The sequence below is a fragment of the Schistocerca serialis genome, chromosome 5 (assembly GCF_023864345.2).
Source record: "Schistocerca serialis cubense isolate TAMUIC-IGC-003099 chromosome 5, iqSchSeri2.2, whole genome shotgun sequence".
Taxonomy (NCBI): domain Eukaryota; kingdom Metazoa; phylum Arthropoda; class Insecta; order Orthoptera; family Acrididae; genus Schistocerca; species Schistocerca serialis.
This window is the reverse complement of record NC_064642.1, coordinates 507,676,385-507,920,177: the sequence shown is the minus strand read 5'-3', so window position 1 is coordinate 507,920,177 and position 243,793 is coordinate 507,676,385. Positions and strand designations below refer to the sequence as shown.

The window sequence follows — 243,793 nt, the reverse complement described above, 5'->3', positions numbered from 1 at the left end:
TAGCAACCCATCACGATGACAGTTTTGTGCTGCATTTAATAATTGTGCTTTAAGCAAATTAATGGACACACACAGTGTAACTACCTCCAATTGTGAGGGCATCGACTGGGGTCAGACAATAGTGGATATGAAAGCAGCATCCAAATTATTTGTTTCATCACTGTTGGACATCAGTGACAGGAGTTCAGTGATCAGACTACCAAATGTGGAAGTCCAAACAGACTTCGGAGAGGCATACAGTATGAGATATGTGTTTGGTTATGTATTAAAGAAACTGCTTACAATTTATGACTGTTATAAATGTAGGACAGTACTTGTAGATGGCAGCCAAGACTTAGATACAAATGACAATGTTTATTGTCATTTTAAAAGTTATGAAGGCAACTTTGGAAGCCTATTTATTTGTACAGAAGATGTCAAAGAATTTTTAACTCACTTTGAGACTAAGATGACTTCTACTTTTGATGAATATGCTCACATAAGTAATTGTGGCGCTTTCTTTGTGAACATGCTGATGGACATCCCCAATTTTCCACCTGGATGCTGTGCTGAAATGCAGCTGCTGTTAATAAGACTGTTTGTGAACGTGAGGGTCGTTTAGATTATTAAATTCAGGAATCAAGACTTAGTCTGTAGGAGCAAGAGAAGAAATAAAAAAGTGACGAAGCTGGCTCATTTGGGTAGTTAAAGTGTTAGGACTGACTCATTCATTTAATTTTATTTTCGTTAAATGTATCAATTGGATATAATAAAGTTTTAAAACAGTCATACTTTTTATTGAGATAACCTGATAGCACAAAGAATAAGATGGAAATTGTATTTTTCGAAGCAAGCTTCCTGCAAAGCAGAACATAATGAAAAGTGATGTGTCGCTTCATTTTTACACAAGGAAGAGCATCTATATACTTCATATGTGGGATATACAGTGTGTATTCTCTTACTTACAGTGGAATAAGTGTGATTGTTTGCTACTGCTTAAGTATTTCTTCAAGAATATGTTGCAGCTTATGTCACTTCATTCAATAGTTTGTGCTCTATATTTCACGATCATTTACGTCTCTCGCTGTTCTCCTAACACTTGTGACGCAAAAATACACAAACATTATTTTTATGTCGCATCTGTCGTCAGAGGAAGTCGAGCTTTCTGGCCGCTAGGGGCGCTAGTGTCACTTGAACTGTCAAATGTTAACAACTTTCACAGTATTGAGTGTTGCGACTGTATATATTAGACTGTGCTAGTACCACAGAGTTCAATAATAAAAAGTCTGGTTTCCAGAAAACAGTGACAATGCATGCTGGACATCATGTCTGATTCAACCTCAGATACTTAACACTGCGGGGGAGAGTAATGTACAGCTCACATAACATCAACAAGCGCAGTGGCAGTGTGTATCAGTATGACTTGACATGTACAACTATTTTATTTTTAACTTTTTTTATTGCTTCATGTGTTAGGAAACATGACATACCTACGCATGAGAGTATCTATGTAGTTAATTGCAAGTTCATTTACGATTTTCTTGTAACCTACAGGTGTTTACTGCAGAATACTGTGTTCTTTATGAACAAAAAATTGCTAGTTAACAGCAGAAGACCTAACTTTTGGAGAAAGGCGTCGTATATCTAGTCAGAAACGTTTTCTTCACCACACTTCCATTGAAATCAGTGACTGAGGAATATAGGAAACGTGTATGGGTTGCAATACCTCCATTATTTAACGTGGCAGATAGGCAACCACAGCAGCAGCTGAAGAAAAAACCATATAGCTGTGGTAATAAAAGAACGAAAGCAATAAAGCTGTTTCCCAACACACAAGAAACCAGTTCCATACCATAATACACTCCCGGAAATTGAAATAAGAACACCGTGAATTCATTGTCCCAGGAAGGGGAAACTTTATTGACACATTCCTGGGGTCAGATACATCACATGATCACACTGACAGAACCACAGGCACATAGACACAGGCAACAGAGCATGCACAATGTCGGCACTAGTACAGTGTATATCCACCTTTCGCAGCAATGCAGGCTGCTATTCTTCCATGGAGACGATCGTAGAGATGCTGGATGTAGTCCTGTGGAACGGCTTGCCGTGCCATTTCCACCTGGCGCCTCAGTTGGACCAGCGGTCGTGCTGGACGTGCAGACCGCGTGAGACGATGCTTCATCCAGTCCCAAACATGCTCAATGGGGGACAGATCCGGAGATCTTGCTGGCCAGGGTAGTTGACTTACACCTTCTAGAGCACGTTGGGTGGCACGGGATACATGCGGACGTGCATTGTCCTGTTGGAACAGCAAGTTCCCTTGCTGGTCTAGGAATGGTAGAACGATGGGTTCGATGACGGTTTGGATGTACCGTGCACTATTCAGTGTCCCCTCAACGATCACCAGTGGTGTACAGCCAGTGTAGGAGATCGCTCCCCACACCATGATGCCGGGTGTTGGCCCTGTGTGCCTCGGTCGTATGCAGTCCTGATTGTGGCGCTCACCTGCACGGCGCCAAACACGCATACGACCATCATTGGCACCAAGGCAGAAGCGACTCTCATCGCTCAAGATGACACGTCTCCATTCGTCCCTCCATTCACGCCTGTCGCGACACCACTGGAGGCGGGCTGCACGATGTTGGGGCGTGAGCGGAAGACGGCCTAACGGTGTGCGGGACCGTAGCCCAGCTTCATGGAGACGGTTGCGAATGGTCCTCGCCGATACCCCAGGAGCAACAGTGTCCCTAATTTGCTGGGAAGTGGCGGTGCGGTCCCCTACGGCACTGCGTAGGATCCTACGGTCTTGGCGTGCATCCGTGCGTCACTGCGGTCCGGTCCCAGGTCGACGGGCACGTGCACCTTCCGCCGACCACTGGCGACAACATCGATGTACTGTGGAGACCTCACGCCCCACGTGTTGAGCAATTCGGCGGTACGTCCACCCGGCCTCCCGCATGCCCACTATACGCCCTCGCTCAAAGTCCGTCAACTGCACATACGGTTCACGTCCACGCTGTCGCGGCATGCTACCAATGTTAAAGACTGCGATGGAGCTCCGTATGCCACGGCAAACTGGCTGACACTGACGGCGGCGGTGCACAAATGCTGCGCAGCTAGCGCCATTCGACGGCCAACACCGCGGTTCCTGGTGTGTCCGCTGTGCCGTGCGTGTGATCATTGCTTGTACAGCCCTCTCGCAGTGTCCGGAGCAAGTATGGTGGGTCTGACACACCGGTGTCAATGTGTTCTTTTTTCCATTTCCAGGAGTGTAGTTGCTTCATCTGAGCCATAAACTGCAAGAATCTACAACAAACTCACTTTGGAAACAAAAGTAATTACATTTACAAATATTTTATGTATTAGAAAGCCGAGTGAATTGTAAGACTTGCGAAATATTAGGCTCCTTACAATGTAGTTAAGTGACAAGGAAAGTGCCTGTCACAATAAGAGCAAACAAAAAAAAAGAAATATTTTCTTCTCATGTATGAAATATGTGTTTATATTTTGTCGTTTTCAGCGGAGTAAGCTGCAGTTATACACATATTCGAAAGTATTTCTTCATCATTAAGTTGAAGCTTATTTTACTGAATCAGAGGGATTCGGCTGTTTGTATATCTATTTCCTGATCATTAATGTCTGTTGATAATTTGCTGATGCTTGGAACGCAAAAACGTAATAACTCTTGCGCTGAATAACTAGAAAAATAATTAAAAACAAATTTCAATCTTTCTCGCCGCTTGAGGCGGTAGTGTTGAACCAATTGGCAGACGTTAACAATTTTCACAGCAGTGAGTCTCGAGACCGTAAATGACAGACTGTGTTTGACAAGCTTAATGCTGCAAACTACGTCTGCGTTAATATGAAATGACGTACGCGAAAATACCCAGAGCTTCAATTGGTGCCAACTTAACTGGACATGAACGCACTTCTGGGAATAACTAACCGGGGAATAAATGGGGTTGTGCAACGTGCTGTCAAAGCTAATCCGTTAACCCCTGGATTTTGCTCGAGATTGTAGAACCGGCCCTATTTGTTTTATAATATGTTTCGTGTGGCTAAACCATTTGAAACTTAAGTTTAAAATCATAGCGGGAAATCTGTAATACAGTTTATATGGTAATTCTCTTACACCAAAGAAAATTAAAATCTCCTTTAAATTGTTCATATTTCCGTGAAGAGGATGTTCCGCTGTTACTTCTATCTGAAATCGGTCCCACACTCTTGAGGAGTGTGTTCACACGAGCGTCTTTTGAGCACTCTACTTAAAGTCACTCTAGTTAAAGTCGTTTTTCAAAACGTTTTCAAAGTGCCCCCCGCCCCCTTACCCACCCGCACACACATACACGCACAATATTTTTGCATGTTCTTTTGCCACTGGTTTATTGGCGTCATTAATTTATATCACCGCCCATGACTTAGGCGAAAAGTAACTTCTTTGACATGAGCAAAGAGGTTATTGCTACGTAAGAGTTAGGGAAATTTGAATGTTGTAATTTCACATCGAATTTAGCGATATGGGGTTGGGTGGGCGTCAAATATCCATGCATTCGATTTAAAACGTTTATTGAAGTTTCAAACAGTAACAAAATGTTACACGAGGTGTTAATGGCACTTGCTGGTTATCCAAGCTCGGTGTTTACAGAAGTAGGCGGAAAGGTAAGAATAAAAGAAAAGCCCCGTCTAGTTCATGAAAATGTGTTCCTGACAAGTGTCGAAACACATGATCCTGCCGTACTGTGCGGTGTCCTTTGTTTATCATAAGTAGCATATTGATTGATACCTGTTCAGCACTGTTTTGTTGACAAACAGGTCTTCCGCAAATTTACCGAAAGAGCTCAGATGTATTTGACTTCATACGATGTGCGGTGATAGGAACGTTCTCGACACGTCCCACTGTTACATGTTTATACATAATGAAATATACATACGTGAATGCACCTACAGAAGTCTAGGGCGTTCAACGCTATCTCCTTCCTCCAAACGACCTCAAATCTTGGTTGAGGTGACAAGACTAATCGGTAGCGATACACCGAAGATGTTGAATGACTCTCCTTATGTTCACATTGAAGTACTTTCAAAAACGATCTTTAGTCATAAAAGGGATCGAAAGTACTTAAGACTAAAACACGAATAAAACCAAATCAGCTGAGCATGGGTCAATTTTCATACGGTAAAGAAGCTAAGGTGTGTGGATGTAACTTTTGTTCTTTTATGAATCGTTACTTGCGCGTATCTAGTTTAGTTTTTCTAAAATTTAGTTGCTCAAGTGTTTTATTCAACGTGCAATTACTCTGATGGGGGGCACACATTTGTTGATGCACCAACTTTGAACTATTCCCCACAGCAAGTTTCACAGTTTGGATTGAAAGTCGAAGTTCTGCTGCGAATGACAATTTGGTCAGCCAAGCGACTAGCGCGAGGTTTGGTGTTCTCGTAAAGATAAGTTATTTTAGATTATAAAACACATAGATTAGTACTGATTACGTGGTAAATAAGTGTATTAGTGTGCCGTTTAAGTGTACCATTAAAGGTTTCATTTCTCATTACGTAATATAGCAGAAAACGCGAAAAGACCGTACAGTCGTATTTTCTGTTTACGTTCTGCTGCAGCAAATCTATAGAATTTCGTTTAGTTGTTCCTTGCTCTCTCCAGCAATTTAACTTAGCGTACCTCTTCATTATTTAACTAGCATTTCCGGAAAGTAGCGTAAAGTTTAACTTGTTGTTTCAGAAACTTTGCACTTTTGTTTTTGTTTACACACAGTTGCGTATAGGCCAAATTTGTGTAACCATATTTTCGTGTTTATCTGTAATTTAACTGACTTATTCTTAATAAATTATTACGTTTATCATGAGTGAAAAGTGCTTGACTTGCCGTAGAATTGTTAGGTCGGGGCTTTGGTGTGATGGGTGCTGTAGTTTTTTCCATGTGGGTGACTGTAGTGGCGTGGGAATAGGGGAAGTAAATGAGACTCATCAGTGGTTTTGTAGGATTTGTAGTAGAGATAGGAAGATACTGGAACAGGAGGGGAAAATTGCTGCCCTTCAGGCTGAGTTAGACAAGGCCAGGGGAGATCTTGACAGGTTAAGGAGGGAGAAGGGTAAAGAGAGGTGGGAAGTGGCAACAGGCAACAGGAGGAACAGGCCTAGAACTTTGTCTGACAGCTTTATGGTGAATGTGGAAAATAGATTTGACCTGTTGTTTCAGTTAGAAGCTGGTGAGCCTCAAGCAGTTACAGGTGTAGACAGGGCACAACAAACTTTCAGCAGCAAATTGAAAAGTAAGAATGTAGGGAAATCAGTAAAGAGAAAGAAAGTGTTGTTGTTAGGTAGTTCCCATGGAAGAGGTGTTGGCCAACTCTTGCAGGATGAACTAGGATCAGAATACCAGGTCACCAATTTTTTTAAACCTAGTGCTGGTCTGGAGCAGGTGACAGAGGATTTAGGATCACTTTGCAAAGATTTCACTAAGGAAGACACCGTGGTTATAGTGGGTGGGGCAGGTAACAGTATTGACAGAGATCCTGGGTACAGCATAGAGTGTGACCTGGCGAAGATTGCATCAGCATCGAGGCGTACCAGTGTTGAGTTTGTATCTGTTCTTGGGCGCCATGACCGACCTCATTTGAACTCTTCTGTCAAGAGAGTTAATTTGGAGCTGGAACGGCTGCTCATGTCGGGTGCGGGGTCACACATTGGTGTGGTTCATGTTGATTCTGTCAGTAGGTGGGATTATACTAGGCATGGCCTTCACCTCAACAGGAAGGGGAAGGGTAAATTGGCTGGGGAAATAGCAGGAAAGTTAAAGGGGGGAGGCACTGTCATGAGTGGTAAAATACCAGTGGTTATAGGATTCAGAAAAGACCCTTTTTTAGGGTAGGGAGGACAGAAAGAAAACAAATTTTAAGAGAGGTTAGAACTGAGACAAACCTTCAGTTTGAGAAAGAAATCAAAAAACATAATTCCAGCTTATTACATCAACATAAACAGCCATTGGTTAAGAATTTTCAACTGTCAGCAGATATTTTAACTCCATCCAATTTTAAGTCAGTCAATGTGAAATGTCAGCTATCTTTATTGCATCAAAATATTCGAGGGCTGAGAAATAAAATTAATGAATTAACTATCTGCATAGATGAATTAGAGTCTTCAAACCCAGCTGACATAATCTGCCTCTCTGAACATCATGTGACCACTGGTATAGAACTTTTAAGTGTTACAGGGTTTAGGTTAGCATCTCACTATTGTAGATCAGAAATGGAGAAAGGAGGAGTTGCCACATTCGTCAGGAACTGTCATAAATTTAAGAACATAGACATTCATAAATTTTGCCTAGAACAGCATATGGAAGCATGTGCAACAGAATTAGATTTTCACAAAAAATCTTTCATAATATTAAGTGTATATCGAGCACCTGCAGGTAACTTTAATCTGTTTGTAAACCACCTTGAAGCTGTACTGGCCCATTTAACAACCAAAAACAAAGAAATAGTGGTTGCTGGTGATTTCAATGTAGATTTCCTTAAAGACTCTCCCAATAAGAACCTATTTGAGTTAGTAACACTATCATTCAACTTAATTCCCACAGTAAAGTTCCCCACTAGGATAACCACTTGCTCACAAACAGCCATTGATAATATCTTTATAGAAAAGTCAAATGAACAAAATTATATTACAAAACCAATAGTCAATGGCCTCTCAGACCATGACATGCAGTTCCTTCTGTTAAATGTTAATACTGAACAGGATATAAAATCTGTTAAATCTGAGCTCAAGAGGGTAATCAGTAAGCCAAAAATTGATTATTTTAGGACACTCCTCAGAGACATTCACTGGACTGATGTTTACAGTGCTCATGGCATGAATGAAAAATATAACATTTTTGCTAATAAAGTGCTTACCTTATTTGAACACTGCTTTCCCCCAAAACTTACCAAGGTTAGAGCAAAGTCTACAAAGAAGCCATGGATTACTCGAGGAATAGGGGTATCTTGTAAAACAAAAAGAAAACTGTATCTGTCAATCCGAAACATTTCCAATGTTGATGCTATAGCACATTATAAGAAATACTGCAAAATATTAAAGACTGTAATACGGATGTCAAAGCAAATATATTACAAGGAAAAGATAGTCATATCAGATAACAAAATAAAGACAATATGGGATATAGTGAAGGAGGAGACCGGTAGAACCAGACATGAAGAGGAACAAATAGCATTAAGAGTAAATGATGCATTGGTGACAGATGTGTATAGTGTTGCAGAACTTTTTAACAAACATTTTATAACTGTTACTGAAAAGATGGGGTTGTCAGGTTCGGTAGATGCTGCTATGGATTACCTTAGACCAGACATTTCAAGTAACTTCCATAATATGAATTTGACCCTCACTACCCCAACAGAAATAATGTCCATCATAAAATCTTTAAAATCAAAAACATCTAGTGGGTATGATGAAATATCAACAAAGTTAATTAAAGAATGTGATTCTGAGCTAAGTAACATATTAAGCTATCTGTGTAACCAGTCGTTTATCAGTGGAATATTTCCCGAATGGCTGAAATATGCTGAAGTTAAGCCACTGTTTAAGAAGGGAGATAAAGAAATAGCATCAAATTTCCGTCCAATTTCACTGTTGCCAGCATTCTCAAAAATTTTCGAAAAAGTAATGTACAGTCGTCTTTATAACCATCTTATCTCAAATAACATACTGTCAAAGTCACAGTTTGGATTTCTAAAAGGTTCTGATATTGAGAAGGCTATCTACACTTACAGTGAAAATGTACTTAATTCATTAGACAAAAAATTGCAGGCAACTGGTATATTTTGTGATCTGTCAAAGGCATTTGACTGTGTAAATCACAATATCCTTTTAAGTAAACTAGAATATTATAGTGTAACAGGAAATGCTGCAAAATGGTTCAAATCTTATATCTCTGGCAGGAAACAAAGGGTGTTATTAGGAAAGAGACATGTATCAAGCTATCAGGCATCATCCAACTGGGAACTAATTACATGTGGGGTCCCACAAGGTTCCATTTTGGGGCCCTTACTTTTTCTTGTGTATATCAATGACCTTTCATCAGTAACATTACCAGATGCCAAGTTTGTTTTGTTTGCTGATGATACAAACATTGCAATAAATAGCAAATCAAGTGTAGTCTTAGAAAGATCAGCCAATAAAATATTTGTAGACATTAATCACTGGTTCCTAGCCAATTCTTTGTCACTAAACTTTGAAAAAACACACTACATGCAGTTCAGAACTTGTAAGGGGTGTCCCAAGAGTATATGTCTAACATATGATGACAAGAAGATAGAAGAAGTGGACGGTGTTAAATTCTTGGGATTACAGCTTGATAATAAATTCAGCTGGGAGGAGCACACCACAGAACTGCTGAAGCGTCTTAACAAATCTCTGTTTGCAATGCGAATTTTGTCAGACATAGGGGATATAAAAATGAAAAAGCTGGCATACTATGCTTACTTTCATTCCATAATGTCATATGGGATTATTTTCTGGGGCAATTCATCAAGCCAAGCTAAAGTTTTCCGGGCACAAAAACGTGCAGTAAGAATTATATGTGGTGTGAACTCAAGAACATCCTGCAGAAGCCTGTTTAGGGAACTAGGGATACTAACTACAGCTTCCCAATATATTTATTCCTTAATGAAATTTGTCATTAAAAATATATCACTTTTTCAAACCAACAGCTCAATTCATGGAATCAATACTAGAAATAAGAATAATCTTCACAAGGATTTAAAGTCACTTAGTCTTGTACAAAAAGGTGTGCATTATTCCGGAACACACATTTTCAATAACTTGCCAGCAGCCATAAAAAGCTTAACAACCAATGAAATTCAGTTTAAGAGAAGCCTAAAGGATTTATTGGTGGCCAACTCCTTCTACTCCATTGATGAATTTCTGAGGAAAACCAACTGATTTGTATATAAGTACAACATAACTTCTGCACAATTTCAGTGCAGTAATGTGTTCACTGAAAATGTGTGTGTGTGTGTGTGTGTGTGTGTGTGTGTGTGTGTGTGTGTAAGTATAATCTAACTTCTGCACCATTTCAGTGCAGTAATGTGTTCATTGTAAATAAGTATTACAGTAGTTGTATTACATGTTTCTTACCTTATAAATAAATATAACGATCATTCCACTTGGGACCTGTGGAATGGTACATTAGCTTATTTGTTTTACTTTAAATATTTGTCATGTATTGTTGTTTTTCTGACATGTTCCACATCCTGGAGGACCTCCTCACTACGGATCAATTGGAATGAAAGTAAATCTAATCTAATCTAATCTAAACACCCTGTGATATAGATGTTACAGGACTGGTACATGGTTTACCTGGCAGTCATAGTTGGATGTTATCAGAAGGTAATTCTGCCCCAATTGCGTTAGGTTGTAATGGGGATATACTGTATTTTTCAATAATAACAAGTGAGGAAGTCAAAGTATTTAGAGAACATTACTTCAAAGTGTTAGGAAGCGTATAGCCCAGTGGAAAAATTAATTTTTTTTGAAAAATTATCTGTGTAGCACTTTGTATACTGTTTTCACCAGAAACAGTTGAGGGGGAAATTAAAAGCGAGCAGAGGTGAAGTGTGAGTAATGTGAGACTGTAGAGTATCTGGCACCAGCAGGAGTAACCTCCACCTAATTGGTAGCAAAAGTTGAAACCAAAATTTAAAACCATATTACCACATATGTTGAACAATCTTCCAGCCTGTTAACGAAGAAACAAGACACCTGGTAATGAAACAGTTCAAGTATTATGCAAAAACAAGTTGGAACATTATTAGCTGAGAAGCAAGTAAATACAGATAGCTGCCCGAGATTTGGTTCCAAGACTATACTTCAATGACTGAACATTTACCTCTCTCGCCACTATCTACTTACTTCCTCACAGTGGGTGTGAACAATGCTCATGTTAAAAAATCAAGAAATACGGGTACACTAAATTTATTCCAGTGGACACTGTTTGCACATTGTCAACTATTGGTTTGGGGGGGGGGGGGGGGGGGGGGAATAATTGCGGTCACTGTGGAATCCACAAATTGTCACTAAATATCAATAATTGTTGTTATTATGCTGTCTCTAGTAGGGTTTTAAGAATTTTGTCCTGATGTTATAGGACTACACTGGAGTGTTTGGCAGTTAATAAAGAAGGCATGTCATTCTGGCAGATGTAAATATATAACAATTAACATACAGAATTGCATGTAACCTCAGATGTTTCTAAAGTTTTTAAGAACATTGCCTACAAAAAGAGTACTGACTCTATTTTATAGCATAAATTGTTAACTGCCTTTCGGTTTTCATTTTTGTGAAGGATTATATACAGATAGTCATGTGTGATCTCTAAAGCAGAATCCTTGCAGAGCTAAACACCAAAGACAATCCTACATGTATATTCTGTGACATTTATCATGGCTTTCTGTTCTGGGCTTCTGTGAAATTCTATGAGGAAAACTTAAGTGTTTTGGCATTAACAGAATCTTGAGATCAGTTACCAACGCAATACTGCACCAGGGTCAACGGAAGCATCCCATACCACCCATCTGCTTTGACCCATGACGTAATGGTGTTGTTGTGCGTGTTGCCTTTATGGCGTGGAGTTTTTGAGTCAGTTGTGTTTGTAGATTTTGTGTTGTTGTATTTGATGGTGCCCTGAGGTGGTGGATGTGGGTATGTATTGCCAAAGGCTTTTTTTGGTAAGTACTTTTTGTTTTGGTTTTATTCTATAATAATTGTGATATTTTGTATGTTGTACGTTAATGGTAGGCTGGTTGTGTTTTAATTGGTGTAGTGAATATGGGGTATTTGGGTTTTTGAGTTGGGGTCTTGGTTCCATTGTTCAGAGTTGTAGATGTTGGTTTCCTGATATCGATAGCTGCGGTAGACCTATGTAGGTCAAGAGAAATCTCTGATTCCACTTTTTGGGCTTGTAGGTATTGAGTTTTGTTATCGGTAGCTGCAGCTGAGCTATGTAGGTCAAGGGAATGTGCGATTTCTGTGGTTTTGTTGGTGTAGCACAATACTATAAATTAATTTTTATTGTGTTATTTCTTGTGGAATGGTGCGGTGTTTTTTTTAGTGTTCTATATTTAGCTTGTACCTGCCCTAAACCCCCATTTTTCTGAGGTTGTCCTGTTAGGTTCACAGTGAACACTTAGTGCATAGTGGAGCAATCACTCTGTTGTAGAAATAACTCAAAAGCCAAGATTGCTTAAATACTGTTTACTGTATAATTGGTTTCAACACACTAAAGGTGCCATCATCTTCACAGATCCAATGATGGCACGTTTAGTGTGTTGAAACTGGTTATCCAGTAAACAGTATTTAAGCGATCTTGGCTTTTGAGTTATCCCTGTTAGTTTCATTTTATTTTTGGAGTGAGACGTTATTGTCGTTTTAATTTTTGTTTGTGTGTGTGTGTGTAGTGACATTATTGTCATCATTTTATATATCCATTTGCGCCATATTGATGACGACGTGGATCAAAGCAGATGGGTGGAATTGGATGCTTCTGTAATGAGCCTCAAGAAATGATCAATGGATGATGTCACCACCAACATAGAAACCAAAAAAATGAAATAAAGACATCGACAAACTGATGGGAGGAGTGGAGAGGGAGCGGTGTAGATGTTCTTGTTATTGATCTTGTCAGTCATATTAAAAATTTGGAAATGTCAGATCACAATATGAAAATTGGTGTTTTCATTAGAGATGTAAATATAACTATGGGATCCAACTTACAGCCAGTCACCTTCCAACATAATCTAAGCCTTGTGCCTCACTTGAAAGTGTTGGTACTTTATAGAGTCAATAATAAACACACACACACACACACACACACACACACACACACACACACATACAGATACCAGCGGATGGATATGTGTGTGTGTGCGAGTGTGTACCTGTCCCTTTTTCCCCCTAAGCTAAGTCTTTCCGCTCTCGGGATTGGAATGACTCCTTACTCTCTCCCTTAAAACCCACATCCTTTCGTCTTTCCCTCTCCTTCCCTCTTTCCTGATGAAGCAACCGTGGGTTGTGAAAGCTTGAATTTTGTGTGTGTGTTTGTGTTTGTTAGTGTCTCTGTCAACATACCAACACTTTCGTTTGGTAAGTTACATCATCTTTGTTTTTAGATATATTTTTCCCACGTGGAATGTTTCCCGAGAGCAAAATGTCATATTATTTGAGAGATCTACAGCTGAAGAACAGAAACTGAAATCATTCAGATGCCATCTGTGTAACATCACTGTGATGTCACACTTCACAGTATATACCAATGGCTCATGATGTTCACTAGACTCAGCATTTTTCTTGCGTGGGTAGAGTCTGACCTTTCATCAGACATAGTAAAATATGAGTAGATGGACATAAAATGAGTTAGCTAAATATGGACATTAATGATTATACACTAGATACAACACAGTATGTAACATACTTTTTAGTGTAGCTGCATAACAAGTTGGAACTGAGTCAATACACAGGCAGACAAATCAAGAAAATTAGTTTGGCTTATTTTACATCTAGAGATATTTATCATTGGCTTCCTCCCATGAACTGTTGACCTTGCCAAAGAGGGATGCCTTGCATGCCTCAACTATAGACATGAATGTATCATTGGTCCAACTACAATGGAGGGCTGCCTGTAGAGAGGACAGACTAACTCGTGGTTCCTGGAAAGGTGTGGCAGCCTTTCCAGTACCTGCAGTGGTAACAGTCTGGATAATTGATGGCACATTAGTTAACAAGGTCTTATTGTGCTGGTACTGTGAGTGGCTGAAAGCAAGGGGAACTTAGAAACAGTTTTTGAAGGTGTTGTAAAGCTCTGTTGAATTGTTAAATGATGATAGCATCTTCTTTGGTAAAATATTCCGGAGGTGAAATAGTTTTCCATTTGGATCTTTTGGTGGGGACCACTCAGGAGAATTTCGTCGTCATGAGAAACAAAACTGGTATTCTACCAATCATAGTGTGGAATATTAGATAACTTAATTGGATAAGTAGATTAGCAAATGTCAAAAAGGAAATGAATAGATGTAACTTATATATAGTGAGAATTAGTAAAGTGTGGCAATAGGAAGAACAGATCTTCTGGTCAGGTCAGTTAAGTGTTATCGGTGCAAAATCAAGTAGAGGTAATGCAGGAGTAGGCCTAATAATAAATAACAAAATAGAAATGTGGATAAGTTATTATGAATAGCATTGTGAATACGTTATCATAGCCAAGATAGACATAAAGGCAAAATCTAGCACAGTATTAGAAGTTTGTATGGCAGCTAGCTGTACAGGCAACAAAGATACTGAAAGAATGTATGCTGTGATAAAAACAAATTATTCAGATAATTAAAGGGGGTCAATTCAAATGAAGTGGTCCAATGAAAATTAAGTTGGTTGCTTGACCATTTATAAATATTGTAATTTTTTTTACATGCGATTACCTATAATTGAGGAGTTCAAAACAGTTTTAAAAAAATATTTTACCTTTCACCTTTACTGAATGGCGGCCATTTTCATTTGTAAGTATGCGACGATGTTTCAGTTTAGAGATGTTAGCAAAAATATGAATATCTCTGCACTGGGTTAAGTTACAACATTGCAATTGACATGATTATTTTTAGAAAAGTGCCCTCTACAACATTATCTATTACACAAAATACCCTAAATTCAAAAATAACCAATCAAAATGACCTCCAAAGTTTGGTATCCAAATTTTCAGTAATCCATTTTTTAGGCCCCAAAATAACAAACAAGGAGTGATTTAAGAGAGTCTATTTTTTTCCTATAGTTAAATATCTTACACTGCTAGCCTCATATAGAGCAAGAACACTTAAAAATGTTTTCTTAATTTTTTATGAATTTTTGAAATTTGAAAATTTTCATTTTTTGTAAAGTTTGGGGTTAGTTATCTTAGGTGGGACTGAATATAAAAACATGATTTTCGCACAGTTTGTACACTTATATGATAGCAACGTGCTGTAAAAATGTCAACACTGATATCTGACTGTGAACAAAGATATGAATTTTTGAAAATGAGGAGATAATTCACATTACCCTACAACTGATCTTATGTCTGTTGCCTATTCATGTGTGATATTGGCAGGATATAATCAACTATGATTGAAGTAAGATACTGAATTATATACAAAAAGTGGATACGTAACTGAAATTAACATCCTTCGAGATGCGACTGTTCCTAAACCTGGTGGTGAATGTTAAGAACACTTACTTCTTCAGACACTTTCTGTGATATAGAATAAGACCTCCCAGTTGCTGTGGCAAGTTCAAGCACTGAAAGTTTCCTTAAAACATTTTTCATTAGTATCCAAACTATGTCACTTGTAGATTTCTTGAATGATGTTCTTGGGCCAACAGGGTGGTAAAAATGCGCAAAAACATCATTGTTTTCCAAACTTATTCTTTCAACCTCTGCAAGCCATCACTGTTCATCATACACACATGCTACTATGTCATTCAACATTAAAGACAGAGATGTAATTTTACTGACACAATGATCCTCTTAAATTTCAGTTTCTGATGTTACATAGCATCGAACTAAGTTTTCTGCTATGCCAAGGAATTTGTGGAAATGCCTTGTTCCTTTTATTGCTATACAGTTTTCAAATCTTGTTTGAAGTGTTGTTTTCATATGCTCAGAAAATAGGTAATGCCTTTAATATTATCCTTACAAAAGACATACGTGTCCTGTACCGCGAGAATTTAGTCTATGGTTGGTCTTTGTAGGCTGGCTTTACTTACTTCACATTTTGTTGTACCTCCTACTCCATCACATGCATCTTTATCATGGCAAGATGCAAAAGAGTGTCATTCAGCCTCTAACCCAAACTCTACTTTGTGGTTGCACAGATTTGAAAAATTCTTTTTTTCTTATACTGACTACCACTTACATCTGAAAAGTATATCAGCTTCTCAACATTAGGAAAATTTTCTTTTATTTAATTTATTACATACTTTTGAAACACATGTACAGCCAAAGTGTTGTGCTCCAAATAGTCGCTTAGAATGCAAATTGAAGAACTGCAAACTTCATCTTTCTCATTTTTAAACTAGAAAATAAATGGATGCGCTGTTGCCTGGTCGTTGACCCAGTGGTACCCTTGTATTGCATCCTGAATCACAAATGTAAAATTTTCTGCAAAATCAGCTAGGACTCTGCATTCAGTTTCATGAAGTTGTGCTTCTTTGTCCTTCAAAAACTTACTTTGGATTTTAGAAACATAGTGGTGACTTGAGTTTAAGTTATCAATTAAAGATTCCAAGTACTCTTCCTGAGATTTAACCACTGTTATCATTTCTGCACTGTCAGTTGTGACCCACTGTTTGAAGGTAATACTGTCTGGCATTTCCTCATCATATTTGTGAAACAATTCAATAGCAGTTTCCTTACCAAGGCATTTATTACACAAACTCATCATGCAGTCATAACTGTTAGTGTCACAGACCATTAAATCTGTAACTCTTTGTAGTTAAGATCACTGAGTTTTGCACCTGCAATCATCAGTTTGACATTTTGATGATATAAACAAACACATACAGAGTGTGTCCCTGAGGATCCAACCAAAATACACTACTTAGGGCTGAGGTCACAAAATTTTGACCTTCAATTTTGCATTCAGGATGAGAACTTTTGAAAGCTACATAAAGTGCATTTAAATTTGACAGCACTAGACGTTTCTGCTTTGTTACTTTAACTCCATTTATAACAACTCTTTTACTATTTCTACTGTTTCTCCACTTACACCTACTCCTTTCTTCTTTCCTAAAACTTGAAGAATAGCCCCTGCGGGTTCGGGGGTAAGAATAGGCCTGAGGTATTCCTGCTTGTCATAAGAGGCGACTAAAAGGAATTGCGAACGTTTCGGCCCATATGTGATGGTCCCCACTTGGGTTTGCCCACCATATTTCAAAATTATTCCGAAGAGCGAGCCAATTGGAGAAGGGCGCCTTACTTGCTGCATTGTGTCCATCGCGCATCGAGGCCTTTAGCCAGCTTATTCATCATTGCATTGCAGTCCCGCTCGCTCTCCATCTCTTGGGCGAGGATACATTCCTGGGTGTGATTTCCGCCATGTACTCTGCAGTGGTACTTTCTGCGCTGACGGCGACCTTGGACCACTTGCCACTTAATATACAGCATGGTAGCCAGTCCATTGTGGTGGGGCCGCCATGTACCTATTGGTTGTAGCCCCCTGACAACACAGGGATCGCCTTACTGATGCCTGCACTGTTAACTCCCCTCATATGCCAAGGAGTAGATGCCTATCTCCCTGGGGCATCCGGACTCCGGGAAATGGCCGTTCTGCCAGGTGGCCCTTGCTGTGGCTGGGTGGCACCCATGGGGAGGGCCCTTGGTCGGAGTAGGTGGCATCAGGGTGGATGACATGCAATGAAGCGTGGCACATCTGTTCTTGCTGGTGGCCAACCGCCAGCAGTCGATAAGTGTTCCAGGGCTCACTTTAATGCAAATATGTATGACCCCAAATCGTTCCCCTCCGTGGCCACACCATGGCAAGAATGAAAGGCTATGAATGACAGCAAGACGTATTCGCCCCGGTATCTAGTCTGTACGAGAGCTGATGGGGAATCCTTTGTGTCCATGAAGCCTCAGTTCTTTGTAGAGCATTTATAAGACAAGTTTGGGGAGGTGGAGGGCTTGTCAAAAATGCGGTCTGGGTCAGTCTTGATAAAAACAGCATCCTCTGCTCAGTCACGGGCATTACTCGCTTGTAAGAAGTGGGGCGATATTTCTGTTACTATCACAGCTCATAAAAGCTTAAATATGGTCCAGGGCATTATCTTCCACAAGGATCTCCTTTTACAGGGGTCTTCAGGGTCTGCTTCAGATTTTCACACAAAATTTTCTGTCGCTTTGTTCCTTCCACGTGCAAGTTGAAGCCTCTCATAGTTCCTCCAGAGTTCAGCAGAATGGGGTACCGCAAGGGTCTGTCTTAAGTGTCTGCCTCATTTTAATTGCAATTAATGGGCTCGCTGCAGTGGTGGGCATGTTTGTCTCAGCTTCCTTGTATGCTGACAATTTCTGCCTATACTTTAGCTCCACTGGTATTGCAGCTGTTGAATGGCAGCTGCAGGGCACTATCGACAAGGTGCAGTCTTGGGCTGTAGCGCATGGCTTCCAGTTTTTGGCTGCCAAGACCTGCGTTATGCATTTCTGCTGGCAACGCACTGTTCGCCCTGAGCCACGGCTTTATCTTGACAGCGAACCTCTTGCTGTGATGGAGACGCATCGGTTTTTGGGATTGGTTTTTGATACCCGGTTGACTTGACTGCCTCATGTTCGGCATCTTAAACAGACATGCTGATGGCACCTTAATGCTCTTCGTTGCTTGAGTCACACCAGCTGGGGTGCAGGCGTTATTTCAATCCCTTCTAGATTATGGGAGCCTGGCTTACGGTTCGGCATCCCCTTCTGCATTGCGATTGCCATACCCCATCCTTCACAGGAGGATCTGACTCACCACTGGAGTTTTCTGGACAAGCCCTGCTAACAGCATGCTTGTGGAGGCATGTGTCCCTCCATTGCAGTTCTGGCGCCAACGGTTACTGGCTGCTTATGCTACACACATTTGTAGCTTTCCCGGGCATCCCAATTATCGTCTCCTGTTCTCTGAGTGGATCGTCCATCTTCCGGAACAGCGGCCCTGGTCAGCGTGTACAATCGCGGTTTACGTCCGACTCTCTGGACTTGAGGTTTTCCCTCTTTCACCTCTTTTCCAGGCCCCTCTGCGTATACCCCTGTGGTGTGTGCCCCGGCCATGCTTTCGGCTCGATTTGGCACAGGGCCTGAAGCACTCGGTCCCTCCTGAGGCCCTCCGCCGCCGCTTTCTTTCAATCCTTGCTGCATTTCAAGGCTCTGACGTTGTCTATACTGATGGTTTGATGGTTGCTGGTCGTGTAGGCTATGCTCTTACTCTAGGGGATCATTATGAACAACTCTCATTGCCGGCTGGCTGCAGTTTTTTCACTGCCGAGCTGGTCGCCATCTCTCGCGCCCTAGAGTATATCTGCTCCTGCTCAGGTGAGTTCTTCATTATCTGTAGTGACTCTCTGAGCAGTTTACGAGCTATCGACCAGTGTTTCCCTCGCTCTCGTCTGGTGATGGCTATCCAGGATTCCCTCCATAGTGTTGTCCGTTGTGGCCACTCTTTGGTCTTTGTGTGGACCCCAGGTCATGTCGGCATCCTGGGAAATGAATTTGTTGACACGCTGGCCAAACAGGCTGTCGGTGCGCCAGCTTTGGAGATTGGCCTTTTGGAGAGTGACCTCAGGTCAGTTTTGCGGCAGAAGGTACTTCGCAGCTGGGGTGAAGAATGGTGCACCCTTCCTTTGCCCAACAAACTTCGGGCCATTAAGGAGGCTACAGGTGCGTGGCGCTCCTTCTTGCGGGTCTCTCACAAGGACTCTGTTGTCCTCTGCCGGCTGCGCATTGGCCACACCTAGATAACACAGCTATTTATTGCGCTGCGAGGACCCACCTTTATGTCGCTGCGGGTCAGCTTTGATGGTGGTCCACATCTTGTTGGATTGCCCGCTTTTAACTCTGCTCAGGCAGACGATTGTGTTGCATGACACACTTCCTGCACTTTTATCAGATGATGTTGTGATGGCAGATTTAGTTTTGAGTTTTATTCGTGCAGGACGTTTTTATCGCTTAATCTAAGTGTTTGTCCTTTTTTTGTGTTGAGTCTGGCCTTTGGCCTATGATTTTAGACTGGGGTTTTTAGTGCGTTTCTTGGTGGTTGGCTTTTCTTTTTTTGTTTCTATGGTCAGCAAACCACTGTTACATATGGTGTGATTTTAATTCCTTTTTTCTGGTCTCTGTCTATCTTTCTTGTCCTGTGTCGTCTCTTGTCGTCTCCATTGTCTGTTCTTATTCTTTGTGGGTGTTTAAAGTTCATGGAAAAAGGGACCGATGGCCCTAGTAGTCTGGTCCCTTCAATCCCACAAACCAACCAGCCTGGAAGAATGCCTTGCTCTTTCACTAATTTTTGGGTCGTTGTTGTTGTTGTTGTTGTTGTTGTTGTGGTCTTCAGTCCTGAGACTGGTTTGATGCAGCTCTCCATGCTACTCTATCCTGTGCAAGCTTCTTCATCTCCCAGTACCTACTGCAACCTACATCCTTCTGAATCTGCTTAGTGTATTCATCTCTTGGTCTCCCTCCACGATTTTTACCCTCCACGCTGCCCTCCAATGCTAAATTTGTGATCCCTTGATGCCTCAAAACATGTCCTACCAACCGATCCCTTCTTCTAGTCAAGTTGTGCCACAAACTCCTCTTCTCCCCAATCCTATTCAATACCTCCTCATTAGTTACGTGATCTACCCACCTTATCTTCAGCATTCTTCTGTAGCACCACATTTCGAAAGCTTCTATTCTCTTCTTGTCCAAACTATTTATCGTCCATGTTTCACTTCCATACATGGCTACACTCCATACAAATACTTTCAGAAACGACTTCCTGACACTTAAATCTATACTCGATGTTAACAAATTTCTCTTCTTCAGAAACGATTTCTTTGCCATTGCCAGTCTACATTTTATATCCTCTCTACTTCGACCATCATCAGTTATTTTACTCCCTAAATAGCAAAACTCCTTTACTACTTTAAGTGTCTCATTTCCTAATCTAATCCCCTCAGCATCACCCGATTTAATTTGACTACATTCCATTATCCTCGTTTTGCTTTTGTTGATGTTCATCTTATATCCTCCTTTCAAGACACTGTCCATTCCGTTCAACTGCTCTTCCAAGTCCTTTGCTGTCTCTGACAGAATTACAATGTCATCGGCAAACCTCAAAGTTTTTACTTCTTCTCCATGAATTTTAATACCTACTCCGAATTTTTCTTTTGTTTCCTTTACTGCTTGCTCAATATACAGATTGAATAACATCGGGGAGAGGCTACAACCCTGTCTCACTCCTTTCCCAACCACTGCTTCCCTTTCATGCCCCTCGACTCTTATAACTGCCATCTGGTTTCTGTACAAATTGTAAATAGCCTTTCGCTCCCTGTATTTTACCCCTGCCACCTTCAGAATTTGAAAGAGAGTATTCCAGTTAACGTTGTCAAAAGCTTTCTCTAAGTCTACAAATGCTAGAAACGTAGGTTTGCCTTTTCTTAATCTTTCTTCTAAGATAAGTCGTAAGGTTAGTATTGCCTCATGTGTTCCAAAATTTCTACGGAATCCAAACTGATCTTCCCCGAGGTCCGCTTCTACCAGTTTTTCCATTTGTCTGTAAAGAATTCGCGTTAGTATTTTGCAGCTGTGACTTATTAAACTGATAGTTCGGTAATTTTCACATCTGTCAACACCTGCTTTCTTTGGGATTGGAATTATTATATTCTTCTTGAAGTCTGTGGGTATTTCACCTGTCTCATACATCTTGCTCGCCAGATGGTAGAGTTTTGTCATGACTGGCTCTCCCAAGGCCATCAGTAGTTCTAATGGAATGTTGTCTACTCCCGGGGCCTTGTTTCGACTCAGGTCTTTCAGTGCTCTGTCAAACTCTTCACGCAGTATCGTATCTCCCATTTCATCTACATCCTCTTCCATTTCCATAATATTGTCCTCAAGTACATCGCCCTTGTATAAACCCTCTATATACTCCTTCCACCTTTCTGCCTTCCCTTCTTTGCTTAGAACTGGGTTGCCATCTGAGCTCTTGATATTCATACAAGTGGCTCTCTTCTCTCCAAAGGTCTCTTTAATTTTCCTGTAGGCAATATCTATCTTACCCCTAGTGAGACAAGCCTCTACATCCTTACATTTGTCCTCTAGCCATCCCTGCTTAGCCATTTTGCACTTCCTGTCGATCTCATTTTTGAGACGTTTGTATTCCTTTTTGCCTGCTTCATTTACTGCATTTTTATATTTTCTCCTTTCATCAATTAAATCAATATTTCTTCTGTTACCCAAGGATTTCTACTAGCCCTCGTCTTTTTCCTACTTGATCCTCTGCTGCCTTCACTACTTCATCCCTCAGAGCTACCCATTCTTCTTCTACTGTATTTCTTTCCCCCATTCCTGTCAATTGTTCCCTTATGCTCTCCCTGAAACTCTCTACAACCTCTGGTTCTTTCAGTTTATCCAGGTCCCATCTCCTTAAATTCCCACCTTTTTGCAGTTTCTTCAGTTGCAATCTGCAGTTCATAACCAATAGATTGTGGTCAGAATCCACATCTGCCCCTGGAAATGTCTTACAATTTAAAACCTGGTTCCTAAATCTCTGTCTTACCATTATATAATCTATCTGATACCTTTTAGTATCTCCAGGATTCTTCCAGGTATACAACCTTCTTTTATGATTCTTGAACCAAGTGTTAGCTATGATTAAGTTATGCTCTGTGCAAAATTCTACAAGGCGGCTTCCTCTTTCATTTCTTCCCCCCCAATTCATATTCACCTACTATGTTTCCTTCTCTCCCTTTTCCTACACTCGAATTCCAGTCACCCATGACTATTAAATTTTCGTCTCCCTTCACTACCTGAATAATTTCTTTTATCTCGTCATACATTTCATAAATTTCTTCATCATCTGCAGAGCTAGTTGGCATATAAACTTGTACTACTGTAGTAGGCATGGGCTTTGTGTCTATCTTGGCCACAATAATGCGTTCACTATGCTGTTTGTAGTAGCTAACCCGCACTCCTATTTTTTTATTCATTATTAAACCTACTCCTGCGTTACCCCTATTTGATTTTGTATTTATAACCCTGTAATCACCTGACCAAAAGTCTTGTTCGTCCTGCCACCGAACTTCACTAATTCCCACTATATCTAACTTTAACCTATCCATTTCCCTTTTTAAATTTTCTAACCTACCTGCCCGATTAAGGGATCTGACATTCCACACTCCGATCCGTAGAATGCCAGTTTTCTTTCTCCTGATAACCACGTCCTCTTGAGTAGTCCCCGCCCGGAGATCCGAATGGGGGACTATTTTACCTCTGGAATATTTTACCCAGGAGGACGCCATCATCATTTAATCATACAGTAAAGCTGCAAGTCCTCGGGAAAAATTACGGCTGTAGTTTCCCCTTGCTTTCAGCCGTTTGCAGTACCAGCACAGCAAGGCCGTTTTGGTTAATGTTACAAGGCCAGATCAGTCAATCATCCAGACTGTTGCCCCTGCAACTACTGGAAAGGCTGCTGCCCCTCTTCAGGAACCACATGTTTGTCTGGCCTCTCAACAGATACCCCTCCGTTGTGGTTGCACCTACGGTACGGCCATCTGTATCGCTGAGGCACGCAAGCCTCCCCACCAACGGCAAGGTCCATGGTTCATGGGGGGTTAGTTTAACCAAATGATGAGAAATCAAACTATTTTTTCTCTGGACCTTGAATCAGGGAGCAAACTTAAAATTTTAACTTTTTCCTTTTTAGATGTTACTGAACATTTGATTTTTAATTTCTCTATTAAGCTCAAATATTCAGTGTCAGATGATACTGGTGGTATCTGTATTATTAAAGCATGATTCCAAGTCTTTTCTAATTTTTTCTGAAATTTATTGTACCTTACTTTCAATGCTGCTTTTCTTTTTCTGCTAATTAATTTTATTATTTGCGAAGCGTGAGATAATACATATAACTTAGAACAAGCAAAATCCAATATGCTAACAGCTTCCTCATTAGGAATATAAATGTTATTAACAAGGTTACATGATTCCGGTTCTGGAGTCACAACAAATGTTTTTGAGTAGCAATTTGGGCACAGGGAATTTCCAGGAATCACATTACGTTTCACTTGGGAAGCTATTTCACTCTCACATAGCAAGGACAAATGTTCAAGTTTTATTTCCCTCAAACCTTTAGTAATAGGCTTTTTATGAACCTTAAGTGGATCACAGCTCTTTCTTCCAAAAATGTGGTTGTACTTCAGAATATATTTCTTCTCATGATACTCACACACCGACATTACAGAAGAACCGAAATTTAAACAAAGTTTGTCTAACTTCATCAAAGTCATTGACATATTTCAAGTTTTTTTGAAACTGAACCGTAAACTGTTTTATGACACACTTCACTTGCTATCTGTCCAACAGAGCACTGTTCATCCATGTTATTGCATTCCAGTTACTCTCAAAACTAATTACAAATTACACACAGAACAAAGCACATAACACATTCTACACTCTCGATGAAGTATGTACATCCACTCTAACAGAGGTTTCATAACAGACTGACTACAACAGTGCCACATCCAGCAATAATGTACTTCTTTATTGACAATAAACCTAAACGTAAATGGGCATTTTTACAAAAGTGAAAGCTCCTATTGTTTAATATTGCATAATTAAAAATAAATAAACTAAATGAATATTGGGTGATAGTGTTAACTAAATATATGTCACAATTAATTTTTATTACAGTGAAACAATGGGCAACAGCAATAAGATCAGTTGTAGAGTAATGCAAATTATCTCCACATTTTCAAAAATTCGTATCTTTGTTCACAGTCAGATACCAATGTTGAAATTTTTACAGTATGTTGCTATCATATAGGTGTACAAACAGTGCAAAAATCATATTTTTATATTCAGCCCCACCTGAGATAACTAACCCCAAACTGTACAAAAAATGAAAATTTTCAAATTTCAAAAATTCATAAAAAATTAAGGAAACATTTGTAAGTGTTATTGCTCTATATGAGGCTAGTAGTGTATGATATTTAATTATAGGAAAAAAATACTCTCATAAATCACTCCTTGTTTGTTATTTTTGGGCCTAAAAAGTGGATTTTTGAAAATTTGGATACCAAACTTTGGAGGTCATTTTGACTGGTTATTTTTGAATTTAGGGTATTTTGTGTAATAGACAATGTTGTAGAGGACGTTTTTCTAAAAACGGTCATGTCAGTTGCAAATGTTGTAACTTAACCCAGTGCAGAGATATTCAAATTTTTGCTAATGTCTGCAGACCGAAAAATTGTTGCGTGCCTACGAATAAAATTGGTTGCCATCCAGTAAAGGTGCAAGATAAATTATTTTAGAAAACTGTTTTAAACTTCTCAAATATAGGGCAGTTACATATAAAAATTTAAAATATTTAAAAATGGTCAGGCAACCATCACTGGACCACTTCATGTGGATTGACCCCAAACAAAAATATAGTTGTGATGGGCAACTATAATCAGATAATAGGAAAAGGCAGAACAGGAAAAATAGTGGGAACACATCTACTTCGGGAAAGGAATGAGTGTTGTAGCCGCCTGCTAGAATTTTGTATGGAGCATAATTTAATCATTGATAACACTTGGTTTAAGAATCATGAAAGAAGATTGCAAACATAGGAGAGATCTGGGGACACTGGAATGTTACAGTTTGATTATGTTATGGTGAAACAGATATTTCAAAACTAGATTTGAAACTATAAGACATCAGTATGGAGAGCTGCATCAAACCAGTCTCAGGACTGAAGACCACAACAACAATAAGACATCACAGGGGTAGATGTGGTCTCTGGCCGTAATTCATTGGTTGTTGTTGGTGTTGTTGTTGTTGCGGCCTTGCGTTCAAAGACTGGTTTGATGCAACTACTGTATTATGTGCAAGCCCCTTCATCTCCAAATAGCTACTGCAAGCTACATCTATTTAACCTGCTTACTGCATTTGTCTTAATCTCCCTCTGCAATTTTTGTACCGTGAACTTCCCTCCAATAATAAATTGATCATCGCATTTAAAGAGGAATATTTGATATTAGTCCGTCAACTTTGAGCAATGACATAGGAAACATGCGGCAAACTGTGTAAATGATACAGACGTAGTATCAGTGGTTGTTTTTTCAAATGGGCTAAGCTGCAGATCAGTCTGTCACCACAGCCAGTTTTAACAAATGTACGGCTAAGATACCCAAAATGAACAAGATTATCAGGTTTTTTTTTGTTTTCATTTCCCATTTGATGGCTTTGCCAGCTCACAACCAACCTGTCAGCTTCCAACCTAACCTCTACATTGGGGTGAGTTTTTATTTATTTATTTTTCTTCACTTTCATTGGCTTTCCAAACCAACGATAAAATTGTGAATATATGCACCAAAAGGTGATTTGCCAGTATCCATTAACATCACATCACTGGTCAAAGCTGACTACTTGTATCTAATATTTCTCTTGACCCAGGGATTGTTTGACATCTCAGAAAGTGTTTTCCCAACCAATACCTTCTTTTACTCAAGTTGTCACAATATTTTTTTCTTCCCAGTAGACTTTTCAGTAACTCCTCATTAATGACATGCCCTACCCATCTAATCTTGAATGTTCTTCTGAAGCACAACATTTCAAAATCTTCTATTCTCTTCTTGTCATAACTGTTTATCACCCACGTTTCACTGTCATACAAGGCTATATTCCAGACAAATACCTTCAGAAAATATCGCCTAACACTTCAATGTGTATTCAATGCTAAAAAATTTATCTTCTTCAGAAATGCTTCTCTTACTATTGCCAGTTTATATTTTACAACCTCTTTGCTTCACAAATAGCAAAATTCATCTATTAGTTTTAGTGTCTCATTTTATAATCTTTGTTCTCTCATCATTACCTGATTTGATTACATCCCATTATCCTTTGTTGATGTTCATCTTACATCCTCCTTTCAAGACACTGTCCATTCCATTTAGCTACTCCACCAAGGCCTTTGCTGTCTGTGACAGATTTACAATGTCATAGGCAAACTTCAAGGTTTTTATTTATTCTTCCTGAATTTTAATTCCTTCTCCAAATTTTTCTTTCCTTCCCATTTCTGACTGCACAGCAACATATTGAATGACATCAGGGATAGGCTACAACCATATGTCATTCCCTTCTCAACCACTGTTTTCTTTCATGCCCCTGTTATCTGGTTTCTGTACAAGTTGTGAATACCCTTTCTCGCCCTGTCTTTTACCCCTTCTACCTTCTGAATTTGAAAGAGTTGATTCCAGTCTATGTTGTCTAAAGCTTTCTCTAAGTCAACAGAAGTTATAAACGTAGGTTTGCCTTTCCCTAACCTGTCTTCTAAGAGAAGTCACAGGGTCAGTATTACCTTGTGTGTTCCTTCATTTGTCCAGAATCCAAATTGGTTTTCTCCAAGGCTAGCTCCTCCTAGTTTGCCATTTGTCTGTAAATAATTCATGTGAGTGTTTTTCAACCATGATTTGTTCAGTTATATTTACACCTTTCAGCAACTGCTTTCTTCAGAATTGGAATTGTTACATCCTTCTAGAAGTGTGATGGTATTTCCTCTGTCTTGTACATCTTGGACACCAGGTGGAATAGTTTTGTCATGGTTGGCTCTCCCAAAGATGGTAGTTCTGGCAGAATGACTTAAGTCTTTCAGCACTCTGTCAGTGTCTTTTCACTGTGTCTTATCTCCCACCACATCTATGTCTTCTTCCCTTTCTATAATATAACCTTCAAGTTCATTTCCCTGGCGCAGCCCCTCTATATACTCCCCTCTGAACTTTCCCTCCTTTGCTTGGTACTGGTTTTCTGTTTGAGCTCTCAATTTTCATACAGCTGCTTCCCTTTTCTTCAAAGGCTTCTTTAATTTTTCTGTAGGCATTATCAAACCTTCCCCTAGTTGTATATGCCTCTACAGTTCTGCATTTGTCCTTTAGCCATTTCTGGTTAGCTATTTCACACTTTTCATCAGTCTCATTTTTTAGATGTTTGTAAATCCCTTTTGCCTACTGCATTTTTATATTTTCTCTTTGAGCAGTTAAATTTGGTATCTTAAGGAAAAGATAGATTGCTACTTACCGTAATGATGACATGGTAAGTTGCAGAAAGGCACAATGTAAAGATACTTACATCACACTTTACCTTTCGACCAAGGCCTTTGTCAGAAAATGAAACACACACACACACACACACACACACACACACACACACCAAAAAAACATACAGGATGAGTCAGGAGGAAATAAAAATATGCGCTTTTCTTAACTGTCTCCGGGTAAACCAGTGAAAACAGCTAGGAACAAGAAAGGTGCAGGTGACGGTAAATTAAGATAATGTTATGTTATGGTTTGTTTAATTGTGTATGTTTCCTCACAGAAGATGTTCAAACAGTCAACCGTCAACTTCAATGCATGTTGCTGCTCCTGTAGACAGTTGTTGCCATCGATTGGAGCTCAGTTTTGCATTCCTTTACGTGGGCACAAGCATGTAAAATACAAGCAAGAAATTCCTCTCTTGTGTCCACTGTGCACTTGTAGACGTCGCTCTTCATCCAACTACACAAACAGTAATCCAATGGGGTAAGATCAGGTGACTTCGGTGGCCAAACAATGACTCCAAGACGACCGACCCAACAACCAGGATATGTTGTGTTGAGATACCGTGTTACTGCCCGTACAGAATGTGTTGGAGCTCTATCATGCTGAAAGTACATACGAGCTCATGTTGCCAAAGGAATATCTTCCTCATATTCTGGTAACACATTTTGAAGAAAGTCAAGGTACCATGTCCCAGTAAGATGGTTATCTAAAACAACTGGACCAATGAGTTGGTCATCAATAATCCTGCACCACCTGTTGACTGAGAAAGGTCGTTGAAAATTTGTTTTCACAGCAGCGTGCACATTTTCATTTGCCCATACATGAGGGTTGCGCGTGTGTTGATTCTGTTGCGGGTAGATGTTGACTCATCAATGAACAAAATATGTGGAATTAATCGATGATTGGCACTGATCCATTGACAGAATTCTTGCCGTGTGGCAGCATCTCCTCCATGCGGATGTTGTACACTCTGCCGATGAAAGTGGTACAGACCGTGCTCGTGTACTGTGCATATCACTAGTCTTTCTGGAATATCAAGTTTGGTACCAATTCTTCTAGAGCTAGTAGTAGGGTTGTGTCCCATTGCTTGAAGAATGTCCTAGACTTCATTAAGAGTTTGTTGTATGGGATGTTCAGAGACAACATTTATGCTGGGAAGCATACCACACTCGAGCAATCCATGAAACACACTACTAAACACCCTGCTGTCCGGCACTCTGCGATTCAGATAGCGTTGTTGCTATTCTCTCACAGCAGATCTGGAATTCCTATTGGACAGACCATAGATAAACACTATATCAGCATACTGTGCATGTGTGAAGATCCATGGCATTTTCACTACACAAAACTGTATTCATTGTTCTCATAACAACACTGTAGTACCATGCATTAGGACAGGCACTGTCGGACTGTGACTTGAGGTAAACAACTGCAACATGCGCAAGTGAAGTGTGTACTGACAGGGTTAGTAAGGATGACGCTACACGTTTCTCGTTCCTAGTTGTTTTCATTGGTTTACCCGGAAATGGTTAAGAAAAGGGCATATGTTTAGTAGGAGCTTTTTTTTGTTCAGAATCACCAGTAGTATCACCCATCAAACCATATACGTTTCCTCCTGACTCACTCTTATATTCATTCACACAAGCAAGCATACCTCATGCACACATGGCTGCCATTTCTGGCTTTGTGGACCGGAAAGTGACTGTCACGTAGAACGGAAACTGCAGTCTGGATGGGGGCGGGGGTGGGGGAGAGGAAGGGATAGCAGGGTATGGATGGGGAGAGAGAAGAGCACTGTATGGTGTCTGGCAGTTTTGTGGAAGGTGGGGGGGGGGGGGGGTACAGGGAGTCAAAAAATAAAGGAGGGGGTAAGGGGAAAGATGGGCGGCTGTGTTGGCAGAGGCAGCACACAAAGGGGGTGTGAAATAGAATAGGAGGGTGGTGATAGGACAGAGAGGGTGGAAGTTATTGGGTTGAGGTAGTGGGAAAGTAAGTTACTGCAGATTGAGGCTAGGGTAATTTTGGAAGTGGAGAATGTGTTGTAAGGATTACTCCCGTCTCCACAGTTCAGAAAATCTGGTGATGAAGGGGAGGATCCAGATGGCTTGGGTAGTGAATAAGGTTGCCACAAGTTCTGGAAATCAGGAAAATATAAAGGAATTTCAAACATGTCAGGAAAATATCAGGGAAATTAAAAAAAAAAAATACTGGAAAAATCTTATTTTTGTTTTAGTAGATGAAATGGTGTGTTTACTGAGATGTCGTGCATCATTGCTGGCTATGCACAGCTGAGTACATGTGCCACTTCCTACACCATCATTCTTACTACTTCTCTCATTCCTACCACTCCTCTCAGTTTACAACTAGTGCTTCCACCAGTTCTTGCCACTAGCCTAGCAGCTGCCGACAACAGACAGGTAGGTGTGAGCAATCATTTGTTTGGATCTGATTGTCAGAGATTATTGACGCAGCGGCTGTAGATGGTGGTCATGTGTGCATGAGTTGTCTGAGTGATTGAGTGAATGTGTGTGTGTGTGTGTGTGTGTGTGCGCGCGCGTGCGCTCTCATTTTCTGACAAAAGCTATGACCAAAAGTTTAGTTGTGAGAATGTCGTCATTGTCTTTGCTACATGCCTGTATCTGGCTCAGTGAACATCTTTATGGTGAGTTGATACCTGTCTTCGTTAGTATTGATTGTCAGAATATTTGCTGCATCTGTTGTGTGGATTGATCATTGCGGCCTCATTTCATCAAGATGGCATCTCTGACATGTGAATAGCTGGCCATGAGTGGACGGTGGGCCAAAACTGCGGGCCATTTCTGAAGGTGCCTCTAACGGATCATGCATGCTGATCTGAAGCCCATTAGTTCCCCCTAATGTGCAGGCTCTGCCCATCAGATCAAGTCTCACCAATCTGCTTGCAGGCCAGGTATGTTTGTGTGTGGCATAATGTGGCAGATTTTCGTGGTTTATCCAAGGACCCAGGGCTACTCTGCTCCTCAGCAGGTCAGAACCATGGACAATTGTTTTTAGGAGTTGCGACTGTCTCACTGCAAGTCAATTGTACAGTGCAGTGTTTTAAGGACATTTCATTTATTCTAGTACGTTTTGGCACTTCGAAAATAATATATATATTAGAAAGTGTGGACGATAAGAAGAAGAAAATTGTGGCCATCATTGACAGTTTGTACGCTATGTACTCACATATTTCTCAAAAGAAAATTCACGCTACATCTGTAAAATAATGAATGTAACACAGTGGGTAATAACTGACAATAACGAACGTAATAGAACTAACATTTTATTGGTGGTCATGTATATTGTTGGTTTACACAACTCTTTCTTGCCTTATACATTTTTTTCAAGAGGCCTACTTTTTTCTGAGGCTATTTCTGAAATCAGTGAAGGTATTTTAAATCTGTCTTGCAACTAAAAGGAAATGCGTATTTTTGTTACCAAATGTGTTTGTTTTATTGAAATAAAATAACAACAATGGTCTTAATGAAATACACATAACATTTGGTTTGATTTCTCCATCTAAAAACAGTTCATTAAAAATATGTTGATGTTGTTACTTATGATTTTTTTGCTGACATGGGGGAGAAATACAAAAGCTCCTACTTTTTTTTTGTCAGCTTATGTCTTTACTTATCCTTGACAACTTAAAATTTATTAGGGAAAAATGCTAAAACTTGTCTGGAAATGAGGGAAATATAAGGGAATTTCACTTGAGGAAACTTGTGGAACCCCGGTGAAGCACCCATTGAAGTTGAGCATATTATGTTCAGCTGTATGATGTGCAACAGGGTAGTCTGCTCTTGGCTGCAGTTTGGTGGTGGCTGTTCATCCTGGTGGACAGCTGGTTGGCAGTCATGCCAGTATAAAAGCTGTGCAATGATTGCAATTGAGCTGTTATTGACATGGCTGCTTCCACGAATGGCCTGGCCTCTGGTGGGGTAGGATAAACCTGTGATAGGACTAAAATAGGGAGAGCTGAGTGGGTAGATTGGGGAGGTTTTGCACTTGGGTCTTCCACAGGGATGTGATCCTTGTGGCAAGGTGTTGGGATTGGGAGTGGCGTAGGGATGGACTAAGATGTGGAAATTGGGTGGGCGACCACTTTAGTAGGGGTGTGAAGGATCTTGGGTAGAATGTCACTCATTTCAGGGCATAATGATAGGTAATCAAAGTCCTGATGAAGGATGTGGCTCAGGTGTACCACTCCAGGCTGGTATTGGGTGATGAAGGGGGCACTCTTTTGTGGCTGGTTCTTGGGGGTGGTGGGAGGATTGGAGGGTATGAGAGGAAATGGTGTGGGAAATATGTTTGAGGAGTAGCTGCTGTGTGAGATATTTTTTGTCTGTGAAGGTTCTGGTATTGCCTTCATTTATTCACATGATTTCATTGAAAAGTACACACAAAAGTTATACAGTAACGTTCTTATTATACAGTGAATGAATTTGTGTAACATCATCTGTGTAGTATGGACACTGAAGTAAATATTATGTTCTGCTCATACTGTCATTGATTTCTGGGGCCAAGTCAAAGAATATCACCATCACCTATTACATCCTCCAGATGACTGTAGTCTTTGACTATTTATTTTATGATGGGCTATTATTTACCATCTGCCATGCATCTAGTGGTGGTTTGCCGAGTATATATGTAGATGCAGATGTAGATATTGAGTATGGGAGTTCTTGTCACTGCAGATATGCTGTCCCTGGGTGGCTAGACCAAGGGAGGGAGTTTATGGTGTGGAAGGGTGGAAGGGATAACAGATGTCGAAATGCAAGTACTATTGGTGGTTGGTGGGTTTAATGTGGACAGAGGTATGGATGAAACCATCAGAGAGGAGCTGGTCAACATTGAGGAAGGTTGATGAGGATCAGGTGAGAGAAGGCATTGCAGTTGTGAAAGAATGAAGATATGATGTCTTGACCTGGATTGCAGATCATGAAGATATCAATGAACCCGAACCAGACAAGTGGTTGGGAGTTAGGTTAAAGTTAGTAAGGTGTATGAGGAAAGAGGTAATGAGCTTAGAGTCTGAAGGACGTTTGGAAAGGTAGTGTTCAGGAGCTGTAAGACTGTGTACATAAGGGATGTTGGTGTGTAGGCAGATGACATCAACAGAAAAAGTAATGATCCAGGAGGTAAAGGAGTGGAGATGGTGGCGAGTTGGTGAAGGCCTAGGTTAGATTCTCAGCGTTGGTGGCTTTGAAGTGGGAAGCTAGATTATGGGCAGTTGGTTGGAAGTGTTGGTCAGTGAGAGCCGAAATTTTTCAGTGGGGGCCCTGTAACAGACTACAATGGAGTGTACAGAATTGTTGGGTTTTGGGGAGCATGTAAAAGGTGTGTGTGTGTGTGTGTGTGTGTGTGTGTGTGTGTGTGTGTGTGTGTGTGTGTGTGTGTGTGGTGTCGTAGGTGAAGGGCACAAGGCTTTAAGCAGGAATTGGAGGTTATGTTGGCTTCTGAGATTGGGTCACTCTGGCAGAGATTATAGTAGAGTAGTCAGATAATTGGTGGTAGAGACCTTTCTCCAGGTAGTCACGGTGATTCGCAACAACAGTTTTGGAACCTTTGTTTGTGGGTGGGATGCTTAGGTCATTGTTTTGATGTTATGTATGACTGTCCTTTCTGCTGCTGAAAGGTTGTTCTGAGGAAGGGACCTGGGGAAGGATGGTGAGGCCAAGTTGGAGTAAGGAATTTCTTAGATGGTGACCAGGGGTTGGTTACGTATGAGGGAGTGAGAATCATGGTTGGATGGTGGTATGAATTGGAAGAGGCAGAGTTCATTGTTGGGATTAGATTGACTTTAGTTCAAGGATTGGTGGCAAAGAAATTCCATTGAGTTTTTTACTCCATAATAGGTGTCCCCCCACCTTTGTAGTTGCGTGGCCCTCCCCTCAAAGTGACCCATATTGCAGGGACCAGGAGAAGAAGTGTAGGTCTTCACAAGTCAAAGATGGTTGCATTTGGGTGTAGTGCTTAAGTTGGGGCCTTGGGATAGTACTGACTGAAGCAGAAGTGTCAGACCTGTTCAACCTTTGATCCTACACCAAGTGTACCCGGTTCTGGCCCATCCCATTTGGATCCCTGTTCCATGCTTATTCAATGGAATTGTAATGGATACTACTGTCACCTTCTGGAGTTGGAATCTCTTATTTCCTTTTACTTCGCAGCTTGTGTCATTATCTAGGAATCTCATTTTACTGAAACTTACTCACCATACTGTCGAAACTGGGTAGGCCCTTTGAAGGCTTCCAGTGGCATCTGTATGTTGCTCCATAGGGGACATTTTAGTGCATTGATCCCCCTTCATACCTCATTGGAAGCGGTTGCTGCCTGGGTCCACTGCTGTCATGATCCTGACAGACCACATACACCAACAGCAATCACCTACCCCATTCTCCTTGACCCCCTCAAATGCTTTTTATGCCCAGTCGTTGATTGACTCTTGGGGCTTGGAAGTGCAATCCCCCCCCCCCCCCTCCTCCCCCCTACCCATCCCCATCTAATAAACTTTGTGCAGGGTTGGGAGGCCCACCCTCTGTTTAATAAACTTTGTGCAATCAAGGGGACTTACACCACGTGGCATTCTTCCCCCGGCCTCTCCCTGTAGGAATCTACCATCCTCTGCCATCTTTGTATCGGTCATACCAGGTTGACCCAAGAGTTTTTTACTCCATAATAGGTGTCCCCCCACCTTTGTAGTTGCGTGGCCCTCCCCTCAAAGTGACCCATATTTTGCTGGACTGCAGCCGTCTTTCGACGCTTCACATTAAATATAACTTACCACCATTTGTGTCAAGGGCTTTAGCAGGTGACCCTTGCGTGGTTTCATATGTCATGATTTGCAAAAGGTGATTTGTCCTCCCAGATTTAAGTGTTTGCATGTCCCTACAGGAATCGAGTCCTTCAGTTAGTGCAGACGTTGGTTTGGGGCCTTCAGCTTTGCCTCCACACTGGTGAGGTATATCCCCCCACCCCCCACCCCCCCCACCCCTCCCCCCAGCCCCCCTTTTTCCTGCTATGTGCTGTGCCAGGGATATAATGCCCAGACAGATGCGATAGAGGTTCTGTTGGCGACAGTGTTAGCAGGTGAAGCGAGGTCTGAGTTGGGTGATCATGGAGGAGCTCCAAAGGGCTGTGATTGTTAATCAGTGTGGTGCAATAAGTGCTCAAAAACAAAGTAAGGGCTGCCATAGTGTTTGAGTATTCAATAACCTTCTTCATCTGCTGCTTAAAAGTCTTAACCAGACGTCAAGCTTCGCCGTTGGAGGAAGCGTGGAACCGAGGACTACAGGTGTGTTTAATGCCATTGGCAGCACAGAAGTCTTTGAGGGCAGAGGCCGTGAATTCTGAGCCATTGTCAGAGACCAATATGTGAGGTAATCCTTTGATGGCCAAAACTTGGGATAAGATAAGGGTGGCCTCACTCGTGGTGGATGCCATGCAACAACATAGGGTTACTTTGAATAAGAATCCACAAAGAGCAACCACATAGAACCCAAGTATGAGTCTGCAAAGTTGTGATGGATGCGGTCCCAAGAGAGATGAGGAATAGGCCAGGGGGCAAAGGACAAAGGGGGCACCGTGTGGTGCCAGATGCATGTTGTGTAACTATGGAGCATTTTTTCGATGTCGTCATTGATCCCGGGCCAGTACACATGGCAGCTTGCCCGCATCTTCAAGCAGGACATGGCCGAAGGACCCAAATAGAACAAATTCATTACCCAATGATGTAACTACACTGGAATAACTACTCGATGTGCATCCGTCTCAGTATCGAAAAGGATGACATCATCCACAACAGGGAGTTGGTGAGAAAGCTGTTTCCAGGGGTGGAGCTCTATTGTCAACTGATGAGGGAGATAATGGGGCCAATCAGGGTTAAATAGTGAAGGACGTGTCACTGGGTGAGTTCCCAGTGCATAGCAGTGGCAACATACTTAGCCATAAGGGGAAAACCATCCGATGTATGTTGTTTGACATTGATGTAGAAGCAGACGACCTCCTGTTCGTCAGTATCAGGATCTGGACCGTTTGGTAGATGTGACAAATGCATCGGTATTAGAGTGCTGGGCAGTTGGCTTGTACCGTACAGTATAATTGTAGGCACTGAGGAACAATACCCAGTGCTGGAGGTGTTGGGCTGTTTATTCTGGAAGGTTGGACACAGCCCAAATAATGCCACCAATGGCTTGTGATTTGTAATTAGAGGGAACTGTGCCCCAAAAAGGTAGACATGAAATTCCTTTGAATGGTAACACTATTGCCAAGGCCTCCTTTTCGATCTGGGAACAGTTGCTCTGTGCTGGGGCAGGGTCTTGGATGCGTATAGGCTGTTTGGAACCATCCCCTTTCTTGTTTGCGAGGAGAGCTCTGAAACCATAGGCAGATGCATTGGCTGCTGGAGTCAATGGGTGATTGGGAGCAAAAGGTATGAGGCAGGGTGCGGATGTCAGTATGGTTTTCTATTTGAAAAAAGCCTGTTTGCAGGTGGGGATCCAGTTATAAGGGACGCCCTTTTTATGCAACTGATTGAGAAGTTGTGCAGTGTGGGTTGTCTGCGGTAAGAATTTAGCATAATAGTTAAGCTTGCCCAATAACACTTGTAATTCAGGTAAGTTCGTTGGGTGAAGTAAGGAAGAGATGGTGGCAACATTTTGATTAGTACATCAGATTCCCTCTTTAGCGGTCAGTGCCCCAAGCACTCCACTCCTGGGTGAAAAAAATCTACTCTTCTCCAAACGACAATGCAGGCCTGTGTCTCACAGGGTCGTGAACAGGATGCAGAGGTTTTCCAAATGCTCCTGGCGGGAGGATCATGTGAAAAGATCATCCAAGTAACATATGCAAGTTGGAATACGCTGTATCAACTGTTCCAGAAATTACTGGAATATTGTAGGGGCTGAGGACATGCCACAGGGGAGTAGCTTGTGCTTACACCACCCAAACAACATGTTAAGGAAGACATTGTTCTGAGATGCCTCATCTGTGTACAGTGTCCTGGTGTGGTCCCAGCACTGGGTGTGTGCACGTCATGTGACGGTGACACATTGAGCAGGGGCCCCTCCTTGCCACAGCTTGTACAGGACCCACAGTGATCTGGACAGTCTGCTCAGGAGTGAGAAGAAAAACACGATGGGCACGAAGGGAGTGGCCCCTGTGTCCGTCATTGATGGACAACTGAAGGCTCAGAATTCAGAGAGACATCAGACAGACAAATCACGATGTTACTGCAACATGGTGGTCATCCTGTGTTTATGATGGTGGGATGGTGCAACTGGTGGCTTGTTAACTGCTGCCACTTGTGACCTTGCCATGAATAATTTGTTAGCCGCCTGTGGAATTTCGAACAAATGAGCGATGCGCAAGATGTCATCTAATGACATGTTATCCGGTTTCAGCAGCACCGTGCAACCATCTTGGTCAGGCGCTTATTGAACCACCACATCACAAATCAAGGAGTCGGCAAAGGAAGCCTTACAGCCTTGATTGGTACATGTAAAATCAGTTTTCAGCTGAGTCCTTGCAAGTCAGTGACCTATGAGCGGTGTGACTGTCCCAGCTGTTTATGGTATTGATGAAATTCTAGTCTGGAGGCAACCACATGGTATTGCTGGGAATGATAATTAGTCAGTAGAACATGTATCTCCTGAAAGGAAAATCCAAAGGTGTCAGACAGAGGCACAGGTTTTCGAACGAGAAAAAACATGTCCAGCAACACCCAAGACAGCTTGAAATGCTGTGAAATGTTGATTCAGTCAATGCAAATATCTATCCCAGTCCTCTGTAGCATCATTAAAAGGAGAAAACAACAGAGGATGGAATGTGGTGTTGAGTGCAGGGGGCGCCGGTCCCTGGGGCACAGTGGCCTCCTCCACACTAAGTTTGTCCACTAAGAACCATTATTCCACTTTCCCATCTGTATCTGCTGCTGGTGCAACAGCTGCTCCTGTTTGGTGCAACTAAGGATGCATTCTGCAGCAAGTAGTAAGTGGATGATGAGGAGGTTATTGATACAGCAAGGTGTTGGCTCTGATGTCGACCAACAGAGTGGTACCTTCCTAATAATATTGAGTATTGGAATCTGACACAACAAGCGCAAGTTAATAGCAGCCTATGCTATGACAAAGTGCAATGAACTTTCGACACAACACTGTCAACAGGTCAAGTACAAGCCACTGTCCACAGTGAGACTAAATAGGAAAACCAATACCAAAGCAAACTCTTGGATGAGTAGTCAGTAGTACATTGGAGATAGTAATGAATGCAATGGGATGAAGTACTGACTGTGAGGTTGAGGTGCAGCAGTATTTATGCCAGCTGTGAGGGACACTATTGACTGGTGTATTCATGTAGTGAGGTGGTGGCACAATCACTGGATGAATGCAGCACTGCAGCAATATTGCCCTCTGTTGTCTGTTAAGGTCCTTTTGCTCTGGTGGGCTTAAACTTCCATGCAGGCCAATACCAGACAAGGGGTCCAAATAACTGTTAGCAAGTGGTGTTAACTGCCAAATACAATAGTGACCTCTTTTTTTTTTTTCCTGATCCTCAAATTTTAACTTTTGCAGCACACTTTTCATGATAGGCTTTTAATTTCATTTGTTTTAGTACACAATGACATGATGTTGGAGGTACACCATCCTGCTGTGATAACATCTTTACTGACTTGCAGGGACGTCTCCTAATGTCCATGCGAGTTGTCTACAGTTCCAGGGATCCTAAATATTGGTCGCCTATACCTTTGCACATTCTGAACGGATTCCACAGCCCTCCATTTCTTGTACAGGTCCTGACTAGGGCTGGTCATGGGGAGTTTCCTACCAGGATACTTCACTTGAAACATATCTATACAATCGTTGATGGAGTGTGTTGCAGTGTAGCTAACTTCAGAGACGGTGTTACCACTTTGCAAGCAATTTGATTAGAGATGCTTAATTGGTACGTGAGACGTACTGGTTTTATGTGAGACACCTTGTATATCAGTATGAGGTAAAAGATACTTAATTCCCACCATCTCCTACCTCACATTTCACATTTTTGTATTACCACTTGTTGAGATTTGTCTGTTGTGTAATATGGCTTTCCTGGATTCAGTTGCAATTGTAGCTATGTGTAATGAAAACTGCATTTTAGATGGAGCAAATGTAGATTTTGCGCTATGCTATAAATCAATTTGTTACCAGCAGTCATTTGCACTGTCTTGCACTAATCCATTAATTTGCTGTGTAATATGTGATGAATCTGCACCTTTTTTCTGTGAAAGTGGCAATTTTTCTACAAATAGTATGTTAAATTTAGCCTGACTAAGCATAAATGCCCCCCCATGAACCATGGACCTTGCCGTTGGTGGGGAGGCTTGCGTGCCTCAGCGATACAGATAGCCGTACCGTAGGTGCAACCACAACGGAGGGGTATCTGTTGAGAGGCCAGACAAACGTGTGGTTCCTGAAGAGGGGCAGCAGCCTTTTCAGTAGTTGCAAGGGCAACAGTCTGGATGATTGACTGATCTGGCCTTGTAACAATAACCAAAATGGCCTTGCTGTGCTGGTACTGCGAACGGCTGAAAGCAAGGGGAAACTACAGCCGTAATTTTTCCCGAGGGCATGCAGCTTTACTGTATGATTACATGATGATGGCGTCCTCTTGGGTAAAATATTCCGGAGGTAAAATAGTCCCCCATTCGGATCTCCGGGCGGGGACTACTCAAGAGGATGTCGTTATCAGGAGAAAGAAAACTGGCGTTCTACGGATCGGAGCGTGGAATGTCAGATCCCTTAATCGGGCAGGTAGGTTAGAAAATTTAAAAAGGGAAATGGATAGGTTGAAGTTAGATATAGTGGAAATTAGTGAAGTCCGGTGGCAGGAGGAACAAGACTTCTGGTCAGGTGACTACAGGGTTATAAACACAAAATCAAATAGGGGTAATGCAGGAGTAGGTTTAATAATGAATAGGAAAATAGGAATGCGGGTAAGCTACTACAAACAGCATAGTGAACGCATTATTGTGGCCAAGATAGATACGAAGCCCACACCTACTACAGTAGTACAAGTTTATATGCCAACTAGCTCTGCAGATGACGAAGAAATTTATGAAATGTATGATGAAATAAAAGAAATTATTCAGATTGTGAAGGGAGACGAAAATTTAATAGTCATGGGTGACTGGAATTCGAGTGTAGGAAAAGGGAGAGAAGGAAACATAGTAGGTGAATATGGATTGGGGGACAGAAATGAAAGAGGAAGCCGCCTGGTAGAATTTTGCACAGAGCACAACATAATCATAACTAACACTTGGTTTAAGAATCATGAAAGAAGGTTGTATACATGGAAGAACCCTGGAGATACTAAAAGGTATCAGATAGATTATATAATGGTAAGACAGAGATTTAGGAACCAGGTTTTAAATTGTAAGACATTTCCAGGGGCAGATGTGGACTCTGACCACAATCTATTGGTTATGACCTGTAGATTAAAACTGAAGAAACTGCAAAAAGGTGAGAATGTAAGGAGATGGGACCTGGATAAACTAAAAGAACCAGAGGTTGTACAGAGATTCAGGGAGAGCATAAGGGAGCAATTGACAGGAATGGGGGAAATAAATACAGTAGAAGAAGAATGGGTAGCTTTGAGGGATGAAGTAGTGAAGGCAGCAGAAGATCAAGTAGGTAAAAAGACGAGGGCTAGTAGAAATCCTTGGGTAACAGAAGAAATATTGAATTTAATTGATGAAAGGAGAAAATATAAAAATGCAGTAAGTGAAACAGGCAAAAAGGAATACAAACGTCTCAAAAATGAGATCGACAGGAAGTGCAAAATGGCTAAGCAGGGATGGCTAGAGGACAAATGTAAGGATGTGGAGGCCTATCTCACTAGGGGTAAGATAGATACCGCCTACAGGAAAATTAAAGAGACCTTTGGAGAGAAGAGAACGACTTGTATGAATATCAAGAGCTCAGATGGAAACCCAGTTCTTAGCAAAGAAGGGAAAGCAGAAAGGTGGAAGGAGTATATAGAGGATCTATACAAGGGCGAGGTACTTGAGGACAATATTATGGAAATGGAAGAGGATGTAGATGAAGATGAAATGGGAGATATGATACTGCGTGAAGAGTTTGACAGAGCACTGAAAGACCTGAGTCGAAACAAGGCCCCCAGAGTAGACAATATTCCATTGGAACTACTGACGGCCGTGGGAGAGCCAGTCCTGACAAAACTCTACCATCTGGTGAGCAAGATGTATGAAACAGGCGAAATACCCACAGACTTCAAGAAGAATATAATAATTCCAATCCCAAAGAAAGCAGGTGTTGACAGATGTGAAAATTACCGAACTATCAGCTTAATAAGCCACAGCTGCAAAATACTAACACGAATTCTTTACAGACGAATGGAAAAACTAGTAGAAGCCAACCTCGGGGAAGATCAGTTTGGATTCCGTAGAAACACTGGAACACGTGAGGCAATACTGACCTTACGACTTATCTTAGAAGAAAGATTAAGGAAAGGCAAACCTACATTTCTAGCATTTGTAGACTTAGAGAAAGCTTTTGACAATGTTGACTGGAATACTCTCTTTCAAATTCTGAAGGTGGCAGGGGTAAAATACAGGGAGCGAAAGGCTATTTACAATTTGTACAGAAACCAGATGGCAGTCATAAGAGTCGAGGGGCATGAAAGGGAAGCAGTGGTTGGGAAGGGAGTAAGACAGGGTTGTAGCCTCTCCCCGATGTTGTTCAATCTGTATATTGAGCAAGCAGTAAAGGAAACAAAAGAAAAATTCGGAGTAGGTATTAAAATTCATGGAGTAGAAATAAAAACTTTGAGGTTCGCCGATGACATTGTAATTCTGTCAGAGACAGCAAAGGACATGGAAGAGCAGTTGAATGGAATGGACAGTGTCTTGAAAGGAGGATATAACATGAACATCAACAAAAGCAAAACAAGGATAATGGAATGTAGTCTAATTAAGTCGGGTGATGCTGAGGGAATTGAATTAGGAAATGAGGCACTTAAAGTAGTAAAGGAGTTTTGCTATTTGGGGAGCAAAATAACTGATGATGGTCGAAGTAGAGAGGATATAAAATGTAGACTGGCAATGGCAAGGAAAGCGTTTCTGAAGAAGAGAAATTTGTTAACATCGAGTATTGATTTAAGTGTCAGGAAGTCATTTCTGAAAGTATTCGTATGGAGTGTAGCCATGTATGGAAGTGAAACATGGATGATAAATAGTTTGGACAAGAAGAGAATAGAAGCTTTCGAAATGCTACAGAAGAATGCTGAAGATTAGATGGGTAGATCACATAACTAATGAGGAAGTATTGAATAGGATTGGGGAGAAGAGAAGTTTGTGGCACAACTTGACCAGAAGAAGGGATCGGTTGGTAGGACATGTTCTGAGGCACCAAGGGATCACCAATTTAGTATTGGAGGGGAGTGTGGAGGGTAAAAATCGTAGAGGGAGACCAAGAGAGGAATACACTAAGCAGATTCAGAAGGATGTAGGTTGCAGTAGGTACTGGGAGATGAAAAAGCTTGCACAGGATAGAGTAGCATGGAGAGCTGCATCAAACCAGTCTCAGGACTGAAGACCACAACAACAACAAGCATAAATGATTAGCAGCCACATTATAATAGTTGTTCACAAACAGTGCAAATGTTTAGTTTCTAACAGCTGATTTTATTTTGTTAATACCTTTATACCCCTGAAGGACTCAACGTGAATGCTATCAAACTCAAAGAACTACTGACTGAATAATAAATTAATTTTTTTGTTTTGGCAGCTAACCTGGGCAAGTCTTTTAATTAATTAATTTTTTTAAAATTTAATGCTTAAAATAGACCAGTCCTTTTTTTGGGATTGCATGTAAGCTGCATTTACTATGGTGAGCAGGCTTTGCTTCTATTACACCAATCTTCTAGGATTTCATTTTTAAAAATCTATGGAGTCTTACTTATTCAACCATTGACTTTTTTTAACGGTGCATTTACATTAAGGTGGTGACAGGCTATTGTGTAAATGAACATTTTATGCGAACTAGAGCAGTGAGCATGGCTCCAGTTTGAATGTGTTTAATGTTTTCTTCTAGTAATGTAGTAGCAGTTATGTTAGTGTCAGCACATTGACTAATAAATACGATTTCCAGATTAATATTAAACAGGAAATGCTTTCCTGGTTTTGTGGACGACATTACCAAATGTTGATTTCTTTTTTAAATTTTTATTTGTAGGCTGTGGAATTTATGTCTTTCATCCATCCTGGAGAACGAGCCCTTTTGAACAGAGTAATGATTATTGCAATTGACTACATGGCATTAAGGGATTTTCTACGGTTTTATAAGTGTGTGCCAAGTCCAGGTAAGACTTTTTATTGTACTTAGATGCTCAGCCAAGTTGTTGTAGGAATGCAAATCCATTCCATATGACTTTTCCCCATGTGTACAGTTGGTTTTACATGTGTAAAAATCATTAATTCATTCATCATATTTGGTGAATACTGCCATGAAGAAGAGTTCTCAGGATTGTGGAATGAGTAAGTTGTGTATTAACAGGTAGAAGCAGCCATTGCAGGATACTTTAATAAATTTCTCTACCAGTCAATTACCAGTGCCAATAGTCTCACATTGTTAATTATGGTAATTATTTGTAGATAACTTGGTTTATAATGAGGTATAATCAGCATTTTAATATACTTGTAGAAAATGTACTTCTTTGAAAAATAAAATTTGGTTAAAAAAAAAAAAAAAACTCTTTCTCATACACCACTCACCTGCAGTCTGCTATTTTGAGTTACTACTGGTTTTCAACCTTGGCAATCGTGCTGCAGTCAGATACCGAACCTCACTCAAGACAATGAAGATGGTTTTGAACAACATAAAACAAGTGGAACTGCCTTTATCACTGCATCAGCTGCTTATGACACTATCAATCACAGAAAGTTTCTGAAGAAAATTTGAGCTCATCAGTGGTTACCAACTAACATCTCTCTTAGGCACTCTCCTGAAGAATATAAGGTAGCAGATCTTTGTCCGGGATAAGAAGAGCAGATGATGCATACAAAAGTATTATTGCCTTGAGGCATTGCACTCGTTCCCATCGTTTTTAATATTTAGACCAATGATGAGCTCATTACAACATATCCAGGCATTTCATATGTGCTGATGATACACCACTGGCTGCTCAAGCAAAAATGTTTGAAGAGGGAGAAGAAAAGTTGACTTCATCTTTGGATATGCTTGGCCCTTATTATGAGGGCAAACCCCAACAAGACTCGAATGTGCGCATTTCACTTACAGAATAGAGAAGCCTGGCACTAATTGGTTGTCGCATGGCAAAGTAGTGAGAGGTTGTAATAAAAGTGCAGCTGCTCACTGACGTCCAGTGTGAGCTGTAATTATTGTATGGCAGTGAAACTTGTAGATATCCTAATGTGTTAATATAGTACTGACTTAAGCTGGAAACAATTAGTTTCAATTTTTGCCACCAGGTGCAAATCTGGCACAGTGAATGGATTGGGAATGGGACATGGGCAGAAAAGGTAAAATAAGTGAAAAGGCATAATGTTGATTTTATTATAAACTCCCAAATACACAATTTGATCAATATGAGCACTGGAGACAATGACAAGATGCTGCGTCCATAAAACAATGTGATCAACAGTTGCTCGTAGCAATTATGGTGGAATCTGCACAATGTGTTCCTGTATACTGGCCTGTGGATCAGGTAAAGACTGAATATATTCCTGGAAAATGTGTTTATTTAGATATCCAAAGTCTGGAAAATCTCAGGAGATGACAACACATTCGTGGAAGGTTGCATTAAGCAGATCTTTCACTGGGCAAGTGACATGAGGTGCTGCTGCATCTTGGATTAAAACTGTGATTTCCTCACAGGCTTGCTCTTCCAGACCAAGAATCGCATAATGTACAAGGAGATGTCAGTAAAGTGCAGTTGTCACTGTACATCTGACAGGCCCTGTGAGTGTATTCTGTTCAAAGAAGAATGGACCAAGAATAAATGTGTGTGTGAATCCACACCACAGAGTCATATACGGTGATTGCAACGGCTCTTTGTGCACAACATGCAGTTTAACAGTACCCCGAATTCAGCAGTTGTATGTGGTCACTGCACCCTCTGCCTAGTCATCCATAGAATATTTTCTGGCCACATGTCATCAGTTTTGATCTGTGCCAGGAATCAAAGAGTAGATTCAGAGCTTTGCTGCACATAGTTAGATTTCAGTTTCTGCACTGTCTGGATCTCATATAGGTACCAGTGTAAAATAGACTGCAAAACTGTCTGCACTGTCGACCATGGAATGGTATAACGATATGTTTACGTAATGTGTATACATAAACATACAGTTATAAATGTCCCCGTTCGTAGCCGCTAATTATAACAATGTTTACTTTTGTGCTGTAACATATAGCTATAATTAGCGGTGGAAACATATTTGCGAACGCCGACCGTGTGCGGCTGTTTCTTGTTGGATCGTCTGATCAGTCGGAAGTTGCATTGCGGAAGAGAGTAAATGCCTGTTCAAAATATAATTATTTTTGGATAGCTCAACATGAATTTCCTAAGGGACCGTAGTTTATCATGCATTTACCAATAGAATATGGCGCGGAGAAAATATTTCGCCGCATACAACTTCCGTCCGATTTCGACGAAAGAATTCGTGACTGTGAACTCTCTGTTTGGCAGAAACATAAAGAAAATTAAATAACTTCATGAAGGAGTGAGACATAGATTCTATATTAAATAAATAGTCCATACACCAGTTCCATTTAAATCTGAATTTATGGCAATTAATAGACGAACTTACACTGCAATAAAGGATTTAACATGGATGCCGTTTTGACTGGCACTTCTCGTAATGAAAACAATTCCTTTGACGTTTTCACATACATGTCGCACAATAAATCTACTGCTAGGCACTTTTAGTATTACACATTTACTTTACACTAGAACAATATTATTTTTAACAATAATAATACGGCGGCAAGACATGCGCGTCCGACACACGTTACAGGAGACAAGAGAAGAATGAGTAACTGTTCATCGAGAATATCTCGTACATCAAAAAAAAAAAGTGTAAAAAAGTGTTCTTCTTCTGTCCGTTTTTCGCGCCGCGGTTTTCAAAGTCAATAACTCACAGCATTTCTGACGGCGCTTCGACAATAAACAAGTTAGGTCACAGGTCGTTCACCTTTTACATTCTCGCAACATTATTTGCTAACTGTAGCTGTTGCCGAGCGACTGCTCGATTAGTGAATGATTTAAAATGATAAGGCAATCACATAATGTTACAATGGCCAATTCTCATGACACCATATGAGTACTAGCACTACCCAAAGCACATGATGCATGCTCAGTTACAGCAACAGCAATAACTTCCACTGGGATAGGACACCTTTCTCTTCCATGTGCCACACCAAGATCACCTGTGCCTTCTCATGTCATTATTGTGATCTTTAAACCATTTAATGATGTCAGGCCTCTCCTCAGACCTTTCAGTTGACAATACTTTCTCAATGCAGCACTTTATTTGCTGCTGTTCATATAAAACTGTTTCACTAATAGCACATGCTCTCTCTTCTCGATAGCCATACTTTTCAATCATGTCCTGGCTTGTCAAATGACAGAATGGATGTCATACCATCATACAAACGGTGTACCGTGCCCGACTTTAACATTACCCAACACCTGTGTATCTTGGTGTTAATCTTCATCATACACTGTCCTTCAGGAAACACTGCCATAGCACCAGACTGAAGAGCAGTGCAAGGAACAATATTTTGAGGAAGTTCATGGTTATCAACTGGGAAGCTAGGCCTCATGTCCTGAAAAGTCTGATTTTGCATTGTGTATGTCAGCTGATAATACATGTCACCTGTGAGGATCTGCTCACACCAAACAAGCTGACACTGCAGTCAGTGAGACTGTCTGAATGCTGTCAGGATGTATGAAGCCAACTCCAGTTGACAGACTCTACTAGATTGTTGTAATAGCTCCCCCCACAGCACGTAGGTCATTGCTGCTGATGTGGAGAGGGCAAAGTAGATCAGTGATCCCCATCATCTGCTGCATCATCATCAAGCTGTAATCTGTCAGTTGAAATGTAGAAAGCTGGCCGGTGTGTCCGTGCAGTTCTAGGCGCTTCAGTCTGGAACCACGTGACTGCTACGGTTGCAGGTTCGAATCCTGCCTCGGGCGTGGATGTGTGTGATGTCCTTAGGTTATTTAGGTTTAAGTAGTTCTAGGGGGCTGATGACCACAGATGTTAAGTCCCATAGTGCTCAGAGCCATTTGAACCATTTTGAAATGTAGAAGTAGTTTCATTGCTAGAACTCGACCACTGTAGAGAACATTAAGGTCTACCTCCATCATCAGATGGCAGAGCAAGCTGCCACTGGATATCCCTGCGATGGAAATGGTCTACCCCACCCTGTTTGGAGATCACTCAGTTGTGCTAAAGAGACTGCGTATACTATGCTTGTCTATCCTTTTCTGGTGTATTGCTGTACGATATAGGATCCTAACCAGATAGGATTGACAGAGGACATCGGGAAAGTTCAAAGAAGGATATTGTATCATCCCAAAATAGGGGAGAGTGTCACAGATCTGGTACATGAGTTGGGGATGGCAATCATTAAAATAAAGGCTTCTTTGTGGCAAGATCTTTCCACAAAATTCCAGTCACCTATTTTCTCTTCCAAATGTGAAAATATTTTGTGGACCATATTTTGGTGTTTGTTTTTCCTGACTGAAATAGTGGAGATATAGTCTCAAAGTGGGTCTATGAATCCTCAAGCCAAGACCTTAAATGTGAATTCCATAGTAGTCATGTAGATGTATATATAGGTGTAGATGTAGATGTGGCTGTAGACACGTTTTAAGTTTAATGTTAATGATCTTGATTTTTGTGGTGGAAGTTCCAACCACCTTGACTTCATTTGTTGTAGTTTCTTTACCTAAATTTATCACTGCTGAGACCTACTCTGATTTTGTTTTTTCCCCCTCCCGCTCCACAATCCCACTTGCCTCTATGTTCTCTTTTGTTTGTCTGTGGTGGCTCACTGCCGACATGAAACATGGCGTAATGCAACAACCTCAGACAGATGCAACAGTACTGTGATGTGATTGCCATTGCTGCAGGAGCAACTCGCATAGTCTTGTCATGTTGCTCTCCCACTGCAGTCAGTGAACTATGTAAGAGTACAATTCTTGTACTGTAAGAAATCACTTTGGTGGAGTGATGTGTTGCACAAGCATTTACCATATTGACAAATAATGATCACCACTGTAAAAAGTTTATTTGGGTAATAAATTAGTGTAACCTGTTATTTGGATCTATGTTAAATTTATGCACAGGCATTATGTAATGAATGGATGCAATGTACCTGCAAACCAGGTTGATGTAGACATCTCAACATGTTCGTGGTACGTGCTGGTTAGGCAGTTTATTCTGTGTTATTGGGTTCTACCGTGGAGGTATGATGTGAGACAGGGAGGAAGAGCAGCCATGACAACGCCTATGGCGTCACAGGAACAAGGCAAATCTTATTATCTAGATATTCAATTGGAATCTGATAACTAAGACAGATCATTTTTGGACTTAGTCTGTATCAGTGTATTTGTGATGTTCTCAACACTGAACCAACTGTGTTATTTATGGTAATTATAAATGAGAGGACGATATGCATGGTGTTTATGAGACTAGTTGTATTTATTATTTCAAAAACTGGTTGTTGGATTGTACTATGAACTTCCAGCAGCAACTGCAGCACTCTGAGAAATGCAGTGCAGTCAGAAGATATTGGTGAGATTGCTGAAATAATAAGGTGAGCAAGGTTGAATAATGGTAAATTGTAGATCCTGAGCAAAATTTGTCACCTCTCTCTATCACAATAAAGAGGTAGAAGAACATTGCGCTCTTCATCAGTAACTATCTGTACTGCTGTGAATCACTGTTAACGTAGAACTAACACTGCCGTAAAAACAAACCTGATACAGAACAGACCACTTCTGAATGCAATCTTCAGTGTGAAGAATAAAGTAGGCACTACTTTTGTCAACAGCACATACTGTGTGTGTCAGTGGAACAAGTTAGTTTCCAAAGACAATACACAAAGCATACTGTCGACATCTGTACTGTCACAGAGATGTTCTCAATGAAATACGTATTCAAAAATAAATAGGAGTAAGTAATCATACAAAGTGCAATTACTTTGTAAAGAGCCACGTAAAACCACAGCCCCATTATACCAAAATAATAAATTTTTGTTTTGTTAAGTTTATTTAATAGAGTGTGTGAAAAATGGTGATTTCAGTACCCAGTAAAAGCCTGCTGAAAATATGGAAACCTGCTGTATTAGGAACTGCACTGACATTGTCAGTCTATATTAACAGTATTATATCAGTATATAAGTATGTATAAATAATCAGTAATTCGAGTATATTGCTGTCATCTCCAACTCGAACACTGTTTTACAAGTGTTCAGCTTTCACAGATTTTCCACATTCACACTTGCTAATTGCAGCTGACTGACTGACTGACTGGCTGGCTGGCCACCTGTGACTAAATTACCGGCAGATGCTGACTACAACATTGTCAATTATGCCCATGTAGTGATTTGTGCTATATGCATAGAGGAAATTATTCAAAAATTATTTCCAAAATTTGAAGTTCAGCTCAACTATGTTTTCAATAATAAAATGGGAAACAAGGAATTACAGCCATATTTATATACATTCAAAAATTAAGTTGATTTGTTTAACTACTGGATAGTATTTCCATAAATAGCTTTTATGGTTGGTTGTGCAGTTGTGTGCAAAGATTTAGACAAGAAAAATGTTGTGTGTTTTCTAGTACTGCCAGCAAGGTAATTCAGAAACAAAATTGTATGTCTGTAATACTTCATTAACAGTAATAGTTTTTAGGAATCATTTACATTTCTTGATACAAAAACACACTATTGTTTGGTAATACCTGATTTTTGTGGTGCTTGCAAAACATCAGTTTTGAATAGTAATATTTCCTGCACTACATAAATCTGAAAGAAGATAAAGTCCTCTTTTTATTGAGGAAAACTAAGTTTCTATAATAAGGCATATCATTCCTGTAACGCACTCACAATTTCAACGCACAAGATCTTACTGTGTCTTGTGTACTGAATACTTCTCCAAATAAAATATTTCCATAAAAAAAATACATTGTTGTAATCAATCGATTGTAAGTTGTTTAAAGAATCAGGAAAAACTTTAAATCTTAAAAGAATTTTGAAGTTTCCACTATCTGTTGTATGTAGATTAGATGATAAAAGAAGAAAATTTTGTATTTGTGTTTGGAGAGGGATTAGGGGAAGTGGATATATTCCACCTTGCTACGTTGAAATCTGCTGATAAATTTATTTACTTAGCACTGTGTTTGCATCTGACACTTAAACAAATTATGTTTTGTTTCAGTCCACTCAGAGTGATTCATTTTTGTATAATAGATTACATATTTTACCCTTTTTGTTGCCTCTTAGCTATTATTAGTATTCTAGCAGATATATACACAGTAGCACCTAGAATAAGGTGCCATATGTACGGAAGTGGCAGCATATGATGTACAACCATTTGTATTGGTTTACAAATTGTACTGCTCTTGATGGTTTGATAGAGGTGATACCTATAAATTTATTGCTACAGGTATCATCTGTGAAGATGATGTTTTTGATACTTCTGTTACTTCTTACAACTGTAAGGTTGAAGTCTGGCATTACACAATGACTGTTATATCCCTTTTGTTAAGGAATTATATTCCGTTTTAACATAAGAGTTCTTCTTTTTCAGTGAAGAAGGAATTTTCATCTGGTGGAATGTATCTTCGTGCCTTTTGCAATGCTTTGGATGAAGTGCTGGAACCGTATGAGAAGGAGCTAAGTGAACTTGAAATATCAGCTCTCAAAGATCCTTACTTGCCTTTAACATTTGTGGTTAGTAGGGCAGAGAAGTACTCAGGACTTTTCAGAGTTCTGAAAGACATGATCTCTCAGGTAATTGTTATGCCTCTGTATTGTTTTATTACATCGATGTATTCCTTTTCTTATTGTTAGCATGTTATAAGCAGAAATCAGGGTGACTGTTGTAGTTTCTAGTGCTTGTACAGAAATCTGGTAGTAGCATTTTCTTTCTTTCCTTTACATTGTAGTTGGGGTGTTGGGTTGGGAGTTGGTTAATATTGAATAACAGAATACAAGAAACGTATTTCAGAATCAGTTGTTATGGAGAATAGTTTTAAGTTTTAGATACTGTTGGAACAAATTGTTAATTTGGTAACAAGCATTTTCATACCACCCCTAAAATACACAAATATATGCTTAGTGTCTACAACTGGGATAATATGACATGAATGGCGGATTCTAGTAGGGTATTGAACTGGGTCTCAAATGTATAATGGGTTTTGGAAGTTACTACCCATCTAAAAACTCACCATTTTGGAAAAAAAAAACTAAAATGCAGCACTGTGAACTTTGTCCCATTGAGGATCATGTGTTAGAGAAAGTAGCTGCAAACCAGATTGAAAATTTTTTTGGAAACAAATGATGTTATTGTAAGTAACCAATTTGGATTTCAACCACAAAAAAACATTCTGGATGCAGTGAATAACTTTATTGAAAAGATAGACAAATTATTGGATCAGAGGAGTAAAGTTGCAGGTATCTTCTCTGATCTCACGAAATATTTTAACTCCATGACCCATGACTTGCTTATCTACAAATTAGACAACTACATATTAAGGACAGTGTTCTAAATTAGCTAACATCATGCATACACAACAGAAAACAAAGAGTAACTATCACCTCATATGCAGTCAATTATTATTCTAAATTGAGTACAGTATCACAAGGTGTGCCTTAAGGCTCCATTTTGAGGCCAATCTTGTTCCTATTCTATGTAAATGACTTATCCACAAATATAAATTCCCATCAGTTCTGTTTGCAGACAATGCTCCTGTTTTAATTGAAGATGATGATGCAGAAAAATTCCGAGCTCCATTGTAAGCACACTGGATACCTTTGAAAAGGAGGTTCCAGTTAAGTGGGCTGAAACTGAACACTGCAAGAACCCATAGGGTACATTTCAAAACCAAACATTCAGAATGTGCGGAACTTAAAATACAATATAACAATCAACCTATAAAGGAAGGTGACATGAACAAATTCGTGGGGCTAAATGTGGACAATAACTTAAACTGGAATACACATTCTGACTTCCTATCAAATAAACTAAGCAGTTTTGCATTTGCAATGCAAATACGAGCAAATTCCACTGACTTGAGTACATGAAACATTGCTTACTGTAGTTAATTTTTAATCTGTCATTAGATAAGGGATAATTTTCTGTTGAAGTTCAAGTAGTGTATCTTAAATACTCAAACTGCAAAAGAAAACTGTCCGATGCATATGTACTGCACACCAAACAGTGTCTTGTCACTCATTATTTCAAAAACTACAAATCCTAACTGTTCCATCTATGTCTCCATATACAATTATGAAATTATAATCTTCCTGCACAGCTGACAAAATTTATTTGAGGGGAATCATGTTAACCATACATATAACACAAGAACTAAAAATAATTTTATGCTACTCACACAGCAGTTGAAATTATATGAATTGTCTCCACAGTGTATGGGGATGACAATATACAACAAGTTAATGGACAAAAACATATTTAATACGAAGACAGAAATTTTAAAAATGAGGCTACAGCATACAGAAATGCTAGTATTCAGTAGAAGAATTCATAGAGGATGAAATGATAATTTGAGCAAAGGCTAATTATGTGTTAGATGTTACTGGATGTATGTATTACAAAATAGTATTATTATGATTATGATTATTATTATTATTATTATTATTATTATTGTGCTGTTTGTTAACATAGGTTGTTCTTTGTTCATGGTGAAACTTTACCACAATTTAACGTGTCTCCTGTATCTGCATTGAATGATTTATATTATGTACTTTATGAGACAAATAAACCACAATTCACAATGCATTAACACTAACGTAGGTGTTCTGCAAGATGTTCTATAACAAAACCAAAGGAATAAAAACATTCACGAACGTCACGTGGTAGAGGCTATAAAGTTATAAATAAAATCGCAATACACACTGAAGAGCCAAAGAAACTGGTACACCTGCCTCATATCATGTAGGGCCCCTGGGAGTATGCAGAAGTGCCACAACATGACCTGGCATGCACTCGACTAATATCTGAAGTAGTGTTGGATGGAACTGACCCCATGAATCACGCAAGGCTGTTCATAAATCCATAAGAGCATGAGGGAGTGCAGATATCTTCTGAACAGCACTTTGCAAGACATCTCAGATATGCTCAATAATGGTCATATCAGGGGAGTTTGGTGGAAAGCGGAAGTGTTCAAACACAGAAGTGTGTTCCTGGAGCCACTCTGTTGCAATTCTGAAAGTGTGGGGTGTCGCATTGTCCCGCTGGAATTGTTAAAGTCCGTCGGAATGCACAATGGACATGAATAGATGGAGGTGCTCAGGCAGAATGCTTACGTATGTATCATCTGTCAGAGTTGTATCTAGATGAATCAGGGGTCCTACATCAATCCAACTGCACATGTCCCACACCATTACAGAGCCTCCACCAGCTTGAACAGTCCTTTGCTGACATGCAGGGTCCATGGATTCATGAGATTGTCTCCATACCCTATACACGTCAATCTGCTGGATATAATTTGAAACGAGACTTGTCTGACCAAACAATATGTTTCCAGTCATCTACAGTCCAATGCCAGTGTTGACTGCCTCACGCAAGGCGTGAAGATTTGTGTCATGCTGTCGTCAAGGGTACAAGAGTCGGCTTTGGTTCCGAAAACCTATACTGATGATGTTTCGTTGAATGGTTCGCATGCTGGCACTTGGTGATGGCCCAGGATTGAAATCACCAGCAATTTGTGGAGGTGTTGCACGTCTGTTACGTTGAATGACTCTCTTCATTCGTCATTAGTTCCAGTCTTGCAGGTTCTTTTTCCGGCTGCAGCGATGTTGGAGATTTGATGTTTTACCTATTCCTGATATTCACAGTATGCTCGTGAAGTGGTCATATGGAAAAATACCCACTTTATCACTGCCTTGGAGATGGTGTGCCCCATTACTTGTGTGCCAACTATAACACCATGTTCAGACTCACTTAAATCTTGATAACCTGCAATTGTAGCAGCAGTAACTGATCTAACAACTGCACCAGACACTTATTGTCTTATGTAGGTGTTGCCGATTGCAGTGCCGTATTCTGCCTTTTTACATCTCTCTGTACTTGAATATGCATGCCTATACCAGCGTCTTTCTCGCTTCAGTGTGTGACACATTGATTTAAAATTGCAACACCTTTGTTGGGTGGCTGGTGACTACTCCAACTTTGTAAACTGCTGACAAGGGACCCCCCCTTGAGAGTGAGGTTGCAAGTTCAATCTCATTTAAAAGTCTAGTGTTATCAATTTTGACAGGGAAAATATTAGCTACTAATGACTCACCACGTTCATCAGGAGAGCAATAGAAAATAAGGGATGCATGTATTACACTTTACAAAATGGACACTGTCAAAGTACAAGAAATGTTCAAAACAAACCATTAACTTGCACCACGAACACAGAATGAAAAATGGTGTGCCACAGTGACCACAAAGGTTTGCTTTATCAAGATTGAAGGCAAACTCCTTGGGAGTTACAAACCATGCAGAACATTCAGCTAGGTATCCACTGTTTAAGAATGCACATGTGGAATCATATTGGTCCTATGGGGTGGTGAGAATTGATGGAATGTGATGGCATACAGTCGCATGCGAAGCAATCTGTAGTGGAACTTACCGTGAAAGTGGCTATCCTTTAAGGCATAGCTGCAGACAGCACGATAACGTGTTCTATAGGCACAGAAGAAACAAGCTTCCAGAAGCTGAATTTGTCATTGCAGGTGGTATGGATTGCAGTGTCACACACTTTTCAGCCAGGATAGTTTGCCCTAAAGAAGTGTGATTTTTATTCACAGACCAGGAATGAAGCAAAAACATGTTATTTTGACCAGTTATTGGCCGAAAGCAGCGCTCGTACCATATTTGGAGTTCTCTTATGCTCATTTGTCCACTCTTGCTTGATAAGACTGCCCTTGCAATGTCACACATATGAGGAAGAATCGTAGGGGCCAGACCTCCTCCAACTTCTCGCAGCACAGTAAATAACTTTCCAGCCAATTTACCAACTAGATAAACAGTCGGCATAATTTTATATGGATGCTTTAAGGCATTGATATTAGTTGATCTTGTTACAGCACTTTTGGTATCTCTAAGGGGTGGGGGTCATTACTTATTCTAATTGATTTCCACTGAAGAGTATCTGTACTGTAAGGCACTATGTTATTTATCCTAACTAACTGTGCATCATTAGCAGAGAGAGCATTTGTTGCTAGGTAAACAGCTATTTTCTTGCTTTTAGCTTCACCAAAGAAAACATTATCAGTTAGGCCCTACTGTCTTTATCCACCCATGTTACATAGTTAAATAATGAGATCAAATTGTAGCATCCAAATGAAGTTTTCAGATAATTTTTCCTTTCAGAATCCTTAAGAAAATGTAGACGGAAGTCACCACAGACTATTAATTGCTTGCTGCTGTCTGAAAGATAGCATAGTAAGGGATCTAGATTCCTCATATACATCTCAAAATTTCTCAGTGGGGATCTATACATAGTTATAATTAACAGTGAACTATTTTTCAGTACTGATTCACAAGAACACGCTTCTATGTGCTGATCATTACAAAATGTACCAGTCTCATTGTTTTCGATCTTGTGTTCAGTCTTAATATGTGTTAAAACTCATGCTTTTCCTGTAATATTTCTGCATGAGTAAGCTGATAAAGTGTAATCTTTTATAAGCAACTGTGTGCCACCACATGAGACATCCTTCCGGGTTCTCTGGTGACGATGGCCAAGATCCAAACAAGTGGCTGAAGGTATATGAGCATATATCCAAATTTAAAAAATGGGATGACATGGTGTGTTTGGCTAACGTATTGTTCTACTTTGAGGGCACTGCAAGCAATGGTATGAGAACAACGCGGAGAAGTTCACAAGCTGGGAAGTATTCCAGCTGGAACTGCACAAGTATTTTGGCGACACAAAATGACAGAAGTGCAAGGCTGAAGATAAAGTGCAGGGCACAGTGTCCATCCTACATTCAAGACGTCTTGGAGCTGTGTAAAATAAAGGATCCTAGAATGACGGAGGAAGACAAGGTTGTACATCTCATGAAGGGTGTTGCTGAGGACATGTATCAAGCCCTACTCCTGAAGGAGGTTTCGACAGCAGACGACTTCATAAAATGGTGCCAGTATATTGTGACAATGCATCAAAAAAGAATTACATGCAAGAAGTTTGAGTGGCTGCCAAACGTCATATTGATGTCTGTGATGGAGGAAGCAACTGATTTCATGAGTGTTCATCAGATAGTGAGAGAGGAAGTTCAGAAGTCACTTAGATTGCACGGCAAGCAAAAAAACAGAGACGCTTCAAGAGGTCATAAGGGAGGAAGTGGAAGAGACATTAAACCCAATCTGTCGTCCTCCAATTCCCTTTTAAACGGTGAAAAAGTAGAGACCCAGGTGGAGTTACATTCCTACAATGCCGCATGAGGAACCTGTTTGGGTACCAAGGAAGACTGACATCTGGAGGACCGAGGATAACCAACCAGTATGTTTCCACTGTGGGCGACCGGGACATGTGGTGCACTATTGTCGAGAAAGGTGGCAGATATTTGAGGACACCTGCGCCAGAAGACAGCAGACTGATCTTAGCCGATGCCAACTCCGGAACAACGAAGATGAACAAGAAGATGTGGGTACAGGACAATGTAGATCACCATCGCCGGAAGCTAGTCGCTGGAGAGGACGCTCCCCAACATGCCTATCAAGGTCTCCATCACCATTTAGAAGCTCCAGCTGATCATCTGGTCACCAAAACCTAGAAAACTAGAGGGTGTGACCTTCCTTGGAGGTAAGGCCGCTGAAGAGAAAAATCCTCCACTGTCAATCACTACAAAAATGATAGGAAACTACGTCGATATCCTCATAGATGGCTAACCAGCCCAAGCTCTTGTAAACTTTGGAGCATCATATTCAGTCATTTCAGAGAAGTACCGTCGCCGGTTTCAGAAAACCATATATGTTGACAACAAAACATCTCTGCTGAAGGTGGCTAATGGGAAATATGTAAACCCTACAGGAAGATGTATCATTCGTGTGGGCATAAGTGGCCATACACAGCCCTTAGAATTCATCGTCTTACAAGAGTGTAGTCATGACGTCATTCTCAGATGGGACTTTTTGAAAGCTTCTCAGCCAATTATAGATCGTGATTGCTCGAAGATTATGCTAGATGAGATGAGATACTGTGGACAGGAAGATGCGCATCCGAGTGTGTGGAAACTATGTGTACTGGATGAAGTGATCATTCCTGCAGTCACTGCTAGAAAGGTAACTGTCACGTGTCATGCCATGCATCAACCCATGGATCTTGTAGTGGAATGTAAGAGACGCATATCAATGAAGAATAACTTGGTCATCCCAGCCTTTGTCGTCTCATTTAAGAATGGATTCAGTGAATTGTGTATAGTTAACTGTCACTGAGAACTGCAGATCCTTCCAAGACGCATGTGCGTAGCAAATGCTGAGCCATTAATTGTAGAACAGCTGAGCATCATAGAAACCTCCTATGCCAAGTCTATGGGCGAAATTAGCACTACCACTACAAGACAAGAACTTCTAGCTCGACTATCACCAGATCTCTAAGGAACAACACAAGAAACTACTTGCCATTCTTCAAGAGTTCTCTGATTGCTTCAATCCACAGGTGAAGAGCAAATTAGACAAATCAACGGTGAAGCACCAGATTAGCACTGGAGACCATCAACCCATAAGCCAGAAGAGAGCATGCCTTGTGTCAGCAATGGAACGTCGAATAATTTGCGACGAGGTGGAGAAAATGATGAAGAATGACATCATTCAGCCTTCGCAGAGCCCATGTGCATCACCAGTGGTCCTTGTCAGGAAGAAGGTTGGCGGTTGGCACTTTTGTGTTGATCACAGGAAGCTTAATAATATAACTAAAAAGGACGTTTCCCTCTTCCACAAATTGACGATACACTAGATTGTGTGAAGGGGGCTAAGTTTTTCTCAACCATGGACATGTACTCGGGATACTGGCAAATCGAAATAGATGAGGCTGATCATGAGAAAACTGCATTCGTCACCCCTGATGGCCTGTATGAGTGTAAGGTAATGTCGTTTGGTTTGTGTAATGCACCAGCAACTTTTGAATGGATGATGGATAATCTTCTACGTCACCTGAAGTGGACAATGTGTCTTTGTTATTTAGATGACATTATAGTGTTCTCAGAGACATTTGATGAACATATAAGAAGACTCAGGGTGGTTCTTCAGTGTCTCCAACAAGGTGGAATGAAACTTAATCCAAGAAAATGTCTCTTTGGAGCAAAATAAATCAAAATGCTATGACACCTTGTGCAAAACGAAGGTGTGCAGCCAGACCCAGAAAAGATGATATCTATAATGGAATTTCCTATTCCTAAAAGTATTAGAGATGTGAGAAGCTTCGTCAAATTACGTTCTTATTACCGTCGTTTTATCAAAGATTTTTATATCAAAGCCGGGCCACTCCAAGAGTTGTTAAAAGCTGATGCTAAATTTATGTAGGGTGGTGCTCAACAAGATTCTTTTGATGTGCTGTGAAAAACTCTGATAACTGACCCTGTACTTCGTCCGTATGATGAGAGAGCACCTACAGAACTACGTACAGATGCCAGCGGTTCTGGGATCGTTGCTGTTCTGGTGCAAATTTCGGATGGAAAAGAGAAGGTTATAGCCTATGCTTCTAGGACACTTACAGAAGCTGAGAGAAACTACTCAACTACAGAAAGAGAATTTCTTGTTGTGATCTGGGCCATGTGCAAGTTTAGACAGTATCTCTATGGAAGGCCATTCACAGTTGTTACAGACCATCATTCACTTTGGTGGTTGACAGGTCTTAAGGATCCAACAGGACGACTCGCCTGGTGGTCACTACATCTTCAAGAGTATGACATTACCATAGTGTACAAAAGTACAAGAAAACACCAAGATGCTGACTTGTCTCTCAGGAAACCCTTGCAAGACCATCAAGACTCTGGTGAAGATAGTGACTGTCTTGCTGCTGTCCAGGACCTCTCTGCTGAGCAGAAGGACGATGCCAAGATATCTCAAATTATGCTTGCCTTAAATCAGTCAGAGGATGCGAAAGGATTAGTTAATGGATTACTTTGCAAGAAAAACTTTGATCCGTTTGGAAAGAGGTGGCTACTAGTGATTCCTAAACACATGCGCTTAAATGTTCTACAGAAATTCCATGACACACCTGAGGCCAGACATTTAGGATTTACTAAGATGTACTATAGAATCCGCAAGAGATTTTTCTGGCCAGGTTTATTTAGGAGTGTCCATCACTATGTGTCGCACTGTTGAGAGTGCCAGAGGAGAAGACAGTTCCTCAGAAACCACCTGGCCCACTGATACCAATTCCACCAGCTGAAACGCCTTTCTAGCGTGTTGGGATTGATCACCTCAGATGGTTTCCAACGTCTGCTAGTGGCAATAGATGGATTATTTTTTGCACTGATTATCTGAAAATCTGTGAAAACAGCTGAAACATCTGAGGTAGCCAAATTCATCGTGGACGACATTGTATTAAAACACGGTGCCCCAAGGTCGTTAATTAGGGACCGAGGGAAAGTTTTTCAATCAAATCTTGTGACAGAGATAAACCATCGGTGCAACATTACTCATCACATGTTGACTGCTTACCATCCACAAAGTAACAGGCTTACTGAACGCCTTAATGAGACCTTGGCCGACATGCTATCAGTGTTCGTCAATGTTGAACAGAGCAACTGGGGTGAGGTGCTACCTTTTGTGACGTTTTCTTACAACACCGCCAAACAAGACACCACAGGATTTACACCATTTTTCCTGGTGCATGGCCATGAGGCGACTACAATGGACATTTTGTTTCCATTACATCCTGATGACATGGACGATGACTACATCGGCCAGGTGTTAACCAGAGCTGGGGAAGCTCGGCAGTTAGCTCAACTCCGCTCACTGCAGGCTCAAGGAAACGATCACTGAAGGTATGACGCGAGCTACTACCCTGTTGTCTACCAGTCTGGTGACCTCGTCTGGATCTTCACTCCTGTTTGGAAAGTTGGTCTCTCTGAGAAGCTCCTCAGGTGCTACTTTAGACCATATAAGGTTGTAAGACAGTTGTCTGATTTTTACTCATGAAGTTGAAGATTTTGACCATGACACAAGATGACGAAAGATCAGAGATATGGTCGATGTCCTTCGAATGAAGCTCTTAAAGGATCCTGCAACCCGGGATAAATTCGAAGCTCCAATGACAGGCAACAAGTGGAAAGGTGACGAAGAGTGTAATGGCAAAATAAGTTCTGAGTTCACCGCCAGGATGAGAATCGGTCATTGGGAGTCGGAGTATGCAGGACTGATGACTCGTTCCCGGACTGGGAGGATGTAACACAGAGATGCTGTTCACTTAAGGAGGGAACAATGTCGATGAAGAAGCTAAGTAGCACCACGGTGTGATGGTTATAATACTAAACTGTTGCATGAAGGGTCGTAAGTTCAGAACTCACCTGGACTGTACGATTTGAATTTCTATATTCGGTTCAAGTACATTCTAGACGTATCCACAGATGTACATTATTGTACTGGAATGTTCTGTAGCTGTATACATACTATATGTGTTCTGGCCAGAGGCAGTTCGCTCTGCGCTGTTGTACGTGCAAGTGCTGAATAAACCTTCGTTAAGTGAAGTTAGTGTTTGTCATCCATCTAATTACACCTTGTTCTATGTGACATTATTATAAATTAATTATAGAACAAGAATGAAGAAGAATGAACAGAAAAAGTAACAAGAATTTAGATTTATGTAACTCTCCATAATTTTTTTTATTTATAAACTGTTGAGACTTCTTTAAATGAATTCCCATAACAAAACAATTGTCCTAGAACAGCTTAAGAGTTTTGATGACATTATATTTATCAATAATCTTCATATAATGTAAATAAAAATAATTTGGAAAGTAGAGAAGGAAATTGAATTTAGCAATTAGAAAATAAAATTAATGGGGGTACAATGCTCATGTATTTATAAATTTGCCATTAAAACATCCAATCATGAAGATATGATTGTAATACTAATGTTTTATGTTTGCTTAAAACTGTAATTACCAGTTTCATTGAGACGGCAATAATTGCTGTAACTATGAAAGTAATTCCTAGATTTTGCATAAGTTGTCAAACTTCATTTAGTAGAGATTAAAATAAAAAGATACAACATGATTCTGTTTATTGTCATTTAAAAAAATGTAATGTTTATTATTCTTATGAATACAGAAGACCATGAGCACTGAGTGGTTAATTCTGGTAATACAGCAAACCTGCATAAATTGCGCTAATTCTAATGGTTGACAGTCTTAGATGATCATGCATTTTCATTAACATGTAATTCCTAAAAAAATCAATATGTCAGTATGATTTTAACAATCTTTTTTCAATTGACAATAAATGAGGACAGTCTGTAAAGAACAATGGCTTACTTGAATAAGAAAACTCCAATAAAACTCGGCATTCTGGTCCAAGCTGCCACAGATGGTAGTCGTGTGTGTGAGTTGTGCTTGTGTATGTGAATGAATACATGGGTATTTCGTTTCCTCAAGAAGGCTTTGGCCAAAAGCTAATGTGTAAGTGTTGTTTTGTTGTGTCTGCCTGCAACACAACATGTCATCTTTACGGTTAGTAGCAATCTATGTTTTCGTTTCATAGTTGAAAATGCCAATAAGCATTTTTTAATAATAATGAAACCATGTCTTCACTATAACGCATACTACTGCAACCCATTATTATTATTATAGTGGTACAATTTGTAATTTTGCTCCAAATGTGATTATTAATATCACAATAACAATGCTGGTAAAAAGCACATAGAAATAGCACATAAAAAAGTCATACGCATAACACATAATAAAATACAGTATGTAAAATTACTTCAAGTTTCTGGATTCTTTTTTAGTAAATGCATGACACAGCACTGTATAGTAAATCTAAATTTATTGTGACCAGTTTCAGCCCTTGATCATCATCCAGAAGGAAAGAAAAGCAATAAGGCCTTCAAATGTTGTACATCACACATCATGCAGCATGGCTTTTCCCCTGAATGGGCCACATCATCTTGTTGTGAAGCTTTGTTATTCTGTTGTGCACAGTAATTGTGACTGTAATAAGGATGTTATTCTGATGTTGAATGACGTATGGCTTGTGAAGGCTTCATTGTTTTTCTTTTTTTCTGGATGATGGTCAAGGACTGAAACTCTCCTGAATAAATACAAATTTACCATACAACACTGTGTCATACCTTTCCTAAGTTATATTGAGTGTCACCTGAAAAAATATTTTTATTGATTCTGTTAGAAACAGAAATTATCTTTTTGACTCAATAATAGTAAAATTGCAAAAAATTAATTATAATTGTGGCATTTGTGCAAACTTGCTGTAAAATTTCTCACGCTTAGTGAATAATAAACTAATTTAGAACCAAATCCTGATCCAGGCTTTTATGAAAAGAAACGTTACTCCACCAGAAAGCTGTAAAACGAGACACAGAGATGAATTTTTCAGTTACACAGCCCAAACAGACTCTGCTTATGGCACACACACACACACACACACACACACACACACACACACACACACACACACACACACATTGCCTTTTGGAACCAGATTTCAGCTCAAAATGGTTCAAATGGCTCTAAGCACTATGGAATTTAACATCTGAGGTCATCAGTCCCCTAGAATTAGATCTACTTGAACCTAGCTAATCTAAGGACATCACACACATCCATGCCCGAGGCAGGATTCGAACCTGTGACATAGCAGCAGCACGGTTCTGGACTGAAGTGCCTAGAACCGCTCGGCCACAGCAGCCGGCAGATTTCAGCTCTTCAATCCACTATGACATCTCTGTGCTCTATGGATCCCATTATGTCTGCTTCATGTGCGCCTGATACAACAACATCCCCCCCCTCCAAGGCTTTTCCATCATTTTGCATGCACAAAGTTAGCCTTTCTTCCTTGGTGTGTTAACTGTTTGGTGACTGCCATTCGATTACATCTGCACTGGCTTGACGTGCACTCAAACCTAGCCTTCCATCTTTTCCTTTAGTTTCCACCTTCCCCATCCACTGCTTTTTCCTACCAATCATTACATCATCTATACTACTGAATAATCCTGTAAATGGATCAATCACTTTCTTTTTGGAATGCATCTAACACAAAGTGTTAGGGTTGTCAAAAAGTGGGGGGGGGGGGGGGGCGGCAGAGATGAAAGTAGAGTCAGCACTACTGTTGTTGCCAAATATTATCATAATAGTCACACATCCATGACAGATTACTGCTAAATGTGTTCTGCTACTTTGCCTGTTAGCAATTCTAAAAGTGTTACCGAACCTCTGCATAATAAGTCTGGGATGCCCATGTCACATTGATTTCACATGGCCTAAGTGGACTTCATTTTGTAAAAGTTATGTCTGTTGTGTGTGAATATTTTCCATCCAGAAATCTTTGAGTATGTTGTTATGCCTACTGGTACACTTACTTATACACTGAAGCGCCAAAGAAACTGGTATAAGCATGTGTATTCAAATACAGATACATGTAAACAGGCAGAATACAGCGCTGCATTGGGCAACACCTATATAAGACACCAAATGTCTGGCATAGTTGTTAGATCAGTTACTGCTGCTACAACGGTAGGTTATCAAGATTTAAGTGAGTTTGAACATGGTGTTATAGTCTGTGCACGGGCCATGGGACACAGTATCCCCGAAGTAGCAATGAAGTGGGGATTTTCCCATTCAGCCATTTCATGTGTGTGCACTGAATATCAGGAATCTGGTAAAACATCAAATCTCTGACATCGCTGTGGCTGGAAAAAGATCCTGCAAGAATGGGACCAACAATGACTGAAGACAATCATTCAATGTGACACAAATGCAACCCTTCTGCCAATTGCTGCAGATTTCAATCCTGGGCCATCAACAAGCATCAGCGTGCAAACCATTCAACAAAACATCATTGATATGGGCTTTTGGAGTTGAAGACCCACCCGTGTACCCTTAATGACTGCATGGCATGAAGCTTTACGTCTTGACTCGGCCAACACCAACATTGAACTGTTGATGACAGGAAACATGTTGCCTGGTCAAACGAGTCTCATTTCAAATTGTATTGAGCAGATGGACAAGTATGGGTATAGAGACAACCTCATGAATCCATGGACCCTGCAGGTCAGCAGGGGACTGTTCAAGCTAGTGGAGGCTCTGTAACGCCGTGGGGTGCATGCAGTTGAAGTGATATGGGACCCTTGATTTGCATCCATTCATGTTCATTGTGCATTCCGCCGGACTTGGGAAATTCCAGCAGGACAATGCGACACCCCACACTTTCAGAATTGCAACAGAGTGGCTCCAGGAACACATTTCTGAGTTTGAACACTTCCGCTTTCCACCAAAATCCTCAGACATGAAAATTATTGAGCATATCTGGGATGTCTTGCAAAGCGCTGTTCAGAATAGATCTGCACTCCCTCATGCTCTTATGGATTTATGAACAGCCTTGCACGATTCATGGGGTCAGTTCCGTCCAGCACTACTTCAGACATTAGTCGAGTCCATGCCAAGTCATGTGGCACTACTGCATACTCACAGGAGCCCTGCATGATATGAGGCAGGTGTACCAGTTTCTCTGGCCCTTCAGTGTATGTAGTATTAGTGATCCAATGTTAGTGTTAGTCATTATTATTGTCTACGTGCACAGTGTCAGCTAATAGCGGTTTGTTTGTGCTGTCAAGAAACTACATGAGGGGTGCGCACAGTTATGAGCACGTGCGGTTGCATAAGTGTGTGCACTCATACTGATATAACATTGGAAGTTCACTGAGGCTTTTTACGGATGATGCTGTAGTATATCGAGAGGTTGTAACAATGGAAAATTGTACTGAAATGCAGGAGGATATGCAATGAATTGACGCATTGTGCAGGGAATGGCAATTGAATCTCAATGTAGACAAGTGTAATGTGCTGCGAATACATAGAAGAAAGATCCTTTATCATTTAGCTACAATATAGCAGGTCAGCAACTGGAAGGAGTTAATTCCATAAATTATCTGGGAGTAGGCATTAGGAGTGATTTAAAATGGAATGACTATATAAAATTAATTGTTGGTATAGCAGATGTCAGACTTACATTCATTGGAAGAATCCTAAGGAAATACAGTCCGAAAACAAAGGAAGTAGGTTACAGTACACTTGTTTGCCCACTGCTCGAATACTGCTGACCGGTGTGGGATCTGTACCAGATAGGGTTGATAGAAGAGATAGAGAAGATCCAACGGAGAGCAGTGTGCTTGGTTACAGGATCATTTAGTAATTACGAAAGCATTACAGATATGATAGATAAACTCCAGTGGAAGACTCTGCGAGAGAGACGCTAAGTAGCTTGCTGCGGGCTTTTGTTGAAGTTTCAAGAACATACCTTCACCGAGAAGTCAAGCAGTATATTGCTCCCTCCTACGTTTATCTCGCAAAGAGACCATGAGGATAAAGTCTGAGCGATTAGAGCCCACACAGAAGCATATCGACATTCTTTCTTTCCACCAACAATACGAGACTGGAATAAAAGGGAGAAACGACAGAGGTACTTAAGGTACCCTCCGCCACACACCGTCAGGTGGCTTGTGGAGTATGGATGTAGATGTAGATATACTTCTTGCTAAATGGCTTCTAATAGTGCAAAAAATGTAAAATTGAGAAAAATTGCAGTTTAAAGATTTAGTTCAAATATTTCATCATTTAATAGGTTTTCCATATTTTAAAGTCCTCTATACTTATACTCTTAATCCTCTAGGCTTCTGTTCTCCTCCTTTATAATCTGTGTGAGCTCTATTTGTAGACTGGACAGTGCTGTGTCAGCTTTGTTGATCCCCCTCTGATCGATGGTGGGAAGTGTTTTTGCAGTAAACATGCCTGGATTTACACCAGGTCTCTTCAGCACTTCAATTCTGCCTGTATTTCCTGCAATGAAATATAATACTGCATCATAGACATCAAAGACATCTATTTTTTGTACATTAAGCCCACAGAATGTACTTTTCGAACATCTGATCCAAATTAAATTACGTAGACCTTCAGTCACAGTCTGGGTTTTCTCATGAAGCACATCCTCTGTAAATCAGGGTTTGCAGATTACCTCAGTGGGGGTTAATTGTATTCATAACAGGTTCTGGTAGAGTGTGCATACATGAATATATTTCATTCCATGTGTGGTTCTTAAATCAGGCATCTTTGGAGGAAAGATAATGTCTTGGTGTTTTGCCTGAGGATAGATTATGAAAATTAATTGTTTGTCCAGCCCATGACATAGTCTCTAAATTATTTGTATTTTCCCAAATACTTCTTGAAAGAGTAAGCCTGCATTTTTCTTGTAGGGGTTTTCCACCATCAAGCATGTAGCCTTTCTTCTCCTTTAGGAGCATTGTGTGGTTTATTATCTACTACAACTTTGAAGGAAGAGTAGTTCCTATTAACAATACGAGAGAAGGAAAGTTGCTGCTCACGATATAGCGGAGATACTGAGCCGCGATAGGCACAATAAAAAGATTCACACAATCATAGCTTTCGGCCATTAAGGCCTTTGTCAGCAGTAGACACACATACACCCATGCGCACACACACACACACACACACACACACACACACACACACACACACACACACACACTCATGCAAGTGCAACTTCCGCTATATGGTGAGTAGCAACTTTCCTTCTCTAGTAGTTCCTATTACCATTTTGCAAATGTCTGAAGAGGTGGTGGGGACTTGGAGTGTGGAGTTAACCATTTTAATTTTTTAAAGACATTTCTAATGCTGCTATCAAGATAAAATTTATACATAACATTGATTAAACTAAGTAGATGAAGATTTTTTTGAAGATTGATTGTTTGAACCCAAATCCATGATATTCCCCTTAAAAGAGCTATGAGCATTTCTTCATCTTTGATACTGTGAAACAGGTCTCTTCTGTTATAAGCTCTTTGCTTTCCATGTTTTGAAAAGTTATTGTATGTGCCCAAACACAAAAAATGTCCTGTAAACATGGACTCTAAACTGCACACCTTGAAACCTATGAGCAGTCGTCTATCTTGACTACTGTGAAAAACATCTCTTTTTACTGAACAAGTGCTCAGAGCTCTTAAGGTATGCATTTTAGAGCCCATGTTTACCAGATTTTAATGTTTTGAGTGATCATTTCTGCTGTATCCCTTAAAACTGACCATTCTTCCTGGGAAACCTTGTATGTAGGTGGTGTCTGTAAGAACTGAAAGAACTCAGTTATAGTGTGGTTTGGCATTTCCTTTTCTCCTCATTGACAACTGCTTCTTTGACAAAGGTTTATTCATTCCAGATGGATTTGATATATGGGCCATGCTCAAACATAAATCGTTTCATGCTTTGATTGGGAATGACATGATGAGACATCGTTAAACATTTCTTGGTATTCAGGGAGAAGTAAACTTTTTGGCTTTTATTTGAATTTTTCCAATGGCATCCATCTGCCAGTATTTGATTTGGTGTTTGGTATAGATTTCTGTTCAGGTTATACCGAGGTTCCATTCTGTGTCACTCCTTTTCAGCCTTTAGGTTGCACAAGGGAATAGTATGCACTTAACTTGGTTGATCTTGCAACTAGAGAATTCTTGAATGCCTGTAAGTTTGCATAACAGGCTCTGTTTCCTGATTGTATCCTTTTTTTAATACATTGTCTTATATTATTATTGCTGGTTAAGAGGACACCTAAATAATGGAAGCAGCTGACAGCTTTAAAACATTTATTAGAGGCGTTCAGCTCATGTGGTGTTCTTCTTCCCTTAGAATTGGACATTACCATTTATTTGAGCTTGTTTTCATTTACTATAAGTCAAATTTTTGCTCCTTCTGATTCCATTGTTTCATATATTTTTTAAAAGGGTGTTTACATCTCTTGCCACAATTGCAATATCATTTGCATATGCACATATGTGACTGGATTTCATCATTATTGTTCCTCTCGTGTTAATCTTTTGTATCGAACTTTGTAGTGCTAAAGTGAACAGGACTACAGAGAGATCATCAACCTGTTTCAGTCCATCTGTAAAGGTAAAGCCCTTGCGCACTTTTACGTTTGTCTTTATGTCCTTCATTATTAACTCAACTAACAAACCTCCTTAGCTTGTCATAGATGCCCAATTCTTTTAGTATGTTATACAGTGTTGACCTGTCAATACTATCAAAAGCTTGTTTAAAATCAACAAACAGGAAGTGGAGATCTATGTCATAGTCACAAAATTTCTCAATTATTTTTCTAATAACAAACAGTTGGTAATAAATGCCCCTATTTGACGGGAAACCACTTTGGTATGCTCTGAGGATCTTTTCAGCTCACTTCTTTATCCTTTCATTCAGCATCCTGGAAAATATTTTGTAGGTGTATTCAATAAAGTTAGGTCTCTGTATTTTTCACACTCTAACTTTTTTCCTTTTTTATTTATAGGACATATTATTCCAGTTTTCCAGTTCTCAGGCATGCTTTCATTTTCTCATATTATGTTTATTATTGCGTGACAATCAAATTTTATAAGTTCTGATACTATCCCATCAACAGGTGCATGGTTATTTTATGTCTGAAAAAGAAAACAGAATAGCTGAAAGCAAAATTTCTAGAGATAAAAGAACTAAAGGATCAGAATGAAGCAAGAAAATTCAATTATGCAATTAGAAAGATGAGAAAAAATTTTCAACCAATGCAAAATCCATGTAAAAATAGAAATGATAAGATAATCAGAAATGAACAAAAAATATTGCAGTGATGGGTAAAATACTTTGAAGATAAGCTCAATACCAACTCAGACCTGGTATCATGAGATCCACAAGAACAGGAAAAGTAAATACAGGCAAAAGAAGACGAAAGAGAAGCAAGAAGGCCAACAATGCAGGAAGTGGAGTCAGTGATGTATTTGTAGACTTGACAGTGCTGTGTCAGCTTTGATGATTCCCCTCTGATCATTGGTGGAAAACGTTTTTGCAGTAAACATGCCTGGATTTACACAAGCTCTCTTCAGCACTTCAATTCTGCCAGTATTTCCTGCAATGAAATATAATACTGCATCATAGACATCTATTTTTGCACATTAAGTCCACAGAATGTACTTTTTGATAATCTGATCCAAATTAAATTATGTAGGCCTTCAGTCACAGTCTGGGTTTTCTCATGAAGCAAGTCCTCTGTAAATCAGGGTTTGCAGATTACCTCAGTGGGGGTTAATTGCATTCATAACAGACATATCCTATGAACATTATACCTGAATTCCTTATACACCTTGTCATTTCTTCTTGTCTCCATCTGTAGCATTCTGTCTTGCTGCATTTTTATATTCTGTTGCTAGTCTGCATTCATCATCAAACCATTTGTTTCTTTCCCTTCTTCTTATCCCAGTTGTTTCTTCTGCTGCTTCCTTCACCACTTTTATTTTTTATTTATTTATTAAGCATCTATTCATCATATCTGTTACATGGGATGTAGCTGACTTGGTATTAGATTGGTGCATAAGTTTGTAGCATTTTTGTTTTGCATATTGATATTCCTGTTGCTGTGGGTTTATTTATTGATTGTCATTTTTTATTTGTAGTTCACTGTTTGCATTTGAGTTTACATATTATTGTTTTGCCATTTGGAGATAGTGAGTGGAGCTGTGGATGCTACAGAATGGAATGCCAAGTAGAGAAACTGGAACATTTACAACATACTCTGTTTGAGTTCAGTAGATGTGTGGCAGCAGTGGAGGTGGCCAGAAACATTTGTGTCATTTATGGGGATAAATGCCATTTGACAGAGCATGGAAGGAAAATGGTTTTCTTGTTTTAAGGAGGATTGTTATGACATTAATGACTCTCCACATCCAGGAAGGTCTTTGGGGCTTGATGAAAATTTTTTTGAACACATTAATCCGCAATGATCCACATCAGTGTACGCAAGAACTGACAGATTTGATGAACTGTGATATTCCTTCATTGTGTGACGTTTGCATGCAGTGGGGAAGGTTCAAAAATTGGGTGTATGGATACAGCATGCTCTAAGCCAGAATTGCAAAAATCTGTGGGTGGCCTAATGTGTATCTGTGCTTGCTCATCATTGGTTGGCTGATGAACAATACCAACCATTCCTATCCTGTACAGCTACTGGTGATGAGAAATGATGTCTTTATGCTAACATAAGGAAAAGAAAAAAAAATGATTTGGGCCCAGGCAAAGCAGCAACTTCCTTTACAAAGACCTGTGCACACACAAAGAAGACAATGCTATGCATCTGGTAAAACAGTGATGGTGTGATGTACTGCAAATTGCTTCCCTGAGGTGTAACCATCACTGCTGACATTTATTGCCAACAACTGAGACATCTTGCAGATGCAATCCAAGAACTATGACCAGGAAAACTGTGTGAAGTGATGCTATTCCATGACAATGCCCAACTGCATTCTACTAGACTGACAAAAAAATGCTAAACAGGAGTTGGGCTGAGAAGTCATTCTACACCCACCCTATTCACGTGATCTTGCACCCTTAGATTTTCACCTTTTCCACTCTCCATTGAACAACCTCCAAGGAACTTCCTTTGTGGATGAAAATGCACTCCAAACATGGATCAACGAGTTCTTCACCTCAAAACTATGTGATCTCTAAAGTTTCAGAATCGCAAAGTCACTTCAGCATTGGCAGGCTGTTGTAAATAGTAAAGGGAAATATATTATTGATGACTAAAGTCTCTGTTAAGTGCATCTGTTGTTTTTATTAAACTTATGGAAAAACCTTATGAACTTGTGTACCAACTAAATACATTAGTACACAATTTTAAATAGATGTTACATAACAACAACATTGATTTATTAATACATTAAAATATAGTACAATCCAATACCTAGTGCAGTAGATAACTAAAGAAGTTTTAGATACATAATACAAAAAAGGAAATAATTTAAATTTATGTCAACAGATATTCATGTACAGTGTTATAGTGTCTGTCCTTACTTTCTTCATGTAGTGTGTATCTCCCTGATACTCTTCCACATTCATTTTGCCCAACATGTGCATTAAGTCTCCCATAACTGGCAGTAGGTTGTAGTTTTGTACTTTACTACATGTTCTTTCAAGGTCTTCATAAAACTATTCTTTTATTCGTTCTTCCGCTTCCTCTGTTGGAGCATATGATGTTATTATAGTTACATTCCTGAATTTTCCTTTTGCACATTTTAAAGTGCAGACTGTATGTATACATGTATTTAATTTCCATCTTGCATTTTATGTTTCACAGAGCAGTCATGTGATACATTCTAATTCATAACATATATATTTGATTTGGATCCAATAGGTAACACTACATAAGCAGGTCATTCCTGTCGCTCTCTGCTTTTTGGCATCACAGCAGGTGACTTTGACTGAAATTTTACATTAGAAGAAGGAACGGACTTTTCAGGGTAGTTATGAATGAAGCAGACAAAAACAAAACTGTTTTATGTTGTATTAGTGGAAATAGCTTTATCATAATGGGGCACCATTTTATTACTTTGAATCATTGATCATTGATAGTCTGATTCCTGTTTTTTTTTTTTTTTTTGAAAGCACAATCTATTTGCAGTGAGGAAGCAGTTAATACAGACAAACAACTAAAACAAACTTGTAACTGAGGGCTTGCTGTTTTGTGCCTGCTCTATGAACTATTTACTAATTTTTTAGTAACCATTAGTGATGTGAAATTGTTGAAGGGTACTGATGTCATCATTTTGTGATAATGATGCAGAATCACTCATAACAGTTGTTTTTGCAGATAAAAGAACAGAACATCTATGGGTGCAGCCTCCTGGGTTTTGTGCACAGATACTTGTTAACTGGAGTGAATGATGTGAAATCTGCAATGAAATGGTGAGTGGATTCATTCTCATGTTTTTGTTTTTAGGATGAAACACAGTGTTAGTGTATCACTGAAACTCGGTTTGGCGAAGCATCAGAGGTACAAAAGTTCTTCTTCTTGTCTGTAACACAAGTTTTAAAAATGGAAATTATTGTTATATCAGCATCCAGTATTTGATTTCTTGATTGACTTTGTCACTGGAACAAATGTTGCTTAGCAGTTGGATTTGTGTATTCCCCCTTCCCTGGTGCAACAGAGGGTACATACTCATCTATGCTTCAAATTGTGAGCGTTGGAATAGACAGGGCCCCAAACAAAATTTATTATTATTATTCTGGATTTACAATGTGAGTACATTTTTCCAGCACCTATTCTAGATTACAGTAAGTCACTAATTATTGTTCTCCACTCTTCTCTATTTGTCCATAAATCTTCAGGAATGTTGTTCTTCCTCATTGCTGACTGAACTCCCTGTATCCATGTATCAGGTGGTCGTCCCCTTTTTCTTCTTCCAATTGGTACCCAGTCGATTATACATTTTGGTAGCCTTTCCTGTTCCATTCGTCTGATGTGTCCATACCATTTAAGTTGTTTGTGCTTGATGAAATCAATAATTGAATTTTTACATTTCATCTTGTCTCTGATTACTTCATTTCTTATTCTTTCTCATCTTGATATTCTTGCTGAACGTCTCCAGAAATCCATTTCTGTGGCTAATAATTTTGATTTCAGTTGCCCTTTTGTTGTCCACACTTCTGAACCATATGTAATAATGCTCCTAACTATTGTTTTAAATATCCTTATTTTGTTATCAGTTGTTATGTGTTTGTCCCAGAGAATTCCATTCAATAAAGAGATTGTCGTCTTTCCAGAATTTATTCTTGATCTAATTTCTTTGTCCTGTTTCCCATCATTTGTAATTTTCACACCTAAATATTTATATTCCTCAGTAGCTGTTATTGTTCCCATCCCTTCTTCTAATATTAAGTCTCCATTCACTCCACCAATTACCATGTACTTTGTTTTATTCATGTTTACATTTAGACCTGATTTTTTATATTCTTGAATCAATTTTCTGGTCATATACTCTATGTCCTCATAGTCTTGGGCTATAATCAGTTGGTCATCTGCAAATTGTAACGAGTATATTGTTCTATCATTTACTGGTATTCCCATAGCGTGACATTTTTTCTTCCAATTCTGTAAAGTTACTTCTGTATATATTTTATACAATGTAGGTGAGATGCTACATCCTTGACGTAATCCTTTTGTGACTTGGAATCCATGTGATAGATATTTACCAATTTTTATTTTTGAAATAGAATTTTTATATAAATTTTGAATTGCTTTAATTATTCTTGGATTTATTCCTATTGATATTAAAGCTTACCATAAACTGGATAAAGGCACACTATCATAGGCTTTTTCTGTATCTATGAATACTAAATGTATAGGTTGTGCCCGAACCATTTTTTTTTTCAATAATTTGTTGTAGGCAAAAGATATGATCAATTGTTGATCTTCCAGCTCTAAAACCTGCTTGTTCTTCAGCCTCCTTTTCTTTGTATTCTTGTTCTAACAAATATTTAATAATTCTTCCATATAATCTACTGAAGGTATTGGTCACTGTTATTCCCCTATAATTTTTACACTCATCTTTCTCTCCTTTTTTATGTATCACTGAAATATATCCAACTTTCAAATCATTTGCGACATCTTCCCCATTTAAACATCTTTCGAAAAGGTTTCTTAACAATTCCATTAATTTCTTTGTTCCTAATTTTAATAATTCTGCAGGAATACCTCCAATGCCTGTAGCCCTTCCATTCTTTAAAGATTTTATTGCAGTTTTTACTGTCTCTATTTCCAAACGGATGTAATTCTCTGCTTGTAGATCTAACATTTCATTATATTCAGGGTTTCCCAAGTGTTCTTCCCTGTTTTCTGTTAATAAACTTTTAAAATATTTTTCCCAAGAGTCATGAGTAATATATTTAATATGTGTTGTTTCTTTGGAATTCCTTCTTAAATTTTTTATAGTTTTCCATGCTTCTGTGTTTCTTTTACCACCAATATAGGATTCAATTTTTTGACATGACTGTTCCCAAACTTTGTTTTTTGCTTCTGCAACCTTTTTCCGAATTTTCGCTTGTTGTGCATTAAGCTCTATTTTATCTTGAAGATTTCTGGTATTTAACCATTTTAAATATTTTTCTTTCTTTAATTTCACTTCCTTTTTAATTTGTTTTAAAACCAAACAAAATTTAGCAACTAATAAATATTGTTATGCCACTTATTGTACTTGGGTGCGCAAAACTTAAGAATGAAAGTAACTTTTGCTTGATGTGTCACTACCTAGTAGCACAGCTCAATGAAACTTGGACAGTGCTTAGAAATAATTGCTACAATATAGTAGAGAAGGTAACTGAAAGAAATATGCAGTCTAACAAACAGAAATGTCACTTTTACTCAAAGACAACAATTATATTTTAGTCACCTCAATTCATGTTAGTCCTCTGAATGTTACAGAAGACAAGACATGATTCGTAGGGTGTGTCATCATCTTGGATGTCAATGCATATTTTTCAATGTGCTCCCATGCTGGCCTCAAGTTTCGTAAGGAATTCTTGTTTAGTATGCAGTACTATGTCTCCCCACTGAATCCCACACATGTTTGATGCGATTGAAGTTGGGGGATTGGGCAGACCAGTTCATGCGTTGAATATCTTCTCGTGCCAAAGGCTCCTCCACGTGCAGTGCTGAGTGGAGTCACATCCCAGAGAAGACACACATAGGGAAAGGGAGTACATTGTCATAATAATACTGAGTGATAGGTGTACTGTGTTCAGAGATTTGGAGGTCAGTGTGTCCATGCAATATTATGCCTCCCCACACTATTACACCTGGACCATCTAAATGATTGTGTTCGACAATGTTCCTGGGTGCTTTACGTATTGCAGCCTCTTGCCATATGAGAGTACATCCGGCATTGTTGAACATGATGGTTTTGATGGTCCAGGTGTTGTAGTGTGAGGAGACAGTGTTACATGGACATATGATCTCCAAATCTTTGAACATGGTACAGTCATTGGTCAACATTATTGTGAAACTGTACATCTTTCCCGTGCGTGTCTTTTCAGGAGCACATTCAGCCGTGACTTCATTTTTATCGAACACTGCAGGTAGAGGTAGTCTTGGAATGAGAGGATATTTAGCAAACTGGCTGGCCTGCCCATTTCTCCAACTTAAATCCCATTGAGCATATGGGAACAGATTGGGGGGACATATTACCACATGTCCACAAACATCGACGACTATCCAACAGTTGTCAATTGCTCTGGTGGAGGAATGGGGTGCCCTACCACAAGAACTCATTACCAACCATGTTGCCAGTATAGGAGCTCATTACAGAGCATACATTGCCATCCAAGGTGATCACACATCTTGCTGAAAACTGTGTCCTGCCTTTTGCAGTGCATGAAATTCCCAGTGGATCTTCAAGGATTGTGTGTAATTATTGTCTTCATATAAAAGTGTCATTTCTATTTATCTTATTGCATATTTCTTCCAGTTACATTCTGTACTGTACTTTAGCAGCTCTTTTTGTGCTCAGTCCAAGTTTCATTGAGACACATCATGCAAAAGTTATTTTCTTTGTTAAGGTTTGCACGCCAGTGTGGAGTGGCAGTAGCAGATTTATGCATTGTCTGCAGTCACTTAAGTGTGTATAAGAGCAGCAAATATTTGTATAGCCTTTATGAAATAGTAAATCATGTTTCAGTGAGTACTGCATACGAACAAGATACATTTTTGGTCTGGGACCGGATGTAACTCAGATATGGACAGTTTTTTAGATAACTGCAGGATCACCCTATCTGTTGACCTTTTCCATGGAGTAGCTTAGTTATTTGGTCAGTTGTTTATTCACTAGTAAATTATTTGTAAAATAATATCAGACATCATCTTAATTGAAAACTGCAACATAAAAAAACTAATTCAAACATTCCGTAACATTACATTATTGAAAAATACTTCTACACTGTTCAGATGTATCACCACACCATTCTGCTGAATTCTTCATGTTGTCCCCTGGTCAGTCTGAAAAATCTGAGTCAATGCTTCATCATAATTAGTTGATTTTGAGCTCAAGAGACTGGAAAGAGGATAGAATATTCCATCACAGAGCCTCGGCATATGATTTTACAGTAACGCCACTAAACCATTGCAATTTATGGCAGAATGACAGTTATGTATTATCAGTTAATATCACTCACCAGTCCCTACTCTGTGTTATCCAAATAACCCTTGATTTTATAGTATAAATTATTTAAGAGGTGTGCCTTAACTTATGCTTTAAATATTTGGATTTTAGTTGCCACTTTAATCTTCTTGGGCAGTTTATTGTAAATTTTATTCCCTTCTGGAAAATGCTGTTTTCTATTTGTTTACTCATGGTAAATGTAAGTTTAGGTGGCTTCTGTTCCGTGATCAAGAATTCTGCTGTTCATGAGTTACTCTTCTTGATGTGCATAACAGATTGGTAGATGTACTCAGGTGGTGCAGCAGGAGTTCCAAACTGTTTAAACAGATATTTACAGAGAACTCAGTTTACTAGTTTCATTACTGTTTTAAAGGTCCTTTTCTGTAGTGGGAAGACTGTGTCAACATATTGTGTATGGAGCTCCCAAAATGATTCCTCTTTCTCAGAAGCAAATCGGCAACCGACAGTGTCTTTCTTCAGGGTTCCAAAAATATGGAAATCACATGGGGGGAGAGATCTATAACTGTACGAAGAATGTGCGAGGCCTTTCCCAGTGAAATTTTCTACTGTAGTTGTAACAACCTTGGCAACATGTGGACCAGCAGATGATTTGCTTCGGATGAAGAGGTGCATGACTGGGTACAGTCATCGTTCTGAAGGTGACTACAAATATGTTTCCATGAAGCCTCGAGGTGTGTCGTGATTCTCAGTTAGTTTTGTGTGCCGTCGCACTGCATGCCATTGCCTCGCTGTTGAGATACAGTGTCTTTTGTCTATGGGCAGGTGAGTGGCTGGAAGTAACAGACAATAAGCTGTGTCTTGTGAAGCCCACGACAAGGCAGTGGCGTACTTTTTTCCAGCCATGTCGGTGGGATGAGGTCCTCCTTATTCCCCTTTGCATAGGCTACAGCTCTATAATGCATGGCTTCTTGCTCTGGTGAGAGAAACTTCCAATGTGTGGTGCTTGTAACATACAGATCACTGTGTGTCACATTTTATTAGACTGTGTTTTATTTTCAGACCAGAGATGGTGGGCAGATTTGGAGACAGACCTGCCATCTATTTTAAGTGACTGTCCGATGAATGTGGTTAGAGTTTTGAAGGTTCTTGAATTGTCCACCATGTTTCCCCAGATTTCAGGGAGGCGGTTTATGTATTGTCAGGGTGACTGGCTCAGTCATATTTTTCTGCAAATAGACAGCCTGTCACATTTGCCTGTGGCATTGTTTTAGCTCTTGTGTTGTTTTACTTGGGTATGGCATCTTTCACACCCACTCCATTGTCTTAAAGCCTGTGAGATAGAGTGATTGTGTGGGTGAATGTGAGTGAGGTGGAGTGTCATTTCATATGTTTCATTCTCACTGTGTGTGACAATTTTAGTGATTTTTATCCGCATCTGTTTCTCTTCAGATGTGTCAGGCAACTGATAACCTCAGTGTTGGGCACTCATATGAGTGTGAGTCAAATGAAAATCTTAAATGCTTTTTTAAGTATTATTTATTGTGCAGAAGTGGTACAAAGCTGTATCACTTTTCAACGTAATCTCCCCCATACTCAATGCAAATCCTCTGCACTTACAAAGTGCATAAATTCCTTTAGAAAAAAATTCTTTTGGTAGACCACGCAACCACTCGTGCACCGTGTGGCGTACCTCTTCATCAGAATGAAACTTCTTTCCTCCCATTGTGTCTTTGAGTGGTCCAAACATATGGAAATCACTTGGGGCAAGGTCTGGTGAGTATGGTGGATGAGGAAGACACTCAAAATGCAGGTCTGTGATTGTTGCAACTGTTGTGCGGGCAGTGTGCGGCCTTGCATTGTCATGTTGCAAAAGGACACCTGCTGACAGCAATCCATGTCGCTTTGATTAGATTGCAGGCCGCAGATGATTTTTTTGGGAGATCTGTGTTTGACTAGTGACAGTGGTCCCTCTATGCATGTAATCCTCCAAAATGACACCTTTTTCGTCCCAAAATAGAGTCAGCATAACCTTCCCTGCTGATGGTTCTTTTCAAAACTTCTTTGGTTTTGGTGACGAGAAATGCCGCCATTCCTTTTTCTCTCTCTTAGTTTCCGGTTGGAATTTGTAATTATATCACGGGAAAAAATATTTCTTTTGACATTTGTTATCCAACTTCAAAAGTCTTGGAATCCCTGGCACCTATATCTTGCCAGTAACAATGTTGATAATAGGCAAAAATCATTGAGATCCTTTATTCCTGTAATGGTTGAACTGTCTGTATACATAATTAGGTTTGTACAAAACCCTCAGTGCACGAGTCCCACTCACACCTAGTCAATTTTGTTCCCATTTGTCTTGTTTTCACTTGACTGTGCCTTATACATCTAGACACAAGTTCAGACATGTACAAGTAATTCTCATTACTCGTCTACCTATATACGTGAACAAGTACTCTATACTTAATTTCTTTGCGTGTTTTTGGTACTTGCATTGTTTAATTCATAAATTTCGGGCGTATTATAGTATTTGAGAGTTGTAGCATCGCGTTTTAGTACCTGAATAGTGTAAATTCGCGTAGTCGTTTGTCTACTGTTTTTGTTTTGAACGGCCAGTGTCGGTTGGTCGCAGTCAGTGTGCTCCCTGCCGCCGTTGGATAAGCAGCTGCAGCAGCAAGTCGTATACTCCTAGCTCACTCACTTGCTACATAGTTTAATTCTTAATTTCTTTGCGTGTTTTTGGTACTTGCATTGTTTAATTCATAAATTTCGGGCGTATTATAGTATTTGAGAGTGTAGCATCGTGTTTTAGTACCTGAATAGTGTAATTTCGTTTAGTCTCCTTCCGCCGCCGAGCAGTGTCAGCAGTGCGCAAGTAGCAGCATTACTGCATTTACTAGGCAATCTTGTATTTTAATAACCGTTTAAATTTTGTCGATTTGTTTGCGCTCTCTGTAGATTAGTTCAGACGTTCTTTGCAAAACAGTTTTTAGCATGGATAGGGACTGCAACTGCTGTGTTCGGATGCAGGCTGAGTTGGCATCCCTTTGCTCCCAGCTTCAGGCAGTGTTGGCTTCGGTCACACAGCTTGAGGCTGTTGCCAATGGGCATCACTGTGGTGGTCCGGATGGGGGTTTGTCGGGGACGGCCAGCTCGTCCCACGCATCCCCTGATCGGACTAAGACTGTGGTTGCCCGGGATACTGCCCGCATTGAGGCTGATCCCTCACCTGTGGTAGAGTGGGAGGTCGTTTCAAGGTGTGGCAGGGGGCGAAAGACATTCCGGAGGGCTGAATGGAAAGCCTCTCCAGTTTGTCTGACGAACCGGTTTCAGGCTCTGTCTCAGGCTGATACTGATCTTCGGCCTGACATGGCTGCTTGTCCTGTTCCAGAGGTTGCCCCTCAGTCTGCAAGATCCGGGCAGTCGCAGAGGGTGGGCTTACTGGTAGTTGGGAGCTCCAACGTCAGGCGCGTAATGGGGCCCCTTAGGGAAATGGCAGCAAGAGAGGGGAAGAAAACCAATGTGCACTCCGTGTGCATACCGGGGGGAGTCATTCCAGATGTGGAAAGGGTCCTTCCGGATGCCATGAAGGGTACAGGGTGCACCCATCTGCAGGTGGTCGCTCATGTCGGCACCAATGATGTGTGTCGCTATGGATCGGAGGAAATCCTCTCTGGCTTCCGGCGGCTATCTGATTTGGTGAAGACTGCCACTCTCGCTAGCGGGATGAAAGCAGAGCTCACCATCTGCAGCATCGTCGACAGGACTGACTGCGGACCTTTGGTACAGAGCCGAGTGGAGGGTCTGAATCAGAGGCTGAGACGGTTCTGCGACCGTGTGGGCTGCAGATTCCTCGACTTGCGCCATAGGGTGGTGGGGTTTCGGGTTCCGCTGGATAGGTCAGGAGTCCACTACACGCAACAAGCGGCTACACGGGTAGCAGGGGTTGTGTGGCGTGGGCTGGGCGGTTTTTTAGGTTAGATGGCCTTGGGCAAGTACAGAAAGGGCAACAGCCTCAACGGGTGTGGGGCAAAGTCAGGACATGCGGGGACCAAGCAGCAATCGGTATTGTAATTGTCAACTGTCGAAGCTGCGTTGGTAAAGTACCGGAACTTCAAGCGCTGATAGAAAGCACCGAAGCTGAAATCGTTATAGGTACAGAAAGCTGGCTTAAGCCAGAGATAAATTCTGCCGAAATTTTTACAAAGGTACAGACGGTGTTTAGAAAGGATAGATTGCATGCAACCGGTGGTGGAGTGTTCGTCGCTGTTAGTAGTAGTTTATCCTGTAGTGAAGTAGAAGTGGATAGTTCCTGTGAATTATTATGGGTGGAGGTTACACTAAACAACCGAACTAGGTTAATAATTGGCTCCTTTTACCGACCTCCCGACTCAGCAGCATTAGTGGCAGAACAACTGAGAGAAAATTTGGAATACATTTCACATAAATTTTCTCAGCATGTTATAGTCTTAGGTGGAGATTTCAATTTACCAGATATAGACTGGGACACTCAGATGTTTAGGACGGGTGGTAGGGACAGAGCATCGAGTGACATTATACTGAGTGCACTATCCGAAAATTACCTCGAGCAATTAAACAGAGAACCGACTCGTGGAGATAACATCTTGGACCTACTGATAACAAACAGACCCGAACTTTTCGACTCTGTATGTACAGAACAGGGAATCAGTGATCATAAGGCCGTTGCAGCATCCCTGAATATGGAAGTTAATAGGAATATAAAAAAGGGGAGAAAGGTTTATCTGTTTAGCAAGAGTAATAGAAGGCAGATTTCAGACTACCTAACAGATCAAAACGAAAATTTCTGTTCCGACACTGACAATGTTGAGTGTTTATGGAAAAAGTTCAAGGCAATCGTAAAATGCGTTTTAGACAGGTACGTGCCGAGTAAAACTGTGAGGGACGGGAAAAACCCACTGTGGTACAACAACAAAGTTAGGAAACTACTGCGAAAGCAAAGAGAGCTCCACTCCAAGTTTAAACGCAGCCAAAACCTCTCAGACAAACAGAAGCTAAACGATGTCAAAGTTAGCGTAAGGAGGGATATGCGTGAAGCGTTCATTGAATTCGAAAGTAAAATTCTATGTACCGACTTGACAGAAAATCCTAGGAAGTTCTGGTCTTACGTTAAATCAGTAAGTGGCTCGATACAGCATATCCAGACACTACGGGATGATGATGGCATTGAAACAGAGGATGACACGCGTAAAGCTGAAATACTAAACACCTTTTTCCAAAGCTGTTTCACAGAGGAAGACCGCACTGCAGTTCCTTCTCTAAATCCTCGCACAAACGAAAAAATGGCTAACATCGAAATAAGTGTCCAAGGAATAGAAAAGCAACTGGAATCACTCAATAGAGGAAAGTCCACTGGACCTGACGGGATACCAATTCGATTCTACACAGAGTACGCGAAAGAACTTGCCCCCCTTCTAACAGCCGTGTACCGCAAGTCTCTAGAGGAACGGAGGGTTCCAAATGATTGGAAAAGAGCACAGATAGTCCCAGTCTTCAAGAAGGGTCGTCGAGCAGATGCGCAAAACTATAGACCTATATCTCTTACGTCGATCTCTTGTAGAATTTTAGAACATGTTTTTTGCTTGCGTATCATGTCATTTCTGGAAACCCAGAATCTACTATGTAGGAATCAACATGGATTCCGGAAACAGCGATCGTGTGAGACCCAACTCGCCTTATTTGTTCATGAGACCCAGAAAATATTAGATACAGGCTCCCAGGTAGATGCTATTTTTCTTGACTTCCGGAAGGCGTTCGATACAGTTCCGCACTGTCGCCTGATAAACAAAGTAAGAGCCTACGGAATATCAGACCAGCTTTGTGGCTGGATTGAAGAGTTTTTAGCAAACAGAACACAGCATGTTGTTATCAATGGAGAGACGTCTACAGACGTTAAAGTAACCTCTGGCGTGCCACAGGGGAGTGTTATGGGACCATTGCTTTTCACAATATATATAAATGACCTAGTAGATAGTGTCGGAAGTTCCATGCGGCTTTTCGCGGATGATGCTGTAGTATACAGAGAAGTTGCAGCATTAGAAAATTGTAGGGAAATGCAGGAAGATCTGCAGCGGATAGGCACTTGGTGCAGGGAGTGGCAACTGACCCTTAACATAGACAAATGTAATGTATTGCGAATACATAGAAACAAGGATCCTTTATTGTATGATTATATGATAGCGGAACAAACACTGGTAGCAGTTACTTCTGTAAAATATCTAGGAGTATGCGTACGGAATGATTTGAAGTGGAATGATCATATAAAATTAATTGTTGGTAAGGCGGGTACCAGGTTGAGATTCATTGGGAGAGTGCTTAGAAAATGTAGTCCATCAACAAAGGAGGGGGCTTACAAAACACTCGTTCGACCTATACTTGAGTATTGCTCATCAGTGTGGGATCCGTACCAGGTCGGGTTGACGGAGGAGATAGAAAAGATCCAAAGAAGAGCGGCGCGTTTCGTCACCGGGTTATTTGGTAACCGTGATAGCGTTACGGAGATGTTTAATAAACTCAAGTGGCAGACTCTGCAAGAGAGGTGCTCTGCATCGCGGTGTAGCTTGCTGTCCAGGTTTCGAGAGGGTGCGTTTCTGGATGAGGTATCGAATATATTGCTTCCCCCTACTTATACCTCCCGAGGAGATCACGAATGTAAAATTAGAGATATTAGAGCGCGCACGGAGGCTTTCAGACAGTCGTTCTTCCCGCGAACCATACGCGACTGGAACAGGAAAGGGAGGTAATGACAGTGGCACGTAAAGTGCCCTCCGCCACACACCGTTGGGTGGCTTGCGGAGTATCAATGTAGATGTAGATGTAGATGTAGTATTACGTATATCTACATATTACTTTAATAATCAGTACTAATACACTCATCAAGTAAATATAGTCCTTTGGTCAATATTGAGATTACTCTGAAGGAATTCCGCTGACTAGTATGCTTCATTTTTAATCCAGATCTCTATCTGCTTAAATTTATAAAAAGGTAGCATTTTTACTGTTTGTGGTAGTTTATTGTACTGTTTTAACCTTTGATGTTCATGACTCTTGTTCAGCAGTTATTGCCTGGAAAGTAGTACACCTTATGGCAGTTTTTTGTTTTTTGTATTGTGCAGATTTGCATTCAATCCCAGACTAAATTTGTTTTCTTTGCTTGGTTTTTACAGAAATCGCTATGGCCCAGTCCTAAGATATATGCGACTGCTTTCTTCTGCCATCTGAATACATAGTTTGACACTGGTGACCTGTAGACAGTTTTGTAAAATCAGTAGAAACTGTTGTCAATTCTCGCACCACTTAGGTCTGTTCAAAAAATTCTGGAACTTTGTCCACGAAATTTTTCTACGTTTACCTTTTCCTTGTTGTGCATGGTCTCCTTTTAAATACTCTCCTCCACAATTGATAACCTCTCCCAAAACCATTTCTACCTCCAGAAGCAGTCTTTGTATGGCTCTTGCTGGATCATGTGAAGTGCCACCTGCTAATTTTCTTTTATCTCACCTATCATTGCAACTTTACGTCCTTTCAACTGGGTTTTAAACTTTGGGGGGAGGGGGGCGGGGAGAAAAAAAGGGGGGGGGGCAAGGTCTGTAGAGTATGGAGGATGAGGCAGCTCGCTGATTTTGTTTTTTGTGCATTAGTCATGAACCATTGGGGATGAGTGTGTGGGTGCATTATCATGATGCAAGAGCCAAGAATTGTCTTGCCACATTTCACGCCATTTCCTTCTCACATTTTCTCACAGGAATCGCAACACATCCCAGTGGCACTATTGATTAACAGTTTGTCACTGTAGCACAAATTCATGATGAACTAATCCCTCAAAGTCAAAGAAAACTATCAGCTTGGCTTTGATGTTTGATCTGACATGATGAGCTTTTTTGGTCTCGGAGAACCTTTCCTGACCCATTGTGAAGAGTGAACCTTGTCTCAACATCATAAGCGTAGGCCCACATCTCATCAGTTATGATTCTCTTAAGAAACATCTCATTCTCATTTGCACAATCCAAAAGCGCTTTGCAAATTGTGAGGCAAAGGTCTTTCTGGTCTTGACTCATGAGCCATGGGATGAATTTGGTGACAATGTGATGCATTCCAAGACACTATGTCAGGATTTCATGACACAATCCAACTGAAATGTCACATTCTTCTCCAATCTCTTGGACAGTCAGTCTTGACATTGCTGACATGAGCACCATCGGTAGACGGTGAAGGCATGTTGACTATCAACGAGGGTCATCTTCAACAATTATCTGACCATTTTTAAGCCGTGTGAACCATTCATAACACTGAGTACGGCTTAAGCACTCATCATGATAGGCTTCCTGCATCTTTTGGTGTGTCTCTGTAAAGATTTTCTTGAGTTTCATGCAAAATTTAATATGGTTGTGTTGTTCCTCTACTCTGCCACCTCGAAATTCGCAAACTGTGTGACATAATGTTCTACCCAGTACAGCATAGAACAATAACTAACAGACATACAGCAATGAAACTTCCGGCAGTTGCACATTAAATACAGCAGACATGTGTGGAGATGCCAACTACATTTTGCTCCAACACAGCATTGGCGCAAAATTACCAATTTTCTGGAATTTTTCGAACAGATCTCATATTTGAGATTAACGTTAACACTCCACAGTTTGCATGTAAATAATGCGGCTAGTTTGCTGAAGTTATTGTCATCGTCATCGTCCTCATCTTCGTTTCCCTTTTACCCAACACCAAGCCGAATTGGGACGTTGGTAATACTTCTCCACTTTACTTTGAGCCATTCTTCATCTGTAATTGTATTCCAGTCAGTGTTTCTTCTTTGTTAACTGGTCATGATCACATCAAACAAACTTGCTATGGGCCTCTTTCCCATTATTTTTGCAACTTGTGCTATGAGTGTGAGCAGTTAATAGTCATCACATACTCTCCTGCCACACTTCTTGAACACTGGAATTATTATTCCTTTTCCCCACTCTTTAGGCATACATTTCTTAGTCCGTAAGCATCTTAGCAATCTACTGTATAGCCATTGTAGTTCAGTAGATCCAGCTGCCTTTATCATCTCCACATGTATTTCGCTTACCCTAGCTACGTACCTTCCCTGTTTTCATCCTCCTAACTGCTAGTTCCACTTCTAATATTGTAGTATCTTAGCTGGAGTCAATGAAATTAATGTAACTTGACTGATTAGTGAGCCTTTAAATTTTCTGTAAATTGCGAGAATGTTCTGCATAAAGGAAAGACGAGGATAATAATCAGGATAATATGTGAAAGAATGGGTCTATACCCTAATAAAATTTTAGACTAAGATGACCATTAATTATAAAAATATTATATAACTGCAATTGGCTCATTTATTACAGAGTGAAGACATGAACATGCAACCAAAAATATTTATACTGGTCCAGCCATTGTAACCTAAAGTCCTGTGTAAGGGGGCGACTGCAAAAGGTGGTTGGCTGGAATATGGCTGAGATTGATTCTGCCCTAGACCACTGCGCAATAATGATGTTGCTCTTTTCACAGAACTGAGACTATAAGCTATACATGATATTGTGGAGCAGGCCATTGTATCAATGAGCTCGGGTCCTGAATGGAGTGAAATGGTAGTTGTCTGCAATTCTGTTTTCAGTGCGCAGTGCTGAAGGTGTGAATAACATTTGACACATTATGCAGTGGTGGGGAAGGTGCCTTGCATGCAAAGTGTCATAAGCAAACAAGTAGCGATACAAGGCCATGCATGCGGCAGATGGTCCAGGTCACAATTTTAGTTTTTTCTCTAGGCCACAGGCAGTAGCAGACCACTTGCAAGAGTCTGCAGCTATCAAACACTTCTGTAGTGAACTGGTTGTCAGGTTTTGGTAAGATTCTTGAAAAACTGTTTCTTAGGAGACAGCCTTCTTAAGTAAAGAAATGATAATAAGTGATTCACAACATGGTTTCAGAACTGGCAGATCAGCACAGTCAGCTATTTTCACCATCCTAGATGAAATTCTAGCTGCCGCATATAATAAGCAACATCTTTCTAAGATATTTCTTGACCTTTGTAAAGCTTCCGATGTAATAGATCATGACATCCTGTTGCAGTAGCTAAGAAATAAAAGGCCTACAAAACAGGTAGTTCCACTCTTACCTGCACGATCATCAACAAATTGCTCAAATAAAATACAAAGATATAAAAATTCACAAAATTTCTAATTTGTATAGTAATGCACAAAAAAATTAGATATGGAGTCCCTCAACAGTTAGTCCTTGGGCCCATTCTTTTCATTATTTATGTTAATAACCTTTCAGAAAAGTCAACTAAAAGGACAACAGTACTTTTTGCAGATGACACAAATATCCTAATTAAGTCATGTGATAAAGACAGCCTACAAAAAACAGCTACAGATGTAATACAAGATATAACACAGTGTTTCAGTACAAATAAGTTAATGATACATTTTGAAAAAACTGTGTCAGTCAGTTTTTATACTTAACAGAAACTCCATCCGGCAACATCAATTTTTAACGCTGATGGAAAAACTGTCTCATCTGCAAATGTGACAAAATTTTTAGGTATATGTATCCAGATTAACGTGAAACAGGAGACAGCCACTAATAATGTAAATAAAAGGTTGAATCACTCACATGTGCTGTAAGAATCCTCTCACAAAATGCAAGTCATGCGTCAGTACCATCACAGTATCCATTCACTACGGATGGGGAACTCCATATGTAGCACAAAAACATTTAGGCTACAAAAAAGATTGTTAGAATAACAACACATGCTAAATACAAAGACTTATATAGATCAGTATTTAAAGAGTCTCAGTATACTGCCCCTCCCTCTTATATATATCTATGAAAAAGTAAAATATCTTCAAGTGTAATTGAGATTTCCATTTTCATGATACTAGACTGCCCCCTCCCCATGAACCATGGACCTTGCCGTTGGTGGGGAGACTTGCATGCCTTAGTGATACAGATAGCTGTACCGTAGGTGCTACCACAATGGAGGGGTATCTGTTGAGAGGTCAGACAAACGTGTGGTTCCTGAAGAGGGGCAGCAGCCTTTTCAGTAGTTGCAGGGGCAACAGTCTGGATGATTGGCTGATCTGGCCTTGTAACACTAACCAAAATGGCCTTGCTGTGCTGGTACTGCGAACGGCTGAAAGCAAGGGGAAACTACAGCCGTAATTTTTCCCGAGGGCATGCAGCTTTACTGTATGGTTAAATGATGATGGTGTCCTCTTGGGTAAAATATTCCAGAGGTAAAATAGTCCCCCATTCGGATCTCCGGGCGGGGACTACTCAGGAGGACGTTGTTATCAGGAGAAAGAAAACTGGTGTTCTATGGGTCGGAACGTGGAATGTCAGATCCCTTAATCAGGCAGGTAGGATAGAAAATTTAAAAAAGGAAATGGATAGGTTAAAGTTAGATATAGTGGGAATTAGTGAAGTTCAGTGGCAGGAGGAACAAGACTTTTGGTCAGGTGAATACAGGGTTATAAATATAAAATCAAATAGGGGTAATGCAGGAGTAGGTTTAATAAAGAATAAAAAAGTAGGAGTGCGAGTAAGCTACTACAGACAGCATAGCAAATGCATTATTGTGGCCAAGATAGATACAAAGCCCATGCCTACCACAGTAGTACAAGTTCATATGCCAACTAGCTCCGCGGATGATTAAGGAATTGATGACATGTATGATGAGATAGAAGAAATCGTGCAGATAGTGAAGGGAAGTGAAAATTTAATAGTCACGGGTGACTGGAATTCGATAGCAGGCAAAGGAAGAGAAGGAAACGTAGTAGGTGAATGTGGAATGGGGTTGAGGAGTGAAAGAGGAAGCCGCCTGGTAGAATTTTGCACAGAGCATAACTTAATCATAGCTAACACTTGCTTCAAGAATCATAAAAGAAGGTTGTTTACATGGAAGAACCCTGGAGATACTAGAAAGTTTCAGGTAGATTATATAATGGTAAGACAGAGATTTAGGAACCAGGTTTTAAATTGTAAGCTATTCCCAGTTGGTTATGAACTGTAGATTGAAACTGAAGAAACTGCAAAAAGATGGGAATTGAAGGAAATGGGATCTCGCTAAATTGAAAGAACCAGAGGTTGTAGAGGGGTTCAGGGAGAGCATTAGGGAATGATTGATAAGAATGGGGGAAAGAAATACAGTAGAAGAAGAATGGGTAGCTTTGAGGGATGAAATAGTGAAAGCACCAGAGGATCAAGTAGGCTAAAAAGACGAGGGCTAATAGAAATCCTTGGGTAACAGAAGAGATATTTAATTTAATTGATGAAAGGAGAAAATACAAAAATGCAGTAAATGAAGCAGGCAAAAAGGAGTACAAACGTCTCAAAAATTAGATTGACAGGAAGTGCAAAATGGCTAAGCAGGGATGGCTAGAGGACAAATGTAAGGATGTAGAAGCATGTATCACTAGGGGTAAGATAGATACTGCCTACAGGAAAATTAAAGAGACCTTTGGAGAAAGAAGAACCACTTGCATGAATATCAAGAGCTCAGATGGGAACCCAGTTCTAAGAAAAGAAGGGAAAGCAGAAAGGTGGAAGGAGTATATAGAGTGTCTATACAAGGGCAATGTTCTTGAGGACAATATTATGGAAATGGAAGAGGAGATAGAAGAGAGATGAAATGGGAGATATGATACTGCGTGAAGAGTTTGACAGAGCACTGAAAGACCTAAGTCGAAATAAGGCCGTGGGAGTAGACAACATTCCATTAGAACTACTGATAGCCTTGGGAGAGCCAGTCCTGACAAAACTCTACCATCTGGTGAGCAAGATGTATGAGACGGGTGAAATACCCTCAGACTTCAAGAAGAATATAATAATTCCAATCCCACAGAAAGCAGGTGCTGACAGATGTGAAAATCACCAAACTATCAGTTTAATAAGCCACTGCTGCAAAATAATAATGCGAATTCTTTACAGATTAATGTAAAAACTTGTAGAAGCCGACCTCGGGGAAGGTCAGTTTGGATTCCGTAGAAATATTGGAACACGTGAGGCAGTACTCCAATTTTAGTTAGTTTTCGCCTTCCACTATCGTTGTGTTCCTTAGATTGCATCTCTTTTATTCCCCCTGTGCATCCGTTTTGGCCTTTTCGTACTTCTCACACATATTTGGGTGTAATTTTGTGTAATTTTCGGGCGTAATTCTACTTTATTACGTAATTTTTATCATTTTTGCACCACCATGGGTCCTTGCTCCTTCCATCTGTGTCAATACAGAAAAGTTTCCTTATCCCTAGCCAGATCCCAGACCCACATACTGTTCCTGTGTTGTTGCTTGGCTCATGAAATCCCCCCTAATGGCCTTACCATCAAATTACCCATTTCTGGTTGCCACCACTCCTTCCACAATGACCTCCACCTGTTCAGATTCCGCCAATCCTTAGCCCTCACCAACATAGTCCAGCAAAACCATATCAACCAAGCCCAATCCTCCTTGCAGTCCTTCTCTCCATTTGCAAAATTCTCCTGCTATGTAATCCCAAATTGCTGGAAGCCATTCCACTCATTGAAACTATTGCCCTGCAGGAACTTGAGCAACATGCTCAACGCCACCTCAAGAAGCTCTCCATCCTGCTCACTTCCTACTCCCACCTCAGAGTACCACTGTCCTCCACTTCTACAACAACCTCCAAACCTCCCCCACACCCCCTCATAGCTGACAAACCCTGTGTCTCAGACCTACTACACTTACCCCACCCTCCAAAACTACCTCCCACCACCACACAGAACTCAAAACCTAAACAGACCCGCAACACAGTCATGAACCTTTCCTCTAGAAGCTTTAGTCCCACAGAAATATCAGTCCTTTCGAAAGGCCTCACCTGTTGCCCCACTCCCAAATTCAGCCATGCAGGATTAGTTAAAGACCTTCTCTCCTTCTGCCGTCCCCTACAGTGGAAACACTTTTTTGCCACCAATCGACCAATCAGATTTAACCAAAGACTAATATTGAACCTTGCCTAACTCAGTTCACTCCTCCAACCAACCGTGATCCACCCACCTCTGCCCCCTGTTAACTTTTGAGAATTTCTTATCATCGAATCTTGCCTCCTCATCATTCCCCAAATCCTTCAACATGCATACTAACCTTACATCTGCAGAAAGAACTGCAGTCCACCATCTAAAAACTGATCCCGGTCTTATAATCCTACCTCCAGACAAAGGCTCCACCACCGTTGTTTTGAACTGCAAGGATTACATGGCAGAAGGACTCCAACAGCTGTGAGATACTTCCACCTACAAACCATGCTACAATGATCCCATTCCAACAGTCCAGCAGGATCTCCAGTCACTACTCAAATCCTTAGGCCCATCCCAGAACAGGGTGTATACGACCCGGGACATCCGGGAAAAACCCAGGAATTTTTTCGTCCGGGAGAAAACCGTGAAAAACCCGGGAATTCTTTAGAATTCCCAGTTTTTTTCATTGTTTTAGTTACCAGTTAAATTTTTGTGATTTTGACTGGTAAGGACCAATATTCTAATGAAGGATATTACTGTATCCCACTTCTGCAGAATAATACTGCAGCAACAAAACATGAACAAGAGAAAAAAACAACACGAGAATAAAACTTCAGTTGCAAAGGAAATGCACCGTATACAACAACAAAACACAGTTCTGATACAAGCGTCTGCCAACGAAAGTGTGTCAAAGGCTTTAGGAAGAATATGCAGTGCTTCCTAACAACAAATTGCCTCCGATGAGTGGGATGTGACAGCTGTTTACATTAGATTTATTTGAGCAGCTGCAGGCGGGCTCTTGCGCATCCGCAGTTGAGTCGCGTATGGGTAGTACCTTCTCCTGCTTCTGGCTAGCTCCACTATCTAAATTGCTCTGGTTTGGAAATATCGTAGATCCGGGGATGATGCACAGAGCAGTCTGAGTTGTAGTGGGGAGGTGGGTAGTCTCTACGTGACCTGTGTTTATGTTCAGTGATTTTGCTATTTCCTCTTCGTTTATTGCTCTCACATTAAATGAAAACAAAATGAATTTCTGTGGCCGAGAGCTACCAAATGAATAAAAATACGCTCACATAATTACGGAAGGCTAAAAAAAATGTTGTTAGTTTCAGGTTTTATTTCTATCTTTCTGACAATAAAGCATCGATCGCCTTGCAGAACAATGAAGTTATTTTTGCCAGTTTGCTAAAGAGATTTGGCTTTTATTAATATTTTGCGCTGAGGCAGTCAGTTTATTTGAAACGAAGTGTTTAATTTCACACTGTTGGCTAGTTTCAACTGTTCGCTGCATTTCAAGTGCACGTTTTCCATCTTCTAGCTCATATGGCATTATGCCATAAAGAACTAAAGATGAGATAATACAGTACTGGTACTAAAGAAAAATTTACATCCGAATCTGGACATACAATTGTGCACTTTAAGCCGAATTATGCATTTTAGTATGGTTCACGAAGTTCAGACGCTCTTGAAGTATCCTCTTTTGTCTTGTTTCTTTTATGACTTAATGCAAGATCTTTTAATGTTTTACACTTACGGGCTTCCTACGTCATCGTAGCTGCGCAGGCACATTGATGCCTGTTATCTGGCGCTCTCTGGCAACTGCTGAAACGAACCAAATTCTAACAAGTCACAGGAAAATATTGCGAATGGTGGTTTGAAAAGTGTTACTTTCAAAGTAAATTTCCTTTTACGCAAGATAAACTATGTACGATGAATTTCTTAAATCACAGAGCGTTTGACTCTCATTTAAAAATCAACTCCTTGAGGACGACCATCTAGAAGAATTTAGAGCCCAGAAGATCAGACATTTACGTCTTTATTAAAAATTTTACTGGCACATTTGTGTGATGTATCTTAAAGTGTAACACGCGCAAAAAGGTCAGCATTATATGTAGAAGCTTAGCTTCTCTTGCAGCTTATTAATCTTAGAGACCAATATTATTTGTGAAAGCTTTCAACACTATGTATATTAATTTAAACCATTAACTTTTCCTTTTTATGTGTTTGTGCTACTGAAGAGTGATCTTGCTGTTGGTTGGCTACGTCACGTGTTCTATGCTGTCATCAGCTGGCGAGATCAAGTGTCTAAAGTGCCGGCAAATTCTACGTCTGTGTAGAAAACCATAAACATTCTAAGGATTGATAAGTTTTACAGTGCCGAGGAAAAGTATACTGTTACTTAACACCGAAAAAGTGTATTTTCACCTGGGAGAAAGTGTATTTTCAACTGGGAAATCCGGGAATTTTTTTTCCTTGTCCATGTATACACCCTGCAGAACCTCTCCCCAGAGTCCATCTCCCTACTTACCCCTACCACTCCCCACACTCCCACCTTCTACATGCTTCCTAAAGTCCATTAACCTAACCACCCAGGAGGCCCCATTGTGGCTGCTTACTGTGCCCCCACTGCGAGAATCTCTGCTCTTGTAGACCAACACCTTCAACCTATTACCCGGAATGTATCCTCCTATATAAAAGATACCAACCATTTCCTCAACCAACTCTCCACAGTTCATTTCCCTTTACCACACGGTGCCCTGCTCGTCACTATTGATGCCACCTCCCTGTATACTAACATTCCTAATGCACATGTCCTTACTGCTATCGCACACTACCTTTCCAGACGCCCTATGGATTCCAAACCAACAACCTCCTTCCTAGTCTCCATGACCAACCATATCCTCTCCCACAATTACTTCTCCTTTGAAGGCATTACCTACAAACAAATCTGCAGTGCGGCTATGGGCACGTCCCCCCCCCCCCCCCCCCCCCCCCCTTCATGGCACCATCCTATGCCAACCTATTCATGGGCCATCTAGGGGAATCCTTCCTAAAATCCCAGAATCCTAACCCCCTCACCTGGTTCAGATTCATTGAAGACATCTTTGCTATTTGGATTGAAGGTAAGGACACCTTATTCACATTCCTCCAGAATCTCAACAACTTTTCCACCATTTGCATCACCTGGTCCTACTCAACCCAACAAGCCACCTTCCTAGAGGTTGACCTCCACCTCAGAGATGGCTGCATCAGTACTTCCATCCATATCAAACCTACTAACCACCAGCAATACCTCCGTTTGACAGCTGCCACCCATCACATACCAAGAATTCCCGTGCGTACAGCCTAGCCACCCATGGTCATCACATCTGCAGTGATGAGCAGTCCTTCTCTAAATATACCAAGGGGCTCACTGAAGCCTTCACTGGCTGTAATTATCCTCCCATCCTTGTACAAAAACAAATCTCCTGTGCTTTATCTTTCCAGTCTCTCACCACCTCCCAAAGTCCCACAGTCCGGTCACAGAGGATCATTCCCCTTGATAACTCATTACCGTCCGGGACTAGAACAACTGAATTACATTCTCCGCCAGGGTTTCGATTACCTCTCGTCATGCCCTGAAATGAGAAATGTCCTACCCACTGTCCTTCCCACCCCTTCTGCCATGGTATTCCGCCGTCCACCGAACCTACACAATATACTCATCCATCCTTACACAACCCCTGCTCCCAATCCCTTACCTCATGGCTCATACACCTCACCACCTACTCCACTCCGATCACTAACATCATCTAACACATCAAAGGCAGGACTACCTGTGAAACCAGTCATGTGATTTACAAGGTAAGCTGCAACCACTGTGCTGCATTCTCTGTAGGCATGACAGCAAACAAGCTTTCTGTCCGCATGAACGGTCACTGACAAAACTGTGACCAAAAAACAAGTGGACCACCCTGTTGCTGAATACGTTGCCAAACATGATACCCCTCATCTCAATCACTGCTTCACAGCCTGTTCTGTATGGATCCTTCCCCCAACACCAGCTTTTCTGACTTGGTCAGGTGGGAACTTTCCCTGCAATACATCCTACGTTCCCGTAACCCTCCTGGCCTCAACCTTCGTTAGTCACTGTCCTCCCCCATCCAGCCACCTCCCTGTTCCCATTCCAGCACTACACAGCCGTCATTTCACCGCCACACCCAGACCCAGTCTTTTAATTTATTTTTATTTTTATTTCTCTCCTTTCTGCTACTTATTCGCTCCCCCCTCCGCACCTTCTCTCCTGCCCTCGGTCTAAACTGCAACACTTCACTGTCTGCCACTCTCACCATACTATCCCTCCCCCTTCCCGTCCCAGCCTCCTCCTTACCCCCACCCAATCGCCACTCCCATCATGCACTGGTGCTGCTGCTTGCTGTGTAGTTTCAGCTCTCTGTGACTGCAGACGTATGTGCAAGTTGCGTTTGCGCGAGTGTGTGTGTGTGTGTGTGTGTGTGTGTGTGTGTGTGTGTGTGTGTGTGTGTGTCTACTGCTGACAAAAGGCTTAATGGCCGAAAGCTATGACTGTGTAAATCTTTTTATTGTGCCTATCGCGACTCATCATCTCCGCTATATGGTGAATAGCAACTTTCCTTCTCTGGTATTGAGGTAAAAATGATATTTTTCAAAAATCATTGCTCCTCAATAATGCATATCTCTAAAAATGTTGAGAATTTGACAGATAAATATAGACAATTAGACATGAAATTCAAGTATGTTTCATTTTTATTTTGAATATTTTTTCTAAAGTGCACCATTTCTGAGATATAAATGTAAAAGGAAAAATAGGACCTATCCATCTTTTAGTATGTTTGCCTCCTAACTACTCCTAACAAAGTCCTGAAGTCAAAAATTCTCACATGTTCCATGCATATTTAGTGCACTTACTGATTGGATTAATTAAAAATTCCTGAAGGAAGTCAAAATTGCACTCAGTTCGGTGCTAGAGTTGTAAGCAGCAATGTGTTAGTTTCTCTCTAAAATGTGTTGGGCTGTGCCATGTTAATGCTCATTCTGCATTTACTGCATCTTGTCCTCTATTTTTTTCTGGTCCATTATTTTCACTGTATATCTATGCATACAATTTGATGTCACACTTCGTGTGTTGTTATAACATCTTGGTAGTACTTCAAAAATTATGCAGTGCCACTAGTGGTGCATTAATGAAGACAAATGTGTGGTACAGTCTGCATAGAAAAAGGCAGGGAGTAGGTTACAGTGCCAGTTTGCTCTCTCTCTGTCTGTCTATCTGTCTGTTATCTTAGTCCTATACAACTTGCTTTATATTTGTTCTTAAAGCATTTAGCAGTGATGGTGTGGTATGTTCCACTTAGGGGTGTTGTTCTGTTTGTAATTTCACTTGAAAAGTTGGCACAGAAACATGCATGATCATACGTGTTCTCTGTCTAATAAAATGTGAGCAAAAGTGTGGTAAACCAAAAACCATTGCTAATTGTTCTGTTCACATTTCACAACACACATGACAGACAGAAATAATGAAATGGTTGTATTGGCTACTCTCTCTCTCTCTCTCTCTCTCTCTCTCTCTCTCTCTCTCTCTCGTTACAGCACATCTCATTCACCCTCATATATGCACAAGTCACTGATTATAGATAAGTTCATGCCATACAATGTTCCTTGATGTGGTTGTGAATGCTGTCAGAAATTTGTTTGAAAGTTTTTCATTATTTTCTTACCAATGAGAACTCATTTGAGAGCTTATTTTTATGGACTTCCTTTCAGCATCCTACATAACTGTCACAAAGTATTCTTCAAGCAACTATCCAGCTGGTTATTGTGCGGTGTTCTAGAATGTGGTGATGAATTTCTCATAAAGCAGCAAAAGAAAGAAGATACTGCTCCATCACAGTCCTCACTGGGAACTGAAACCTTTGTGTCGGTATGTAACTGAATTCTTTTAGTTCATACTGATTCTGTTATTTAAGAACATCATATAGATATATTAAAAAACCTACTCATGAAGTGGCAGCAAGAGAAAAGACACAAAAGATGTGAAAACATGTGAGCTTTCAGAGCCAGTGGCTCCTCCTCCTGGCAGGAGGGTTGAAGGGAAAGAAAAAGGTTACTGGACAGGATGAGAAGGAAAGCCTCCCTTCGACCTTTCTGCAGGGAGGACGAGCCTCTAGCTCTTAAAGCTCACATGTTTCAAAGTCTTTTTCATATGATTTTGTTGTTTGATTGATTTAGCCTTTTTTGTCCATGAAGATCTAAATTAACTGAGCCTCGAAAATATTTTCTGCATCAAGGAGAGAAACTATTTGAAATCTTTGTAGTTCTGCCACTATTATGGATATAAGGACAACACTTTTGAAAACTTTAGTTCCTGCTTTAATAAGAAACTGTTAAATAGCTCTTTAAAAAAGGTTTGTACCTCTGTTCAAATTCAATAAGTATTCAGAGATTCTTGGTTTTTAGCTGGGCACACACATTTTTTCTATGCTTCTAAATGGATAATGTTACAAAAATATATGTAATAGTTATGTTCTATTATTAGTTTTCACCTCAGAAACTCATTTTACTCGCTTTTCCCTAAAACATTGAGCTAATTATTCTTTCCTCTTTTTTTTCAATTTTTAATCTTTTGTGTGTGTGTGTGTGTGTGTGTGTGTGTGTGTGTGTGTGTGTGTATGTGTGTGTGTATGTGTGTGTGTTTGTGTGTCTTATAGATAGGAATTAAGTATGGATAGACAAAAATTATTTGTTACTGCAAATCAAGAGTACCACTTTGCAGGAAACAATCCATTACTCCCTTTCATTCCTTTATCAAATGCATATAGCCTCAGTACCCATGGGTATGTCTTTCACAATGAAAAGTAAGAGTTAAATTCTATCAGACTATCTTAGAAACTGGTTTCTTCTGGCATTTATTACCATGAGGACAACAGACTTGTTGCCATTGTGAGCAAGAAAACAACTAGTACTCCCGTTATCATCCAGTCTTTGAAGAACTCAACCATATCTTTCACATGGATTTTACTACTGCCAACTGAAATAAGGAATATGATACTCAAAGCTGCCCCCCCCCCCCCCTCCTTTCTCTTAAAAGTCCTGTTATTCTGTTGCCTATGCAACCCATGAAAAATTATAGCCTTATGCCACCCCAGTGATAATTCCCCTGTGGATGATTAAGGTGCAGAACTTCTTCTGTACAACTACTGCCATTTCTTTTTGCAACTGTTCATGGGCATTTTCTATCTGACCAAAGAAAGAGCCATTGTGAAAGCTCTTGGGTGTGTGGTATCTACCAATTGTACTGTAACTACTGTACAGCAACTAAGCAGTTGCTTCTTTGCAAAAATTGCCACTGCCAAACTGGGGTTACATTTAAACTCAACAATCTGCATGCTGAACTTCTTGCACACCACATCATCTTTAACTTCAGTAACTGCAACTGCTTCAATGCAAGTGTCATTTGAATTCTGCTGCCCACTCCTGCACTCCTATCAAAGTACCTCTAACTTCCACAGCTGGTAACAGTTCCTTCAGCATGTCCTCCATTCTCACAACCCACAACCTACCTTTCTACTAGTCTCCATCCTTTGGTACAATTTCTCAGTCAATTTTCCTCACCATTTTCTGTCTTGTCAGTTTTTACCCCATTCATGCTCTGTTTAAAAGTTTTTCTTCACTTTCTCCTGTACATTCTCTCTCTCTCTCTCTCTCTCTCTCTCTCTCTCTCTCTCTCTCTCCCCCCCCCCCCCCCCCCCCTCTCTCCCACTTTCTCAGTTTTGTGATTGTTACTCTATTTAATCATCATTTTGCTGCTGAAAGGCACTGCCATCTCCTGTCCTGCCACCCAGTACTTCTCTATCCTGAGGACTGCATTTTTGGGTGCATGTCTGAGTGTGGCTGATAGTGTCTGACAGTCAGAGGCTAGTGAAATTTCTATGTTGTTATGGGTGTCCAAGTGCCATACATCAGTCAAATGCAGGTGGGTCATTGCCTTTCCTAATTTTTGTTCATTATACCACTCTGAAATTTCCAGTACTGTCACAGTATATATTTAAAAATTTTATTAAAGTTTCATTTTATAACACTTGAGATATTTGTGTATTGAAAGTGCATTATGTATCAGATTACATTTTACTTTCTACATTATACATAACACTAATGAAGTGTTAAGAATAGTTATTGTTTTCTTGGTAATAATACAGAAGTGGTTACTGTAACATTGACAATGTGTTTCTATTGTGTTGTCCAGCAACTGAGATGTATAATTTTTTATTAATTCTGTAATGATTTCTAACAGTTCTGACTTTAACGTATTACTTATTTACAGAGGAATGAGAGTCTGGTTAAGTATCCCACATATAATGACTATTTTATTGACTTCAGTGTTGTGCCTCCGTATATCTCAATATCATCTGCATACAAAATTTTGTTCATTGGACAAACAATTCTTATGTTCAGAAGTGATCCTCGAGAAAAGAAAGGTAATGTTTTGTAGTTTCGGTACCATAATTACAGTGTCTCATAATTTAGCATTTTGTATGCTAATAATTATCTTTGCAGTTAAGAAACACAAGAGTGTTGCCACCATTTGGGGTGACAGGGAAAATGAGTTTTGTTTGAAGTTGAAAGAGCTGCAGGCGATGGATACCTTCAATGTCTCACAGTTTGAAAATACGATTGAGGAAATTCGGCTTTGTGTTACCGAGGTTAGTGCTGTTTCTTTTAGGTTACATGTGTTTGTACCAAAAATAATTCACTTGGAAGATGCAAAGAATGAATTTTATACTTACACTTGTGATGAGTTACCACATTTTTGTTCTGTATGTGAAAGCGGTGTGAACATGCATCTTTGTACTCATCTTACTGCTAATGTGGTTAAACAGAGTTAATTCACTAGGATTAGGAGGAGGGAGGGCCCGATGGAGCGTTGACCTAGAAGCCAAAATTGTCAAAAAAAGTGTGTGTGTGTGTGTGTGTGTGTGTGTGTGTGTGTGTGTGTGTGTGTGTAAAAATCAGTCTCTTACAGTTAATATGATCACCAGTAGAAGAAATCAAGTGCTACCAGAGAACCTTCCTGCAACGTGGCACTGAAACAAGGGGGTTTGAATAGTGCATCTAACCTACATAGGGGCTGAAATAAGTTTCTACTGCTTTATGTCAAAAGCTGCTGCGTGTTCATCAAATCTAGTTGCGAAACCTTATGTTTGATATGGTGCTGTTTAAGATTTTGTGTTTGGTGATAGTTTGTGCAAAATCTGTGCTGTGGTGTCACAGAGGTGTGGGATTACCAGTAGGCATGACTGTCTTTGTCTATTCTGAAGTATGTTTCTGTGATAGAGGTTGCGGTGGAAGTCATCAGTTTTCCATATTGTACAGTCAGGTAGAGCAGTCTGACTAGTGCTTTTATTTATTTATTTTTATCTGCTGAATATACAGGTTATTAAAAACAAGAGTATTCCATATTTTGAGAGTGGTGGTATGGACAAAAACAAGAAAGAAAAAACCAGTAAAGATAGGCTCTAAAACTAAGCGCTACGAGGGCTATCCACAAAGTACATTACGTTTTGGAATTAAAAATAAATAAAGTATTGGAAATTTTTTTTATTATATAAAGATGAAAATCACACTTAAATACTACTTTTCTACATAGTTGTCATTGAAGTTAAGGCACTTATTGTAGAGATGGACGAGCTTGGAAATTCCTTCGCCGTAAAATTCGGCCGCCTGCGCCTTCAACCACGTGGTTACCTCTTCTTGAAGCTGTGCGTCGTCATCAAAACGCTGCATAGCCAACCACTTCTTCATTGCTGGGAATAAGCGGAAGTCGCTCGGTGCCAGGTCGGGACTGTACAGCGGATGAAGAAACAACTCCCACTTAAAAGATTCGAGAACTTCACGAGTGGCATTTGCCGTGTGGGCCCGGGCGTTGTCGTGAATCAGCAAGATCTTTGAGCCCAACTTTCCCCTGCGCTTGTTTTGTATTGCTCTTCTGAGGTTGTGCAGAGTTTGGCAATACCTTTGAGAGTTTATTGTAGTGCCTCTTTCCAGGAAATCCACAAAAATCACACCTTTTATGTCCCAAAAGAAGAGGTAACCACGTGGTTGAAGGCGCAGGCGGCTGAATTTTACGACGAAGAAATTTCCAATCTCGTCCATCGCTACGATAAGTGCCTTAATTTAAATGGCAACTATGTAGAAAAGTAGTATTTAAGTGTGGCTTTCATCTGTATATAATAAAAAAAAAATTTCCAATACTTTATTTATTTTTAATTCCAAAACGTAATGTACTTTGTGGATAGCCCTCGTATAAGCCTTCATTCATCTTTGCTACTGTGAAACACATCTCTTCTGCTGCGAGCTCTTTGCTATATGAACAACTTAGAGTGCAATAAACAAACAAGGAAACAATCTCAGAGAAAATGGGCTGGTACTATATCATACGTGAACCACATCTCCACCCACTGTTGAAAAGGTACTTTCTCTAGCAGGGCAGGGACGTTCTTTTGAAGACACTGGAGATACCTTTGACCAGCCAACCTGTTTGGTAGTGTGTAAGTTCCTTTTAGCCTCTTGCCAGTAATTACTGTCAATACGTTAACCAAAAATTGGTGCTGATGCCTTGCTTCTTAAACCGCATGTGGCTTTCGCATATCAGTTCACACATGTTTGTTATGAAAATTGAGAATTTGTTCTTACATGAAACCAGTCTTATCTGTGGACGGTCTCCATTCTGAAAAGTGGATCTACATCATCTCTCTGTAACAGCCATTGACAGAACTGCTTGCAGCAGGCTTATCGTATAGCTGAGGACATTGGACACACCCTATGTTATATGAGTATAACAAGGATTGGCCCAATAGTGCTGAAATTCTGCCACTTACGCTAGTTCCAGGATCTTCTTCCATTCATTGAAATACTTGCTCCTCTACAACAGGAGTATGAATGTTGTGAGGTCTGCCACAATACTCTGTTGATGGAGCCATAGAGCAAGAGTGTGTTAGTCATGGGAAAAGATAGTTGAATAATGGTGCAGTTTGTACCCTGTGTTCTGGTTATTTTTCAGCATACAGGACATGGGGTTGATGGTTGCTTCCATTTGCGAAACCATAACATAAGGTCATGTCTGCCATTTCCCATGTGTAATAATAGGCTTCCATTACACTGGTAAGCACAAAGATAAAACCACAATGTAATAGCATTTCACAAAATTATCAGAGAACAAGCTGCTTCCATTAGAGCTAATGTATGTGCTGCACTTATCCAGAACTATGAATATGGTTTACAATAACAACACTACTGGATGTTTGCTGCATGCTGTATCCATGGACAACAACAGAAGAACGTATCTTCATTTGTTTATTGCATTCTGTAGGTTGTTTGTATTAACAAAGAGCATGTAGTAGAAGTGCTTTACGTAATGAAGATGAACAAATGCTCATAGTTCTTAAGGCTCATGTTTACTGGATGTTTTCTTCCTTGTTTTGGTCCATACTATCACCTCTCGAAATATGGAATACTTTTTGTTGACACCTTGTATAAGGAGAGTATTTATCTGATTATAGTATCTCTCTTAAAGCAGCAAGTTTGTGTACCTGTGGGTGATACAAACTGTTATGCATTTTGGAATTTGTTGCTGTTATTTGTGGGCTTCTATCAGTTTAATAATTTTCAACTTCAGGTCACTTGTCAAATTTTTTTAAGCACCTTGTATTCCATATTTAATGTAGTTGTTATTTACAGTGAACAAATTATAATGCAGACTGGTCTTACTTTCTTTTCCTCCGATCAGAATGACACCACGTAAAAATATTTGGTAAAATAAGAAGACTGTATGGGCTCCTTTCCGTGGGTATATCATTGGCTGTATACATCTTTTACCTATGAATTTAAGTGAATTACATGTTAGTACTGGTTTCATTAGGTTTAGACGTTCATTTATGGCTCTTCATGAAGCATTTTTATACTTGGCCAGACACTTTCCCAATATTTTAATTGGATTTTGCATGTTCATTTGAAAATAAATTTTCTGTATAATGTATAAAATTACAGTAATTGTGCGCATAGAGAATAGGTATTGAAAATATAATGCTGAATAAAATTATTTTCTTTTAAGCCACATAATTTTGAAAAAATTCTAGAGCTTTAACAGCTGTCTCTGCCATTGTCACCAGGTGTAAAAACTAGTGATTGATGGGACTGGAAATATGTTCTGCTTATATACAAGTGTGAGAGCAGCATCTGGGACTAGGGGAGATCTGAAGTGACTCATGGATCAAGTGATGTCAAGTGGCGTGAGGAACTGGTGCCCATCTGAAATTGCTGCTCTTGCCTCCCTACGAGGGTTAACAGGGCGCATATGCCCTGTGACAACCAGTATATTCAGGAAAAATGCAGGAATTTTTTCATTTGAGAAGAACCTAGCATTTTCATTGAATTATGGGAATTTTTCATTGTTTTAGTTTTCAGTGAAATTTCTGTATTTTGATTGTAAGAACTGATAGTCTAACAAAGAATGTTACTTTAGCTCTCTGCTGCATAATAATACTGCAGCAGTAAAACATAAACAAGAGAAAAATGCCAAAATAAAACATTAGTACCAAACAGAATGTGCCATTTACAACAAAACACAGTGCTGCAGGCATGTGCCGGCAGCAAAATGTAAGGCTTTAGGATGAAGACTATGCAATACTTCATAACAAAAACTACCTTTTGATGAGTGTGATTTCACAACTGTTGACATTTCTAACAGGTCGCAGGAAAATATTGCAAAAGGTGGTTTGAGAAGTGTCACTTTCCAAGTAAATATCCTTTTATGCAACATGAATTATGTTACGTGTGAGAATATGCGATGAATTTCTTAAATCATGGTGCATTTGTCTGTCATTTGTAACTTTAATACCTTGAGAACCAGCCACTAAAAAAAAATTTTGAGCCCAGAAGACCAGCCATTAACGCCTTTACTTAAAATTTTGTGTGCTGTTTGTGTTTGATATATCTTAGAGGATAAACAAGCTAAAAAAGACCATGGTTCAATATTAGTTTTTCAGATTTATTTCAGTTCTTTCATAGATTACAAATTATGCAATAATGATGGCAAAAAGTATAATTGCCCATAAAAATGTGAGGTGAGTTTTTGAGCAATTTCATATTTCTATGGAAAAGTCAAAGTGCTTGAAAGAACATGTATTCAGCCAGGTAACCCACAAAATATTTGATGCAAGGCAGTGAAATTTATAGTGGTGCTTGTCAGAAGTATTCAGCTGCTACAGTTTAAGCTGTGCTTGTAGGGTCCTGCCTAAACGTGCACTCTGAGGGAGGGGGAGGGGGACAGCATAAATATTTTTGGTGACCAATATTATATGTGAAAGCTTGGCTTTTCTTGTGAATATACTATACTATATAGTGGAGCTGTTGAGTCACAGACAGGCACAACAAAGAGACTACTAAGTGCTTAAACTTTCAGCCATGAGGCCTTCTTCTGAAATAGACAATCACACACACACACACACACACACACACACACACACACACACACACACACACAGACCATTGTCTCTGGCTGCCTGGGCCAGACTGGGTCATGTCATATATATATATATATATATATATATATATATATATATATATATATATATATATATATATATATATATATATAAAAATCATCTAAGGTCCAAACACTGCGTGTCAGTCTTTGTGGACTTAAAGAAGGCATACAACTCCATAGACCAGGAGGTCCTGCTGAACATCCTAAATGAGTTCGTGGTTGACCTTAAACTGCAGGTATTAATTAGAGCTACCCTAAAAGACACAAAATCCAAAATAAAATTCCTTGTGTCTCTCAGATTCCTTTGATGTCAGAACAGGCATCAGGCAAGGTGATGGCCTGTCTCCAATGCTTTTCAGCTGCATGCTTGAAAAGATCATCAGAACCTGGTGCAAAAGGTTAATGGAAACCAACTACACCCTGTTGAAAATTGGAATCAGATCAAAGGGGATCAAGGTAGACTGCTTGGCCTTTGCTGATGACATAGCCATTCTGTCAAACGATGTAGACACCACTAGAGTTCAAATAGAACTGTTAAAAGAAATCGCTGAACAAATATCATTTGAGAAAACAGAAGTCCTGACTAACATTAAAGACACCCCACCAAAGCTCCGTTCAAAATATGGTTTCATCGCCCAGGTAGACAAATTCAAGTACGTGGGTGAGATCATAAAGAAAAATGGACTAGACAGGGAAGTGCTTAGGAAACGGATAAGCAAACTAGAAACAGTTACCAAACATCCCACCAATCTACAACAAAAAATGCCTTTCCTAGAACACTAAGGTGCATCACTATGAAACAGCTTTGAAGCCAGTAGCTTTGTATGCAGCCGAAACCTTATCCCTAAATGCTGATGAAAGACTCCTCGAAGAACTGGAGGAAAAAGAACACAAAATCAATAGAAGAATCCTAGGATCCAAGTACAAGAATGGCATCCATCAAAACAGGTCCAAAAAAGAAGTCTACAGTAAACTAGAAAACAATACAGACACAATCTGTAAAAGGTGAGCATGATTTTATGGTCAACTCAAACAAGTGGATGGAAATAGGTTAATCAAAAATATAGTTTTTGATTCAAAACCAAAAACTACAATGCCATAGTTTAAAAACACCAAAGAAGGCCTCCAGATGCTACATATCAAACCCGAAGATGCTTTTGACAGCAGAGTTCTTTTCCAAAAGAAGATAGGGACAAACAGAATAACCCAAGATGAGCAATTGAAAAGAAGAGATGGTGTCCTTTGGACAGAAGAGCGCAAGCAGATCCACTCACAACGAATGAGGGAAATCTGTGCTCAGAAAAAAACCAGGCTCAGTGCTAAGTGCAACAAGACTTAAAATCGTCCTAGATGGCCACAACGAATAAATAAATAAATAAAAAATCAAAAAGAGCCCAGTCTGGTCCAGGCAGCCAGAAACAATGGTTGGTTGTGTGTGTGTGTGTGTGTGTGTGTGTGTGTGTGTGCGTGCGTGCGTGCGTGTGTGCGCGCGTGCTGTGTTTTTTGTGTGAATGTGTGTCTATGTTGTCTGTTTCAGAAGGAGGCCTCATGGCTGAAAGCTTACACATCTACTAGTCTCTTTGTTGTGCCTGTCTGGGAATCAACATCTCCACTATATAGTGAGTGCAATCTATGCTTTTCATAATATTGTCATTATTCCATCCTGGTTTTCCATTGTTTAATTTAAACCATTAACTTTTCATGTTTGTGTGTTCACACTGCCTAACAGTGATGTTGGTATTTGATGACTACATCACATGTCCTAGCTCTGAATAATTGCTGTCATTGAGCAGCGAGATCATGTGACATGAGCCATGATTGGCAAAAGCACATTGAGCATCCCAATCTTGATGTCAGTGCTTTGGAAACTACCGCGCTGTATTTGGTGGAAGTTGTATTTATACTTTCGTAATATGAAAATATGCAGTGTACATGTTAACACGCATCAAAAATCTTTCCAAAATACATTGTTTTATGCTGGTTTTCATTTCCTAAAGTGCTGAGAAGTTCTATGCCGGTGTATAAAACCTTTACTGTTCAAAGGTTTAATAAGCTTTACAGCTCTGAGGGAAAAGTATATTTCACTTAACACAGAATAAAATGTACCTTCACCTGGGATGCAGTGTATTTTCGCCCAGGAAAAAATGTGTTTTCACCCAGGAAAAAGCGTTTTCTTTTCAACCAGGCAATCTGGGATTTTTTCCCTTCTTCAGTTACACAACTTGAGGAAGCATCAATTTTAATGTCCACTTGGAGTATCAAATGCTGCAGTTCATACTGCAGGTGTTGGTTGTTAGAAATCGTCATTGTTCTGTGTCACAATCTGTTCAAAAGTGCTTTATTGTTCACAGGATGGTGAAAACTGTTTGCACTGGTCAGTGTGGGCTGGCCTCTTGTTTCAATGCAGGGATGGACATTATTTACATCATTGACAAAATGTAGCAGTACACTTTTGCTATGAGGTCATATCAAGAAAGTATTGTCTGTGTACCACAGGAATAAGATGGGCATAAGATCAGAGTTCAGTGCTTTGCTTGTTCTTTCCCATTTCTGTTTTCTCATAATATTGATCACAGTACAGGAAGTACATTGTAGTTAGAATATGGTGAAACAACTTTACAGTCCCAGGTGCAAACTGGCCAAAAGATCCAGTGTATTGTAGGTGGTGATTGTTACAACCTATTTTTGTTTTCTTTTCCTTGTTCTCGAGTAATATGAATAAGCTCCCATCATTCTTCCAGGGTGATATTAGATTTTGATGACTTTTGTTAAGGTGCAGCTAATAGTTAGCATTACATCCTTCACTGATTTGTGTGAGAGATGTCTAATGCACTGCATATTCTGCTAGCAATGGCTGGTTTCATTATATGTCATGGGGCTGGAGAAAAACGAAGGCTTTTGTTCAGCCATGCAACAGAGCTGTTGTCCAGCTCTTGGCTGGATAGGTTAACCACTGTCCTATAGGCCCTCATGGACTTCATGTCTCCATGTCTACTTGTCTATGATTTAAGTGCTCAGACTTGCTACACTGCTTAAGTTTCTGGTTGCATGAACTAGTATGCTGCTGCACTACTGTTGCTATGTCTACCCATTCTCAATCGAATGGCAACAATGCTGCTGAGAGAAATAGGTGACATTCAACTAGGCTTTCGATATTAAGATAAAGTTCATACTTCGCTTGTCATATCCTGTACATTACTATGGCATGGCTAGTCTTCTTTAAAATTATGTCCGCTGTAGTACTTTGAATAGAGTGCTTAACTGTCCCAAAGTTAGGAAGTACCTCCTTGTACCAACAGTGTTTCAAAAATGCTAGAGAACTCAGCAGACATATTGTCATTTCTGCACTTTTTTAGACAATCTCGCACTGTGCCACCTAATGTCACACATGGTCCCAGAGTGGATTTGTCCAAATAGTCTTCCTGCACATATGCCGATTTGGTCGCTCCTCTGGAAGGTTCCGGACACTGCTACTGTACTTACATAAATAGTGCACCAATTGTCAGTTAAAAAAAAGGCCATAACTGAAAATGTTTCATGAAGTCTTTCATTAAAATTAAATACCCTGTGCTGCAACAAAGGGAAGTTAAAGCTATTACCAGAGATTAAACAAATAAATTATATTATTCTTTGTATCTTAATCACACAAATAAAATTTATTTTGCCCATTACAATGATCTTAAATAAAATGATATTTCTCACAAGAACATGTTGCACTAAACTGACAAATATAACATAACACTTATATCTTCTGATTATTGTAATAGCAGTAAAAACAATAACTGTTTTCGTAGCATCTTTGGGAGCTGGCTGTAGAAGATATGAAACTTTTTTTACAACTGAAGTTAATAAAGGACTTCTTTTTGCTTGGTCGAGGAGAACTCTTTGCTGAATTCATGCACCAAGCAGAAAGTATCCTAGATAAGGTCCCATCCAGAACTTCAAAGAGAGGTAAGGATACATAATTTATTTTACAAAATTTTCCTCTTCTTTTGGTAAACCATAAGCTGTAGGCAACAATGTATGTCTGAATTAACTGGTAGTTTAAGACTTGTGTGGTAAAATAGACTACATCATTTAAAAACATTGACAGTAGTGATCTTTAAGTGCTGTTGCGCAGTAATACAGAATGTTCAGCAGAAATAAATACTGATAGAAAACTGTTCCTGTTGTATGAAGAAAGCACTTTGTAAACAGTGCAATGGGAGATACAAGAGTAGATGGGAAAAAGCAGTTGATAGGCAACAAAAGAATGTAGTAAGATAATTTAGTCAACCATTTTTAAAAGAATGTAATAAGATAATTTAGTCGCCCATTTTCTTGTGTGTGTGTGTGTGTGTGTGTGTGTGTGTGTGTGTGTGTGTGTTCTCTCAGCTGGATGTTTAATTGTTCTAAATGTTGTCCGTTACAAAATAGACTAATGAGGGAAGTGTTACAAAGCTAGACTAACCAGGTAAGTGCAATTTCTGTCTACCACAATGCAGTATTCCTAACTGTTGTTAAGTGAATGGGTAACATGGAATACAACTAACAGTGATTGTTCAGGATAATGTGGTTTCAGTTGAAAATGATGGTGAAAAAGTGTATGAGATAACATGTATAGCTGCAGGAAATTGTTTATAACTGAATAAAAGATTATTAAGGACAATGAACTTTCAAAGAAAAGGGTCATTTCTGTGTTTAAGTTGATAGTGACACTGCTGACAAAAATAGAATTCTGGCACAACATAGCTATTACATTCTTGGAAATGAAGGTGGGCATAAGACGTTATTCATCTGTGAAATTCTAAACACATGAATAGCACCAGTTTGCTGTGGTATAAAATGTCGAAGTACAGCATTTAACATTACTACCCCATGAAAATAAACTGAAAGTTGATCATGTTCCTTAAATTATTGAGCTGATAAATACAATCACTGCTTGCGAGTGATGGAATCCTTAAATGTTAAAGAAAGGCCATGATGATTAAAATAGGATGTGTTGGTGCAGGTTCTTTCTTGAAGTAACATTGCATTAAGTGTTGTAGTTTTTTTTTCCAGAAGGTGAAAATATATATAGGGACTTTGGAAAATGTTACGCATATCATTCCAAACTAAGACAACTGCACATCAATATTGGCACATTGTCAGAAGAGAGTAGGTGTTCTGGGTTATCTTCAGAGACAGTTTTGCTGTTATATGGATAACAGGGCCTCACAGTGTGCAAGTGAAATGGCATGGCAGCTGGGAACATACTTCGAACTTTACATATGTGGGACAGTACAGTCCTTGTGGACAAAATTGCATGCAGAAGCACCGGGAGATTGTGGTGGTATATGAACCTAATGCAGTATCATGTGCAGCCATTGTGAAATGGTGTCAGCAATTTGACCAAGTGTCTATAATGACATAAAATCATTGTATGAGCTCTTGATATTTATCAATAAAGTTGTCTGTCATGGTTATTTATGTGCTTAGTTTGAAAAATGTTGATCTTAGCACTTGTCAGCCTCAACCATAATCAGAACAGGTAAAGAGAACAAGTGAGAAGTAATTACAATAACACATCCATAGAATAAAATGAAGGCACACCACATTTAAAATCTTGATACACTGTATGTTGTCATTTCACATGTGCAGGCCTTTAGGTGGCATTAAATTCAATTGGACTTGTCATGTTAAAACTCACAATGATATCTACAAGTTAAACTTAGTCATTCTATAAAAAATAATCTAAAAAATTACTGGCTTGGACTTGACACATTAAAATTTAAATTAACGTCTATGTATTAAGCAAACAGTCTGTAGTATATGAAGGGCTGGGCCTCTGCATATTCAGCCACCACACTTGTGAATATGCTTTGTGGGCTAGACGTGACCCTTGCAAGCTGTTTGCAAACGTAAAGATTTGATAAGCTGTATACTGTCAAGCCTCCTGCAGCTGGCGCAGCATCCGGGGATACATGGTGTGCAGGTCACAGTAAACAGTGATCCAGTTTCAGGCACCTATATGCATCTATGCGGGCACTTGTCCGTATGACACTGCGCCTCTTCCACTGACAGGAGAGTACTTAAGTTGCCATTCAGCTCCACAATGGCCATTTCTGCTGTGGGCTCCAGACCGATCGCCAGCTGCCCTTGAGCCTACACTTTGGACCACAATGCCTGATGCTGTTGCTACCCATCAGATGTGCCATGCCACATCTGTGCTGGGATCACAGCCAATGCCCACACATCAACCACTAGACGTAACCCTTGCATGCAGGACCTGTGGCATCCGACAGCAGCTCTGGAAGACCCGCTTCCTCAGCTCATCATCACTACTGATGATTGTGGGCTTCGTCACAGTGGCCTCTGTTGCACATAGTCACAGAAGTACATTTCAGTTGTACTCATGGGTGGCGCTTCATACTCTAAAGCTGTTCAGAGTTAATTCATGGTTAATAGACAAACAGTTGTAATTCTAATGTGTGCACCCCAGTCACACCTTTGCACACTGCTTGGCAAAGGGTTATTATATAGTCATTTCTTTAAAAAAATCCATAAAAATAATGAAATGGATAATTATATTGATAAAAAAATTAGGATACTCGTATCTCTTAAATCTGTACAAGGCAGAGCTTAACGGAGCTTTTCCCTTTGCTGTAAAGTGTGTAAAGCTAAAATGCAACCTCTCTTTTTTTTTTTGTAATTAGTGAGAAATGCAACATAATGACTTTATTACTGAAAGACATAGCAATGGTGTTAACATATAGCCAAAAAAAGAACTGCAGACTTTAGTGTCATCGTCATTTCACGGCCATTGTGTTTACTTCCGGTGTTGACAATACAAATGCGGCCATATCTGCTGTGGCCCACAGCTAAAGCACACGTGATGGACAACAGGAAAGCACCATCTCAGTCCAGCCTGCCCCCACACTGCTACAGTAGTACAGTCAGTTCCACAAGAAAGTGTATGTGATAATTTTAAATGTAACATCCGCTGCAACATCTCTGGTAGTGGTCTCGAAAATCTGCAATTGGTGTGCTTTTGCACAGTGTATAGATAAGCAGTGTGAGAGTTGACTGCTTTGTTTTGTCGGTTGCAGTTTAAAATGAGTGCAAAATATCTGAAGTGCCACTTATTTATATTTATGTATTTATCAAAAATACCTTCTGATGTCCATTAAGAAGCTATTTGGTTTGAATGAGGCAAACTGGGTGCTTCAAGAGGATCATGATCTGAAACATTGCAGCTATCTCTGTATGAGGTGGTTCCAAGACAATGGGATGGGATGGATGGATTGGCCTGCAATGTCTCCAGATGCAAATCTGATTGAGAATGTTTGGTCGTATGTTAAGATGAAGCTTAAAGGAAAGCCAATATATACCTTGAAGCAGCTGTCATGTCAAATCAGGGTGATAGGAGATCATTACCAAGAGAATATGCAGAAAATCCCATGAAAAGCATACCAAAAATGTGTCCAGCTATAATTGATAATGGCGGCGATTGGATTACCTACGTCCAGTTAGTATAACATGTAATTTCATGTAAACATATATTTATAATAGTGTCCTTTATTTCATACAGATAACAGCACACTGACTGCAAGTCTTGGAAATTACTTCTCATTTATTCTGTTTATCTGATGTTCTGATGGTGACTGTGGCTGAAACACATTAAGGTTTGTAATTTAAAAAATAAAAATGTAAATGGTGATCAAGATAGACATTTGTACTGAATGATGCTGATTAAAAAAAGGCCAGACTGGTTAATGTGGAATTTATTCACAGAAATCGCAGAATAACTATCGCAGACATAGGTCAGCAGATGCACATCTCAAAATGCACTGCTTATTTTATTGGCTGAGGTCATTTGCAATATTGCTAGGTTCATTGTCACTTGGACACAAAGGCACAAGGCATAATGGCACAACTTGACTTCCTTGAGTGCTACTCTGTGGAAGGCAATGACTTCCTAAGCTGCATTATTACAAGTGGTGGACATGGGTCAATCATTTCCCAGCAGCAACAAAGAGTGTGTTCATGGAATGAAGAGGCACCTCCTCACCTCTGCAGAAGAAATGCACAGTTGTATCATTGTCAGGAAGGACTGCATCATCGGCAGGGAAGATCATGGCTGCTGTTTTCTTTGACTGTGGAGGAATTGTATACTTAGTTTATCACAAAGGGCACAACTATTACAGCTGATATGTACTATGGAACTTGGACATCATTGCTAAATAGCAAGAGGCTTAAAAAAATGGGCAAAAATATTTTTTTTGTGCACAACATTACAACGCTCCAGATGGCGCACACAATATAAACTTGGCTCAAAATTTTCAGCTGTAGTGCAACATGTGATTATAATCATCTCAGCAAGCTGAAAGAACATCTGGAGGGGAGGAAGAGATTTTCCAATGATGAAGATGTTTACTTAGTGGTTCCAAAATGGCTCTATGAGCAAGGAGCGGATTCCTGTTGTCAAGGAATTGAACGTCTGGTAGAATGTTCAGACTGTTGTGCACAGAGTGTTGGTGACTATGTTGAAAAACATTGTCATGTATTTTTGTCACTTTGTAGTGTAATGCAGCATTCAATTAAAGATACCTGGCCTGCCACAAAAATGTTTAACTTACTTTTTGAAGTTCACTTTATAGCCCAGTCAGTCTCCAACATAGTAGTCCATAAAAACAAATGGTGAAAAACATGTGGCTTCTGCCACATTTATATTTCAGCTTTAAATATAGCATTGTTAATTTCGTTTTCAATTAGTTGGTTTCATATAACAATTATTTTAGTTTGTTTATTATTTTGTACATTGCCCAAATCCTTGGTTTTCCTTGAACAATCATGTTTTTATTACATTACTTCAATAATATATTTAAAATTTAGTTTTGGTACATTGGTTTTGATTTTCTGGAATGTCATTAATTTTTCCATCAATATCAAGTTTCAACCTCATGAATTTAGTAATTAAGTTGGGTTGTTTGGGGGAGGAGACCAGACAGTAAGGTCATAAGTCTTATCGGTTTATGGAAGAATGGGGAAGGAAGTTGGCCATGCCCTTTCAAAGGAACCATCCCGGCATTTGCCTGGAGCGATTTGGGGAAATCACGGAAAACGTAAATCAGGATGGTTGGACACGTAATTGAACCGTTGTCCTCCCAAATATGAGTCCAGTGTATTTAACAAGGAACTACAATTTTACAACAGAGCCAAACTTTAACTAAAATTTGTGAATTTAAATTATGTTATCAATGAGGTACAACATGCCTGTGTATTTTTTTCTGACATTATTAACTTTTATATTTATGAAAATAATTTCAAATAAAAACAAAATCCTCCTATTAGTATCCAAAATGAGAACTATCTATTCAAAACCATATGACAAAGCCAAAAACCCAAGAAGACACTTGCTGATATGCCTCAGTCCGGATGTTCATCTGAACAGCCACCAGTACAAAGTATCTTAGATTCCTAATCATCACGTAAAGGTGGTGCTTAGCTGACAGTGACCATATATGTGTGTGTTACAGTGTGTGTGTGTGTGTGTGTGTGTGTGTGTGTGTGTGTGTTCCATCTACATCTAATGAAGGACTTAATCCGATTGCTAATAATATCTAGCAGTATGCTTTTAATGTGCCTGTCTGACACTCAGTGCCTCCTCTGTTTGGTGAGTAGCAATATATTCTTTTCATATTGTTATTCCATTCCAAATTTTCCATTATTAGTTAGTTATTTACATGTTCTATAGGTCATATACATAATAAATGTTATGATCAACAGAACACACACAAAACATAAATGTATAAACATACGAGGCGTGTTTTTTAAGTAAGTACCGTTTTGAAATTTAAAAAAGATGTGCTAAGATATCTCAGTACTTTACTTTTACATGAAAGTCTGTACCTTAATCTACGCACTGACACAATTACAATCTGATTCTTCCTTGTTTACGTTGTGTACTGAGTGTTTTAAGAGGCCTCCGATAATCGTGAGTCCCACTGACTGTGAAGTATGGGCTGTTGTAAGATTTCTTAGTGCTAAAGGCCTAAAAGTGATCGATATTCATCATGAGATCTGTACAGTTTACGGAGGAAACATTATGAGTGATGGAATGGTAAGAAAGTGGGTGAGAACATTTAAAGATGGCAGCACAAATGTGCATGATGAACAACGGGGTGGGCATCCTTCTGTCGTTAATGAAAGTTTGGTGCAGGAAGTGGACAATAAGGTGAGAGAAAACAGTCGCTTTACGATTTCCTCCTTGCGGGATGACTTTCCTAACATTTCTCGTAGTGTTTCGTATGTCATCGTGGCCGAGCACTTGAATTACCGAAAATTGTGTGCACATTGGGTACCGAAAATGTTGACCCATGTGCAGAAAAACAAACGTTTAGACAGTGTATTGACTTTCCTTGAGCAGTACCACAATGACAGTGATGATTTCTTAAGCTAAATTGTTACGGGCGATGAAACATGGGTGGCCTATGTCACACCAGAATCAAAGCAACAGTCCATGGAAGTTGAGCAAGGGCATCGTTTTGCTGCAAGACAATGCCCGTCCGCATGTGGCGAATCAGACCAAAGATCTCATCACATCTTTTCGATGGGAAACTGGAGATCATGCTCCGTACAGCCCCGATTTTGCGCCCAGTGACTACCATCTGTTCCTGCACTTGAAGAAACACCTGGTGGCCAGCGTCTTCAGGAAGATGACGAAGTCAAAACAGTGGTGAAGCATTGGTTAACAAGTCAGGCAGCAGATTTCTATGAGGAGGCTATTCCTATTCAAAAACTGGTACACTGTTATGGCAAGTGCCTCAATATTGGCGGAAATTATGTAGAAAAGTAGATTAAGGTACAGGCTTTCATGTAAAAATAAAATTATTGAGATATCTTAGCACGTCTTTTTTTAATTTCAAAATGTTACTTACTTAAAAAACATGCCTCATATATAGGAAAATAGAACAGTGGAAAGTCCAGAATGGAATAACAATAATATTATGAAAAGAATACATCACTACTCACCACATAGAGGAGGTGCTAAGTTGCAAACAGCCACATTGAAAACACCACTAAACATTTAAGCTTTCAGCCAAAAGGCATTTTTCAGAAATAGAAAGCAGACAAACATTCACACAAGAACAACTCACATACACTTGGCTGTTGTCTTTGGTTATTGTGGACTGAGTGCGGACGGGATCTGTGTCTGAGGTGAGCAGCAATCTGGGTTGGATGGTGGTAGTAAGGAGGAAACATTGGTTGGGAAGGGGTAGAGAGAGCAGGATAGGGGTGTGGGAAGGTGGTGCGCAGTCTGTGAGTGTGCAAGGACATGGTGGGGAGTTAATAAAGTTGCTAGGTGCAGAGTCTAGATGCTGTGCTTTGGGGGGAGGGGGGAGACAGAAAGGTGAGAGAAGGGAAAAAGGCAAGAGTGTTTGTTGGCAGAATGAAGATGTATATAGTGCGGGACTGGGTGGAGGGAAGGTGATAAGAACGTGGGACTAGCAAAGGTTGAGGCCAAGGGGGTAGAAAAGCTGGTTGTGTTTGGAAGGATCCAGATGGCACAGGCTGTGAAGCAGTCATTGAATTGAAGCCTATTCTGTTGGGCAGCATGTTCAGCAAGTGGGTGGTCTAGCTGTCTCTCGGCCACAGTTTGGCAGTGGCTGGTTATGCAAACAAACAGCTTGTTATTTGTCATGCCCAGTTTGAAAGCAGCACGGTGGTTGCAGATTGGTTTGTAGACTATTTAGCTCAACCTTTGATGGGGTAGGAGACACTTGTGAGAGAACCAGAGTAGTTAGTGTTGTGAGGATGTATGGAACAGCTATTGCATTTAGATGCATTGCAGGGATATTAGCCATGAGGCAAGGAATTGGGAGTAGGGGTGGAGTAAATATGAACAAGGATGCTGCGTAGTTTTGGTGGGTGGTGGAATATCACAATGGGAGGGGTGGAAAGGATAGTTGGTATGATATTGCATTTTTGAGGGCACTAAGAGAGGTAGTGAAAACCCTGATGTAGAATATGTTTCACTTGCTCCAGTCCTCAATGGTACTCAGTCACAAGAGGAGTGCTTTTATGTGGCTGAAAGTGGATGTATGGGAGGTGGTAGGTGACTGGATAGACAAGGCTTAGGGTATCTGTTTCTAAACAATGTTGGGAGAGTAATATCAGTTTGTTAAGGTGTCAAAGAGACACTTGGCATATTTGGAGAGGGACTGCCAGCCACTGCAGTTGAATCCACCACAGGCGACAAGGTTGTATGGAAGGGGCTTTTTGATATGGAATGGTGGCAGCTTCGAGTTGGAGGTATTGTTGATTAGTAGGTTTGAAATGGATGGAGGCACTCATGTAGGTGGAGATAAACATCGAGGAAGGTGGCTTGTTGGTTTGAGGTTCTGGAGCAAGTTGGATAGGGTGTCCTCACCTTTGGTCTGGATCAAGATATGGTGTCATCAGAGAATCTGAACCCGAAGGAGGCGTTTGGGATTCAGAATAGTTAGGAAGGATTTCTCTAGGTAGCCCATGGGCCATAGGTTGGTGCCATGTGGGTGTCCCTTGCTGTATCACGGATTTGTTCGTAGATGATGCCTTCATAGGAGAATTAACTGTGAATGAGAATATAATTGGTCATGGTGAGCAGGATGAAGGTTTTAGGTTTGCTGTCAGTCAGGCATTGGGAAAGGTAGTGTTCACTGGCGCAAGGCTATGGGTTTTGGGCGTGTTAGTGTAAAGGGAGGTAGCATTAACAATGAAGAGCAGGGTGCTGGGTGGTAAAGGAACAGCGTCTGTGGAGGGTCGGTGCAGAAAATGGTTAGTGTCTTTGGTATAAGAAGGTGGGTTATGGGTAATAGGATGAAGGTGTTGATCCATGAGAGCAAAGGTTCTCTCAGGGGGCCTCAGTGATCAACCACAATGTTGCATCCTGGACACTTGGATTCATGAACCTAAGGAGACAGACAGACTTGGCAGAGAGGTTTTGGGATGGACCCAAGGATTTGAGGAAAGACTGGGATCCAGCTGTATTCCTGGTGTGGGATTACTGTGTATAAACCCTGCCAGAGTGATACCATTCCAGAAATCTAGCTGGATCACCAGTCCATCTTCAAATCCTTATACCCATCCTAGAACCTCTCCCCTGAGTCTCTCTCCCCATAAACACAACCACCCACAACACCCCTTTGTGGTTGATTACCACGCCCCTGCTGAGACAAACTCTGCTCTCATGGATCAACACCTTCAGCCTATTACCTGTAACCCATCATCCTATATCAAAGATACCAACCATTTCCTTCATCGACTCTCCATCGTTCCTATACCTGTACCACCTGGATCCTGCTTGTCACTGTTGATGCCACCTCTGTCTATACTAACATGCCCAATGCCCATGGCCTTGCTGCTACTGAATACTACGTTTCCCAATGCCTGACTGACTCCAAAACTGCTACCTTCTTCCTGATCATTATGACCAGGTATGTCCTCACCAGCAATTAATTTTTCAAGAAATCGTCTACAAACAAATCTGTGGTACAGCAATGGGCACACGCCTGGCACCATCCTATGCCAACCTGTTCATGGGCCATCTAGAGAAATCCTTTCTAACTATCCCGAATCCAGAACCCCTCCTTCTAGTTCAGATTCATTGATGATGTCCTTGTGATCTGGACAATTGGTGAGGACAGCCTGTCCACATTCCTGCAGAACCTTAACACCTTCTCCCCAATTCACTTATTCTGGTCCTCCTCAGACCAAAAAGCCACCTTCTTTGATGCTGACCTCTGCTTCAAGGATGGGTAGATCACAACCTGTCCATGCAACATGAAACCTGTCAACCACCAACAATACCTCCATCTTGAAGCTGACACCCGTTCCATCCCAAGAAGTCCCTTCCATACAGTCTAGCCGCCCTTGTCGGTCAGATCTGCAGTGACAAGTAGTTCATCTCCAAATATGCCAAGTGTGTCTCTGAGGCCTTCAGAGACCAAAATTACCCTCCCAACCTTGTTCAGAAACATCCTTACTCCCAACCCATTATCTTATGGCTCTTATCCCTTCACATTTCACAGATCTAGATGCAAGACATACATCCTCTCACCACCACCTATCCAGTCTGGTCACAGGCACCACCTATCATATCAATGGGAGGGCTACATGTGAATGCAGTCATGTGATCTACAAACTAAGTTGCAGCCACTATACTTGATTTACATTAGACGAGATTAGATTTAGTTTTTGTTTCGTAGGCCCAAAAATGAGATGATTCTATTGAATGTGGAACATGTCAGGAAGTATGACATAAAAACATAGGACATTGAAAGCTGGTGTAACAGTCCCTAATAAGATATTCATCCATAGAGTAGAAGGAATTGCCTATCAAAAAGTCTTTCAAAATCTGTTTAAATTGTGCTTTATCTGAAGCCAAGTTTTTATTGATTGTGGGAAATTTGTAGAAAAAAGGTGTGTTCCTTAATATTGGGCCCCGTTTTGGACCAATGTAAGTGATTTTAGTTTTTTTTTTATAGATTGTTCTTATACCTAGTATTGATGCTATGTATTCAGTGATTGGTTGGAAATACAGACACATTATTTACAACAAATTTCTTTAATGAATAAATATACTGAGAATCAGTAGTTAGAATATCCAGTTCCTTGAAAAAGTTTCTGCATGATACTCTTGAATTTACACCACAAATGAGTCTTATTAAACGCTTTTGTGTTGTAAAATCTTTCACTCGCTCTGACAAGTTGCCCCAGAATATGATCCCATGTAACGTAATAGAATGAAAGTAAGCAAAATATGCAAGTTTTTTTTTATATTTATATATCCTAATCTGACATTATTTGCATTCCAAATACAGACATGTTTAAGTGCTTCAGCAGTTCTGTATTATGCCCTACCCAACTGAATTTATTATTGAGTTGTAATCCCAGAAACTTAACACTGTCAATCTCTTTGATCTGCAAGTCTTCTTATGTTATACACATGGTGAAAGATCATTTCTTACAGGTTCTGGATCTTTTCAAAGTTTAATAACAAGGAATTACCTTTAACCCATTTATTAATGTTAGTGAAATTTTGATTAGCAGCCATTTCTAAATCTGTACTTGCTATTTATTGCAATGTTTGTATCATCTGCAAACAAAAGAAATGTAGCATCTGGCAATTTGACAGATGAGAGGTCGTTAATATACACAAAAAAAGTCACAGGCTCGAGATGGAACCTTGAGGAACACCACATGTAATTAATTTCCAGTCAGATGAAGAATGATTGCTTATTCCACAGGTATTTCACAAAGACCCCCTTTTGTTTCCTGTTAATAAGGTAAGATTCGAACCATTTCACAGCACTGCCATTGATACCACAATATTCTAATTTACTCCAGAGAATGCTGTGATTCACACAGTCAGAGGCTTTTGACAGGTCACAGAAAATGCTAGTAGCCCCTAAATTGATACCTAATGAATAAAGAACATTTACACTGTATGTGTAAATAGCCTTCTCTTATATCAGAACTGTAAGGAACCCAACTGTTACTTGGACAATATATTATTTTCAATCAGATGGCTTGAAAAGATGCTTGAACACAACCTTTTCAAATATTTTTGAAAAAGCCGGCAAAAATGAAATTGGTCAATAGTTTGTGGTGTCCCCCTTCTGTAAAGAGGCTTAACTTCAGCATGTTTTAGCCAGTCTGGAAATGTTCCACTGAGAAGAGATTGAGTACACAAATAACTTCAGATAGAACTCAACTCACTTGACCACTCTTTGACTAACTCATTGCTATATTATAATAATCACTAGAATACTTTGATTTTAAGGATTTTATTATGGATGTTACTTCTTTGGGAGATGTGAATGTCATTTCCATTTTACTGAAGTTATTTGTAGAGATTGGTCTCAGATATTCCACTGCACTCTTTACTGAACCTGATAATGCCAAGCATTCAGTAACAGAAACAAAGTACTTGTTTAAGAGGTTTGCAACACTTTGTATCCTTGTTATTAAAGTCTCATTTATTTTTAGATCTGTTTGTTCCTCTTCCTTTCTGGCCCCACCTGTATCTGTCTTCACTATACCCCATATAGTTTTTATTTTGTTGCCTGATATAATTATCTTTTTCTCATAATAAAGCTGCTTGGATTTCTGGATTTCTTGCTTCAGTGTTTTCAGTATTCTTTGTAGTGCATTACAATGACAAATCAGAGCTGCTCGTAGATAGTAGATACAGTCTTCTTTTCCCCCCACATGATATCTTTATTCCTTGTGTATCTTTATTCCTTGTGTAATCAGTGATTTATTTTTAGACTTCTGTTTGATGTGATTTGAGCCAGAAGTATTGTAAACACCCATACAGTTAATGTATTTGAGCAATCTCCTAAAACTCTGTTTTTTACTGGTTTATTACTGTCCTGTACTGAGATTTAATAGACTTTATATTATGACAAGTTTCACCATTTGACATAAGATGCTGCATGTCATGATCACATAGCCTACTTACTACTGGTTCTGTGATATGACTTATTTCTTTAGGTTTGTCTACAAAGACAATATCACTAGCAGTCTCAGAGCATTTACTTACTCTAGTTTCAAAGTTTACAGTAGGAATCAAATTGAATGTCAGGGTTACTGATTGCAGTAATTGTTTACTGGCAGAGATTGTCAATAAATTCATATTTAAATCACCAGCCATCAGTACTTCCTTTTTTTTTTTTTACTGTGAGATGAGACAACATAGCTTCCAGATTTTTTATGAAGAGGTTAAAGTTTCTTGAACGTGCTTTGTATATACACACTATTATAAAGGACTTATTATGAAATACTACTTCTGTTGCACAAACTTCTAAATGCTGCTCTGAGCAAAATATATTACTATTGATATTTTTGAAATTAAAATAGTTTCTCACAAATGTGGCAACTCCTCCATTCTCCATATCTTCTCTACAGAAGTAGGAGATTAACTTGAAGCCTGTAACATTTAACATATCTATACCAGTAGTCACATGATGCTCAGAGGTTTCCATGTGTGCATGACAGCCAACAAGCTGTCTATCTGCTTGCATGGCCACTGCTGAACTGTAGCTAAGAGGCAGCTGGACAACCCAGTTGCTGAACGTGCTGCCCAACACGTGCTGCCACACTTCATTGATTGCTTCACAGCCTTCGCTATCTGGACCCTTCTTAAAACATACCCTTTGTTCCCCAAAGCCCCCCCCCCCCCCCCACCCTCAACCTTCGCTAGTCTGTCTTTCACCTACCTGTCCCCATACCTGCTCCCACTCCAGCAATGTACACACCGTCATTCCACCAACACATTCACTAGCCTTCCCCACTTCCCTTCCTTCTCTCCTCTCCATTTTCTGCTTCTCCCCCACCCCCTAATCTGACTCTGCAGCTAGCAGCCCTACCATGTCCCCACCACATCTCTGCTCGCTCTTACAGAGAGCACAATACATTCCCCTCCCCTCCCTGCCCCATGCCACCTCCTTACCCCACCCCTGGATTGCCATTCATAAAAGACACAGTTTCAATCTGCATTCAGGCCACAGCAGCCAGAGACAATGAGTAAGTGTGTGTGAACTGTCGTGTGAATGTGTGTGTGCTGTCTATTTAAAAAAAAAAAAAAAAAGCCTTTTGGCATAAAGCTTAAATGTTTAATAGCCTTTTCATTGTGCCTGTTGTGACTTAAAGCCTTGTCTGTGTCGCAAATAGCAATCTATCCTTTTCATAATATTATTGTTAAAGATGAAGAAATATATTTATATGGCTACATACTGGACAGTTATAAGATTTCTGTAAAAATGACTATTTCTGTACAAGAATTCCTGTACATTACAGGAGGCACCATTAAGGAAATGGTTCTGTTATTAGTCAGACATTTTATTTCCATTGTCAAAGAGTTTTACAGCTGCATCTTTCACCCATTTTCAGTGTCAAAGTTAGATTCACTAAAGGGTTATGCAGATCATTTTTCATTCTTAAGTTGTACTCTGTTGTTCTCAAACTCAGATGGATGGTTGATTAAGGATTCCATAAGTGAACAAATTTACTGTGAGGCTTTGATCAATATCCCCAGCTGCTTAAAGAGATGTCTGCAGGGCTCTGACAGAGTACTAATTAGCAATTATTTTCTTTTGTGCAGTGAATACTTTTTGCCTAAATAAGAAGTTCCCCAGAACACTATCCTATAAGAATCTGTGAATGAGAAAATACAAAATGTGTTAACTTACTGATTGCTATATCCCCAAAGTTGACATAGGAAAAGTGTCCAAACCTAAACATTTTAGCAGTTTTAACATGAGGTATTTCCACTTCAGGTTTTCATCAGTGTGTTCCCATAAGAAATTGGGACTTTCTACGTAGCTTATTAGTTCTTGTTGGTATAGAAGGTTAATAGGAGGAGGGCATTTTTGGCAGTACAAAACGGGATGAGCTATGTTTTTTCCAAGTTTAAAGCTTGCCGGTTTGTGCAGAACCACTCAGGAAATTACACAAAAACATAATTTCCTATTTTACCTACTGATGTTTCTTTGCTTGTGTTTAGTACAATGCTTGTTTTGCTTGTGCAAACAATACAAACATTGTACTAAACACAAGCAAAGAACCATCGGTAGGGAAAAAAGAAGAAACTCTACTGTATGGTTAAATATTGATGCATCACCTTGAGTAAAATATTCCTGAGGTAAAATAGTCCCCCATTCAGATCTTTGGGCGGAATCTACTCTGACGTGCTCCTGGTGGAGAATGGAATTTAGCTCCCTTACTGGGACAGGTAAATTAGAAAACTTAAAAAGAAAGTGGATAGGTTGAAGTTGGATATAGTGGAAGTTAGTGAAGTTTCATGACAGGAGGAGCAGGACGTCTGGTCAGGTGGATACTGGGTTGTAAATACAAAATTGAATAGGAATTATGGAATAGTGGGTCTAATAATGAATAAGAAAATAGGAATAGGTAAGCTACTATGAACAGTGAAGTGAACACATTATCATAGCCAAGATAGATGTGCAGTAAAACCAAGAACTGCCCCAATTTAATCCCCGTACCACAGAAAAGATTATAGAAATGAGTGTCAGTAGTGAATGTAGAAATTCAGATTATTTGTAGAAAGTGAGGTTAATAAGTATTTTTTAATTTCCTTTTGAATTGGTAGTGATGTAACTCACACAGATGTTAAATTTCTGAATCAAGATATTCAGATTGTTTGTAGAAAGTGAGGCTAATAAAGTATTTTTTAAATTTCCTTTTGAACTGGCAGAGATTCTCACTTTACTGTTTTATTAGGGGTTCAATAACACTTAGGCGGTTTTTTGTTCTACTGATTTTTATTTGTATGAACTAGTTTTCGGCTTCTTAGGTCATTTTCAGATAACTATTGGCTATTGTTTACAAGGAGCTTGTGTTCGTATCAACCAAACATTCTGCACTAAGATACAATGCACTTACGTAAGATCTTTAGTTGTAGTATTGTCTTTGGAATTGTCAAACGGCTCTTTTCACTTTTTGTTCTGTAAAATTGTTCTTCGACATAATAAATCACATTTTATGGTTTGTCAGTACCATGTATGATAACAATTAGAATTATTTAGAATACACATTATTACAAAATTACAATTTTTTGGTATTTGTTGTGAACCGTTGCACTGGACACTAATTGTTGGTTGTACAACAGCAATGTTTTCTTTGGGGGTTACATTTTGTTATTAGAAAAATTGTGCATTAATAAATACTAAAATTACATTGTTAGAGTTGAGTTACAGTTAGGAATGTAAACACATAAGGGATATTACATTATATTGGGGTGTGAATTTGTTTACTATTGGGACACTTTGTGGTTAGTAGCAGGTTTACTGTATTGTGGAAAGTTTAAGAATGGTGATGTGCTCAGTTGCAATTGGTCATTTATAACCAACTGGGGATTTAGAGCTAAGTGTTCGTTAATTTCAAGTGCTTCTAGTATGCTGAGTTTTCTGCCTTTGTTGGGTGTGAGCTTGTTGAATATCTAACCACCAAAGTTCATTACTCCATTCTGAACTCTGGAAATGAAAATTATTTGTTTGCTTTGCATTGTGATTGTGCATATCACAATTCAGTTGACAATGATTTTTATTATTAGTAAGAAAGTTCAGTAAGGAGAAATATATTGGGAAGTGAGTGTCAAATGAGTGTAAAAACTCCAAGATCGGTAAAGGAGCTTGTGCAAGATGTGTGATTAATTATTTTGCACGATAATCGTACTGCTCCCTTCTACTGAGGAAACACTTTTTACGTCAGGTCCAGTGGCCCAGAAGGTAATTAAAAAATAGGGAGTGAAACAATGCAAAGTATCCAACACTCGTTTCTTTCAGTCAACACAATGACGGATGCTTCTAAGGATATAACATGCCAAACTGAGCTTCTTAATTAATTTAACAAAGTGTTGACGCCATTTAACTTGTTATCCAAATGGGCCCCAAGTTATTTTGTACACTGGGCTTCATTTGATATGTGATCATTAATGTCTACTTCTGTTGTTAAAAGACTGTTTGTTTGAAATTGCATTAATGCAGTGTTAGTCTTTGCATGATTAAGAGTTAATATGTTATCTGTGAAACACTTGTAGGCCAGTTGAGCTATTAACTGAACTGTGTCTGCTAGGGTTGAGTTTGGACCATTTACTAGTATGTGTGTGTCATCAGCAAATATTACAGTTTTTTAACTGCACTGTAAAGTACCGGTAATTAAGAGATCATTAACGTAGGTTACAAATAGTTCCTGTGCCGTTCCACATGTTATGTTTCCCCATTCTGAGGTTATTTTCATGCCTGAGATACAGTTTATTAATGAGAAATTCTGCTTTCAGTTATGGAGGTAAGATTCCATCCAAGCAAAGGGATGCCATTAATACCGTAACACTTTACTTTTGCTAACAAAGGAAATAAATTTCCTGACAGAGTCCAAAATCATTGTGAATATTTTGTGAATAAAACTGTCTAGATTGCTTAATATACACATTTATTTACAGTGTTGTTTCGGCTACTGTCATCAGATCAAAACTTAGTTCTTTTAAAACAGGGTTCAGTGTTAGTATCAACAAAACCTATGCCAACTCAGCATCGAGTTGACATTCCTGAGAGACTTAGATTTTATTGATATTTGCATTGAACTTTGTTTTACAGGTTATAAGTTTTGATCTGTTAATGACAGTAGCTGAAACATTATTATAAATGAAGGCATATATTAAATGATCTAGACACTTTGTTCAAGAAAGATCCACACAGTCAAATGCTTTGCTATGGTTGTAGAATAGACCAACAGGGACTTTTTTTTTTAGCTCTTTCATCCTGTCGTTTGTAAGGTTTTGTATTTCTTTCTGTGTGGAGAATCCTAGAATCCTTTACAAAAGCCAAACTGAGAGGCAATTAACATGTTCTGCTCTGTTAGTTGAATCAGTACTATCATACACCACTTTCTCAAATACATTTGAAAAGTTTAAATGCGAACATGTATACTGTGTTATGACTGTGAAAGGAACCTGTGACCATTGGACGCAGTGCCACAAATTCCCTCGAAAAATCGAAACACACACACACACACACACACACACACACACACACACACACACACAAATGTCATACTAACAAATGTACGTCCACCTGATGGAGGTTTAAAGCTTTGAAATGCATCATGGTTATAAATAAACAGTGACTGGTAACAGTAAACTTGTTGTTTCATTTAATTAATAGTTGAAAAGACTGGAAGATGTAATAGAGATCTGTAGAGGTCATCTGATTGGCTCCAGTTTTTATAGGGGGATTACTACAGCATATTTCAAACTGTCAAGAAAAATGGACCAAGTCATTGATAGATTATAAAGATAACTTAAAGGTAATACTATCAAGTCTGCATAAGATTTTAATATTCTTGTAGAAACACCATCTTAGCCAACAGAATCACTTTGTACTAAGTTATAGTTATGTGCTAAGCCAAAGAGCCAGTTGCATTATGTATCACTGTCTGTTTAAAATCCTTGACATATTTTCATTATTCAGTTCTTAAAGGAGAATATTCTTCAGGCACAAAAATAAATTTGGGTAAATGCAAAGGAAGTGTTATAGGATCAGTAATTTCCACAATGTATATAAATGATATAGTGGATAATGAAAGAACCTTCACGAGGCTTTTCACTGATGATGCTGGTTTATACAGATAAATTATCCGGCCGTGCTCCAAAAAATGGTAGGCCTATCTACAAAAGATCAAATCATGCACCATCTGAAAGAGAAGCATGTTATTAAGCAAAATGTGGAGCTATAAAATTACCAAATATGCAGCAACCAGTCGCGAAATCATGTTTTATTTATTCACTTTTGCAAATCGATTTGACTTTGTTTGACCTCTGCTTAAGACAGTATTACTACTCAGGGCACATATTGTTTGAAAGCACCGATGATGGCTGTTAATCAGTTGAAATCGATTTGCAAAAGTGGATGAATAAATAAAACATGATTTTGCGACTGGTTGCTGCATATTTGATAATTTTATGGTTTACAGTCACTGCACGACTTGGGAACCACATGGAGCCCACCATTCAAAATATGGAACCTCGCCAGCCAAAATTGTTACTCATAAACTGAAGCAAGGTACATTCAACATTCAAGATGACAGTTAATTTAAATAACACCACAAATGCAGCAAGAAAAATAAATGTTGTTTAATGGGTGATAAGTCATCTTAGAGGCCTTGCACATGAGATAAAAAGCGTAAATAGTGAAGTAAATGCTTCAGGTTTTATTAAACCTGGCGCTCGTCGTAACCAATTGCTTCAACTGTAAACAATATCTCTCGAAAGACTATGAAGGAAGACTTTATTGTAATCTGTGGTGGTGCAAATAACGGTGCACACAATGATGGTTTGCATGCTGTTAATGCCTTAAAATCTGCTCTAAACCACCTAAATGACTCAAACATCATTGTTCTCGGTATTCTACACAGGTATGACTTGCCTCAATTCTCGCGTGTTAACGGGGTAGTAGCGTATACAAACAGTCAATATGCAGAAATTTGCAACTGTTACGCAAATGTACAAATGGTTAATGTGCAAAATCTTAGTAGAGATCTTTACACCACTCACGGCCTTCACCTCAGTCGGCGCAGAAAAAGTCACTTTGCGTCCATTATTTGTGAAATCGTCAAAAATGCTAGGAACAACTTATACTCAAAACACACACATTTGAAGAATGAGTGCTCCCCAACCCGAGAAGACTGCAGGAATGGGTGTAGACAGATGAAATTGGACAAATGGCTGCTGAAAACACCAGGTAAAGCTGATTCTTCCCAGTCTTCCAGTACATGGAAACAGACCAACTTGATGAATAAATGGGTAGTGAAAAATACCAAATCCGCTCTGTCAACTGATATTTCTTTTTTAGGGATAAATGTGTAAGTGGTTCTGGAAATCAAAATCTGACTATTTACCATCAAAACATATGTAGCCTGAGCAACAAGATTAATGAAATCTTAATTAATATCCTGGAGCCACAAGGTATAGATTGTGCCCATGTTCTGTGCTTTAGTGAGCACCATGTTATGTCAGATATTGTAAACTTGCTATAGATAATTACTGCTTAGCAACATCTTACTGTAGAAAATTTATACAAAAAGGTGGAGTAGCGATCTATGTCAGAAACAGCATCACATGTAGTGTAATTAATGTGCTGAATTTTTGCATGGATCAACAGTTTGAAGTGTGTGCCATACAGCTGGTTTTAAATAATTCTTACATAGCAGTAGTAGCTTTATACAGGGCACCTTCAGGTAACTTTAGCATTTTTTTGAAACAGATAGATGCACTCTTAATATACATATTTAAACTCAGTAGAGATGTCATAGTTGTTGGAGACTTCAATGCAAATTTCCTAACAAACTCCAGAGACAGAATAGATCTTGAGAACTTGATGTCCTCATATAAACTTGCTTCTGTTGTAAATTTTCCCACCAGAATAACTTGATGAACAAAATCATTAGTTGATAATGTATTTATTGACATAACCAAGATTGATGATATAGCTGTCAGGCAAGTCCTGAATGGTCTCTCTGACCATGATGGACAAAGACTCAGCATTAACAATTCAAGTATTTGTGAAATTAATAGTGGTCCCAACTGGAAAATTACTAGGAAATCTACTGCTGAAACTATTGAGATCTTTAAATCATGTCTCCAAAATGTAGAGTGGGGTCCAGTATATAGTGTAGAAAATTCCAATTCCAAATACAACCTTTTCAGAAATGAAGTGGCTTTAATATTTGAAAGTACCTTCCCAAAAAGAATATATAAAACTCATACTAAAAAATCCACCAACAAGCCTTGGATTACCACTGGAATTAGGATTTCTTGCGAGAGAGAGAGAGAGAGAGAGAGAGAGAGAGAGAGAGAGAGAGAGAGAGAGAGAGAGTTGGTACAGTGCCTCAAAAAAATCAGATGGCCCTAACCTTTTAAATAACTATAAAAAATACTGTAAAATATTGAACAAAATCATTCAGAAATCAAAATGTATGTATCTGTGCTCAAAAATTAATAACTCCACTAATAAAATCAAAACTATATGGGAAGTGATACGAAATGAGACTGGTGCAAATTACCCCAACAAGACCCAAAATATTGCTCTTAACAATGAAGATAAGCTAGTTCAAAATCAAGATACTGTAGCTAAAATCTTTAATGAGCACTTTTTAGCTGTTGCTGAGAAAACAGCATGCAAAGGCTCTTCAGAAAAGGCAATAAAAAATCTGAAAGAACTTTTCCCTAACTCCATAGACATGATAGGTATGGCCCCCATAACCGTGCAAGAAGTAAGAAAAACCATAGTGTCTCTAAAAAGTAAAAATTCATTGGGTGGACACAATATTTCCAGCAAACTGCTAAAAGCCAGCTGTAATCAACTCTCTAAAGTTCTAGCTCATGTACTCAATTCCTCTCTAAATCAAGGTATCTTCCCTGACAGAATGAAGTATGTTACTATGAAGCCCCTCTACAAAAAAGGTGATCCCACAGATGTTTCCAACTATCATCCTATCTCTCTTGTAACAGCATTTTCTAAAGTCTTTGAAAAATTAATATACGCCAGGATTGTGAACCACCTTGAAAAATTTGCAGTAATTAGTAAACAACAATTTGGTTTCAGATCAGGTATATCTACAACCAAAGCAATTTATGCACTTACTAATAATGTTTTAGAATGCCTAGACAAGGGAAAATTACCCGTTTGCATATTCTGTGACCTGACTAAGGCTTTAGACTGCGTCCATCACAGAATACTTTCAGGAAAAGCAGCCCAATATGGAATCCGTGGGCAAATGGGTAACTGGCTCAGATCATATCTAGAAGACAGACAACAAAAAATAGTATAAGGTGTTAACAATCTACAAGTAGGAGATGTAGAGTCTGACTGGGGAACAGCACATCATGGAGTTCCACAAGGGCCACTCCTTGGTCCTCCTCCTGTTTATTATATATATTAATGACCTACCCCTGTCCTCAAACAGTGCTAGCAATGTCACAATGTTTGCAGATGACACAAGTATAGTGACAGCCAGCAAAACCACCACTGACGTAGAGTTACATGCCAACGAAGCACTTGCAAATGTTCCGAACTGGTTCACAGCAAATTCTCTAGCAATAAACCTCAGTAAAACAAATTACATGCAGTTCCAATCCAGTTACATAAGCCCAGAAGAGATTTAACATTGCACAAAAAACCAAGAGTTACAAAGCATTCAGTGCACAAAGTTCCTAGGCGTTCAGATAGATAACCGGCTCACTGGGAATTCCACGTACAGCAAACACTAAAAAAGCTTAACTCCGCAACATTTGCCATCAGAATAATCTCCAAAATTGGAGACATCAACGTATCAAAGTCTGCATATTTTGGCTAATTTCATTCAGTGATGTGCTATGGAATAATCTTTTGGGGCAATTCACCACTTAAAAAAAATAATTTGTAAGCCAGAAAAAAGTAGTCCGAATTACATGTAGTGTTCCTCCAAGAACCTCATGTCGCAATCTTTTTAAACCAGTACCTCACAATATTTCCTCTCACTCATGGCTTTCATACTTCTCAATTCCTCTGAATATGAAACAAAAGAGGCATACCATCATTATAACACAAGACGGAAAGATTATATGCACTGTGAACTGATAAATCTCTCTATGGTACAAAAAAGGATAAAGTACACAAGTACAAAAATCTTTAACACACACCCGAGTAATATAAAGTGTCTAAAAGAAAATAAAACGCTATTTAAAAAAAAAGCTAAAGGAGTTCCTACTGGAAAAAATGTTTCTATTCTTTAGATGAATTCTTCAGCAGGGATAAATAATTTGAGTAGTAATTCAGATTATTTCCTTTGTCATTGTATCTGTATTGTTTTTTATCACTATTGTAATTATGTGTTGTATTGTTTATTAGCTCTATTATATTATTGTGTTGTACCAGTTTTGAATCATTCATCTTCCATGTGTAATATACCAGTATGTATTGTATGGTATGATATCTATATTGTACCTGCTTTGACTCATTCCACATCCATGCGTAATCACGCCATAAGTTTCAATGCTAGAAAATTGTAGGGAAACGCAGAAAGGCTTGCAGGAGGTTGATGCATAGTAGAGGAAATGACAGTTTAATCTCTACACAAAAAAGTAACTCATTGCACATGAAAAGCAGCACAACTCATTGTATGATTTCATGATTTCAGGACCATCACTGATAGCCCTCACATCTGTTCAATATCTGGAAGTATGCATGTAGTACGATTTAAAGTGGAACAACCACGTAAAACTAATTGCAGATTAGATAGATGCCATTTGAATTCATTGGAAGAATCCTCTGGATGTGTAGCTGCCCATGAAGGAAGTAATGTAAAACCTCCCCTCATTTGACCAATACTTGAACACTGCTTGTCAGTTTGGGATCCATGTTTGATATGTCTGGTAGAAGAAATAAGAGATGATCCCAAGAAAAGCAGCATGTTTCATTACAGGTTCATTTTTGTAAGTGTGAAACTGTGACAGAGGTACTTATTTGACACCAGTGTCAGAAGCAACAAGAGAGGAACTGCAAGTTGGCTTGCAGAGTACAGGTGTATATGTACTACTGAATGTACTGTATACATACTACTGAATATACCAATACTCTCAACTGGCATCCTCATCAGTTACTCTTCAACTATATGACACATTTTCTTCAGTAGTGACTGTTACATCTAAACCTATGGAACAACAATTGATATTGGCTCCTGTGTGCTCATGGTGACTCACTGTATTTTTCGCTTTTCTCTTCATATTTCAACACTTGTCACACTTTCCCCTGATGCTGTTTTCATCACCTTGGAGTGGCTTCACCAGCAATTGTCATACACTTTGCATTTCGTTTAAATAATTTCTGATTTTTTAGCCTGTCCACCTTTCACCTCAAATTTTTCACTTTCCCTATCACAATGAAGCTTTGAATGTTCCACATTTAGTAATGTTAAGTGTCACTGAAAGGTTTGCCATGGATAATTGATTGAATAAATCTTAATCTTTTCTGTGCTTGGGATATAACACCATCTCACTGTCAGAGCTAGTCTTCAAACATTTCAGAATCGCTACAGAATCTTTGTTATCGCACAATGCTGTGTAAGAAGCTCTGATGGTTTTATTCTTTTGTAAGAGATATTACAATTAACAACCTTGATACAGTGTAACTTGTGTGGCATGGTAACTAAAGCAGAGATTTCTAAACGAAATTGTGTTTGTGGTTTATGAGGGCAGTTTTGAAAGTAACTGTCTTTCTAGTGTGGTGCTAGTATTCGTGGATGGAGCATGTTCTCTGATTTAGTAAGCATCCAGCTGTGAAAGTATGAACCTCATTCTGTCACACGTTCACTTGTTGTAACTTCAAAACATGAGTGCTGTAATAAAAAGAATTCCATGAAATGTGAAGTGCAATCAGTAATAAGATTTCTTTTGGCACAAAATGTTTCAGCAGGAGATACTCATCAGTAGTTTGTCCTGTATATAGTCCAAACATTTTAAGTGGAACTGTTATGCTGCTATGGGTCTGTTTTTTAAAAGTGGTGGAACAAACATTCATGATAAAGAGAGGAGTGGAAGGCCTTCTGTTGTGAGTAAAGAGCTTGTCAAGAAAACTGATGAAACGATTTGTGAATATTGAAGATACATTATTTCTAAAGTTTCTGGACAATTAATTCCTGCAAATTTCTCGAATGGTTTTGTATTAGGTTGACAATGATAACTTAAGCTACCGCAAGTTCTGTGGTTGGTAGCTACTGGAATAGATCAGTGGTCCACAGAACCAAATGAATGGATTCTACCTTAGACTTCCTTTCATGCCACAAAGTGGAAGGAGAAGATTTTTGAAAGAATTGTGACTGATGACAAAACTTGTGTGGCATATGTAAATGCTGAAGTGGAACAATAGTTGATGGCTTGCAGCCATACCAATTCTCCATGCAAGTTGAAGAAAGCCCACCAAATTTCATCACTGAAGAGAGTTACGGCTATGGTTTTTTGGGATGCTGAAGGAGTTTTGCTGGTTGAATTTCTGGAGTGTGAAGTGATTATCATTTCAAATGTTTACTATGAAACTTTAGAAGAAACTTAAGCAAGCCATTCAAAATTAATGCTATGGTATGCGGTCATCTGGTGTTGTATTTTTGCCTGACAACACATGTCTTCACAGTGCCCAAACAAACTCTAGAAATTCTGAAGCAATTGAAATGGGGCATTTCTGTTCATCTTCCACACAGCTCATACTTAACACCACATGATTTTCATCTCTTTACTTGCATGAGGAAGTGGCTTGCTTTGCAGCACTTTGATGAAAATAGCTAACTTCAAAATTCCATGAAAGATTGGCTGCATGCCCAGGCAGCAGAATTTTATGTAGAGGGAATTTTTAAATTAGTGAAACACTATGACAAATCCTTGAATTTAAATGGTGACTATGTTGAAAAATAGCAAGAAGCTGTAGTTTTAAGATGTATGTAATAACTTTTTTCCCTGCAAGTTTTTACTTACAGCCAAATGGAGGTTACTTTTCAAATATCTCTCTTACATTTACTGGTTTGTTTGGGAGTATGTTTATAATAATGTTTCACAGTCAAATTCATTACAGCTTATGTTCTTATTTATTGCATCACACATGTGTACAAATTCATTGTGTCACAGCGACAACATTTAACATAATATTTAGACAGGTGGAAATGGTATTTTTCAAGAATTTTTACTGTGGCATTTAATTTCAGATGTAAACCGAGCATTCCAAGTTGCTGCACAGAAAGTTCTAATGACCGATGAGGCAGCTCTTGACAAATTTTGTTTTTTCCTTCCGGGAAGAGCTGAAGGAGTTGAAATAAAAGGTATAAGATGCAGTTAATTTTATGAGTCCAAATACACGAAAACAGCATAGTTTTTGTAAAGTAGCACATTACTTGACATTGACAGTTTTCTTATTAAAAACAATATAATATACTTCAGGGTGTTTATTTTATAACCAAAACTTATCCTTACAACAAATATTGGTTTTAAGATCACATTGCTTTTACAAGGGAAAGTTCATAAGATGAAGGGGACAATGTTGAAGTAAGTGAGCACGATAGTCATGTGTGGTCACCTCTTTAAGGGACAAATCTTGAAATTAATTTCCTACGTAAGATAACTGTATGAGTAAAGATGAGCAGACTAAATGGCAGATAAAACCAGTTAGTTATAAGGGAAGACCCAAAAGCCATTACGTTGTTTCCCATAAATCAGGTTCTTTAGTGCTGGCCCCAGCAGCAAAGACTCCCATAGCCATCTTTTCTCTTTAGGTTTGATGATAAATTAAAAGGTACCATTGTTATGTAGATTTATGTGCATCAGGTTACCTTCCATTAGGGAAGTGGATGCACTCAGCGACTGTTACGTGATTTATAAATTATAGAGCACAGCAATCAGTTGTCTATTTTTAGGTTTTATTACGCAAATCCAGATTTTGGCTAGTGCCTAGCCATTATCAATGCACTATTTTTTAATCTCAATGCATGATAGTTCCCTGTTGTTCGGGCATCAGTCACAGTTCTTTGAATACTTTGAAAGAACTACGACTGATTCCCAAACAACAGGGAACTAACATGCATCGAGATTAAAAAATAGTGCTTTGATAATGGCTAGGCACTAACTGAAATCTGGATTTGCGTAATAAAACCTCAAAAAAAGAAAAAAGACTGATTGCTGTGCTCTATAATTTATAGATACATTTATATGCATTTGACGAACTTTTGTTGACGGTATGACGGACCTCATGATGTCCAAGATAAAAACTGTGTGGAGATGAATGGCTGTGTGGGCCTCCTGCTATATGAAGGAACTTGAAAAGCATTACATGTGAATTTAACAAATGTGTGGGATATGGATGGACCTCCTGTATTTCCAGTTACTATGCTATAGAGAAGATTACTGTTTTTACTTTGCTTTTGTGGAAAAAAATACTCTGGACCTCTAGGCATGAGAGGGAAAAGACTGATAAGTTAGCTACATTGTATGAAGTCATCACACCATTGCTAGATATGTAATTGAAGTTGTATTCTCCTGATGAATATGCAACAATTGATGAGCAACCCATTCCGTTTTGAGGAAAGTGTTCCTCCTGACAATATGTGTCAAATACGCCAAAGAAGTATGCCACAAAGGTTTCTGCTTTGGCAGACTCTAGAACATTCCATCTAATGAATTTTTAAATTTGTCTTGTTATTTCTGTAATAGGTACAGACAGAGAAGTGGTATACCAGTGTGCCTCTTGCAAGAATTCTATTGAAGAAAATGTTGATGTTAGTCAGAATATCATGTACGAACAAACAAGATGCCCCCCCCCCCCATTTTTTTTACAATACACAAAGAATTGTAGCTTCAAGTGTATTCAGTTCTACAAGAATTGTGACACTGTTGTCATATGTTCCAGCCAAATCTCCACAATGCATGATGACCGAAAGATCAATGAAAACAGAGCCTCTCAGAAAAGGCTGGAACTTGTAAAGTTTTACAACCATACAAAAGGTGGAGTAGACCATCATTACAATTTGTTTTTCACTTGGTAAAGTGTCGGCTCTGAATTCATATGCCCTATACAAATTGAGCTCTGTTAATAAAGTTACAAGATGTGAATTTCTGCAGAATGTGGCTACGGACATGCTAATTGACTGCGTTGTCCAGAAGGATGAATAGTTCTTATAAACATCAAGATCTACAAGAAAAAGAAAATGTAGCTTTATCTAGAAGGGAGAGTGGTGACAGTACACAAGTGTGCGTAAAAAAAAGGGGGGGGGGGGCACTACAACTGCCTAGAAAAGAAGGTGGTGTCGTCATAGAAATCCAAGTACAAATGAGGGAGAGCATTTCTGAGTATGTGTGGCGTGTTCCAAACGTGTATGTAAAACCACACCAAGGTGATTTGAACATCCTGTTAAGATGACAATGAAAAGTGAATATTTTATATTATGTAACATGTAAAATATTATGTTTCTCTCTGAAAATGTTTCTGAAGCTTCTTCTTAAGAGATCAGTTATGTACAATTAAAAGATGATCAAAATATCAATGATATTGGTATTATCATTTCGTAAGTGAAACCTTCTCCAAGGAAGTTGCCGTGGTGGGATGGTTTGTGTGCCTCAATGATAGAGATAGCCCTTCTGTAGATGAGACCGCAATGGAACTGTATTTGTTGAGAGGCCAGGAAACATGCTTCCTCAAGAGGGGTTGCACCCTTTTCGGTAGTTGCAGGGACAACATCTGAACGATTGACTGATCTGGCCTTTTAACTTCAACCAGCAAGGTCTTGCTGTCCTGGTATTGTGAGTGGCTGAAAGCAAGGGGAAGTACAGCTATTAATTTTCCAGAGGGCATAAAGCTCTACTGTATGGTTAAATATTGATGCATCATCTTGAGTAAAATATTCCGGAGGTAAAATTCAAATCTTTGGGCAGAGTCTACTCAGGAGGATGTCATATCAGGAAAAATTAAAACTGACGTACTCCTGGCTGAGAATGGAACATTAACTCCCTTACTGGGGCAGGTAAATTAGAAAACTAAAAAAGGAAGTGGATAGGTTGAAGTTGGATGTAGTGGGAGTTAGTGAAGTTTCATGACAGTAGGAGCAGGACTCCTGGTCAGGTGGATACTGGGTTGTAAATACAAAATTGAGTAGAGGTAATGGAATAGTGGGTCTAATAATGAATAAGAAAATAGGAACAGGGGTAAGCTACTATGAACAGTAAAGTGAACACATTATTATAGCCAAGATAGATGTGCAGTAAAACCAAGAACTGCCCCAATTTAATCCCCATACCAGAGAGAAGATTATAGAAATGAGTGTCAGTAGTGTTGAGACCAGCTGAAATTACTAAAACTGAAGAAAGCTGTAGGTCACAATGGAATCTCTATCAGATCATATGCTGGGTTTGCAACTGAGTTAGCATGTCTTTTGATTATAATCTATCATAGATTCCTTGAACAAAACACCATGCTCAGTTGTCAGAAGAAAGCACAGGTCACACCTGTTTACAAGAAGGTAGAAATGATCCACAAAACTATTGCCAGGTATCCTTGACATTGATTTCTTGTAGAATCTTAGAACATATTCTCAGGTCAAACTTAATGAGGTATCTCAAGCAAAATGACCTCCTCCATGCCAATCAGTATGGATTCGAAAATGTTGATTATGCGAAACCCAACTCATACTTTTCTAACGTTCCATACCGAAAGCTTTTGATCAAGGCATTTGGGTAGATTCAGTATTTCTTGATGCCCAGAAAGCATTTGACTCAGTACCACATCTATGCTTATTGTCAAAACTATGGTCGTGTGTTGTATCAAGTGAAATTTGTGTCTGGATTGAGGATTTTTTTGGTAGAGAGTATGCAGCAGGTTGTCATGGATGGAGAGTCATCATCAGATATAGAACTAACTTCAGGTGTGCCCCAGGGAAGTGTGTTTGGAGCCTTGCTGTTCATATTATATACTAAGAACCTTGTGGACAATGTTAGTAGCATCCTCAGACTTTTTGCAGATGAGGTTATCTGTAATAAAGTATTATCTGAAAGAAGCTGTATAAATGGATGATTTCAAAGTGGTGCAAAGATTGGCAACTTGCTTTAAATATTAAGAAATATGATTTTGTGCACTTAACAAAGTGGAAAAATGACTATAATATCAGTGTATCACAGCTGAATCAACCAAACTTGGTGTAACACTTTGTAGGGATATCAAATGCGACAATCACATAGGCTCAGTCGCGGATAAAGCAGGTGGTAAACTTCACTTTATTAATAGAATACTGGAGTAATGCTATCAGTCTACAAAGGAGATGCTTGCAAATCATTTGTGTGACAAATCATACTGTTCAGGTGTGTGAGACCCATACATAAGAGGACTAACAGGGGATATTGAACATATACAGATGATGGCAGCATGAACAGTCACAGATTTGTTTGACCCATGGGAGAGTGTCACAGAGATGCTGAAGAAACTGTACTGGCAGTCTCTTGAAGATAGATGTAAACTGTCCCAAGAAAGCCTACATACAAAGTTTTATGAACCAGCTGTAATTGTTGACTCTAGACACATACTACAACCCCTTATTTATCACTCACATTAGGATCCTGAGGACAAGATTAGATTAATTACAGCATGCACAGAGGTATTTAAATATTCTTCCCATGCTCCACATGTGAATGGAACTAGAAAAAAAACTCTAATAACTGGTTCAGTGGGACGTACTCTCTAGAGGTGGGCCAAACGGTTATTTTGGAGTAACCAGTATTATGGTTAAAGTTATTTTTGACCATTATTCTTAACAGTTATTTATAACTCTCAGTTATTTTTCACTACCAAATACTCCAGATAGGGCTACAGCTAAAATAATGAAGTAGGTGGAATCCATCAGTTTAGTTATCAGTATAATTATGACTACGAGTAGTGCAAAGTGGCATGAATATCATGTGAATCATGTGATAATCTTAGCTAATTAACTGTCCTGTACATTTCAGTTGATGTTTGAACAGTTATTGGTGTTTCATATTGTACGTATGTAGGATATTGGTCGCTATTAAAAATATTATCCTAGCAGCTGCAACAGAAAGTACACGGACCTTCACCACAGCACTGTTTAAGTGCTGTTTTAAGTATGAACCAATACATAAGCTGAATACTGTAGGTAAAATTCGAAGCTTAATTTCTTGTGTTGTTCGCTTAATAGAATAAGTGTATGGCCTTGTAATACAACAAAAAATATACATAACATGAGAGATTCATTTACTCTTGTATGATATAGTCTATTCAAAGAAAGTGTGAGTACACTAATCTAAGTTTAATGCGAAATTTGAGGGTCTTAAAGTTTTTTGGTGGTAGTACGACTAAATTACATTTCTCCAAGCATTCGATTTGTTGTGTATCTCTGAAGTTTAGGATTATTGTATGCAGAATTCCAGCGGATGATTGGTTGTGTTGACCTCATAAAGGTAACAGATTTAAACGATTCAGAAGTCATTATTATACCTTTTTTACTCTGTTAATCTAATTCTTCTCTGGGTATTCAAATTGTGAGAGTATGAATTAATAGTATTGATGTTGGGAATATGAATCTGCATTAAGTTTTTAGAAATTTCTCAGTAACATAGTTCCTCTTCTGAGGAATACTTTACATGTCAACTCCATGTTTTTTCCCCTTCTGTCACAAATATAAGGCAATAATAAAAACTTCATCTCTCAGTGCCACCTGCCTGCTTTGACTTTTTTTTCTTTTTACAATTTAATATAATGACAGTTAAATGTCAGAATATGTAACAGACTAATTCATGGATGTGGAATGTGAGCAATTAAAATGAAGGGCTAAGTTTTGCACATAACAGAACCTCAACACAGCAGTGAGTGCACTTGACAAAACATTTTTTAATGTTGCTTAATATAATAGAAAATGAACTGACCTGAGTCTGTTTGGAAACAAAAAAGCATATATTATTCAAAAACATTCACATAGTATGCACAAGTACTAGTAAGCCCTAATATAAGTAAATCTATACTTTTATTTCAATACCATTGACTAAGTATCTGACATGATTATTGTTGTAAGCATACCTGTTGAGAAGATATTCAACTATTTTCAATTTTTAGTTCACCTACAAGACGCAAATATTTCAGTAAGTGTAAAACACAGGGTTGCCACAAGTTCTGGAAATCAGGGAATTTCAAACATGTCAGGTAAATCAGGGAAATATCAGGGGAATTTGAAAAAAAAAAAGTGGAAAAATCTCACTTTTTGTCTCAGTAGATGGAATGGTTTGTTTACTGAGAGATCATGCATCATCTCTGGTTGGGTGCAGCTGAGAACATTTGCAACTTCCCTACTCCCTCATCCTTACTGCTTCGCCCTTTCCTACCACTCCCCATAGTTTGTAGTTGGTGCTGCCACCACTTCTTGCTGCTAGTGTAGTAGCAGGCTGGGTCTCTTTGTTTTGTAGCATAATGCGGCTGATTTTCGTGGTTTATCCATGGACCCAGGACCGGGGTGCTCTTCAGCAGGCAGAGGCCATGGGTGATGAATTTCAGGAATTGTGACTGTCTCACCACGACAACATTGTATAGTGTGGCATTTTATAGATATTTTATTTATTGTAGCACATTTTGGCACTTCAAAAGTAGTTTCTATGTTAGAAAGTATGGACGGTAAGCAGAGAAAAATTGTACCAGTCGCTGGTGGTTTGTACGCAATATACTCGTATATTTCTCGAAAGAAAAATTACACATTACCATTAATAATAGATATAACACAGTGGGTAATAACCGACAATAACAAACATAGTAGTGCCGGCCGGAGTGTCCGTGCGGTTCTAGGCACTACAGTCTGGAACCGCGTGACCGCTACGGTTGCAGGTTCGAATCCTGCCTCGGGCATGGATGTGTGTGATGTCCTTAGGTTAGTTAGGTTTAAGTAGTTCTAAGTTCTAGGGGACTGATGACCACAGCAGTTAAGTCCCATAGTGCTCAGAGCCATTTGAACCATTTGAACATAGTAGAACCAACATTTTATTGGTGGTCACCTATAGTTTTAGTTTACATAACTCGTCCCTGCCTTGTACATTTCTTTCAAGAGGCCCACTTTTTTGTGAGTTTATTTCTGAAACCAGTGAAGGTATTTTAAATCTGTGTAATTACTCCAAGGAAATGTGTGTTTTTATCACCAGATGTGTTTCGCTTTATTGAAATAAAATAGCAATAGTGGTCTTAATGAAACACACATACCATTTGCCTCGCTTTCTCCATCTAAAAACAGTTCATTACAAAAGATGTTGATGTTAGTATTAAGATTTTTGCTCACACGTGGGAGAAATACAGAAGTCCTTACACGTTTTGCAAACTTATGTCTTACCCGTGAGATGTCTAAATTTGTCATGGAAAAGTGCTAAAACTTGTCTGGAAATCGGGGAAATATCGGGGAATTTCACTTGGGGAAAATTGTGGATACCTAGAAAACCCCTAAAAAATATTAAAATGTGGCATACTCTACAATATTTCATAGCTTTCCATGTATAAGACTATTTCTAGTACTACTAGCCTAGTGGCAACAACACAGAGAAAAGCAAGAACCTTCCAATGCAGTCAAAGGCTGGAAAGAGAGTGACACCTGTTCCAGAACTACAAGAAATGGAGAGAATAGAATCCTGTTAGTTGTATAATCTCTGGAACCCCCGATGGCCAGCAATTGTTTCCATAGCAATATGAAAATGTCTTGTTCACTCCTGTAACTATCCTCTCTGGAAATATCACCAGGTTCTATGACCTTTAATCAGAGTCAGGAACAGTTACCAACTTCCAGGTTACCTGTAGCGGTAGCCCGTTAACAGCCAGAGAGTTTGAGAACTGCCAGAGAAAAATACCGACCTCTGACAGTTACTTCCATAGTCACACGAATTCTTAATGGTAACTATTTGTACTACCCGCCCAAACTACATTGACACACACAGAGGTGACTCAACAGAATGAACATACATAGCAATACCTTTGTGGTCACTCCTATCAGCCACCATGCTCACATTAACTTTATTTAATTGTTTGTGCTGAAAGTAGTGAGAGCACAAGAAATAGTACACAGTACTATCAACAGATGGTGCGCGATCTCACAGTTATTTCCATGGTGTATAGAACACCTTCCAGGTGGTCTATCCCTCTCCATCGAAGCCAGATTTCAAATGAGTTGCCAACTCTAGTACTCTCTGCCATGCAGAGTATAGATATAGATATAGAGGTAGACACCAACACCCACCACAGTAATGCAACATGATGAAGGGACTGAAGAAATCTGTGATGATGTAAACAAAATTATTCAGCTAGTTAAGGGGTACCAAAATTTAATAGTGATGGGGGACGGTAATTTGTTAGTAGGAAAGTGATAGTAGAAAAGGAAGAGAAGGAAAAATAATTGAGGATGTGTACTTGGAGAAAGGGATGAAAAAGCAAGCCACCTGGTAGAATTTTGCACAGAGCATAACTTAATCATCCATAACATTTGATTTAAGAGTCATGAAAGAAGATTGTGTGCGCATAAAAGGCCTGGAGACACTGTGAGGTTTCAGACCGATTATATAATAGGAAGACACAGATTTTGGATACAGATTTTAAACTTTAAGACCATTTGAGGGGCAGATGTGGACTCTGACCACAGTTTGTGCTTATGAACTGTAGATTAAATCAGAAGAAACTGGAACAAGGTATTAAATTAAGTATTTGTCACCTGGATAAGTTGAAATAACCAGAGATTGTTGAGAGCTTCAGAGAATGCATTAGGCAATGACTGACTGAAACAGGGAAAGGAATACAGAAGGAGACAAATGGGTAGTTTTGAGAGACGAAATATTGAAAACAGCAAAAGATTTAAGGCTGAAAAATGTAAAAAGATAAGGCTTCGTAGATGTCCTTGGATATCAAAGGAATTTAACTGATGAAAGGAGAAAATCTAAAACTGTAGCCAATGAAGCAGGCAAAGGGGAACATAAACGTCTAAAAATTGAGATTGATGGAAAGTGCAAAATGGTTAAGTGCAAGACAGATGTAAGTCTATGAAAGCGTATATAACTAGAGGAAAAATGGATACCATCTTCAGGAAGGTAAAAGAGACCTGTGGAGAAAAGAGAAGCAGCTATATGAATATCAAGTTTTGATGGAAAACCAGTACTAAGCAAAGAAGGGAAAACACATAGGTGGAAGGATTATATATGAGGGACTGTGCAAAGGAAATAAGTTGAAGGTAATACTATAGAAAATGAAGAGGACATGGATGAAGATGAGATGGGACATATGATACTGCAAGGGGAATTTGACAGAGCACTGGAAGGTGTAAGTTTAAACAAGGCGCTTGGAGTAGATGATGATGATGATGATGATGATGATGATGATGATGATGATGATGATTAAAAACTACTGATACCTTCTACATATATTTTCCTTAAGCCATCTTATGATGTGTAGTGCAGTGTAGCACTGCTAGACACTTCCTATCCTGTTCCCTTTGCAAACAGAGCAAGAGAAAAACAACTGCCTGTATGCCTCCCTATAGACCCTAATTTCTTTACACTAAATGCATGTTGGGGACAGTAGAATTGGTCTGCAGTCAGCTTTTTCCGAACCTTTTGGAGAGCCAGCCACGAAAAAACTATTCCAGGTGGTGTGCAAGATGTGTGAGACAGTCAAAATATCCTCAGACTTCAAGAAGAATATAATAATTCCAATTTTAAAGAAAGCAGGTGCTGTCAGTTGTGAATATTTCTGAACTATCAGTTTTAATAAATCATTGTCACAAAATAATGACACAAATTATTTTCAGAAGAATAAAAAAACTGGTAGAAGCTGACCTCAGGAAGTATCAGTTTGGATTCTGGGTAGATGTAGGAACACACAAAGCAATACATATTCTACAACTTCTCTTACAGGATAGGAAAGGCAAACTTATGTTTATAGCATTTGTAGATTTAGAGAAAGCTTTTGACAACGTGGACCGGAATACATTCTTTGACTGAAGGTAACAAGGGTAAAATACAGGGAGCAAAACATTATTTACAAGTTTACCGGCAGACAGCAAATGTAAGAGTCAAGTGGCTTGAAAGGAATGAGTGGTTGAATAGGGAATGAGACAGGATTGTAGCATATCCCGTACATTATTCGATCTGTGGACTGAACAGGCAGCAAGGGAAACCAGAGCAAAATTTGTATAAAGGTAATGGAATGTAGTCGAATTATATGAGATGATTTGGAGGGAATTAGATTAGGAAATGAGACACAAAAATTAGTAGATGAGTTTTGCTGTTTGGACAGTATAATAAGTGATGATGGCCGAAGTAGAGAGAATATAAAATGTAGACTGGCAAAGGGAAGAAAAGTGTTTCTGAAGAAGAGAAATTTGTAAACATTTAATATAGACTTAAGTATTAGGAAGTCTTTTCAGAAGTTATTTTTGTGAAGTGTTGCCTTGTATGGAAGTGGAAATGTGGATGATAAATGGTTCAGACGAGACTAGGAATAGAAGCTTTTGAAATGCGATGAAGCTACAGTAGAATGCTGAAGGTTAGACAGAGAGATTGGGTAACTAATGAGGAAGTGCTGAATATAATCGGAGAGAAAAAGAAATTTGTGGCACAGCCTGACTAAAAAAAAGTGATCAGTTGGTTGGACACATTCTGAGACATCAATGTATCATCAGTTTAATATTGTAGGGAAAGGGGGAGAGGGAGTAAAACTGTAGAGGGAGACAAAGAGAAGAATACAGTAAGGAGGTTCAGATAGATGTAGGTTGCAGTAGCTACTTGAAGATAAAGAGGCTTGCACCAGATAGTGTAGTATGGAGAGCTACATCAGACCAATCTTTGGACTGAAGACCACAACAACAATGCAAGGGAATAAAAATCTACAATTTAAGTATATATGTTTCTGATATTGAAATATCATTCATTTGCTTAAAAGTTAGTATACAAGCAAAAGTTAGGGCTATAATATGTAATCTCATGTGACACAACATGTAATTGGTTGCAATATGTATGAAGACTGATTGCTAGATACACAACTTTTCTAGTGTCACCCTGTGTTTCCTATGTATATTTATCATATGTGATGTTTTTGTATAAGGCTGTGTTCACACTGACATGCTAAGGAATTTGTGATAAATAAATAGTCACATCTGATTTGATCATTTTCTGTTATTACAGGAAATGGATGGGAATTATTAAGCTTGAAATATAAAGTAGATTGGCCATTGCATTTAATGTTTACTGATGAAGTACTCAGGAACTATGATCGCCTTTTTAGCTTTCTGCTGCATGTTAAGAAAACACAATATGACCTTCATCACATCTGGAATGATCATATGAGCATAAAAAATATGTAAGTCCATGATCTACTCATAGCTATTTTTTGTTTCTGGCGTGAAGATTATGTGGTTAACCTCTTGAGTTTTTTGATTTTTATTATGAGTAGGAACCCAGAAGAAAATGTAATTTCATAATAAATCGTTCCTTTATTTTTAGATAATACAAATTGATTATTGTTCAAGATAATCATTCATTTGATCCAACACATTAGTTTATATTTGTTTTTCTTTCTGAAGCATCTCTCAGGTATTGGCAATTTATGCCTTTTATTGGATCTGTTGGTTTTCTGTTTATCTCTTCCGTTCCCTGAAGAATGTTTCTTTTGAATATTTGCTTTATTCAGGGTAATATAAAAAATCAGACAGAACTATTTTGAATGAATATTAAGTTGTTGTGCTCCACTGTACTTTTTTTAAATAGAGAGTAATACTCACGCACTGTGGCTTCGTTGTGGTGTAGTCACTGTTCCCGTTATCACAGTGTGAGTCAGTCTACATCACTACATAATACAAATGTGTAAGATTTTTAAAATAAAATACTACCATCTTACATACAGGATGTCCATAATTAAAGTTCAGTTTCAAAATGCTGTAGAAAGAGAACCACTGCTTCGAATGATGCCAGATGTGAACAGTAAATTGTTGACACAGCAGGAAATGCCATTATAAATGACACTATAAGTGTCTTAATGTAAATGTAGTCGGCTACAAATGGCAGATGAATCACAATATGACATTGTGGCCCTGTTAGTTAGGTAACCCCATCCATTACGGTAAGATCGTACCACATCAGATGGAAAAAAGTGGTTTTTAATTGTCAGAGGCCGAAAATTGCATAAAGAGCAAAATGAAAACAGTTTTTAATTTTCCTGGCGCCAAAAACAACATAAAAATTAAAATGATGTATGCTTCTTATTACCATGAGACTTACACAAAACATGTTCAGCATGCTGTGCACTGTCTTCTGCCACAATCTGAAATTGAGAAACAGCATGTTACACAACAGATCGGAGTGTGTCGGGGGTCACATTCAGAATGTGTTGCACAGTGCATGCCTTCAGTTCAGCTAAGTTTGTTATTGGGGCACTGAGCACAACTTTTTTCAGAATTTCCCACAGCTGCAAGTCACACAGATTAAGATCAGGTGATGTGGGCAGCCAGGCTGTAGGGAAATGATGGCTGATAATTCTAGCATTTCCAAAATGCCTCTGCAGCAGCCACTTCACTGGCTGATCATTGTATGGAGGAGTACCATCTATCCACATGTTGAAGGATTGGAATGGTGTTGGTGATCTAATGACTCTCATAGTGTTTACCAGTGATGGTACACGTAACAAAATGCAAATTGACAGGTCTGTGATAAACATTGGCGCAACCCACACCACATAATCACCTTTGCAAAAAGGAGTGGTACTGGTGGATGTGCATGCAGATTTTCTGTTGTCCACATCCTGCAGTTCTGCATATTGACATGTCCTTGGAGATTGAAATGTTCCATGGGCATTCATTATCTGCTTCCACGTGAGCAAGAAAGTCGAGAGAGAATATTTGTCTTGCTGGCAGGTCAGCAGGAAGCAACTCCTAAACATGGATGATTTTGTATGGATAACGATGCAGGATGTTTCACAGGATTTCATACACCATGTTCACAGGCATGTCCAATGTTCAAGCAATTCTCTGTGCAGTCCGTGTTCGCACACCCCCGTGTGACCCCTCCTACAGTGCTGTGGCCACATATTCAACAGATGTCGCATCAAGTGCTTTCTGCCAGGATTGGGGCATCCTGAGACTTTAAGAAGACAGAAGGTAGCCAGTAACAACATGAGGTAGTAAATAACATTGCAGTGATTCAAATTAAGGATTTCATGACTCTGTACTCACATGCAAACAATAGCATGTGCTCTAGGAAGTTCAGGACAATTTATTTTCTGAACAGGCAGAATGGGAGATTCACTACATCTGAGCCACAGTCCATCATAATACTCTTCAGAATGCAACAGATCCGCTGTGAACCATGCAAATGGCGGTCATGCAGAAATCAGCCAAAACTGCAGTTGGCATTTTGAAGCTGACCTCTTTACACAGAGGCCTGTGGTGTTTCATGGAGAAACATTGGGAATGGGGGCCATGATGAATGGAGCACCTTTTGTTTTTCTTACTGTTAGTGACTCTTTAATGATGAACATGACAACTAAGGTGTTTTCATCTGGGGAGAGTATAGAAAATGAAACAATCCTACCTTTGCTCACAAAACAATATAATATCAAGTTTTAATCTATTTTAAATCATTTCTTCTGGGCAATCCTTCTATTCTATTGATGAATTTTTTCTTACAAACTGGCAGCCAGTTAAAAAATTATATAAATTTAGTTGCATAAATAGGAATAAAAATAATAATGTGTTCATTAGTGTTACAACTAATCGTGTGTGTGTGTGTGTGTGTGTGTGTGTGTGTGTGTGTGTGTGTGTGTGTCTATAGACTGGTTCCACATCATTTCAATAAAAGAATCATTCAAATGATGTGTGAAACATATAACTAACTGTCACACTGCACTACAAAAAATCCTGTCTTTTTCAAATCTTGTAATCATTTTCTCCAGACCCATAGCAGACATTGGACTAATGCCTTTTTTCATACCCTTGGGTGTCCAGAACTTTGACAGGGCTGCAGTTGCACATTCACCATCCTTGTAAAAGAACTTTACCAGCAGAGCCCAATCCTTCATGGGGACAGTCATGATTTCTGGCTCGGACACAAACTGAGGAACACCTGTGTACTGCGTGTCTGTTGGTGCGCACATTCTGATGCTTACAGTGCCATCTGTTGGTCAAATTTTCGTTAAAGTTTTTTTATTCCATAGTGTTTCCACCTGTGCCAATACTGTGCTGTTCAAATCTAATGATATTCTGAACAATGGTTCTCTTTCTACAGCATTTTGAAACTAGAACTTTAATTGTGGACACTCCGTCCAGATTAAATTGGTAGCTCTGAAAAAGCTGCTCGACCATTAGCTGTGTGCACTATGTGTGTACTTCTAAGACCGCTATCAGGTTAGTGATAGAGCAGTTTTTTTATTGATGGTACTTGGGGTTTAGTTTAATTGAATGGAAAAGAATGCGACAATTGCCTCAGTTTTAGAGAATATACTGTGTTTAAAAATTGTGGATTATAATTGTTAGTATTACTACAGAAAGAAGTAAAAGGATGCTTCCCTTCACTAGTCACATGATGTATGTTTCAGACAATTCTCAATTGTTGAAATTCAAAGTCTTGTCAGTGTTCCAAGCTTATGTTTACTCTGATACAATTGCAGATGGTGCAATGTACAAACAGTGTGATCTAGAGGAATCTATGGCACCCTGAGACTTTGAGAAGACAGAAGCTGGCCATTAACAATATGGGGTAGTAAATACCATTATAGTGTTTCAAAGTGTGATTTCATGACTTTGGACTCCTTGTTTCCTGAAAATACACAATGAAAGATTCACTACATCTGAGCCACAGTTCATCATAATAGTTGTCAGAATGCAGTTGACCTGCCATGAACCATGCAAATGGCAATGTTATACAGAAATCGACCAAAACTGTCTGCAGTTGGCATTGGCCCTTTACACAGAGGCCCGCAGTGTGTCATGGAGAAACAGTGTGGATAGGGGCATAATGAATGGATCAACTTTTATTTTTCTTACACTTAGTGACACTTTAACGATGAGCCTGATAATTGAGGTGTTTCATGTAGAGAGAGCATGCTAAATGAAACAATGCTACATTTGTTCACAAGATAATATAAGGCCAAGATGTCAAGCTGATGGTATGGGCAGTAATGATCAATAGTAGTGGTTCATGCTGTCCATAAGTACCCTTTGACATCTTAATGGTATAGAAATGAGATGAAATATAAAAGGGTCAGGCACAGGATTTTGCACTCAAACACAAAAAGAAAGAAAGCCAGACTAAGAATTGGAAGTGAACTAATTGTTGTGGCAGCTGGGCAATGGCGAACAGTTTGGGCGTAATACTGATCCTTCTGATTGGAGGAAGCCAGCTACAATGTGTGAAGTGTCAACTATCACATAATTTTAATCAGACTATATAAACACAATGGCAACTATTGGAGTGGAAAAACTGACAGATCAACTGTTGTTGGTAAGACTCAGGTACTGATAGCCACAAGCAGAGATTATGAAAGGCTATACAGAGTGGCTATAAAGATTAGGAAACGCCACAGTAATTGTAACTGGAAGAAGGAGGGTGTGGAATTAAATGGTATCTGGATTCTGATACTGATGAAAATGTGTGCCAGTCTTTGTAAAGTAGTGGAATGGGTCTCTCTTAACGAAAACTGCAATTCAAACTGTATTGAAGTACCAGATACTCTCTCATGATGTTTATGCAAAGTAGTGCAAACATATGAGGGTGCATTGTAACACTGTAAATTCAGTACTGTTAACGTGTCAGGATTGGCAAGGAAGGGAAAGCAGTTCGCACCCGTTGAGGTGATGAATTTAAATATTTTATGATAGGCATGATGAGTTATTTCAGTAAAAAGTGATTGAAGGCAGGCCTAGAGAAGCCGCCAAAACTCCTGCCCAAGAAAGCAGGAGAGGAGAGTATCTAACCGGGTCAGAAGCTGCCAGCGGAAGAGACCAAACGGTGTGTCCACTACCGGCGGCTAGCCGTGGCTCCACCCCCATGTAACCACCCCCAAACCTCCTTATTGGACAGCCAAATTGTAGACACGTGGTTCGGTAGTGTTATCTCGTCAGCAACATGTGAGTTTCAAAGTGGTTCTGTCCGGTATAATACAACGTGACTTACAAGCTGAAACTAGCTGCCAGGCAGAAGGCACTGGCAAACCTCAATTGAAATATAAAAAATTAAATTTTTATAATATTACATCCGTTCAGTAACAGCCCCCACTGTACGCCCTTCTCCCCTCCGCAGGAGTGAAGCAAGGGGACGCAAATTGACAGTTACTATGGAGCTCCTGTGAAGGATAGCCTTACATAATTTTTGACAATAAATTTTTGATGTTATTTTTTTAAATCTGCCTTTTTTCTTAGGAAAAGAATTGAAAGAATGGCAATATTTTTTGTATTAATATCTTGCGTGACAAAATTTGGACGACGGCAGATGGTGTGGGTGGTGTTGCAAGGCACTGCGAGTGGCAGAGCAAGGTGCGGCGATCAGCTGTTAGCGGTGGTAGCAGAGGAGCTCGATGGCCGCGGTGGGCTGTGGCGCACTGCAACTTCTGCTGGACCGTGTAAGTTGGGAGTTCTGGAAGGGGCGAAGCACAGATGACAAGGGGGAAGGGGATTAACATTGTTGCATTACTTCATGTGCATGCGGTGATACACTTTGTTGCTTATACCTAAAGGAGAGCCAAGCCTTTTCTTTTTGGAGGTAGTTTATTTATTTATTATCCCTTTTCTACTCGCATGGTACTCAGACCATGGCAATTTTCTACTGGACTACTACAGTATGGGGCAAAGAGAAACATAGGCGTGATATTCCCCAAGAGGCTGCTGCTCAGGGACAGCAGAGAGAGGCGACCAAAGTCGCGTAAAAAGTTCATTTCCAAAAGCTACCAATAGCAATAAACCAATAAAGATAGTTATTACAGGTGTACATGCAGAACTGAGATACTGGCGATTGTGCCAATCCGTGATATGCGTGGTGGCATGGTCTAGTGCGGTCTGCTCTGATTCTTTGTTTACCACATCGGTTAAAGATTGGATCAGCTGGGATTGTGAGTGATTGGGGAGGGATGGCCAATTGTCAGGCGATAGTAGTACCATCACACATGAAAGGGGGGAGTTGCACATTATGGGCGTAAGATAAGTGTGCAACCACTTCCTTGGTGGGGGTAGTGATATCGCAGTGAGAGCTATTAAATAGTGAACCACTACTGTTGAGTAGAACATTGTAGGGCTGTGATGCTTCAAGGTACTTGTAACACATGATAGTGGCTGGGTCGCTTGCTCAGTGAGAAACAACGTGACTTTGTACGCGTTTTTATGGGTGTGAAGGGTAAGTGTTGAACACATGTAGTACTTCCCATGTTGGCAGCTTTGCAAGGCACGCTCGGATAGGACAGAATGAGTTCGGCAGTTCTTACTGAAAACAAGGATTTCGTGAGTTTTCCACATAACATAAACTTGTACGGCAGTCCAGTATACTATACTGGAAAAATGTGGAAGCGGTAGCTTTCAAATTCACAGTTAGCACAAGTGACTGGTAGGTGAATCTTAGTATCCAAATAATCGTGGTCTTGAGCCATCTGGACACGAGCTGAACTGTAGTACAATGCGAGAGTTGCCTCTTGTATGGGATATATGATCTGTAGAGGAGCTGTTAGATGGGATGAAATATTGGTTAAGATCTGTAGAAAAAGTTCAGGTGGTTGTAGATGGGGACTTAGTTGATGTCCTAAACCGCTCTGAATGACGTCATCTAGAGAGGTAACATGTACTTGGGTGGCCTGTGCATTATATAAAAGTACCTGCAAGGTCTTCATCATCGTGAGCACGGTAGTTACGTTATTGAGTTCCTGATGGACAAAGGTGAGATCATGCTGAATTGAATGTCGCATTTTTTCATATTGGTGGACTAACTAACTAGCAGTTTCGTGTTCTTAGCGGGTGGTTGCCAATAAGTTATCCTCTATGTGGGTGAGGTGAACTTCCTGATGTATTATGGCTTCGTGGTTGTCCTTTGCCTGATGTATGACATCATTCCAGTGTTCAGCATTTGATTGATTGGACGTACAAAAAATTGTTTTTAAATTTGTACTGCCAGCATTAAACCATGCTCGCTTAGTGCAATGCAAGGGTACGGCGTTGGCTATGCTATGCTAACAGCCGTGTACTGCAAGTATCTAGAGGAACGGAAGGTTCCAAATGATTGGAAAAGAGCACAGGTAGTCCCAGTCTTCAAGAAGGGTCGTCGAGCAGAAGCGCGAAACTGTAGACCTATATCTCTGACGTCGATCTGTTGTAGAATTTTAGAACATGTTTTTTGCTCGCGTATCGTGCCGTTTCTGGAAACCCAGAATCTACTCTGTAGGAATCAACATGGATTCCGGAAACAGCGATCGTGTGAGACCGAACTCGCCTTATTTGTTCATGAGACCCAGAAAATATTAGATACAGGCTCCCAGGTAGATGCTATTTTCCTTGACTTTCGGAAGGCGTTCGATACAATTCCACACTGTCGCCTGATAAACAAGGTAAGAGCCTATGGAATATCAGAACAGCTGTGTGGCTGGATTGAAGAGTTTTTAGCAAACAGAACACAGCATGTTGTTCTCAATGGAGAGACATCTACAGATGTTAAGGCAACCTGTGGCATGCCACAGGGGAGTGTTATGGGACCATTGCTTTTCACAATATACAGGGCTATTACAAATGATTGAAGCGATTTCATAAATTCACTGTAGCTCCATTCATTGACATATGGTCACGATACACTACAGATATGTAGAAAAACTCATAAAGTTTTGTTCGGTTGAAGCCGCACTTCAGGTTTCTGCAGCCAGAGCGCTCGAGAGCGCAGTGAGACAAAATGCCGACAGGAGCCGAGAAAGCGTATGTCGTGCTTGCAGCTGTAGCGGCGCATCGAAAGCTAAGTACTAATTAATTGTTTGTGTATAGTAGTTTATTTAGGAACTTTAGTAGTCTTCAACCGGTGTTCTTGGTGTTTTCTGGTGAAATAACTTCAGAAGAAATTTTTGCGAACTGCTTTCAGTTCGTTACTGTCATTAGACGTTTGATTTTCTTTCTGTGTTAGTATTTTGTTATATTCTCATTTGTTGTTGATTAATACTGTCAGTAATAGTAGTTACTTCCCTTGTAGAGCAAGTTTGTGATAATTGTAGTCAGTTTTTAACATCTTCTTATTGTAGTAGCGGAACTTAGATAAAGTTGTTTTCTTGTTTCAATAATTGTAAAATTTTACCATGAGTGAGAAGTGTGGGCTTTGCCGTAGGTTCGTGAGTAGTGGATTGCGGTGTGAGACTTGTTCGAAGTATTTTCACTGGGGGGAATGCAGTGGGGAAGCCAGTGGGCATTCTGGTGAGATCCTCTCCTGGAACTGCAGGTTATGTAGCAAGAGTAAGTTGATAGAGGAGCAGGAGCGTAAGATCTGTGCCCTTCAGGTGCAGTTGAAAAACGCACAGGAGGAGCTAAATAGGATGAGGAGGGAGAAGGGGGTTGGGGAATGGGAGCTGGCTGTTGGCAAGAGATCTGCTAGGAGAAGGAGATTTTCAGATAGTTTTACTATTGGTGTTTGTAATAGATATGACCAACTGTCAGAGTCTAGTGGAGAGGAATCTCTAGTAGCTGTAGATGTAGGAAGTATGCAGCAGACCTCAGCAGTTACGGTGGCTAGGACAGTTGCAAAGTCTAAGAGAAAGAAGAAGGTTCTGCTGTTAGGTAGTTCTCATGGTAGAGGTGTAGGCCAGCAGTTGCAGGAAGTTTTGGGGAGTGAGTACCAGGTCACCAGCATTGTGAAGCCTAATGCAGGATTGGCTCAGGTGACTTTTTACATAGGGGGGTTATGTAGGGATTTTACTAAAGAGGATCAGGTAGTGATTGTGGGTGGGGCTGGTAATAGTATTGATAGGGATGGGGAGTATGACATAGATGGTGACCTGGAAAAGATAGCCACTCAGACTGGCAACACGAATGTGCATTTCGTGGAACTGTTTCAGCGTCACGATCGGCCTCATCTTAATACAGCCGTCAGGCGTAATAACATGAGACTTGGGGGTGCGCTGATGACAGAAGGCATGAGTCACATTTCAGTGGTGTCGGTGGAGTCTATCAGTAGGACGGGATTCACTAGACATGGCCTGCACCTCAACAGGTATGGGAAGGGGAGGTTGGCGAAACTTATAGGTGACAGCATAGGTGGGGGTGGTGGGATCACTCATGGGAAAATTCCGGTAGTTGTGGGTGTTAGAGCTGTACCTTTTTTAGATTGAAGTCAGCTGATAGGTATTCCTGCTTAAGGGAAGTCTCTCTAACAAAGAAACCACTTTCTACAAAGCTTGGGTATCCGATTAATGAGGGAATTAGTATATTTCATCAAAATATACAAGGTATTAGAGATAAAGTTAGTGAACTGCTTATAGATGTTGACTCTGAAATTATTGGTATATCTGAACACTTCTTAAATAAGGAGATAATTCAGAGGCTTCCTTTACCAGGATACAGGTTGGCTGGCAGCTTTTCTAGGAGCTCTTTGCGGTGTGGGGGAGTAGCCATGTATGTGAAAAACGGTATCCCATTTGAGTCAATTGATGTTTCAAAGTACTGCACTGAAAAGGTGTTTGAATGTTGTGCAGGTGTGGTTAAATTTAGTGGAGCTAAACTTCTTACTGTTGTTATTTATAGATCCCCAGACTCCGATTTCACAACATTTTTGCTAAAGCTAGAGGAGGTTCTTGGTTCACTTTATAGAAAATACAAAAAGTTAGTGATATGTGGTGACTTCAATATTAATTGTATAAGTGACTGTGCAAGGAAAAGGATGCTGGTAGACCTCCTTAATTCATATAATCTTATGCAAACCGTATTCTTTCCAACTAGAGTGCAAGGGAACAGTAGAACAACCATAGACAATATTTTTGTTCATTCGTCATTATTAGAAGGGCATTCTGTTAGCAAAAAGGTGAATGGCCTTTCAGATCATGATGCACAAATTTTAAGTCTAAAAGATTTTTGTGCTGCAACACATGTTAAATATAGTTACCAACTTTTTAGGAAAGCTGATCCAGTTGCTGTACAGACTTTTGTAAACCTCATCAAGGAACAAGAGTGGCAAGATGTTTATAGTGCTGATACAGTAGACGATAAATATAACGCTTTCCTGAAGACTTTTCTCGTGCTCTTTGAAAGTTGCTTTCCGTTAGAACGTTCAAAAGAGGGTACTAGCACAAACAGGCAGCCTGGGTGGCTGACTAAAGGGATAAGAATATCTTGTAGAACAAAGTGGCAATTATATCAAAACGTTAGAAACAGTCAAAATCTAAATGCAGCAGCCCATTACAAACTGTATTGTAAGGTGCTTAAAAAAGTTATTAGGAAGGCAAAAAGTATGTGGTATGCAGATAGAATAGCTAAGTCTCAGGATAAAATTAAAACCATATGGTCAGTCGTAAAGGAAGTGGCTGGTCTGGAGAGACAGGTCGAGAATATAGAATCAGTGCGTAGTGGGGATGTCCGTGTTACTGATAAGTCGCAAATATGCACAGTACTTAATAATCACTTTCTGAATATAGCAGGTGAACTAAATAGAAACCTAGTCCCAACAGGGAATCATATAGCGCTCTTAGAAAAAAGTGTTCCGAGACTGTTAACTGAAATGCTTCTCCATGATACTGACAAGAGGGAGATTGAGTTAATAATTAAATCACTAAAGACCAAGAACTCTCATGGATATGACGGGGTATCTAGCAGAATACTGAAGTATTGTTCCACGTATGTTAGCTCAGTACTTAGCCATATCTGTAACTTTTCCTTTAGGAGTGGTCGGTTTCCTGACCGATTAAAGTACTCGGTAGTGAAGCCACTTTATAAAAAGGGAGACAGGGATAATGTTGACAATTATAGACCTATTTCTATGCCATCGGTGTTTGCTAAAGTTATCGAGAGGGTTGTATATACAAGGTTACTGCAGCATTTAAATTCACATAATTTGCTGTCAAATGTACAGTTTGGTTTTAGAAATGGCTTAACAACTGAAAATGCTATAGTCTCTTTTCTCTGTGAGGTTTTGGACGGATTAAATAAAAGGTTGCGAACGTTAGGTGTTTTCTTTGATTTAACGAAGGCTTTTGACTGTGTTGACCACAAAATATTACTGCAGAAGTTGGAACATTATGGAGTAAGGGGGGTAGCTTACAATTGGTTCGCCTCCTACTTTAAGAACAGAAAGCAGAAGGTATTCCTCCGCAATATTGAGAGTGGTAATGATGTTCAGTCCCAATGGGGCACTGTTAAATGGGGCGTTCCCCAAGGGTCGGTGCTGGGGCCACTGCTGTTTCTTGTTTATGTAAATGATATGCCTTCTAGTATTACAGGTGATTCAAAAATATTTCTGTTTGCTGATGACACCACCTTGGTAGTGAAGGATCTTGTGTGTAATATTGAAACATTATCAAATAATGTAGTCCATGATATAAGTTCGTGGCTTGTGGAAAATAATTTGATGCTAAATCACAGTAAGACTCAGTTTTTACAGTTTCTAACCCACAATTCAACAAGAACTGACATTTTAATCAGACAGAATGGGCATGTTATAAGCGAGACGGAACAGTTCAAGTTCCTAGGCGTACGGATAGATAGTAAGCTGTTGTGGAAAGCCCATGTTCAGGATCTTGTTCAGAAACTAAATGCCGCTTTATTTACCATTAGAACAGTATCTGAAATAAGTGACATTTCAACACGAAAAGTAGTATACTTCGCATATTTTCATACGCTTATGTCATATGGTATTATTTTTTGGGGTAATTCTTCTGATTCAAAAAGGGTATTTTTGGCTCAAAAACGGGCTGTTCGAGCTATGTATGGTGTAAGTTCGAAAACCTCTTGTCGACCCCTATTCAATAGTCTGGGAATTTTGACATTGCCCTCACAGTATGTATTTTCTTTAATGTCGTTTGTTGTTAGCAATATTAGCTTATTCCCAAGAGTTAGCAGCTTTCACTCAGTTAATACTAGGCAGAAATCAAATCTGCATGTTGAATGCACTTCCTTGACTCTTGTGCAGAAAGGAGTGCAGTATTATGCTGCATCCATTTTCAATAAGCTACCACAAGAACTCAAAAATCTTAGCAGTAGCCCAAACACTTTTAAGTCTAAACTGAAGAGTTTCCTCGTGGCTCACTCCTTCTATTCTGTCGAGGAGCTCCTGGAAGAGCTAAAAAATTAAGCAAATTCTAGTGTTACATTCTTGATTTTCTTTATTTAAACTAACGACTTGTCGCCTGAATATGTTTCTTATATTTCATTTTATCTGTTTCTACAATCGTGTTATAATTTCATGTATTGACTCATTCCATGACCATGGAGACTTCTCCTAAATGTGGTCCCACGGAACAATAAATAAATAAATAAAAAAAAATAAAAAAAAATGCACTCACATCAGTCAGTCATAACAGTGCAACGACACTTCAGGACGAAGTTCAACAAAGATCCACCAACTGCTAACTCCATTCGGCGATGGTATGCGCAATTTAAAGCTCCTGGATGCCTCTGTAAGGGGAAATCAACGGGTCGGCCTGCAGTGAGCGAAGAAACAGTTGAACGCGTGCGGGCAAGTTTCACGCGTAGCCTGCGGAAAATTGGATCATGCCAGAACTGGAGACCGACAGCACCGACTTCATTTTTCAACTGGATGGTGCTCCACCGCACTTCCATCATGATGTTCGGCATTTCTTAAACGGGAGATTGGAAAACCGATGGATCGGTCGTGGTGGAGATCATGATCAGCAATTCATGTCATGGCCTCCACGCTCTCCCGACTTAACCCCATGCGATTTCTTTCTGTGGGGTTATGTGAAAGATTCAGTGTTTAAATCTCCTCTACCAAGAAACGTGCCAGAACTGCGAGCTCGCATCAACGATGCTTTCGAACTCATTGATGGGAACATGCTGCGCCGAGTGTGGGAGGAACTTGATTATCGGCTTGATGTCTGCCGAATCACTAAAGGGGCACATATCGAACATTTGTGAATGCCTAAAAAAAACTTTTTGAATTTTTGTATGTGTGTGCAAAGCATTGTGAAAATATTTCAAATAATAAAGTTATTGTAGAGCTGTGAAATCGCTTCAATCATTTGTAATAACCCTGTATATAAATGACCTAGTAGATAGTGTTGGAAGTTCCATGCGGCTTTTCGCGGATGATGCTGTAGTATACAGAGAAGTTGCAGCATTAGAAAATTGCAGCGAAATGCAGGAAGATCTGCAGTGGATAGGCACTTGGTGCAGGGAGTGGCAACTGACCCTTAACATAGACAAATGTAATGTATTGCGAATACATAGAAAGAAGGATCCTTTGTTGTATGATTATATGATAGCGGAACAAACACTAGTAGCAGTAACTTCTGTAAAATATTTGGGAGTATGCGTGCGGAATGATTTGAAGTGGAATGATCATTTAAAATTAATTGTTGGCAAGGTGGGTACCAGGTTGAGATTCATTGGGAGAGTCCTTAGAAAATGTACCGTATTTACTCGAATCTAAGCCGCATTCGAATCTAAGCCGCACCTGAAATTTGAGACTCGAAATACAAGGGGAGAGAAAAGTTTTAGGCTGCACCTCCAAATCGAAACAAAGTCAGTCTACTGTAATATGAGACACAATTTAGGTAGAATAAATGACGATACAGCTACAGTAGTTTCGTTCGAGTCGTAAGCTTAGCAATTAAGCTTTACCAGGTAGCCATTGCTATGCGTCAGGCGTGCTTCGTCTGGTTTGAATCAGTTGCTTATTTTTCTTTGATCTGATAAGTGCCGTTCTCTTTGTTATAGGTGTTTACGTCACTCTAGGCTGAAAATGCATTATTGTACTGTGTCATGCATTGTTTGTCGCATTCTGATAATAAGTGTTTACGACCTGTCGCCGCTCGCGGCTTGGCTTGCTTTTGTGCGCGCTACCGCCGCTTACAATAGGAAAAAGAGAGGAATTGTCTCATTAGTGAAACAATGGCAAGAGACTGCTATTTGTTGTTACTTACAGTGCTGCTTTCTTTGCTAATGATCAACAAGAACCAAATAATAGACTGCGTATGATAGATGTTCTGAACGAGAGTTTAGCTAAAATTTTTCTCCGTTTGAAAATCTTTGCAGACGCCTCTTTTGTACATTATGTTCTGCACAGAAATTAGTCATCTTAGATTTAAAAATCTAGTCAATTGCCGTACTTCATTTCTGATTGTATCACTATTAGGCATAAGAATAATACGAATATAAACATGACATGATATGTATATTCTTCCACATTTGCTGCTGTCTCACACTAGTTTTGTAGGTTATTAGGCAGACAGGATTTAAATGAGATAGCAGCAAACATGAAACAATACATGGCGAAATGGTTATATATCGTATTATTCTTATGTTGAAGAGAATACTGCATGTGATTTGCAACTCATAAAAGTTCCTATTAGCAACCATCTCTTCTCACAGGTAGGAAAAAATTAAGAACATAGAGTTGGCCATATTGACAAACATCCCGAATAGTCGTGCCAGTCGGATTTTCGTAGTACATTGAAATGCTGCTACATTCGAAGATGAACAACACAGAATTTGTATTTACTTCATTGGATAATGTATGAAAATGCACTGGTCGAAACTCGGTGCGGAGAAAAAAGCTTGTCTTACACCTTTTTTTTTTTTAATTTATTTACTGACGCAGAGGTTTTGGCGCCAGTATTTATCTTTGTGCCTGCAAAGAATGCCTGTGTAGTGCTACATATATTCAACGGCAGAAGTTACTTGTGGAGGCACCTGCCAACATTTTTCAGAACTTCCACTTACTTTGCACTCGATTCTAAGCCGCAGGCTGTTTTTTGGATTACAAAAACCAGAAAAAAAGTGCAGCTTAGATTCGAGTAAATGCGGTAGTCCATCAACAAAGGAGGTGGCTTACAAAACACTTGTTCAACCTATACTTGAGTATTGCTCATCTTTGTGGGATCTGTACCAGGTCGGCTTGACGGAGGAGATAGAGAAGATCCAAAGAACAGTGGCGCGTTTCGTCACAGGGTTATTTGGTAAGCGTGATAGCGTTACAGAGATGTTTAGCAAACTCAAGTGGCAGACTCTGCAAGAAAGGCGCTCTGCATCGTGGTGTAGCTTGCTGTCCAGGTTTCGAGAGGGTGCGTTTCTGGATGAGGTATCGAATATATTGCTTCCCCCTACTTATACCTCCTGAGGAGATCATGAATGTAAAATTAGAGAGATTCAAGCGCGCACGGAGACTTTCCAGCAGTCGTACTTCCCGCGAACCATACGCAACTGGAACAGGAAAGGGAGGTAATGACAATGGCATGTAAAGTGCCCTCCGCCACACACCGTTGGGTGGCTTGCGGAGTATAAATGTAGATGTAGATGTAGATGTAGATGCCTGACTGTGCGAAATTACTTGTCTTAAATTGTGCTACTCCCCCCTTGCTCTGGGGGAATAGCATTGGCGTGCTACGAAAAAAGGGGGGTGCGAACTACTGCAACATTGTACAATAAAAACTTTTATTCATTAGGATGGAAATCTCGTGGTAACTACATTTCCAACAAGATAACGCATTACTGTGCTTGGGTTATGACATCGTGTAATGGGTACTAATCATCAACAATTTAGTGCTTATTTCAGCGGGTGCTTCAATCTTATTACGTCATGGGTGTATTTGTTTGAATAAACAAACGAGTGTGTCTCACTCTCTAAACACATGGCGGAGCGCTGTATCCAAATGGTAGCAGTGGCGATGTCCATGCTCACTCATAACATCTTCACTTCATCACTAAATTACTTCGTAAAAAGTAAGGTGGACAACAACGAAACTTGTGTTTGTCTGGGTGAACTCTTTAATGTGCAAAATGCACATGGGTGTGAACTACAATTCTTCACTTACTTGGATGAAACTTCTTTAGTTTTATCCTATGACAAAATCTATTTCGCTTACCACTCTACAGTGAGAGGGTAGCACACTTCTTCTCAACTTCAGGAGCACATTTGACTCTTCTCTTTTGAGTATCTTAGGTAAACTTGGGTGCTTCCTTTCTTCTAAACATACCAGTCCGGCTCTGGGCATGAACATGGCACATAATAGGATTCTGGAATTGCTAACTCACAAAATCTTGTATCACGACTGATACTATTTTCAGTACCAATATATTTAATTCTAAATAAAAGTATCATATGGAGAATTTATGGATCAGTATCAGGATATTGTATGAAGTAATGAATGCATTAAGTCTCTACCTTTTCATTCCAAAGACTTTCTCCCTGAAATGGCACCATATTTCAATAAGTAATTTTCCTGTTTGAACACCCAGTGTGATAATTAATAATACGCAGTAGTAACTGAGAAATTTGCTCCTAAAGAACAAACATAACTTGTCACTTTGACACCAAAAGAAATGTTAGATAACTCAATGATTATTCTTGTACTGCGGCTCATGGCCTACACACAACAGTGACATTCTAAATACCCCCTACCGTCCCTCACGGACGCCCGTTCTTTTTCAGGTTAATTCAGAAGGTAAGTACAGCTGCTCGGGGGTACTGCGAAGTTGTAGACACGTGCGCTTTGCCTGTCAGAATCAGGTGAACCCGTCAACAAGGAGTCGCACGTGCGGCGGCCATAATGTGAAGGGCGGAGTCACTTCAAACACCTGGCACTGCTGTTACCTCCCCGTCCCATCCCAACCCACGCGGTCCCACTAGCCCACACCTGATTACACCCTCCCTCCCCCCCCCCCCCCCTCCCTTTCCCCTCTCTCCACACGCCGTTCGTGTGCCTGACTGCCGCTGTTAAAGAGACCTTACACATATTAAAACATACTATCTTCGCTATCAACCAATGTATAGCAATTTAATATAGAAAGTACCATCTTCTTATGTAATACCTATTTCAAATGTGATTTCTTCCATCCTTCAATCTCATACCCAGGTAACTTCAACAGCTTGAAAACCCGCCAGTAAATTTACTTGCACACCTAAACCCTTAACACGCCCACTGACCAGACTATAACTCTGAAGGGAGTTAGGACGCAAGCAACCTCAGAACTCGAAGCGGAAAAGCATCGCAATAATGAAACATGCCATTATGCGTTATGGGGAGTCTTCCCGTGCAACGCCATTTAGCTTGGTGGCGCTCTGCATTTCCAAGCCTCCTCTGAAGTATAGAACCACCATACCACCTTCCATCTAGTCTGACGCATCTTAAGAACCTACTACCTGCTCCCTTTCCAAATCCTGAAATGGTTTCACTAGTACGTGCCCACCACAGCCTATTCACTTTTGCCACCACAAAAGTAAAAAAGTTCTTTACAAATGAGCTATAGTAATTTTACCCAATAAACCCATATAAATCGATTTGCTCGAGAAAGGAGTTAGAGTACTATTCACAACAGTCACTAATCCCACTCTAATATTATTAATTTACATGAATTGCATTTTATACACGGTTAATTCAAACGTCCCAAGGAGTCATGAAAATTTTTCACTTAGAAAACACTGGAGCTGTTGCTGTGGTGTGCTACATGTGCCCGCACAGCTGCTCCGCTATCTCAGTGATAACCTGAAAGCTACCTCTGTCGCAGCATATCTGCTTGTGCCTCTTGCCAGTTTTATAACACTATCTGCTTCACCATGTACTGAGTTTGATAAATTGTTTTACCACTCAGTTTTGGTGGCATCCTAAAAATTCTTACTATACACACATTTCCACCAATAAGAGGACCCCCATCTCCACCAATAAGTGAACCCCCAAACAGACAAATTTAAGAATTAATACCGCAAATTAAATATTACATACCTATTCACTATACCCCGCACCTCGAACATAAGACTTATGAAAATCAACTATCGAATTGTCCCCTTTATAGTCCCGACAGCTTTACAGGTATTAGGAGAGAGCACATGACCAAAGAGAACCAGGCTTCGAGCCTTGGCCACAGCCTAGAAGAAAAAAAAATTACAGGTAAATCTGTCCTGTCACAACAACATGATACACCACCAGAACACTAAAACAAGTACACCCCACCAGTAAACAGTGCCGAATCTCTTCTTCCGCACCCAGATATATACCAGAAGGCACAGTATTACATGCATTTTGTATGATTAGAGGTGTTGAGTAATGTCCGACCCACTGTGCATTGCCAGTTGCTAGCTGATTTATAATTGATGCAATAACTTTTTTTTCTCCCCTTATGATCCTGTGTTTGTTTAAGCATTTCACAGTCATTTTGCTGCGCTGCAAAGACCTTGCTATACCCTATATGTTATACCAAGCATGTATTTTTATAATTTATGCCATTTATTTTGTACAATATGCACTTGTATTTTATATTTATGATCCCCATATGTAAAGGTCCACCACAGCCCTTGATTCTAGATATTTTGCACTATAGCAATATTCTCAGGTTTATAGAGGGGGAGGGGGGGGGGGGGGGTGGGGGGGAGGAAGGCATATTTGTTGATTCTTACCATCTGTTTCCTGGTTGCTTTGCGGTTGTTCCCTTGCACTTTCTTCCAAATGGCGTTAAGGCGGCAGGCTAGCCCCTTAACGGCTGTGTGATTGATTCCCGGAGGTAATTTATCGATCTCAAAGGGAGATTGCATAGGGCGGCCAAACACTCTCTCATAAGGGGTATGTTCAGTGGCTTTGTGGAAACGGCTATTGTACGCACTTGCCACATATGGAATGTATCTTTGCCAGTCACTGTGGGCTGAGCTGATGTAATAGGAAAGCATTTGTTTCACAGTGCGATGGACAAGCTCAATGTGGCCATTTTCCTGGGGGTGAAAAGGGGTGGTTCTCAATTTTCTAATTCTCAGCAATTTGCAAACTTTGACGAATAAGGTGCAGATAAAATTGTGTCCTTGATCTATTACAATGGCTTCAGGGCTTCTGAAAGGAAAGACAAGATGATCCACAAAAGGTCGTGCTACTGTTTCAGCTGACATGTCAGCAATGGGTACCAAAATAAGGTATCAGGAAAAGTGATCAATAATGGACAGAATATATTTACTTCCCTGTGTACTTACAGGAAGTGGCCCGACTCTGTCCAAAGCCACAAACAGAAAGGTTTTTGATGCCTAAGGAAGAAACTGTAAGCGAATTTTGATTCGTGGGAGCACATGGTAGGCAGGCACATGGGGCACACGGTAGGCAGTTTTTTTGCCATCTTTTGTCACACCAATACCTCGTCGCAATGCGGGCATTTGTGGCTCTTCGTCCACTATGGCAAGCTTGAATGCTGTTGTGACACTGGGCAATAATTCTGGATTGTAGGTCTTTAGGTATTACTATACGTTTACCTAGGTGCTCTTGCGGTATAGAATTCCATCTTCTGTAACAAAATCCAGATGGGAGCAATACTGGCGACATTGTGTCTCTTTCTCTTGTGAGTCTTTCAATTTGTCAATTAACATATCGTTTGTTTGAGCTACTCTCACTTTTCTACTAAGGACATCAGCATTCTGCTGCAATTTTCCAGCTTTGTGTTGCACTTGGTAAATATACTCACTCAACAGCAGGGCCAAGCAGGTGAGATGGCTGCTAGGGACTTCTAAACTTAATAGCCACTGAAGTGCTGCATGATCTGTTACTACTGTAAACTTTCTCCCATAAAGACAGCATTTAAAATAATCGACTCCAAACATTAATGCCAGAGATTCTTTCTCCGTAGTACTGCAATTAATTTCCACCTGTTTCAGCTGACAGGATGCGTAACCAATTGGTCTTTCCTCACCATCAATAATTTGACTGAAAGTAGCCCCCGCTGCAAAATTGGACGTGTCACAGGGGAGAATAAATGGTTTTTCGAAATCGTGATAGATCAATAAGGGGGTACTAGTCAGAACATCTGTGATATGCTGCACAGCAGCTTCACACTCGGGAGTCCATTAATAGGTTACATCTTTTTTCAACAGGTGGGTAAGGGGTTTGGCTACTGCAGCATAGTCCTTTACAAAACGCCTATAATAATTGCTGAGTTCCATAAAGCTTTGCTATTCTTTTACATTTTTAGAGAAAGGGCATGTTCTAACTGCTTCAATTAGGCAAGGATCTGGCTTTATTCCATCAGCACTAATAATATGCCCTAGATACTGTACTTGACTCTCAGCAAAGGAACATTTTTCTGTTTTCAAGCTTAAATTGGCACGTCTTAGTCTAGACAAAACATTTCTTAACCTGGTAACATGTTCATCTATGGTTCTGGAAAAGACAGTGTCATCATCTAGATAAACTAGGCACATTGTAGGTTTCAGTCCTCTTAAAAGTAAGTCAGCGAAGCACTGGAAGGTGGCTGGTGCATTGTGCAGCCCAAATGGCATTCTCAAAAACCGGAGGGAACTACAAACGCTGTTTGGCCTGTCCAGTGGTGCAATAGGTATTTGGTGGTACCCACTGCTCATATCAAGGATAATGAAGTATTTGCAATTTCCTAGCCTGTCCAGTGTTTCTACATCTACATCCATACTCCGCAAGCCACCTGACGGTGTGTGGCGGAGGGTACCTTGAGTACCTCTATCGATTCTCCCTTCTATTCCAGTCTCGTATTGTTCGTGGAAAGAAAGATTTTCGGTATGCCTCTGTGTAGGCCCTAATCTCTCTGATTTTATCCTCATAGTCTCTTCGCGAGATATACGTAGGACGGAGCAATATACTGCTTGATTCCTCGGTGAAGGTATGTTCTCGAAACTTCAACAAAAGCCCATACTGAGCTACTGAGCGTCTCTCCTGCAGAGTCTTCCACTGGAGTTTATCTATCATCTCCGTAACGCTTTCGCGATTACTAAATGATCCTGTAACGAAGCGCGCTGCTCTCCGTTGGATCTTCTCTATCTGTTCTATCAACCCTATCTGGTACAGATCCCACACTGCTGAACAGTATTCAAGCAGTGGGCGAACAAGTGTACTGTAACCTACTTCCTTTGTTTTCAGATTGCATTTCTTTAGGACTCTTCCAATGAATCTCAGTCTGGCATCTGCTTTACTGACGATCAGCTTTATGTGATCATTCCATTTTAAATCACTTCTAATGCGTACTCCCAGATAATTTATGGAATTAACTGCTTCCAGTTGCTGAGCAGCTATATTGTAGCTAAATCATAAGGGATCTTTCTTTCTATGTATTCGCAGCACATTACACCTGGCCACATTGAGATTCAATTGCCATTCCCTGCACCATGCATCAATTCGCTGCAGATCCTCCTGCATTTCAGTACAATTTTCCATTGTTACAACTTCTCGATATACCACAGCATCATCCGCAAAAAGCCTCAGTGAACTTCCGATGTCATCCACAAGGTCATTTATGTATATTTTGAATAGCAATGGTCCTACGACACTCCCATGCGGCACACCTGAAATCACTCTTACTTCGGAAGACTTCTCTCCATTGAGAATGACATGCTGTGTTCTGTTATCTAGGAAATCTTCAATCGAATCACACAATTGGTCTGATAGTCCATATGCTCTTACTTTGTTTATTAAACGACTGTGGGGAATTGTATCAAAGGCCTTGCGGAAGTCAAGAAACACCGCATCTACCTGGGAACCCATGTCTATGGCCCTCTGAGTCTCATGGATGAAAGCATGAGCCAGGTTTCACACGATTGTCTTTTTCGAAACCCATGCTGGTTCCTACAGAGTAGATTTCTAGTCTCCAGAAAAGTCATTATACTCGAACATAATAGGTGTTCTAAAATTCTACAACTGATTGACATTAGAGATATAGGTCTATAGTTCTGCACATCTGTTCGACGTCCCTTCTTGAAAACAGGTATGACTTGTGTCCTTTTCCAATCCTTTGGAACGCTACGCTCTTCTAGAGACCTACGGTACACCGCTGCAAGAAGGGGGGCAAGTTCCTTCTCGTACTCTGTGTAAAATTGAACTGGTATCCCATCAGGTCCAGCGGCCTTTCCTCTTTTGAGTGATTTTAATTGTTTCTCTATCCCTCTGCCGTCTATTTCGATATCTACCATTTTGTCATCTGTGCGACAATCTAGAGAGGGAACTAAAGTGCAGTCTTCTTCTGTGAAACAGCTTTGGAAAAAGACATTTAGTATTTCGGCCTTTAGTCTGTCATCCTCTGTTTCAGTACCATTTTGGTCACAGAGTGTCTGGACATTTTGTTTTGATCCACCTACCGCTTTGACATAAGACCAAAATTTCTTAGGATTTTCTGCCAAGTCAGTACATAGAACATTACTTTCAAATTCATTGAACGCCTCTCGCATAGCCCTCCTCACAGTACATTTCGCTTCGCGTAATTTTTGTTTGTCTGCAAGGCTTTGGCTATGTTTATGTTTGCTGTGAAGTTCCCTTTGCTTCCGCAGCAGTTTTATAACTCGGTTGTTGTACCACAGTGGCTCTTTTCCATCTCTTACGATCTTGCTTGGCACATACTCATCTAACGAATATTGTACGATGGTTTTGAACTTTGTCCACTGATCCTCAACACTATCTGTTTCATCGATAATTGGGAGAGGGTAAGTATCAGGAGTGGTTACCTACACCCTGGCTTCATTTTTGGATTACATCCATGTCAAAAGTGTAGTGGCTGGCTCCAGTTTTCAATTTAACTTGGCAGTACCCAGCGGGCATGATTATTTTTTTGCTCAGACCATTAATGTGGTAACGAGGTGGTTTTAACACTCGTCTATCCCCATGTCCTATGAACAGTATGCTGGTTCGCTCTCCAGTGTCGATAAGCACACTTACATTTCTTCCTAGAACTTTGCTGTTGAGGAGGATATTCGCCACCTCATTTACAACACCGTGGCAGACTTGGTATGTGAATTTTACAGGGGGCGAGGTCGGGCACCATGACTTGCCCCCCGAAAATTTCCTGCCTGATTTTGGGGTCTTGGTGAATTGTTGGTGACTTGTTCCTTCTGCTGATTGCGCTAGCTGCCCCGTTTCCCAGGTTCTGCGGGCAGTTTCTACTCATATGCCCTATGGTTCTACACCAAGAACAGTAAGGTGTGTGGCACTGTGCAACAACATGGCCCACCTTCAGCAACATGGCCTGCCTTTCGGCAGCATTAGCATTCCTCCTCGTATTTAAAAACTGGACACGGTTGTTCCTTCGTATGCACTGAACTGGCAATAAAATGCCCTACTTCCTCTTGCATCATCGTGAGTCGTGTGACATCATGCAACGAGGTGAGTGATGCTATTTTTACCTCTCCTCAAACATACGGGTTGAGTCCACGTATAAATACGTCAATCGAGCAGGCTTACACCTGCTCAATTAACATCTCGTTACGGGTAGAATCCAAATCCAGCGCGTAAGTGCAGCAAGCCACAGCGTGGATTCGCCCAGCAAATGTCTCTACATCCTCTCCTTGCTTCTGGCGGAAGGTGGACAACTTGTCCCTGTAATAGCTGGTGTCACGCCTGTCTGAATACCTCTCTTTCAACCCAGCCTTGAACGTGGCGAAAGAGGTGGTGTCTCTAAGAGTGTGAACTGATTTGATATATGTACGGGTGTCACCTGACAATTTAAGGTGGAGGACATTTAATAAGAAATAGTTTGGGGCCAAGCGCAAGTGCAGCCTACATCTCAGATAGTTTGTAGAAAGGAATTTATTTGTTCATTAGGTTTCCAAGAAAATGTTGGAATGAAATTGACTTGAGGGAAACTGTTAGCCAAAGTTACAATGGATGGCTGGGGTACCATGCTACTTAAGGTGCTTGCAGCCGTCATTTGCAGCACAGCGGGGTGCGTTTCTGACACACTTACATTGGCAGACTGGGTTTGAGCCAATTTTTGGCATTCTTCCATCAATTCTACCTTTCTCAACATTAACTTATCGACTTTTACTTGAAGGGCAGCTACTGGGTCCGGTTTTTCCATAGGTGGGGAGTTCCCTTCGCCATAGGTGGTACTAAGGGTTTGAGGCATGGCTACAATATTAGAATACCTAGTGCTCGCTGAAAACTTTAGAATTAGAGCACAGAAAAAGGGCCAACACTCGACAAGATGACGGCGTATCTGGTAGCAAGGAGGTGGTGGCAAAGAAAAATTGATTGATGAACTTACAGAAGCTGTTGTTGCGGTGGTAGTGGGTCATTGATGGCTGCATCCCGTTAGACAACGGCAGCACGAAACAACAGCGAAGATGATGTCGGCAGTGTCAATGGCTGTGCGACATGCTTCAGCTAGTCGGCTGGAACATGCCCATTTTCTGGATGGTGGCATGGGGCAGGAACATCCTCGTTTTCTGGATGGCGGCACGCAGCCGGAACATTCCACCATGCTGCATCAGAGCGGTGTGGAAGATGGCTACCTGCAGTGTGGTATACCACCGGACTGCGTGGGAACGGCAGTGGCGGCGGCTGGCTGTGTGGTGTGGCGAGGTGCCTGGCCATGCAAGCAGCCTGTCGTTCACTGCAGCAGCTGTTAGGAGAGAACGCCGAAATGGCGGAAGGCTGTGTGCTGAACCACGGATGCATGCTCTTGTTATTGCATATTGCATCTGGCGTGTCAAGTGCGAAGTACTACATGCAGCTTCATTGGGTACAGCATGTTGAATTTCAACTAGGTCGATAAGATGGGCCTAAAGGTGAGCGATTCCACTTCTGACAGGATTGGCAAGGAAGGGAAAGCAGTAGGGACCTGTTGAGGTGATGAAGTTAAACATTTGATGATAGACATGATGGTTTATTTCAGTAAAAAGTGGTTGAGGGCAAGCCTAGAGCAGGAGAGGAGGGCGTCTAAGTGGGTCGCAAGCTGCCAGCAGAAGAGAACGGATGGCGTGTCCACTCCTGGCGGGTGACCGCGGCTCCACCCCCACGTGACCACCTCCAAACCTCCCTATTGAACAGCCAAATTGTGGATGCGTGACTTGGTCACGTTACCTCGTCAGCAACACATGAGTTTAGCTGCTGATGGTGCAACATGTGAACTACGAAGTGGTTATGTCAGTATAATGCAACGTGACTTACAAGCTGAAACTAGCCGCCAGGCAGAAGGCACCGGCGATCATCAATTGAAATGTAAAAAATTAAATTTTTATAATATTACATCCATTCAGTAATGGCTCCCACTGTACAGTACATTAGTAATATCTGAAATGTTATTATGGCGAAATATAATAAAAATGTGATGAAATGTAACCACTATATGAAAATATGTGCAAGAAATGTAAACACGTATTACAAACTACACTTACGAAATTCGTATGCAGTAACCTGACTGTAATTCTTTTTCAGCTAAATGTAAAAGTGGAGTATTCATGTTACTATCAAAAGTAAACCTTTATTTAGAAAGTTGAGATTTCTAAATCAAACATTATTGTAGAAAGCTATTTCACATAATTTTGTGGTGATATCAGTAACATTTTGGCATGTTTATTACTCTGGAAAGATTACAGCACAATTTAAGTCCAAATTTTGTAACCTGTTTTAAAAAACTAATCAAATTGTAATTGTAAACTTTGAAATGCTGTTTAAGATAATAAATGTATTCACAGTTTGATTGTTAAAAGCTGTGTAAGCAACAGTAGCAGTGGCTGATCAGAATTAGTTTTGAGACAGTTTTGTTTAAGTTCAGTGTCAACTGTTAGGTGTAAATAAGCAAGTTCTTAAGTATATTTCCATTTTGACCATATCATTTTGATTTTATTAACTTGATGAGTCAATCCTGACATTGCGAACAGTCCAAGCTTGCTTTCAGGCAGAGATAAACTGCAGTGAAGAGATACGCATCTCAATGTCAAACATCAAGAAACATTGAGTATCGAATTAGTGGTCACAAACAGTGGTTACATTTCACCTTCCACCTGCAGCGGCCAGCAAGTGACAGTGGTCAGTTCTGTACAAATATTCAAAACATGTCACACCTCTGTATAAGAGTATGTGGAAATGGAATTTTACTTCACTTGGTAGCAGGTGAGAGTGTGCTTTGAACCTCTGAAAAAGCAACAACCCCCTTGAAGATGTCATCTGCAGAAGGGGATGAAGTATTGCGTTTCAACAAGAAATTCATCCGGTCGCATTGTAATAGACCAGAATATTTCAATAAGTGTGATACAACACCACAGATGTACATTACTTCTAGCCAGCTTTTTTTAATTTTGGTTTTCAAGAGGAGCTACAAGTGTCTGTTGCTTTTGAACTACTCATATTACTGTTCCGTATTATAATCCTACATTTTATTTGGTGACAGAGGAGTTCTTGCATGTTTTCTGTCTCATTGTGTGGTGTACGTCAGGTTTTGTGTGTCTCCTGGCCGTTTCAGAGGTATGGGACAAGAACTTAATTTCTTGATTTTCTTTTTGTGTTTCCTTAAATGATGACATAGTTATATCCACTTGAGTTGTTATTTTGTGATAAACCCACACAAAAGCCTAACACAAATGCTTGCTTTAGAAACCAGATGTTCTGTAGCTGACTGTACATAAAGGAAAGGGTTTTGAGAAGATAAAATTTGTAGTGATGTTTCCATTAATGAAGTACAATTTGGCCTTATCTGCTTTCACTGATGCTACTTGTACCTGTAGATTTACAGTTTTTTGGTTTGCAGTATAACTGACTGTTTTTCCGTGAGTCTCTTACTTTAATTTAAAAGTGGCATATTTGTTGATTTCGAGAACATGTAATACACTTTTTTTACTTGCACATTGATTCGGTGAGCTTTTTGATTGGTGTACAAATACATAATTTCTTTTTTATTACAGGAATTATAAATCCAAGACAGCTCTGTGGCAGCTACGCAACAATCTGATGTTTGTAGTAGATAACCTGCAATATTATCTCCAAGTGGATGTACTTGAAAGTCAGTATACAATTCTTCAGACAGCTATAAGCTCAACTAAGGATTTTGAACAGATTCAGAAAGCACATACAATTTTTCAGGCAAATATTTTGAGTCAGACATTTCTTTTGATGAGCCCAGTAAGTAATAATGATTATTAATTTTAATATTAAATCACTTGCAATAGACAATAAAACTCATAATGATTACAGCATTTTTAGGAATTGCACCTTACCTCTCCTTTTTATATTTGATTTTGCAAAGCTATATCAAAATAATATCAATGATGGTAATATTTATTTTTTATTGTTGTTTTGTTGCTTCATCATTTTTCCATTGTTTCTTGACTGCCTCTGTTATATTCAGAACACTAGGTTAAAATGTTACACCACAGCCACATTCATACAGACTTATTTATTTCTTTACTGGTTTCAGAAAACAGTTCAGTTATTAAGCAGTCAAGTGTAAAATAGGGATATAGGTCAATATTGACTGTCCAGTAATAATAAACTCATCCTATTTTAGCAAATACACTTCATCAGTTAGATAATAGATCTGTAGTACCAAATAAATTGTGCTATATGTTGGCCAGTTTCATAAACCAATGCTTGTCCAGTAGCAATTAAAATACTTGGAGAAGTATGTACTTGCCCTATGATCTATCATATTAAAAAATCATATTAATCAATGAATGTTCTTAAAATGAAAAAGCTTTCATAGAAGGTAACAAATGTGAAAGTATTAAGGTTAGGTTATTATTAGTAAAGTACGGTAATACAATGGAATGTTATACTATAGTGGTAGCTGTATTCACCATTTGTAGAAGAACCATTTGTTTCAGTATTATATAAGTGTGACTTGACCCACTTAACCTTATAACCTGTTGCTGTACGTCTTAGGAAAGACCTGTGTGTATTGTCATTAGCATGTAATCTTTGAGCATATTAGGATGATGTGGTGCATGCAGTTTACTGTATCCCCATTGTGGCCAGTGGTAGAGCCTAAACAGCTTGTGTACACGTGAACACATGTGTGCACACACTCTGTACCTGTTCATTCAATAGATTAGGCCTGTTCAGTTATCAAGTTACTGTGTGATGCATTGAAAGCAACTGATGATTATTAGGTTATAAGTTGAAACCAGTAATGATACCATTTGTGTAACCTAAGGCTGAAATAGGTAACAATAAAAAACAAATTACAAGACAGTGACTGTGTTTCCTTAAGGCAGTATCCCTTATCTATGTAAGAATTTCAATTAATAAAAGCATACAGAATGTTTTGCAATTTTTTTTCCATAGTAAGAGAAAAGGTGAGGGATCTTTCAAAATTTTGTGGCCATTTTACCTCCTTAAAGGATTACGATGTCTAGCACATATGCTTGAAGTCTGTCAAGCACCTGAAGAAGGGCACTCTTCTTTTCTAGAAAGAGTAAGAATTTTATTATCTCAGTACATGTTTGCACCTTTTAATCTCTTTTTAGATTAAAGTGAAGTAATTTCATTGTATTTCGCTTAAAACATACATGCTGGATTTTTCTTGACAACCTGGAGACCTGCCTTTGTGAAATCAATGTAACTGATTTGACTTTTTCATATCCAGCAATGTGTCTTCTGAATACTCCTAAAGTTGAATCACAGGCTGCTTTGCAAAACTGAAAAGTTATAGAAATACTAACATAGTATTATCAATTTGTATCCATTTTTGAGACATGTACCACATTGAATAAAGTACCATACTTGTTGTAAAAATAAACTTTTCATAGTGGATATAATAGAGGGAAACATTCCACGTGGAAAAAATATATCTAAAAACAAAGATGATGTGACTTACGAAACAAAAGCGCTGGCAAGTCGATAGACACACAAACAAACACAAAACATACACACAAAATTCAAGCTTTCGCAACCAACGGTTGCTTCATCAGGAAAGAGGGAAGGAGAGGGAAAGACGAAAGGATGTGGGAAATGTCTGCTTGTGTCTGTGTATGTGCGAATGGATATGTGTGTGTGTGCGAGTGTATACCTGTCCTTTTTTCCCCCTAAGGTAAGTCTTTCCGCTCCCGGGATTGGAATGACTTAAAACCCACATCCTTTCGTCTTTCCCTCTCCTTCCCTCTTTCCTGATGAAGCAACCGTTGGTTGTGAAAACTTTTCATAGTGGCATTTTTAACATCGCCCCCACCTTACTGCAGTGAGTAGCTTCTCAGCAGGAGAAGTAGCAAGTCAAAAAATTAGTGTGTGTCCAGAGTGACTGATACTAGTTTATCCAAAAAGTGGAAAATGTCTCAATTCATTCTGTGCAATTTATGGAATTTATGTTCAAGTTGGGAGAGCTCAAAGAAACCTTAGCTGAACTATGTTTGATATTCATAGCAGTGTATGGGTGCACCCAATACTTCCTTTCCTTTTTCAGTTTTTTTAAGTTTCAAATAATAATAAGACACAATAACATCCTCTTCAAAAGAGCTCATGATTAAAACTGAAAAACTACAACAGAAATGTGTTCGTGCTGTCTTATTGCTTGTCATATGGTGAGTCACATCGCATTATCATATCATATCACATTTCCTATCATCCCAATGGGAACATGATTTCATGCTGGTAAGCATCATGTCGTATGACTTTTATTGCAATGTGTCATATTGCATGTGATATAGTCTCGTTGTAAACTGCACATTTGCATAATTTCAAAGAAACAGAAGTGGTAAAGATTCCATGGTGAAGGACAAATTCTTCTGTGTCTACATATGTACTCTCCAAACCATCATGAGGTGCATGGCGGAGGGTACATTGTACCAGTTATTAGGGTTTCGTCCTGTTCTATTCACATATAGAGTGTGGGAGGAATGATTGTTCAAATGACTCTGTGCACACAGTAATTATTCTAATCTTATCCTCATGATCCCTTAGAATAATCTGGTTCTTGAAACTTTGTTAACAGACTTTCTCAGAATAGTTTACGTCTATCTTCAAGAGTCTTTAAGTTCAGCTCCTTCAGTATCTCTGTGACACTCCCGCATGGATTACACAAACCTGTGACCATTCGTGTTGTCCTTCTCCGTTTACATTCAATACCCTCTGTCAGTCCTATCTGGAACGGGTCCCATACACTTGAGGAATATTCTAGAACTGGTCGCACGAGTGACTTGTAAGCAGTATCCTTTGTAGATTGATTGCATTTCCCCAGTACCAATAAACAAAAGTCTGCCACCTGCTTTTCCCACAACTGAATCCGTGTGGTCATTTCATTTCATATCCCTACGAAGTGTTACACCCACCTATTTGTATGCGTTGGCCAATTCCAGCAGTGACTCATTGATATTATAACAATATTATGAAAAAGGAAAGTTGCCACTTGCCATATAGCGGAAATGCTGAGTCGCAGATAGGCATAACAAAAAGACTGTCACAAATAAAGCTTGTGGCCATGCCTCAGGCATGCAGTGTGGTTTCAGTTTGTGCGCGTGCCTACATCTAATGTTGACGAAGGTCTTAATGGCTGAAAGCTTTATTTGTATCAGTCTTTTTTTGTGTGCCTTATCTGCAACTCAGCATCTCCACTATATGGTGAGTGGCAACTTTCCTTTTCATAATATCGTTACATTCCATCCTGGATTTTACATTGTTTGATCATTGATATTGTAGCCATAGGATACCATGTTTTTGTTTTGTTTTGTGAAGTACAAAACTTTACATTTGTGAACATTTAGAGCAAGTTGCCAATCCCTGCATCATGCTGAAATCTTATCAAGATCTGAATGAATATTTTTGCAGCTTCTCTCAGATAGTACTTCATTATAAATAAATACATCATCTACAAAAAGCCTGATTTTACTAGTAATGTTGTCTGCAAGGTAATTAATATACCACATGAGCAGCAGGGATCCCAACACACTTTCCTGGAGCACACCCAAAGTTACTTCTACATCTGACAGTGACTCTCCATCCAAGATAACATGCTGTGTCCTGTCTACCAAAAAGTCCTCAGCCCAGCCACAAATTTCACTTTATACTCCATATGATCATACTTTTGACAGTAAGTGTAGGTATGGTACCGAGTCAAATCAAGAAACAGGGCCTCTACCTGGTTGCCTTGATCCAAAACTTTCAATATGTTATGTGAGAAAAGTGTGAGTTGGGTTTCGCATGATTGATGTTTTTGAAATCCATGCTGGTTGCCATTGAGGAGGTCATTCTGTTCACGATACCTATTATGTTTGAGCTCATAATATGTTCTAAGATTCTACAACAAATCAGTGTTTTTTGGATCACCTCTGCTATCCTTATTGTAGATGCATGTGACCTGTGCCCTTTTCCAAGAACGAGCATGCTTGTTTGTTCAAGGGATCTACGATAGATTATAGTTAGAAGAGGGACTAACAGCCACAGATTCAGTATGGAATCTGACAGCTGTTTCTCAACACCACTGACACTAATACTTCATTTATCTTTTCAGAGGTATGAGGATTAAATTGGGGCAGTTCTCCTGCATTTTCCTTTGTAAAGGAAGATTTGAAAATGGAGTTAAGCATTTCAGCTTTACTTTGCTACCCTCAATTTCAATTATTGTCTCATTCACTAGAGACTTTACCCTAACTTTGCTGCCAGTAAAAGCCTTTACATACAACCAGAATGTCTTTGGATTTTATGATATATCATCTGACATTATTCTGCTACAGTAGTGATTGAAGGCATCACGCATCACTCTCTTGACAGCCAAACGGGTTTCAGTCAACATCTTTCTATCTATAGCTCTACACTTTGTTTTACATCTATTACACAGTAATCTGTTCCTTTAGAACTTTCTGTACAGTGACTGTATACCATGGAGGTTCCCTCCCATTATGATCGGTTCCACTGGGTCAGCTAATCTTTTAAACTTGAGCCAGAGTTCCTCTACATGCTCCTGACCTGTGCTAAAAGTTTCAGGTTCATCATTGAGATATGACACTACTAATTTTTTATCTTGTTTACTGAACAAATGTATCTTTCTGCTTGTTTTAGTTGTTCTTTCTACTTTGGTAAACATTGTTGCAACAACTGCATCATTGTCAGTGATACCAGTTTCGATGTGGACGTCCTCAAAGATGTCGGGTCAATTTGTTGCTATCAGATCCAATATATTTCCATCATGAGTTGACTTCTTAAGTATCTGTTCTAGGTAGTTATCAGAGAAGGCATTTAGTAATTTCTCACAGGATGTCTTATCATGCCCATCACCAACAAAGCTGTAATTTTCCCATTTCATTGTTGGATAATTAAAGTCTCTGCCGACGATTACAGTATGGTTGGGAAACTTACGTACAAGTGAACTGAGGTTTTCTCTCAAGTTTTTAGTTACACCACGAGGTGAATCTGGTGGGCAATAGAAGGATCCGGTTATCATTTTATGCCCATCCCTGATACTGAGTTTTGCCCAAACAGTCTTGCATACAACTTCGATTTGTATCTCAGTGGATTTGAGTTCCTTATCTGCTGTGACAAATACAGCACCTCCATTTCCCATGTGTGTGTACTTTAGATATACACTTAAATTTTCCCCAAAAATCTCGCTATCACTTTCAAGTTTCAACCAGCTTTTTGTACCTTGTAATAAGTGAGCTGCACTGCTTTCCAGGAGCACTTCAAACCCTGGCAGTTTGTTGTGAATGCTTCAGCAGTTTACCATTAGAATTTTCATACTCTCACCTGTGGGAGTAATTTCTTTCAATCTTACACCGATACTTCTGGGTTTCCTACAGCTATCATTATCTGTATTGGATGGAGAGTCGCCTAATGTAAAAACACTGTATGTTTACCCCAATTTCCAGCTGCTTATGAATGTCAACCAGCTCGTCCCATGCTTGAGAACAGCATTCACAGTGGGCCTGCGTTTTGGCTGGTGCTATGTATTACAAGGCAGTGAACAAATAACTTTAAATTAAATATGCTGGTTGTCTTGTAATGTGCTGAGCTAAAAAGTTGCTAATTCCCTATAAGAATTGAAGCAGATACACAGATACCTTAGCAGCAGCCTCTGATGTGTACTGCACACCTGATATATTTAGGGGTGAACCTACAGTTCTCAACCCCATGGCACCAATTCCAGGGAGTCGCAGCTTAGCTTGTCACAGAACCTTCAAAGTATCTGGTTCAGTCCTCCCACTCACCTCAGAACAAAAGGGTCACAATCAATTCTGGGGACAATGCTGCAAATTGTGAGCTTTGTTGAAGTTCCACGTGCAAGGCTGATCTTCCCAACATTCTCTGCCAGTCGCTGGAATGGTCTAAGAATTACCTCGGAGTCCAGACAACAAGCATCATTTGTTCCAATGTGCACCACAGTCTGCAGTTGGTTGCACCTGTTCCCTCAGTAGCTGCCAGAATACCCTCTTCAACTTGTTGAATGAGGCCCCCAGACATACACACTGAGTGCACCTGGTGTTCTTTCCTGTCCCTTGTTGCCATTTTCCTAAGTGGTACCATCATTCGCCATATGTTTGAACTGCCGATGAATAATAGACCCCTTTTGTGTTTGCCTCCTCCTGACACTGGACAAAATAGGTTTCCCCAAAAAAGTGAAGTGAGTAATAGTAGCTCAATTTCAGTGAAAGACAACAGCTCAGATTTGTTGGCAAGGGGCATAGGTACAGCATCCTTTGTCCTCCTTGTACAGGATGCCTAGATCTACCTGTGACACACCACTTGCAGTATAGTGGACAGGTAATGATAGATCCTGCGGAGGAGACAGTATCCATAGGAGAGTATAGTACTTGAGGTACCTTTGGTGCAGGTATCACAGAAATACGACTCTCAGGAGCTTTTCCAAGACATCGATTCACAGCAGCTGACAATTGTTTCACAGTAGTCAGGGCAATTTCCAGCTGCTTATGAATGTCAACCAGCTCGTCCCATGCTTGAGAACAGCATTTACAGTGGGCCTGTGTTTTGGCTGGTGCTATGTATTACAAGGCAGTGAACAAATAACTTTAAATTAAATATGCTGGTTGTCTTGTAATGTGCTGAGCTAAAAAGTTGCTAATTCCCTATAAGAATTGAAGCAGATACACAGAATGAGATTTCTATTAAGACAACACAAAAAGCTATGGTAAAAATTACTAGTGTCCTAAAACATTTTGATTTTAATTATAATTGTTAGAAAACTCAAAAAAGAGTTGATTTATGATAATGCAGTTAATATATAGAGCTATTCCTCTCTAAGGAAAAGCTAGATGTAACACAATATGATAGAAAATCTGTCACACTAACTAAATCACAAATGCCGATTTGTTACAAATTGTTCGTAGATTATGCAAAGGGCATTGGTAGCTTCCAAAAATTCTCAAAAATGCTCATTTATTTGTGTTGATATACAATGAAATTCAGGGCTAATGTATACTTTGGCTGAACTGGGAATAACAAATGCTGATTTGCTACAAATTAAAATACTTATGAAAATATACCCCCCCATGAACCATGGACCTTGTCGTTGGTGGGGAGGCTTGCGTGCCTCAGCGATACAGATAGCCGTACCGTAGGTGCAACCACAACGGAGGGGTATCTGTTGAGAGGCCAGACAAACGTGTGGTTCCTGCAGAGGGGCAGCAGCCTTTTCAGTAGTTGCAGGGGCAACAGTCTGGATGATTGACTGATCTGGCCTTGTAACAATAACCAAAACGGCATTGCCGTGCCGGTACTGCGAACGGCTGAAAGCAAGGGGAAACTACAGCCGTAATTTTTCCCGAGGGCATGCAGCCTTACTGTATGATTACATGATGATGGCGTCCTCTTGGGTAAAATATTCCGGAGGTAAAATAGTCCCCCATTCGGATCTCCGGGCGGGGACTACTCAAGAGGATGTCGTTATCAGGAGAAAGAAAACTGGCGTTCTACGGATCGGAGCGTGGAATGTCAGATCCCTTAATCGGGCAGGTAGGTTAGAAAATTTAAAAAGGGAAATGGATAGGTTGAAGTTAGATATAGTGGGAATTAGTGAAGTTCGGTGGCAGGAGGAACAAGACTTCTGGTCAGGTGACTACAGGGTTATAAACACAAAATCAAATAGGGGTAATGCAGGAGTAGGTTTAATAATGAATAGGAAAATAGGAATGCGGGTAAGCTACTACAAACAGCATAGTGAACGCATTATTGTGGCCAAGATAGATACGAAGCCCACACCTACTACAGTAGTTCAAGTTTATATGCCGACTAGCTCTGCAGATGACGAAGAAATTGAAGAAATGTATGATGAAATAAAAGAAATTATTCAGATTGTGAAGGGAGACGAAAATTTAATACTCATGGGTGACTGGAATTCGAGTGTAGGAAAAGGGAGAGAAGGAAACATAGTAGGTGAATATGGATTGGGGGACAGAAATGAAAGAGGAAGCCGCCTGGTAGAATTTTGCACAGAGCACAACATAATCATAACTAACACTTGGTTTAAGAATCATGAAAGAAGGTTGTATACATGGAAGAACCCTGGAGATACTAAAAGGTATCAGATAGATTATATAATGGTAAGACAGAGATTTAGGAACCAGGTTTTAAATTGTAAGACATTTCCAGGGGCAGATGTGGACTCTGACCACAATCTATTGGTTATGACCTGTAGATTAAAACTGAAGAAACTGCAAAAAGGTAGGAATTTAAGGAGATGGGACCTGGATAAACTAAAAGAACCAGAGGTTGTACAGAGATTCAGGGAGAGCATAAGGGAGCAATTGACAGGAATGGGGGAAATAAATACAGTAGAAGAAGAATGGGTAGCTTTGAGGGATGAAGTAGTGAAGGCAGCAGAGGATCAAGTAGGTAAAAAGACGAGGGCTAGTAGAAATCCTTGGGTAACAGAAGAAATATTGAATTTAATTGATGAAAGGAGAAAATATAAAAATGCAGTAAGTGAAACAGGCAAAAAGGAATACAAACGTCTCAAAAATGAGATTGACAGGAAGTGCAAAATGGCTAAGCAGGGATGGCTAGAGGACAAATGTAAGGATGTAGAGGCCTATCTCACTAGGGGTAAGATAGATACGGCCTACAGGAAAATTAAAGAGACCTTTGGAGATAAGAGAACGACTTGTATGAATATCAAGAGCTCAGATGGAAACCCAGTTCTAAGCAAAGAAGGGAAAGCAGAAAGGTGGAAGGAGTATATAGAGGGTCTATACAAGGGCGATGTACTTGAGGACAATATTATGGAAATGGAAGAGGATGTAGATGAAGATGAAATGGGAGATATGATACTGCGTGAAGAGTTTGACAGAGCACTGAAAGACCTGAGTCGAAACAAAGCCCCCGGAGTAGACAATATTCCATTGGAACTACTGACGGCCGTGGGAGAGCCAGTCCTGACAAAACTCTACCATCTGGTGAGGATGATGTATGAGACAGGCGAAATACCCTCAGACTTCAAGAAGAATATAATAATTCCAATCCCAAAGAAAGCAGGTGTTGACAGATGTGAAAATTACCGAACTATCAGCTTAATAAGTCACAGCTGCAAAATACTAACACGAATTCTTTACAGACGAATGGAAAAACTAGTAGAAGCCAACCTCGGGGAAGATCAGTTTGGATTCCGTAGAAACACTGGAACACGTGAGGCAATACTGACCTTACGACTTATCTTAGAAGAAAGATTAAGGAAAGGCAAACCTACGTTTCTAGCATTTGTAGACTTAGAGAAAGCTTTTGACAATGTTGACTGGAATACTCTCTTTCGAATTCTAAAGGTGGCAGGGGTAAAATACAGGGAGCGAAAGGCTATTTACAATTTGTACAGAAACCAGATGGCAGTTATAAGAGTCGAGGGACATGAAAGGGAAGCAGTGGTTGGGAAGGGAGTAAGACAGGGCTGTAGCCTCTCCCCGATGTTGTTCAATCTGTATATTGAGCAAGCAGTAAAGGAAACAAAAGAAAAATTCGGAGTAGGTATTAAAATTCATGGAGAAGAAATAAAAACTTTGAGGTTCGCCGATGACATTGTAATTCTGTCAGAGACAGCAAAGGACTTGGAAGAGCAGTTGAATGGAATGGACAGTGTCTTGAAAGGAGGATATAAGATGAACATCAACAAAAGCAAAACAAGGATAATGGAATGTAGTCTAATTAAGTCGGGTGATGCTGAGGGAATTAGATTAGGAAATGAGGCACTTAAAGTAGTAAAGGAGTTTTGCTATTTGGGGAGCAAAATAACTGATGATGGTCGAAGTAGAGAGGATATAAAATGTAGGCTGGCAATGGCAAGGAAAGTGTTTCTGAAGAAGAGAAATTTGTTAACATCCAGTATTGATTTAAGTGTCAGGAAGTCATTTCTGAAAGTATTCGTATGGAGTGTAGCCATGTATGGAAGTGAAACATGGACGATAAATAGTTTGGATAAGAAGAGAACAGAAGCTTTCGAAATGTGGTGCTACAGAAGAATGCTGAAGATTAGATGGGTAGATCACATAACTAATGAGGAAGTATTGAATAGGATTGGGGAGAAGAGAAGTTTGTGGCACAACTTGACCAGAAGAAGGGATCGGTTGGTAGGACATGTTCTAAGGCATCAAGGGATCACCAATTTAGTATTGGAGGGCAGCGTGGAGGGTAAAAATCGTAGAGGGAGACCAAGAGATGAATACACTAAGCAGATTCAGAAGGATGTAGGTTGCAGTAGGTACTGGGAGATGAAAAAGCTTGCACAGGATAGAGTAGCATGGAGAGCTGCATCAAACCAGTCTCAGGACTGAAGACCACAACAACAACAACATGAAAATATAGCTTTGTAAGCATCTGAAAATTCTGAAGCTAACCTATTTCTCAAGTAATTGTGGAATGAAATTAAAGAAAGATTGTTTTGAATGAGGATAGGTCTACTGTCCTCAAAAATTTTAAGAACACAATTGAGTTCAAGCGTACAATTGATGATAACAGTACTATTTTATTGCAGCACTCGCAGATGTTCAAAATTTCACAAGATATTGGAATAGAAATGGGTGTTGATGCAATTAGTGAAAGATTACACAGAAGTAGTGATGCGTACAGTAAAATATGCAAATCTAGAACTTTAAATTGACACACAATCTTGTACAAGCAGTCTCACACAAGAGAGAATTCCTAAGATAACACAGACATTGTCAGTTGTGTGCTACTACCAGTGACAGAAATTTTATCTGGTTTTATGAGCCCAAAAGATGTCCAACCTCCACATCACCAGCTGAGAGACTTTTCGACAGCATTTTGGTTACATATCTCCAGTCCTTTATACTGTTTATATTGTGCTATGACAGTTCCTTCAGAGTAAATTGTTCCTTTTATTTTAATTCTAAGTTACCAAATAACAGCGCAACCTCTGGTGTTTATAAAATGAGATCATTTTGGCTATCATATACTGACAATATTAAAACTGAAATTTTTTTATACTACTGTGTCATCCTGTTTCAGGTGGATGATAATACTCAAAGTGTTAGCTACCGGACCAGGGGCTTTGAAGACAATCCTGTTCACAAGACTATTTCTACACTTCTTGATCTTAGTAAGTCATTTTGTGCTGAGCAGCAGAACAACCCCTTTGATGAAACCAATATCTCAAAGATGCAACAGGAATTTCATCACTCGATGTCAGTTCTGTTGCAGCTGTTCTCCACATTGAGGTCTCATCCTTGTGGTGCTCATTTAGCCCAATTACGACTACGGCTCGACTTTAATTTTTGGTTTAGCCAGTATGCCAAACCATCCACATTAAATGGAAGCTTTTAGTACATAAAACTGAAAGGACTTTCTGTGTTGATATTCCTGTAATTCAAGGTTAATTGTGTAGCCTGAGTCAGTATGTTATGGTAAACAATCTTGTCTGTAGTGGAGCCCACACTGTATGGAATTTATTTTCTAAGACATAAACTTAATTATTGTAAATGTAAAAGGTAGATGATTGTTGATGTTTACTATTTGGAATACAAAAATCTTTCCTACCTAAGCTATAGATTAAATTTTGTTGTTGTGTTGTTTTTTGATTTATGTAAATACTAACAAGAACCTTGATAACGTGTGTGTGTGTGTGTGTGTGTGTGTGTGTGTGTGTGTGTGTGTGTGTGTGTGTGCATGAGAAAATAGCAGGACATCATTAGAATATTTCTGGTTTCCAACTTCATATCTCACAACACCTGCTAGCCATATTTTAACAATATAGGCATCAAAAGGGTCTTTTGAAATTAATTTTCATGATGAAATAATTATTCTTTTATGAACTAAATCACATTTGATAAGTGTGGGAAATGCTGCAGCTTCATTGTGAACGGAAATAAATGTGAAAAAACATCAGTGTAATTTTCCAGTAGGTTGTTGTACTTGAAACTGATTTAAAAAGCTCTGGTGATATGCTGGTTGTTATCTCATTTCACAGTAATGCCAACAGAGCAGATTATTTTCAGATTTTAAGGTAATTTGATAGTTGCATTGGAAGTTCCCACAGTTGCTAGCTGTAGTTTACTGCAAAGTCATTTAACTGAATTGTAGTGAAGCCTTCCCAGACAGTAAAGTATTAAGGCCCTAGTACAAGTCTGACAGTTTCACTCTTAGATGTCTCTAATTGCTTCATCACTTTGAAGACTATGGGCAAAAGATAGAGAAATACAAAAACTTCAGAAAATATCCAATAGCACAGTGCGTAGAGCATTATCTGAGGTGTGGAAGGAAAGCCTAAAGAAAACTGATGTCTTCTTACTGGCAGATAGTAGCTGTGGGATGGAAATGTAGGTACTCATCAGGTAAAGACTCCTCTATGAGTTGCAAGTAACTAATATTTTTAAGCCGATTACAGGACTCAGCAATGCTATCTGCAAGTTGAGCTATTGTGGGAAATATGTTGCTAAAGTAAACAGTAATTTTATTTATGGATTCTTATGTTACTTCTTGGTACTACAGTTCCATATTTAAGTATGTTATTTTTGTTCTACTAATTTTGTTTATTTCAAACTAGTTTTCAACTTATTGTACCATCTTCAGGGAACGACAGACTAGTGTCTGGAAGGCACACTAGTTATTAGACAACCAAATGTTATAAGCAAGATACAGTCCATTTGCATAGAGTTTTGTGCATCAGACTTGTTTCTTAACATTGAAATTACATTTTGCACAATGTAAAATGTTAAGCATAATAAATAATTAAACTACACGATATTACAGGTTAAATGGTTGTAATGCTAAATTTTGTGAAGTCTTGACATTGGCTGAGAAACTATTAAACTGAACACTGTACTATCTCTTATTTAGGAAAGGTATCCAACAAATTAACCAGCTCATATCCTTTTCAATAGCAAGGACAGAACAGATTTTTTAAGTAACAGCAGCTGTAACAGAATCACTTGCAATGACTGCAACAAACTGTATCTCCATCTTTGCTGAACACATGCTGAACAGGGGACACAGATACCAAGTCCACGCACAAGTAGTACGTATAGCCAAAAAAGGAAGAAAACTAAGCCTGTTAGAAGCACTTGAGTTAAACAGACATTCAGCTCAAAATCCTCAGCTGGTTCTAAAAGATCAATTACAGCTGAGCACATCTCCACCTTTGAGCTTTACATGATGCAACTGCTCAGCCACATATCCACAAACTGCCACAATGACACATACTACAACACAAAATTAAAACACAATAGAATCACCTTTTCCTTACCTTGCTTAACCCTCAAATTTCAATAACATATCTTGTAATACTTCAGTATTGCATATTTTAATGATGCTTCATGTTTAATATTCACCATTGCTTAAAAACAACAATTCAAGAAACGATAGATTACTACTTGCCGCAAAGATTACACGCTAAGTTGCAGACAGGCACAATTAAGACACTTACACATAAGCTTCCGACCTCAACCTTCATTGGGAAAAGAGAAACATGTACCATTCACTCACATAAGCAAACATACCTCACACACACATTGACTACCAACTCCAGCAGCTTGGCCCAAAATGCAACTATCATGTGGGATGGAAGCAGCAATCTGGAGGGGGCAGGGAAGGAGAAGAGGAAGGAATAGCAATGTACATGTGGAGGAAGAGGCGAGCGCTGTCTGGTGGAGTATGCAGAGACTAGAATGCCAACAGGCACAGCGTCAGGACGTTGTAGGGCATTGAAGGGGGGAAAACGGTGAAAAAGGAGAGGAGTGGGAAAATATGGTTGGCTGTATTGGCAGAGGGAGATAAACAAAGAGGGTGGGAGATGAGAATGGGGAGGAGGTGATAGGACAGATAGGGTGGAAACTATTGGGTGAAGGGTGAGGAGACAATGTGTTACTATAGGTTGAGGCTGGGATAATAATTGGAGAGGACAATGTGTTGTAAGGATAGCTTCTATCTGCACAGTTCAGAAAATCTGGTGGTGAAGAGGAGGAGCCAGGTGGCTTGGGTAGTGAAGCAGCCATTGAAATCAAGCATGTTACATTCAGTTACATGTTGTGCTACAAGGTGGTCTACTTTGCTCTTGGTCACAGTTTTTCGGTAGCTATTAATCGTGTTGGGACAGCTGCTTAGTAGTCGTGTCGTACCTGTATGAAATAACTGTGCAGTGATTGCAGCACAGCTGGTATATCAAAGGCTGCTTTCACGTGTGACCCGGCCGCTGATGTGGTTGGATAAACCTGTGACAGAACTGGAATAGGAAGTTCTGGGAAGGTGGATCGGGCAGGTCTTGCACTTGGTTCTTCCACGGAGACATGATCATTGTAGCAAGGGATAGCTATCGGGAGTGGCATAGGGATTGACTAGGATGTTGAGGAAGTTCAAGTCAATGGAACACCACTTTAGGGTGGTTAGGAACAATCTCGGGCATAATGTTCTTCATTTCAGAGCACAATGATAGGTAGTCGAAGTCCTGACGGAGGATGTGGCTCAATTACTCCAGTCTGGGGTGGTAATGATTGATGAAGGGGGCGCTGCTTTGTGCTTTGTGGCTGGTTGTTGGGGGTGGTGGGATGATTGTGGGTGTGTGTGTGGGGGGGGGGGGGGGGGGGAATGGGCATGGGAGATCTTTTTGTGGACTGGGTCTGGAGGATAGTGCCTCTCTTTGAAGGTCTTGGTGAGATCCTCAGCATACTGGGTAAGGGAGTTCTTGTCACTGCAGATATGCTGTCCCTGGGTGGGCAGGCTATGTGCGAGGGACGTTTTGGTGTGAAAGGGATGACAGCTGTCGAAATGCATGTACTGTTGGTAGCTTTTGGGTTTAATGTGGACAGAGATGCAGATGTAGCCATTAGAGAGGAGGAGGTCAACGTCTAAGATGGAGGGACACTGGGTTGAGGAGGACCAGGTGAAACAGAAGGGAGAGAAGATGTTGAGATTGTGCAGGAATTAAAATAGTGTGTCTTGGCCCTGAGCCCAGATCTTGAAGATATCATCAACAACCTGAATCAGGCTAGCAGTTTGACATTTTGGAAGGCTCGGAAAGTCTCCTTTGATGGCCCATAAACAGTTTGGCATAGTAGGGTGCCATGTGGGTGCCCATGGCTGTGATTTGTTTGTATATCTTCCTGCCAAACGAAAAGTTGTTGTTGGGTTAGGATAAAGTCAGTAAGGTGTATGAGGAATGAGGCAGTGAGTTTTGGAATCTGAAGGATGTTGGGAAGGGTAGTGTTCAATAATGGTAAGACCATGGGCATGAGGGATGTTTGTGTATAGGAAGGTGGTGTCAACAGTGATGAGTGCAGATCCAGGAGGTAAAAGGGTGGTGACGAGGGAGAGTTGGTGAAGGAAGCGGTTGGTATGTTCGACTTGGGAGGCTACATTACAGGCTGTTGGTTGGAGATGTTGGTCAATGAGGGCTGAAATTCTTCCAGTGGGAGTGTAATAGATAGCCACAATGGGGCATCCAGGATTTATGGGGTTGTGGATTGGGGAAGCATTTGGAAGATGAGTGTCATAGGGGTGAGCGGGGAAATCGATAAAGGGGAGAGGTTCTGGAAGGACTTACGGCATTAAGCAGGGATAGTAGGTTGTGTTGGACTTCTGGGATGGTATCACTCTGGCAGGGTTTATAGTTGGAGTTGTCAGATAAATGTTTGAGGCCTTCTGCTAGGTAGTGGCTGTGATTCATAGCAACTTGGTGGATCCTTTGTCTGCAGGTTGGATGATTAAATCAGGATTAGTTTTGAGGTTTTGTATGGCTATTCATTCTTCTGCTGAAAGTTTGGTGTTCTGAGGAAGGGACCTGGGGAAGGATGGTGAGGCTAAGTTGGATGTGAGGAATTGTAATTCATGTGTTGTACTTGCTAGAAGCAAGACATGTTTATTAATTACAAGTGGTTCTTAAACCAACTCGCTTATGAATGCTAATTTAATACATTTCTAAAGCTCAAATTACGAGTGAAACATGAGAATATCGAGATATTTACATGTGAAATGCAAGAATGTTATTCTGCATACTCAAATACATTTTTAATTTGTGAAAACGTAATGTTTGTATATTTACTCCACACATTCTATCGTCTAAAAAGTGTTAGAGTGTGGCGAAAAAACGAGAATTTTCAGAAGATATCGAAGAAGAAGATATGTTGTGTTGCCATAGCAACCATATACAACAAGACAAGAGAACTGTTTTGTGTAATTGGATTAAGTCCAAAAATCAAAAGTGGAAAAATTTGTGGCTGCAACAAAAGGGAAGACGAAAAGAAGTAATAATGTTAAAAGAATGGAAAGAAGACCTTGACATATTAGACTAAGAAGAGATATGATGAGTAATTCAGCTAAGAAGATCCAGTGGGGGGAACATACAGTTCTCGCACACATCACAGTGATGCCGACATGGAAACAACATCTGACGCCACCGGCACCAGTTGCGGTTCACTGGTGCTAACCTGCCTCCACAGCTGCCTACCGACGCCAACGTCAACACCAATGTCTGATGCTGCCGGCTTGCTGTTCACCGGTGCCGACGTGCCTTCTCATCCGCTTACCTATGTTGTGAGAATTCTAGGCCAGGTGAGCGCAAAATAGAACTTTAGTACCTTAGCAAGTAGTGATACAAACAATAGAGTGACTTTTATTGGCATAGTTATTATACTTAGAGTTAATTTGTTAAATGATTACTAGATAGAAAATTAATAGGAATATGCCCGCAGCTCGTGTTCGTGCGGTAGCGTTCTCGCTTCCCACGCCCGGGTTCGCGGGTTCGATTCCCAGCGGGGTCAGGGATTTTCTCTGCCTCGTGATGGCTGGGTGTTGTGTGATGTCCTTAGTTGTGTTACGTTTAAGTAGTTCTAAGTTTTAGGGGACTGATGACCATAGATGTTCAGTCCCATAGTGCTCAGAGCCATTTGGACCATTTTAATAGGAATATGGATAATACAAAGAGAATTGGGGAAGCTTCAGAACCAGCCATGGCTATGAAAGTGAGCAAGGAAGTGCCAAACTGGTCAGAATTAGTAAATTTAACCAAAGCCCAAAGTGCAGATTCAGCGGGTTTAAGAAAGGAACTAACTGCACAAAATACTTCTTTAAGAAGGGAACTAAGTACGACTTTAAATGCCAAACTAAAAGCACAGCGTTTACAGTTAAATGAAACTTTAAAAGCTCAAAATGCTAAATTAGATGCCCAGAGTGCAGCTTCAACTGCTCAAAATGCTTCTTTAAGTAAAGAACTAGGCTTAGTAAATTCTCAATTAAATTCGTTAAATGCCAAAGTAGAACTGCAAAGCAAAGAATTTGGTAGTCTATGCAAAAGCATGGGGGCTTTAAAGACTGAATTTGACAATTTAAATAATAAAGTAGAGGATTTGAAATTAGAATTAAAGAATGAAGTAACTAACTCATTAAACCTCCATGTAAATCAACTGTTCACGGACTTTAATCAGAAACAGAATGATCAAATCCAGGACTTGATAAAAAAAGTTAGAATTTAATGTTGAAGATAAATTTAATAATGTAGAATCAGAACCTATTAAAACTTCAAATCTTTGGAAGATGTGTACAATAATGAATACAATAATTTAAGACAGGAAATGAATACTTTTAAACAGAGTGTAGATCAACCTAAGGAATTAATACCGATTATTCAATTGCAAATTACAGTTGTCAGTACTCGAGTGGATAATGTTGATAAATACTTCAAAGAGAACATATCTAACTTTGATATTATAAAAGTATGTAGTTTGGAGGAACCATTTGAACAAATTATAGATCGAAAAGTTACTGAGAGTGTAACCTCCGGAAACGTTTTGACTATTGCTTCTTCCAAACTTAATGATACTAGCAAGGTTATAGATGACATGTGGAAAGAATTCAAGCTTATCCAAAACAAAGTAGGAAAAAATGTGTCGTCACCTAATGTTGTGCTACCTAGGGAATTGGTGATTGTTTTGCAGTGGGGATACTTTCAAACAAAATTTAACGTGAAGAAGTGCTGGTCTACACTTGCTCAACTGAAGTTAATATCAGATCCGTGGGACCCGGGCGGAGTCACATATCCCCCAGGGACATTGACATTCCTAGTTAATGGGCGGAGTGACAACCGTCAGGTCACAAGTTGTTTTCGGTGTTTCTTCTGTAATAATTTTCCTTCACCAAATTCTCCGAAACTCTTAAACTATTCTATCCTCCCTCACTTAGAGGTACTGGTAAAAACCTTACTAGCGAGAATTTGCTATTACAGCATTCGAAATTGCTCCTGGTAAGATATTTACTTATTTCATTCAGTTAGGTGTCCTGACTTTGCTCTGCAGCATGAGGCGGAGAACTGCACACATTTTGTCTCCGATCTCAGTCATTTGGCACAGCCTTGGGACAGGATATATTAGGTGCCTGGTCAGTTCTTATCTCCCTCGGTCATTCAAAATGTTATATAGTCAAGCCAGCTTTTGCCTTTTTGCTCTGCACGAGGCTTCTGTCCTCACTGAGCTGGCCTTAGGACAACTGCATTATTCAAATGGTTCAAATGGCTCTGAGCACTATGGGACTTAACAGCTATGGTCATCAGTCCCCTAGAACTTAGAACTACTTAAACCTAACTAACCTAAGAACATCACACAACTGCATTATTCTTTGACAGATTTACCACTATAGTAGGTCCAGAGTCCAAATTTATATTTCCTAATGCATATTTGTATTAATGAACGGAAGTGAATATTATGTCAGCAGAACATATAATATTGGATGAATAATTAAATAATGATGATACTATGGCACATAATGTTCTGTTTTGCATAGAATGGTTAGCACCTTTTATGAGATATGATGTAGACGGGAGGGTTTGTATTGATTTGGAAAAGAGTGGGTAGTGTAAATAAGAGCATGATTTACACCAACAGATAAATCATGGCTAACACAGTTCACACATCACACCTTTCAAACAACCCTCACAAACAAGTGTGACTGGTTCTTCACCATTTGCTGTTTCCATAGAGCTGCTAAGATTTTCTTCAGGGACCTCAAGGGTCAAGGTGGGAATGTCCGTTCTGTAGGAGATGATTTAACACCATACCTCCTCCAGCTTCTCACTCAAGTATTGGCGAGGTAGGGATCTTGGGGAAGGGGGGTGGGAAGGGTTTCCTGTCATTGGGGCTGTCTTCTTTCTCTTCTTCAATCTTAGCAACCAGTTCTAATTTTTCCTTTCTTACTTCTCTTTTGAGAACCTAACTATTTTTCCCTCTTTCCATATTCATATACCTCTGTCGCAGAAGTCCTTCCTAGTCTCTGTGGTTTCCAATAACCTACAAGTTATTTTCGCATAAGAAGGCCGAAGAATCAGAACACACAAACACACTTACACATACACACAAAGAAATACGAATATGCAAACAATGAAGTTACAGATTAGAAAGATGTAAGAACTGCCAAGGGTTGTAGGGAAGAAGATGTACATCTAGAAAGAAGCACACATTGTTCTTATTATGATGGTTCTACATCGCCTATTTACACGAAAAGCCATGAAGATTCCATATCGCATATGTACATAAGTATAGAAAAACTATTATGATCTGACAATGAGTATACATAAACAGGAAGCATGAGTAAGGAAGGAGAACAAAAGCTAGATTGGAGTAAATTGTGATGCTTATTTAAGAAAAGTCAGAGTAGTGAATACTCGGAAAAATTGATAAATAGTAGGATAGTGGGGCTGGAACAAAATAGGTAGACATAGTATTTACCGTGGGTTGAATAATGTGTGCAGACATAGTATCTACTAAGGTTAAAGAAGTTGAAAAGTAGAGGAGGACTCTAGGATATTAAATGAGGTACTAAGAAGTGAGAGTGAAGTGTAAAATATATTTTTATTTTACCAGGAAATATTTAATTATAGGGTACATAAAGATGTGTACTAGGGCAGTGAACCACTCATTAAGGATAAGGGGGGCGTACCCAGCATTTGCTAAGGATATAGGGCAGGTGTACCTACATAGAGATAGGACGACCTGTGGCCTGATGAAAAGGGATGTTTTATAAAGGGGCATACCTACCAGAACGGAAGGAGGAAGTGACTCATAGGGTCAACCCACACGTGAGGTGTAGGTAGGTACTGATCCTAGGGGAATAGGACAGTATCATGACAGAAGTCACTCATATAACAGGAATTATTCTGGTAAGTTTCAATTCTATATATCACTACCTTTATTATGTTTTATGTGAATTTACAAGTGGCCAAAAGAACACTTTCAGTTGCCCAGAGTTCCTCCAGACTACAAACTACTATGAATAATGATACTAGTACGTACTAAGGAAAAAATATTACAAGGAATTAGAATAAAAAATAAAGTACTCAAGTGTCATGAACACCTGGAGCTTACGATTGGAAACTAAAGGTTTAGTCCTCACAATTCCTAGATACAAGAAAATGAACTCCAACATTGATTGAAATGTTCACATTTTATAATTAAAGTAAAATTTAAAAAAAAAGGAATAGCTAAATAGTAAGAAAAAGGGTATTCACGGTTATGAAAAGAACAAGGTACACTGTTAAAATATGAATTGTTGTTATATGTGATATAAATGTACATAATGATTGTATATAAAATATTGCGTGTTCGATCTTATGGTGGGAATGCTTTGTGAATTTCTGCATAAATTGTAGAACCACTTGGCCTTCCTCCATCTCAAACACACGGTATTTTAAATAGAAGTGTGAGAGAGATGAGTCCAACCTAGTGCGTATTTAATGTTTGTGTATGCAGGTCTAAAAACAGTCACGAGCAAAATGTGGACGCGGCAGCCGACAAGTACCTGCTGTACGATCCATAGAGTTTCAGTGTATGTGTAGAGAAGAACAAGGAGTGTTTATGTATTATTCTGTGCTTTTAGTGACTGTGATGATTGTTAAGGACAAATGAAGAAATGAGGTTAGACTTTAAAGTAGTTCATGTGTTGGACTTGATAGAAGCAATACATGTTCATAAATTTTGTGGTTGTTAAACTAATACTATTGTAAATGTATTTAATAGAGTGTAATGCGAGACGAATCTGTTTACTTGCAAACTTTTGAATATTTATGTGAGAAATGGTGAATTTGTTCTTTGTAGAAGTTGAAATATACCAAGACTAGACTAAAAGTATTCTGCAAGTATCTACTTACTTCATGAGGAGAGAGAGAGAGAGAGAGAGAGAGAGAGAGAGAGAGAGATAAGGGTATCATGTAGAACAAAGCGAGAATTATTTCAAAATGCTAGAAGTAGCCACAGTCAAGTCACAATAGCCCATTACGGACAGTACTGTAATGTGCTTAAAAATGTTATTAGGAAAGCAAATAGTATGTGGTATGCAAATAGAATAGGTAATCACGGGATAACATTAAAACCATATGGTCAGTTGTGAAAGAAGTGTCTGGTCAGCAGCACAAGATTGATGATCTAGTCAGTTCACAGTAAAAACATTCGTGCTACTGATAAATCAGATATATGTTCAGTATTTAACAATCATTTTCTGAGCATTGCTGGTGAATTAAATAAAAATTTAGTTTCTACAGGGAATCATAAGTCTCTTGGAAAAAGTCTTTCCGAGATTGATGGCTGAAGTACTCCTCTGTGATACTGACAAGGGGGAGATTGAGTCAGAAATTAAATCACTGAAGACTAAGGACTCTCATGGATATTGTGGAGTGCCTAGCAGAATATTAAAGTACTGCACTGCACATGTTAGCCCTGTATTTAGCCATATTTGTAATTTTTCCTTTAGGAATGGTCAGTTTCCTGAACAGTTAAAGTATCCAGTAGTAAAGCCACTTTATAAAAAGGGAGAAAGGATAATGTAGACAATTTTAGAGCTATTTCTATGAAATTAGTGTTAGCCGAAGTTATTGGAAAGAATGTGTAAGTAAGGATAATTGATCATTTTATATCACACGATTCACTATCAGACGTACAGTTTGGCTTTAAAAATAATTTAACAACTGAAAATTCCTTTTCTCTGTGAGGTACTGAATGGGTTAAACAAAGGTTTTGAATGCTAGGCATATTTTTTGATTTAACTAAGGTGTTTGATTGTGTTGATCACAAAATATTGCTCCAAAAGTTGGACCATTACGGAATACTGGGAGTAGCTCACAACTGGTTCACCTCTTACTTTAGCAGTAGACAGCAAAAGGTCTTATTCACAGTGTTGAGAATGGCTGTGATGTGGAGTCTGAGTAGGGTACAGTCAAGCGGGGGTGCCCCAGGGATCAGTGTTGGGGCCACTCCTGTTCCTTATTTATATAACTATATGCCCTCTAGTTTTGTGGGTAACTCTAAAATATTTCTGTTTGCTGATGACACTAGCTTGGTAGTAAAGGATGTTGTGTATAAACACTGCTCAGTTTCACATAGTGCAGTTCATGGCATAAGTTCATGACTTGTAGGAAATAAACTAATGCTAAATCACAGAAGACTCACTTTTTACAGTTTCTAACACACAATTCAACAAAACATGACATTTTAATTTCACAAAATAGGCATATGATTAGTGAAACTGAACAGTTCAAATTTCTAGGTGTTCAGAGAGATAATAAGTTTTCGTGGAAAGCCCACATTGTTGGAAAATGTTTTTCTGCAGTTTCTGTGTTGTACCATGTTTCCTGTGCCTCCTTTACTGCGTTTTCTGATGCCTTTTGATCTGCTCTTGTAGGTTTTCTCTGTTTAAGTGCTTTGTGCTGTGGTGGACACCCTTTCCAAGTTGCAAGGTGGTCTCCATTACATCATACACAAGTTGCTTTCTTACCAGTTGTGAGGCTGCAGTCTTGTGATGAGTGTAACCTGGCCACTTTACACGTCGTGCATGCATGTGGTATTAATATACCATAATGACTAAGCCCTAGGTAACCACTGTAAGTGGTCAGTCTGTCTTTTGGTTCGTAAGCTTTGATGGGTACTCTTGTGGGTAGTATCCATTGGACTTCGTAGATCTTGCTTGCAGGTGTTCCTTGTGGGAAGATGACTATAGGTCTATATATTGGCATGGGTTCCAGATTGGCAGTTGTGTGGTCCTTTCGTCTGATTGGTGTACCACGTTTGGCTTACAACCCTTTCTCTCAAGGTCACTTTCGATTTCCTGAGCCAAGACTGACTGGTAGGCTTTTTATTACTATCTTTAACTTGCTTTTGTCTGGAGTCTGATGCAAGAAATGGGGGATGTTTTGGATTAAGTAGGAAGCCAGTAGCAGTTTTGTAATCATCTAGGGGCTCATTGGTACTTTATATTGCCACCACAAAACACAGCATTTAATCCCCCTTCATTTTTTTCTTAATTGCTGCATTCAGTTTGGTGTAATTTGTTGTCTGATAAACCATCAAGGATGGCACATTTTGCTGGGTGTTTGACTCTACTTAGTGTGCCATGGAATCCTTGACATTTTTGTCTTGGATTGTGTCTTTGCCCTGGGAGAGAAAACTGAATAAGTTCTGTCAGAAGGCTGGTTGTTTCCTACCGCACGTGCCACATCCTAATGAAGTGCGGATGTACTCAGTTGTCTTCTGAGATCTCTTTTCCTAATTGGAATATGTTCCTGTTGTTGACTGAGCAATGTTTTCTTCTATTTCTTGGGTCTCATTCCTTTGTGGTTTCTTGTTTTTACTCTCAACTGAGACATTTTTGCCACAGTTGTGCAGGGTTTTTACATTTCACACATTTTCCATTGAACAGTACAGGGTCACCGGGTTTGGTATGGTTGTGGTTGTTGCATCTTTGTCTTGGGAGATCTTATTGTTTGCATAGGATCTGTACAATGAAAGGCTCATTTTCGACTGACATTTTCTCATGATTTCATCAGTCTGACGGTCGTAGTTCTTGGTTTTCCTAGATGCAATACCTGACCCTTTTTTTGTTTCTTGCAAATTGACCTTTTTGATATGTCATGCTTATATTGTAGTTATGACAGGTAGTCTTGAGAGTTTGTCTATTTCGACTCCAACAGCTACAGTGATGGCAATAATGGCCGCAACGGTTATTGCGGGCGAGCGGTGGAGCGGTGCAGAGATGCTCACACTAGCGTTTGTGGGTGTTACTGTTGAGAAGTGACACCTGTTAATTAGGTAGTTGATCCAGTGTGTGGGCCATGGAGGGAAGGTCGTCATTGTCATCGTCATCATAGTCGTGCCCCTTCTCAAGGATTCTGACTTCGATGCACTGTAGCTTATAGCAAATTCACTGGTTTTCCTACTTCGTTCTGGGGAATGCTGGTTCTTGTACTTCTTTTGTGGTAGATCTTTTTCTTGCACTTCTTACTTTTTTTCTTGATCCTGTTGTTTGGGACACTTGCAGCTACTCACGCAGTAGGCCTGGCCATCTCGTAGTTGTCCACTAGAGCACCTGTTTGTCCAGGCCACTGATGAGATGGTTTTCCAAGTTGCACGCAAATGCTTAAAATTTCCTCGCAGGCTGCTGGAACCAATCTCCCAGCATCAGAGTTCCGGCAATCGTGGGGGCAGTTCTGCAGTGCTGAACTCGCGCGGTAGGTGCAGCACCAGCAGCAGCACCTCGTTCTGTATTTCTGCAGTGTCCTGAGTGCCATGTCTGTGGTCTTTCTGAACACTATGGTGGCGCACTGGAGCACTGGCCTGATTAGTGCAAGCACAGTCCAATTCCGCAGTGTGAGGGCAATGTCCTCGAGGGGTTGAGCAAAGGATATAGTGAGCACATTCCTCCTAGTGTTCTGCTCCTCAACTCCCTGATGTTGGTGAGGCGAAACGAGCGCTGTTTCATTGTAAGAGGTAGACGTGAGTGAGCATGCTCGGGTTTACCCCAATTCAATACTACCGGTACCATGTCGTCATAACATGCCTTTGCTTAACATGCAAAGGATTGCACCATAATCTAAGTGTGAAATTAAAAATTAAAATAACTTTTCCAAACTTCATCATTGTACGCTTCTGTATATTAATGTCAACACTGTAATGTCTCGGAATGTTCAAATGAATATGTTACATAAAATATTGAACTTAAGAAAAAAAAAGTGGCACTAGATAATAAAACTAGAAAGCTAAAAATTGGTCAAAACATGCAAATTATATCACAATTAAAACTTACAAGTTTCAACTTGATCAGAGTAATATTTTGGTTGAAATCGGCGTTTCCACGAAAATTTGAAGGCGCTAAATATTAGACTTGGAGGGACGGAAATTCGTATGTAACCTCAGTTAAAAGTAAAAACCTTATATATCTGACACAAATAAGCCACCTCTATTCATTTTCAAGTTCAACCAAATTTGGAAAGAAAATGTGCTCATTCATGATAGATTACTACTTGTATTTGTAATGGAAACTTCTAATTACAGCACTTGATTATAATCGTGGTACAATACAGATGTATCAAGTTTCAAGACTATTGTAAGCAGGTACTGTTATAAGGGATCTTAAAGAGGCAGTTCAGAGGCCATGTTCTACTGTCAATTCTGTTTTAAAAATTCTAGCTAGCAAAGTTTAAAAGCAGTCTATCTAAAAAAAAATTAGTAACTAATGCAAACTTAACTCTATTCATGTAAAATTTAAGAAGACTGTTAATTGTTGAACAACAGAGATATCAATTAATAGGTGTCTGAGAAAGGGGCAAATTAGATGCGGCTACCTGTGCTTACAGCGGCTGGCAGCGGATATTCCATTTGACAGTCTGCTGCTCCCAACCAGCACGACAGTAGGAAAATACACTTCGCGCTGAGATATCAATCTGTTCGCATCAGTCAAACGCCTGCATGTGCTGTGCCTCAGATGATGTCAGAGCTGTGCAGCTACCAAAAGTGTTTTTGCTGAAATTAGAAAGTGAACTCGCAAGGACTGTACACCGCCCTGGATTGCTTAAATTTCACAGAAGTAACTGTTTGTGTGCTGCCTGTCAGGGCGATAGACCATTTTACTAGGAACTTCCGGAGAGATGGCGTCTGAATTGTTGACAGTGCTGTTCCCAATAGGTATATTAGATAGAATACTAAGACTTATATTTTGTGTGTGTGAGCTTTTACTGAGTGTATCAATCAGTTAAAACTCAGAACTTTCGTTTACAGTCATAGTCTCTGACCCCACTGAGTAAATAGCAAGTAGGAACATTTTCTTTCAGTGAGCACAAAGAGTAATGTGGACTTACAGACTGGAAATTATGGTTGGTATGTTCTCCATATCTTTCTGGCTGACCACAAAAATAGTTTTCAGGCCCTTGTAAATGGCGAAGGTAGGTGTAAAGCACACACAGACAATTTAAGTGTGTCTTATAATGACATAAATGAACTAACAACTGTTAGATTATTTACCCACTGCCCCATATATGTCTTCCATTTTAGGCACCAGTCCAGTGTGACATTGCGGTATTTGCTAGTGTTGGACCAGGGTACGGGTCCTCCCATGATCTGTAATGGGTGCAGATACAGAGGAATTTTCTTTCTGGTCAATGTCATGGCCTGACATTTGACTGCGTTGAACTTGAGCCGCTGTTTTGGCCCATGCTCCCAGCTCTTTGCAGGCATCATTGTATAAGTTGCTCATTCAATCTTCCCGCAAATGTGCAGTTTCATCCACTTAGACTGCCAGTTCGACCCTCGGTGCCTTTGGGACATCTGCCTTCAAGAGGGAATACAGGAGGGGGGACGACAATGGACTAGACTTCCCATTGTCCACAGGCAAGTGGAAGGAGCACCCAGTCAAGTACGATCAGAACAGGCGTTCGTAAGACACTGGTACCCCATGCACCAGGAGTTTATACATGAGGCCGTCGCGCCACTCTTTGTCGAAGGGTCTGGAGACGTGAAGGAATACCGCACCAAGGTGCAAGCGTCTCTCCAGTGCTCCCATCGCCCGCTCCACCAGACATATTGTCAGGGAGCAGGACTTCTGCCCTGACATGGCACTGTAATTTCTTGGAGCCTCTCGAACACTTTGGAGACTAGAGGCAGCAGACTGATGGGCCGTTAGTTATGTGCCAGCCTATGGTCTTCATGAGCCTTAAGAATAGCTAACACCTCTGCATGGTCCTATGCAGAGTGGTAGTTGCAGGTCATCAGGATGGCATTGAAGATCTTCGTCAACTTGGTTGTAGCTTGTGGCGGCAGCTGCTTCAGTATATCATTGTCGATGTTGCTGCATACCCCTGCTTTCCCAGACAGGAGTGTGCTAGTTGGTACTGCACTTCTTCTTCTGTCATGTATTCTATGTTGATCACTTCTTCCCTACTATCCATGAACACTTGTAGCCGGTCCACTAACAGGCAGACGTGTTCTTCATTAATGATGGTCTCCACTGGCATAGAGTCACTCTCTGGCTTTGGGGTCTGGTTCCGCCATGACGTCATGACCCGCATTCAGTGGTGGATATGCTGGCGTTGCTGCAAGAACTGCTTTGTTGTCCTCCAAGCAGTACTGGCATCGATTTGAGACTGGCAATTTCGTTCAGCCCAGTCTCGATTCCCATTGTTGGTGGCTGCAACTTTGTTGTTGCGGCACAATCATTTTAGCAGGTTCTTGGCTGCTGGCTGCCTTGTGACCTGCCATTTCCGAAACATTCGGTTTCTGTTGCATATGGCCTGTAAGATGTCCAGGGGGAAGCTGGTGGGAGTAATCCCTTTGTTTCCGTACTCTGTAATGCATCCAATGTGTAGTGAGTGAACGTGGCGAGTGCTGTGTCTGTGCCTTCATCTTCTGGGCTAGACTTGGCGGCAACTGTCTCTGCTTGGTAGGTCTGGAAGTGCTCCCAGCCCATGTGATGGTACTTCTCTGTACCCATTTATAGGAGAACTTGTGGTAAGTGAAATACTGAACGGTTATTTTCAACAAGATGGTGCAGCCAAGCATACAGCTCGTGTTTCAGTGTCACGGCTTGCTGATGTTTTTGGTGATCGCATAATTTTGCAGGGACTTTCGCCTCCACGATCACCTTACCTAACACCACCTGACTTTTTCTTCTGGGGTGCAGCAAAAGCAACTGTCTATAAAAACCATTCAAAATCTATCGAGGAATTGAAAACTGCAATATCCACTTTCACTGCTTCTGTTACAGAAGAAACGTTGCAGCTTGTGTTTGGAAACGTGATTAGACAAATTGAATTGTGTATTCAATAACAAGGGGGGACACTTTCAACATTTAATGTGAAAATTTGTAAGTAAAAATGAATATTCAGTAAATTAATAACTTGTATTTCAGTATATTCACTGTGACATACGGCACGCGCGGCTAACAATCATTTGTCACTGCGGAGAGACTTTTTGCACACCCTGAATAATCTCACACTGTGTTTGTGTTTTATTTCACACCTTTCTCATTATGGTCCAAGTATTACACTTATTAATATCATCATTTTCAATGCTGCACCTATAATCATGCAGCAGCAGAAAATTGCCTCAAACACTTCTCAACCAGTCATTGTCAAAATAAATGATGAAGCTACTCTTCATAGGTAAATATATAGCTGAATAATATTTGTAGCCACTATAGCTCAATCACTTGTCCAACTGAGCTATATTGGGTACACATACCATTGCCATCCTTACAAGTGTATCTATACAGGGTGTACATAAAGTCCAGAAACACTTTCAATTATTTATTGCACAAGAACCAAACATATGTCATTTTGAAGAGAAACCATGAAAGTTTTTTTTCATGTATACCACCACAGCGTAGTTTAGTAATTTGCCGACAGTCAGCGCTAGTCGCAAACATGACGAGTTCAGGTGCAGAGCGATCTTCCTGAGTGTTGGAGTTCGACAAAAACAAGTGAGCTATAGCTGTTCAACGGACGTTTAGAACGAAGTACAGTATGAAGCCACCAACAAGGAAGGCCATTTACCACTGGCACAACAAATTCGTTATGATGGGTTTGAAGCACCTCCATTTCTTTTCTCCAAGTAACTCACCAAAAAATCTTAACACAAGACTTAAATAAAAATTTAACTCTAGCATTATTGAGGATGAGGAACCAGGGAAAATGTATCGTCCACAAGCTTCACTTTAAGTTTGCATTTATTGAACAAAACCAGTTAAAACATCATCAATTATGTGTTGCAATTGATTAGGTAGGTCACAGCAATACTGGCAACAATTTACAGAAAACAGATTAAGGCTAGCAAATTTAGAAAATTTAAATTCCACAAAAAATAGGGAATAAACAGTTAAACTGGAGAAAAACTTGGTTCAGATTTGACTGGTATACAGTATAGCACTGAAACACTTTTCGATGAGATAAATCTTGGAACACAGAGAACTAAGCAGATTAACTTGTTGCAGGAAGCCATATCAATTAGTTTAATTTGAGAGTGATATTTCAGTGGGCTTACTTAAACGCTAAATGAGACAGGATAAATCTAGCACTCATTAAAAGGGGCATATACATGAAATATCATGGAAATAGCATAATATATATATATATATATATATATATATATATATATATATATATATATATATATAAAAACAAAGATGATGTGACTTACCAAACGAAAGCGCTGGCACGTCGATAGACACACAAACATACACACAAAATTCAAGCTTTCGCAACAAACTGTTGCCTCATCAGGAAAGAGGGAAGGAGAGGGAAAGACGAAAGGATGTGGGTTTTAAGGGAGAGGGTAAGGAGTCATTCCAATCCCGGGAGCGGAAAGACTTACCTTAGGGGGAAAAAAGGACGGGTATACACTCACGCGCGCGCTTACACACACACACACACACACACACACACACACACACACACACACACACACACACATCCATCCATCCACACATATACAGACACAAGCAATTCTCCCAGTTTTTTGGGGACGGGCCAACACCCAACTTAATGCCTGATTATCAGTTTCCAATGAAAATTTGCGATGCTCAAGGTAAAACCTATACTTCTGAAAGGCAAAGAGCCTGGCCAGTGCCTCCAATTCATAAACAGAATAGTTGGATTCAGCACCTGACAAACACCTCGAAGCATAAGTGGCAGGACACCTATCGCCATCAACTTGTTGCATAAGAACAGCCGCAAGACCACGTCTCAAGGTGTCCATTTGAAGGATAAAGGTTTTACTGAAGTCAGGAACGACTAAAATGGGGGTATTAGTAAGGGCAGATACAGGGAAGCCAAGCCCCTGACACTAATTTAACATGAGCGCATCCTTTGGGAGGACGAAATTGAAAACCCCGCCCAATCCTCTTCTGGCGTTACTTGCTCGCATGAGCCGTTCGCTGCAGTTAGCAGTTGTGAACTAAAGGATCCACAGCCACACCTAAAACATCTACACTGTATCTGTGATGAGAGAAGCAGCCCCTTAGGCTGTTTTGCAAGCGACATTTGATCTTGACCTGCAGATGTTTCCTGACGACGTTTATCAGCAAAACTAAATACTTCAGTAGAATCAATCAGACTTGTCAAATTGGTGTATGAAAGCGGCTCCTAAAAAAAGTGGGTCTGTGACCGGTCCTCGGGTCTCATTCCCTGCACTATAACTAGAACAGCATCGCATTCACTTACAGACATATTAAGCGTGCAAGTGGCAATTCGAGCCTGCTCAACATACTGGGACAAGTTCTCATTGAACCCCTGGACCCTCCAATAACATTGGCCCTTGAAGTACTGTTGAACCCTAGGTGAAAGTTTATGTTTGATAATGGTATCTTTCAACTCGCACAAGGTAGCCTGCCTGCGCAAGACTTCCGAAAAAATTTCAATAAGAACACCGTTAGATAATGGATACAAAAGACGCAAAATAATTATCTGGGGAACCTGTAAGGCATAAGCTCGTATCTCAAGATTTAAGGTTAACCATAACACCTGAACTTGAACTAAATTGTCAATCGTTACCTGAGAAATCCCTTGCAGAAGGCACATAATGGGATTAGGCAGTTTGGCAAACATTTTCGACACTTCGCCCTTAAAATACTGACCCTGCAAACTTTGGTTATTATGGGCTAAGGAATTCAAACTTTCATCATCATCATCATGAATCTGCTCCAATCCCAACACACTGACCTTAACCTGCAAGCCACTTACTTTCTGGGCAAGTTGGCCAACCAAGTCCTGCTGTTCTCTATTTAATGACAAAAATTCCAAATCACGAATGCACGAGTACCGATGACATTACTGGGCTTGTAATCTCCCCTTCTGTTTCGAGGTGACATGTGTACCATGGAGAAATGCAATATTCTGGGGCCAACTCCTCAACAGCACTACCAATCAAATGTGAAGCATCACTGATCTGTCCAGCAAGTTCCCCCGAAATCATGACGGGACTAGTCAAGGTCCCACGCAATCTAGCGACCAATTCGCCATCCCCCCTCCCCCTGCCCTTGAGTGTGCTGTTGCTGAATACTGAACTCGTAGACCAATTGGTTCTTCTTTAAAAGGAAGAGACCGGGCGGGGACTGTCCTGCTGCCCCATCACGACGCAAGCCAAGTGGAACACAGTATAAAACAAAACTCGAAAATCAGTAAATACTTATCCAAGATTGCTATACAGCAAATGCAAACAGTGGAGCAAAATGATAACTTCCCTCCCACTGGTCAGAGAGGACAACAACCACACTCTGCTACCATTTGAAACACCACCTTTTCTTCTCTCCCAGTAACTCACCGAAAAATCTTAACACAAGCTTTAAATAAAAATTTAACTCTAACATTACTGAGGATGAGGAACCGGGAATATGAATCACCCTAAGTTTGCATTTATTGCAACAAAACCAGTTAAAACACCAACAGTTATGTGTTACAATTGATTGGGTAGGTCACAGCCATACTGGCAACAGTTTATAGAAAACAGATTAAGGCTTGTAAATTTAGAAAATTTAAATTCCTCGAAAATTAGGGAACAAACATTTAAACTGGAGAAAAACTTGGTTCAGATTTGACTGGTATACATTATAGCAATGAAACACCTTTCAACGAGATAAATCGCAGAACGCAGAGAACTAAGCAAATTAACGTGTTGCAGGAAGCCGGATCAATTAGTTTAAGTTGAGAGTGATATTTCAGTGGGCTTACTTAAACACTAAATGAGACAGGATAAATTTAGCACCCATTGAAAGGGGCATATACATGAAATCATGGAAACAGCATAATGAATTTTTTTTATTAGACACACACACACACACACACACACACACACAGGCTTCTAACACAACTCTGTTTCACCATGAACAATTCAGGATATAAAAGTGGTTACAAATTGCTCTTAAAAACCATCACTTTGGGATCACATTGGCCATGTGAAACCCACATAATAAACTCGAATACAATAAGTTACTCTCTAAGCTATATAAAACTGTATATAGGGGAAACAGAACTGATAGAATTTCGATAACGTCTTGAATCAGATACCTCTATGCAGACCCAAAGCCAGTAACCTTATTGAGGCCACGTCCACACTAGACGTAGCGTTGACAACCGTCGCAATACCAAGGACCACGCGCCACTGCTGGCCTTCCCACTCACCCAAAGCCGCGCGTGCAACGAGGAAACGCTTCACACAGAGCACACGGCGCCCCCTTGGGATCGCTAGTCAACAAAAGATGGCGCATGGCAGGAACTGAAATTAACACTGAAAGCAACATTAAGAGGCTGAGGAATTGAACTGTGAAGAACACACAGTTCAGGGTTGTTTGTGCCCGACAAAGTGTGAGAAGTGAATGTGGATTGCGTACGAGAGACATTCATGAAGAGTCCAAAGAAATCGGGGTGTCGTGCATCCCATGAACTCGGAATGACAGTGTGGAAAGTCCGCGACAGATGCTGTCTATGCTAGTGCAGAAGCTCAAAGACTACAACAAAGACAAGCATTTTGAGTTTTGTTCGCAATTGCAACAATTGACTGAAAAGGGGAATGGCATTATTTATCACTTAATCTTCAGTGACGAAGCCATTTTTCACACTAATGAGAAATTGAATAGGCATAATTGTCGAATCTGGGGTACAAAGCATCCACACAAATGCATTGAATTTGAGCGTGATTCCGCAAAGGTAAATGTTTTTTGGACGTCGTCACGTTGAAAACTGTACAGTCCACTCTTCTTTGCCAAGAGCACTATCACTGGATAATCCTTCTTGGACATGTTGCAGCAATGGCTAGTGCCTCAAATGCAATTGGACTCCACATTCATCTTTCAGCAGGATGGGGCTCCACCCTTTTTTTTTTTTTTTTTTTTTTTTGTGAAGTTCGTGGGTACCTGAACACAGAGCTGCTGCATTAATGGATGGGCCGTGCTACAGAAGGGGACAGCTGTTTCATGAAATGTCCTCCCCAATCACCAAATCTCACTCCATGAGACTTTTTTCTGTGGGGACACTTTTTAGATCTGGCATATGTGTACCGCCTCTACCACATGACGTAGGAGAACTCTTGGAGAGAAAATGGGATGTGACCGCCACAGTTGATGATGCCATGCTGGGACGGGTATGGGAAGAATTCGATTACCGTATTGATGTCTGTCGGCTCACTGATGGTTTGCATTTCGAATGTTTATAAAAAATACTTTCAAAGTTTCTCTTCAAAATGCAATATGTATGACATCTGTAGAATGTTTAGTTCTTGTGCAATAAATAATTGAAAGTGTTCCCAGACTTCATGTACACTCTGTATATGACCAGTAGTTGTCAGAACCTGACATAGTCGGTATCATGGCAGGATGGGTGAAACATCCCTGTCACAAGGTCTTTATTGTTACTGACTGGTCCTGTGAAGATGCGAAAGAAGATCTGAAAAAGAAGAAGAAGAATAGAATACTTCTTCCTCATAATATACGAGCAGTTACTGTAGGTCTGTCCAGCTGTGGCAAGACTAATGTCCTCATGATGCTGCTAGCGCATGTAGATGGAGTCCAATCTGCACATTGTAATGAAACAAGCTGAACTGGGTCATGTAGAGTACCCGATACAGCAGGTTATTGTAGAGTGTGATACATGCTGAAACAGATGTGGATGGTGTATAGGGACACTTGGTGAATGGGGTCACTTAGTGCAACTTTGTGAAGTAGTTGTGACAAAAATGTTGAACTGTGTCACAAACCAGTTAATGTATGTTCTTAGTCAGGTAAAGTGATGTACAGTTAGGATAAGTCATTGCCACTTAGATATGAATTTCGGGATGTTTTGAGGAGAAAGTAGTAGTTCTGGGATCAGTATTGGTGGTGTATAAATGTTAGTAACCTTTTTCATTCAGTTTCATAATTATAATGCAATTTGTAAAAATTCATTTTTTACCGTAATGCAAATTAACTGTGTAAACCATTAATTTTGGAAAAGCTTAACATTTACATATCTTTGCAAGTCAGGACAGCATAATCAAAATTAATGTTTCTGGAACATTCTATAGAGAAATTCAGTGCAATGTCCACATATTACGAAAACTAGAGAAGATTCGATTAAACTGACGACGTAACCTGATTCAGAAAGACAATTGTATCATAAATAATGTTAGAAGAACGAAACGAATCATTAATCTTTTGTAACATGATTTAAAGCTTTTGGGTTGTATGTAATTATCCTGCATTTTAGCCTTCAAATGCTGTAAAAAGTCATTTGCTGGGTTAACTTATTGCAGTTGTAGCATCAAACATGAAATAACATAACAATGTCAAAGAACGTGATTGTTAAAAGATTTATAAATATACCTTGTCAAAAAGGCTTGGAAAGAGAGCGGTTGGATGACTAGCTGATGTGTTCCTGTGCCTGTAAGTTGTGACAAATAAACAAGTGTTGCTAACATATTAATTGGTGTATGTCGGTATTGACCCAAGACTTTCTGCAGCGAAGTTATCACCTCCAAAAAAGTCAGATATGCTGTGCTTCTGGTCTGGTTACGTTAGAAATGGTTTGATGAGCTGGAATTGTTACATTAGAAATGGTAGAGGATCAGAGGATTTACGACGTACCAGTGTATTCTCCAGATGAAAATATGTCTACTTTGGGAGCACAAGCAGAGTGAAACTACCTAACGAACCATGCTTGAATTGAAGGAACTCGAAAACACGGACATTAACGACCGACGACAGACACAGAGATAAGTACTTACATTCTAAAATTTCTAGTTTAGCGTGGAGAACAATTGAGATTTGTGTTAATGACAGCTTGTCAGTAAATAAGAGCACACCTATAACACGCTCAGATATTAGGGAAAGTGTTTCTGACACTGTAAGACTGTTGACAGTGTTAGAAAAGATGTTATCAGACTTGAACTCGAAAGCTGACATTTATAAGGCAAAAATAAAGTCAAGTATCGAAAGTTCTCAGGCAGAATTAAGTCATAATTCGAGCCAACAAATTGACAGTTCTCAGGCAGAAATACAAGCCGTAAGTCGAAATTTGAGTCAACAGACTGACAGTTTGATTTCGAAGGCTCTGAGTGATGTAAAATAAAAAATCGATGCAAATTCAGAGCAGTAAAACTAACTTGCGAAAAGTGGCCAGTTACTTGGTACTCAAGTGGACACTGTTGAGGAAAAAATTGCAGATTTTGAAACTAATTTAACTAATGAAATTTCAAACAACCGGGCAAAATTTAAAAATATTGCTGATTTTGTAAATGAGGAAAATTCTGAAGTGAGAAATGAATTTGACCAGATGAAACGATTTTTTGCAGCTGATACTGACAAAAAGGTCACAGAAATTGGTAGTAGGGTAGTTAATGTTGAATAAACTGTAGACTGAAAATTTCTAGAAATGCAAGAAAGTATATTACAAAAAAGTTTTGGTAGTAGTTGTAATGGGATCTGGGGAAATTTCCCAATTAAAACTTATCCAGGAGATAACAAACTACATCCAAAAGACTTTTTTGCAATTCTGCAAGGAACAGTTCAGTTTTGAAATGTCTGACACTGTTAAGATAAAATTTGTAAAGAAATTACTCGATGGTGAGGAACGATCGTGGACCAATCAGAATTGTTTTGTGGAAATGCCTTTCGTAGATTTTGAAAAATCTTTTGTAACTACATTTTGGTCTGAAACTGAACAAGCATGAATTAAAAGTGAATTCTCGAATGGTCCTAGTTATAAAGAATCTGACAGGACAATGACAGCTTATTGCAAGAAACTGTTACAAAAATTAATGCATCTGGGTAGAGCACTTGATGAGCTCACTCAAATTGATGCTTTAAAATGGAGGCTTCCAAAAAGAGTATAGTGGGGGTCTAGTCTTTGGACTGAAATATGTGGACAAACTTGACAGAGCCCTTGATAGAATAACAGATTTAATGTTAATCTCAATGACTTTGGAGGTTCGTCTCAGAGAGGGTGGGAACTAAACTGTATAATAATAATAATAATAATAATAATAATAATAATAGTGGATGAAGGAACTTTAATAATAACAGGGATAATTATAATGGCAATGACAGGAAAAATTTCAGTAGAAATTACAGTACTATAACTCAAACAGAGAATGGGATAATTGAAATAGTCCTGGTGAAATGACAGGAAAGAAGGCAACCAAAGGTAGCGAGATGACAGACATAGGCCTTTAAACGACAAAGTGTCCCACTAGGAGCCTATCAGTTTGGGACAAGGAATATACCTTACCAAAATCAGGCTAATTTCACCCAGAACAGAAAGCATTACAATCAGAAACCTATTCGTTATAGACAGTATGCAAATGATCAATCTGCAGACAGAAATAATAAAAGAATACATAATGTAAACAAAAGTAAAGTTCACAGGAAATTTTGAAATGTCATTAGAGAAACTACTAGTAACAACTGTTACTTAGAAGATGATGTGATTGCAAATTTATATAATCAAGACCAAAAAAAAAGTCTGATGTTGCAATGAAAGGTAAGGATAACTGTGATAAGTTCGGGTTGTGCAAACTTGTGTGTAGTGGTGATTTAGGTGTAAGTTGTCATACTGATGTTGCTAATGAAGTGTCTGGAGAGTCTGATGTTCATGTAGATGTGGTTAGTGAAAATGTTGTTGTGAGTGATGTTAATAGTGAGTGATGTTAATAGTGTTTGTAGTGTAAGCTCAGATAATGATGATGATGACTGTGTACTAGAAGACTTTAATGGTGAATTGGATGGAACAGTATATGTTGAAGTCAAGGAGGATGTTATTAGTAATAGTGTTGAGACTAGTAGTGCGAGGAACTCTAATGACATATCACATGAGAATCATTTTGAAACAGTTCAGCTTAGTAATAGAGCAGGAGACAGTGGGGTTGGTTGTGCTGATGTGTCTGAGATTATTTTTAAATCTGCTTGGGACAAATTTAAATATTATGATGATGGCAGTGAAGTTGAGATCAAATTAAGGGAAATCTGTGAACCAAGTTCTTCTTCTAAGCCAAATGTAATCGTCAGACATGATACTAGTCAGAACATGCGTGAGGTAAATAGTAACTCAAAAATTACAGTAAATTCTAGTATATGTTTGAAGAAGGTATTACCTAATAAAGAAAATGCAATCACGGAGCAGAGGTTTGATGAGATAGAAGATCTTTTGTATGAAGAACAGGAAGACAGGGAAAACACCACTATTTGCAGTTCCTACATAAAAATTAAAGCTGCAAGTTGGGAAGGATTTTGTTTGATCAGCACAGGGAGTCCAGTTAGTGCCATCTAAAGCAAACTAAAACAAATAATTAAGCTTGATATTGATTTTATTGAATACCAGTTGTTGGAATAAAAATTAGAAGGGCTACTGGTAGGACGAGCAAAATTATTAATAGACAAGTGTTGTTATCCTTCAGCTTAAACGATGTACAATTTAGTCAAAGGTGTCTTGTAATAAGTGATCTGAATGAGAATCTACTGTTAAGCATGGACTGGATATTAAAAGGTAAAGCAGCATTTGATTAGGGAAACAGATTATTTATCTTTAATGGCCCTAAGACATGGGTAAGTTCCAACAACTGACATGTCAATTCAAAACTTTGCTGATAGGCGAATTGAAATTAGGGAACTTATCTTTTAGTCACGGGTTATTGTGTAGAGGAAATTACTGAAGATTATGATGGAGATCATGAAGACATAGTTAAAAAAATTAGGGGAATCAGATAAATTGAACCAAGAACAGAAGGTAGAATCAGAAGAATTATTGTGGGCTTAATATTATATTTTTGATGACAGACCTGGTAGAGCAGAGGATTATCAGTGTAATCTCAGATTAAAACTGCATGAGCCTTTCTTCATAACGCAAAAAGAAAAGATGTGGAAAAGGAACTTCAAAAGATGGAAGAGTGGGACATCATTGAGAGAGGTAAGAGCCTATACTACCCATTGGTAGTGGTAGCAAAACGTGATGGTAGTGTTAGGCTCGCACTTCATTCAAGACACCTCAATAAGTATCTGGAAAGGGAAACTGATCATCCAGAGAACATAGACAAGTTATTACATAAATTTGAAATAATTAAATACATGACTAGTTTAGATCTCACTTCAGGATTTCACCAAGTTGAGTTAGGAAATGATTTGAGAAAGTATGCCCTTTTGTATGGAGGAAGATGTTACCAGTATTGTGTAGTACCATTTGGCCTTAACGTTTCGGTAGCATAATTCATTAGAGCTCTTGATTTCGTTTTGAGGGAAGATCTTTTGTCAAAATTAACTGTTTATGTAGATAACATTTTGATTACTGGGGAAACTTGGAACATATTAATACTTTGAGGGAGGTTTGCAATAGATTAATGAAGGGGGAATGTCACTTGAACTGTCTAAATGTAAGTTTGCTGTGAACAAATTGAAGTTTCTGGGCCACAACATTTTTGAGGAGGGTATTTTAATAGATTCTGAAAAACTCGAGGCAATTGCTAAATTCCGAACTCCAGAAACCAAGAAATAATTGAAGTCGTTTTTTGGGATGTGCGGTTACTACCGAAAATTCTTTAGTACCCAAGCTTTGAATGCTCCAAGTCTCAACAGACTGCTGAAGAAAAATGCAATGTGGGTTTGTAATTAGGAATGTGAAGCTGCCTTTGAAGAAATAAAAACACAATTATGTAACAGTCAAATTTTGTACTGCCCCGATTTGAGTTTACCCTTTCTCAGTATGGGAGGTAGTAGTGATTACGGTGTAGAGATCCATCTTTTCCAAGAAATAGATGGACCATGGAAAGCTTTTATTGAAGATGAAAGGATGAACCACATTCTTATTTCAGCCTATCATCTGTTGGGAAGCCCTTCGGAGAGATACATGAGAGAAATTGGGCGATTTTTTTTAGAATGTACTGTAATACTAATCATGCTAGTTCGATCATGTTGAGAGATTCGAAGATGTTATGAACAGCCTGTAGCATTCCTCAACAGGTTTTTCACCTTATGAAATACAGTGTAATAGCAAACCAACACATCCAATTAGTGATTTCAATGATTTCCCAATCTGCAAACCATTAAGTACTGAAGAAAGAGAGGAAATTGTAAGAAAAACCATGGAATCTCAAGGTGACATAAGAAAATGTAGACATAACAAAAGATTAAACCCTACACAATTTAAAATTGATGACTTAGTCCTTGTTAAAACACAAGAGAAATCTAAAGACATCAGAGGTGAATTAAAAAAGTTTTTTCGACTTATACATTGGACCTTTCAGAATTCAGGACAACACACATCTGAATGCTTACTGTCTAGTCTACCCAAGTTCTGGCAAACTGTTTGCCCTACGAAATGTGACCAAACTGAAATTGTATAAAAATTGTGAGAAATATTGTATAACAGATGCTTATAGAAATTTTAAATGCTTTCATGGTGTGTTTTGCCAGGATATATTGCATACTATGTTATTTTGTATATATTTGTTCCCCGGGGAGCATACATTCTTTATATACTAAGTGTCTGGCAAACACTGTGTCTCCTAGCTCTGCAAGTGCCATGTTTCATTTTCCAATTCTAGCATTGCATCTTAGACTTATTCATTTACCCTGTATAATCAATTTTCTCCAACTGTCAATCTACCCTCTCTTATCTTTAAGAAATTTCCTTTAAATTAATCTTACTTTTCAACAATTTTTTTAGAACAATTAGAACTTTGTGCAATTACATGTAAAAATTTCTGTGAACCTGTTTTGTCCTTGATAATCTGTCCACAAAAGTACTGAGCCCTCCTTCACTCATTCCTAACTTAACTGGACTTGACCACTGTATACTGTTTACTCATAGCGGACTGTCCTGTTGCAGCCTGTGGTAGCCAGCAGTGTACAAGGTTCAAAAAATGGCTCTGAGCACTATGGGACTCAACTGCTAAGGTCATTAGTCCCCTAGAACTTAGAACTAGTTAAACCTAACTAACCTAAGGACATCACAAACAGCCATGCCCGAGGCAGGATTCGAACCTGCGACCGTAGCGGTCTTGCGGTTCCAGGCTGCAGCGCCTTTAACTGCACGGCCACTTCGGCCGGCAGTGTACAAGGAAGCCATACCGAGTATCAGATAGGGAATGAAAATTAGTGTCTGCTGCTAAGGTGTACTAATCTTCAAGAAAGAAGACACCAATCTTCAAGAAAGAAGATACCATTCCTCAAGAAAAGAAGACATCAAAGATATGTAAAAAAAATTTTATATATATATATATATATATATATATATATATATATATATATATATATATATATATAGAGAGAGAGAGAGAGAGAGAGAGAGAGAGAGAGAGAGAGAGAGAGAGAGAGAGGGAAACATTCCACGCGGGAAAAATATATTTAAACTCTTTGTCTTTAAATATGTCTGCTTTTGTCTGTATATGTGTGGATGGATATGTGTGTGTGTGTGTGTGCGAGTGTATTCCCGTCCTTTTTTCCCCCTAAGGTAAGTCTTTCCGCTCCCGGGATTGGAATGACTCCTTACCCTCTCCCTTAAAACCCACATCCTTTCGTCTTTCCCTCTCCTTCCCTCTTTCCTGATGAGGCAACAGTTTGTTGCGAAAGCTTGAATTTTGTGTGTATGTTTGTGTTTGTTTGTGTGTCTGTCGACCTGCCAGCACTTTCATTTGGTAAGTCACATCATCTTTGTTTTTAGATATATATTTCCTACGTGGAATGTTTCCCTCTATTATAACTATATATATAGTAGTCCATTAGAACTACTGACAGCCTTGGGAGAGTCAGTCCTGACAAAACTCTACCTTCTGGTGAGCAAGATGTATGAGACAGGCAAAATTCCCTCTGACTTCAAGAAGAATATAATAATTCCAATCCCAAAGAAAGCAGGTGTTGACAGATGTGAAAATTACCGAACTATCAGTTTAATAAGTCAGAGCTGCAAAATACTAATGCGAATTCTTTACAGAAGAATGGAAAAACTGATAGAAGCCGACCTCGGGGAAGATCAGTTTGGATTCCGTAGAAATGTTGGAACACGTGAGACAATACTGACCCTATGACTTATCTTAGAAGAAAGATTAAGGAAAGGCAAACCTACGTTTCTAGCATTTGTAGACTCGGAGAAAGCTTTTAACAGTGTTGACTGGAATACTCTCTTTCAAATTCTGAAGGTGGCAGGTGTAAAATACAGGGAGCGAGAGGCTATTTACAATTTGTACAGAAACCAGATGGCAGTTATAAGAGTCGAGGGGTATGAAAGGGAAGCAGTGGTTGGGAAGGGAGTGAGACAGGGTTGTAGCCTATCCCCAATGTTATTCAATCTGTATATTGAGCAAGCAATAAAGGAAACAAAAGAAAAGTTCGGAGTGGGTATTAAAATCCATGGAGAAGAAATAAAAACTTTGAGATTCGCCGATGACATTGTAATTCTGTCAGAGACAGCAGAGGACTTAGAAGAGGAGGATATAAGATGAACATCAACAAAAGCAAAACGAGGATAATGGAATGTAGTCGAATTAAGTCGGGTGATGCAGAGGGAATTAGATTAGGAAATGAGACACTTAAAGTAGTAAAGGCGTTTTGGTATTTGAGGAGCAAAATAACTGATGATGGTCGAAGTAGAGAGGATATAAAATGTAGACTGGCAATGGCAAGGAAAGCGTTAGTGAAGAAGAAAAATTTGTTAACATTGAGTATAGATGTAAATGTCAGGAAGTCGTTTCTGAAAGTATTTGTATGGAGTGTAGCCATGTATGGAAGTGGAATGTGGACGATAAGTAGTTTAGACAAGAAGAGAATAGAAGCTTTCGAAATGTGGTGCTACAGAAGAATGCTGAAGATTAGATGGGTAGATCACATAACTAATGAGGAGGTACTGAATAGAATTAGGGAGAAGAGAAGCTTGTGGCACAACTTGACTAGAAGAAGGGATCGGTTGGTGGGACATGTTCTGAGACATCGAGGGATCAGCAATCTACTATTGGAGGGTAGCATGGAGGGTAAAAATCGTAGAGGGAGACCAAGAGATGAATAAACTAAGCAGATTCAGGATTTAGGCTGTAGTAGGTACTGGGAGATGAAAAAGCTTGCACAGGATAGAGTAGCATGGAGAGCTGCATCAAACCAGTCTCAGGACTGAAGACCACAACAACAACAACAACAACAACATTATAGAGTAGGGACATCATCCCTTCTGTGTTTCACGTGAAAGTGATGACGGGTGGGTTGTGTAATGAAACAGACTGTACTGGGTCATGTGGAGTACCCGATACAGCAGGTTTTCGTAGTGTGTGATACAAGCTGAAACAGATTTGGGTGGTGTATAGGGACACAGACCAGTTAATGTATGTTCTTAGTCAGGTAAAGTGATGTACAGTTATGATAAGTCATTGCCACTTTGATATTAATTTCTGGATGTTTTGAGGAGAAAGAATAAGTTCTGGAATCAGTGTTGGTGGTGTATAAATGTTAGTAACCTTTTTCATTCAGTTTTGTAATTATAATGCAATTTGTAAAAATTCATTGTTTACGATAACACAAATTAACTGTGTAAACCATTAATTTTGGAAAAGCTTAGCATTTATGTATCTTTGCAAGTCAGGGCAACATACTCATAATTAATGTTTCTGGAACATTCTATAGAGAGATTCAGTGGATTGTCCACACATTACGAAAACTAGAAAAGATTCGATTAAACTGACGACGTAATCTGATTCAGAAAGAAAATTTGTATCATAAATAATGTTAGAAGAATGAATCGTTAATGTTTTGTAACACGATTTAAAGCTTTTGGGTTTTACATAATTAGCCTGCATTTTAGCCTTCAAATATTGTAAAAAGTTATTTTGTTATTTTGAATGTTTGGATTGTAATTCTGATGTTATAGAAATATTACCATTCCAAAATTGTTTCATAAAATCACACAATTAATTAAATTACGAGGGCAGTTCAATAAGTAATGCAACACATTTTTTTTCTCGGCCAATTTTGGTTGAAAAAACCAGAAATTTTCTTGTGGAATATTTTCAAACATTCCCGCTTCGTCTCGTATAGTTTCATTGACTTCCAACTGGTGGCAGCGCTGTACAGAGCTGTTAAAATGGCGTCTGTAACGGATGTGCGTTGCAAACAACGGGCAGTGATCAAGTTTCTTTTGGCGGAAAACCAGGGCATCTCAGATATTCATAGGCGCTTGCAGAATGTCTACGGTGATCTGGCAGTGGACAAAAGCACAGTGAGTCGTTGGGCAAAGCGTGTGTCATCATCACCGCAAGGTCAAGCAAGACTGTCTGATCTCCCGCGCGCGGGCCGGCCGTGCACAGCTGTGACTCCTGCAATGGTGGAGGGTGCGAACACACTCGTTCGAGATGATCGACGGATCACCATCAAACAACTCAGTGCTCAACTTGACATCTCTGTTGGTAGTGCTGTCACAATTGTTCACCAGTTGGGATATTCAAAGGTTTGTTCCCGCTGGGTCCGTCGTTGTCTAACCGAACACCATAAAGAGCAAAGGAGAACCATCTGTGCGGAATTGCTTGCTCGTCATGTGGCTGAGGGTGACAATTTCTTGTCAAAGATTGTTACAGGCGATGAAACATGGGTTCATCACTTCGAACCTGAAACAAAACGGCAATCAATGGCGTGGCACCACACCCACTCCCCTACCAAGAAAAAGTTTAAAGCCATACCCTCAGCCGGTAAAGTCATGGTTACAGTCTTCTGGGACGCTGAAGGGGTTATTCTGTTCGATGTCCTTCCCCATGGTCAAACGATCAACTCTGAAGTGTATTGTGCTACTCTTCAGAAATTGAAGAAATGACTTCAGCGTGTTCGTAGGCACAAAAATCTGAATGAACTTCTCCTTCTTCATGACAACGCAAGATCTCACACAAGTCTTCGCACCCGAGAGGAGCTCACAAAACTTCAGTGGACTGTTCTTCCTCATGCACCCTACAGCCCCGATCTCGCACCGTCGGATTTCCATATGTTTGGCCCAATGAAGGACGCAATCCGTGGGAGGCACTACGCGGATGATGAAGAAGTTATTGATGCAGTACGACGTTGGCTCCGACATCGACCAGTGGAATGGTACTGTGCAGGCATACAGGCCCTCATTTCAAGGTGGCGTAAGGCCGTAGCATTGAATGGAGATTACGTTGAAAAATAGTGTTGTGTTGCTAAAAGATTGGGTAATAACCTGGTGTATTTCAGTGCTGAATAAAACAACCCCTGTTTCAGAAAAAAAATGTTTTGCATTACTTATTGAACTGCCCTCATACATAAAGATATTTGAGAATGTTCTGGACTGAATAATAAGAACTTAATTCTTAACTGTATGTATGTTTCAAAATTGCAATTGTAAAAGATTGTTAATTGTGGAAATATTCATTATCATCGTACTCGTTTTAATTTCTTCTAAAACTCTGTAATATCAGATTTTGCTGGGTTAACTTATTGCAATTGTAATATCAAACATGAAATGACATAATAATGTCAAAGAACATAATTGTTAAAAGATGTATAAATACACCTTGTCAAAAAGGCTTGAAAAGAGAGTGATTGGATTACTAGCTGGTGTGTTCCCGTGCCTGTAAAGTTGCAACAAATAAACAAATGTTGCTGACATATTAGTGTACATCTGGTAGTGACCCAAGACTTTCTGCAGCGAAGTTATCACCTCCAAAAAAGTATAACATATTGTGCTTCTGGGTCTGGTTACATTAGAACGTGTTTGTGTATTTTCAAAAACACTGTTTCAGACCAAGTATCAGCTATTACAGGAGATGTTGCACGGTATAAAAGGTGTTACATACATGACATTCAGTGAAAGCGGTGATATTCACCCACCTGAAAAAGTAAAGCCAAACACTGTGTTCCTATTTGAAGATGTTGCTCTGGGAAACCAACACCAAATTGAAAAGTATTTCTTTTTCAGGCGTCATAAGGATGCTGATGTATTTTATTTAAGCGAAATATATTCCAGGATTCTGAAACAGTTGGTTAAGGCTAATGCAAACCTAATTGTAGCCTTCAAACAAGACAATCTGAATTTAAAACGCATTTACCAAGCACCTGTGGGAACTGACATGCCTTTCATGATTTTATAGAGATACGTACCGATTGCTGGAATCATTCACAGCATGGGTTTCTTGTTCCTGATAAAACAAGTAAATTGAATGATGGTAGATAAAGGCAGAACTTCGAGGAGTTCCTGTATGTATAGCCTGGTAAGAGAGGTGCGTACATCGGTGTATGCTGCACCATGGACAAATTCGTGTGCATGTCTAGCTCTCAACCTGAGAGAATGGGCGTACATAGACAGAACATGTACTTGAAAATGAATGCGAAAATTCAGGCTATCGTGCATACATTTGGAGGTATGTGCAGAGAGCTAGAGTCGTATTACCAGACCTTTCTGAGAATGATCAATGCATTAAATGAGTTAGTTAACGAAAATGGTGAGAAAGTAGTTGATTTAAATGAAAAAGTCAAGGTTATTGGGGGGAAAATTGATGTAGAGGCCCTTGTTGTTAAGGGGAACAGGCACGTAATAAGAGGAAGAAGAGAAGATGCATAAAGCCTCACACCGCAGAGACTTGTGATTAGTATACACCGAGATGTCAACAAAGCAGAAAGTCATTCAGGTGTGGAAAGCGGTTTGAGAGAAATTGTGGTTGCTGAGGTTAGGGCATATGGATCGACAGCAAATGCTAAGAGAGACCTTTAAGCTGGTTACTGATTATCTCCGGCAGCTCTCAGCAACAATAAAACCACACAATAATGATAGTGTTGCCATTGACAAATTCATTATCTTGTCATGCCCCTGGCCAGATAGATAGGACATTCGGCATCATCAAGGGAGAACCATACATGCTTGGTACACTGGCTACAAATCTAACTGATGGCACAATACAGATCAGTGAGTGAACACCAGGATTAATGAAGATTTTTTTCTTAAGACCCACGAAAAAACCCATAAATTATTCAGTTAACGATAGCGAAATGTAGCATGAAGCACTGATTTTGACTGGTGTACATAAGTGCGCAAAAAGCCAGGGAAACAAGGAATATAAAGCCAATACTTGATGGTGAAAACAACAGCAGTGGCGATGGTGTTGACATTTAGCATAAAGCAGTGAACAATCGAATCCCACAGTATATATATTATGACAACCCCAACGAGCTGATAGATCGACTACATCTGCTCATGACATCACCTGCTGCAGGTAATACAGCTCATTCGAATGAAGTGGTTTCAATAATCTCTGAGCTTAGAGAGAGAGGTATCATCAACCAACTATGGAGACAGTATTCGAGAACTGCACAAACCAGCACGCAAAAATATCCCGGTAGGCATGTTGGTCTAGATGACATGATAGGCTGATCTTGTAGATATGAGGGAATATTCACATAAGAATAATGGATTCAAATATATTTTAATGATTATTGATACATATTCCTAATTTGCCTGAGCATTACCTGTTAAAACAAAAATGGGGAGAAATGTTGTGGATGTTTTAGAGTGTTTAATGCAGGCAGGCATGAATCAATGTCTGGACAACCTCCAAACCGATCAGGGTTGAGAGTTTTTCAATAGGTATTTCAAGACTGTGATGCAGTGGTATGGAATACATCACTACTCAACATTCACCCACCTGAAGGCAAGTACCGTGGGATGACTAAACAGGACAATAAAAGGTCACATGTGATGCATTTTAATCTTCACGGATCATACAAATGGACAGATATCTTCCCAGAAATAATTGTGTCTAATCAAACCAAAAATAGTACACTACAAATGAGACCAATTGATGCTAATGATAATGTACTCATGGATACGGTGTACTATGTGTACTATGGCCTTAAAATGCTGGATCCATGAAAACATAGATTTAATGTAGGTGATTGGTATGTATCTCAAAATACAAGACAGCATTTGAGAAATCATACCTATCAAAATGGTCAACAAAGATATTTACAGTTTCAGAGGTGTAAAGAATGAATCCTAGAATTTATATCTTGAAGAACAATAAAGGTAAAGAAATTGCAGGTTGCTTCTAGACCCAGAAGCTGCACAAAAGCTCAGAACCGGACATGTTTCTGGTGCAGATATTCATAACACGTCAGGGAAATAGAGTGCTAGTCGAATGGCTTAGTTTTCCTGCAGCACAAAACAGTTGGATTGATGCTAACAATTTGATGTATAACAGAGTGTGCAGTCCACAACCATCGCAGTAGCATAAAATGCATACTAGGAGACGCATTAGAGGAGGTAGTGGTAGTCTAGACAAATCGCCAGTGGAGTTACACATTCTGGGATATAACTACTGTGGACCTGGAACAAAGATTCAAAAACGCTTGGCACGAGGTGTCAAGGGGATTAATTTACTCGATGAAGCATATATGGAACATAACATTGCATATGCAGCAAATAAAGATCTCCCAAGTCATCACATTGCAGATAGATTTTAGCTGATAAGGCTAAGGCGGATATTTGTACAGGTCACTGCTCTGCAGTATTTGCAGTTGATAAAACCATGTGTAGAAAATTAAGTTGGATTTAGGAGTGATGAATTTGAAGTGAGTTATGAATGCTGCACATTGTGCACTAAAAAAGAAGAAGAAGAAGAAGAGTGAGAAGTAGAGGTATCTGAATAATTGTATCCTGACACCGATGCATGCAGCTAAAAATGCTCTGAAGCAGAAGGGGGTGGGGAGAAAAAGAGGATTGGTTAATGCAACACCTTGAGTTCTACCAATTCTTTTTTGCAGCTAGGGATAATCCAGGCATACCCTATTAAGATATGGTGACGTGGCTTCGTTTATTCGACCACATGGATGCCATCATCTACATAAAGGGGAAGGAGAGGATCTCATGGATGTGTCGAATCTTCAAGTTTGCTGCTATTCGAGACCTGGAGTTCTACGGGGCCCTGCTCTCCATCAACTAAAGAAGAAGTATGAAAATAGTGTTGCTGTGTCTGTTTATGGAAATGTAAAATTACTTTTGAGTTGGAATGAATGAATGAATTTTTACCTCATAATACGTGTATGATATCTTTTCACAATGTTCCTTCATTGACAGTATACAGTTTCGTCCAGATAGTGTGACTGGTTTTCCTCAAGCACAGGAGATATAGTTTAAATATGTTTGCTATATGTCTTTGGAAGTGGATGCGATCATGAGCCTCCTGTTCCCATACCCCAATTAGTGCTGCATGACAGGCAAAATTCCATGCAACCATTCTATATATTTTCTTATTCTCGGTCTTAAACTTCACCTCCTTAGTAGCACTCATCTTCAGAAAAAAAACTAAAGTCATATGTGATCCATACAGCTTCTATATGTATACATACATAATGAAGTAGGGGATAGGCATTACAACAAAGACATACCGTAATGACTTTTTTTTTTCGTTTATTCATTTCATGCAGATAAAATTCAGTTCTTGAGGTACAGTTCAGTTCTTGAGGTGCAATATTGTTCCTGAGATACAATTTGACTCTGATAGTCCAATGCAAAGATACTTTTAACTTACACGCTACACTACACTACACTGGTTGAGAACATTTTTTACAATTTTTTATTTCCAGTAGCACTGGATAAGAATGTTCGTAATTTTTTCCTATATAAATCAATGCTAAAAACTACTGTGGAGATACTTTGTGATAGATGGTGCTGTAATAGTCATAAACATATGGCTCACAATGTTAGACGAACAGTTGGTAACAGGTAGGTTTTTTAAATTAAAATACAGAATGTAGGTATGTTTGAACATTTTATTTCAATTCTTCCAATGTGATACATATACCTTTGAGAACTTCTCATTTCTGAGAATGCATGCTGTTACAGCGTGGTTAACTGTAAATACCATATTAGTGCAATAAATGCTCAAAATTATGTCTGTCAACGTCAATGCATTTGGCAATACGTGTAACGACATTGCTCTCAACAACGAGTAGTTCGCCTTCCGTAATGTTTGCACATGCATTGACAATACGCTGACGCACGTTGTCAGGTGTTGTCAGTGGATCACGATAGCAAATATCCTTCAACTTTCCCCACAGAAAGAAATCCGGGGACGTCAGATCCGGTGAATGTGTGGGCCATGGTATGGTGCTTTGACGACCAATCCACCTGTCATGAAATATGCTATTCAATACAGCTTCAACCGCACGCAAACTATGTGCTGGACATCCATCATGTTGGAAGTACATCGCCATTCTGTCATGCAGTGAAACATCTTGTAGTAACATCGGTAGAACCTTATGTAGGAAATCAAACATTCAAAGTTGTCGCCATGCAATTCCTGATGCATAGGAATATGGTACGGGTGCAATCGATGTTGATGTAGCATTGTCAATGCTGACGTTCTTGAGATTCCCGATTCTCGTGCAATTTGTCTGCCACTGATGTGCGGATTAGCCGTGACAGTAGCTAAAACACCTACTTTGGCATCATCATTTGTTGCTGGTTGTGGTTGACGTTTCGTTTCACATGTGGCTGAACACTTCCTGTTTCCTCAAATAACATAACTATCCGGTGAACGGTCTGGACCCTTGGATGATGTCGTCCAGGATACCAAACAGCATGCATAACACACACCCATTGGGCATTTTGATCACAATAGCCATACATCAAAATGATATCGACCTTTTCCGCGATTGGTAAATAGTCCATTTTAACACGGGTAATGTATCATGAAGCAAATACTGTCCGCACTGGCGGAATGTTACGCGATACCACATACTTATACGTTTGTGACTATTACAGCGCCATCTGTCACAAAGCGAAAAAACTGGTTCAACTAAAACATTCATATTTCTTTACGTACTATATGGATATGTAATAAAAAATGGGGGTTCCTGTTTAAAAAAAAGTGCGGTTGATATCCGTTTGACCTATGGCAGCGCCATCTAACAGGCCAACCATAGCGCCATCTGGTTTCCCCTTTCAAGCTAGACAAGTTTTGTTCTTTGTAGTTTTTTCGTTTGCTGCCTATTTTGGCCCGGTCAATGTCAATGGACCACCCTGTGTGTGCGTATATATGTATATTTTTTCCCCACATATAGTGTTTGTATATACATGTGTAAATGATATACATAAGTAAATAAATATTTATATGGCGCGCACGCACGCGCACACACACACACACACACACACACACACACACACACACACACACACACACACACACACACACACACATATTCTCTCCCTCTACGAGTGAGTAGTGTGAGTATGGGAGAGTTTCAGTACTCTCATCACAAATGACCCTTTTATCGTCATAAGGCAACAGGCCGATTTTAGGCTGCAGCACAGTGTACACCTCATGTCCTCTCGACCAAATACTAGTTTGCCATACCATATAAGGCACTGCAGTGTAGCACCACTGTACAGGCAACACAAATAGTATTCAATAGACAGGATTCCCGATGCCATACAGCACACACCCTTAGCCCGCTTCTGAGTGGCATCTTCCAGTGTGCGATACGCATACATTTTTGATTGCAGACCTATGAATTTCACAGTCAGCAATCCATTCATCTCATTTTTCATAGGACTGACAACCTTGAACAGTTACCTTCTCCGTTGCTATCTTTTTCTCTCTCTCCCAGTCTATGTTAGAGCATGACAGTTGCATATGTGCCAAGGCATCTCATATACTCACTGCTTACCAGCTTGGTTCAATGCTCAGAAGGATTCATTGGAAGGAGACTGTCGCGAAGTTAGTATTTGATTGATTAGGTGATTATTATATTAAGATTTTGCAACGGATAATGCACGAGAGGGCTCAAGCAACCAAGTGGGCAAGTAAGTAACGTGATCTATTTTCTCTATCCTTGTTAATTTTCATTCCCACCAGATTATCATGACTTCAGTGTAGTACTAACATTGTTCTCTACACAGGATGGGGGTGTTACGATCAGTCACTGAATCCATGAAATTAAATTCAATAGACACTTTTTATGAAACTTTACAAATGTTATAACAATTTTTTTACTCACTGCTTAAGTGATCTCATAATAGCAATTAACAAAGCTAAGACGAATAAATCCTATCTTATCTAGCACTGAAGGTGACCATATTATCAGAAATCTATTCAACACTTCCTTGCACTGAAGGTGCTTATACTATCAGAAATTTGGTCTCGTTTATAATATTGTGCACTAGGAAAGGGGAGGAATCTACGTTGCTGCATCTGTAGTCCATCTGTTTGGACAGTGATTGAAATTAGGAACCTACATTGTTATTTGAGTGAATCATTATGAATTAATGAACTGCACTTTGGTTCCGCAGTGGTTACTCTCTCCATTACTTATCAGCACCGTTCCCTTAGTCAAAACTGTAGCAAAGATTCTTGGTGGGAAAATGGGGGGAACAAAGCAGGTACAAACATGTCTCATATATATATATATATATATATATATATATATATATATATATAAACAATTTTTTTAAAAATAAAACATCCTCTAAAATTTGGCACACAGAAATTAACAACTTACAGCACATGCAAGCATCCTCACCTTAACTATTTTTGAGAATGAACTGGTAGCTTGCTGGCAGTGCAATTTGACACCATGTGGGTGATTGACACCAATGGCAATTTTTTTTTTTTTTTGTACTCACACCACTGTTTGTTCTTGTTTTCAATCTACATTACTCACATGCACAAACTATTATTTACGAATTAGGTAGGATGTGGAGCTTCGTCTAGGTTGCCGCTTGCAAATGGGGGTAGTCATGATACAAAAGATCCACAGACAAAATTTATGAATTTGCGAAAAAGTTATGTCACACGCTTAGAGCCTTAAGTAACTCACACAAAACACATGCCTATCCTAGCAGGTTTCACACAGAATCATCGTCTAAATTTCTCATCAGTAGTTAAGGTAAATAGGAGGATTGAGGCCCCATGTTACTTTAGCAAGACCAGTAAGAAATTTAAAATTGCAAAACTCTACAGCTAAAAGTGGAACTAAATGATTTTTGATACTTCTGCTTTTCGTGCATGCTGAAGGCACTAACTGATTGCATTGCTACAATTGGATAACGTGAGGCCCCATGCTCACCTCTGGAAAAGAAACCCTAACTGAAAGTTTCTCAAAACAAAAAGAATGGTCGTAATGACATGCTAACTACTTCCATCCTGAAAAAGAGCGGATTAATAAAAATGTAATAAATTATACCTCATCCCACAAAGAATTGGCGGCAAAGATGGGGATTTCCCTTGATTCTGTCTGCTCAGTTTAACAGCTACCCCCAGAGTGTCCTGTCATGGTGGCCCTCACCGGCTATTCTCCTCCGCCCTGGAGGGGAGATGAACCTGTTACCAACCCTGAACTAACCCTGGCAAACAGGTGCATCATCGCTGCCTTTACCCAAAATTTATGTAGGCACTAACAACCTACAAGTGACCACATCTCTGCCTTGCCAGTACCAACAGATTAACTCTTTATAGGAACTCAAAGCTAATTAACCCAAGGCAATGTAGATGGATTAAGGAAAGGAAGTGCATTTATGTAATTATGGATTAAATAAAGAGGTAGAGCATTTCTTCACTCGAGATATAACATTTCTTAAATTTAGAAATATGGTGAAAGTATCTCAAACATCTATAGTATTCAATATTATGCGACAGAACAAGCTAATTATAATGAAATGGAAGAAGCTCTTCCCTCTCAACCTTCCTATTCCGTTGAAGAACACCATAAGGATTATAAACCGTATGAGGAAGTGTCAAATTCATTACTGTGGTACATCATTACTTCATATGGATCACAGTTCTTCACCCAATAGATGAAGATATCTATATCCATATAAAGTAATTCAGGAACTGCAAAATAAGTTTTTGCAAACTCATAATGAACGTGGTACATGAGGAGATGGGATAGGTGTGGTATGCACATCCCCACATAAATAGGTTTCATGAATTCTACTGCAGTCTTTGCCATCTCCATAGCAACAAAGTTCTTTTTGAATATGGTTACCACTTAAAATTTGTCCTGACAAAACATTTTCTTACGCAATAATGCCCATCCCATTCGGTTTTAATCAAAATTTCACATCATTTCCTCAAATTCCCCATTGTTTTTTCGAAAATTGAATTATTCATTACTTTTTAAAATTCTTTCTCGAAGTCACACATCATGGAAGCTCTCTGTCTCATATTCAAATCAACATACTCCTTCAACCAGGGAGACTGCTTGAAGGAAATAGCCCAAGTGATTCTTACTAGCTCCGTCCTCAAGCTGAGACACTGCTGGAGATTACGATAAAGAATAATGTATCTCTGCTTACTTCCCAGCGTTGTCATCAGTTTTGGGGTGATGCCTCATCGCAGAATTAGTTGCTCTGGACACAGCGGCAAATTGGCCTGCGCAATATGCAAAGTAATAGAGTATGTGAGTTCTGCCTCCACCACATACCCTACATCAGAATCAGCTGCCACACTCCCCATGATTTTTCCTCCTAATCCCTTGCATTTATCTTCGGGCACCGATTGAAACTCACCAAACAGCAGTGATTGCTGCATGGCATGCCTGTACAGGTTTTTTAGAGTCAAATTATGTAACTCGAATCAAGGGATGCATTAAACCTGTCACTCATCAATGGATTATATCTCTTTGCATTTGTATGGACACATTGGCAATGTCCCCTATGGATCCCATGCTCAAAGAAAAGAAGAATGTCATCATCAGTCAATAATTCAATGCTGCAGTTCATTCTTTTGAGCAGTGTGTCCCAAGACAATCTAGGTGCTGTGTAAAAAAAGGCGGGATCCAAAGAATATGTGGTCATGCATAGACTCCAGAGTTTCTCGAAAATGCCCACAAGCAAGCACACATTCATGTCCATGTAAAGCAGTGCGCACTCCCCTAAAGTGGAGATGTTGAATTCCTGCCAGACATTCATGGCATGCTTATGCTCTGCATCCATTATGGGAATGCCTGTGAGGTTGCCAGAGAATGCAGTTGTGTTGCTTAGCCTGGATTCGTTGAGTTTTGCCAGACTGTCCATATACTTGTATGGGAAAACCCCCTTCCCAATCACAAGTTAAAACTTTTCCTTGTCGGGAAATGCAGCTCGAGTGAAATGCATATTCTATCAAGGTGGAGTTTCAACAAGTTCCTGGAGTGGCGCCTGCATAAAATGTAGCATATCAGGGAAGTGGAGCGTAAGTCTTGGCGTCATTTGTTTGGAGAATGAAATGTATTTCTCCATGTTCTCAGCCTGGAGGCTGACCTGATTTTTCTCCCAACCAGAATCAGCCAACTGTTCAACAAGAAAGTGAGCGTCATACCCACTTAAATTATGGAAGAAATCGGGTATGTGCTTTGGTAGCTGGTACACCAAATTGCACATATTGTCAGATAAGCCATGGAACTTCCCCTTTAGATGACAGTGGTCCATAAGAAGAGTATCCACTTTTCTATCTAACAGCTGCCCACAAATATGAGTCAACTGCATTCTCCTTCAATTTGGTCATGGGAACGTTGTCGCTGTAAAGCTTATCAACATTTCATGAAAGTTTTCCGAGCTCAGTGAGCAACCAAACCGCAGGATTATCCCTGACGTAAGATTTGTAGTGGTTAAGACCTGAATCGTAGGATAATACAGTTTGGTACGCTGCCACATATCATACTTGTTTTTCTGTAAAGGTGGTATGTGAGGTCGTGGGGTCACCTTCACAGCAGGTCGCTGGGGTGAGGAGGCATTCAAAGTCGGTGTACACTACAAACAGGCATCGCTTCTGGTGGTGAACATTTTTAAAGTTTATGAATTCGTTTTCCTCAGTAGGCATAATAACACATACTGAATCCTTGGAAGCACAGTCCATTAGATGTGCCACAAATAACTTGTCCTAGGAAAAGGCAGTGAGGCACCTTAAGCAAATACGCCGTTTACGATTATGCTTACTCAGTTGAGTGGGAAGGAGTCAGGACATGTCTTCAATCCAAACATAATGATAATTATCACCTTCAGAGAAGAGTAGCTTGTTTTCATGCATCTCACGCTCACCGGCAAATTTTGTGAAATGGAGAGGGCTGACGACTATGTGCTTGTCCTGCTCATCTGACTTGCTTTCCTTCTCCAGGTCATAAAAATGAAATTCAGATATGTCCTAGATCTTGACAGGGAACTCGATACTATCAAAGTTACAAAACCCACGAATATTATCACGTACATGGTGTGTACTCCGATGCTTAGGATGATCCCTATGATCGTTATTTCTCTCGCAAGCCAGGACTGACAACGCAAAACAAGCCTGATCCTTTCTATTTTCGACATCAATGCTTGGCCTCTTATCAGCTGTATTCTGAGGGAGCTTGATATAGCTAGACTTTTTACCAGGTCATAGACATGTGTATGGATGTCCAGGTGTAGTATTTGGATGAGTGCTTTAGGTGACACTCTCGCTTCCATCTCGGAAGACAGGGCCAGTACAGCACTCAAGGCAGGTTTACAAAACCACTTGGTGATTGACATGCTCCACGTTAACACGCCATTTTTTCCCCCAAAGATGATGAAGACTTCTCAATGTCAGAGGCAACTTTGAGGGTGTGTGACAGTTTGATGCAGAGCACCGCACTGCACTTAATGGCAAGATACCGCAAATCATTGACTACTTTGAGGAGCTCCATTTCCATGACAGGAAGGCCCACCCTTAGAAGCACGACAGTGTCACGCTATCCCCCCTGCTGGATTCTCTATCCTTGTGAATGAGATTCGCTCCTGAAATGCTTCTGCAACCACCGAGTTTTCTAATTGTGGTGTGGTGTCACTGGCCTGATATCCTTCACTAAAAGGATGGGAGAGGGAACAGCTGTTGACCACAGGATCATCTCTATTACTAATACTACTACTACAGGATGATGTCCACCTTGTCGATGGTGGAGTCGGCGGGGTGCACAGGGGTATGTGCTGAGGCACACATACCTTCCATTGCCGGCGATGATTCTGACGAGGCTGGGAGGGTGAATGAGGTGGCACCACCACATCAGGCAAATGGGAACAGTCTGGGTGTGCTCCTCCTGCTGGCTGACCTAGCAGCCTGAGTGGTGGTAGCTCCTTGCTTGACCCAGAGATGTGGTGCTGGGGTGGCTGCGGCAGCGGCTTTCTGCACGGCAAATAGCGGCTCTCTTGCTGCCGAAGTACGCCGCACAGGACCTCGTTTCGACGTTATAGGCTTTGCTGTCCGCGGTACCCCAGACACACTGTGTTGTGTGAATTTCCCCACTGATGCATCTGCTGTAAAATAACGAAAAAAATTAAGTACAGCTTTGTAGACATTGCTTGCTGCTGTTGCTGCAAGGAAAGAAAAAATACCTACTGTATGTAAGTAGAATGAGTAATTACTTTTCACACTCTGGGTCTACGGCCTGAACATGTCATCAGCATTGTCAGGCAACTCTAACATCCCTTCAGGGAACTCATCCTCTGAAAGGCCCAGGTCACGTTGCGTTTGAAGCTCTATGGTCATTTCCCCAACCCATTCAGGTGTCTCATCTTCACCAGAATCGATATGGCGCCTCTGAGACACCTCATCTACAACAACAACAAAAATATATACAATATATATACATATAGATTTGTTAGACGAGGAGAAGAAGAAGGAAAACCTTCTATACTACAGACAAAAAAAAGATTAGAATTCTTTTTTTTTCCACCTACAGGACTGCTCTGCTGTCTCATTGTGTGCCGAAGATTGCTGCTGCAGTTGGTGAATAGCCACCAGTTGTCTGTGTAGGAGGTCTAGCCTCTCTAAAATTATTGCTATAACGAGACAAAACAATATGTTTTATTTGAATTGCATAGCTACTACTACATAAATATTTCTTTATTTTTTCCTATACTTACGCGACCGTTGGCGCTGTGTATTCGCTGCTGGAGGCTGTTCCACAGCCTCCAGCCTCCAGAATTACGTCCAGCTCGAACAGCAGTTTCGCCATGTGAACTATAACAAGTACAAGTATGGAATAAGAAATTAACCAACGATACAAAAAGTTACACTACTAATACCATGAGGTTTTTTTTTTTGTAATACTCACTTGGCAGCTCTAGTTGCAGGCTTTCCACATGTGGACAGGGACAGGTTGTTTAGCCCAGCCTCCTGCTGCTGTTGCTCCTCCTCCTCCTCCTCCTCCTCCTCCCCCTCCTCCGATCTACCCTCGTAACCCTGGATAAAATCACAGAGTTGTGCTGTAAAACAAGGGAAACAAACTGAATTACCGACGAGAGTTTTTTGACACACTAAATTTTTTTCCTGATTTCAACACCACAACCACATATTTACAAAAACAAATTATTTATTTACATGACAGTTCATATTCTTCTTTGCTTACAGATCTACGTCGTTTGCCACTAACGTTGATGGTGTTTGATGTCGCCAAATGCTTCATCTTCAACAACAAACAAAGCACACACAAATAAAAGATAGACCAAGCTGGCAAACTGGCACTGGCAAAATGAGTGAAGGGGTAGGGTTTATATAGACACACTGATTTGACAGGAACCAGTCAGGAAGGGCATTTGCTGGAAAGTCCTGAACAGTATTTTCCAGAGCCAATAGTAGTGCAGCATATCATCTGCACCTGGCACGCAGGACTAGTTGATGCCACTCTGCCTGGCCACAGTTTTTGTGCGCTCATGGATCCAGCTGGAAAACCCCTCTTCCAATCAGCACTTCACCTTGCGGCGAGCTGCAACTGCTGGCGGACGGGCCACCGCTTTGCAGGTCCCAAGTTACGACTGTGCCTTGTGCAGCAAACTACTATGATAGTTTATTTAACAATCTATTTTTTACATGATGCAAGATCGTCTGCAGAATTGCGATTTAGTGTATTTGCGCTCATTTATTTTAGTTTCAATTTATAACAGTATTTGTGCATGATGTACTTTTTTCGAGTGTATTGTGCTGTAATTTATTTCTATTCCTCGTGCATCTGGGCAGACAGAGCACTGTTTTGTGTGTGAGTGCATTTGAAACAAATTGCTTTTTTATGTGTGCAATTATTCTAGAGTAGTGGAGGTAGACTAAGAGGTTCCAAAAGTATGTCATGATCTTCTTTTGGAGTCTGTGTTCTAGTGTGGCACTATACTCTGCAAAATTAAAGCAAACTACTGCGCCAGAAATGGGAAGGAGCAAGGCTGTGGGCATTTCCAACGTGACAGTAAATACGCATAGCCATGCTGTAAGCCGGCACATGGCCTCTCTTCCAGCAGAGCGCATGCACTGGAATGAACGTCTTGCCTCTTGTGCTTCAGAAGACTGACTGGACTTTTATCAAATGATTTACAGTTACAGTACATGTATTTATCAGCATGCGTTGTGAAGTGTAATTTAGGCTCATCCTGCTGCATCTTCCTTATTTGATGAAGGATATCCATCTTCACCAAATATCATTGCTACCTACACAGTGCTGAGATGCATGGTTACAATTAGTATAACAATTAAACTACACCTTCTCCAGCACAGACTTCTAATCCATTGAACACAATAAACAATTATGTTTGTCCTCCCGGTCCAGCAGCTAGACACAGATTGAGTCCTTTCCTGCTATTTTTCACCTGACCGCCATCTTGGATTACGTCATGGAAGAGGATAGGGTGAGAGCCAACAGTGCCCTCTGGTGACAGTCTTGTGAACTAGGTCAGATGGACTCCGAACCTCATGTTGAACACACTGGATGGAGCCACTGCCTGTGTCAACTCAAATTGTTTAAATGAACAATGTGTACAAAATAAAGACTTACATCCATCCCATCCAGCAGCCCAGCACAAACTGAGTCCTGTTCCCAGCAGTTTCCGGAAGAGGAGGGAAGGGATTTAGGTTAGTGGAGGTAGCTCTCTTCACCTATTTTGCCGCCAAAATTTGAACTTCTTGCCATGACATCACTGTGACAGTGCCACGTCTATGGCTTCCATCTTGAATTCGCCATTTTCAGAGTGGGACCATGCTCTCTTTGCCCTACTACTGGCGACTCGTGTTGCTTCTAGTGGAGATACCTTAGGAAGCTTTACTGAGTGCTGGTGCAGTAATGTTTTCACATACACTGCCATAATGAGGAAAGGCTCCCTGCTCTTTTCCTAAAAGACAGTCCTGACTGTTTTTTGTTGGAGTCTAAGTTTTGAAACTGCGTTTTTGTTTCCTAACTGTTTGGTATGGCCTTGCTGTGTCGTGAGCTTGTGACTTGTTTTGAAGCTCCTAGCTCACTGCCTAAGCAGATCTGGTTACCTAGTGGTCCTGTGTGCGTGGCGCTTGTTTTTCAGACTGGAAATTAGCCTATTTTCAGACTGCTGCAATGCCTCGTGGAACCTTTGGGCAGTCTGTTCGGGGCCGAGGCATAGTGTTCTATCTTGCATGCCATGGAGCCGACGTATGTAGCAATCGGCTGCATTTCTCCACACTGTGGATGCGTATTCTGTCTCTGCTCGGATCAATGCCAGATATAACATGACATCATAGTGTGGCAGAAGCGTCGATTCTGGGTTAAGTAACGGGAAAAGTGCCTTTAAGTGGGCATGTGCTTTCCCCCATACCTCTCGTATATGCGGCTTCCACGTGAGGCACTTATCAATGGTTACCCCGAGGTATTTTGCCGTGCAAGATGAAGGGACAGGGCCTCCTGTGATTCGAAGTAACTGAAGGTCCAAGGTCACTCTACGTCGCGTGATTTCGACGGCCTGGCTTTTCACGGCGTTAAAGTTAAGACACCATTTCGTGGCCCAGGCTCCTAAGACATCACAGTCTGTCTGTAGGCAGCGACTAACGACGTCTATACTTCAGGATCGTGTGTAGAGTGCGGTACGAAGGGGAGACCCAGTGCCTTCCATAGACACTCGCAAGAGTGGACCTCGAAAGGAACGCCTACCACTGCAGACACTCACTAGTTGTGACTGTGCCACCGTAGCTAGAGTTTGCTTGTGATTGCCGACTTCATTACAAATGTTGTGGAAAAGCAACTTTGTCGTTAAGTGTCGTACACTCACTGTAAACTTCTCAGTGCGGATCGGTCGTTCCACGTTAGGGCACACTAGTACCAGGTCCCCATTCACAATGAACCACCCACATGTTGTAAATCTTTCTCTCTTGCGTCAGTAGGTATTAGGGCCACCAACTCTCTTAGGGATGGATAGGGAAGTAAGCAGCGAGTTGCTAGCAATTCTCGTCAAAGCTATTGGGGCGGCTAGGACATCAAACAGGGAGAGGTTTGCAAAAGCCCTCTATGCTAGCATCACAAAACAGCCATGTCCACTCGTTCATGATGGACCGTACTGGAACAATCGAGAACGAGCACCTGTAGACGTAAACAACAAACATCACAAGCACAAAGGAACCATATATAATCATCACACCACACACACACTGCATGTAGGTATAGGTTCACAAGATGTGACTCCCAAACTGTCAGCCTTCCCATCTGCAAAACACTCAGATGCCTCCTCTACCTTACACCTCTAGGTTTACCGTTCTCTATCTTATGTCTCCCCATGAATGTGATATAAATGTCTATGTTCAGTTACAATTCAACACGAAGTTCACTCCCCTACATATTACTCATTGTTTTGTTGGCACACATTACCCTATGTTTTATATTTCACACCAATTAAATGAACTCACATGTCATGCCTTGTTTATATGTTATATTTATTTCTTATTCTATTTTACGTATTTACCCATCTGACGATTCAAATAAATGTCATCCTGTATTCGGATATTTGTCAGATATGTCAACTAAACATTTAATCTAACCTCATGAAATAACTAAATGTACTAAACATTACATCTGATACAACATACTGTAGATTGTCAAATAACAAAACTGAATAATGCACAATGCAAGCAACTTAGTGTCGATATAGAAAATATGACATAGAAAAATACTTTGACTTCAAAAGGCCTACTGTTGCCATCTCCTCCTCTGTAAGAAGAGGGAATGAAATGTGAACAAAAAAAGAAAAAGAGAAACTGATGCAGTTGAGAACAATGTCCACCACTGGCGTACATGCAACAGGTTTCTGAACAAGCCTCAGACCAAAATAAAGCTGCTGAAAACAGCAAAGCTTCTCCAAAAAGCAATGCCAATGAAAACGGCGATAATAACGCTTAAGATGAGCTGAAGTCTCCGATTAAATAACTCAAGCAGACTTTAATTCAGCTGCCTCAGAACGTAGTGTGTGTAGTGACGTAGGCCATCCAAGCTGTTACATCAGTATATCTTAAACTGTCATTAATAATACGCCAGATCAAGGGCTAGCCATTTGGAATATTAACTACATGAGAACTCTAGGTGGTGATTTCTACACTTTGTCGTGATGAGCCAGTTGATGTTTGTCTCGTCAGCAAAACTCATCTGAAGCTTTGGGCGAAAATGCTGGTAGCGAACTTTTGCTGTTGCCGCGTAGAGAGAGAATGGCGGGAGGTGGCTCACGAGGTGCAGCTACCTGACATGGATAACTTGGAAACATATTGTTTTGCTAACAGTAGATCGATGTGGTTAAATAATCTTTACAGCAGCATATTGACCACCTGGTGCAAACCTGCTTGCAGGTGACATCGTTGCGCTGCTCTCCATCTGCGGAAAATTTTTCATAGAGGGTAACTTTAATGCAAAACATTCCTAATGAAATTCACGCATAACCAGGGGTTTCAGTGGACATAGCTTCTTGCGAGTCCTTATGAGCCAACAATACACCCTTCCTGTGGTCGCCCTGATCTCATAGACATGGCTGTTCTTAAAGATACGAATTTTGTGGGTAGGGGTGGTTATCTGGAAGAGAAAGAAGATCCAGAGCTCCTCACCTTGAAAGTTAAGGTAAACCATCTTCATTAACTACTGTTTTAAGCTGTTATGATACTTAAAAATATCAAAGAAGTACAAAAATGTGCCTTCTTTTAGATACAAAAGTTTTGAATTTCTTGAAATGTGTAGCATTCACAGTCTTTTTTTAAGTAGCTTGTTTTATATAATGTTCACACGTAACCACATGCTCAATAAGTCTTTCGTCAACCTAAAGCTGATAACTAAATTAAAAGCGAATAGATTGAAATAAGATAAGAATAAAATAATTTATAAATTGTACTTTTCAATTAGTTGACAGCTAGTTCACAAATGTACTCGTAGATACCCGTATTTTTAAAATAATATTTGGTAAATCTCGAATAGATAATAATTTTTTTATTTTCAGTACAATGTACAATGATACTCATTTTCAAATGAACATAATTTGAATAAAAATGCAGTATCGATATTATTTATATTAGTAAAACAACGTATTTTAGGCTAATACCGCTAAAGAAGTACAATGTAAACAGGTAGATTGATATTAGACCTTTACAGTAAAGTGCATAAAACTGTAGTTTTTAAAGTACTATTGCAGTTTTAATACTCTGAGTACAAAAGACCTTTTTACCAAAAATTATTTATATTTTACATTTTAGTTCTCTACTCATACACTTTAGGCCTATATCTGGCGTGTTTCATGTATACTGGCATCTGATTTTCACTGTTTCAGTTTATATACAGTATTATAATCAGTAATAAGTGTGTAAATGCTAATTATTCTGTCTTTTTACGTCGCAGAAGAACAACTAGCGTCATATTATCTGTACTTGAGAAAACATATCTTTTCTGTTCTTTTCCTCCTTATATCTAGCTATATTTTTTTTCTTTTAATGATGTCCTTATATCTAGCTATATATATTTTTCTTTTAATGATGTCAAGAGAATAAACCAAACCATGTTAACCAGTTTTGCCCACAACAGTCTCTCAGCCAAGTCTTAATGAGTTCCAGTGTCGAGAACGATCTTCCTGCTGTTTCAGCTGACACAAGAAGTAAAGAAAAGATAAGCGTTAAAGATCTAAATGAGGAGAAGTTTTCTGGAGTGCAAAACTGCAAAAACTCAACTGCATGGCCTCGTAGAAGGGTTTTGTCGGCATCTTCGTTTTTCCATTTTGCCTCCAACAGCTTGATCTTTGGCTTCCGATTAGACAAGCAGTCACTTTCATCCTCCAAAGTTACTTTGTACTGTACATGGAGTTCCACTCAAACCTCCCTAATTTCAAAGACCCAGGGGAAAAAAAAACAATGTAGATGCGACAGTCAAAAATGCACCACATTGTAGAGCATCTCAAAGAATTTATTTATTTATCGTCAATACACCTCTACATGTGAACTATTTGTAGTACGAAGAATATCAAGTCTGTATCCAATTTCTTGTCAAATTCTTTGTAACATTTCCTCTGTTACTGTTGCAACCACATTAGTGATATGATGTCTCAACGTAGGAATATCGTCCACTTTGGTCGCATACACGTTGTCCTTCACAAATCCCCACATGAAGAAATCAAGTGGCATAATGTAGGGTGAACGTGGTGGCCAGGCAATGGGTGCTCCATGTCTGATCCAACAATTGGGAAATTTCCTATCCAGGAACTTGCGAACAGCCGTTGCCCAATACGATGGAGCTCCATCTAGTTGAAAAATGATGTTGGGTTGCAAGTCTTGTATCTGAGGATACACAAACTGCTCCAACATGTCCAGATACACTGACCCATTCACTGTTTGTTCCGCAAAGAAGAACGGTCCAACAATCCTGTTGTGCATTAGCCCACACCCACCATTTAGTTTAGGGCTATCACGAACATGTTCAATGACGACGTGCAGATTTTGCGAACCCCAAATCCGAATGTTATGCCTATTAGCCCTTCCTGATAGATGAAAGGTTGCCTCATCTGATTATAGCTAAAGCATATCCGCAGCAAATTGTTGAAGGCATGGTTCGTCGTTCGGCGTCAGATGTTGCAGAATTTGTACTTTGTAAGCACATATATAAAGACGCTGGTGAACTGCACGATGCAATGTTGATCGAGGTACATCAAGCTGCCTAGATGCTTGACAAATTGACTTATGTGGGCGTCTGAGAAACGTTTGTCTGATGTCCCCCACTGTCTCTTCCGAAACTCTGTAACGTTTTTCAGAACTCTCCCTGTTGCCAGAAACGTTTTTCAGAACACTCCCTGTTGCCAGAAACTTCCTATACCTGTTTTCGCATCAGGTGGATCACAGTCATACACACGATGATAATTTCTTTGACAGTAATCGGCGATTTTGTTTCTGCAAAACCACACAACTGCTTGCATGCACTGTTATGGAGTCGCCATTTTCACTTCATGCGAGTGTGCTGCTGTCTGGCGACGATACTTGGCACTTCTGACATGGGAATATAAATTCTTTGAGATGCTCTACAATGTGGTGCATTTTTGACTGTCGTATCTACTTCAGTTTTTCTCTCCTAGGTCCTTGAAATCAGGGAGGTTTGAGTGGGACACCCTGTTTTGTATCCAGAGTTTCGGAATCCATGATTCCATGGACCTTGTTGAAGTTCACCATATTTTCGGTAGAAGTGTGCTGAGACTGTACAAATTGAGAACGTCTTTAGATAATCTGTTTATCTGCTTTCTAGAACTGTGTTTTTGTGTCAAGAATAGGGATAAAGACTTTCACCCTAAAATAACTTTCTGTGCTTTATAGAGCTGCGTTAGGCCTGTTAAATTATCGAGATGTGATCCTGGTTATTTAGATGGTGCTTCCTATAATATCAAGCATGTTTTGGGTTTCTCGTACAACAGGCTGAATTCTGCAACTAGGTTTTCTCGCTTTGTTTTCAAAACTGAGAAGGTATTGGTTAAGGTTTCAGTTGCTTTGGTAACATCAATAGTCTCATTTTGGAAGAACCTACTGAGAGATGACGTTTGGCTGAGTAAGTCAACAAGGCACACGAGAGTTACAATGAATTCTCCATTATTGATTGCATGTAAAAGGCTCCTAGGTGTTGTGGTAGAGGTATCATTTGAAAAATTTGACCATTGAGAAATTTCCTCAAGCCTTGACTCGAGTTGTCCAATCTTTCCTTTTCTTCCGGTTGCAACATGCTTTATAAGCATAGCATTTCTTTTTGGAGATGCTTTAATAAAGGAAACAACTTCTTTGACGATCCCAACTGAGTATCACACTAACTACACGTCACAGCACTTAGACAAGTTTAAAGAATGACTAAAACAAAAGGTTCGTTCAGCATTGTTAGATCCTTTCTTTCTCGTAGGGACTGCTCCCACAAGCTCGGAACTCGGGTCAGAGCAGCCATCTGTTGCAATGCTAATGCGTTTACTAATATCGAGATTAACACTTCCCATGGTGTTTGACAAGGTTTTACCTAATGTTAATCTAACCATTCGGGAATCTTTATTCTCTTCATCTGCATTAACTACGTCACATATATTGTCATCTTTGTCATTTTCAAAAGATTTCTGTTGATGACTGTCACTTTCACAATTTGGAGAGAAATCTTCGTTTACTTTACAGTTGTGGTGATCATTGAGAGTTTGTTTTCACAGATTTTTCTGCGGCTCTCGCAGACTGATGAATCCTATGAAATCTTCTCTGCTCATCTCTTGATAAATATATCTCAACAAAATTGTCATCCGAGTCTTGCGACTAATATCATCATCAAACCCAATAGCGTACAACCCATTTTCTTGGATTCTGTGTAACATTGTCGAAATAATTTCGTCGCCGTAGCATTCAATCGGGAAATTTTGTGCAGTTTTACTAAGAAGTGTACCTCTTTTACTATCGGAGGCAGTTTCATCATTTAGTTACCTTTATTTCATAGTCTGGGTTATTTTGAAAAAACAGAGTCATCGTCACTATACCCTGTAAAAGATATGTTCTGCCTCCCAAGAAGTATAACATTTTGCAAAGAAAACGACAACATTTTTTGGTGTCGTTTTGCTCTTTTCATTCTTTACGTGTCCACTTGGTTTTCAGTGAATTTCTCTGAGTTTTTCTAGTGAACCAGAATGTAGTTAGCGCGATCTAAAGCTTGCTGAGGACACAGCGCTTTACTGTGGTATTCCAGGTCACTGTCTTTTCCTAATGAGTTAGAGAATTTCGCTAGGGGTACAATCACTAGTGAGTTTAGCTTCATACCTCCATGATGACCAACCTTAACAACAAATGCGAAAAAAAGACATGTTTTGGTGGTGACACGGCAAACCTTGATTATTATTTATCTAAGTGTTCTTTTTCCAGATATCGTTTTTCAACCTTCTGTCCCTTGTTGTGATTAGATTGTGGAGACTTGTATTTAGCAGGAGGATTTTTAAGTATGGTGGCAAGTACTCTCTCTGAAGGCTTAGTCCCAATATATAGAGCAATGTCGATCCGTAATTAATACTTGAAGCTGAAATACTATCTGTAGGCCTATGTAATGAAGCTGAAGAGCAGCTGATCTCACCATCTTGCACCTGCGATTTGTCGCTCACTGGGGGCTCTGAATCCTAAGCATACGTAGCTCTAAAATCATAAAAGTTATGTGCTTAACCCTTTAGCCAAACAGTCACTCGTGTACTTCGTACTCAGCACGTCTAAGCAGCTACTGACGTAACGCTTAGTTGCTCGCCCTACTAGACGACTAATGGCCTACATGGACGCACAGAGTTTGTTACTAATGACCAACGATACACCCAGAATTTTTTCTTGCAGAGGGGGTTAAAAAACTACGCTGTATACCTTGCGCCTTTTTCAGAATATTACGCATTCTGTAAAACAAGTAACTGTCTACTTTGTCATACATATTGCATTTTGAAGAGAAACTCTGAAAGTTTTTATTTATTTATTTATTTATTTTTTACAAAAATTCGATATACGAACCATGAGTGACCTGACAGACGTTCAATACAGCAATCGAATTCTTGCCATACCCGTCCCAGCATGGCATCGTCGACTGTGGCAGTCGCTTCCCATATTCTCTCCCGGAGCCCTGCTACATCACGTGGTAGAGGCGGTACGTACACCAGATCTTTAATGTGTCCCCACAGAAAAAAGTCAGACGGAGTGAGATCTGGTGATAGGGGAGGCCATTTCATGAAACAGCTGTCCCCTTCTGTAACACGTCCGATCCATCGATACAGCAGCTCCATGTTCAGGTACCCACGAACTTCATGATGAAAATGGGGTGGAGCCCCATTCTGCTGAAAGATGAGCGGAGAATGCGATTGCATTTGAAGCACCAGCCATTGCTGCAACATGTCCAAGTAGGAATATCCATTGACAGTGCTCTCGGCGAAGAAGAATGGCCCATACAGTTTTCGACGTGGTAAGGCACAAAAAACATTTACCTTTAGGGATTCACGCTCAAATTCAATACATTTGTGCGGATGCTTTGTACCCCAGATTCGACAATTATGGCTGTTCACTATCCCATTAGTGTGAAAAGTGGCTTCGTCGCTAAAAATTAAGCGACCAACGATGCATCCCCATCCTCATTCAATTGTTGCAACTCCGAACAAAACTCAAAACGCTTGTCTTTGTTGTCGTCAGTGAGCTTCTACACTAGCTCCAATTTGAATGGATTCATAGACGGCTTCTGTCACAGGACTTTCCATTCCACACTGTCATTGGAACCATTTCGACTTCACGGGATGCACGACGCACCGATTTCTGTGGACTCCTTATGAATGTCTCTCGTATGCGCTCCACATTCATTTCACTCACACTGGGACGTCCGCTACTCTTTGCCAGGCACAAGCAACCTGTCCTAATGAATTTGTTGTGCCAGTGGTAAATGGTCTTCCTTGTTGGTGGCTTCTTACTGTTCTTGGTTCTAAGCATCTGTTGAACAGCTGTAGAACAGTTCTTTTTGTCGAAGTCCAACACACAGAAAGCTCGCTCCGCACCTGAACTCGCCATGTTTGCGACTAGCGCTGACTATCGGCAAATTACCAAACTACGCTGTGGCGGTATACATGAAAAAAAAAGAAAAGTCCAGGGTTTCTCTTCAAAACGACATATGTATGATATCTGTACAATGTTTGTTTCTTGTGTAATAAATAATTGAAAGTATTCCTGGAAAACCTTATGTACACCCTGTATTATCAAGCGATTATCCTGAAAATCGATTTCTGTTCCAGTTTGCCTATAAAACTGCTTCCAGGTGCACCAAAAAATTGATTTTCAATATTTTGCTTGGTTATTGACCACATTTAAACGTTTTAAATGTTGACATAATCTAATCATTAACAGATGTAGTCTTACGTTAAAAGATTAACACAGTAAGAAAAGTATTACAATTATACTACTGGCCATTAAAATTGCTACACCAAGAAGAAATGCAGATGATAAACGGATATTCATCGGACAAATATATTATACTAGAACTGACATGTGATTACATTTTCACGCAATTTGGGTGTATAGGTCCTGAGAAATCGGTACCGAGAACAACCACCTCTGGCTGTAATAATGGCCTTGATATGCCTGGGCATTGAGTAAAACAGAGCTTGAATGTCGTGTACAGGTATAGCTGCCTATGCAGCTTCAACACGATACCACAGTTCATCAAGAGTAGTGACTGGCGTATTGTGACGAGCCAGTTGCTCGGCCACCATTGACCAGACGTTTTCAGTTCGTAAGAAATCTAGAGAATGTGCTGGCCAGGGCAGCAGTTGAACATTTTTTGTATCCAGAAAGGCCCGTACAAGACCTGCAATTCGCAGTCGTGCATTTCCTGCTAAAATGTAGGGTTTCACAGGGATCGAATGAAGGGTAGAGCCACGGGTCGTAACACATCTTAAATGTCACGTCCACTGTTCAAAGTGCCGTCAATGCGAACAAGAGGTGACCGAGACGTGTAACCAATGGCACCCTATAGCATCACGCCGGGTGATACGCCAGTATGGCGATGACGAATATACGCATCCAATGTGCGTTCACCGCGATGTCGCCAAACACGGATGCAACCGTCATGATGCTGTAAACAGAACCTGGATTCATCCGAAAAAAATGACGTTTTGCCAATCGTGCACCCAGGTTCGTCGTTCGTCGTTGAGAATACCATCGCAGGCGCTCCTGTCTGTGATGCAGCGTCAAGGGTAACCGCAGCCATGGTCCCCGACCTGATAAACCATGCTGCTGCAAACGTCGTCTAACTGTTCGTGCAGATGGTTGTGGTCTTGCAAACGTTCCCATCTGTTGACTCAGGGATGGAGACGTGGCTGCACGATCCATTACAGCCATGCGGATAAGATGCCTGTCATCTCGACTGCTAGTGATACGAGGCCGTTGGGATCCAGCACGGCGTTCCGTATTAGCCACCTGAAGCCACCGATTCCATATTCTGCTAACAGTCATTGGATCTCGACCAACTAGAGTAGCAATGTCGCGATACGATAAACCGCAATTGCGATAGGCTACAATCCTACCTTTACCAAAGTCGGAAACGTGATGGTGCGCATTTCTCCTCCTTACACGAGGCATCGCAACAACGTTTCACCAGGCAACGCCGGTCAACTGCTGTTTGTGTACGAGAAATTGGTTGGAAACTTTCCTCGTGTCAGCACGTTGTAGGTATCGCCACCAGCGCCAACGTTGTGTGAATGCTCTGAAAAGCTAATCATTTGCATATCACAGGATCGTCTTCCTGTCGGTTAAATTTCACGTCTGTAGCACGTCATCTTCGTGGTGTAGCAATTTTAATGGCCAGTATTGTAGAAACTGTCTGTCCTGAGGCAGCGTAGCTGACAGCTCGCAAATTCCCATACGTTAGTCATCCAGCATTTGAGAATGAGAACACTTGTCGACTTCCACATAATTTTGAACCTTTATGATACTTTTTCTTGCCTACATCCCCCACAAAATGATAAAAGGAAAGAAGTTTATCGTTCACTACATTTTCGCTGCTCGCAAAATCATATCAGCGTGCGACATATAGTTCAGGATATACGACTTCATAGACGTTAAGATGCGTGAAAAACTAGCTTGTGCTTAAAATGGGACAGATATTACCCAGACTACATTCATCCGTTGTTTCACAATGACAGCACTTAGCGACTGCCGATAAATTTCAAGCATTATTCAAACCTTTTTTGAAGTTTTTCTCGCTTACATACTTAACGTCGAACATTTAACACTTTAACATATTTGGAAAGTAATCATATGTTCGAAGCTGTTTCAAACACTGGGGTTCGATTCTTTAAAATACCGAGGGTTTACTGGTAAAATACTAATGTAAAGTAAAAGGAGATTTTCTTTGTTGAGCAGTGACATGGGCATAATCTTCATAGACGCCAATTACAAAGACGAGTAATTAGTCGCAGGTGTGCCAGAAAATTTCCACATGAATACGGAAGAAAAGTAAATTACCGGAAAAAGGGAAACATTCAAGGAAGATACCTCTGCTCTACGTAAGTACGTGCAGCTGTATTTATGACGGTTACGTCAACGGAATCATATACCAACGTCCACTAAATGATGCACGGTTATATAAATGTTCGGAAAAATTCAAGGAAAGCTATGCTAGCATTGGCTCTAGAGGACTCGTTACATCAACAAGTACATCTACATCTACGTCTACTTCTACATAGATACTCCGCAAGCCACCGTGCTATGCGTGGCGGAGGGTACGCCGTACCACTACTAGTCATTTCCTTTCCTGTTCCGCCAGCAAAGAGAGCGAGGGAGAAACGACTGCCTATATGCCTCCGTATGAGCCCTAATTTTTTAAATGTTATGTTCGTGGTCCTTACACGTAATGTGTATTGGCGGGAACAGAATAGTTCTGCAGTCAGCTTCAAATGCCGGTTTTGTAAATTTTCGCAATAGTGTTTCTCGAAAAGAACGTCGCCTTATCTCCAGGGATTCCCATTCGAGTTCCTGAAGCATCTCCGTAACTCATGTTGTCTGAGCCTACCAGTAACTAATCTAGCAGCCCTCCTCTGAACTACTTCGATATTTTCTTTCAATCCGACCTGGCACGAATCCCGAACACTCCAGCAGTACTCAAGAATAGACCGTACCAGCGTCGTACATGTGGTCTCCTTTACAGATGAACCACTCTTTTCCTAAAATTGCCTCAATATAACGTAGTCTACCATTCGCCTTCTCTACCACAGTTCTCACATGCTCGTTCCATTTCATATCTGTTCAGCGTAGCTACAAGCGCCGGAACGAAGATAAAGAACGGAAGACCAGAGAAGGCAGTGAGACGACGTCGGCCAGTGGTGCGCTGATTAGGACCGCACCATGACAGGAGCGCCCCCTGCAATAAGTGAATACAAGCGCCGCTCTTCCCAGCCTCGGCCGATCATATCGGCTCCATATACGGACGTAATGGTCAGTATAGGCGCAGTTGTAGACCGGCACTAGCAGTTCAGTTATTAGTGACGTGTGTCAAATTTTCAGGATCATTGCATACAACCAAGGACTCTGAATTATGTTACATATCGCCATCGCTGCGACACTATCGTGCATTCAAGTTAAGCATTGTCAATCTGCTTATAGAAATAAAACTACTAATGTTATTTGCTTGAATTGTTGTATAGCATTCTGAGAACGCACCTTTCCTTAGGTACCCTATACGAGATGAGTGGGTAAGACCCAACAATATCGCTTAGCAACGTTACTCCCAAATATTTAAACGACTTGACAGCGTCAAGCTGGATACTAGCAATACTGTAACCGAACAGTACCGGCTCGTTTTTCCTACTCATTCGTATTAACTTATATTTTTCCACATTTAGAGCTAGCTGCCTTTCATCACAGCAATTAGAACTTTTGTGTAAGTCGTCTTGTATCTTCGTACAGTCACTCAACTTCGACACCTTGCCGTACACCACAGCATCATCAGAAAAGAACCGCAGATTGCTGCCCATTCTGTTCGCCAAATCATTTATGTATATAGAGGACAACAGCGGTTGTACCACACTTTCCTGTGGCGCTGCTAAAGATACCCTTGTCTCTGATGAAAGTCCGGCCATGGAAGCCCACTTTTTGTCGCCTAAGCAAATAAAACTTTGTCGGTTACTTTCATCTGTTTAGGCTAACACCTGAAGTTGATGGGTGATCATCAAAATACGTTTTGCTTATCAAGTAAAGCGATTGACGCAGAAATTCTCTCTACTTTCTCAGTCAAGTTTACATCTGCAGGGTCAAACTGTGGTCGAGAACTGCTGAGTAATTTCAAACAATCTAGTTTCACACTCAAATAATGTTACTTTAATAATCTAAATTCCGAAATTAAGTAATACAGGATCAAAAAACACTGGTCTACATGATACATAAGGAGCCACTTAAATTTGTTATCTTCGGTTTTTTTTTTTTTTTATTTAGAGAAGCAAGATGTTATTTTTGAAACTCATTTCATGACACACGAAACTGAAATGCTCCAAGTTGTCAAGATAAACTGTTAGAACAGGCTACTGAATTCTGGGCGAACAGTCTTACAATAGTAGCAATTACAATAATTGGGGCAAAGCAGATAGTGCTGAACTGTACGGGCCACGTGAAACACTTGCTATTGTAACAGACTGGGAAACCCTGCTAATATTTGGTGAGCACAATTCGAGCAGGAGAGAGAGCACAAGACACTAGTACGAGTATTAGTAAGGAGGCTTGGGGAATACGGAAGTAACTGACTAAATCTACTGACCATAGCTCTAAATGTGCCTAACTTTTCGCAGATTACAAAAAATTACCATTTGATTTTCGTTTAGTTTCACCTCCGAGAGGCAAGAGGGTGGGGCGGTGGGGGGGGGGGGGGGAGGGATGTGTACGCTTCCTCCCTTAAAGCGCCCTTGATACGCCTGGAGTCCTGACGTGCGAG

General features: G+C 39.8%; 1 protein-coding gene across 1 annotated transcript; it reads left to right on the top strand.

Moving 5' to 3' along the window:
* Nucleotides 1-4,446: 4,446 nt before the first annotated feature.
* On the top strand, nucleotides 4,447-182,450 carry LOC126481466 (gamma-tubulin complex component 4). Its single transcript, XM_050105242.1, has 12 exons — nucleotides 4,447-4,647; nucleotides 43,065-43,191; nucleotides 50,674-50,876; nucleotides 71,953-72,047; nucleotides 95,837-95,993; nucleotides 98,394-98,547; nucleotides 98,627-98,772; nucleotides 107,408-107,564; nucleotides 132,864-132,977; nucleotides 143,845-144,019; nucleotides 170,431-170,647; nucleotides 181,919-182,450. The coding sequence occupies exons 1-12, from the start codon at nucleotides 4,579-4,581 to the stop codon at nucleotides 182,231-182,233; spliced, it is 1,929 nt and encodes a 642-aa protein (XP_049961199.1). The 5' UTR covers nucleotides 4,447-4,578; the 3' UTR covers nucleotides 182,234-182,450.
* Nucleotides 182,451-243,793: the final 61,343 nt, after the last annotated feature.

Bases quoted from the DNA above. Each gene is read 5' to 3' on its own strand.
- LOC126481466 (XM_050105242.1), top strand. From the start codon at position 4,579: ATGTTACACGAGGTGTTAATGGCACTTGCTGGTTATCCAAGCTCGGTG. The intron at 72,048-95,836 runs GTGAGTGGATTC...ACTTCCTTTCAG, and splicing joins GTGAAATCTGCAATGAAATG to CATCCTACATAACTGTCACA. The intron at 98,548-98,626 runs GTAATGTTTTGT...TTATCTTTGCAG, and splicing joins TGATCCTCGAGAAAAGAAAG to TTAAGAAACACAAGAGTGTT.